The 266,110-nt window shown below is 41.4% G+C and overlaps 16 protein-coding genes and 2 long non-coding RNA genes across 42 annotated transcripts in view; 4 read left to right on the forward strand and 14 right to left on the reverse strand.

The window, feature by feature from the left end:
• Window positions 1-3,389: 3,389 nt before the first annotated feature.
• LOC110988308 (uncharacterized) lies at window positions 3,390-34,389 on the reverse strand. Of its 9 annotated transcripts, none has more exons than XR_015426408.1 (8): window positions 34,304-34,376; window positions 21,359-21,548; window positions 18,889-19,002; window positions 18,339-18,482; window positions 16,849-17,758; window positions 16,133-16,228; window positions 8,567-8,608; window positions 3,390-5,650 (listed from the first exon to the last, which is right to left on the reverse strand). It is a non-coding gene; the product is annotated as an uncharacterized LOC110988308 (long non-coding RNA). The 9 variants fall into 9 exon arrangements; XR_015426409.1 differs by having other exon boundaries at window positions 21,343-21,548; XR_015426406.1 differs by having other exon boundaries at window positions 16,849-16,991; window positions 17,700-17,758; window positions 18,889-21,548.
• Window positions 34,390-37,043: 2,654 nt separating this feature from the next.
• Window positions 37,044-44,909, reverse strand: LOC110988319 (ubiquitin-conjugating enzyme E2 L3-like). Its single transcript, XM_022251693.2, has 4 exons — window positions 44,753-44,909; window positions 43,379-43,474; window positions 41,560-41,746; window positions 37,044-40,486 (listed from the first exon to the last, which is right to left on the reverse strand). The coding sequence occupies exons 1-4, from the start codon at window positions 44,777-44,779 to the stop codon at window positions 40,332-40,334; spliced, it is 465 nt and encodes a 154-aa protein (XP_022107385.1). The 5' UTR covers window positions 44,780-44,909; the 3' UTR covers window positions 37,044-40,331.
• LOC110988318 (uncharacterized) lies at window positions 44,880-67,185 on the forward strand. 5 transcript variants are annotated; one of them, XM_022251690.2, is made up of 3 exons: window positions 44,880-44,975; window positions 58,690-58,762; window positions 59,277-67,185. In XM_022251690.2, the coding sequence occupies exon 3, from the start codon at window positions 59,374-59,376 to the stop codon at window positions 62,683-62,685; it is 3,312 nt and encodes a 1,103-aa protein (XP_022107382.2). In that variant the 5' UTR covers window positions 44,880-44,975; window positions 58,690-58,762; window positions 59,277-59,373; the 3' UTR covers window positions 62,686-67,185. The 5 variants fall into 5 exon arrangements, with proteins under 5 accessions (XP_022107382.2, XP_022107380.2, XP_022107381.2 ...); XM_022251688.2 differs by having other exon boundaries at window positions 44,934-45,323; XM_022251689.2 differs by lacking the exon at window positions 44,880-44,975 and adding an exon at window positions 51,977-52,323.
• Window positions 67,166-90,697, reverse strand: mto1 (mitochondrial tRNA translation optimization 1). The gene is made up of 18 exons (XM_022251685.2): window positions 90,495-90,697; window positions 86,239-86,389; window positions 84,305-84,445; window positions 83,944-84,039; window positions 82,792-82,847; window positions 81,403-81,577; window positions 80,481-80,657; window positions 79,361-79,473; window positions 78,765-78,877; window positions 78,289-78,365; window positions 76,047-76,163; window positions 74,504-74,634; window positions 73,370-73,574; window positions 72,241-72,421; window positions 71,721-71,836; window positions 71,434-71,530; window positions 70,342-70,396; window positions 67,166-68,975 (listed from the first exon to the last, which is right to left on the reverse strand). The coding sequence occupies exons 2-18, from the start codon at window positions 86,345-86,347 to the stop codon at window positions 68,877-68,879; spliced, it is 2,058 nt and encodes a 685-aa protein (XP_022107377.2). The 5' UTR covers window positions 86,348-86,389; window positions 90,495-90,697; the 3' UTR covers window positions 67,166-68,876.
• Window positions 90,698-91,275: 578 nt separating this feature from the next.
• Window positions 91,276-108,475, reverse strand: LOC110988320 (SEC14-like protein 2). Of its 4 annotated transcripts, none has more exons than XM_087141479.1 (13): window positions 108,144-108,475; window positions 106,704-106,793; window positions 104,266-104,345; window positions 103,372-103,441; window positions 102,822-102,865; window positions 102,027-102,089; window positions 101,119-101,307; window positions 100,377-100,533; window positions 99,639-99,722; window positions 98,704-98,807; window positions 97,525-97,670; window positions 96,180-96,343; window positions 91,276-95,546 (listed from the first exon to the last, which is right to left on the reverse strand). In XM_087141479.1, exons 3-13 carry the CDS (start codon window positions 104,317-104,319, stop codon window positions 95,434-95,436), a joined length of 1,188 nt encoding a protein of 395 aa, XP_086997605.1. In that variant the 5' UTR covers window positions 104,320-104,345; window positions 106,704-106,793; window positions 108,144-108,475; the 3' UTR covers window positions 91,276-95,433. The 4 variants fall into 4 exon arrangements, with proteins under 4 accessions (XP_086997605.1, XP_086997604.1, XP_022107386.1 ...); XM_087141478.1 differs by having other exon boundaries at window positions 104,266-104,341; window positions 106,700-106,793; XM_022251694.2 differs by lacking the exon at window positions 106,704-106,793.
• Window positions 108,476-108,741: 266 nt separating this feature from the next.
• Window positions 108,742-150,575, reverse strand: LOC110988307 (3'-5' exoribonuclease HELZ2-like). Of its 3 annotated transcripts, none has more exons than XM_022251676.2 (31): window positions 149,856-150,575; window positions 148,304-148,468; window positions 146,680-146,728; window positions 143,579-143,816; window positions 141,287-141,401; window positions 139,806-140,513; window positions 139,070-139,382; window positions 138,631-138,901; window positions 138,086-138,284; window positions 134,679-134,810; window positions 134,071-134,292; window positions 132,298-132,596; window positions 131,428-131,617; window positions 130,473-130,705; window positions 129,747-129,983; window positions 129,151-129,538; window positions 127,933-128,196; window positions 127,516-127,626; window positions 126,542-126,617; window positions 125,977-126,251; window positions 120,745-125,159; window positions 120,389-120,468; window positions 119,652-119,783; window positions 119,129-119,263; window positions 118,150-118,442; window positions 116,819-117,015; window positions 115,541-115,643; window positions 114,942-115,172; window positions 113,739-113,928; window positions 113,131-113,298; window positions 108,742-112,594 (listed from the first exon to the last, which is right to left on the reverse strand). In XM_022251676.2, exons 1-31 carry the CDS (start codon window positions 149,889-149,891, stop codon window positions 112,467-112,469), a joined length of 10,593 nt encoding a protein of 3,530 aa, XP_022107368.2. In that variant the 5' UTR covers window positions 149,892-150,575; the 3' UTR covers window positions 108,742-112,466. The 3 variants fall into 3 exon arrangements, with proteins under 3 accessions (XP_022107368.2, XP_022107369.2, XP_086997215.1); XM_022251677.2 differs by having other exon boundaries at window positions 148,304-148,550; XM_087141089.1 differs by lacking the exons at window positions 146,680-146,728; window positions 149,856-150,575 and having other exon boundaries at window positions 148,304-148,436.
• A 937-nt stretch (window positions 150,576-151,512) lies between these two features.
• Window positions 151,513-156,869, reverse strand: LOC110988311 (development-specific protein LVN1.2-like). The gene is made up of 5 exons (XM_087141758.1): window positions 156,551-156,869; window positions 154,856-155,016; window positions 153,279-153,354; window positions 152,327-152,506; window positions 151,513-151,667 (listed from the first exon to the last, which is right to left on the reverse strand). The coding sequence occupies exons 1-5, from the start codon at window positions 156,657-156,659 to the stop codon at window positions 151,567-151,569; spliced, it is 627 nt and encodes a 208-aa protein (XP_086997884.1). The 5' UTR covers window positions 156,660-156,869; the 3' UTR covers window positions 151,513-151,566.
• Window positions 156,870-159,019: 2,150 nt separating this feature from the next.
• On the reverse strand, window positions 159,020-166,419 carry LOC110988310 (development-specific protein LVN1.2-like). Its single transcript, XM_022251681.2, has 6 exons — window positions 166,184-166,419; window positions 165,087-165,247; window positions 164,019-164,094; window positions 163,182-163,361; window positions 162,440-162,534; window positions 159,020-160,563 (listed from the first exon to the last, which is right to left on the reverse strand). Exons 1-6 carry the CDS (start codon window positions 166,290-166,292, stop codon window positions 160,411-160,413), a joined length of 774 nt encoding a protein of 257 aa, XP_022107373.1. The 5' UTR covers window positions 166,293-166,419; the 3' UTR covers window positions 159,020-160,410.
• A 4,133-nt stretch (window positions 166,420-170,552) lies between these two features.
• LOC110988317 (integral membrane protein DGCR2/IDD-like) lies at window positions 170,553-183,989 on the forward strand. Of its 2 annotated transcripts, XR_015426332.1 has the most exons (9): window positions 170,553-170,755; window positions 171,667-171,768; window positions 175,226-175,678; window positions 176,095-176,322; window positions 179,178-179,297; window positions 179,728-179,848; window positions 180,513-180,697; window positions 181,529-183,291; window positions 183,428-183,989. XR_015426332.1 is itself a non-coding variant. In XM_022251686.2 (8 exons), the coding sequence occupies exons 1-8, from the start codon at window positions 170,710-170,712 to the stop codon at window positions 181,690-181,692; spliced, it is 1,419 nt and encodes a 472-aa protein (XP_022107378.2). In that variant the 5' UTR covers window positions 170,553-170,709; the 3' UTR covers window positions 181,693-183,989. The 2 variants fall into 2 exon arrangements, 1 of the variants encoding a protein (XP_022107378.2); XM_022251686.2 differs by having other exon boundaries at window positions 181,529-183,989.
• Window positions 183,990-190,006: 6,017 nt separating this feature from the next.
• Window positions 190,007-206,540, reverse strand: miox (myo-inositol oxygenase). Its single transcript, XM_022251668.2, has 11 exons — window positions 206,414-206,540; window positions 202,693-202,815; window positions 201,096-201,188; window positions 200,597-200,689; window positions 199,567-199,636; window positions 199,291-199,358; window positions 198,499-198,608; window positions 197,376-197,443; window positions 195,996-196,045; window positions 194,719-194,831; window positions 190,007-193,263 (listed from the first exon to the last, which is right to left on the reverse strand). Exons 1-11 carry the CDS (start codon window positions 206,420-206,422, stop codon window positions 193,155-193,157), a joined length of 906 nt encoding a protein of 301 aa, XP_022107360.2. The 5' UTR covers window positions 206,423-206,540; the 3' UTR covers window positions 190,007-193,154.
• Window positions 206,541-211,001: 4,461 nt separating this feature from the next.
• On the reverse strand, window positions 211,002-215,370 carry LOC110988309 (protein rolling stone-like). The gene is made up of 3 exons (XM_022251680.2): window positions 214,966-215,370; window positions 213,174-213,408; window positions 211,002-212,501 (listed from the first exon to the last, which is right to left on the reverse strand). The coding sequence occupies exons 1-3, from the start codon at window positions 215,047-215,049 to the stop codon at window positions 211,987-211,989; spliced, it is 834 nt and encodes a 277-aa protein (XP_022107372.2). The 5' UTR covers window positions 215,050-215,370; the 3' UTR covers window positions 211,002-211,986.
• Window positions 215,371-218,057: 2,687 nt separating this feature from the next.
• Window positions 218,058-223,752, reverse strand: LOC110988324 (protein rolling stone-like). Of its 2 annotated transcripts, none has more exons than XM_022251702.2 (3): window positions 221,182-223,752; window positions 220,299-220,425; window positions 218,058-219,534 (listed from the first exon to the last, which is right to left on the reverse strand). In XM_022251702.2, exons 1-3 carry the CDS (start codon window positions 221,263-221,265, stop codon window positions 218,987-218,989), a joined length of 759 nt encoding a protein of 252 aa, XP_022107394.1. In that variant the 5' UTR covers window positions 221,266-223,752; the 3' UTR covers window positions 218,058-218,986. The 2 variants fall into 2 exon arrangements, with proteins under 2 accessions (XP_022107394.1, XP_022107393.2); XM_022251701.2 differs by having other exon boundaries at window positions 220,299-220,524; window positions 221,182-223,750.
• A 1,768-nt stretch (window positions 223,753-225,520) lies between these two features.
• LOC110988300 (protein rolling stone-like) lies at window positions 225,521-228,875 on the reverse strand. The gene is made up of 3 exons (XM_022251667.2): window positions 228,494-228,875; window positions 227,961-228,171; window positions 225,521-227,117 (listed from the first exon to the last, which is right to left on the reverse strand). Exons 1-3 carry the CDS (start codon window positions 228,569-228,571, stop codon window positions 226,465-226,467), a joined length of 942 nt encoding a protein of 313 aa, XP_022107359.2. The 5' UTR covers window positions 228,572-228,875; the 3' UTR covers window positions 225,521-226,464.
• Window positions 228,876-232,198: 3,323 nt separating this feature from the next.
• LOC110988313 (uncharacterized) lies at window positions 232,199-238,943 on the forward strand. Its single transcript, XR_015426363.1, has 2 exons — window positions 232,199-232,528; window positions 235,806-238,943. It is a non-coding gene; the product is annotated as an uncharacterized LOC110988313 (long non-coding RNA).
• LOC110988312 (vitamin K epoxide reductase complex subunit 1-like protein 1) lies at window positions 233,385-241,005 on the reverse strand. Its single transcript, XM_022251683.2, has 3 exons — window positions 240,629-241,005; window positions 239,337-239,446; window positions 233,385-235,999 (listed from the first exon to the last, which is right to left on the reverse strand). Exons 1-3 carry the CDS (start codon window positions 240,835-240,837, stop codon window positions 235,785-235,787), a joined length of 534 nt encoding a protein of 177 aa, XP_022107375.1. The 5' UTR covers window positions 240,838-241,005; the 3' UTR covers window positions 233,385-235,784.
• A 373-nt stretch (window positions 241,006-241,378) lies between these two features.
• On the reverse strand, window positions 241,379-248,133 carry LOC110988304 (uncharacterized). 4 transcript variants are annotated; one of them, XM_022251671.2, is made up of 5 exons: window positions 248,001-248,133; window positions 246,092-246,485; window positions 245,099-245,249; window positions 244,522-244,660; window positions 241,379-243,936 (listed from the first exon to the last, which is right to left on the reverse strand). In XM_022251671.2, the coding sequence occupies exons 2-5, from the start codon at window positions 246,317-246,319 to the stop codon at window positions 243,792-243,794; spliced, it is 663 nt and encodes a 220-aa protein (XP_022107363.2). In that variant the 5' UTR covers window positions 246,320-246,485; window positions 248,001-248,133; the 3' UTR covers window positions 241,379-243,791. The 4 variants fall into 4 exon arrangements, with proteins under 4 accessions (XP_022107363.2, XP_022107365.2, XP_086997114.1 ...); XM_022251673.2 differs by lacking the exon at window positions 248,001-248,133 and adding an exon at window positions 247,944-247,962; XM_087140988.1 differs by lacking the exon at window positions 248,001-248,133 and adding an exon at window positions 247,773-247,900.
• On the forward strand, window positions 247,808-259,232 carry LOC110988303 (uncharacterized). Of its 3 annotated transcripts, XM_087140987.1 has the most exons (7): window positions 248,199-248,331; window positions 250,840-250,957; window positions 251,473-251,615; window positions 251,930-253,669; window positions 255,435-256,544; window positions 256,853-257,138; window positions 258,100-259,232. In XM_087140987.1, exons 3-7 carry the CDS (start codon window positions 251,507-251,509, stop codon window positions 258,272-258,274), a joined length of 3,420 nt encoding a protein of 1,139 aa, XP_086997113.1. In that variant the 5' UTR covers window positions 248,199-248,331; window positions 250,840-250,957; window positions 251,473-251,506; the 3' UTR covers window positions 258,275-259,232. The 3 variants fall into 3 exon arrangements, with proteins under 3 accessions (XP_022107361.2, XP_022107362.2, XP_086997113.1); XM_022251669.2 differs by lacking the exons at window positions 248,199-248,331; window positions 250,840-250,957 and adding an exon at window positions 247,808-247,916; XM_022251670.2 differs by lacking the exon at window positions 250,840-250,957 and having other exon boundaries at window positions 248,189-248,331.
• Window positions 259,233-264,662: 5,430 nt separating this feature from the next.
• Window positions 264,663-266,110, reverse strand: part of LOC110988323 (neuromedin-U receptor 2-like) — a 1,592-nt gene continuing 144 nt past the window's right edge. Inside the window, exon 1 of the mRNA XM_022251699.2 lies at window positions 264,663-266,110. This exon is cut by the window's right edge and continues 144 nt beyond it. Coding sequence (XP_022107391.2) covers window positions 264,663-265,847 — 1,185 coding nt within the window. The 5' untranslated portion in view covers window positions 265,848-266,110.

The following is a 266,110-nucleotide window of genomic DNA, read 5'->3' on the forward strand; positions in this document are numbered from 1 at the left end:
CCTTAATCATGGCCAAGCACGAACGGCCAAAAGAGGATTTTTTTATTCATTTTTTGGGTCACAATTAATGGTGTAAACATTAAATGCTTATGACTTGGTTACGCATTTATTGTTATTTTTAAAAACTCAAATGTTTTCTATTTCTGTTACCCTTTAAATACACCATCATGTGTGGTCCCAAAAGTGTTGACAAAGGTTATTTTCTCCATTTACAAGGTTTTTAAAACACAAATCTATTGAAATAATGAAACAGCATATCAGAAATGAAACATTTTCCTGGCAATAATTTTTGTCAAAAATAGCAACCCTACAGTTACACAGTACCTTTATATTTTAGTGTTGGACCAAATGTAAAGGCCCCAAGGAATTTTTAAAGTGAGCTTTTATTTCATTTCATTTTCGGCATGAAAATTCCAAATGTGCATGAGAATAACCCAAGATGCCAAAGACTTGCGCTCAAGAGTTGGCAGCCCGGTGTGTAATGAAAGACATAATGACAAGCTATTCAGAGACACTGTGACATAAAAGTATCCAATTTAATTGACCTAATTTTTATGGACTATAAACTGTGTCTAATATATATTGTTGAACAGCACGGAGGGGAATATTGTCCCTTAGTGGTGCATTAGAAGGCCATAGTGATGTCACGCCAACAGCAAGAATAGAGACTAAGTGTTGAAAGCCACAAGGTGTGCCAGTTTTGAAGGCCCAAATGTGTTCATGTCTCTCACAGGTAGATTCAAAATCTGTTCCTTAGGCAGTGGCTTAGGTTGTGTTGGACTCTTACTGACTTTGAGTTAGAGGCTGTTCACATGTATTCATTTTATTCATGAATGGGCTATTTTACGTCATATATTTGAAGTCTCTAACCCACAGTGTATTTGGTCATTGCTTGACACTACTCAAACACTCGGATAAATGATAATTGCCCTGCTGCACAGACTGTGATGGCAGCCATGGAAATAGGAATCACTCAAGGGGTATTGTTTGATATTCCACTTTTGATTTGATACCAAAAGAACGACAGATTTACAGGCTGTCCTTTTGCTCATGTAAAAAACTTTGTGATTGAAAAACCTAACTTTACTTTGCTTGTATTTTTTTTCATTCCTCGTGTTTAGATTAGCGAAGGCCTGATTGCTAGGTGAATGTACTGCAATAGCTGCCTATGTTGAGGCTGGCTATTGTATCTCTTGCATCGTGGTGCGAATGGACTGACCAACGATGAAATCTCCTAAGTTGATGATGCAGGTTACCATGCAGGTAAGAGTCTCATGTATTGCATATGCTTGCAAGATGCTGAAGTTACCTTTGGAACTGTGTATAAAAACCCAAAAATGTTGCAAAACCCTTAAAATAATTCAAAAAGCAAACCAAATCCACTCCCCACTCCTCCATTTTGGTACTGGATCCACCCTTGGCTTTTAGCTTGTAAAAACAATGGGTGCTTTTGGTTTAAGCTAACACAGGGCATCCTCCCATTTCCATGAAATTCCTACAGATTGAAATCACAGTAAAGCGCTCTCAATCGTCCAGAAAGGCATGACGTCACTTTTTAATTCACTTCAACCAAAAGGGATGTTTAAGAAGATAAATCACAAAAGACGTACAATGTGCAGTGTTAGGTTAGTCCATCAGAAGTCCTGTCATGAGTAAGAGATCAGAGTCCTTTCATCGTAGTTTATTCTCTGACTTGAAAATTGTTGAAAAGAATGATAGACTTGGAGGGACTTTGTGTCGGACTCAATTACAACACAGACTGTTTTGTATGAAATAAGGTGAGAAATTGAGGATCATACAAGGATCCTTGCATTTTGGTCAGAATTGTCTGAGTTTCTGCTGCAACTCATTCTTCTGTGTTTAATTTCTTCCCAGACATTGTTGACATGGAAAGTTGTGCATAAGGAAAACCAGACAGTGCTGATGAGAAGGGGGCCCTCGCCTCCTTCAGTGAGGAGAGAAGCAAGATGGAGGACAAGATCCCAGGGGACTTCCCAGAGATGATTCGTGAAAATGTCAAGGAGAAGAAGTAACTCAGATAGATGCCAGTCCTCACCTCCGTCACTGAGAAGGAAGAGTTTCCAAGACTGCATGAGGAATCCTCGTCAGAATCGTAGGCATTGATTCACAAAAAGGCAAGGAAAGGACTCAATCTTCTTAGAGATGCAGTTTCGTGCTTCCACCTTAGTACGCGATGGAGCGAGTCTATCTGCATTTGTACACTACTCAAAAGAAGCAAAGGATAAGAATTTTAAAAAAGAATTCACGTTGTAAGAAATAAAAGTGTCATAAATGTTCTGGCAACAAAACAAAAATTTATTGGTTCCAGTCCAATGCATACTTTCTCTACAGAGTACTGAAGTCCCATGACTCTGAAAAACACTTTGGTCAGCACCTTGTCCAGGTCTCCTACACAGCCCTAAAAATGATGAAAGTGGAGTTTGGGGAGAATATGAGTTGCTAGAATGATATCCTGATAATGTGAGGGCGCTGTTTATGAGTTAGAATGATTTCCTGATAATGTGAGGGCGCTATTTTGTATTCTGAAATTATTACAGCAGAGAAATGAACTTTGAAGATATGATACCGGGTACATACATGTACATTTATCTCAGTGTGAAAAAATTGACCTTTTTTGTTTCAGAAAAATAATGCATACATCTGTTTGTAAATCTCCCCCAAGTCACATATTTTTATCATTATCCATAAAAATAGACTGATACATTTCCTACTTGTTTGTGACCGGCAAAGTTCATTTCTAAACAAGGGAGACTCTGTTGCTGAGAAAATTGCGCCCTCTCTTGGTCAAGCTTGGGGCTCATTAAACTCCGACAACTGTTACGCATTCTCATTTTATCAATAGACACCTGGCTGAAATTTTCAAAGACAAATGTCTGATCCTTTTTTGTTGAGTAGTTGTATATTGGTAGAGAGAAACGCTCCTATAAATAATGAACACACACACAGTGCTTGGTGAAGCATACCTCCCCAACTGTTCTGATTTCATTGGGTCATTATTTCAAAGGCCTAAAAATTGAACCGTTCCAATTTCCGTAAAAAAGGGAGGAAAAATTCCTTGCAAGAGGGCACCATTTGCCTAAAAGGAGGTACCATTTGCAGAAAAAAGAGGGTTGTATTTGCTCCACATATGTCGTAGAATGGTTGGTCTGATTTCTGACGTTTCAGTGTTGATATCTTAGCTTTCGTGTCATTATCATCAGTCCTAAATTTGTTTATTTAATTTTACAGCAATATTTTAAAAAGTGCATAGAAAATTTTAGCGCCAAGAGGCATGTTCCGTACACCCAATTGTTCTGCATAGTGATGTTGTACCGTATTCATGACTTAAGAGGTACTTTTGTACATTAATTGCAGTCAGACACAGTTGATCAGTTTGCTTTGAAACAAAAATTACTTTTCACAAATTAACTTATATCTTTAACGTATCGTAGCCCATGTACATGTACTTTCATATTTATGCACATTTAATACATTCATGTGTATATAGGTTTAAAGATGCTATACTCCCAATATTCCAATGATGCATTTGTACAAAAACTGTATTACCATTTGGAAAGCCTGTAGATACTTTGAAAGGACTCTCATCAAAGTTTGTAACTCTTGCAAGCTTTTAAAATTTGAACGGTAAACTATGCAATTCACATCTCCCATTCAGGCAGCCAAAATACCAGCACTGTTCAGTCAATCTAGTGGCCGTTCTGAACCTCACTTCAACAAGTTTTTCCTCAGACAAAATTCTATGTGTATTTTGTATTTTCCAACTTGTACATACACATTGCCAAAGCATAAGAAAAAGCCTTACTCTCAGCATGAAAAAATATTTATTGACACAAACATTTTTTAAACTTCTATCAGTACTGAAATTTCAACTGATTTTCGTTCTCAAATTGATGTTTACAACAATATTTTTCAATAAGGGCCTTTTAGCACTGACACAAAATTTAGTTTGTTTGAAAATATTGTCTTGCAAAAATGTGTTTGTGAAACAATCACCATTTATTGCTGTAACCATTTAATTTCTATTTGCAAGTGAAATAAATGTTCATTTATTTATACTAACAGAACAACTTTTGTTTGTATAGTCTGTTTGTGAAAATGTAGTACTTTGCTACTTAGCCATTCCCCCATTCTCAACCATTTTACACTGCCAGAGTTACATGTGTTTCTCATCTTTATATTTTACATTGCAGCCTCATCCTAAGCCTGCCAGTCTTAAACATCTTCCAAGCTTCTTATGTAAAGTTCCCTCTTAGAGCCTTAAGTCTCAATCTTACAAGGGCTAAAATAAACCCACTAGCAATATGGAACACTATTAGAAGCTATGTCCTTCAACCCCATGGGATCCTTAGAGCTCTAATACTGATAGTCCCAAGCCCTCCTCCATCCACTCTACCCTTCCTATCAGCTCTCAGACTTCCAGCCCCTAGGACTTCCACCCGTGCCCATCTCCAGTACAGAGTTTGGCTGAAAAATATTCTAAGTCCAAACAATGGAAGGTTTAACATTTAGAAACGAGCACATTTCTTCAAGAAAGTGCCGTGGCATAGCGGTTAAGGACACTAACTGCAATGCACAAGGACCTAGGTTCAATCCCAGGTGGGCATGCACAATTTTGTTAAAAAACTTAGTATATAAAAAAAAAAAAAAAAAAACCTCCTTTTCCAGGGACCCCGGGATTTGAACCGGGATCCCCTGGCCTGGCAGCCAGCTACCTAACCACCAGGCCAATTGCCTCTTGATAGATATGATTTCGGAACTTATATTTAAAGGTTAGGATTGCGCAATTTCAAAAAAGGTCAGAGGGCACAGCTTATCTGCATATATTTAAATAACAAAAGTAAAAATTTGAATATGCCAAAAGACAAGGATTAGACAAAATATTCAGACCCTGCATGTACTTCAGTATGTTATGTTTCCAAAATATTTGCAAGCCTTTCTATATTTAAGATTCTTCAAAGTTTGAACTTTTTAGGACATTTATAAGAAAGGTTGATAGTAAGCCCCTATCTTCCTATAAACTTTCTGGGAGTATGTTGGGCATTAGCCACATTACAGATACCTGCTTGTTTTGAATAAGAAGCTTCTACAATCTGACAAAAGCTATGCATAAAATCTCAAAAATTTAGAAATAAAATGAAAAGCAGTAAAAAGGTACAACATAATTTCATTTTTCTAGTTTCCTCAATAATTTAAGGTTCTGATGTCACAGTTTACTTTGCACAAGCATGAACAATATGATGGATATTTTTGAAATTTCTACACTTGAGTGCACATCTTGTCTCTAACTTTGTAATTTTAATTTACTCAGATAGTTACTTACAGTATGCTTTCTCTAGAGACAACAATACACCCGTAATAGCAGGGGTGTAATATGGGGTTTTGTATAAAAAGAAGTTGTGCATCTTTAACGAGAAACCTCTGTTCCCTGTTCCAAAAAGCCTAAAACTGTTCCAAATAAGGCAAAAGCCTTAAACCATGTTTTCCATCTCAAGGTAATCTGTACACTATTTTGCTTGCACTAATCTTTGAGTGTTGTAGCCCGCTGCTTGTGTTTCCTAGGATTGTTAAGGGAAATCCCACATAATACCACAGCAGACAGGAACTGCTTCAGCATCGCCGATGTTTTTACCTACAGGAACAAGAAAGAAAGCAAGAGTATTTCAGGACATTCTATGTACGACAGTGGATGTTTAGTTGTCGCCAAATTTAACTACAGGTATTTAGTCGGCTACAAGTAGACAGCGCCCTCTTTGATGCATGGGCAAGTAAGCCTATAATAGGTCATTAAATTCCCACAAAATTTAAACTATGTTCAGTGGTCTAATAAATAGGGCACACATCTAAATGGCATGACACAAGGATCCATTTAAATCATCCTTTTTCGTCCCCAAATTAGACTTCTTTGGGGGGCGGGTCAGTTTCAAATTTACTTCAACATTTAATTACAAACTACATGTATGTCATATCGGCGGTCACTGGAGGATTTCTTAATAGGTCTGATTTCCACCTTGTAAATGAGTAGTCACATCAATTTTGTTAACGTAAAACAAAAAAAGTAAGAATTTTATGACGACTCCCCCAGTTACATGCACAAGTGCCTGGAAAAATATTGATTAGGTAAATTTTATCGTGACGGCTAAACATGTACTGTCATTATATTGTTAGAATGTTATTATTTTTTTAAAGATGTGCTATTATCTACTTTGCATATCTAGCTGCAATCAACTACACTGTACTACAGTCCAACCTCTTGAAAGGGTAGCTGCAATCAACTACACTGTACTACAGTTCAACCTCTTTAAAGGGTAGCTGCCATCAACTACACTGTACTACAGTCCAACCTCTTGAAAGGGTAGCTGCAATCAACTACACTACTACAGTCCAACCTCTTGAAAGGGTAGCTGCCATCAACTACACTGTACTACAGTCCAACCTCTTGAAAGGGTAGCTGCAATCAACTACAATGTACTACAGTCCAACCTCTTGAAAGGGTAGCTGCAATCAACTACACTGTACTACAGTTCAACCTCTTTAAAGGGTAGCTGCCATCAACTACACTGTACTACAGTCCAACCTCTTGAAAGGGTAGCTGCCATCAACTACACTACTACAGTCCAACCTCTTGAAAGGGTAGCTGCCATCAACTACACTACTACAGTCCAACCTCTTGAAAGGGTAGCTGCCATCAACTACACTGTACTACAGTCCAACCTCTTGAAAGGGTAGCTGCAATCAACTACACTGTACTACAGTCCAACCTCTTGAAAGGGTAGCTGCAATCAACTACACTGTACTACAGTCCAACCTCTTGAAAGGGTAGCTGCCATCAACTACACTGTACTACAGTCCAACCTCTTGAAAGGGTAGCTGCAATCAACTACACTACTACAGTCCAACCTCTTGAAAGGGTAGCTGCCATCAACTACACTGTACTACAGTCCAACCTCTTGAAAGGGTAGCTGCAATCAACTACACTGTACTACAGTCTGACCTCTTGAAAGGGTAGCTGCAATCAACTACACTGTACTACAGTCCAACCTCTTGAAAGGGTAGCTGCCATCAACTACACTGTACTACAGTCCACCTTCTTGAAAGGGTAGCTGCCATCAACTACACTGTACTACAGTCCAACCTCTTGAAAGGGTAGCTGCCATCAACTACACTGTACTACAGTCCAACCTCTTGAAAGGGTAGCTGCCATCAACTACACTGTACTACAGTCTGACCTCTTGAAAGGGTAGCTGCCATCAACTACACTGTACTACAGTCCAACCTCTTTGGTTTAATTTGTTCAATGCAAACCTTCAAATTGCACCTTTGTGACTCTGATCTGTTATTCTGACTTTCAGTTTTCTACTGCATTTTTGTTTTTTATGCTTATGATGAGCATTTACATATTCATGAGGAAAACTGTGATGGCATCCCAGGATGAAAGCATCAATCCTTTCTACACAAGTCCTGCATTTCTGTAGGATTTATGGTCTCAGTTTTCACTTCTTCGTAGATTTATTGTTGTTTATGTGAACAGCAATAACAAAGCATCAAACCCTCTCTCAGAAATGTGTACAGTAGGTAAATTCTACATTCACAATTGCACTGAACCACATGTTCCCTAGATGACTTCAAGCAACTGTGCCCTCAGTTGTCCAGGAGAGGATGATTAATTTTAATAGGATTGCAGAGGGGTTTTTGTACAATTAAAGAAGATACAAGATATCCTCCGCTCTTGACAACTGAAAAATATTGACATTCCCAGCAGCTCAGTCTTTTGTTCTGAGTATGGTCTCTTGTTACAAGGCCCAGCTCTTTTGTCCAATTTCAGGCTCCCCGGTTTCGGGTATAAAGCCTACGTGCCCAAAACCAGGCTCCCCGGCAGCATATAGTTGATGAGGTTTGACTAATTTGTTTGAATCCAAAAAGGCCTGGCAGGGGGGGAAGTATGATCTGCCCATCCTGATGTTCCAATATCCTCACAGTGCATTTTTACACACCAAGCCTTTAGGAAATTTTCTTGTAAAATCTTCAAGTCATTTTGACCTTAATTTGGTGTAAATCTGACATATTCCTTTCTCATGCTCCACCAAGTTTTCAAGAGAGCTCATCAGCCCAATTGTCAACTTTTCCCAATGATGTGCATGCAAGCTGACACAAACGTAGTCTTCAAATGACAGCAACAATGAAGCCATGCATCGGATGGAATTGACACTTCCCATCTGTACTGATAATGAGTGTGTTAGTCTAAAAAATGATTGGGCATAGGAAAGCTGAGTTCAAAATAGGGTGGAAGGGTGAAATGGTCTGAAAAATGTTCTGTGAAATTGAAAAAACAGCTATTCTAGGGATATATCTTTTTTTTTCCCAATTGCCAAATTTTTAAAAAGATTTTCTTACAGTATCTTTACCTGTGAATTCAGTGTTGCTCATTTCTCTGAACACATCAGAAAAAATAACAAAACCTCAGTCCAAACATGAAACACACAATTTGTTCATTACCTCTTTCCCCAAAATTTCCCAGAGGTTTGTGAAAGAATCTATCACTACTTACCCAAACTCATCAAGAAACTTGATTCTTCAAGATGGCAGACCACTATAATTGCAGCAACAAAAGATAGAAGGTAATAACAAATTTTGTAAAATATTTTGAAATTTGATGCAATCATTCGATGTTTGTAAACAACTCCAGAACACATATGGCTCATACATAAATCTTCAAATTTACTCTGCAAAGAGTAACTACTATGCATGATATTACTGAGACTACAGTTAGGATTGGTCACTCAAACCTGCATTGTGTCAGGCTCGAATTAAACTCAAGCCTGTTAAGAGGCTCAAGAGCTGGGACTGGTCACTCAAGCCTAGATTGTTTGAGACTCAAACCCACCAACTGGGTCATGTTGCTCAGACCAGCACAAGGATTGATAACTACATCCTGGATAATCAGAGGCTTTATTCAACCTGCTTGTTCATGTTGATGAGACCAGAGCAAGGATTGGTCACTGAATCCTGGGTAGTAAGAGGCTCAAGCCCACTTGCTTGTTCTTGGTGATGAGACCAGAGCAAGGATTGGTGACTCAATCTGTGGTTGTTAAAGGCTCAAGTCCACCTGCAGGTTCATGTTGATGAGACCAGAGCAAAGATTGATCACTCAATCCTGGATGGTTAGAGGCTCATGTCCACAAGTTGGGTCATGTTGATGAGAGTAAAGCAAGGATTGGTTACTCAATCCTTTGTGGTTAGAGGCTCAAGTCCACCTGCAGGTTCATGTTGATGAGACCAGAGCAAGGATTGGTCACTCAATCCTGGATGGTTAGAGGCTCAAGTCCACAAGTTGGGTCATGTTGATGAGAGTAAAGCAAGGATTGGTTACCCAATCCTTTGTGGTTAGAGGCTCAAGTCCACCTGCAGGTTCATGTTGATGAGACTAGAGCAAGGATTGGTCACTCAATCCTTTGTGGTTAGAGGCTCAAGTCCACCTGCAGGTTCATGGAACTGAGACCAGCACAAGGATTGAACACTCAATCCTTGCTTGTTAAAGGCTCAAGTCCACCTGATGGTTTATGTTGAAGAGACTAGAGCAAAGATTGGTAACTCAATCCTGGATGGTTTGGAGGCTCAAGTCCACCTGCTGGTTCATGTTGATGAGACCAGAGCAAGGATTGGTCACTGAATCCTGGGTAGTTAGAGGCTCAACTCTACTTGCTGGCTCATGTTGATGAGACTAGAGCAAGGATTGGTGACTCAATCTTGGGTTGTTAAATGCTCAAGTCTACCTGATGGTTCATGTTGATGAGACTAAAGTAAGGATTGGTCACTCAATCCTTGGTTGTTAGAGGCTCAAGTCCACCTGCTGGTTCATGTAGTTGAGTCCAGCACAAGGATTGAACACTCAATCTTGGAAGGTTTGAGGCTCAAGTCCACCTGATGGTTCATGTTGATGAGACTAAAGCAAGGATTGGTAACTCAATCCTGGATGGTCAGAGGCTCAAGTCCACCTGCAGCTTCATGTTGATGAGATCAGAGCAAGGATTGATCACTCAATCCTGGATGGTTAGAGGCTCAAGTCCACAAGCTGGGTCATGTTGATAAGACCAAAGCAACGATTGGTCACTCAATCCTTTGTGGTTAGAGGCTCAAGTCCACCTGCTGGTTCATGGAACTGAGATCAGCTCAAGGATTGATCACTAAATCCTGGGTGGTTAGAGGCTCAAGTCCACTTGCTGGTTCATGTTGATAAGACCAGAGCAAGAATTTGTCACTCAATCCTGGATGGTTAGAAGCTCAAGTCCAATTGTTGATCAGACCAGAGAAAGGATTGATCACTCAATCCTTGGTTGTTAGAAGCTCAAGTCCACCTGCTGGTTCATGTAGCTGAGACCAGCACAAGGATTGAACACTCAATCTTGTAAGATTTGAGGCTCAAGTCTACCTGATGGTTCATGTTGATGAGACTAGAGCAAGGATTGGTTACTCAATCCTGGATGGTCACAGGCTCAAGTCCACCTGCAGGTTCATGTTGATGAGACCGGAGCAAGGATTGATCACTCAATCCTGGATGGTTAGAGGCTCAAGTCCACAAGTTGGGTCATGTTGATGAGAGTAAAGCAAGGATTGGTTACTCAATCCTTTGTGGTTAGAGGCTCAAGTCCACTTGCAGGTTCATGTTGATGAGACTAGAGCAAGGATTGATCACTCAATCCTGGATGGTTAGAGGCTCAAGTCCACAAGTTGGGTCATGTTGATGAGAGTAAAGCAAGGATTGGTTACTCAATCCTTTGTGGTTAGAGGCTCAAGTCCACCTGCAGGTTCATGTTGATGAGACTAGAACAAGGATTGGTCACTCAATCCTTTGTGGTTAGAGGCTCAAGTCCACCTGCTGGTTCATGGAACTGAGACCAGCACAAGGATTGAACACTCAATCCTTGCTTGTTAAAGGCTCAAGTCCACCTGATGGTTTATGTTGAAGAGACTAGAGCAAAGATTGGTAACTCAATCCTGGATGGTTTGGAGGCTCAAGTCCACCTGCTGGTTCATGTTGATGAGACCAGAGCAAGGATTGGTCACTGAATCCTGGGTAGTTAGAGGCTCAACTCTACTTGCTGGCTCATGTTGATGAGACTAGAGCAAGGATTGGTGACTCAATCTTGGGTTGTTAAATGCTCAAGTCTACCTGATGGTTCATGTTGATGAGACTAAAGTAAGGATTGGTCACTCAATCCTTGGTTGTTAGAGGCTCAAGTCCACCTGCTGGTTCATGTAGTTGAGTCCAGCACAAGGATTGAACACTCAATCTTGGAATGTTTGAGGCTCAAGTCCACCTGATGGTTCATGTTGATGAGACTAAAGCAAGGATTGGTAACTCAATCCTGGATGGTCAGAGGCTCAAGTCCACCTGCAGCTTCATGTTGATGAGATCAGAGCAAGGATTGATCACTCAATCCTGGATGGTTAGAGGCTCAAGTCCACAAGCTGGGTCATGTTGATAAGACCAAAGCAACGATTGGTCACTCAATCCTTTGTGGTTAGAGGCTCAAGTCCACCTGCTGGTTCATGGAACTGAGATCAGCTCAAGGATTGATCACTAAATCCTGGGTGGTTGGAGGCTCAAGTCCACTTGCTGGTTCATGTTGATAAGACCAGAGCAAAAATTTGTCACTCAATCCTGGATGGTTAGAAGCTCAAGTCCAATTGTTGATCAGACCAGAGAAAGGATTGATCACTCAATCCTTGGTTGTTAGAAGCTCAAGTCCGCCTGCTGGTTCATGTAGCTGAGACCAGCACAAGGATTGAACACTCAATCTTGTAAGATTTGAGGCTCAAGTCTACCTGATGGTTCATGTTGATGAGACTAGAGCAAGGATTGGTTACTCAATCCTGGATGGTCAGAGGCTCAAGTCCACCTGCAGGTTCATGTTGATGAGACCGGAGCAAGGATTGATCACTCAATCCTGGATGGTTAGAGGCTCAAGTCCACAAGTTGGGTCATGTTGATGAGAGTAAAGCAAGGATTGGTTACTCAATCCTTTGTGGTTAGAGGCTCAAGTCCACCTGCAGGTTCATGTTGATGAGACTAGAGCAAGGATTGGTCACTCAATCCTTTGTGGTTAGAGGCTCAAGTCCACCTGCTGGTTCATGGAACTGAGACCAGCACAAGGATTGAACACTCAATCCTTGCTTGTTAAAGGCTCAAGTCCACCTGATGGTTTATGTTGAAGAGACTAGAGCAAAGATTGGTAACTCAATCCTGGATGGTTTGGAGGCTCAAGTCCACCTGCTGGTTCATGTTGATGAGACCAGAGCAAGGATTGGTCACTGAATCCTGGGTAGTTAGAGGCTCAAGTCTACTTGCTGGCTCATGTTGATGAGACTAGAGCAAGAATTGGTGACTCAATCTTGGGTTGTTAAATGCTCAAGTCTACCTGATGGTTCATGTTGATGAGACTAAAGTAAGGATTGGTCACTCAATCCTTGGTTGTTAGAGGCTCAAGTCCACCTGCTGGTTCATGTAGTTGAGTCCAGCACAAGGATTGAACACTCAATCTTGGAATGTTTGAGGCTCAAGTCCACCTGATGGTTCATGTTGATGAGACTAAAGCAAGGATTGGTAACTCAATCCTGGATGGTCAGAGGCTCAAGTCCACCTGCAGCTTCATGTTGATGAGATCAGAGCAAGGATTGATCACTCAATCCTGGATGGTTAGAGGCTCAAGTCCACAAGCTGGGTCATGTTGATAAGACCAAAGCAACGATTGGTTACTCAATCCTTTGTGGTTAGAGGCTCAAGTCCACCTGCTGGTTCATGGAACTGAGATCAGCTCAAGGATTGATCACTAAATCCTGGGTGGTTAGAGGCTCAAGTCCACTTGCTGGTTCATGTTGATAAGACCAGAGCAAGAATTTGTCACTCAATCCTGGATGGTTAGAAGCTCAAGTCCAATTGTTGATCAGACCAGAGAAAGGGTTGATCACTCAATCCTTGGTTGTTCGAAGCTCACGTCCACCTGCTGGTTCATGTAGCTGAGACGAGCACAAGGACTAAACACTCAATCTTGGAAGATTTGAGGCTCAAGTCTACCTGATGGTTCATGTTGATGAGACTAGAGCAAGGATTGGTTACTCAATCCTGGATGGTCAGAGGCTCAAGTCCACCTGCAGGTTCATGTTGATGAGACCAGAGCAAGGATTGATCACTCAATCCTGGATGGTTAGAAGCTCAAGTCCAATTGTTGATCAGACCAGAGAAAGGATTGATCACTCAATCCTTGGTTGTTAGAAGCTCAAGTCCACCTGCTGGTTCATGTAGCTGAGACCAGCACAAGGATTGAACACTCAATCTTGGAAGATTTGAGGCTCAAGTCTACCTGATGGTTCATGTTGATGAGACTAGAGCAAGGATTGGTTACTCAATCCTGGATGGTCAGAGGCTCAAGTCCACCTGCAGGTTCATGTTGATGAGACCGGAGCAAGGATTGATCACTCAATCCTGGATGGTTAGAGGCTCAAGTCCACAAGTTGGGTCATGTTGATGAGAGTAAAGCAAGGATTGGTTACTCAATCCTTTGTGGTTAGAGGCTAAAGTCCACCTGCAGGTTCATGTTGATGAGACTAGAGCAAGGATTGGTCACTCAATCCTTTGTGGTTAGAGGCTCAAGTTCACCTGATGGTTCATGGAACTGATACCAGCACTAGGATTGAACACTCGATCCTTGCTTGTTAAAGCAAGGATTGGTCACTCAATCCTTTGTGGTTAGAGGTTCAAGTTCACCTGATGGTTCATGTAGCTGAGACCAGCACAAGGATTGAACACTCAATCTTGGAAGATTTGAGGCTCAAGTCTACCTGATGGTTCATGTTGATGAGACTAGAGCAAGGATTGGTTACTCAATCCTGGATGGTCAGAGGCTCAAGTCCACCTGCAGGTTCATGTTGATGAGACCGGAGCAAGGATTGATCACTCAATCCTGGATGGTTAGGGGCTCAAGTCCACAAGCTGGGTCATGTTGATAAGACCAGAGCAAGGATTGGTTACTCAATCCTTTGTGGTTAGAGGCTCAAGTCCACCTGCTGGTTCATGGAACTGAGACCAGCACAAGGATTGAACACTCAATCCTGGATGGTTTGGAGGCTCAAGTCCACCTGCTGGTTCATGTTGATGAGACCAGAGCAAAGATTGATCACTCAATCCTGGATGGTTAGAGGCTCAAGTCCACAAGCTGGGTCATGTTGATAAGACCAGAGCAAGGATTGGTTACTCAATCCTTTGTGGTTAGAGTCTCAAGTCCATCTGCTGGTTCATGGAACTGAGACCAGCACAAGGATTGAACACTCAATCCTTGGTTCTTAAAGGCTCAAGTTCACCTGATGGTTTATGTTGAAGAGACTAGAGCAAGGATTGGTAACCCAATCTTGGATGGTTTGGAGGCTCAAGTCCAGCTGATGGTTCATGTTGATGAGACTAGAGCAATGATTGGTGACTCAATCCTGGATGGTTTGAGGCTCAAGTCCACCTTCTGGTTCATTGAGCTGAGATCAGCTCAAGGATTGCTCACTCATCCTGGAAGGTTAGAGGCTCAAGTCCACAAGCTGGTTCATGTTAATGAGACCCAGAACTAGAATTGGCCACTCAATCCTGGATGGTGTCAGGCTCACGTCCACCTGCTGGTTCATGTTGCTGAGACAAGAGCAATGATTGGTCATTCAATCCTGGATGGTTTGATCCTCATTCACTCTAGCCCAGTTAGAGGCTGCAGAGCTATAATGGGCACCCAAGCCTGAATGGTTTGAAGCTTAAGTCCATCAGCTGGTTCATAAGGACGAGATCAGACCAAGGATTGGTCACTCAATCCTGGAAGGATTGAGGCTCTTTAATTGATTGAACCCACTTGATGGGTTCATATTGCTGAGAGTAGACCCAGGGTTAGGCACTCAAGCCTGGATGGTTTGACGTTTAAGTCCAGCCGTTTATGAGACTAGAGATAGGGTTTGTGATTGAAGCTTCAATGGTCTGAGGTTCAAATTCACTCAAGTCTCATAAAAGGCTCAAGAACTAGGACTGGTCACTCAAGCCTAGCGGATCATTGAGGCTCATTCCAACTTGCTGGTTCATGATGCTGAGACCAGAGCTAAGATTGGCCACTCAGGCTTAGACGGTTTGAAGCTTCAACTCCCTTAACGTCTTGTAAGAGGCTCAAAAGCTTTAACTGGTTACTCAGATCATAACTGGATGGTTTGAGGCTCGAGTCCACCTCGTTGTTCACATTGCTGAGACTAGAGCTAAGGTCGGTCATTCAATGCTGGATGGTATGAAGCTCAAGTCCACCTGCTTGTTCATATTGCTCCAACTGAAGCAAGGATTGGTCACTAATCCTGGGTGGTTAAAGGTTTAAGTCCATCTGCTAGTTCCTTCTGCTGTAACTTTGAGTTACGATTGGTCATTCAAGCCTGGATGTTTTGAGACTCAAGTCCACCAGCTGGTTCATGTTGCTAAGACTAGAGCTAGGGTTGGTCACTCAAGCGGGATTGTTGGAGGCTCAAATTTCTGAGACTAAAGCTAGGATTGGTTACATATGCCTCGAAGATTAGACGCTCAAGTCCACCAGCTGGTTCACATTGGATCCATGAACAAGATACTTCCTCATCATTTGCCTCGATCCAAGCTTATAATGAAAGCATAATGGATGCGTCTCTTTACTGCAATACTTACAGAAATGCAATATAGATGATCACTCTTCTAGTCGGAGATTCACAATGACTTGATATAAGAAAACAGAACCACAAATGGCAACAAAAGTGAACCCTGGTTGGGAAAGACGAATGAGGCATTTTGCTGTAAAACAACTGGATAAAATGTGCCAGTAATATTACAACTTCACCAGTGAAAGATCGAGCTTATCTTCTGTTTTGACTGAAACGCGTCAGTCCATTTCTGGTTTTGAATTCGATGAGGTCCAACCGTCAAAACTTTGCCAACCTTTTTACACTCTCAATAAACTTTGACAACCAGCTTAAGATATAAAATGCATGTCTAACTTCAAGATGGTTGAAAGCTAAGGTGAGTACACTCAAGACAAGTTGGAGTGATGACTTTGGTTAACGACAGTTTAATTAACATCACCTGAATGATGGATGGTTTCAAACATCTCTAGTCAACGGACTGATCTGTATACGAAATCCCAGATTTCAATGCCCCTTCCGAAAATTTTCCAGAACCCTGAATTGGAAGAAAAGATAAGGATATAATACTTTTACTCATGATAGCAATAGGATCAACAGATATTCATATAGGATCAATCAACTGACAGCAGAGCAGGATGAAAAAATTGCACAGATCCATCAATCACACCAAAACAATGTCTGAACATGTACAACACGGTGGTGCAATCAGACAAGGCCTCCAAAAAATAAATTCTTTTAAACCTGAGACAGTGTAGAGGTTGACATCCAAGAATCTGATATTCCCTGACTCAAGACTCATTTTTGCTCATAGTCTCCAGTAGAGTGCTTGAGATGAAAGCAAGCTAGGGTTGATGCAGAAGTGGTCTTTTGACAACCCAAAGGCCGCTTCAAATACTTCAGGTGAGTGCAATAGCAAAGTAAATTAGATACCAAGAACAGCTCTAACTACAGCCCCCTCCCCCAAGATATCGAGAAAGAAAAAAAAAGGGTGCGTAATAGTCCATCTTGGTCTTGGTCATTGTTAACTATGACCGAACCCCAATGAATGTTCTCCTCTGGAAAATGAGGGCATCCAAAGTGCCCCCCCTTGCAAAGTTAACCCCACTTATGCCAGTAAGTAAAAGTGAAAATTCTTACCCTAGCCATTGCTCTTACCTTGCTGTGTATATTTCAGTGATGTGTTGTGATTACAACAGCAGCCATGTGGTGTCAGCGTCTGGACATTCACTAGTACTGCAGGCAGAGAGGATGACAAGTCAGGATACTCAGTCATGTCGCATTACTGTCAGGCATCAGTGCTGTGAATGTAACAAGACATTCAACATGTGGACATTAACCTTTGCTGAATAGAACAATCATACACTTGAATATCCTACTGAGTCCAATTTCCCCCAGTGATTCTGACTGGGAGACATGAAAGCTAGATGATGCCGTGTTGTGAACACATTGTGAATGTTGTCCCAAGAGTACATGGAATCTGAAGTAAAACTGAAAACGTCAACCTTAGATTAGTGGGAGAGGAGTCATCTAGTACAACTGGTACCACACATTGTATATAAGCATCTTGGAGTGGATGTGAAAGTTTGTCACAAAGGATGGTAATACGTCCCAAGGTTTGCTTTGGGGATGGTCTCTCTTTTGAACAAATGACAGATGCCATACAATAAGGAGCTGCTGAGGAAATTCCTTATGATAGATTTGAAGATTTAAAACAGTGCCCTCATGAATTCCACAGATGGTGCTGCCTTCTTCAAGATTTGACAAACTGTTTCTTCAAGGGTTCCAGAGCAAATGACAGGGATACACCGTTTCAACTTTAACCAGATTTTGGTTGATGGAACGTTCAACCATGATGACCTGGTAGAGTTGACAACACATGCATAGCAAACTGGCGATGATGTAAGCTCCAGGTAGGTATCTCACTAAAAGAAGTGACGACACACCTGTAGATTTTCCTTCCTCAGATAATTTATCGGAACTGTAAGAAACATGGCTTGAGACTTTACCACACAGATGGAGTGGAGGTTCTTTGGCCTGACATTCCAACTGAAGGGGTCACCATTGTCTGCAGCAAGCAAGAAGACACCGAGATGCACAAATTAGATTCATGGTTGGTACATGAACTACGTGTGGCACTACAGTTGCATCAATGAAGATGAAAAAGAATGGTGGTGCTCTCTCAAGCGTGAAACTACATATTCCCACATACATGTACATACTGTACCTGCCGCTAGAAGACTGGTGAGGGGAAAGATGTGATCTAGTGCAGGGCTTCCCCTGCCCATTCAAATTTAAAGCATCCAATCTCACTTGTTTTAGTGACCATGCACGTATGAGCGTTAATTTTTGACCAATGCTGCCATCTTGCTTAAGAAAAATTAAAAAAAAAATTAAGAAAAATTGAAAGGGAACATAAATAACCCCAGTCTGAGAGATTCATAAAATGGTTCTCTTTCACACTGTCCTGAGTGGAAAAGACGGTCACGAAATGCAAGATTTGAGAAAATGAAATTAGAGTGAATGTTCAAAAAGCAATAAAAAGAAATTAATTCCAGTCACTTTGATCATAGTACATGTAACTTATCTCTTTTTTTTCGACAAGTTAAAACAATATTGAACCAGAAATAAAAGAAAGACAAGCTTGCCTGGGGCTTGACTTGAACTGACTTGGATGGAGCTCCTTGATGTCACAGAGGTTAACATCCTGGTAGTCACAAAAGGGGTGGTTGCTGGAGAGGCCAATTGGATTGGCTCCATCAAGGTAGACCTACATGTATACATCTTGTACTCTGTATCGACAGAGCATAAGAAAAACGAGGCGACTGTTATGAGTTGAAGACAAAGCAACTTTTAGATGTTCCACTCACTTCCTAACTCAAATAAAACTATGAAGCAAGTTCTTTGAACTTTTCATTTTCGCTTGTTTAATATCTGAGAATCAATCATTTCATAAAATACAAGAGTAAGGCAGATGAAATCCTAAAATCCGTATGGAACTCTTCTAAAATGAAATTCCAGTGGTTCAGTTCTGTAGCAATTTTCTCTCCTATTCCACCCGGAGTTGCAAACCGGACTGGTCATCTTTAATTGTTATTATTATTTTCGTTTGTAACTATTTCTGGTAATAGACACCTCAAAAATGCGCAAGGCACTGTACATGAAGAAACCTGTAGAGGAGACAATGAGAACACTTACAGGTTTAGAGGTGGGAAGAAAACCCCAGAGGAATATTCCAGGTAAAACCAACGGAATCGGGTAGGGACTGAAAACCCAATCCACATGTGGACCGAGCCGGGAATCGAACCCAGACTGCAGAGGTGGAAGGCAAAGAAAGAACTTGACAATTTACATGTACCTTTTATATTTCTTTGATCAATGTATGTCAGCTCTTTATCATATTCGGAATGAATCATCATACCTCTGGTGTATAGTCTAGTTTGGCTTGTATCACTATGCATAAATGCAATTGATATGCTGAAAGTGTGCACACTACTAAACATGTACTATTCAGAGATGCCACAGAGTCTGCTTGAAAAAACCAAACTTTAAATCCTGGAAACTAGCGTCAAAGTGCATGACTGAGTGCGGTGAGCAGAATGCATAACGACAGGGGTTTTCTTTCCTTACAACCATGTCAAGTTCCACTCACTTTTCATGTTCGATTTGATGGCTTTTAAGTTGACTGTTCTACATATTTCGACAAAATCTGTTGCATGAAGCACACATACATCATGAGAGTTTTAACTCCACACCATGCCTTTCAGTGTTCTAGCTAGGACCATATTAGTGCTGGGTAAATTTTTGGATTGCAAAGCGTAGTGAGCGCAGTTCTTAATGCTTCAAATACGATCAAATTGGTACATTTAATCAGAGATGCCAAATTTTCAAAGGGAAAAAGTGTAATCTTATCGCACTTCTTGTTCCGGTTTCCCAACCGACCCTAATTTTTTGGAGTAACCCCAAAGAATTTTCATCAGCAAATTAGAAAAAACAGTTTCCAAAAATCCTGTCGTCTTTTCTTTCAAAATGACCCCCTGTTAACAACTTCTTTTCACGTCAAAACACTTGTATTTACCTGACTAGCATTGTGCAAGTGTGAATTGTAATTATTTGTTGATTATATTTTCACATTAAATCTGGCAAGTTTTTATTTGAATCACTTTTGAAACATTTTTTGGCAACTTCGTCCCATTCAATCAGCACAAAAATTATTTTTAAAAATCCTTACCTACAGATCCTATTTAATCAGAAGCAACGCTATTTTTTCTTGGCCTAACAAATGTGCTTCTCGGTGTTGTAAGATCCAGCGTGGGCAATGTTTATCATGTCACAGTTACATGCCTTGCAAAACACATAAGCTTCTCCAGGACAAGGCTTTGCAATAAAGGACCATTTTTGTGGTGTATTTGTCCTTTGCTCACTTGCTGCCAAGGTGCAAAACAAGTCCAGTTGGTCACCAAATATCGGTCAATTTCAGCATGATCATGATGTTTGACACACGTATGTACAATATCGGTACATGTACAGCTGCGTATGGACGTACACAATCATATCATAGTGCTTATTCGCCCCCTGAACTGTTCATCATAGCGTTAATCAGGGTGAACAGATGATTCAACCACGCTGGTTTCTACCACTACTCTTGTATGCACTAAGTGCAGGATGCCAGCGACACATTTCTGACGTGCACATTATGAGGCTCCATGCTACCAGTAGCTTACATAGAGTTTATACACAACTGAATTGTTTTGTACCTTTCGAGTTGGAAAATCTTAGTCTGGATCGTACAGTCATATTAAAACGGACTAAATCGTAAAAATTACACCTAAATCACACAAGTTGGCATCTTTTAATTTTCAGTAATATTTCAGTTCATGTTTTGGAAAATCCGTGCTGGGTGGCACAGCCAATTATAGACCCACAACAGGGCCTGAAGAAAACTCCTCCATCGTATATGACGGAGGAGTATTCGTCGGGCCCTATTTACGGGTATAAGCCAATTTGAACCCGAGAGTCAGGTGGAAATTTGCAGTACCGGGTGGTGCCGCCCGGTGCTGCCCACTGTGGCTAGAAAACTAGTGCAAGGACCGCGAAAACACATGTGCACGACCGTGGAGTAGTTGGTTCCCGACTTGTTATGTACAATATTCCAATTCATACAACCACTGCAATTGGGAACCACTGACTGACATGATAGACTTGAATTCAAGGCTGTGATAAACATGCTCAGCACGCGCTAAATGCCCACAACAGGTGCACGGGGCAGCGTAGCGCAGCAAGCACAAATCGACTCACACACATGAGATGCGTGTTCAGATAGTTCACTGTGCTGTGCAATACTTGATATACATGGCGCTGCTGGATCTCCGGTCATTTCGATGATCATGCAAATGAAGGCAGCCTTGTTTTTAAGGCAACTACAAGAAAAGAGCTGTACACATGCATGCTGTGTGCGACCGTCATTGAACTGGAATTCATAGAGGTGAAAATCAATGCATTCCCATTTGTGTTTCCTTTTCCCATTTTTTCTTTTGAGCCAGAAGGGAAAAAAGGAAACAGAATTTTGGAGGTCTGTTTTTAAAAAACAGACATCTGGGTAAAACTAGGAAAGTGGCATTCTACTAACATGACTAATCTGCAAACACCTACAAAAAGAATGACGTACCACTGAACCAGTCGACAGACCCTAGTCATGCAGTATTCTGTGTGCGGCTGACTCTGCAGCCCCTGGGGTGGTTCCTGCACAGCCTTGTTCTCAGGTCAACTGCATCATCAGCCAGGGATGAGCTCCATGCCCACCTATTCTTCAGTTTCTGGGCAAGGCAACACAAAGGAAATTCTTCCTGCCATGGTTGCTATGGGAAACCAATCAAAGCCATCATTCAGTCAACTTTATTTCGATGTTAAAAAAATTAACACAAAGTCTTAAAGACACACCTGTGCTTGTTGTCATGCCGGTACTTGAAAGTCATTAGGTTCAAGTAATATCACATGACCCTCGTTGGCTTGAGCGTCTCTGTTCCTGACAACATTTGCCTTGAGGTTATTCAATACTCCAAACTATGCATGTTAAGGCCTAAAGAGAAAAGTCTCCAATTTCTGGCCAGGGGTTGGCTCCAAAAGTGGTGAAGCAACACTTGTTTTTTGGGCCCTCACTTTTTTCCTAGAAACGATACACATGTACATATAAAGCACAAATTGCGAGTGCATGCATAGGCGGTCATACTAATTACTGTCAACACGCAACAGACCGTCCACCCACCGTCAACACCTCCAAAACACATTAATCAAAAGAAGCGAGGCTCGACCGAAAAGTGTTAACACTTAACACACGGCAAATTTGCCAAAAGGATATTTTGGCTAAACCTCAAAAGGAAAATTGCCATTTTAATTTGGCAAAATCGCCTACTTCAATCCATCTCAGAAATTAGTAGCCATGTTGCCTCTGGGGTAACTGGGACCATACCATTATGATACATGTAGGTGGGTGGTGATATTAGTAAGACCCTGCATAGGTACTGCCACTACCAACACTGAAATAGACTGGCCCCCTTGCTATTTACTGTTTAAAAGCATTTCCAGCTTGTAGATGTACATAGGACATACATAGATCATATACTCGTTTGTCTGGTTCCCAGATGTGAATGTACATGTATAATATAGAAATTCCATCATCTGAAAAAGAGTGCCCGGCTGAATGTACAGGGGCCTAGAGGGACTCCTTTACTGTACAATATTACTCAACCACACTCCATCCACAACACATAAAAATAACACAGTAGCAGGATTCCAGTCGATAAGGCAAGTTTGGCAGCTTTTGGACAACATATAATACTACATAAAAAACCTTTTTATTTTGCCTACGTGCAGGTTTACGGCGACATGTGCGCTGACCAGAAACCAGAAACTTTTTTGGCCTAAGAGGAATTCCCTAACAACAAATGCCTACGGGGAGCCAGTCACAACAGCAGTGAGCAGGTTGCTTGAACTTAACAGCAGAGCACTTCACATGTACACGAACAGTGCATGTCCTTACAAAGTTGCTGGTCCCCTCTGTAGTCAAAAATGGACCAAATTTTAATACCAGACAGTTTGGGCTGAGAGAAGGTTTGTGGTACACCATGTGTAGAATCAATCTATTCTGTAAGAACGGTGGTTCTGGCAGAGAGAAAGTTTCTGGGTACACCACGAGTAGAATCAAACTCTTCTCGAAGAATGGTGGTTCTGGCAGAGATAAGGTTTGTGGGTACACCATGTGTAAAATCCATCTCTTCTATAAGAATGGTGGTTCTGGCAGAGAGAGGGTTTCTGGGTACACCATTTGTGCAGAATCAATCTGTTCTCTAAGAATGGTGGATCTGGCAGAGAGAAAGTTTCTGGGCACACCATGGATAGAATCAATCTCTTCGATAATAACTGAGGTTCTAGTTGAGAGAAGGTTTGTGGGTACACCATGTGTAGAATCAATCAATCTCTTCGATAATAACTGAGGTTCTGGTTGAGAGAAGGTTTGTGGGTACACCATGTGTAGAATCACCTCTTCTATAAAAACGGTGGTTCTGGCTCAGAGACGGTTTGTTTGTACACCATGTTAGAATCAATCTCTTCTATAAGAATGCCGGTTCTGACGAAGAGAAGGTTTGTGGGTACACCATGTGTAGAATCAATCTCTTCTATAAGAACGGTGGTTCTGGCAGAGAGAAGGTTTCTGGGTACACCATGTGTAGAATCAATCTCTTCGATAAGAACGGAGGTTCTGGCAGAGAGGTGGTTTGTGGGTACACCATGGGTAGAATCAATCTCTTCTATAAGAACAGAGGTTCTGGCAGAGAGAAGGTTTCTGGGTACACCATGTGTAGAATCAACCTCTTCAATAAGAACAGTGGTTCTGGCAGAGAGGAGGTTTGTTGGTACACCATGTGTATAATCAATCTCTTCGATAAGAACGGAGGTTCTGGCAGAGAGAAGATTGGTGGGTACACCATGAGTAGAATCATCTTTTCTGTAAGAACGGTGCTTCTGGCTGAGAGAAGGTTTCTGGGTACACTACGAGTAGAATCAAACTCTTCTCGAAGAATGGTGGTTCTGGCAGAGATAAGGTTTGTGGGTACACCATGTGTAAAATCCATCTCTTCTATAAGAATGGTGGTTCTGGCAGAGAGAGGGTTTCTGGGTACCCCATATGTGCAGAATCAATCTGTTCTCTAAGAATGGTGGATCTGGCAGAGAGAAAGTTTCTGGGCACACCATGGATAGAATCTATCTCTTCGATAATAACTGAGGTTCTGGTTGAGAGAAGGTTTGTGGGTACACCATGTGTAGAATCAATCTCTTCGATAAGAACAGAGGTTCTGGCAGAGAGAAGGTTTGTTGGTGCACCATGTGTAGAATCAATCTATTCTATAAGAATGGTGGTTCTGGCAAAGAGAAGGTTTGTGGATACACCATGTGTAAAATCCATCTCTTCTATAAGAATGGTGGTTCTGGCAGAGAGGTGGTTTGTGGGTACACCATGGGTAGAATCAATCTCTTCTATAAGAACAGAGGTTCTGGCAGAGAGAAGGTTTCTGGGTACACCATGTGTAGAATCAACCTCTTCAATAAGAACAGTGGTTCTGGCAGAGAGGAGGTTTGTTGGTACACCATGTGTATAATCAATCTCTTCGATAAGAACGGAGGTTCTGGCAGAGAGAAGATTGGTGGGTACACCATGAGTAGAATCATCTTTTCTGTAAGAACGGTGCTTCTGGCTGAGAGAAGGTTTCTGGGTACACTACGAGTAGAATCAAACTCTTCTCGAAGAATGGTGGTTCTGGCAGAGATAAGGTTTGTGGGTACACCATGTGTAAAATCCATCTCTTCTATAAGAATGGTGGTTCTGGCAGAGAGAGGGTTTCTGGGTACCCCATATGTGCAGAATCAATCTGTTCTCTAAGAATGGTGGATCTGGCAGAGAGAAAGTTTCTGGGCACACCATGGATAGAATCTATCTCTTCGATAATAACTGAGGTTCTGGTTGAGAGAAGGTTTGTGGGTACACCATGTGTAGAATCAATCTCTTCGATAAGAACAGAGGTTCTGGCAGAGAGAAGGTTTGTTGGTGCACCATGTGTAGAATCAATCTATTCTATAAGAATGGTGGTTCTGGCAAAGAGAAGGTTTGTGGATACACCATGTGTAAAATCCATCTCTTCTATAAGAATGGTGGTTCTGGCAGAGAGAGGGTTTCTGGGTACACCATATGTGCAGAATCAATCTGTTCTCTAAGAATGGAGGATCTGGCAAAGAGAAAGTTTCTGGGCACACCATGGATAGAATCAATCTCTTCGATAATAACGGAGGTTCTGGTTGAGAGAAGGTTTGTGGGTACACCATGTGTAGAATCAATCTCTTCGATAAGAACAGAGGTTCTGGCAGAGAGAAAGTTTTAGGGTACACCATGTGTAGAATCAATCTCTTCAATAACAACAGTGGTTCTGGCAGAGAGGAGGTTTGTTGGTACACCATGTGTATAATCAATCTCTTCGATAAGAACGGAGGTGCTGGCAGAGAGAAGGTTGGTGGGTACACCATGAGTAGAATCATTTTTTCTGTAAGAACAGTGCTTCTGGCTGAGAGAAGGTTTCTGGGCACACCATGTGTAGAATCATCTCTTCTATAAAAACGGTGATTCTGGCTCAGAGAAGGTTTGTTGGTACACCATGTGTAGAATCAATCTCTTCTATAAGGACGGTGGTTCTGGCTGAGAGAAGGTTTCTGGGTACACCACATGTAGAATCAATCTCTTCGATAAGAACGGAGGTTCTGGCAGAGAGGTGGTTTGTGGGTACACCATGTGTAGAATCAATCTCTTCTATAAGAATGGAAGTTCTGGCAGAAAGAAGGTTTCTGGGTACACCATGTTTAGAATCAATCTCTTCTATAAGAACGGTGGTTCTGGCAGAGAGAAGGTTTCCGGGTACACCATGTGTAGAATCAATCTCTTCTACAAGAATGCTGGTTCTGACGAAGAGAAGGTTTGTGGGTACACCACGTGTAGAATCAATCTCTTCTATAAGAACGGTGGTTCTGGCTGAGAGAAGGTTCCTGGGTACACCATGTGTAGAATCAAACTCTTCTACAAGAATGGTGGTTCTGGCAGAGATAAGGTTTGTGGGTACACCATGTGTAAAATCCATCTCTTGTATAAGAATGGTGGTTCTGGCAGAGACAGGGTTTCTGGGTACACCATATATGTAGAATCAATCTCTTCTCTAAGAATGATGGATCTAGCAGAGAGAAGGTTTCTGGGCACACCATTAATAGAATCAATCTCTTTGATAAAATTGGAGGTTCTGGCTGAGTGAAGGTTTGTGGGTACACCATGTGTAGAATCAATCTCTTCGATAAGAATGGAGGTTCTGGCAGAGAGATGGTTTGTGGGTACACCATGTGTAAAATCAACCTCTTCAATAAGAACAGTGCTTTTGGCTGAGAGAAGGTTTCTGGGCACACTATGTGTAGAATCATCTCTTCTATAAAAACGGTGGTCCTGGATCAGAGAAGGTTTGTTGGTACACCATGTGTAGAATCCATCTCTTCTACAAGAATGGTGATTCTGGCAGAGAGAAAGTTTCTGGGTACACCATATATGTAGAATCAATCTCTTCTCTAAGAATGGTGGATTTGGCAGAGAGAAGGTTTCTGGGCACACAATGTATAGAATCAATCACTTTGATAAGAACGGAGGTTCTGGCTGAGAGAAGGTTTGTGGGTACACCATGTGTAGAATAAATCTCTTCGATAAGAACGGAGGTTCTGGCAGAGAGAAGGTTTGAGGGTACACCATGTGTAGAATCACCTCTTCTATAAAAACGGTGGTTCTGGCTCAGAGAAGGTTTGTTTGTACACCATGTTAGAATCAATCTCTTCTATAAGAATGCCGGTTCTGACGAAGAGAAGGTTGGTGGGTACACCATGAGTAGAATCATCTTTTCTGTAAGAACGGTGCTTCTGGCTGAGAGAAGGTTTCTGGGTACACCACGAGTAGAATCAAACTCTTCTCGAAGAATGGTGGTTCTGGCAGAGATAAGGTTTGTGGATACACCATGTGTAGAATCAATCTCTTTTATAAGAATGGTGGTTCTGGCAGAGAGAGGGTTTCTGGGTACACCATATGTGCAGAATCAATCTGTTCTCTAGTAATGGTGGATCTGGCAGAGATAAAGTTTCTGGGCACACCATGGATAGAATCAATCTCTTCGATAATAACTGAGGTTCTGGTTGAGAGAAGGTTTTAAGGGAAACACCATGTGTAGAATCAATCTCTTCAATAACAACAGTGGTTCTGGCAGAGAGGAGGTTTGTTGGTACACCATGTGTATAATCAATCTCTTCGATAAGAACGGAGGTTCTGGCAGAGAGAAGGTTGGTGGGTACACCATGAGTAGAATCATCTTTTCTGTAAGAACAGTGCTTCTGGCTGAGAGAAGATTTCTGGGCACACCATGTGTAGAATCATCTCTTCTATAAAAATGGTGGTTCTGGCTCAGAGAAGGTTTGTTGGTACACCGTGTGGAGAATCAATCTCTTCTATAAGAACGGTGGTTCTGGCAGAGAGGTGGTTTGTGGGTACACCATGTGTAGAATCAATCTCTTCTATAAGAATGGAAGTTCTGGCAGAAAGAAGGTTTCTGGGTACACCATGTTTAGAATCAATCTCTTCTACAAGAACGGTGGTTCTGGCAGAGAGAAGGTTTCCGGGTACACCATGTGTAGAATCAATCTCTTCTATAAGAATGCCGGTTCTGACGAAGAGAAGGTTTGTGGGTACACCACGTGTAGAATCAATCTCTTCTATAAGAACGGTGGTTCTGGCTGAGAGAAGGTTTCTGGGTACACCATGTGTAGAAGCAATCTCTTCGATAAGAACGGAGGTTCTGGCAGAGAGGTGGTTTGTGGGTACACCATGTGTAGAATCAATCTCTTCTATAAGAACGGAAGTTCTGGCAGAGAGAAGGTTTCTGGGTACACCATGTCTAGAATCAATCTCTTCTACAAGAATGGTGGTTCTGGCAAAGAGAAGGTTCCTGGGTACACCATGTGTAGAATCAAACTCTTCTCAAAGATTGGTGGTTTTGGCAGAGAGAATGTTTGTGGGTACACCATGTGTAAAATCCATCTCTTCTATAAGAATGGTGGTTCTGGCAGAGACAGGGTTTCTGGGTACACCATATATGTAGAATCAATCTCTTCTCTAAGAATGGTGGATTTGGCAGAGAGAAGGTTTCTGGGCACACCATGTATAGAATCAATCCTTTTGATAAGAATGGAGGTTCTGGCTGAGAGAAGGTTTTAGGGTCCACCATGTGTAGAATCACCTCTTCTATAAAAATGGTGGTTCTGCCTCAGAGAAGGTTTCTGGGTACACCATGTGTAGAATCAACCTCTTCAATAAGAACAGAGGTTCTGACAGAGAGGAGGTTTGTTGGTACACCATGTGTATAATCAATCTTTTCTGTAAGAACGGCGCTTCTGGCCGAGAGAAGATTTATGGGCACACCATGTGTACAATCAATCTCTTCAATAAGAACGGTGGTTCTAACAGAGAGGAGGTTTCTGGGTACACCATGTGTAGAATCAATCTCTTCTCGAAGAATGGTGGTTCTGGCAGAGAGAAGGTTTGTGGGTACACCATGTGTAAAATCCATCTCTTCTACAAGAATGGTGGTTCTAACAGAGAGAAGGTTTCTGGGTACACAATGTATAGAATCAATCTCTTTGATAAGAACGGAGGTTCTGGCTGAGAGAAGGTTTGTGGGTACACCATGTGTAGAATCAATCTCTTCGATAAGAATGGAGGTTCTGGCAGAGAGAAAGTTTTAGGGTACACCATGTGTAGAATCATCTCTTCTATAAAACGGTGGTTCTGGCTCAGAGAAGGCTTGTTGGTACACCGTGTGTAGTATCAATCTCTTCTATAAGAATCCCACTTCTGACGAAGAGAAGGTTTGTGGGTACACCATGTGTAGAATCAATCTCTTCTATAAGAACGGTGGTTCTGCCAGAGAAGGTTTCTGGGTACACCATGTGTAGAATCAATCTCTTCGATAAGAACGGAGGTTCTGGCAGAGAGGTGGTTTGTGGGTACACCATGTGTAGAATCAATCTCTTCTATAAGAACGAAGGTTCTGGCAGAGAGAAGCTTTCTGGGTACACCATGTGTAGAATCAATCTCTTCTATAAGAACGGTGGTTCTAACAGAGAGAAGGTTTGTGGGTACACCATGTGTAGAATCAATCTCTTCGATAAGAACGGAGGTTCTGGCATAGGGAAGGTTAGTGGGTTTACCATGTGTAAAATCCATCTCTTCTACAAGAATGGTGGTTCTGGCAGAGACAAGGTTTCTGGGTACACCATATATGTAGAATCAATCTCTTCTCTAAGAATGGTGGATCTGGCAGAGAGAAGGTTTCTGGGCACACCATGTATAGAAGCAATCTCTTCGATAAGAACGGAGGTTCTGGCTGAGAGAAGGTTTCTGGGTACACCATGTGTAGAATCAATCTCTTCGATAAGAACAGAGGTTCTGGCAGAGAGACGGTTTGAGGGTACACCATGTGTGGAATCATCTCTTCGATAAGAACGGAGGTTCTGGCAGAGGGAAGGTTAGTGGGTACACCATGTGTAGAATCATCTCTTCGATAAGAACGGAGGTTCTGGCAGAGAAAAAGTTTTAGGGTACACCATGTGTAGAATCACCTCTTCTATAAAAATGGTGGTTCTGCCTCAGAGAAGGTTTCTGGGTACACCATGTGTAGAATCAACCTCTTCAATAAGAACAGAGGTTCTGACAGAGAGGAGGTTTGTGGGTACACCATGTGTAGAATCAATCTCTTCGATAAGAATGGAGGTTCTGGCAGAGAGAAAGTTTTAGGGTACACCATGTGTAGAATCATCTCTTCTATAAAACGGTGGTTCTGGCTCAGAGAAGGCTTGTTGGTACACCGTGTGTAGTATCAATCTCTTCTATAAGAATCCCACTTCTGACGAAGAGAAGGTTTGTGGGTACACCATGTGTAGAATCAATCTCTTCTATAAGAATGGTGGTTCTGCCAGAGAAGGTTTCTGGGTACACCATGTGTAGAATCAATCTCTTCGATAAGAACGGAGGTTCTGGCAGAGAGGTGGTTTGTGGGTACACCATGTGTAGAATCAATCTCTTCTATAAGAATGACGGTTCTGACAAAGAGAAGGTTTGTGGGTACACCATCTGTAGAATCAATCTCTTCTATAAGAACGGTGGTTCTGGCTGAGAGAAGGTTTCTGGGTACACCATGTGTAGAATCAACCTCTTCAATAAGAACGGAGGTTCTGGCAGAGACAGGGTTTGTGGGTACACGATGTGTAGAATTAATCTATTCTATAAGAACAGTGGTTCTTGGGGGTTTGGTAATGTTTTAATATGAATTTCGATGGAATAAAGTTTCTTGATGAAATAATAAGCTTGTCTCTGGATGCGTAGTTTTTGCGTGCATCAGCACTTTCTTGATACTGAAGGCAGTATCTTTATTGATGCAGACGTTTCATTTTGTACTTTTTACTCTTCCTACTTTAGTCCAATTTCAGATGCTGTGGATCTTTTGCTGTTGATTACAAGCAGCTAAGACAAAGCACAAAATACCTGATTGACACATATCTAAGAACGTTCTAGTGAAAGTTGTTGAAAATCCAGAAAACAGCCTTAGTCATTTTCTAAAGCATTACATAGCACTGACATACATGTACCTATGAGGAGATGTGTCACCTGTACAGGTTTGTAGTATACTGAGCACCTGCTATTAATTTGTATTGGATTGCACTCTCCTGGGTGCCGGGTACTGGTGGAAACAGTTTTCCCATAAACCTCATCTTTTCTCTGCAGACGACGGGGATCATGTACATGGAACTGTGGCAGCGGTATTGTACCTGGGTTCAAATTGGCTTTATGGCAAACAGAAAGTAGTTTTCAAACGATAAACAGGTATGGAGCTCAATACAAACTTTTAATTGTCAGTCTCAAACTGAGGTTTTAAGCGGCATGGCCAGGATGGTGGCAAGTAGGCTTGTGCAGTACTCCCAGTTCCAAGTGGAACCGCTGTTCAAAAAAAAATCGGAATCAGAGGCTCTGCTTTTGTGAAGAACCGGGTACCCACCATTGGCGGTTCCACATTCAAAGAGCTGACTCCAAACACCAAATCCGAGTCCCAGTCACATCACCACTCAGCACCAGTGGGTGATAAGCAAACGTCGAATCCGAGTCACCGCTCCCGCGTGTCCATGTATGTATAGCATGCTGTATATTATTGCAGGGCACCCTCCACACAAGGGAAAATGTGTACACAAATGAACTGTAAAATACCCTTGTGTCTGGGTACCAAACCACATTGGTTCTTGCACACACGGGCAGCAGAGCTTTGACGGCCGGAAGCCATGAAGCTGAAGACTGTTTTACATGTGGCTGTGACTTCAACATTGCGTGGGTACTTGCGTGTGACATGTTGTACATTTACTTTCCACATATACATGTTTGACACCAGGCAAAATCGTCGAGTGGTTAAGAAAAAGCCTAGCCGTTGCCCAAACTTATGCACCAGAGTCCACAACTTTTTTACTGTCCAGCGAGGGTCTCGGTTCTCAACTTCTCACTTCAGAGCTAGTTCCATTCATGGACCCGGGCAATGGCATACATGTAGCTTACAAGAAAGTGGACGTATCGGAGTTTTACATGTGCCCACTGTGGACAAATGACCAGTTTATGCATGGTCCATAGCCATTTACGATATGTTGGCGCATGTTAAAAAAATACACGTGATCCAGTCCATGAAGTTCCATGGTATGGTCGACGATTCCATTTGTATTATGGGTAAAGTTACATGTACTTGCAACAGCGAATCAGTTGTTGTTCTGATTGGAGTATTTTTATACCCGGTACATGTACGTAGAGTGGAAAATAGTGCAGGAGGAAGCAGTACTGAGTTGTATCATGGTTGTGCATACATGTTGCAAATTTATTCCAGCCATGACTAGTCTACGAAGAGACAAAAATAAAATTCAAATACTCACTGTGGATAATGTGAAAGCCCACTAATGACAAAAAGCCAATCGTTGTGCCATTCGAGAGTGGCACCGGCGTGATGCTGCAGCGACAGATTTTTAATGTGTTTTATTAAACCTTTATGTTTTTCTTTATATCTTTGGGAGCCCATTCTGACTCTGAATCGCAGTCCTTAGCTGGAGCCGAAACCGGTTTGGCAGTCTCAGCTGTCTCCGGTCTCAGCGGTCCCCCGACGTACGGACATTTCAGCACAACACAAGCACGGTCTCGTTGGTCTTCCGTGCTGAGATGTCCACATGACTAACTCGCATGCCGCCATGACAGCCAAGTTACTACTGTACGTGTAGGCCAAAGGTACGATACTACAAGCGGTGCTACTATCTTTGGTGTAGGCCTATGTACAGTACACGTGACATACAATGTGAAGCATGCATGGATTGCACTGCTCAGCACGCTGCTTAAACGGACAACTTTCCCGTTATTGTGCGCAGAGATGGTATGACATATTTTTACCATATTTGGTAAGGGGGACCGCTGAGACCAAGAGACAGCTGAGACTGCCACACCGGCTCTGATAATTCGGGAACCACATAACACTAGTGGCAAGGTGGCACAGGAAAGTGTGTAGCACAAACCCACAAAGAATGAAAGAAGTTCCATTAGTACATGTAGGGCCTACATAGAAAAATGTGTTCTACAATCACCAGTCAAAAACCACAAAAGGGCAGTAATAATTTGTTGTGCATCTACACTGTACTTCCCTGTTACAAGAGCAAATGATGTATCGCACACATACATGCCAAGGAGGGTGAACCAGGTTGTTCCAAATAATTATTACTTATGTCACACCATGGCACGACTGATAAACAATCTACACCATTTCGACAAAACATTTGACAATGAAAACCCAGTGGTGTTTCATCCTCGCTCCAAACAGTTCATTAAATGTCATGGAATAAGTAAATATTCAACCTGGATAAATGTAGTCTGTTCCGAAGATACACAATCCATTCACAGGCCTACACGTGACAGATTACCATAAATAGATGCAGCGTTGTACATGGGGGGAGCTACAGTACATGTACTTCAAGAACTCTAACCCACTAACTCTGTGATCCTCCATGTGACTTGGAGGAGAAAAGGTTTACGTGGCGTCGCAACGCTATGGTGTTTTGGAATCAAATTTTTGTGGTGAAATGGTTCACAGCTGTAAGAAATCAAATTTCCCCTGTCAGCATACCTGCTTAATTTATACCTACCTCCTAAAACGGGGATATTAAACAAAAGTTTCAGAGCGTGAGACAGAGTATTTTTGAAAAAAAAAAGAGATTATTGCTCACCAATTCCTCGCTTCTACCAGCTGACTGTCGCTCCATTCATGCCGTTCATGTTTATCAGACTGTGCATGCACTGAGCCCACCAATGACCGCAGTATCACAGTTAGTTACCCCCAGAACTGTGGGGTACGACGTCCGCTCCTACAGTAGTTCCTCTCCCACAAGGAGTGGACGTCGGACCCCACGGGCCTATTAGAAACCCCATTCTCATGGGACTCGCGAACAGTTCTCGGGAACAGTTCCCGGGTCGTTGATTACAAACGTTGAAGTGCAAAAGGAGTGCTAAAGGTCGAGATACATGTGGGAGTCGCCATTTTGACACCAAATGAAAAGATGGCATGACATTTACCATCTCACATAAATTAATATCACCAAATAAAATCCACATTAAATGGTCAGGGTAAAGTCTCTCCAATAGCCTACATGTATTTGCCCTGGGTTTTATTTTCCTTATTAGGAGTGTTTTCTATTTTACCAAAACCAAAATTAAGTTACGGTATGTGCATGTATCCGCCATCTTTGTTCTTGATGTTCTCTATCATGTCTATCCACTCCCTAGCCCCACTAGTGTGGCACAGACTCTCACTCCCAATCCATCCTTAGCCACTCATCCGTATACGCAATTTCGTGTCGACGTATTGAACATTTCGGCGCACCCACTTATCATCGTGGGCACAATTTCTTTTGCACACGAACATGATTCTTGACCTCTCTGCTTTCTAAAAACCATTTATTGAATGATTTCACTCACGTTAATAAGGTATTTTCCAGTCTTTTTGCCTTTATCCATTCAATCTCACGGGCTTGCTCTCACAGTCCCCATCTTTAAAATAAAGTCCTTGAACATTACGTCACTTGACCCCTCATCGTCTCGACGGCTGTTCCATGTCAAGACATCTAAACTGCTGCCAAAGTTTTGGAAGAGCCCATTGGTACATGGTACATGTAGTATCTTATCGACCAGTCCGGGTTCTGGAGGTAGGAGTGGTGACCTATATTTATAATATTAGACTCTCGAAGTACATGTGCTAGGGAGCCATCTTGGCTGACATGGCTGAAATTACTGACGCTTGTATTTTCTAATCAAACCTATTCTTACTTATTAATCCTTTTTTAATGTCAACACACTACTAAAATTACACCATCAATCAAAATTCCAATAAAATGAAGGTCTTAGAGTGAAAAATCAAGACACTACCTGAATTGTTAAGCAATCAAGAGCCTACACGTGCATGCAGCATGGCCAGACCGGTGACAAGGTGGCACAGGATACGTGTGAAGCACAAACTGCCACCAAGCGAGGGCGCTGTGACCAGTTACAGTCTGAGCTGAGCGCTCTGGGTACAAGCCCCTTTGAAAACAGTGTAAAATCAGCACTGTCCAGGGCCCAATAACATGCATACCAACATCCCTGAGATTTCAGAAACACAAATGAAATTATTGTCTAGTCCCTAATCTTTCAATTTCTTTTCAATTTTTTGTGGTTTAACCAATTACATTTTTAATTATTCCCACAAAACAAAATCACCCCCAAAAAAGTGATTTTTCGAAGTCAGATTGCAGCCGTTTTTCAAGTGGCAACCCTCAACTTTCTCGGGCACTTAGGACCATTTTTAAGCCATTCTGCTCTCATATGAAAGCTCAAAGACCAAGAGAGTTGCTCCTGGCAAGTATTTGCAAAAGATACTGTGGGGGGGGCACTATTAATGCTAATAAGCTGGCCAGAAACTCTCGAATGAGTGGTCTGCATTCCTCTGTGGTTCACTGCTACCCTCACAGTTAAGTAACCAACAACAAAGATCTGAGAAATTTGCCCTCAAGATGGGGTGGAAGTTACATGTACATGCAATGCAGAGTGAACTTTGTGTTGTTTGAGGCCCCACTTAAAAAGATGCACAAAGCTAGAGTTTAAGCTCAAGGGTTGAGAGGGTTTTTTTGGCAGAGAAAATGAGATGAGCAGTATGGCACATGTTCTAGTACTGATTTTTTTTTCCGTAGGCCTATTTGACCTAAAGAAATACATGGTAGGACTGAGTCTTTTGAATTTCTACCTTGAACTGAGACAGTGATTGCCTGTGGGCCAAGCCGGTTTCATGTGCGCAGTGTACACGTACATATACATGTACACTGTACAGCGTTCTGGCGATGACATCATCCAATAAGCCTGGGACTTGGGATCGTAAACGGCCAAAATGGGAATTTTTGTGAGTGGGGAAACGCAGGATTTTTTTATTCATTTTGGGGTCACAATTAATGGGGTAAACATTAAATGTTTTTGAAATGGTTACATATTTATTGTTATTTTAAAATACTTCATATGAACTAAATGTTTTCTATTTCTGTTACCCTTTAAATACACCATCATGTGTGGTCCCAATAGTGTTGACAAAGGTTATTTTCTCCATTTACAAGGTTTTTAAAATACCACAAATCTATTGAAATAATGAAACAGCAAATCAGAAATGAAACATTTTCCTGGCAATAAATTTTGTCACAAATGGCCACCTACACTTACAGTACCTTTATTTTTTAGTGTTGGACAAAGTGTAAAGGCCCCAAGGAATTTTTTAAATGAGCTTTCATTTCATTTAATTTTGGCATGAAAATTCCAAATATGCATGAGAATAACCTAATATTCCAAAGACTTCTGCTCAAGAGTTGTCAGCCCGGTGTGTAATGAAAGACATAATGACAAGCTATTCAGAGACACTGTGACATAAAAGTACCCAGTTTAATTGACCTGATTTCCAAGGACTTATAAACTGTGTCTAATGTATATTGTTGAACAGCACGGAGGGGAATTTTGTCCCTTAGTGGTGCATTAGAAGGCCATAGTGATGTCATACCAACAGAGAGAAAGCCACAAGGTGCATCAGTTTTGAAGGCCCAAATGTGTTCATGTCTCTCACAGGTAGATTCAAAATCTGTTCCTTGTGCAATGGCTTAGGTTGTTGTGCCGGACTCTTGCTGTCTTTGAGTTAAAGGCTGTTTTGCATATGCTCACGTGTGCATTCATTTTATTCAATGACAGGGCTATTTTACGTCAAATATTTGAAGTCTCTAACCCACAGTGTATTTGGTCATTGCTTGACACTGCTCAAACACTTGGATAAATGACAAATGATAATTGCCCTGCTGCACAGAATGTGGTGGCAGCACATGTTTGGAGGCCCAAAAAGTTAATTTTCCAGTGGCTTTGTTTGTGCATGGTGATTCGGGCACACACTGTTATTTCTCACATATCCGGATAGTGATCAGTGATCCCAGGGCTAGTTTGTGCTATCCATTAGGAGGGTTCGGGTATCAGTAAACCAGTGGCAAATCACTGATTGTGATTTGGATCCACTGTGAAAGAAACAGGCCCATTGAGGCTGTGGTGGATAGTGGAAATAGGGAATAGAATTTATCAGGAAACCCATCTTGAATATGAATATGGTTATTGTGTGTACTATATTGTGCATACACCAGGTCATTACAAAGCATGCACAAATGGGTCCAATTTTCAAAAGGTAAAAGTGCTCACTACAATGAAACTTAGTGCTTTATATTGGCATGTGAGACATGGGTCTTGCATACAGATCACTACCAAAATCTTGCAAGAGATGTGTTGGTGATCCACTGATATCTCACAGTTAAAATTTTGTAAGTAAATTTATAGCTTCGCATAAGTACACACACACTTACATGTTAATTCCCAGTATTTATGTATCACCCACTCTAACAAAACGACGAGTCATAACTTGCCAGAGCCACTTGGGAATTAAAGGCTTCCCACAACAAATGCAAACACAACACAGATCGATAGAAACCAAACTGAACTACACTACATGTACTGCACAAACAGCCCTTCGGCCAATTTTGTGGGATCTGGTCAAAAAATGCTTTCCATGAATTAAACATTACTTGTACATTTAAATGAATTTTTCATCATTCCATCATAAAAGGTACAACTGAGTCTGTTTTATTTTCTAATCATTTTCACACGGGCTGGATTCCAATTCCACAAAGAAACAATCAAGACAATCATAAATAATACAAAAAGCCCCTTAGTAGGCATGATGAATTTATTTTAAACCAGTGCTAAAAGTTGCTACACACATTACATTCGCTGTGAAAAAAAAAAAAAAACCGACCGTCGACCAAAAACCCCAAATGTTTGGCCTCATTGTCACACTTGTAATTTTTTTTTCATTGAAATGAATTTGACTTACCAGCTGAATAATCACACAACACAGACAATGGGTTCCTCCCAAAGACAGGAGTAAGGAAATTAGACTTTCTTTTTAAAAAAAAATTAATATTTGGTAAAAAATTACCCCGGGTAGTACATGTTACATTTTGGGGGATTTCTTATTCAGCGTCCGTCCTGACTGGCATTTCCCAAATTATAACCCCAAGACTTTAGCTCAATTAAAAAAAAGGTTTTGTTACCGACCCAAAAACTGAAGGTACATGTACATTAAAAGATTACAAGCAACTGCCTACAAGCAATTTTTATGTCGGAGACAAAGCCTAAGATTCAGACATAAGTGACATCTGGAAAAACCCCTTTGTTTCTTAGACTGACGTTAAAGAGTATTGCTTCCTAATTCACTTTATTCATTTAAGACCTATGCATATCTGGGTCCAATACACAGCGCTGTGTAACAGCATGAAAGTGGTGTTTACTATAGCAGTGCAACCACACTGCTGCTTCAACAATAATTCATGACATAGATGCGCTAACAGTTGGGCGCACATGGAGATTTGTATTGCTACATCATGATGGAGTAGGACATGCTATTGCTTTCCTGACTGCTTAATGGTCTTCTTGAAATAGACGAAGGCTCCCTGTTAGCACAAAATGAGCCAGTTTAGTATTCCAACAGCGCATGCTCAGTACGAGGCTATTCACGAACAACCGCGCACACCCAGTAGACTGTCCTAGCGGTGCAGCCATGCGCTGACTCGTGCTGACTGATAGGTGAGCTTTGTTCCCAAAAGACCCTGGCTTTTTGAAATACCGAACTGGCTTATTAGCTAATGAGCAGTGCCATGACATTGGGCCCAGATTCCTACAGAGAGCTGAAAGGCGCATGAGCACTTGACAAGGAATGAACACAATATTCTCATCCAAAATCACATTTTGCTAACCACACACTTTGACACCTTGTTGGTGTTACGGGGCAAGTTAAATGTACAGATGAATCCAGCGACATGGGACATTCCTGATGGCTTCCCTGCACTGGCGGAAAGTATGACTGCAACGGAAAACTTGCTACAGAAAAATAGCTATTACAATGCCTTTTGCCATTGATGGGGGCCATCAGGAGTGTCCAGTGATAGCATAACAATAACATGTGGTTCTGCCGACCATGGAATATTTCATCCTCTGATGACTACTGCTCTGAATGCTTGTGCAAGGAGCATTCAGAGCTGTTTCAATTATTGGAGCTTCAAAGGTGCAGTGGTTTCCACTATTTGGGAAATTGTTCTTCAGATGTGTGAAAATGCTCTACAAATTCAGTCCGCAAAAGTGAAAACGGGGGCAAAAGAATGTTAGGATTTTAGGCAGTAGCATTATTTTATTTCTATACAGCAACAGAACCACAATAACCATTGTGAAGTGTTCATAATTTGACTTAAAAGAGTTATCTTACATATTAAGGTTAATCCAACAAAGACACAGATTGCATACCAGTGAAAGTGGTTGACAAATTCAGCTCTGGTGCTGGGTATAGGCTAGTTTGGCCCGGGGGGTGCAATTTGCAAGAAAGCAGAACTCCAACTTCCAACATTGAAACGAGGAAAGCAAGTGTGCACGTGAAAAGCAGATTGCCCCAGATACATGTATTTGCCACATTACTTTTTCAGTCGTCATGTATCAAAAACCCACGTCCTTTCACCTCGATAAAATACCGTACTGCTGTTTGGTTTAAAAAATAAAAATATGAACTCCTCAAGAAGAACTTCCTTCTGTTGGTGGGAGGGGGGATGCGTCCGGGGGACCCCCCAGCCTACATCCTTGAGGAGTGTAAATGCAGTTAGGCACGTTGGGAGATTATTGGGGGGTGAAGGCTTTTCTCTCTGTATACCAAACCTTACAATGCACACTAACATACCAAATTATTTCTGTTGTCTCCAGCTCGGGCCGTTTCAGGCCCTTTTTCTAAACAGCTAAGGTAAAGCTCTTCTGTGTAAAAACCTTAGAATGAAAAACCTCAGAACAATAGGCCTAGCGTCCCCCATGGGGAAAAAAAAACAAAAGGAGTAATACATGCAGTATCAAATGCTGTTTCGGGGGAGGGCGGTGGCACTGATTAAAGACTGCAGGCGCTTGTGGCAAACTTGGCCACGTCGAAAACACTTCATCCAAGATGTTAACTGCCCGCCAATATTACCAGTCAACAAAAACGTGTACATTTGCTTCAGAACACAATCCACAAGCGTACGGTTGTGGCCCACTACAAAATACTGCGGGTGCCTTTTTTACTACTGTCTCGTGCATGTGCTCCCAGAGACAGATGGGCAGTCACTCATCGTGTTTTGTCGTCTGACTTACAACACGAGTGCAAATGTTACAAGTGCACGGGAAAAATACTGTGTTCAGAACAGGTGCGTGAGTCTACTGAACATACAGGAATAGATCAGTGGGCACTGTAAATACTCGTTACTTAACTACGAGTATGAAAAAAAACCAGGCCTGATGGTTTAACTTTATTGTCATTAGGGTAATACTTCTTGATTATGCTGCTGCAGCTGAATTTGTCAATATTTAAGACCCGCTCCGACCTCGGAGATGTGTTACTGGCTGCAGTACCGGCCCTTTCACTTCCGGTCCAAGTTCAATTATTCAACCAGCTACCTACATGTATCACAGACCGAACCCAAATTGTTCTTGGTACAGCGATTTCCTAAATGTCGAACCTGCCACCACATGAATGGAAATCCTCACTAGTCCCAAAACGGGAGAATCGAAAACAAAATCCAGCTGAAATTCTGTGTGTTAAGTCACCACATACAAGAAAAAAACCAGAAAAAATTACACAACAAAAATTACCTGAACTCGGTCCAACTCTGCAAGAGCTACAAGAAAAGCACTTGCCCTATAGCTTGTCATTTCTTTATATTATCTGAGTGTGTGTATTTTTATTTTTCGTTTTTGTTCTTTTTTTACATAATGTACTTTTCCCATGCCATTCCACACCGAAGCGGAACCTCCAAACAGCCATTTGTCTAGCCGTGATCTATGACGACGGACGCTTCTCCGAGTATTTCTTTGTGTGATCTTCAGCATTCTTGAGGAATTTCTTCCTGTCTTTTGTGTATTCTTCAGCTAGGTCGCCCCGCAGCGGGTGCTCTGGTTCGGGATCGTGGACGAGTGCCACTAGTGCTTGGATTACTGGGAAAGAATTGAATAAAAGCACAGCATCCCTGTACAAAGTATGTATTCAAAAACCATTTAATAGGGATGAATTCAATCTCTAGCTGGCTGTAACTTAAGGTTTTACCTTAGGTATCCCCAAAAACCTGTAGAACCTTGAAAACTTCAAGGTAAATCTCAAGTTATTGCATAAAACAAGCCAAAAGATCAATAGCCTGAGAGGAGAGTGCAAATGAAACAGAAGGAACATGGACGTTATACTCAGAGGTACCAAAAAAACCCTGAAAAAGGTCAAAAAATCTTGAGGTAAATCTCAAGTTACTGCATGAAATAAAATCAGGAGTGTAACATTACTGTACAAAGTACACTTTGTATACATCGTGACATCTTGCGGAAGATTGCAAAATTAAACACATGGTAACTCATGCATTTACTGAGACGTCACCCAAAACTCTCGCAAAACCTCAAGGTACATAGACCTGGAGTTACTGCATGTTAACTTTACCTGTAAAATTTCATGACCCAATAGGAAAACAAACACTTGCTTTTTGACCAACTTTTTTGCTTCGTACAAAAAAATTAACCAGGCAACAGACCCACGTGATGCATGTTGCTTGTGCGCAGGTCCAGTCACGAAAAACCCAGCAAGCAACAAGTCTAGTCACAATTCTTTTCACAGAATCTGTCACATGTCTCAGTTCTTTTCAAAAGAACAGTCACCAGTCCAATCACAGCCCTTTCAAAAGACTAATCACAAGTCAATTCACAAGTGCATTCACACGCACGGTCACCAGTCCTTCCACAAGTCCAGTCACAAGTCCTTCCACAAGTCCAGTCAGAAGTCTAGTCACACATCCCATCACAAACCCTTCCCCAACTCCAGTCACAAGCCCTTCCACAAGTCCAGCCAAAAGCTGCAGGATGAAATGTGACAAAGGGACACTTTTGTCACAGTTCATCTGAAAGCCTTGGGACTTGATTTTGTGACTGAATGACTTGTGACTGCCTTGTGACCGACTTGCAGGGTCTTGTGATGGACTTGCTTACAAGTCTGCTCAGTGGCTTCCACGACCTGAGGCTCGGACACCAACCTTGATCTGTCTTGGTTGCTGGCTTCCAGTTCTCCGGACTAATGATGGGCAAGCAGATCTGACCCTTTTCGTCCACGTTCGGATGATAGATTTTGGTCTTAAACGTGATCTTGGGGGGCTTGAAGGGATACTCTGCCGGAAAGATGATTTCTATCTTGAAGGCCCCCTTGTTGTAGGGTGGGTTTTCCTGGTAAGGGGAAAAGCAAATAAAAGTATAAATCTACTAAGATAAGATAATATAGTAAGATATAATTATCTATAATAAGAGCACGGGGTTACTTTTAATTCATTATAACAGAAGCTGTAACTTTTCTAAATGTTTGTCTTCGTTAATCTTTAGTTACTAGTTTACTTTAGGGTTGCACAATGATCATCACCACTAGTTGACTGGTAATGGGTAGAGGATATCTTTTTATGTCAATTCAGTTTGAGAGAAGCAATATGCCCCCCTAGAAAACCCAGATGTTGGCAGGCACATGTACCATTATCAAACACAACTTTTTTTTCTGGTTACCCAGGATACCTCCTGAACTGCCCCAAATCACCCACTATGCTGGAAGACCCTGTTGAAGTGTAACATCCTTCTAGGTAGATCCGCGGATCTGACACAACAGATACAACTCTATTCGGCACAGGAGTGCATACACTGAACCTAACCTTCCAAGATTTAGATCCTCCAACATCCAACAGAATATGGAGGACTGTGCAAGATTGATGAAGAGAGAACTTTTATACCATCAAACTTAGGCAGCATCTTGTTGGATTCAGCATAGTTGGGTTTAACAGCCCATGAATCTTTCCACTTTAAAAAGTACAGAGTGTGCCCTCAGGCTCCTGCACGGTGGAGATTTTCAGGACTCAGGAAAAGTTCGGAGGAAATATACCTTTGAAGAATATGGGGGCTAAACCACTAGCTGGTTTTGCTAGGAGCATTCCTCAGACAAACCAACTCCAACTCCGAGTGGTGACGTACAGGCATCACACACTTTTCACTTCAACAATCATGGGATACTGAGCTCTAAGCAGCTTAATGGAGTTCAGGCCAAGAGGTCCCAAATCCTTCAGAAAGTATCCTTCTAAAGATTTTTCTTGAGGACCAGAACAACCAGGGTTTACAACCAGTGTTATAGACAGCCATATTTTAGTGCAGGCAAATGGAGCTGGAGCGACCGGGATCTCACGGGTCAAGGCCGGGGGGCCCAGGGGCCTGCTTAAGGGAACTCCAGATCGGTTTTTCGATGTGTCTTTCCAAATCGAATAAGCATTCAATTTTTTTAATTCTTCCAGGTAAAAATATGAAATTTTCATAGTGATTAATGTTTTTTTCCTGGGATTTTTAAAGAGTTTTGTGCTAGTTGGTGGGCTGTTTCAAGCTCAGTGCCGGACGGTAGAATGCTGTGATGGAGATCCCCGACTGGTGCCAGCCGACGTAGCTATAACACTGTTTGCAACGTAACCTCTGGGAATTGGTGTTTGAAAGCTATAAAAACACTTTATGCTTTTCATTTGAATCTGCTTGAAACAAGCCTCAATAGTGAAATTTATCTCATATAAAACATATAAGAAAGCTTTCCCTTCCTTTGCATGAATTTTGCATTCGAATATTCAAATTCGAAAAGTAATATTTGAATATTCGACAATCGATCGAATGTTTGGTTATTCGGCACAGCCCTACCTCTAATGTTATTGTATAAGAATGAATCCTGGGGCAGCCCACTTATCAAGGTGCCATTTTACCAGGGAACATTTGGTGTAGTTGGGTCTTTTGGTGAACTTTATTTTGTGAAAAGAGAAAACTGAACTAAAATCATGTACTTACGGGAACTATTAGGCCCTGCCAGTTTAAGATGTTTGAATCATCTACTTTTATATCTCTGAAAATCCTTTGCTCTGAATCTCTTATATCCTTTAATTCCTGTAGAATTAGAAAGAAGAGAAGACAAATATTGAAATCATGACCGCAGAACATACATGTAATGTTCATCTGTATGCAAATAATGGGATATTACTGGATCAGGGCCCAATGTCATGGCGCTGCTTAAGGCAGAATTCCGCACTTACGATCCCCATTCTGCGCTAACTGGGCAAGCAGAAAAATTTGCAATTTCGTATCAGCGTACTGAAAATTTTCGGCACACCTACTTATCATCGTGGGCACAATTTCTTTTGCACACAGAGATGATCCTTAGCCATGTTAGCCTCTCCGTTTTCTTAGCGCCATTTATTGAATGATTTTACTCAGGTTGTTCTGGTATTTTCCAGTCTTTTTGCCGTCACCCATTCAATCTCACTGAGTCGCTCTCACAGTCACCATCTTTACAATACGATCGTTGAAAAATTACGTCACTTGACCCCTCATCGTCTCGACGGCTGTTCCATGTCAAGACATATCTAATACACGGACTGAGCGATAAGATACTGCATTTGCCAATGGGCTCTTCCAAAACTTTGGCAGCAGTTTAGATTCTTGACATGGAACAGGTAAGAAATGGCACTAAGAAAGCGGAGGGGCTAAGGATCATCTCTGTGTGAAAAATGTATGATGTAAATTCTGTCTTTTCATTTCTGGGCTACACACAAAGACCAATTACCATATACACAAAAGCCAGGGTCTGCCTTCTTTCAGTGTTCGCTTGAGCGTGGGCCGAGAATAATAGGTGAAAAGCGGGCTGAGGATCTCAATTTTTACGGCGTGTCTTTATGCATCCCGGCGTGAAGGGGTTACGGATGGAGCAGGAGTGAGAGTCCGTGCCACACTAGTAGTACTAGTAGTAGTGGGGCTAGGAGTTACACTGAGTTATTAAGTCAAGTGCCTTTTTGGGATGCGTGAAGGTAGCCAGTTGGAAACAAACATCATTAACTTTTCTTACTTTTAAACTGCTTTAAAAATCATAATGATGTATATGATGTATGCATTGTACAGTCACTGGACAGAGCCAGAGGTGCTGCCAACGGCATTCGAGTAGGCCTGTGCAGAGCGGACATACATCATGATGATGAACACGGAATTTGGTTGCTGAATGAAACATTTCCACCATGTCCACCGATGCAAAGATCACAAACAAAGGATAAGCGAATTGTGAAAAAATAGTGCAGTTAACTATTTGCGACCTTGGCATTTTTTTCTGTCACACAACTCATTAAATTTTGGTGAAAATAGCAACAAAAGAGAAGAAAACAAGCGAAACTTTACCTTCCCTAATCTCCTGGTGGCCGCCATGATGTAGAAAACCTGAATCAGATTCTTCACTGGTTTCCTTCAAATCAATTGCCGCAAGATCAAGTCTGGCGTGAAGCCAACCAGTGAATGCACGCCCTGACAACTACACTCCTCCGGCACTTTTCTCGCAAAATCCCGTTATCGTATCAAGGAAATGTACCTAGTTGTAAGTGACAAAAACAAGTTTCTCTAAGAGGTAACCCTTTTTTGTATCTTGTTGAAAATTTAGGCATTTTTTATCCGAATTTGGCTCAACTATTCTGCAGTGAGCTGTGTTGATAATCGTATTCGCGTTTGCGCGAGAAGTTGATACGGAAGTGAACGGTTGTGGACATCGTACGCAGATGCTAGGCACGCATGATTGCACAGTACATACATGTACATGTACGTCGAGTCTGCACTGCAGTGTGATACACGATCGGATGCAAACGTTAAACCCAAGTGTGTGCAGTCTATGTTCATTCAAAATGTTCGTGTGTCAGCTGGTGAATAGGATGATTTGACGTTCAGCTTTTCATTTTAGCTCTGAATAATGTATCGAAAGGTAAGTCAGAAGCAGATCATGCAGCCAACTCAATGGTTTACTATTTCAGCTCCATTCTGCGCTGTAAAAACTGGCAAAAATTTACTGAATTGTGAGGCTTTTCTGCACGGGGCAGTTTTCATAGGAACGTTTTATTTTACAAACTGGACAAGTGTCGAGTCGAGCGCACTGCAGCTGCGTATAGGACACATCTCTTATTAACATGATTAATACTTTTTAATAGTGTTCAGCATAATCTTTGAAAGTGCGCAAATTAAAATTTGTTGATGCAATTTCAGATTTGTAAATTTTGGGTAACCACAGATATTGCCCCCAAAATTGCACACAGCGATAAAAATTGGATTGCATATGAATCGCAGGCAAAATAATACAGACATTCACAGAGACTGACATCAACTATATGTTTTGCACAAATTTAATTTAAGTGTCAGGTGTACATGTACATTATTCGACAAACAGGATTACGATTAGAACTTAGAAGCCATCCATTGCTTCGATGGCACAATGCTTGTGAATGGGTGCTACCCCCCAGAACTGTGGGGTCTGACGTCCACGTTTGTGGGAATGGGGCAGACGTCAGACCCCACAGTTCTGGGGGTAGACAGGTGCTACATGTGCATTTGAATGGGGTGTTGGCATGGTTGGATATGCCAAATGTACGTGCGCGTCAAGTGTGTGTGAGTGTGGTGCCACTGCAGTTATGTGTATCATGGCCTCTGATCAGATCAGTTTGTTGGGTCGGTATTCGTGCATGATTTGTGCTGCATGATAAAGTTTTGCACTTATAGGGCACTGTCGCCGGGCGCCATATTTTTAGGTACTGTACACGCCTGCCTCGACATGCCAGAGGAAATTTTGCCCATAAGTTTTGATCTTTTTGATGCATAGTGCCTTGTGGGAGCTATTAAATTCCCATGTTGACATTTAATTCTGGCCGAGTTTATACTTCCTTCTGAAAAATCTATAAAGCCATTAATTGAAAAAAATCTGCAATATTAAAAGTAGCATACCAGATGAAACAAATGATACTATGAGAATTTAAGGATTAACTACAAGTTTGTAGAAAATTCCAAAAATTTTCAGTATGCTTTGTCGTACGTACTGGAATTCTAGCCTTTACCCAAGGCAATAGTTTCCCAGCTTGATAGGTGACCCTCCCAATAATTGAGACAACTGGAGACTTCCAGCTTTATATTCCAGCATCCCTACCCAGTCAAATGTTCACCATCATGGCTTCCTTTAAAAATTGCAGTTTGAGGCACAAAAATTGCACACGGTCAAGGATTGCGCTATCTGCACTGACAAAAATTTCAAATATAAAATTGTGCAAGTTGCACACTTTCAAAGATACCTCTGAGCAATAGTATTGTAACCTCAGAGATGTCAGAGAAAATGGAGAATTGGCCTTTCTTGAACTGTAAACCGTTCAAAAATTAGTAAGAACATGAAGTATTTGCATAAATTTGCTTCCGCTAGCACTTCATGTAGGCCCACATCTTCCACTTCGATTAATGATACAATGTCAATGCATACATACATGTACATGTACTGGTACAGTGTACATGTACATGTTACCTAACTTAGGCAGGAAGACTACATGTACCTAAGTAATATGCAAATGAATAATTTTAGGAGTCATTTGGGGAGGATGTTGCAAGAAAAATGTGAAATTTTTATGAATATTTTTCAGTTGAAGACATGAATACATGTACAGTACTCTGGTATATACATGTATGTATGTTACATTCTACATGTAGTAGTCAGGGTCCTATAAATAGAGATTGACAACTTAGGAATCTTAATAAAGACACAGGCTCACTTTAAGAGGTTAAATATAGGGATGATTCATAACACACTATTCCACCAAGAGGTTGCCATGGTGAGGCCATTTTTTTTTCAAGTTTATGGTCAACAAAAGCATGGCCCCCTTCTCATGATTTGCATTTGAGTCATGTTTGAGCATATGGCCACATCCGAATTTGTTGTGAAGAGCTGTGGTACAGATAGGTTAAGATATTCCTTCTGTTGGAAATGTACAAGTCCATGGAGACATGCCGAGAAGAAGAGATGTAGCTGTTGAGCACAATCTTTGAAAGTGCGCAAATTTGGAATTTGTGTGCGCAATTTTTGAATTTTGTGCAACCACAAATATTGCCATAAGAATTGCACACAGCGATAAAATTGCGTGGATACATGAACCACAGGCAACAGGCGTGTCAGTACGTAAGAGACTGACATCAACTACATATTTGCATGATTTTAGCAGGTCTGTTTCGTGCGTGACGTGTGTGAACTGCGTGTACAGCATGGTATGTGTACTTATGGGGCTGGGGCATGGTACACCATGGGTCATGATGGCCAGCCGTGAGAAATTTTGCCATTCGAGCATTTTGATGAATATGGCCGGGAGCAATTAAATTCCCCTGTCGACATTCTTCCCTCTGAAAGAAATTCCCTATGAGAACTATCAAATTTCCCTGTTGACATTTAATTCAGAAAATTTTTATAGCCGTACATGATTTTATTAGAAATACTCAATGTATATCTGCAATAAAATGAAAAGGAGGATCCCAGATAATAACAATCAGGGAAAATAAGGAATTTGAAATGACCCCCAAAACTACTATAGGTAGTTTGTACTGGAATCCTAGCCTTCACCCCAAGGCAACAGTTTCCAAGCTTGACTGGTGCCAGATGGCTGGACGCTTGCCTTCGAAGCTGGGAATGGGAATGGGAATCCCTGTGCTGCCGGCTGCGGCCAGACCCGGTTGAACGCCAACCATCATGACTCCCTTTAAAAATCACACAGTAGTTTAAGGCGCAAAAATTGCGGACATTCAGAGATTGTGCTCAGTGTTGTCTGCGCAGATTTAAAATATGCGCGGTGTAATAAAAATTGCTCAAGGAAAATTGCGCAAGTCGCACAAATTTGAAATTTTCAAAGATTGTGCTGAGCATAGCCATAGCTCTGGAAGCCCATTTTGCAGACGGCATATGGCAGTTTACAACTTCTAAGAGGGAGATTTTTTATAGAGTTGGACATTCCGTGTAAGAAAAAGAAGAAAGGATTCATTAGAACTGCTTCTTGAAATGTATAATGTCCATAATGGCATAGTCACCAGGTCTCTAATTTTGCCACCTTTTGTCAAGTCTGATTAGTTTTCACATTAGAAGGGACCTGGTGACTATTTACCATTACGGACGTTACGCTTAAAAAGAATCTTCTGAGCGCAGCCAGTGACTAGAATCTGGACACCATTTCCCATAATGCATTGTGAAAAATGGCCTTTCCATGACAACTTGTTGGTGGCGCACTGTACTGTGAAGGTAACAAACAAGTAACCTTAAAGATACGTGTACCGGTACATGTATCCTAAACAGTAAAACTAATGACTGCCTTAGCCCCACTCTGTGGGTCAAAGTTTGACCACAGTCAAGGAGTGCACATCAGCAACTGAGTGAAAAACTGTGTTTTATAACTGGACACAGTTAAAATGAATTCATAAGTACAGTACCTCAGACAGTTTCCCTATGCAACAACGCGCAACGTGACCATGTATTAACATTTGATAATGCCCGCTGAGTAAAAAAAAAACTCTGGCACCTGGATTCAAGACAGTTTAATCTGTCTTTATTGGTCAAGAGTCTGCGTACAACGTAGCTCGCAGAATGCACCATATGTGTGTCAAATCCACGGATTCTTCTGGACAACTTTTGCAAGGAATACACCATAAAATTGATGGGGGTATTTTCTATTTTGGAAAATGAAAGTACACTCTAGAACAAAATCGTTGGAAATATATCATACATGTGTATTGACCTCTTTTGATTCTCTGACTAAAGACGGTACATACATGTATGTACAGGTTTGAATGAAAATATATACATGTATGTGCTTGGACTGACCACACACATACATGTATTTATTCCCTTATTTTTTGCCTGTTTAGGTTTGCATTACCACCAAACACTTGACCAGATTTGCACATCTGCCTAGATATTTTTAGTATTTCATAAGTTTTTGCGGGAGCATTTTTCCGAACTACAATTTTTCAGACAAATTTCTCACACAAATCCATGCTCCCATTGATTTCCATGAAAATGGGATTCAAACAGGCTAGAAACAAGTAAGAGTGCATAGCACTGGAAATGAGACTTGTAAATTGAAGATAAACAGTGCTAAAGCCGTTGGTACATCTTCTGGTGAGCACTGTTTATCTGTTAATTTCCATTAGTTATAAAATACGTTGTTTATCCAAGCCCTTAAAGTCCACAGTCCTCAACTCCTCATTCCTCCAGTGTCCATACACTGTAGGATTTTCCACCTGTAGGGGTTAGGGCTCATTTATGCTTTACATGTAAGTGTATACTGTACTGTATATACGCACATAGTCTAGTGCAGCATGTTGACCAGCTGAAAAATGAGGTTCAGCTTCTATTTTTGCCGCTGATCTTTGATCAGAGGATGTGGAGTGTAGCCTGCGACTTTGGTTGACAGAAGTTCCTGATTTTTGCAACTGTCACTGCCGGACTCGGCCAGTGGTTGTTGTTTTGAGTGTAATGGTACAGTATGAATCATGCTGACTGAATCACGTTCATGATACTGCAGTATAGGAAATCGTGAAATCGTTCACACGGTATGTGTCAACTGTGATGGAGAGTACAAAGGTACAAGTGTTTTGAAGTGTTGGTCTTTTGACCTTGCCACCAGCGCAAACGAGTAACAGTTGGAATTGTGAGATTAGTAACTCCCATCCCCTGTCTTCCTCCATGGTTGGATGAAAACAAATAGAATGTGATGCATGCATGTGAAACTGTAGCCTGGGTGAGCCATGCAGTAGTCTTGTATGCGTGCCTATTGTCCATGTTTTTCTGGACAGCTAGAGTCACCGTTGCAAGTGAGGTCATTTTTGGAAAAACAACGTCCGGTTTTTTAATTCCCTGTACAAATTGGGAGCCCAAAATTTTCTTCATTAAAAACATCTTTTAGAAAGGATTACTCACTGGCTTTTACTGTTGCACTTTGACAATATATGAATCACTAATTAAACCCCCCCCCCATCACGTCGCCCTGTTCAGTAAAGTGCCGATTATTCTTAATCACTTGCTGCCGGGTGCTTTTATTAATGCAGTGCACACATACTGTATGGGAGCTTTTCAAGATTTTCAAGATCATTTCATTTACACCCACACGAATGACTGTCTGGTGGCTACTCTAAACTGACTGGTTACCTTCATTGACTCCTAAGTGTGCTCGAAACGGGGTTCCCAGGCAGCAAGTGGTTAAGAATGTACAGTGAAAAAGAATGTACAGTTTTGAGAATGTACACTTTGGACATTCTTCAAAAACTGATACATGTAGATCAAACTTGACTTGATAGACACAGAAAAAGCACTTGTGACATTAAATTACAACATCAAACACGGTAAGAAACGCTCTCAAAAAAAAAAAATTTAGAAGTACAATACGGTGAACACTCAACTTTTTAGATTTGACGTGGTAGGCATGGCATTTTCTGTTGAGATTAGCAAATTTCAGTTAAAGTGAACTGCTCCTTACGTTACACTACGGTATATAATGTTTTCAATGTGTCTTCTTCATTTTTACATACAGCTTCAATTTCAGTTCATTTTACATATCCCTTCTATTTTAGTTTTATTTCTTTTTTTTCAGTTTAATTTATATTTTGATGGTTACGTAGAATTTTTATTATTTGTATCATTTTTCTTTGTGTATTTATCTTAAAATTCACATTTAACCACTTTAGTTTCGGTTAAACCTCAGTTTTAACTCTTCCTCTGTTATTCAACAATTTCAAATACAATTTCAACAATCACAATCCATGTCCAATTTTGCAAAACAGATTAATTGTATGATACTTTCCAGATGAATGAAATGATATTCCAAATGCCTGATTTTCCAAACGAAAGAATTTCCTTTGGCGACTGAAGGATTTCAAAGAGTAAGCATGTACATGTACTTCCAAGGTTGTAATCGTAATCTTCATTTGAAGGGACAGTGTACTGTAGCTCTCAAATCAGTCATTCAAGAAGCTTACTTATTCATGGTATAGAAGGCCCCCAGCACCATACAGTCATATCGATAGCCTTTGCTAACTTATATTTAGCATTATATATAGGGCCTATTTCTGCAACTAACATAAAGATATAAATCCATTTGGACCGTAATACAGTGTGTGTGCCGTGCGATACACTGATGGTGTCGACTGCATGTCTGTGTGTAACTTCATGTAAAGCATGAGTGTCTGTGAATGAAAAATAGTTGTGCACCTAGCAGAGAAGTTACTTAAGGGCTTGGGACAGGAATGAAGCTTTTATGTACATGCAAATGTATGTGTACATGTAGCTAGCCAACGCTGGAACAAATGATGGAATCCATCTCATGGCTTTCCAAACATCAGTAAAGTCTTTTTGTTCTTTTGTAAAATATGGACAATAATAGTTGAAGAAGGGACGTGGTTTTAAGTCCTTGAAGATGTCAAAATTTAAATTGAAAATAAGGATAAAGTTCAAGTGCAATCTAATGCATGACCCCTTCAAAACTGTTTGGAATCTCTGAAGCCCAACTTGCTGTGTACTTGTTTGTGTATAGGTACATGTACATGGACATGTACCCTACCTGTACCTTACAATTTACTGTCAGCAAGGCTCGTTATAAATATACCAGTTTTACACAGACAAGTACATACTGGTATGTGCATACTGGGTACATACAACATGTGCCCTGAGTTCACCCATCTTCTTACTCTAAATTTATGCATGTTGACATAACTTCCTGAAGTGTATAATTTGTAGTATTATTGGCCTGTGTGCGTGTAGCGTGTGCATGTGTCACCGATGCTGCCCACTGATGCTGCCGTCATTGAGTACACGGTGTCGAGTGTGAGCAGAGTTCGTGCAGTCACAGTTCCACGAAACATCATCTGTCTGGCTTGCACTGTACATGTAGTAGTAAGATTCATGCTTCATTTGTGCAGAGGTATGTTTACCGTCCATTTGTGTTTGTGGGTCACATGAACATGCATCATGCTGAGATGTGAAAGAATGTGTTGGAACATCTTTTATGCATGTACTGTAGGCATTATGTGCAGTGTGTATTATTTTCATTCATACATGTACATATATACTTTGGCTGATGGTAGACATATAGTGCACAAGTACCCTTTGTGATCACATGCTGCATATACATGTACATGTATATACTGTACACCTGTGCACATTGGAATTAATACCTCTACAAACCGGTAAATGTATGTCCATGTACATGGAGACTTGGAAGTACGTGTAAATTTATTTATGTTCATGTTGGACCTTGTTACATGTATACTGCAGGTTCAGCTGTATTCTCAGAGAGTACATTGTTTACATGTAGATACAAGTTTGTTTGTGTGTTCTGTTAATTACGAGTACATGTAAGTACTTTATTAATTAAAGTCATTTTAATGTGAACTGCATGTACTTTTGGATTGGAACAGCCCACGTTCACACTACGTGTATCTTAAAAATACAATGTACCTACAATCACAATGATTGAAGGATACATGTACATGTGCTGTAACACAGTGGTAACCTTATTTGTCCTTTTAGCCTGGCAGACACACCAGGGAGTTTGCTCAGTGGACTGTTGAACCAAGGCAACAATTTCCATGTAATTGCTCAGTACTTGGCGCCTGATATGGTTGTCTAGTCAAGTTCAGATCCATTGTGTGAAACTATTGAAGTCTAACAGTGTTCACCTTGTGATGAGTATTGATGTCTACAGTCAACTGTGCATTATCACAGAGACTCATTGTGAACATGTACAGTGTGTGTAGTGTGAAAATGGTGGTCACCGTTTCATGAATTTTTACAAGTTTCTTGAATGACGAGTTTGTTACATGTCATTGTGGCTAGACACTTACCAGTATACATTTATGTACATGTACATATATGTGCACACATTGTACACATTAGGGCAAAATCATACATGTACCTTTTTTTCCCCACTGGCATCCCTGTGGAAATTATGTCCATTACTATCCGTAACAAATTGTATTGCTGGGTAAGTGACTCTTGAGAGTCCAAATGGCCATAAATTTTTCATTCAACTTTTACATTGTAAAGCCTGCAAATCTAATACAGTACGTACATGTACATGTACCAGTACATCATATACATGTACCAAGTTCCAAAATGTCCCTTAAGTTCTAGTATCCTATAACGTAAAATGTTCATGCACATGTATACATGTACCAGTGCAGATTCTCCCCTTCTTTCCAAGAGTTGAATTCGCAATAGAAATATTGGTACATGTACATTATACTACTCACATTTTGTCCAGGTTCACATTACATGTTCATGTATGTGTACATGTATGTTTTGTACTGTTCAGTGCACATGTACATGCATACATTCGTACACATGTTGGTCGTACATGTACTTGTACGGTACACCTGTTGGTGCAGGATCTCCCTCTACAAACTGCACATATCCAGGTTGGTATTGTGATGAGCTGTGGACCAGAAGCTCCCTCTATTAGTTATTTCCCTGCCTGGCTTTGACAGGAAAACACAGGCTGTTGGCAAAATATCAAGAGTTGGATATCAAGGATACCCGTACAATGTATGTACAGTACCATGAAACTTACCGTACGTGGTGTTTTCAGAGACATGAATATACATATACTGTACTGTAACATGTACAGTGTGGTCCAAGTACATTGTCAATGTATCGGTACTGCTAGTTTCCACGCCTCATGGCAAACTGTTAATGGTTTTAAATTTTGAACTGGGTACATGTGCATCGCTACATGAACATGCTTACCACATGGTTGGGTCTCTGCGGAAACATGATTGCTGTGAAGTCAATTACGGAGTTTTCTCTGGCCACATCATGTTTCCTTTGAGTAGATACATGTACTATGTGAAATGCCCCATGCTACCGTGTTGCCAGGTATGGTAGGGTGTAACTATGCACAATACATGTACATGTAAATTGCTACATGTACATGTATAATCACGAAACTGGAATGATGTGATGTGACACAGCATAGAAAGCTGTGTAACCATACATGTATACATGTATACATGCACAATGTCACGGTACTTACACATGTACATGTACCGTACTAGTACATGTAGCAATTGCGAACCTTTAATTAATTAATCTGAGGTTAAAATTTCCCTGACATTGCAGGTACATGTACATGTACCATTTAGTGTGTTGGACTCGTGCATGCACATGTACATGTACATGTATGTTAAATCCTACTCGACAGCCAAAGCGACTTTTGGGAGTGTAGGTTGTATCATAGAGCAAGGGTTGTACTGTACATGTACAGTACTTGTACATAGAGCATGCATATTTGTCATTCCAGATCTGGGCAAATCTGCCCCATTGCTGAAATACATGTACATGTACACTGTATGTGGCCTTGTACGTGTACATGTAGGCGGCCTTGTACGTGTACATACATGTAGGCCTACTCACGGACCCTACATGCAGTGCATAGCCAGCATGGATGAGTGAGGTTGAACTGTTTCATCCTGCCTACAAAGTGCACTTGACAACGCAGAAAAAAAAGAAGAGCTTACATGTACATGTGTATGTGGCACTTCAGTAAACAATCTGTATGCAGAGTGGACCCTGTACATATATTTTAAATGTTAAGATGGGGAAAAAAGTTTTGAATGAACTGCAGCTACGGTACAAACACGTACATACTGTTGACGTGTACATATGTACAATGTACAGTTGTAATGGACAATCCAAAGTAACAGTGCGATTTTGACTACTAATTTTTTACAAAATCAGGCCAACTTAGCACAAAATTTTCTCCCCCCATTAAAAAAAATGCCAGTACTTAGTCATTTTGCTTGCTAGGCAGGAATGCATAGCCAACAGAGTGCCGAAGTAAATACGTCACGCACACAAACGGCATTAGCATGAGAACCAGCGCATGAACCAACACACGCACGTATTCGTTTACACTATACTTCCTGGTTCAAATGACGTCACACTTTGGTACTCTGTATAGACCCTCCTTTATGACATAACGAGGTACTGTACCTGTATACTGACAGTGCAGAAGTTCATAATTGAACACTGATTTCTGGGTTGTTTCCATTTTATCGTTCCCTTTATTTTGGGATATGCATCAAGTGTTGGACCTTCAGCTTCTTAAAATGCCCTGTGAAATTAAACAAAGTTTGGTCCATTTGGCACATGATGTCATTCACGGGTAGCTAGTGACAGGTACGTACATGTACAAAGTCAAGAGTTTGACTAATGATAGAACATACTGGTACCAATCGACGTGATAGTGTAATATCTCATGATAGTAAATTTAATGGCAGCAGAGCAGTGTATAGAGAGTTGCGACATACTGTACTAGTACAGTACGTGTACACTGTGAGTGCCACCTCTGTCGGAAATAAACAGGCAGGTGATGCACCATTGCACACAGACAGTGGGTTTACAATAGCCACACACTGTACACACAATAAACAGCCATTTTGTTGCCAAAATCTCTCAGATACTGCTCTAAAGTACATGTACATTTACAGCAAACAATATTTTTTCTCATTTGAACAGACGTATGCATGCCGGTACATAAACAGTAGCTATGAGGTGTACGTGTACCGTACATGAACATGTAGAGATGATTTTTGCGAAAGAAAATGAAAGCACCATAATCTACGACAAAATTTATTATGCACTGCAAACTTGGAAAAGAATTTATTGTGGTTTAAAATTTGTCACAAACCCTCAACCAGTTGATCGCTACAATGTACATGTACATGTAGTAATGTGTTGCTACCGATGAAGACCTGTACTGTATGTTACATTTACATAATGTATACATGTACATCTTGTAGAAGCCTCCTCTGAGGTGGTACATGTACCTTGCTGTATACACACTTTATGTGATTGATTCCTCTTCATCTGAGAAACATTTGCCAAGTATGTGTACATGTACCGGTACAAGCCTCAAATTTGAAAGCGCATGTGACATACATGTACATGTATACATGTGAGTCAGTGTACTTGTACCCTCACGGTGATGCGTCTGGTAATTGTGGTATGTGGATTATGCAGGGTGAGTCTCGGTTAAACTTAGACATGTTAGAGAAAGATGACCATCTGAAAATGTCGAAGATTCACACAACATTACACGACTGGCACATTCTAGTGACATGAGCTTCGTGTATCTTGTTACTTGGTTGACTTGCTGTGTGAGCAGCTTGAGCTGTCAAACAGTGAGATATTAATAGTGTGGCTTCCAGTGGGCTTCAGGCTGTTCCAAATCTAATCATGGCTTTGGTAGTTGGCACATGTACCGCTACACGTACAGTATGTGCACTGCCATTAGATTCAATTGTGAGGGCACTAGCACAGTGGATTAAATCAATTTGGGAAATCTGAACTTCGTAATTTGAGTACACACAACCATGCATGGCGTGTCTGTTGCTTCAGTGCTATACACATGTATGTAAGCTATACCTGTATTCACAGTCAGCATCGGGATGAATACATGCACCTGAACATGACCAGATTAGTACATCCACTGTACACGGTTTACATACGGTACAGTACCAAACAACATACATGTACTGTACATGTACAAATGTGTACACTGTATGCCTGATTGCATATGTTTCCTCATGCTGCATTCATTAGGTTAACGCAGAGAAATTGGTTTTTACAGGGACAATGAAAAATGTGTCCAATTGTTCCCGGTACATTGTACGTGCACTGGTCTGCTGACCTCTCTACCCAGATCATGTCCTATACGTGTACATTTTCACATGTTCGGTACATGCATACACAAAATTTGTGCAGTTTGCATATGCATACATGTACATGTCATGTACATGTCATGTACATGTGTGTTACTCCAAGTATTGTTTTTGTAACTGAAGGTAATTTCAAAAAAAAGTTTGCTGACACATGTGCCTGTATTAGTGTACCATACAATGTATTTGTACATGTATCAGTGACTTTAACATATTGTTTGTAGAATCTGAGAGTGGAACAGTTTTGCTGCTTCAGTTTGTGATCACAACAGGAAGACCGCTATTCAGGTTTTTGTGTATGGTACATGTACATGTACAACGTATGTGAAACACTGCTTGTGGAATTCTTTGATGAGTCATTACGGTATTATGGTGCTGTCAGTTAAAGCTTCATGTACTGTAGGCACCGGGTTTGGAAGGTTTTTTTTCTCAGATACATGCCTGATTTACAATACTCCCCTATTATAGTTCTTAGGGCACATTCCCACTTGCAATTCCATGCACACACTCTAAATGTATGTACATGTATGGTAACACACTCGAAGACATACATAAATGTTTGGGAGTTTTCTCATCATGTATGGTGATATCCCATTAAAAAATGCAAAGGTACAAACCACGTTTTATGGACAGTTACACTTGTGCCAACAAGATTAACCCTGGATATTAGTAAGCTCATTTTGTGTAAAGTGCAGCGTACCCATCCTGACTTGTTTGTTCCTGTTCAGTGTTTCATTCAGGATGTACATTGTAAATTGGCTTTACATGTACCTGAACATGTATACGTCAGTACATGTACATGTACACGTCATATTTTAAATTCTCCTCCTTTATATTTGCCATTTTTCCATTATCTGTATTCTTGCAGGTCAAGTTTCTTGCTCACAGTTACACATGGCATGCATGGATGCCCTCCCAATTCATATGTATCGGTACATGTACATGTACAATGTTCACATGATTTGTGAATCTTCAGATTTCCAAAGTTTGGAGGCATTTACATGTACATGTACATGTAACTAGTTATTCTGAGCTGTAGAATCCAGAGTTAGCATATAATTTTTATTCAGCAACCAAAAAAAGAGGGAACCAAATGATACGATATCTGTCCACTTGATGAAGTGGATGGGACATATCCCTCCCTCCCCCGCCCCCGCATCCCCCATTGATTGGTGCCATGATGTACATGTACTACTCATGTACCGGTATGACATGTACATGTGTATGTGTACATCATTGTATGATTTATTCACGTGTTATGTACAGGTACATATACAATACCAATGTACAGTTTGATATGTGAGTATTGTAGGGTGCATTTTTACCTTGTGATAGCTTATGGTACATGTACATGTAACCGTTCATGTACCGGTATGGTACCATAATTTCTTTAAAAGATAATTTCAACGTAACATTTTGTGTTGAGGCATTCCACAGACTACTGGTACATGTAGCATTCACAGAAATGTTTTACTGTCAGCAGGTTTTGTAAAAGATTTGCGACGGACATTAAGATTCGATTTGGTGCACTGAAATTGGTTGTTTTCTTTTCAACTGACATTTCATTGCAGGTCTTGTTGGCAAACTGATGCACACTTGTAGTCCACTGGTGAAGTGAGGAGGATGGCTAACTGCAAAACACAGGTTTAGTGTGCAATTTTCATTACAAAACCAACCCAACCTAATACAAACATCCCAGGCCAGGAATTTTATTTTTTCATTCAAGATTACTGGCTTTGTGTGCACGGTTAACAGAGGGAGCTATTTTGCCCATTTGTCTCCTTTGGGCGACACACCTTGGTGCATGTGATTGCTTGCAGACATCTGCCATACATGTATAGAGGACAGCGTGCACTATGGTAGTTTTGGAAATTGGCAGCATACCGTACACATTCATGAAATGAATTGCCCAGTCTACTAACCAAAGTTTTCAAACTTTTACCCACTTGTGCTGTGTTTTTAGTAGGTATGCGTCTGAGCTCATGTGTCCATTGTACCCAGTGTTTTGAGAGGAAGTAGATTTATTCATCAGTATTAGGTGGTTGACCGAATCTTACACAGTTACTTAAGAAGCCAACCTAAGTGTAAGCGAAGCCATAGCCATGTACCAGTATCATTGCCAGCCTTTTTTTTCCCTCTTATTTGTGTCACTTTACAGAAGTGTATTCAGCTTACTGAAAGCAGCTTAGTGGACGTGTGCACAGTATGAACAACTCTTTTGATGCAACAGACTGACAGAGTTTGTTTTATCCGCCATGGAAGACCTACCAATTGAGCGGGGCATCTGTGCCTCCAGGGTCCGCTCTTACACAGAGGGAGCCATCCAGCGTACTTGGAAGTCACGGCCAGACCGCTTGCCAAGAGCCGGGAAGGGAACAGTGTACAAATCAGTGTCGTCTGTACAGCTGATAAAGAACAGCAGCAATGAGGAAGATGAGCCGTCACTGACTAGTCCGCTCTGCAAGTCGTGCGATCAGTTTCAAGGAGGCATCAACAATAGGCCACTGGGGAAGAAATTCGTGTCATCAGTCAACATTGCACTCGCTAAGCCCCAGCTGCCCCCAAAATCATCACTTCCCCATCAGGTCTGCCTATCCTATCCTCAAAAAGACTCACAAGACACTGGGTTGTCCACCGTCTTGCCAGTGTTGAAAATGGGCAATGGTGACCCTACTTCTGACATAAAAACAGAAGCCAAGCTGCTCAACGATTCATCCGATTCTGTAGCTGACAGAAAAGAAAAAGAACCTACAGGTTCTCACCAGGATGAGAATAATCTTCCATGGGAGGCCAGCGAGGAGTTCCCACACATTCCTGTCCTGGTGAGAATCAAGCAATTTGAGAAGCAAACAGGAGCCCTCAACAACCGGAGTTTCTCCCCGCAACGATGGAAGCGCAAAGGCAGACCAAACTGTAAGAAGTCCTTTGGAAGTGTGCATAGCAGCCCAGCACTGTCAAGACGCAGTTCAGTGGAGGAAAAAGTCATGGTGCGAAATTCGAGGAACTCTTCTCCAGCGATTGTCCACCTGCAGAACGAGGTGGAGAATCTGAACAAGTTTCAGGATAGGGCCCAGGAAGAGCCACCTGATAATAAGACATTTAAACCAGTTGCAGCAATACCTGTGAGCCTTCCCACCATCATTGTCACTTCTCCGCATGTGTCAGGTGAACAGGGATCCACGACTCAGTCTGCAGGTGTTCAAGTGGACGCTATTGATGAGCTGGAAAGTGTAACTGTGCAATGTAATGTATCTGAAGAAGCACATTCTGTGGACAAGCCAGTCATCAACATAGCCGAGTTTGTTGATAGTCTTCCAGAAAATGACCAAAGTGGTCCATCAAGTACCATCTGCCAGGAGACTGAGGTTGGGCAAGAAAGGACTCACTGTGACACTCAGGGAGACATGTGCCAAAGTGAGCACTGTCAGGAAAGGAGAGTGAATGAATCAACTGAAGTCCTGTTAGATTCTGAAAAAGTTTCCTCTCAGCCAATTTGTGTAAGTGCTCGCTGCAACAAGACAGAGTATGTTTGTGATACCACTGCCAGTTCTCATGTCGAAGACATTGACTCTGCCGTATCTGACAAAGACACTAATGAGTGTGCAGTTTCCAAATGTGACACATCCGAGTTAGACTTAACCAGAAATGGCCAGTCCTGTGATTGCACTGCCACCGATACAGATAGTAGAGACCACCCTGAGAGTGTGCCTCATGTTGATACCTTTGCCTTGGATCCTGTGAGTGAAATTGGGAGAAACCTGGAGGATGATTCAACCGAAAGGAAAATACATCTGGCTAGTGTTGAAGCAACAAGCGCTTCTGAAGAACCTTCAGGGAAGCACTTGAATGATTCATCCAGTGACTGTCAGCCTTCTCAACACTTACCCATCCCATGTGGTAGCACAGGATTCCCAGAAGACCTGAGCCCTGAGCTTCAGATCCTGTCGCCTGAGGAAGAGGTCCCAGATGATATCCAGTGCAATATATCGAACCCTCTACTACAGTGTGTGACTGCCCCAACCAACCGCTGCCAATCAGATGAAGGGCTACAGGAGCTCCACCGAATTCAGCCACTGATAGATGAGATATTCAAGGTGGGAAATGTCATGGACACTGATATCTACAGCCAGCGCTGCAGCCAGCAGCTTGGAGAATGTGGATCCGAGTCCGAAGTATTAGAGATTGCTGTAGCAAGGGATGGCTTGGCTCCCAGACGGCTTTCGGGAGATAGCAGTCCCTGCCTGAGTGACTGCTACAGCAGTAGTGCCAGTGATGAGGAGTCATTAATGCCCGATGGAATGACACCACTCGACTTCAGTTACAGTGCCAACAGTGATTGCAGCATCCGTATCAGCCAAGAAGTCTCCAGGACGGAGGGCACAGACTTTCTGGTTTGCCAGGAATCTACATGTACTTCTCAAACGGAGGAGCCCTCTGACACCGATTCTGGAGAAGATACAGACGATTCCCTGGCCTTAATGAGCGAGAGCGAGTCGTCTGATTCCCTTGATTGTACAAGAGAAGTGCTGGCTTCCAATCAGATACCTGATCTGTCTTCATCCTTGGGGGCATGTGGGGGAGTACTGCCCTTGGGTGAATCAGAGAGTGCCACCCAGTTGAGTGCAGACAGAATCACCTTCTCTAGGCACTTGTCTGCATTGACGGAAGGCCAGCATGGCAGAGACTCCAGTTCATCCGGTGACAGTCAGCTCAATGCTGATCAGAAATTGTTCCTCTCCAAGGTTAACCATCTCATGGACTTGGTACAAAACCTGCACCACCCATCCCCTGTCCGGATGTCAGTGCCTTCTTCGAATGTAGACAAATGCATGGCAGTTGCACAGAGAGAGGGGCAGAGTTTGCCCAGTGACATGAAAGCAGTGTCAGCTCCTCCAACACAGAAGGACAGTGAACTACCCACAGCGTCAAGGAACCAACCTGTTGTGGAACTGAAGGTGACTGGCAAGTGCGATTTCAAGCCCCGCAGACACACTGGGCGTAAGAAGTACATCGACCCAGACAAGGTCAGCCACTTTCAATACCTCATCCTTCAGTCGCCCCTGGTCCTGTCAGACCCCGAGGACAGTGACAGTGACGAGAGCGACGTGGAGCTGAATGAGTTTGGTGAAGTGAAGCAGGACTATCCCCTGGGCCGGCTGCCTGACTACATTGTGGCCCAGATTTTCAGGAACCTGTGCACCCGGGACCTGGCCGCCCTCAAGTGCGCCTGCAAGGACTTCAAGTGGCTGATTGAGAGGTTTGACATCAAGGGCCTGGACTCCAGGTGGTCAGAGGAGCTGCTGTACCGAGAGGACCCCTGCATGCAGTGTGGCAAGATCCGTGACCCCCGGGGCGACGTCTCGCTCTGCCGCTGGCACCCCAAGATCTACTACAAGAACGGAGAGATCGGGCGGCGCTACTGGACCTGCTGCTTCTCTGGGGAAGAGGACGCTCCAGGCTGCGATATTACCGTCCATGACAACAGGTGGTCAGGGTCACACTCCCGATTGTGCAAAGTTGCCCGATCCTGGAGGCAGTATTGGAGGAGTTACCCCATGGATAACTGAATGCCTACTGAGAAGAAATCAGCCTGTTGGTTTGAAAGCATTAGGGCCACTTGAAAAAGTAAATCAGTTTCTTGTCCCACCAGCTGCTTCATGTCACGCTTTTTGGCTTCCTTTTGCCATGCATTTTGATTTTTTGGTTTATGATGAATTTCATGTTTGTGCATTGTACAATAGCTACAATTGCAAATTAGTAACTTGTTAAGATATGATAAAAGGACAGAAAGCCCCCAAATGGCTATTTGGATCAGTAAAAGAGTCATCTTGGAAAAATCTGCCACCCTGATAAAAAAAACCGCTAGCTCCCTTTAAAAAACTGCTGGACGAGAAGCTCTTTTGTTTAACTTGGCCAAATCTCTTCGTGGGTGCACCATGGAAAGGTTTAATATTCACATTACCCGTAATAATAAACCCAAAACCACTGGCAGTTTTCAACTGGAACGAGAAAAAGAAAATATGAGAGGGAAAAAATGTTTTCTTATTAAAAGGATCTCGTCTTCAAATTTTTCTCCAGGCAAATCACAATTTTTGTGAAAATTTTGGTTAAACTTCATTTTGCAGTTGAAAAGATACAAAATTTGGAAGTGATAAACGAACCAGTTATATGCATGTACATGTATACCTGTAACATCAACTGTACATAGTGCCACGGCACATAGGAAGTTTATGCTTACCATCACCTCTTCAACTAGAAAAACTTCACACAGTTTCAACTTCAGGATGTGTCTTCTGGCAACTGTTTACAGGAAGTATAGTTTACAGGAAGTTATAGGAAGTATAAATCTCTTCTGTAAACTTGATTCATTTCATAAAAAAGCCATAAAAAGGAGTCTTCCAATAAGCTTTTTGCAAATTATATTTATTATGATTATTTTGCGAACAAAATCTAAATCTAGTACACTGACTTATCTGAGTGCATATAAACAAAATTTAATTCTCCAGACTAAAGACATTATCGCTATACCTCGTGATTTGGGGCAAGTTTTTGCTTAGTGACCATCATCTCTTGAATGGACTGGTTCCTTTGTGCCCTTCTCATCCATTGAAAACAGTGTATTAAATCACAAGGTATATCAACATTGTCTTTAGTATGGAGAATTCAAATTGCTATGTTCACACGAATTTAAAGAACTCGGTGTACCAGTTTTTATTCAATTTTAACATGCAAAAGGCTTATTAACATGATTTTCAGCAATTCAGTTAGAGTTTTACTCACATGTACTCGTAGGTGTGGCATTAGCCTGTATGACTTTTCACATGTGGGAGAAAACAGGCTGCATTCTGTAGTGCAGTAGGCACATGTATGCTGGTATGGGCCATAATCACATGTACAGACATGTACTGTACATGTAGGGTACACATTTGCCATTAATGCATGTGAAAGCGCATGGGTATTGTGCAACTGAAACGGTCTTATGCAGAAATGTGTTGGAAAGAAATGCTTGAATTTAAAGAAAACCAACCTGTCTGTGTTACAGCGGTACATCGTTTGAAGAATGAATACCCATGAAACAGTTGAATTATACGTGTCCCCAAACCGGTAGGTTATAAGCATGCAGTTACTGCGGTACTGCAGTGATGCAGCTTTCAACTGTTGCACAATTCAGATCAGATCCGAAGGCCTGCATGTGCAGTGTTCTCGCATGTGTGCAAGTTCACCAGGAATCATATGAATGTCAGCTGCTGTGACATCTAATTGTAATTGTTTTACTTCACCCAGGCTGCGTTTGCCGGGAACCATTTTGGGCGTATTCGGGCATTTCTTGTGGGAAGCAACCGTGGGCAATTCAACTGTGGTACTTTCTCGCGTTGTGATCAATTCAGCTTGTGCCTGCGCAGTTTGGATGACCAAGTGTAGGACATTTATCAGTATCATATCAGTTGCTGCATCTCTTCTGCCAGTATTTTCCTAAAGGTTCTTCAGCTAGACATGTAAAATGAGAGTCTTTATAAGGGTTGTGCTATCTGTACTTATATTTGGATTAATAGTGCCACTATATTCTTATCTTATCGTTCATGGCATCCACCGATACGTTCATTGACAGTTCAGTGTTCTACTGTCTGCCATTATAAAGAGAATCCACATCCTTATTTAGCATTGTAACCTCGTCTAATCGGGCAAAAGTGGTTGATTATGACTAATCAAAGGCCAGGTCATACTTCGGGCTGATGCAAAAGCAAAGCAAATGGGACATCACAGAACACTTGCAGCAAAGATTCCCCCCAGTTGTGACTTTGCAGCGCGAACATTTGCTCTGACCTATCCTCTTTTGTACCCAGTGTGAACCAGCCTTTGCATGTCTTTTTTTCAGCCAAACTGTAAAGCAGTTTGGTAAGGGTCTTTTTTAGTGTAAAAAAAAAACCCTAGAATTGCATGATATAGGAAAGTCTAAAGGTTGACCCATGACCCCAAAAGGTGTTTAATGAACATGTGATTTAACTTGCGAGAAATCCTGCAAGTTGTACTGAGAGAAAAAGTAACTCTTCACGCTCAGCTGTGATTGGAAATCAGAAAGGAAACTTAATTTAATCCTAATCCATTTCAGATTCTAACAAATGTATTTTGGATACATATTTTTTTAAATGATGAATGAGGGACAGAGTCGTTGTATTTTTTGTTGGTTGTGAAACCTCCAGAGAGATAGCTAGCCATGTCACAGAATTTTGAAAACTGCACCACATATTGTAATTCAGAATCAGTGTACGTGTACATGTAATCTGAATGATTCGAGCTTTCCTGTGTCAGAAAATAATTCACCAACCTCACCATTATTATTCAGAACTGATAAATGGAATGTTTTCATAAATGAAACGAGACAGAAGGCAGTAACAGCATGACTGATTTACATTTACATGTACAAAGAATTGCTGGTAAACTTGTATTAAGGGCATGTACAGTATTCCTTTTTTTATGGGCATTGAGGAATTCCACACAGCTACATGTGCGGACAACTGCAGACGTGTTGGTAATGTTACAGAGTGGAAGTTGTGAAATTCACACTCTCATGGAGGCAGGAGATTTGAAGTCACATCCTCCTGCTCTCCTAGGGTTTACCACTTACTCGCCCACGGTGACAAGCTTACAGGAGCTGGCTGGGCGTTCAGCTTCACATTTCGAGCGACAACTCGCGATGCACTGATGTACACTGAAGTAGTGTCCACTTGCTTGGTCACAGCCAAAGTTGTGCTTGTCCCGAAATTCTGTTGCACCTGTCAGTACGTGCGCATGCAAGAGCCACGCAGGCTTGTCGTTGTACATGTACAAACATGCTCACTGTTCAAATAAATGAAACTTTCAGTTGTGTAAGCATAAGTTGGGTGCAAATGTAGATATCTAATGGAACTTTTATCACAAATTGCTGTATTCTACAATTTATGTATATTGAAATAAAAACACAAAAGAAGTATGCTTTGGTGGCTGTTTTATCCATTGGCAGGTGGGATGTGATGAATCATATGGTATGCTGGGCGCCATTGGTAGCTCTGTGCGATCGATTTGCCAATAATTCTCCTGTCAACTAGTCATCTTTTATAATTTACGGATGTGGAAGATTGTTTAAAAAATGGAGGTAAAGTCAGATTTGCACAACAGGATCACATGATTGCGCTGATCAACTCATGGCGCCCAACATCACTTCACGACCAAGTCTAAGACTTCTTGAAATCATACTGGCCTTTCTTGTTGCTGGATATCTCTTGCACTTGGCCCAGCCGTCCCAGATATTCCCGAGGTGAATTCATGTGCATGGAACAGCTTTTACTCCATGCTGGCATTGTGGGTTAAACAGCCAAAAAAGTCATGCAGTGTCCACTGCCTTTTTTCTGGGTGCTGCACTTCACCCAGCAACGAAAGTTTGTGGAACATTCAGTTTATGTTAGTGCTGTGAACATATTTATGTGGATGATGAAGAAGAGGATTCAATCAAATTAAGCTTGAGAGTTAATCTCAGTTGGACTGTTGAAGGATGTTTGGTGATTAAAGTGATCTAGCTTTATGCCCATGCTTTAAAAATCACAGTGCATGTATCTATTTTGTGATAAACTCTATTTGCTTCTACTTGGCTAACAAAACCTCTGTGACAAAAATTAACAATATTACTGGGAAGAGATTCTCAGATTAAAAAAACTGATGCATGCTTCACATACATTGTACATGTGAACTGTACAGGAGAAAAATCCCAATACATGAGCAAATCACTTGTCGTAAGGAAACCCGTCACTCTCTGTGTAAGTACACATAACACACCCTGTATGTAAAATGTATTTATATTGCAAAAATACACTATTGTTCAAAACACTTTATTTCAAAACAGGATTTGTATATAAAAAGAATTATTTTGTTACATAGTTTAATGTGTAGATAACTGCATCATGAATAATTTGGAAATATTATTTTGTGCGTCTTCTTTGGGTTGCATATGTTCACTTTCTGCTAGAGTTCTAAACCAGCATTATCGGATAATGAAAAATAAACACTACCATGTTTTCTGACAAACTATACAAGTGTGCTCTTTTATTCAGACTCATTTCTGGTGTTTGGGCAAACGGGGAAGGTCACACCCACTGTGTTTCTTTCGTGTTGTCACTGTCATGTACAACCCAACCTAGTCTCGTCCTTAATATGTGCATATTTCACAACTGACACATTATATGCACAGTATTACATTGAGCCATCTATATGCTGCACTTGGTGTTTTCAAAACTACAAAATGTGACAGACTGCAACAACAATAGCCTGGGTAGAGATACAAAGCACTAATCTCCGGCTTACAAAGGGAGCGTCTTAACCACTGAGCTGTGCAAACTGATCTCTTGGGGGGGGGTTTGGTGGTACTATTACAGAATATAGCTAGCTATACACCTCACTGATAATGGTCAATCGAGAGCGCACTGCAACAGCAAATTTCTGAACATCATCAGGAGTCACAGGGAGACTGGCTTGATGTTACTGGTTTCATCTGAGATACAAATAGCTACTAATAATTGGGGCTCCCTGTGTACGGAAATAAATGCTTCAGGTATTCCAAACACCGTGATCTGATTGTAAGAAGTTCAGCGTCAGAGGACTATCCTTTATTCTGTGCATAAACTTATCACTCCTGTCTGCAAGTTAGGGTCCCCTGTCAGTCAGAAAGCAAAACATGGCCGGCGTGCAGGATGACATTTAACATATGTACTGATGTTGTCACACCGATATACCATGGAGGAAGGACTCGGGAGTTTGAACTGCCCGGGCTATAAAATTGGGCCAATTACCGCTTTCTGGCATGCCCGGTATGTCCATAGCCAGAGCGTAACGCACGCCTGCTACTCGCCACCTGTTCTGCAACCATTAGCCCCCTTTGTACCCCGTGAGCATCGCCGCAATTTTTCGTTGGTAATCTGCATCCCTAAAACATTGTGTACTGTAGTATAGGGAGTTGAATATTCACGCCATCGTTGGTGCTTGATATGATCTGGCAACATCAAATTTACTGCTTGTGCAGTTGCTTTTACTAGGCTGTGTACCCGAAGTGTTCATGTGCAGTTGTTGCCCTTATCAAACGCTTTCTTCTGGACTTCTTTTGGGAATAAATAGCCAAACTGTTTGTAAGATTTAGAGTTTTATTTGAATCAGTTTTATTACGGAATTTACACAAAAAGTATTTTATGAGATCTCATGATCACTCCCTGTGATGAAACAGGGCATTTTGTTCTTCATGAACTTAACTGTCCTGTGGTGGTCAACATGTTGTTGGCCAGTCTTAGCCAAACTTTACAAAGACTTTGAAAGCTGATCTTTTAGAGTGAGAAAATAAAATTACAAACATATGCATGAATAATGGAATAGGGCATCAAAATCTTTAAAATATTATTCAAAACGGCAAAAGTAAATCTAATGTTAGATTGTTTTCTTTCTGTTTCCAGGTCACGGCGATAGGTTGTAGTTAATTCCAAAGAAAACACCTCAAATATTGTTACGATATTACTGGTCCCATTTGTCCGGCTAAGCTGCAGGCAGTAATCAGGCATTTTTGGAATGTTTACTATTGTTCGTCTGACCGGGCTGCAATGATCATCGAGTCCTTCCTCCATGGATATTCTAGCACAGTAAAGAAGCATACGTGGGGTCTGGTTCCTGCCCTCCCCTTCCAGTGTAATACCAAATACTTACAACGCACATTACCAAAATGCTTGTGACAAATGCCTGTGCATCAAACTGTGGCTGACTGTTTCTCTCGCCGTTTGATGTGGTGCAGCAGTCGCAGCACAGCGGCTGGTGTCATTCCCTCGATTCGACTAGCTGCCGCTATCTTGCTCAAGAAAGTGCAAAAAATTCAAAATGACCACATTAAACATGGCAGATTACTCCTGCATTTATGATCTCAGCTTACCAACATACAAATCAAGACTATGCTTTCTTTCTATGAATGTCTGCTGAACCATTTTTCACTGATATACATGAACGTCATTAAAATTTTTATCTCTAAAAGTGGATACACAGCATGGTAGAGAAAGTTTAATAAATGAAGAAAACCTGACATGAACATCACAAGAAAGGGGCAAGGCTTTTCAGGGGGGGGGAGCAAAGTACTTAGCAGCACCAAACTGACAAAACATAAACAGAAGAAGGGAGTAAATGTTGAGGTACAGTAAACTCCGGCTAAGCCAGCACTCTCGGGACACAAGAAATTATGACGACTTACGTGAATGCCGACTTGTGCTGTAAGTCGTATTTTGCCGACTTACACGTACACATGTATTGCTTATGTACATTATGATGAATTGCCCTAATTCAATGGCTTTGATTTACCCTGGTTTATTTCTGCCTCCATGGTCGATCCCAGCAAATTTGTTCTCAATTATTATCCTCACAGGCTGTTAATTCTATAATTGATCATGTACCTCTATAAGGACGAAGCAAGGACGGCAAGCCACTTGCATATCACATCACGACTTGACAGTGCAGGATGTACATGTACATGATACAGTTACGGTACAGAAAACATACACTCAACCAGCCGCATGCGCATTGGTCAATTTCATTCAATAAGGTGACCCCCAAAATGGACAGAGCCCATGCATGTAGCCCTAGAGGGGTTACTGGTATTGATGTACTCATGCTTGCCGATTATCAACCACGGCCTGTGTTGCTAATAAACAGACATCAGTCAAGCGGTGTGGGACTTGTCACTTGACACTTCTTGGCAACAGCTGCGAAAGAAACTGATACCGAAGCACATTTTGTTTTAATGCGGACTTACACAAAGGAATTTTTGTGGAAAATAGACAAAGAAAAACATACCGACTTAAACAAAATAATGACTTATAAATGCCGACTTAGAAATGAAATTTTCAATGGAAACGCATTACAGACGATCAGGACTTTTGTCAACAGGCCGAGTTAGACGATATGATGAGTTACGCAATGCCGACTTAGTCGGAGTTTACTGTACTTCCGTGCAACTTGGTGATTTTCATTCACTTTTTTCTGTTTTCCCCTTTTCTTTTGTCTTATTTTGTCCCCCTTTGTGAAACTCACGAAAACCGACACCCACTCGTTGCAAAGGACAAATTGGTGGAGGCAAGTTGAAGACAGTTTACATGGGATTTGGTACTAGCATGAAGCGATTCCATTTTGACTGGGATATCCCTTGTAATCAGTTTAGAAATCCTTACTGTTTGAGGTCGAACAGCAGAAAGCTTGGCGATTGCTTCTCTGGACATGTTTAAACTGTGAAAGAAAAAAGTTTAGGACTATTTGAGAGTAAATCAGGTTGGTGTAGAGGCTCTTTCCTTGCCGTCCACCGCTGTGACCCAGGTTCGAATCCCACCTAGGATATAGTTTTCAGTCCCTGCCTGACTCAGTGGGTTTTCCCTGGAATATTCATTGTCTTCTTAATTGTCACTTCATCCTGTAATTAATGCTAAATGCACGGTTGCATGAACAGATATAAATACACATATAAAAGAGAGAAAAAAATTGAGTTTTCTTCAGCATCAGATGGTGTGAACATGCGACTTGAGCAGATAATTTGCACAATCACAAGGGAATGAGAGATTTCTCTCTTGTCAATGGTTATGATGGCATGAGTGTATATTGAATACATGTATGTTAAGATTTCAAATACTTTTTTGACTGATTGCATGCACATGCAATCAGTCAAAAAAGCAGTCGGACGAAACGTACATGAAAGGTCAATTTTGTTCTGCCGTCACTGAATTTTGATCAGAGGTATCTGCCTTGAGTAGAAGCACCCCCTCATTGGTTGAAAAGAGCCATGTTGGTAGCGAGTGTTCATTTCAAGTTGTTGGTAGTGAGGCGTCTGCAATACCTATATTTCATAGTCGTTTGTAAACCAGTGAAGTGCAGTTCCCGCAAATGAGCCTCTGTTGCTAGGAAAATTACGCCCTCTCTTGGCCCTGCTTGGGGCCAGTACCTAGATCATGTGAGGGCACACTCTCATAGTTTAAAATGCCATTAACACACAAAAGCCAGAGTAAAAACAACAGGATTCTGCTTTGGTGACTATTAACCTTTGCACTTCTTTCGGGCATTCTGACCACAACTGCATTTGGTCCGACAAATATTGGGACGAGTCGGGACACGGTGATGTCTGACGGCAATTTCATGCTCTGTATTAAAGTGCAAACGACCCTGCTCCCATGCTTGTCAATCCAAGGGGTTACAGTTCTTTAAGGCAGTGTATACAATGTCACCTGTTGGAGTATAGCATTGGTTTACTTAACATAAAACTGGTAATTGCCCACCTGTCATAATCAATATCAGCAGGGAGTACCAGTGATTCATCTTGCTTGACCTGATCGATGTCGCACTGCTGCTGATGTAGCAAAGGGGCGTAGACGCCTGGACAAATGAGATTGGAAAAAGACTCCAGAATAAATTGACAACAAATTAAACAAGATTGGTAGGACTTCAGATCAGGCTTTCCTGTAATTAAAAATTGAATTAAATTATTGAATCAGAAAACAAAAAAATTAAGTGAGAATGTCGAACAAAATTTCAAGCCAAGCAACTTCTGCGTCTGTGTACTGACCTTTGATTTTCAACCTCATCGCTACATTCTCATCGTCGGCATATTTCTTGAGGTCAGGTGCAACAGCTGCAAGATGCTCCAGAGTCACATTCCGGTATGCCAGCATCTCCAGTGCACTTACCAATCGAAAGGAAAATAGAGGGGAGATCAATGACGGAACAAGAAAAGTTGATTCATTTTTGTGATAATCTCATGTCAAAGTATGTGTAGTAACTATGGATACTACTTTTATTGTTTTTTTTAAGTTAATATAGTGATATTCATTAACTTCGCATAAGCTATGAAACCCTTATAGAAGTTATTCAAGTTTGCAAGTGAAATACAGCAAGTGGAATACAGTTAACGTTGGCCAACTTTTTAAAAACTCACAAACATGTGCCTGTTGCATCTACAAATAGACAGAAATCCTGCACATCACATGATACTTTCTTTTCGTCCATGTAGACTACCTCTATTATTGTTAAGGCAGGGAACCAACAAAGTGCTTGTCTGAGATCAATCCAACGTAATACCAACCGACCTGATCTTGCCGGGGATGGTATCGGCGAGCGGCGTTTCCACTTTCAGCTCCTCCATGCCCTGCCTCCACTTGGACCGAGACAGGCGCACAGATCGCAGGACCTCCATGCCTTCATCCAGTCTGTCTGCCGTGGCTTGGGCCCTCTGATACCTTTCAAGGTTAACGCAGCCAGCTTCGAAACCTATCCAGAGTTGGAAAGAAAATACTTTAACACTTCAAACTTGTGGATACTTTTGAAGTTCGCGAGGAGCAGTTTTGAAGTTCTGAAAAGATTCAAGAATGCAGAGTGCAGACTTATTGTTGAGCTTCAGGTAAGAAATAAAGACGAGACTTAAAAAAGGGTTTTGGTAGCAATTTGATTCAAGCAGTCTGACAATTTCAAACAGTCTTTTTTGGCAAAGTCTAAGATGATATCGTTGTCTGTAGTAAAGTGATTCACAGGTTTTTCAAACTATTTTATTTCAGGCAAAAATGTAACCCAAAAAAATCAATGTCCATGGTCAAGTGCTTTTACTTCAGGCAAAAGTCTAAAATAATATCAATGTTTACAGTCAAGTGCTTCATGACCACCTCTCAAGTACTTGTTGGTACTTCACAAGCAGTGGCGAGTACCCCGAGTACCCCTTGTTAGTCACAAGCTATCTAAAAATGCCCTGTGACTAAGACATTTCATTGTTATTGGTCACCCTCTTAGTAGTGAAAATAAACTGACAGTAAATGAAGACGCGGGAATGACTATTACTGAGAAATGGGTACATTAACTCCCCTGCTTCTCACAATGGCTGCATTCATGTGTCTTACTGTCCGCACTCCGTGGGGCGCAAGCAAATGTTTGCTCACTACTCACCCATCCCATCACAAGAACACATCACATGTCTCTTACCACCATCTTGAAATCACCAAATGATGCAAGAGTACACTCCTGATCTGATCCAGAGTATATTCACGTTTACCCATGAGTCACACTCCTGCCACTCATGCACTAAGGAGTATACTCATGCTAACATTAGTAAGATGCTCAAATGCAGCCAACGAGAGAATTAACCAAACGCTGTAAGCATTCCATTCACTGCACACATCATACTGGGAAAGCACTGCTCCACAATTCCTGCCAGAAATGTCACCTTACCTCTGCTGGTCAGCCTTTGGTCAGCGTTGTCCGGCCGCAATGTCATGCGGAACTCTGAGCGGCTGGTGAACATACGGTAGGGCTCCGAGGTGCCCTGCGTGATGAGGTCATCAATCAGCACGCCAATGTAACCTTCGGTCCGGCTGACAGTGAAAAGGGTCTGGTTCCTGACCAGCAAGGCAGCATTCAGCCCAGCGATGATTCCCTGTATTGACCACAGTGACAATGATGATGATAAAACAGATTACATGATTCCATCAATTACACTGACAATGTCAAATGTCTTGATTTTAACAACTTTATCAACAGAATCTAGGATCTGGTTTCAAAACTGTCAGTGAAAGTGTGTGATAAAAATGCAAGGCAGTGCTCAAATTTCACACAATTACCTGGACCATTTGAAAAGTAGCTGTAGAATTTATAGGACAAAAGAGATATGACAGTAAGACGTCTGACCTCCAAACCTCCTAACATCATTCATGGGAAAATGAGAAAATTCCTGAGCATTTTACTTGATCCATTGAATGCAAGAAAAATAAGTCACAACTCAGAGAGTGACAACTACAATATTAAGCTGCATCCAGATCTCTTGTCTAGAGCTAGGTCTAGGTCTTCACGCCATTAGAAATGCGTGAAGACGCGTAGACAATAGACCTAGCCGTAGCTCTGGAAGCCCGTTTTGGACACGGCATTGGACTTGGGAAACCCACTAAAATGGGGCTTATTTCATGGTGCTGTCAAGCAGGCAAAATATCTTCACAAACTCTCAGCACTAAGTGATTGTTTGCTGAGAACCAGTTAAAGAGGAACATACGTTGTATGATGTATGTTTGCCTGGGGACCAGTTTTGTTTAGCATAACTTTTCAGAACCTAGCACAATTCCAAGCCTGGCAATTCCATGAAACTGGTCCCGTGAACCAATTCTCGGACTTGCTTAGCAGACCACCAGCTGCAAGCCCCCAAAAAATCTTTTTGGCTGGTAAGGCTGCTTTACTGAGCAAATATCTTGTGCCAATTAGCCAATTTGCTAGCATAGCAGTTGCACAAAATTGGCCTTCTTAAATAGACTGTGCTTGAACCAATAGGCTCGGCCAAATGACCCAAATATCCTGAGGTCGGGGGTCAGAGCAAACCTGAGCAGCAGCCTCCTCGTAGCCTGTCGTGCCATTGATCTGCCCAGCAAAGAACAAGTTCTGTAGTCGTTTGGTCTCCAGAGTGCTTTTGATCTGTCTGGGGTCCATGAAGTCATATTCCACACCATAACCTTCAAAGAGAGAGAGGTTTCTTGATTTTGAAGTTTTCATGTCTCATACAAGTGCCTTCAAGGACAAGTTAATTTGGCACTTTATGTTGCCTTGTGTACCAAAAAAAGGTGAAATGGGTTTCCAACATTATTAGTACTGCTGGTGAGTGAGTTTTGGTTGAGTAAAATGAGGTTCTTTTGGTCCAGCTACCAGCGTGAGGGCAAGTCAACGATTTGGCGCATGCTATGTCTACCTATAAAGACAGTCGTGGATTTCAGTATTTTCCATTTTAAATTCGGAGAGTAGCATGTCACAGGGCTCTAGTTCAGTACTGTAGTTTAGTCCTTTGCAAAGTTCACAAGTCAACTGAGATATAAGGTGAGTTTAATTTTCAGGCAAAGTACCTTATCAGAGTTGGCTGTGCTACATAAAGTGTATGAACACAACGGCAGCATTGATATGCAAAAAGGCGCACATTTTTGCGTATTTCTCGAGTCCCAGTAATTTTGCAAATCCTGGACATTTCCAGCATCCCTCTCACAGTCAGAAGCCCCGGTACCTAGACCATACTGTCTAGTTTTTCAAACTTGATACCTACCGTGCCTCATAGATTGATATACATGTAATTGCTGGACTTAAAGATGTCATTCAACGATGGAGGACATTTTTCTGCAATATGTCTTAGACTGTAGAGTGTACCCATTTATATCACAGAGACAAGGTCTCATTTTTTTAAACTATGTATTTAAAATTCAATGGGAGAAAAAAGTTTGCAGTTTCAAGGGTCCGGCAGACTCAAAAAAGAAAAACAACAGTCCATGCTTTCATTTTGCCATACCATTTTGCCATTTTGCATGTACACAATAATGAAGGGCTCCGAGCCTACCAACCTCAGCGTCAGTGTGTTTTATGATCAGTCAGTTTCTTCTCACTCCTGCGATGAGAATAATCCTGTCAATGAAATTAGCAGCACTGAAGCGGTTTTGCCAAACCAATTTTAGTCCGAACTTTGGAAAGCAAATGCAATCAACAATGGAGATGAAGAGACTTCAGAACACCGACAGTGTGTTTTACCGCGGAACATTGTGCACGGTTACTACATGGACTGCACCGTGCGGAGTGATTTAAAACACCCTGCCGGAACTACTCCCACGTATCACATCATAAGTTTGGCTGATTCACATGCTGCCCTCAATGACGAATTCATACAGATGATGACTTGTTTTAGTAATCCAACCTGGGAAATAAGATTCTAAAAGTCATTTGAATATTCGTCGGATTGCAAGAATCCTTTTAAGTTTGGTTTAGCAGGTTTTCAGTTGCACATAAGCCTAATTTGTTACAAATATCCTCCTTAGTTGAACAGCATCTAAAGAAGGACTCTACTACAGTACTGCTCCTGTCTGGTCAGTTATTATAGGTATTATCTCACCTGGTCTGGTCATGACCACGTTTTCCAATCCTCTGACCATGTGGACGCACTGATCCTGTAGGTCAGCCGGTAGCGTGATTGAGAAACCTTGCATGTACACAGTGTCTGTGTTCAGTCCTACGAAAAGATGACCAGAGTTTTAATGTTATTAAAAAATTAAACATGTAAGACAATATTTAGATTGGATTTCAGCGTGTGCTATGGATTCCATAGATAGAGCTGGAATGCACTGAGTCGTGGAACAAGTGAATGAGACACAACCTGACCAAAAATGAGTCCAAAGTTACCAGAGTAGCTTTGAATCAAAGGTCTTCAATACATGTAAATCTTGAACAATGTTAATCTCTTTACATCACTGTTGTGTCTTTCCGACAAACGGCTTAAAAAACAATGGCTGGCCATCAACACAACTGGTAAAGAGTAATTCACAAAATGTGAGAAAATCCACAGCATTAAAACACAAAACAATAATGAAAGTACAGTGGAACGCCGCGATACCGAACATGTGGCTGTACCGAACATCGTCCTTGGCTCCCAATAATTTGTGCACAGAACCTACCGCACACTATTCAGTTGCTGTTTGTAATTCCCGAACGTCAACATGATCAAGCTGACGGTGTTTTTTATGCTCGAAAGTGACAAGTGGCCATTATTTCCCCAAGGATTAAAAGGGAAAGCCACTAGTTGTCAACGGTATTGAATGGACACTGGTTTTACAACTCTGCATGATCGGGTGCGGAAGAAAACCACACGTACCCACACGGTGGCATTGCACCAACAATAGTCTAAAGAGGGTACCGCTGATACACAAATCAACCGAGATTTGCCACAGCACGCATCAGAGATTGATCCTGAGTGGTAGCTTCACCACTTTCAGGATAAACTTGATATCAATTTTGTGACTCAAGATTAAATAAAAAACAAAAATAATTACCAGATACATTTCTAGAAACCTTTACCTTGAATGCAACGGCAAAATATCACGAAAACAGCGAACTCACACTATAGTATCACTAGAGGGTGCGCTTCAGTTGGACAAGAGAGGGTGCTATTCAACATGGCAATGAAACATTCGCCAGTTAAATTTGCTATACCGAATGACCACTGTACCGAAAATTTAGCGTGGACCCTGTCGTGTTCGTTATAGCAGCATTCCACTGTACTACTAAGCAATAAATGAAAACACAACCCTCGTTAAAATTAATAAAACAACTGTACATTTTGAACGAATTTGAGGTAAACTTGAAAACAAGCCTAGGGGTGATTTTTCTGCAAACTTTGGCCACCCATACAAATGTGGTCTGTCTTGAACAGTATTCGAGTCACATCACAAGTCCTTTTGCAAGTCCCTTCGCAAGTCCAGTCACAAGTCCCTTCACAAAGCCAGTCATAAGTAACAGGGTGAAAAATGACAAAAGAATGCTTTTGTCACAGCTCATTTGAATAGCTTGTGAGTTGGCTTAAGGCTGACTGACTCGTGAGGGGCTTACAGGGACTTGTAAATACAACACTGGTCTTGAACAATGTTAATCAGCATTAAGGAAACCTCCACATTTTCCACCCACATAATGTCTATTTCCATCAGGATACCAAACTAAAACAGAATTAATGAAAACATGGTCTTAACCACTTCCTTCCGGGGAGCCCGGTACCAGAGACCTTGGCCGTATAAATCGGAACTTTCTTTATAAAAAAAATAAAGTAAATTGCTCGGAATTTTTAGAAAAAGTTTCTTTTTCCCAGCTGCTGGGACTTGTCAGTCAAGGTTCGTATGCTGTCTGAAGAGTGCTGGCCATTTTAGCGGAGGTAATCTGTTATTGTTTTGAAACAGAACCATTGTTTGCCGCTGCCAGCACCCACTGATGATCAGCGGGGACAAAAGCACTCCAGCACTGAGCGATACAATACCGCACAATGGGAGCTCTTTACTGGGCTGCAGGCGTGGCTGCAATACTCACACACAGATGAAGGTTGCCTGTCAGGTAAGACTCACCACAAGACAGTCCTTTGTTTGGGTGTACAGGTCCAGTAAATGAAGACATGAATTTTTGAAGAATTTTGAAAATGGGAAAAGAAAGTGAACAAGCGCCAAGCAGCGGGTGATGCATGCCACTAACTCCACCCGGCATGAAGTGGTTAAGCCTCAGTTTGCAGGATCCAGTCACAAATGTCAATCCTTCCATTAGGCAAAAGGATGAGAAGCCAAGTGATCAAAAAATGCCTAAAAAGTTCAAATAATTACCTTCGGGTTCCAACCAAATCTGGTGCAGCCTGTCGGGGCCAAACCTGAATATCTTGGACTCGATAGATGGGCAGTATCTTTGGAAATAAAAAAAATGGATTTTTCTAAACAGTCTACATCCACGGTAGCATGATGGTGGTGATGATTGCAATGCAGGAATCCTGACATTATTTTAAGGTATCATGTGACATCAAATGGAACTGTGAATTGTACAATCTCTTTAGTGATGTATCTAGGGACCAGACAAAGTTTTATTCAATTTCCTCACACAACCATTTAGGTCTTTTGACACTATCCATAAATGTGACATGCCTCCCCCCAACAGATACAAATTTTGCTCTGCAAATGACAAATACAGAAGTCATAGTGATTTGCAAGATACTTTATAACAAATTCTGATGGTTGAAGAGCAGATGTACCAGGCTTTAATTATTCCTGTCTTTATAAAACTAAAAACCGTTGACATCACAACTAACCTTGGCCCACTGACTGTCTCTTTGATGTGCACGTTTAGATGTTTATTCTCCACAATGATGGGACCAATGCCGGGTGTGGTGTGGGTCAGGTGACATATCACCTGATCTTCAGGCTAGAATTGAACAGAAAGTATGAAACAGCTCTAAAGCAGAAAGTTACCCATGTGTGTTGAATTTGGTGAGCTTTGTTTTACATAGCAATTGTGGATGTGCAGTCCACACATTGCAGGTTGTTTGAGCCTAATGTGGACTAAGCCAGGTCCACACAAGGTTAGCCGCCCCCCCTTCTTGAAAACCCGGTTTAGAGGCATTTTGAGGTTAGGGTTTACTGATAGAAAAATGAAGGAAATTGACAACAAAAAAACAAAGCTTTAAAGAGTGTTTGAAGGGTTAGACAAAAATGGGTACTTTCTCTCATTTTTCTTAACTACAGGAAAACAAAAGAAGTCCACACGAGATATGTGATGCAAATGTGTTTGCAACTCTTTCACCTCATTGGGTAAAGGTATATATTTACAAATGGTAACATGGAGGTGGAAGTTGTGCTCAGGAATGGTGAAAGCTGAAACCTAAAATCAAGCCACACTGTCAAGCACCTTTATTGTCACCCTGTCATTCATGAAGGAGAAGGGAATGGGCGTGGCGTCACCATGGTGCCTCTCGAGTTGGCTGTAGTCAATCGTCCGTCCGTCCAACCTAGGTGGTGTACCTGCAAAATGAAGAAATCAATTAGTTAGAACTTCAATCAAGTTGGAAAATATACCTATCAAAAAACCCAGCTCTTTTTACAACGCCTCCGTGTAACATGGGCTGGAAGTAGGATGGCTTCAACTTGCTTCAATGCTCGAAGAGGGCTCATTTCTATTTTGTTGCTGATGATTGGAAGGCGTTAATTCAACTGGCCTAAGATTGTAAAGTGAGTCTTTCTTGTCAATATGACTTGTCACCAGATCCCACAACATGAGTATTAAGGCCATTTGTTTCAGCCGTTTTGCCTTCCTTTGCATTAGAAAGAGAGAACTGAGCCCTTCATTTCGATGCATCAATCACTTTGATCGCCACACATCATGATAAAAACGAGCTTAATGTGGGTGAAAAATGTTGAGGATTCTTTTAGCACTGACTGAAACAGTGTACCATTCGTTTATTGAAGCGGTTTGGGGGCAACTCATTTTGCTTCATGGCATTACATGGAGTGCTACAGTCAATGGTCTTATTTCAAAAGCAGCTCATTTGGAATCGGAAGTGAGGTGATCCCTCCAAAAACTTTTGTGAACACAGAATGTGTGCGAAAACGCAATAGAGGCGAATTATAGATTACCATCCTTTTGCTCTGACAGGCAGTTCCAAATTATGATTAAAAAAATTCTCGTCACCCTCATTGCCTAAATAAAAAGTACATGTCAAAGTGAGACTTTACCCGTAAATATATCAAAATAGTCGGGCTCCTTCCCATTTCAATGTGTTCCATAAATAAAGTGGATCCTGGAGCATGATCAAGACCAGTCACCTCGTGAATAAAACCCATTGGTGTTCACAAGTTTTGAGCTGTTGGAGTGGTTCAGGACACACAGTTGGTGGACATGCGAGAGTTGCCAACCTGCTTGTACGTGTACCAAGTCAAAGGTGTGCACATGTGGTGTGTCGGCCCAGCAGGATATTGTGGCTCTCTTATTCAGGTAGAAAGCTCACAAATCCTAAGTCAGCTCCCTCTACCTGTCTTCAGCCTTCCTAGCGTGAAGCCTGCCGACTCCAGTGTCTTTGCCAAGCCAATGGTCGGTTCGTCGTTCAGGCGTCCAGCCGGCCGTTCATCTAATCCGATCTGAATCACGCCTCGCAGGAAGGTACCCGTGGTCAGGACCACTGCTTTACTGCTCACGCGGCTTCCATCCTCTGTTTCATTCCAGGCAAAATCACAAAGCATGGATAAAGCCATACAAGTCTAACGTTAATATTTAATATTAAATAACAGTATTACTAATATCTTTGTTTTGGGTGCTCACATCTTCAACTCCTTAAACTTTGTTTCAGTGAAATAACATGAGTCGTTCACAATTCACCGTGTGCCTACAATCGTAACTTGCCATAAAGAGGTCTTCTTTTTATCTTCAAGGATATCAAGCATCTTCCCATGGTCTGTCAGTGATAACCTCCACATAGAAAACTCAACAGTCTACTCGTCCAATTACACTCAAGTACTACAAACATGTAGAAGGATTTATTTAAAGCTGTTTCTGCATGACATTTACACTCAAGTTGCTTGTGTCTTTCTGGAGCTCTGGAGGACATAATTCTGATCATTTTGGGTGAAAGATGAGCAGGAACATGTCAAACATTTGTAAAAGGGCACAAAAATAGCTTGACAGTCTTTTACCCAAGTTTTAAGTACACAATCAACACAGCCTTGTTTCTTGGAGTTGATTTAAGCAACACAGTGAACTTGGTAAATTAAAACAGTATCCATCTACATTATTGGTGACTGACTGAAAACAAAACAAAATTTCCAGAAAATGTAACTCAACCAAGAAACTCTCCACATCTTCTTATTTTCTACTCACAAGGGAATTTTAAATATGCATTTGAATTTCAATGATATTGTTGCAGTTTACTATAACAAGACAACAAAGTAAGCACTCACTGAGAATGACTCCGTAGCACCCCTTCTGTGCAATGGTATCCTCCCTCTCGGCTTGCACATCTCCTATGATCAGATCTTCCACTGGGGAGGCTTTCACTGTGAGATTAGGGGTGTTCAGTATCTCCTCTTGCATGTGTTTCCTGTACAAGTCCCTGTCAACTTGGGCCCTCAAACCCTACATTAAAAAAAGGGGGGTCAATACCAGCTATTTTGAACCCCAAAATGTAACATGATAAATGATTTAATACAGTACCGCTAAGCCATCACTGCCTCATGCTAATAGTTGACATAGTGCGACTCAATACATAGAGACCACTCACGGCTGTAAATCGCTGTACATGTACATGTACCCTGTCTGCGCATTCACAACCAAATCTTGTGACTGTCTTTTTGTCACTACATGAAAAGCGGCAATCAGTTAAACATACCCTCAGTGTGTTGACTGGCATCAATTTAGCCAGTGATGAGACAACACATTTCAGGCAAGGCAGGAAAAATACATTATCAGGGATTAAAAAACTCTTTCTACCAACACTCGTTTGAACATCACACAGGATGCCAGTGTTAGAACAAGAGGGGCTGTCTGTTACCTAGCAACACTCTGCCATTTGGTAGACATACTTTTTAGTTTTTGATTTATTTCTGTGCATCCAACAGTGAATTCTGTGCCAATCACATGATGAAATAATAATTAACAAAACAATGAAGAAACGTACTGTTTTAGAAGTGGGAGGAAACCTCAGATGAATATTCCAGGGGAATCAGGTAGGGACCGAAACCAAATCCACATGTGGACTGAGCAAGGAATCGAACCCGGACCACAGAGGTGGAAGGCGAGGACAGAACCACTAATTACAGCAAGCGAGGCCTGATGACAGTGTTGCAGTCGAGTTCGTCAGAAGTCCCCGCAAGCCCATTATTAGTCTTCATTTTTAAGCAACATAACAAGCTATAGACCTTTATCATAAAGCTACCATGTTTGTCTAGTTTCCTGTACACTCATTGGCAATGGTAACACAACTTCACATAAAAGGGAACAGACTATTTCGCCATGGAGCCTCAGTTTGTTTATGCTGCTTTGAATGGTAGAAATGCAAGGTGGCTGCCGCATGATAGAAGTCTATTCAAATGAAACTGTGCTATTGTTCACCCTCACTCGTTTTGTGTAAGGACTTATGATGGACTTAACCACAACACTGACTGGTAGATGCACACGAGGAACACAACATACCCAAACATGCATAGACCAGTGACAAACGCACAGTACCAAGGATGTTTGAGGGTCAACACAGCCTGTCTGTCTGTAATCACTGAGGGTTTAGGAAGGAAATCAAGAACACACAATAAAGATGTATGCATTAAAAAAGCATAGCACTACCAAATGCTTACCCATACGGCCGGTCCCTTTCTCCTGTTGAGCACTTTGAACTGAATCCCTGACTTATCTGTAACAACATAAATACATTTACCGGATGATTCCATGGGTAACAGGCCGACAGACTGGAGGGGCTTTTCACAATGTACATGTATTCTTTTAAATCATGTGGTGGTATAAGTTAGGATCTAAACTCTAGTGCTGTCTCTTTGTTGGAAGTGTCCCTCTGTCTTGGAGACTTCTGCTGAAATTTGGACTTCGAAAGGCTCACATAAGGCTATGTGTTGCCATGGTAACAGACTAACACCTATGCAACCTCCCTTGTGGCATAGAAATCACTGAAGTAGGCAAATGAAAAAGTAATCCCAAAAATACTATAAAGATAGGTCCTTGCTATCTGTTAATGTCCGTAGCTTTCCCAAATAACTGTCTTCATAATAGTGCCCCACATTATCAGTTATCAGGATGACAAATTTTCATGGAAATGCCCCTCCAACTTCTTGGTTTTGCCAAGATTTTGACTTTCAAAGACACTGCCCACTCTTCAACCTGCAAACTCCAGACACACAAGAAGATGTAGGTCAGTGTCATGTGTTATTTCAATGGAGCTCATAGCAATGCTGAAACAACATTTGATACACGTGACCATTTGCCACTATGAGCTGACTTACAGCAACTGTGACATCATTCTGAGCAGAAATCTGAAAAAAAGATTTTTGATTGGTTGATGGGTGTCAGCTGACCACACTGGCAGCTGACCACATCTACAGAACCAAGGCAGCATCTACAGCATGCATGTCAACGAGTGACTCAGGCCAGGATGTTCTGAATTATCGAACCCTCTATTGATTTCAAATGGGCAGGCTCAGTTTTTCCCTGTGTTTATGCAAAGTGATATATGAAGCTGAATAGTTACTGAAAATATCTGCATATCGTTCGAAGTTGATTATCAGTGTGTTTGTTCCAAGACGTGAGCATGATCTGAAACAAATGACTGACCAGATTTGTCTCACGCATGTGACAAATGACAGATCAATGACAACCTGACTGATTACACTTGTCGTGCGAATGTGACAAATGACAGACCACTGACAACCTGACCGACCAGACTTGTCTGGCATATGTGACAAATGACAGACCAATGACAGATCAATGACAACCTGTACCTGCTATCCTGGCACAAAGTCCATCCAGTGCGTCTACCTCCCTCATCAGGTGACCTTTGCCGATGCCCCCAAAAGAGGGATTGCAGGACATCTCGCCTGAAACCACCAAAAACTCAGCTGATAATGGCAGAATATGACAAGCAAGGTGGTGCGCCTCTTGAAATGCATAGTAGTCACACATTTATCATCCAGCCGGTGATGAGCTAACATTATTTATAACAATAAGGAAAGTAATCCAACACACTGTATATGCACTAGGGTAGGAACGAGAGCTGCAGCTCATGTGGTCAACCCTGAGACTGGTAAAGGATTGAGAATTGTTGGAGTAGACGGAGCATCCTCATAACCTCCCACAATTTACCAATGGTTTCTATCTTGTGAGTGAGCAGCAGAGTCTGGGCACCAGTCCTGGCAGCGGCTGCTGCGGCCTCGCATCCTGCATGACCACCCCCGACCACCACCACATCATAATGACACTGGCTGAGACTGCCGCTGGCTCCGTCTGAAATATAAAACATCTCACTGATCAGTGAAAAAAAGACTTGTTACAACTGGGCTGCACTCAACAGAACTATACTATTTAAGGATGTACACGTATGGACTCAATCAATGACAACAGTATAAATACACAGGGTATGCCGAAACCAGCATGTGTAATGCACTACTGATTATGCCATACACAGTATTCGGGTAGCAGGCAAACCTTCAAAACATATGAGAAAACAAAAAGGGCAAGAACAACACAAAACCTGATCCCAGTGCTAGATTGAAGTGATAAGGACAACCATACACGCACTTTAGTGACAATAATGCCATGTGTTAAAAAAAATTCATGTTTTTAAGTGAAGCTAAGCCTCACTGTCTAGTTCATGACTGGTATTATACCAAATGCTTGCCTACTGCAATGGTTATCGATGTCCAGGAAACCATGAGGCCAGGTGGTATTGTGCCAATTCTTTTTCAGACCCTCTTGTCCTGATCACCCTTTTGATGGATTCTTATGTAATAGTTACACGGAAAAAACAACAATAACAATAAATGGTTGTCTGACCGTTAACCATATGCTGCCGGTTTAATTTGAAGTTGCATGGCATATACCTGGGAGATTTTCAAGATTTTCCGTTTTCAAAATTCTTCAGAAATTCATGACTTCATTTAATGGACATTTACACCCACACGAATGATTGTCTGATGGCTACACTAATCTGACAGGCAACATCTGTTGACGCCCCTGTATTTCAGCAAGGCCTGCTGCCTTGTAAAGAAAGCCCAGATTGTGCGGCGTTACGTAATTTTCTTTAGTCCCCGAAACTGGCCCAGTGCGCAAATGACGTCTTTTCAAATGTGGACCAGATTAGCATACAGTTGTATTGTCTCGCTCATTCCTGCAGTGCTTTTGTCTTTGGTGGTAATCCGCTTGCACTAAATGCCACAAACAGTGGTATAATAATTCAAAACAATGACAGATTTCCTCTGCTATTGACAACTGAAAAAATGTTGGCAATTCCCAGCAGCTTGGTCTTTTGTTCTGAGTACGGTCTTTTGTTACAAGGCCCAGTTCTTTGTCCAATTTCAGACAGCCCAGCTCTGTGTATAAACCTAAGGAGTCTGGTTCCAGAAACCCTGGCAGCAACTACATGTAGTTAAATGACTGCACCACTAATTCCAGTAGCAATATCAGGTTGGGACGTCCAGGTCGAGGAAGGCTTTCTTCTTTGACTCCTCAAAGCCAGGAGTGCATCCCTGAGAGAAGTGGCATGCAAGACCAAATTCAAGCGACAACAATTGTTAACCCCTTCGCACCAGGAACCATTGACAGCCGCGGCTTTGTGTGAGGATTAGTGCATACCACACATACAGTCTATTCACCATGCAGCTGCTGGTTCAATGGGGCCTACTGCTGGACAAAGCCCTCCATTCAGGGCATACCTCAGCCCAGCAGTCACGGTCAAAAGAATTACCAGCGCAAAGGGGTTAATGACAGTTCTTTTGGTTATCGCGCACCATTCAGTCACCTATTGGGTCTGCAGTGGTTCACCATTCTCCTCATCATTTTATCTCAATTGTGTTGCTTCATCCTCGACAAGACGAAATAGCTGGACTTCTCAACAGCTCACATGTTCACACTTCTTTGCTGATCTAGAAAGTATGTGTATTTATTTCTACATGGATGACAATCCTCCTTGGCTACTCTTGGAGATGGTACAGTGTATATTGTACAATTGTCACACAAACAGTGACCCTGATTCCTAGGTGAGCAGTAAACCCTTGAGACAAGATTTAGTCTCTCCCTACCTGAGCCCTTCGTGATGGAGCGATGCCACTGTTGCAGATGCTCCAAGAGCTTTTGCGTCTTCAGAAATGACAGCCTGCATCGAAGTCTTGCTGTGTGGCACGACATCATTCTTCATTTAAACCATGCAGTCAATCGGGGGTTGATTCAGTGCTGTTTGTAAGAATATTGTTATCATTATTCTATAATTATTCAGGCCTTACTAAATGTTTTTGTCTCTACAAGTGCTTCTGTACCCCTTCCCCCCTCCCTAAAATCAGAAGGATTTCCAGAACTGGACATCCTGCGAAGAAACCGCATGAAACTGGTCTGGAAAAGCAATGAGTTTTTAAGAAATTACTTCAATATTTTCCCTTCTCAATGAGACATTTAAGGACATACTATCGCTTTCTAATGGCTAATACGTCAGTTCAAGGAAAAATTACTTATGCCCAATGTATGGATTTCTTTGGTCAATGACTGAAATTGTCAAAGGACAATACATTTCCTTTGACCTAGTCCCTAGTACTGTGGGAGCACCCTAACGTGGTGTGGCCCCTAACGTGGCGTATCTTAATTTTTTCACCACTAGTGCCTTGTTACAGCAACACCTTTACCCTAAATTTCATAATAAGACCAATTTCATTGAGCTCTCTTTAAACACTACAAAGTTCCAATGGAATCCTGTTTTGACCTAATTTTCCCATTTTATTTCAAAATGCCCGATGAACTCTATTAAAATGCACCCATACACATAAGAAAACAATTTTCTCACAAACATGTATTTGGGAGGGTGGAGGTAACATACATATAATAATGATTTATCACATTTTATCAACGTTTAAGAAATTCTTAAATGTTAATGTGGGACTTTCTGAGATTTGTTGAAATAGGGAACACTCAGCTGAATTTGTGTTTAATTTCCGGACATCACCATTTTTGAATTTCAGACTAAATTTCACGACATAAGTTTTTTCAACAAAGAGGGTAGGCAACACTGCACTAGGGAATGCTGAAGTGCACCATGTTAGGGATTCCACCACCTTGCTCAGCTGCTACATGTAGGTACATGTACATGTACCGAATTGTTATATTGGAATCATGGAGGTGTTTCAACTGTGCAGTAATACTCTTTTGTAAAGGTACATGTGCATTTACATTGCTGAGAAAATGTTACGTTCATGAAATTGAGAAAGTCAAAAATGCAGATGTCATGTTTACAAAGATGTTACACTTGAATAAAAGAAAACTAATATGTAAAACTCTGTATTTTTCACTAGCTTTTCAAATAGAACCTAGAACTTTTTTCTATTAAGTAGCATTCAAAAATTCAAACGTGAAAAAATGCACTTGCATGTGCCAGTTTAACTCCAGTTTTATTAACTTTACAAATAAGGCAAAGTGATAAGTAACTCCCCATGCTTAAGCCATATTCTGTTACTGTGTAAGAACTGGATTTTCCAAATTTCTTCTGGAGGGAAGAATTCCATATGCGAAGTTCACTGTAATATCGCGTAATTACTACAAAAGTATCCTTACTTTGATCGCTGAATGAAGACGATTCCAATAGGCATTGAAAAGCTGAACATCATAGGACAGAAATGTGGAGTTTTGGGCACACTTTTGGAGCTACACATGGACCAGGTTTACATCGACAGGCGGCCATCTTTGCCTCTGAAGAACATGGCGAATGCGCACGACGTGTGCGCATGAACCGAATCATATCCGGAAAGAACCATTATGTAACAGGGGTTGGGCTGCCACAAGCACTGAGGTAATTTTATGCATGAATCCGCAACACGAGGAGTGCAGAGGGCCGTCATCTGTCTGGATGGATCTACACAGTTCACGAAATGCTGCGCAATGTGCCCTACTGTACTTGTACATGTACAATTTTTACTTGGGGGAAAATAGTGCGTGGTTTGCGACAATTTTTAAGTTGGACAATTTATTTAGAAGGAAAAAAAGGGGCCCAATTTCTTTTACAGACAGTTTGTAAGTTGGACAATTTGTTTAGAAGGAAAAAAGGGGCAAATTTCTTTTAGAGAGTGCTTGTCAGTTGGAGGAGTTTTTTTCTATATTTATACAGAGGGAAGGGGAAAAGGGAGCTGAAACCTGTCTTTAGATTATTGTGTGGCTATCTGCGCTCTAAAATGTGAGGGGAGGCTTGTACAGGAGAAGAACATCCTTAAGGATTTGATTGAAGTGGTCTACTCCTGCATGTCGGCAGCGCCACATGTATTCGGCCAGGTAGAGCCCAAACTGGTCGCTTCCACTGGTGTGGATAGTCACCTCTCTCACCAATTGCGCGTAAGACTCCAATTCTCGCTCATAGTGCATGTATTGCTAATGGATGAAGCAAGACTCCACCTAGCCTGAGTTCTTATACAGCATTGGACTGAAATTCCTTCTTTCGCACGGCCGACTGCATTTCTACTTGTTCTTTCTCTCTTGGTTTACATACGACGGAGATAACTCATGTCATACAGTCAATTGTGCTCAGACATGTACCTTACCTAGTTGATTTCCTTTGGCACAACCTACTTATATTAACAACGGATAGCCACATTTATTTATATTTAAATATTCTAATTTATACAAATATTTGTGAATAATTACATATTCAGTTTCATAAATATTTAATTTTTTTAAATATTCATCTTGACCTCATCGTGACCTCTCCTTAATTCAACCGTAACTTTATAGGGAACATATCGAGTTCTTCCGGCAACAAGCGCTCGTGTGGCGTGGTCAGTTAGACTGCTGTATTTCTATACCCAACAGTTCTCTTCATTGCAGGTTCGATTCCCCTTTACGACACACTTTGGATTAAATGTATTAAATGTGTATACTAACTGTAATAATCCTTGTACTAATGACAGGAAAACTGTGGAGAAATAAAAGGACGGGATAGTGAAGGAAAAGGAAACGGTAGAGGATATAGTAGGGGAAAAAAAGAACTGCGAAAGGACTCACTTTTTTGCCGTTTTATTGCGTGGGGCCCCTTCTTTTTAAACCTGTCCCCCTAAGTTACTGAACCCCCTTTCACATCTCTATCCCCCCAAAATAAATGTCGCCCCGTTTTAAATCTGTCCTGGAGCAAAAATTTCTCCTAAAAAGTGAACTTCGTATATGGAATTCTTTCCCTTCTGGAAACCAAAAGGCACCTCTGTGTGCCTTTTGACCAATTTTGTTTACACGGGGTCTGACGCTATCTGTTTTTCGAATCCAGCCTCTGAAATAAATTACTGCAATATTGGTGATGCAAATTCTACTCTCTCAATTAAATTTTCCTGTGAAAGCACTCATGAGGTATTTATAGCCTTCCAAAACCTTAAAACAGCGGTTTATACTAGCGGTATAAGACCGATCTTTTCTTTTCCTTCATGTTTCTGACCCATCAAAACTAAAGCTGAGCTATGGAATGGAAGCATATCACACTGTGGCTTTCATCTTGGGGTGACAGGAAAATAAGAAGGAAAAGATTGGAGCTGTGTTGCAATTGGTCAAGCTGTCATGCAGCTAGCCCAAATACTTGGACGTCGTCATTGGATGTTGCGACTTACGTCCAGTAAAAAGTCGTCCAACAAAGTGAAATTTTTTCAACTTTTTTTTTTACATTTTTACCTGGCGAAGACAGTAAAATGTCGTTCGCAAGTGCCTTGTAGCCCAAATTTCATAAATGTTGTGTTGAATGACTAAATATGCCCGCAGACAACATATTTTGCAGGAAATTTTGCGAAACTCCACGCGTTCCCTCACAATTTGTGAACGACCTAGGTTCGTTTAGAAGTACGCATTTGCATATGCGCGAAATGGCCTCAAAGCTCAGCCCACATTCTGTCAGTTATATTATCTAGAGCTAAGTCTAGGTCTTCACTCCACTGGAAATGCGTGGAGACACGCAGACAACAGACTTAGCCGTAGCTTTGGAAGCCTGTTTCGGACACAGCCTTATCTATGACTTCTTCACGCCCACAGCTCTTCTGCGCACATGCGTAAGGGCATGAAGCGGCGGTCGGTTACTATGCATTTTTGATTGTAGAGTAAGTTGGCACAATCAAAACAGCCAAAATGCGTTTATGCAAGTTCGTACATCATGTACATAGCTATCTGGAAAGTTTGTGTAAACCAGTTCTGGACAGCGGTACCTGACGGACCACGACTAACGTTAGACTACGCTATACAGAGAACAGCTACAGGCACGGAAGGCCATGGCCTTGAAAATCATGAAGGCCCTTTACTTAGTACAGACATGGAGGAAGGAGTACAGACTTACAGAACAGGCCTGTGTTTCCCTGGTTACACCAACCGCACCTGTTGATGCTTGAATACTAAAATGACTGGTTCCAATACACAATGGTACAGTACAATACACAATGGCATCAATTTGCAACTTTCTGCGCAAATGATACTCAATATGAAGGAAAACCGTCGACCAGTAAGTCAGCAAGCAGCTGGCTCTGACATTAGTCGGGTTCTTGTCAACGCTTAACATTCTCTAACAAGACGTGACGTCCAGCAGAGAGAGCATACACACGTGAATTTTCAGCGAGTAGTCTGATGTCCCCTTAGTGACCAATCCAAATTACAGATGTGACGTCTAGGAACACGAGAAAGCGTAATTGTATAATCTCTCTCAACTTTTAGCCAATGAGAAATCTTATTACGTCAAAACCCCCTTGCCCTAAGTACACGTACTTTGAAAAACGTGAAGGGTGTAGGGGAAAGTCCATAATCAAAACAGCAAAAAAAAAAAAGGAATAAGTTGCAGAAATCGGTGACAACCACGAAGGACATAATAATTATTGTTTTGCAAAGTAACACCTCACCTTTTTTATTCAAGGGAGGGGAAGGAAAGTGGATTAGTTGAGGGGGGGGGGTACCTTCAGTACCCGAGGCAGGAACCAGACTATCATCCCGGCTCATTCAGTAGTTCATTGGCAAAGACTTTACACATGTAGAGAGGGAGAATGACGCACGCCATAGTTTCACACAACATTTTATGAAATATGACACAGTAACGAAAAGAAAGTCTGTCACCAAAACGAGACTATTGCTCAATTCAACTACACAGGACAGAGCTGTTTATTTTGTTCCACTCAATAGCCACTGACTATCTAAAACATCCACAAACAAATGGAAATCCATTCAATTTTTTTTAACCAGTCGATAATAATTAATGCCCCAAAATAGTTCTATTTCCAGAGAAATTACATGACATACGTCAGTGTGAAAATTCCTAGGCAAGCACATGATGTATTTTTTCAGCTAAAATAACTTTTACTGCAATGAAACCTAGGGGAGGGGTTTTTCCCTTAACTCATTTTACACCCCAACCTAGTGCCCTATAATATCAAACCTCCAATATTTAACCAACATCAACATTAAGGCAACAATTTTGGCAAGGCATCAAGAAAATTTTTAACATCTACTTTGTTGGTGTGAGTAGATCAGGCAAGTACTTAATTTAAAAAGGCCCATAAAAATTGAACAAGTTATTCACTTCTCTTTGAGAATTGTGTGAAATAAGCTGCTGTCAATTAAAAATATTAAAAGAAAAACCCTGATCAAAACTCTAAGGTGAGAGACAATTTAATGCATTTTTTTAATTTCAAAATCTATTCTATCAAAAATTATACACTTTATATAAAGGCTCTAATTTATGAAAATAAAAATGAAAGCAAAAGGTTGAATCTAATTCTGGGGATACAAAATTTGTGCTTTTAGCTATTATTTGTTTTAGTAATTAAAGCATACTAACCTTTACATTAAAATGTTTACATGGAAATATTTTAACATCTCATTTTAACATGTCAACATTTCTGTCAACAAAAATACTTTAATCACGTGTAAATTGTGTAAAATTGTGTAAAATATTACTTTATTTGTTTCTTCAAAATGAATACATCAGTTTTGCCATGCTTGATATTTTGGAAACTTAGCATGCATGTGCAGACACTCCCTATTATATCAAATGTGAAATCTGAAGTCAATCAGACAAACAGTTTTGTTTTGTCATTTGAAGGCTACATGTGTGCCACCCCGCATGCAATAAGCACCATAGTGGAAAAAGTATACACTTTTGGCTGACCTGTTTTGGAAAATGGGCTGTGTGCAAGACAGGTATGTTCAATTTTCACAAAATTAGTGTCAAAATGATTTCTCAGAGTTACTCTAAAACTTCTTAAAGAATCAGCAAATAATGAGGGGCAAATTCTGTCCCTCCTGGCTCTTTTAAAAATCAAGTTTATGTATTCCTGTTTGTTTTCTCTCTTAGAACATTTAGTTCTATTTTTAATACTGTGCTCCTGGCTCTTTTAAAAATCAAGTTTATGTATTCCTGTTTGTTTTCTCTCTTAGAACATTTAGTTCTATTTTTAATACTGTGCTATGTCACGATGTGTAATACTGGTCTACTTTTTGTAGAAGATGCCAAGATAGTCTTGTATACATACACCATATTTTGTATCACTTCAAGACAAAACTTTAGGCTTGCTTTTTCAAAGTAACTATTGAACTTAACGTCTTCAAATCTTCATCCAGTGACACTCTAATCATGAATGTAAGTAAAAACCATATCTTCAATCCACTCCTGACACTGTACTTCATAACCTGTTCTTTGCAGAGCTACACAACTCACAAAGTGACATACCCACAACACACTTTTACAATCTCTGATACTAACTACCCATCACCACACAAACCTTCAAGAAGTACATGTATTACTTTTCACTATCTTTGCACTAGAGATAAAAACTTTTCAAACAGATTAGCAATAGCAGCTACAACAAAAGTTTTGAGGAACAAAGAGTTCAAACTATATTGGTATATTTTCGGTATATTTTCAAATCAAACGGCTTTCTTGGTAACAGTCACTGACGGAAATGTATCATTTCACCTCACCATGTTCACTACGTAGCAAACCTTTTAATGCAATCACTAAAAAGGGCTGATCATCTCAATTGAATGTCAACATTTTTCATACAAAGCTAACACGCAAGGTCTTTTAAAAAATATGCATTGAAAGAGGCTAACATTTTACATATGTTCTATGCCACAGCAGTATGAATTCATTGATCCCCTCCACTCATTTCAAAACACACACCCATGTCAAAGAAAAAAACGCCCAATTCAGCTTTATAGTTGTAGTGGATTGAAAGTCATGACCTAAACCGTAGAGAATGCTCAAGTAGAATTTATTATTGTACACAGATTTAACCACTTCCTGCCGGGGAGTCCGGGATCGGAGATGTATGGTTTATATGGGTGGCCGGGGTCTCCGAACTTGGACAAAGGAAACAGGGCCCTGTAACAAAAGACCGTACTCCGAACAAAAGTCCAGGCTGCTGGGCATGACGGACATTTTTCACTCTCAAAAGTGGTGATAATCCAGCCTTGTTTTGAAACCGTATATCAGGGTTTGGGGCATTCAGAGCAAATAGATTTCCACCAGGGACAAACGCGCTCCACCACCGCAGCGATGAGCCCCCAACACCACTGCACACTAATCTGGCCCCTATTGAAAAGAGGTCAGCAGTGCACTAAGCCAGGTTTGTGAACAAAAGACAGTTATACAACACCGCACAATCTGGGCTCTGTTTACAAGGCTGCTGGCCTGGCTGAAATAATCGGGCGTCAATGAAGGTCACCTGTCAATTTAGACTAGTGCCTAAAGATTACTTGGTGCAGCTATAAACAACCGTTAAATGAAATGATGAATTTTTGAAGGATTTTGAAAACGAAAAAAAGATAGTCATGCCGGCTCAGCATCATCAACATTGAAAAATGCCCCGTCATGAAGTGGTTAAAGGTGCATATGTAAAAAAAAATGTAAATGCACTTGGAAACTACATAAATAAGATGTCTCTTTCTTTGGGCGCATGTAGCCAAGCTGCGCGTGATGCGACTGTGCGCATTTAAGAGCAATAGAAAATAATATCGATTGTGGGTTCTATCGAATTAAGAAGTGGGGAGATGTTCTGAAAACGGAATGTTTTGGGGGGAGATGGAGAATGGATGGGGAGAGTAAGCATCATAAGAAAAACGAGTGTATTTGCAAGGCACAGATGAAGAATTAAATGGGCTGATTCAGCCTTATCTGTGACCCAAGACGGTGTTGTCGTACTAGTCTTGCGTATTTAATCTCGTAGTACTGTCAGCCCACCTCACCTCCTCACTGAGATTTAAAGTCGATGTGCGACGAAATTGAAAAGCTGTTGTATCCTTTGCACTACGGATCGACGACACTTCATAGTGACATATTTTGGGAGGTTACATCAACTAGCAGAATTGATGATGAGTCTTTTTCTCAAGTCTTGAGTTTACTGACATATCAGATGGTACAACAAGAATTCACCTTAAGTACTAAACCTGTACTGACTGAGTATTTTGGATGAGTAAGTGCATGATGAGTTTTGGGTGGATTGTATGCAGGATATATTGAGTATCAACACAAGAACTCAAACCTTATCCATGACTTCTTGGAGAAACAAATCCTGTAACATTTCAGCAGTCATTCTTGTCAAGGCATTAAGCTAACTCCCTGAGATAAAATGTAAACTTGTATATGTACCAGTTTCAAAGGCTCAATTTCTACTCAGAGAAGAACTCAACTACAGTACTGCTTTGCTGAAATATACTGCTTCTCGGAAGTATTTTGCTAATCTGTGCATCAAAACTCCATTTCATCAAACTTAATTTTGTCCCAAGTACTGTGCCACATGTAGCCATCACAACAGCTAGTAAAGAGCATTTGTGACCAGATCCCACAAAATGGGTCTTAAGGCCATTTCTTTTTTTTTTTAAGAAAACTTGATTTCGTTTACATTGGAAAGAACAAACTCGTCTCCTCATTTTGACGAATCACTTGGTGTATATGGTATCCTGACAAAAATCAGGATACAATTATCTGGGTGGAAATTGTTCAGGGTTGCAACTTATTTGGACTGTGCAAGATTCCTTTATGGGCCTCTTGCTAAGAGAAGCTCTGGGGACCTCTGACATATTTTGTCAGGCTGGGACGCATTCTTATAATTAACTACTTTCAATTGGGTGCTGTGGCAAGGGATAGAAGCAGCAGAAGGGTGGGGGTAGGGAAGGAGCGGGGATCAATAATCCATAGAGACGTGAATACTTCTACAGCTGCCTAGTAACCTTGCTTTTACTATTCCTTGGGGAGGCTGTTCTGGGGGCTCTTCTGCTGACACACCCCCAGGTCACTCTTTACTGCTCGATGCTGCATCTGTTGAATCTGGAGGGATGATGTCCACCGCATAGAACACCTTCTTGCTCTTGACCCAGCTGAAGCTGTTGTCAAAGACGGCCACATCTGAGAAACAAAATCAAACAAGTCACTCAGACCAAGATGCTACCAAACCTTTACTTGCCTTATTAAACCTTTACAGGGAACGTAAAACACCAGATTTGCCTTTGTGCATATTTTCTATACAAGGTAAAAGTGATCACTTTTTGAACAAAGCAAGAATAGCCTTTGGAAAGGACCTTTGATGTACCCAGAATTGTGATGACTCAATTCAATAACTCAAGTTTGAGTCATAATTTTTGGCAGCTTGACTTGAGTTCCCACAGGTAACTGACTCAACAAGACTCAATACACTGCAAGCAAGCAACTCGACTCAAGTTAGAAAATAAGTGATTCATTTCCAAAATGCTAAATGTACAAGTCTCACTACATGTGAACAAGTCTGAATGAAACTATCATGCATAACCGTTGAATCCCATACCTGTCTCTTTATTTCCTAATTTATCAAATTTAACACATGGCATTCAAGTAGTAACGTCTCAAATTGCCACCAGCATAAATCTGACTTGACCCAAACTCCCTGTAACACAATTTGACTCACTTCATGGCCTGATGACTCAACTTGAGTAACAAATGTCTGTGATTCATTACAACACTTGCTGTACCCAGGAGCATAAGGGGCACTCCAAATGTACTCACAGGTTCCAACTTGAGCGCATTCCACCAACCCGCTTTCGGGGACCAGATGAGAGGTGAACCGGGTGCTTGGCAGAATTTCCACCAACCGAGTGGAACCATCCGAAGTTGTTTCTTTGCGATAGACCCCAAAGGCGATGTCATCCTTGTCAGTGTGGAACTCCCACCTGAATGGAGGGCGGAAAAGAAGACAGTTCAATGACAACAATCTTGGAGCAAGCTTGATCAAAAACTATGGTTATTAATTCAACAAACTCTGAATGAATACACACCAGTCAACAATGGTTGGAGTGGCCTCGTCAAGCCTTGACCTTAAACTTTTTTAACTAGCCTACTGGTCAATTCAACCTATCTTCTTTTCACTTGCCCACAGAAATGTTCACTAGCCCACTGAACATTCTTTAAGCAAAGATAACTTTTTTTTAACTGTGAAGTCTTGCCATCAATTTTACAACTTTAAAAAAATGGAGTATTCAAACCTGCTGCAATTTACAACAGCAACATACAATCGATTTAACATTTTTTTCATCTCCACAATTATGACAAATGACAGTTCTTATGTGTAGGCTTTTCTTTACTAGCCTGCCAGGCAAGTTTAAGTAAGTGCAGCAGTTTTGACTAGAATTTGTATGCTAGTTTAATGCTAAGGTTGAAGCTTAAGTCTAGTCGACTGCTCTGCTGGACCAGTCTCATAATGTATACTGCACTGCTCATTATAAAAAGCAATACTGCTCCAAAGTTCCAGTGACATTTCATTTGGGACTGATTTTCTGATTTCCTTTTCAAAATGCACCCACATGTAGTCAGGTATGTGAGTGAAGGTAATAATGATTTACTAGAACTTATCGACTTTGAAGAATTTTTCCAGTGTTTATGTGGGATTTTCTGAGATTTGTTTAATTGTGCCAAGTTAGGGAAAAAAGTTTCCGGGTGTCACTGTTTTTGAATTTTGACTAAATTTCATGTCACTGGAACTGTTCGCAGAGGTTCAACAGCATGCATTATAAAGTTAATAGTACCAGTTTTTATTTGGGGGAATTTGAAAAGTTTATTCAAAGAGGTTTGGCCCCAGTGGTGTAGCTAGGATTTTAGGGGGGGCACCAGCTTTCAGTGGTGTGGTTTTCTGGGGGTAAGTTATGTTAGCCTTGTTCAATATCCCTTCATCCATTTTTTTTAGGGGGGGCACCAAGAACTTGTGGGGGGGCACATGCCCCTCCAGGCCCCCCGTGGCTACGCCACTGGTTGGCCCCACTGCACAAGGAATGTCAAGGGTAATGTCAAAGAGCGCCAATTCAGGGGAAACAACTGTATCCTGTAAACAACTGCAAAGATTTTGACTGAACTGTACCGAAGGGCAGAGGAGGGCACCGTTACTTCCAGAGGAATCTGCAGCTTAGCACCACTAGCAACGGTCTCTTTCTTCAGGTGAATGGAGCTGGCCAACTGTAGCTCCTTGAGGTAGTAGGACTTGGGCACTTTACCTCCGTACTTGATCTGCATAAGACAGCGGTGTGTATTTAAGGCCAGTACGGGAACCGGACACCCTAAACCATGGGTACTTATGTGCCCCTTAAAAAATTGTCCTAAATTCAAAGAAAAGGTTTGAGTTTTGCTTCGCAAAAAACCTTGTATTATTTGTTATGTACCTCTGCCATTGGGAAAATGTCACGATGAATTGTATTAAAATTCACAGGACATGAAAGTTTTGAATTGAAAAAAAAATACACTACCATAAACTCTTTTCTTCTGTTTTTTTTTCATTCTACAATTTACTAATCCTGCATGTTACCAAACCTTACAGAAGGAGTTGCAAGTACCCAGGGCCATTGTTTGACTTATGGTTAAGGCCCTGCACTAAAGTTCATATGGGCGCCCTCAACTGTTTTTATGCGGCCTAATGTCCATTTTCATCAGCATGCCAAAACTGAGTGAAACATCAGAACCAAGAGCTTAGTTTATTCTTGCTCATGTGAATTGAAACAAAATTTTGGGGGAAAAAATGGCCAAGACACTCATTTTGTGGGATCCGTTTGGATCCCACAAAATGAGTGTCTCGGCCATTTCTCCCCAGAAAAATTGTTTTCATTTTCAGTCCGCTGCGAACTTTTGTTTTTGAGAATTACTAATTTCTGCAAGGTTTGTACGGCTTTGTACATGAGAAATATATATTGCAAATTGACTAAAAGGCCAACCATTTAAGAGCCTTCTCTGGTCACAGTTATTCCTTTAGTGAATTGAACGATGCAGAAGCAAGCAGTAGTTTCATATCCAACCACAGCTTCTCTTTGCATAAAGGCATTTCCATGTGGGGAGAAACGTAATATTAATGCAAATTGTTTGCCTTTACAACTTGCTAAATCTTGAAAACATTACATCACAGACTCATTTTTTCCCATTTACACAACTACGCCCAAATCTCCCCAAATCTTATGTTATCTTTCCTCCAAGGTCTCTTCAATAGTGACTCGGGTAAAATACTGGCATTTAATTTTTTCCCTCCCTCGCAGAAAAATTAATTTACATGTACCTTGTCACTACACTTTGGGTCGCCGTTATCTACCATTGTGCCGCCGTAATGTTTGGGTAGCTGGTCTGGACTGATAACCTCCAGTAATTTACTTCTGTAGTTACCTGGGAGGAGAACACCATTACAAACTTTGTATAATGTTGCATAAAGGGATTTGACAAGCAGATAGCAATACTTAATTCAGGTCCCTGTACCAGGGTGAAAACGTGGCTCTATAATCTATTTATGGTAACTCAGTTGCAGGCCCCATTCAAACTGCACGGTGGCCATGGGAGAGCATTGCTGCGATGCCCCCATGCACTGGCTGCAGTGCCTTCCATGGCAAACCCTATTTCAAGTTGGCAGCCATGCCAATACTTACAGTGGAATCTGCCTTACGAATCCTATGTTACCAATACTGTAGTTGCTGTGAAAGTTTTGACCCCCTAAAAAGGTAAAGCCAAGGTCAGTAAATTGTTGTTGAACAAATTCATTTAAAAAGGCCTAAGATTGTAAGATTAGTAGCCTGTAAGCTTGCGGGCCAAACAATGTCTTTACATGCATGCCAAATTTCAAAAATATCGGCAATGAGACAGTTGAGAATTTTAGGGGCAGAAATGTCACAAAAATCTTGCCCATCACAAGCCAGTGTTTGTAAAGTCCTACACTGTGAAGAACTGTGGCTGTGGAATGTTGTGCCATTTTTTCATTCTGGGCCAAAAATACCATCAATTTTTAAGCCGAAAATAATATTTGTGTCTGGGTCACAATAATACTGGTGCCAACTGATTTAAGGCAAGGTTACTGATATGAAGCAGATACTAGACCCAATCATTATGGTTTTATCTAGAACTGGGAAATCTTGTTCTAACAATAAGTATGGTCCTGGAGTCAATGAAGACAAAGTTTAACCTTTGGATTAGAGAGACTGTAGATAAGTCAGAGCTACAACTCACCCCCAAAGAATTTGACCTTTGTCCTCGTGTCCGAGCTGAGGAAGGGCTTGAAGAGATTGTAGCCCACTGACACCATGGAAGGTGCTAAAATGAAACAAAACCGTTTACTGCCAAGGAAATGTGGTCGTTATGAGGCACTATGGACTCTTTAATTTTCAGAAAAGGCCCCACGTAACCTGTACAGACCAAATCATGCTTTGCATGCCCTAATATTCTCCATTATTAGAGAATTTAGGTCCACAAAATGTTTAGGGTTTAAATGAAAACAGGGCAGAGGGTTGCAATAGGACTGTTTGTGTTACTGTGGACACTTTGATAAACATTGGGCCCTCTGAATTGCTCCAGTTTGCAACAGAGTGTAGGTATCATTTTCCAAAATGGTATGAGGTTTCAAGAACACTCTTAGGGGTGACAACCCTTCAAAAGTCATTGGTTTACCCTGCAAAGAAATAATCAGGGAACGAAAGATGAGGAAATTAGCTCTTATCTTATGGTTATCTGAAACAACTTATAGAGTTGAGTATTTTTCCCACATAATTTAAGTGAGGGTGTTTATCACTGTTGTCTGCAGCCATTTTTTTAATGGCATTCCATTTTAGCCAACGAGTACCTGTTTGTGCACAGAATACAGTGGCCTGAAGATTTCGCTTTACGTAAATGCGTCTGATCTTCATATCAGTTAGTCAGACAAATGGCGAAAGTCCTTGTCAGTTGACAAGATTTGAAAGCCAAATTTACCATTGATGACGAAACACTGGTACAGGGTCTCGGGGTAGTTTGCTTCAAACTTGCTAAGCACATCAAAGTAGACATTCAGGAACGGCATCCAAAGATGACTGAGGCCCACCTGGTCAAGATCCAGGATCATGGTCAGGTTATCGATTCTCCGGCCATGCTGTGGAAGAGATTATGCGTAGTGTATAGGTCCACGGGCCTGTGTAGGCCCCTGGACCTACACAGGCCCAAGGACCTACAGAAACATGATAGGCCTGTGGACCCACCGATCGGCCTATGGATCAACAAGGGCCCATGGCTCTACAAAAGTCTGTAGGTCTACACAGGCCTATGGATCTACTAGGTCCATGGATCTATAAACAAGGATGCATTTTAGATCAATTGGAAAAATGCAGTGCTGATATCCGCGACCAAGTTTCTCTACAGCAGTTGCACACCTCAAAATGGCAACAAATTTGTGGCAGTTATTGGACATAGAGTGTACTTAAAAGAAGTTCACCTTTGTCTAAATGTACCTCTTTTTTTTTTTTTTACAGATTTAAGGGAGAGCAAAAAATCAGAAAATTCTTTTCAAAACAAGGCACACAATTCCCCAATGGAAACAAATACTGCTCCCAAGTGCCAAGCTGTTCCGAATGGGTCTTCCATGGTCCCAATCAGGATAGGCATTTTAATTGGAGAAACACTTGTGATTTGAGATGCTCAAAACCATTTGGATTCCAAGTCTCCCTACACTGATAAGCACCTTTTTGGTTTGTTCCTCGAACCTCTGATAGATGGCTTCACATATCCTCAGCTTGTACCGGACAAAGTCGTCCTTGGTGCTGGAGTAGATGATACCTTTGCAGTCCACGCTGCCGTAGGCTTCGTAGTAGATAGGCCGTCCCTCCTTGTCCTCCCCAAACAGCCCACCAATCATGTGCTTCTCCAGGACCTGTCTCAGAGAGAGTCAGGAGGTTTGTTGGCCAGCCGTTCTGGAGAGGTTACTCTTACTTATCTAGTACCCCTGTTCTGGGGTGTAAATGATATCACCGTTCAAGATAAAACATCATAAGCGTCAAGATGTTCTCCTGTGAAGTCATTTATATATAGAAGCAATCATTGCAGGGGCACAATGCTAATGTGCAAGTGGTATGCGTGTTGAATACCTCTTCAACCAAAAGTACACTGTGACTTGCCAAAATCTACGCATGGTCAAGTTTACAACTGGCACACAAAGTGTGGGGCCACCAAAGTTAATGCTGTTTCCCCGGATTAGCCTGTGCATGAGTCCATTTTCTGTATTCTGGACAGACTTCAGGACTGCACTTATGTACATTTATGACTTAAAATTCCAGTAAAATGTGGTCAAAATTATGAACCAGCTACCAGGGTTCAGTTATTACAATGCTTAGCGACTGGTAGATCAAGACAACATGCATGAGGCTTTAGCATCTTTGGAGTGCAAACAAACAGTAATGAAAGGGCAGGACAGCCCCAGCACCTAGACGTTTATCTCTAGTGGTTTGTGAACTTTAAAAGCTGAGCAACTTGTTTCATTCATCCATTTTTTCGCTCGTGGAGTTATAATGAGTGACAACATTGAATCTTAATGTGTGACAAAATTGGATGGGTCGTTTTGGTCAGGCAAACTCAGGACTGCACGACTCTTACCTCAGGTGCTTTCCATTCTGCTACGATGTATTCAATGTTCCACTCTTTACAGAAGGAAATATGCTGCAGAATCAACATGTTTTAAAACATTTGATCACAACTGATCTTTCTCATAAAATGAAATAAAAACAAGACAAGTTGATCTCTTTGAAACCTTAACAAAGTCAAGACTACAAGCCAATAAGTTCACCAGCCGTTCATCACATGTTAAAAACAGTGCAAATCATTTCATTTGGCACACTATAAATACAAGAAAATGAAGAAGAAAGACTTGTCACATAAAATATAGATTTTTGAGGGGATGGGAGGTTTGGAGAAGCTGGACACTGTGTGAAAACACAGGCTGCTCCTCATTGGAGTTAGTCTTAACACTTGATATGCAAGTCTGTTGCAGTTGGTATCTACTCTTATACTAACACAAACTGTATTGACTTGGAATTAGTGCCTTCAACTTGTCAATCAACAAAAGCACACTAACTTCCAGTATTCACTGCTTTCCATTTTATTTTCTCAATCTATTTTCAATTTTGAACACTGACACTCTTCCAACCATGGAGGACACAAATTTAATACAAATAATGACTTCTCCCTTTTGTTGCACATAGTAGCAAATTCAAAACAATAAAGCTCGCTGAAAATGGTCACTTTGTGTCTGGTATTTTGTTTAATATCTCAGTACAAAGCTATATCTATTTAGATTTGCCTATTACATGTAATTTCCCTTTTCTTGCATGTGTGTTTTTGCCTCATGAAACTTTTGATGAGCAATTATATGAGCTTGTAATCAAAACTTACATTTCGTAGCATCTTTTCTGCTTTGTCCAGGTCAAATGATCTTGCTGGGTTTTTTTCAAATGGAAGAAACAAGGAAAGTAAAAAAGTAAATTATAAATACACAAACTGCAACAATGCACAACAGAAATGTACAGACCGTGTTTGACTGACTAGAATTACTTCTTCACTTCACTTCATGAAATGTACAGAGCCAGAAATCCCATAATTAAGCTGGTAGTGTCGTGCAAAGACTTACATTTTCCAACAAGCGAAGTGCAAAGTGGCATTTGTAGCCTCAGGGTATTTTTTCAAAGCAATGATAATATATCAACAATAACATGCAACAACTTGCATTCAACAAATGGAAAACTTCCTTTCATCAATGAAGTTCTTATTCTTTTTGGCTGGTACAGAACGCTCGTGACAATAATACCAGGAACCATCATAAAGCCTGTTGATTTACAGGCCAATAACATGAACTGTCTGATTACTGCACAAGCTGAAGCCATCACTACATAAATTGCAGCCTGGCTCTTTGACTTGCTTGAAAAATTGATGTTTTTGCTTTTACCTCGAAGCCATCGTAAAAGGTTGTGATCATCATGCTCTGCCGTCAATATATCTGAGATTCTTTCACGGAACTGGGAAAAGAATTCACGAAGAATGATGCAAAGTTTGATGTCTATGGTTAAATACAATAAATGGTCCACTCAAGGCACAAATACATGTACAAGGACTTTATTCCAAACATAAGTTGTGCAAACACACTATGGCAATTTGCCAGATTCTGGGTTTTTTAAGTATAAATAATATGCTAACTCAATGTTTGAGACTTGCCTTAAAGTACTTAAAAACAACACACACTGTTTTATCAAATTACTGCACAGAAACATGTTTTATCACAGTAGCAAACAAGAGTGAGTTCACCTCATCATGAGTCACACACACTCGATATATGAGTTTCAGCAGGTTGTAGAGGTCAAAAGACTTCCAAGTTATTGATGAGTCCAACTACTGCAGTCAAGTTTAAGTCATCCAAGGTACATGGATACGTCAGGCAAAATGGATCCACCATGTATGTACATGTATCATGTACGTCAGAGTCATGAATCATACAGACTTTAATCTATTTATTTACTGCAGCAGGTTCCGAAAAGTTTATCCAATTTTTCTTCTGGACAGGTAAGGACACTGAGGAAATTCACACTAACGAGCATTGCCTGATTTTTGTCTGACTTACGCAGTGAGTAGTAAATGTCAGTCTAAATGTGCATGTTGTACTGAATTCCCTATGGGGCAAGCTTCAGCTCATGTTAAATTATTCTCCAAATGGAGTTAATTAGGACATGTTGGAGGATCTGAGCCCCCTTCATGTAAAAGCTTGTTTACAATTTGAATTGAGTCTTGACCAAGTCCAAATTTGAGTCTTAAGATCTGTTACTGTCATAAGAATTGCATCACTTACCAGCTTCAATTTCTCTGCCTGTTTTGGGCTGAGGTCCCCAACACGTCCACTCATTTTCTCAGTTCTGTATAATCCGCTCACTGACAAGAAACGAAAATATAAATATGATATATATTTATATATAAAGTCCTGGAATGAGTTTCTATACTGTTGGGAAAAAAAGGAACAGAGAAACATAAATGATTAGTCAGCTGAAATATGAAACCAGTAGACTCTTATAACATATAATCCAACTTACACACCTGTTCACATCAGTGTCTCAATTGTCATAACAAAGTTATTCATCATATGCGGCACACATGCAGTAACATTTTCTGGGTTTGTGATGAAACATTACAACTCCACCAAGAGCGATGTAATTTTATGTTTGGTTATGAAACACAGTGCACATGGAGACACTTCATCACTTCATGTCCATGCATATGACACAGGTGGATTCTTGTGCAAACTTCTTGTGTGTACATGAAAGACGATTCAATTTTATAACTGCTGTAGGAAACCGTTGTAGAATTTTACAAACGTCGCGTCAGCAATGCTATCTGCAATTCCAAATTATTCTGATGTGACTGTACAAAATTCAATTAAAAAATAAGGCCTAAAATTTTTTTTTAAAAGGCTGGGGTGGAAGGGGGAGGCAAAACCAATTACAAGACAAAACCAAAAGAGTGGATCGGTATACCGGTATGTTTAAGGCAGTCTGACAGAAAACAGTACCAGGTACGTCAAGTGAGAAAATGCAATCACAATGCTAAGAAAACAATGATTCAGAAAATCATGGCCATTTGGGAAATAAGAAAGAGACATCCTTTTAAAAGTATCAGTGTAGAGTTGATCATTTTCAGTATAAATCCCAAAGACCAACCAATCAAACTGTTGATAGAAAGCATGCTCAAGTGGCTTAATTTAAGAAAGAAATCAATGACTTTTGAAACTCCTTGCAAATTAAGTTATTCCTTCGGGCATGCTTTACACTTTGGAGAAACTGGGAAATGCATGTCATTTTAAGAGATTTTACAAGAAGACAGTCCCCCGTAAGTTCTAACCTGTAATTAGGCGAATTAACCAATCGGTGTAACAAGGTCCCCGGACAAAATCATGTGGGGTATTTTGAGAATCATGTCACAAGATCGACATACTTGAGAACATGGGAGATGTTCTCAAAATACACATACTTACAGCATTATCAAACATCAATGAGTGTGTTTATAGCAGCCTTCTAGAGCATTTCAGCTAACGTTGCTGACAACAAGAAATGCACAAATGATAAATCCTGAACTCTACTCAGCTCTCTCCATTACCTCATAGAAAAATCACTTACAGTACGCAGGCCTGAATTGAAATGAACAATGATTAACAAAGCTTGAAAGCTGCAGCAATGTGCCGTGAAGGCAGCGCATGGTGTTCAAAATAGATCCTGTCATTGCATATATAAAAGACTGAAGGTCAATCAGTCTTACCAGACAGAACAATGGACACAAGGGCTATTGACACTAGAATGAATACTGAGGTGCATGTATGAGGAGAGTAAACAGAAGTATAGCACCAATCCCAGTCACAGTAGTTTATACAGTTCAGCATACCCCATTACTAAATTGTGATAAAGAAAGTTCTCAGTGTTCTTCAGTTTTCTTGTGGCTCATGCCCAGCAGAATGTATCAAAAACAAGCCAAGTTACCATCCTTGGTACAAACAAAAACTAGGCTCTGCCATCAGCACAATATTGCCAATCTTGACAACTTGGCAGATCACAGGGGCCAGCCCAAATGCAGTGGTTGGAATCATCAAAAATATAGACACCGTTAGTTATTTTTAGAACTGTAAGGTTTTGAAAATACACATATATGTAAACCTTACAGTTCTTGAAGTACCAGCAATCGAGTCCAAAGGGGGATCGAGGGGGGTAACATCATAGATACATGGACATGAGAACATTAGGACCTAGTTTAATTTGAAGTTGAACTGACAGTGCAAATTTGTATTTTATAAAAAATCCCAAACCATTTCATTAATATTGGCCAACTTCAACCAACTAGGAAATACAGACGAGATCTAGAACTCTTTATTGGAATAAGTGGAGATTTGAGTGCTCACCACAAATCCATTACTGAGACAGAATGGGTGCTCAGTCCAGAGTTTATAAGGTTACTGCAGAGAGCTGTAGAGAACATTGCTTTGCAGTGGCTGATGAGTGTGTTGGGTGGCTGAGAGTCTTACAAGGGTAAACAGGCAACTGAAATGTGCACGAATGAGGATTGCCTGAAGGAAGTTACATGTACATAACGGGAGCTGCTTCCTACATGTACATACTCTACACAGGAAAATGAGCCAATGACATTAATTAAAAGAAACAAGTTTGGAATTATAGGGTCTACAGATGCAATGTAATTTCTCTCAATCAAAAACTCTTGACAATGCACCTACACATCTCATTTACCTACCGGTATAGAAGCTGATTATAGGCTTGCTGTTTCACAAGGAATTTGGATATCTTTTCGGTTTTCCCACAAACTTACACATTTATATCATCCCTGAGAAAAACAACAAAATTACACTGATTTTCCAACACACAATGAACTAAAGTCTGATATTTTGCTGAGATGAATTTCCTTTTCTTTAGTGATAAATTGTTGTTCAAGTGCATGATACTCAACAATCCAGCAACTGTTTCTCAGAATTGTTTTCAATTAGCAAATATGGTTTCACAAATTGAACATTAAACAGCCTATAAAATAAACAGTGTCTGCCCTGAGTTGCACCACAGCAACGGCAACCTCAGTTCTCTGGAACTGCATGGACAATTGTTCAGTATTTACAAACAGTTTTTCAGCATAAAAAAAAAAGTTTTTCAATCCTCAAAAGCCAAAAGGCATGTAGTTTCATACATGTCTACTGCGTAGAAGAGGGGACAAATGCAAAGCCTGTGTTATAAAAATCTATGGATCGTTTGAAGTATACCTTTATTACAACTGTGACCCGTATGGATGACCATCTGTGTGCCCAAATTAAGATGCACCCTGTACATGCACAAGTTTTTTCCTTCTTTTTTGGGGGTCTTTCTGTTGTGTAACAATATCTTTTATTTTTTTAAATCACATCCTTCATTTATGCAATTATTTCCCTTTTCAGATTTGGCACGGATGACTTTTTTAAGGGAACTAAGTAAAGTCCAAATTTCACAAGGTCTGAATCTCATCTCATGAAGTGACTTGGACCCTGGAACCATACAAAGATAAGAGCAAAGATTGCCAAGTCTTAAAATTTAAAAACATTAACTCCACATTATCAGTTCCAATCCAATATAACAAAGAAAGACCATGGACTGGTTCCCAATTCAATATCCACTGACTTAAATTTTAAACAAAATTCACATGGGCCTACTGTACACATGTACAATTTGGAATTTCTTCCACATAAATGGCACATATCGTAACATTTGAGACACCTTTGCTATGACACTAGACAGCTCAACCCTCAAATGATCTTGTTAGGCGTAATCAGTCAATCTACGGGATCAATCCTTAGTCTCTGTCGATAACTTCACTTTCTGAAAATTGCATTTTCATTGATCATTCCAATTCAGTGCACAGATGCAGAAGATTGTTTCTAAAAGTTAGAGATTTCGTACAGGAACAGGATTAACCACAGACTGACTGAAACTAGCGTATGATCTCGCGCTGATTAACCGATCGCACCCAACATTAGGCAAATTCAACCCTTTTCGACTGCATTTTAAAGATGTATGCATATGATAAGAATTATTTCACACTCCTTCCTTTTTTCCTCCATAAAATAAACAAAAAAAAACTTTAAAATGTTAAACATTTGTAAGAAGTTTTAAAATTAAGTAAAACTACGCTTTCGGGAGATCAAAACCTTACCTCAGTAAGAATCCATCCGATTTTCAATGAATAAAACGCTATCACAAATCCTCATTCCAAAGTCTAAAATTCATAATTACAAAACAGCCGGCCACAGTTTAGTACATGTACTAATGCACCTCCGTCTTGCATGCTGTACACTGGTGGTACAGTGCCCTCTCTAGTCAAGACAGAGTAAACCTATGTTAAGATTTTATCCGGGCTCTACTAAAATCACTGTATGATAGATAACAGCTCAGCTGGTGCGAGGGAGCTAGAGTGCCCAATACTGACAGGCCACTGCTCGGACTAAACCCTTCCGTGCAAAGTGCAGTCTCATTTAGATAAACCTCTTCGGTACGTGCCTCCCATTATTTTGTGTGAAAACTAAACGCTTGGAGGGGCGGGAAGATTTCACAAAGGGAGGAAGGAGAAACAAAGGATTTGCCAAAAAAAAGGGGGAGGGAGTGGACTAGCTGAGTCCCCTCTGACTCTGCTCCTGGCTTTCCTCCAAGACAAAGCAATTCATTCCCAACGTACCAATTGATTTGAATAAATTATTGACAAGTGTTCGGTCGTAGGGTTTTCCATTCCAAGAAAATAAACAAGAACAGACAAATGAAACTTTAAGCACAAACTTTATTGGCACGCGCAGCATGCACGCACTATACAAAAATTAAATTAAAAAAATTGCTCCACATCTCAACTTTAGGCAAGCTGCTTCTGAGAGTACAATAGTTTATAACTAAAAAAAGTTAACACACTGCTACAAAGCCCACTAGTGCCATGGTGTGAACATTTTCTAAACGTGGAGTAAAAACTACGTTTTTGTGACACGATTACATTTTTTTCATGATCGTTTTTACAAGGTTTTCAAGTTCATTTTACGAGATGCACTTTTTACAGAGCTCTGGAAGTGCCATCCGGCTTGTTGAGATCCTAACTTTTTTTCTCGGGATGAGGACATAATAAAGAAAGATGTCAACATCCTGAGATAATTTATAAAGGGATGACGACATTGTGAAAGTTGGATGACGACGTCCTCAGATAATTTCTCATAGGATGACGGCATCGTAGAAGTTGAATGACGACATCCTCAGATAATCTATCACAGGTTGACGACATCCTAAAGTTGGATCCTGAGATAATCATTTCAGGATGTCATCATCCAGAGACATCCAGAAAGTGTGATGTCCACTTCACTACTTGTAACAGATGGCGAGACATCATGTCATTTTATCAATCTTATTAATATCATGGCAATAGCAAGACAATGCTTTAATAGACAAAACCACCCCAGGACACCTGTACATTTTCAATGTGGTTTGTCAATGCACCCATTCACAAAAAATGTCATTTCACTTTTACGATGCCATCTTCCATGATAAAGTATCTTAGGATGTGGACATCTTACTTCTACGATGTCATCATCCCTGGAAATAGTATTGCAGGATCTCAACAAGTCCGACTGCACTTCCAAATCCCCGTAATTTTTAGTTCCAATTCAGAAAAAAAGTTTTTTCAACGAGACGTGTTTTTTCCTAAGAAGCGTACGGCACCATTATTCTCTTCCCGTTCCAAAGAATGAAACCAGGGATTCAGTGATTTCTAGTGAAAATATACAATTCTTCAAAAGTTTTTGAAAATGAATGACTTAAACGGAAATTCGACTGTAGTCTTGGTTCATGTGGGGTTCGTCAGGAAATCTGATTTAAAGCACCAAACAAAATGCTCATCGAGCAACGTTAAAAATCATGACAATTATTCAATCAAAAGTAAATGTACTTTTGCCTTGTTTTATTTTTATTTATTTATTTCTTTATTCATTGTTCCTTTTAGCCTCCCAACCAAAGTTTGGTCAAAGCACTGGAATTCTGGCCCAATTTCCTCAAATTTGAGTTAGTGAAATTAAGGAGTGAAACAGAAGGGTTGAAGCCCCCTTTTTATATGCGGCAAAGTTTCTTCCCAACAGTCACTTCTCCACTAGTTACTGATTAACTTTGACAGAATTTACATCTTAATAGGAGAAAACAACTTGCTCTCCACTGTTGGCAACCCCTTGTAAGTACATGTAGCTGTATCAAACACCAAAAGCCCCTGACACTTTAGGTAAACTAGCTGCATAATATTATTCTCTGTAACCCTCCTCCATCCTCCAAAATCCTTTGGGCAGTTTTGGAGGATTTTGGAGGATGGAGGATGGGTTAATGGCAAAAGTGCAAGGCTGATTATGAAGGATGCCATGAGTGAAGGTCATGTCATGCATAAATTCAACCCAATATTTCTTTTGAATCAACCGAACTGCTCAAGAATGCCGTTTGCACTGCCTCAACACAACGGGAGGAATTACCGGAGGATTTTGAAGGCTTCAGGCAGTTGGCACACCTCCAAATAACATTTTCAAGAAATTTTGGAGAATTTCAGAGGATTGAGGGTGAATGTACTTTTTTCATGTTGAAAATAGGAGGATTTCAGAGGATTGAGGATGGTTCCTAGTAAAAAGGCCTTGGAGTTAGGATTAATGAAAAATACCACTACTCCTTGCACTAGCCTACACTAACATGTAAAAACGTAAACTACACAGCTCATCAGAACACTTCAGAAAAATAATTTGATTTTTTGAATAACACATCACCCTCGATTACCAACAGACACCAAACCTGCACTGTTTTACATATATTTCTGGATTACAATATACATAGGCTACTACAAGAGACCAATCAATGGGAAATCTAACTACATTAAACGTGTGTTATATACATCATAACTACAAACATAATCAAACTACATGTACATTAGATTTTTGTTATATACATCATGTATTTATAAAGTCACATATTATTTACATGTTGAACATCTAACTGTTCAGATGACATGATGTAATTATGATACCCTCTGTAGCTTCAGCCTTCAGAGAGGACAGGAAAGATGACATGGAAAAAATTGTGAAACTTTTGATTACCAAATAACCATTTGCCCCATCCAAAACTTCAGTTCTGGATCTGCCCTTGAGGACAGAAATAAAATAGTCAAGATGCCAGAGTGTTTCTCTTAGGAAGAAGCTTAGCAGATCTCTAACATGGATAAAATGCCACAAAGATGAACTTGTCATTGAACACAACCAGTTCAAGGAATTGCACCTTAGATCTACGACAAAATGGTACAGGTTTTACACAAAAACATTTAAGTTGGAAAGGTATCAAAATGATGGAAATGAGTACAAAAATAATGGAAAACATAACTAGACTTGCACATTAAATGCATGATTTTATATACTACATGCTGTACAAAAAGGGGCTGGGCGATAGATTACCTAAGGAGTTAAAAACTAAGTGCTTAGAAAGAAGCTCTGTTTAGATGCCAGTTTCAGCAGAGTTAAAAAAATGTTTAATTGACGAGACATGATCTTTTACCTGGGATGGTGAATTAATAAGACCTCCAAGGGAAAGCAAGAGCAAATAAAAAGAAAATGCCTAGATGTTTCTGGAAAGTACAATGGGTAAACTGAAACCTTGACTCCATGGGCTGTATGCGTGTTTCTTCATAGCCTATGGTCACGAAATACTGACTGGCTATTCAAGATGATTATACATATCAATTACAGTCCCAATTTAAATCTCTCAAATAGTGGGATATTTCAATCTTACAATACCAGGGGTTAAGATTGCACAAGGAATAGTTGGAACCAACATGGCGTGGCAAGATTGTGCCCATGAAAACAAGGCTGGATAAACTGGGCCTCTTAATTGAAGATTCGCTGTCACACAGGTTGACCTTATGAATGCTGAGAAAAGTTTAGATTTCTTTTTCCCTTCTTTTGTTTTACGTCAATACAATTTGAGTGACTGCCAGAAGCTGAGTATTCACACCACCCTACATGGCTAAATTACATTTAATTATTTACAATTATAAACCCAAGCCAATCCTGTCAAAGGTGAATCTTAGGGCTTGGTTCATGTAACAGACCACTTCTTCCATTTAACTGAAGGTAATTATTTACATATCAAAAGACCGTGTCTAAAACTTCCTCTCTTGAAGTTAAATCATACACAAGAATTCTTTTTTTTTTAAACTGTAGTTCTAGTGACTGACTAGGATGTAACTCTAACTAATCGCATCATCCTGCATGGCAAATTACATTATTTACAAATTACATTAGTTACAAATAATGAAAAAAGTTCCGGACTTGTATGCCCAGCTTTAGGGCAGGACCACCCTCCCCCCTTAAAAAAATCCTTGACCCTCCAGAGGATCTTGTGTCCTACTGACAAACATGAAGTTGCTGTTATCTGAAAAATTGCTGGCTGGAAAGGAAATCTGGTAGATATAGTTTCAAGTTTGTATTCACTGGTTCTGGTTATCAGTGATCATCCGACGCAAGAAAGTGTGTGCATTCAGGACAGCGCCATTTCGTCGGTAATAGTCCAGCAGTTCCTTCAACGTAGAATGCACCTGCAGAAGGCGTTGATTGCCTGATAAAAAGAAATGAAAGGATAGGTTCATAAGGTTGAGACAAAACCACTTGTGGTCCTCACCTTCTTGCTGCTACTGTCGATATGATATCTTCTGTGATGTGATCTTGTTTACCGTCTGGCAGATATCTTACCGATGTATTTAGAGTGAGGTTTGTGGCACCCAAAGTGTTCATAAAGTATTGCAGGAATCATCAGTGAGTTGGCAATCGTTTGAGCCTCCAACCCCACCCCCAGCTATGGGCCACTTTAGTATGATAAACCTGAGATTTTTAACAAATTCAACGGTAATAAAATATGATATGGAAAAAATATGAGTATGGCATCATGACCGCACTGGATGACTGCTCAGTTAGTACACTTTATGCTGTTGACTGGAAATGTTTCCAGCCAGTAAACATGCCAACTGCTGAACAAAGTAGTTTAGGGAAACATTTGTTTCCGGATTCAAAAATAGTAAAAATACATTTGAAGAAGGTGTGGATTAGGTGAAAAAAATGTCTGAAAGTTTCTTTGAACGGTAAAGTAGCTTTTACCAACAATGATGAGACCATTCCTGGCTCTGGTGAGGGCCACGTTTATCTGGTTGTCATCCATGATGAAGCCCAGGTGGCGGTGTTTCCATCCAAGGGTAGGCTTGTCCTCGATCTCTTGCCTGGGCAGTGAACGCACTGTGGAGAATACCACGTAGTCCCTCTCTCCACCTGAGAGTCAACAGAGTTCAATTCGTAACAGTAGCAGATCAAGAGAGGGAAGGGGGAGGGGACTATTAAAATCCATTTGAAAAACTGCACCATGGAAAACCAAACTATGAGGATCCAACTAGTGTTGCTCTGTAAATAAAGTGACAATCCAAATGGCCTTCTCCACTCTCCACCTCCTCCTCCAAAAATAGTCACGGGGAAATGCTTTTCCCACCCATGGCCCTCCCAAATTCCATCAGGGTGACACCAGTGGTGTACCGGCAGGCTAGGGTGCAGGGAAATGTACCCTCTCCCGACATGTTAGCAATTTCCTATTTTTAAGAGAAATTCAAAACCCCAGCATATGTAAAAAAGAAAGAAAGAAAGAAAAGTACTACCACCATCTTAGCCCTTTTCTCCCTAACCATACCTGAATATGCCTATGGGTGTATGATACTAACCTTGACTAGTAATGACAGTACTGACTGTCACGTTCTTGAGCTCTCTTCTCAGGTGATACTTCTTTTGCTTTGCAATTGCCTTCCTTATTTTCTCCTTTATCTTGGCACACTGCAGTCGGTACTGGGACAACACAAGTATCCTCTCTCCCTTGATGTTGCATTGATGTATCAAGCTGATGACAATTTTCACCTGCAGAAAAGACCACACAAAGTTCTGTTTCCTCTACAAATTACCATCTTGATGTTTACAAAATATACAACCTCTGTTACCACCAATTGAAATAAATCTAACCAAAATTTTAAGAAACTAAACAGTGTGTATGAAACATGCATTTGTATGGCAGATGCTGCTTTAGTCCTTAGCTTTTCAACAACCTTTTGTTGCAACTTGAGGTAAGCTCTAGTATTAAGTGCAGTGTGGTTTTCATTTAAAAGTATTCCACACAAAACCTTTGAAATTCATTCTATTTTCTTTTTCTAAAAAGTCTAAGAGAAGTAGGGTGACTTTATATTGGTTACAGTTTGCAAGTCCCTTAAATTGAAGACTGTTCCAGATATCAACAGTGGAACACTTGTGACTTTTTTGTTTCTTTTTGAAAACTTTTACACTTATTTCAATCCAGCCAGCTACGGCCAATTATGAGAAACAGAATTGTTGGGCTATCAATAATCTCACGAAGAACACAACAAATAAAAAACAAAAAAAACGTTAGGAGCACACACGGTACATTAATAAGGCTTTAAGGAAAAAGGCCTAAGAATATACTTAAACTTATCTCAACTTGTACACGTGAAGTGCGGCCTATCAAAGAATGGTATACAACCTCCTTGACACAGTGAGCCCCAGGGGTGTGAATCCTGGGGGGTGGAGGGGGGGAGGTATTTATCCCACTGGCAGTGGAAACAGGGGGCCAGGGGCCACTTTTTCGACTGGGGGCATGTTCCCCCTCCCCCACTTTTTGCAGGTCAAGTAATTGGGTGGGCTTAATCAATCCGCCTTTCAATGGCTAATGCCTGGTGACCTTTACACTGCCCCCCCCACCACTTTGAAAATCCTTCCGCCACTGTTGATTCATCCTCCTACTTTTTGACCGGGGGGGGGGCTAGTGAATCATTTACTGAATCACCACTGTGAGAAGGAAATAAAAGACTAATTCTAAGGTATTTTTGAATTTCAGATGCAGAGTCCTAGAATGAACCTACCACTTGCTCAACTTCTGCCAGATTTGCCTTGGACATCTCGTTGCCTTCTGCGGCCTTCACGGTCAGTGTTTCCTCCCTACCCTGAACATGACAGAGCACATTCCGGAAGGTTGGTCCCCCGGGCCAGATATGCTGCACTCTCAGCTCGGGCCGCCTTTGCTTCACCGCTTCGGCAGTCTCCAGCCTGCTCTTGTAGAAGCTGTCGGAGGGGAACTTACAGATGGATTCGTGCTGTGAAAATGAAAGCATATGACACATTCCAGAATACTGGGATGAACTTTAGAGGGAAGATGGCACATTAATTTGACTTTGATTTCGAGAAGCTGAAAATGTTCACCTCAGTGAATAAATCAAACAAATACAGTTCATGTCAAGCAAGATAAAATGTGGACTTCAATTAATCCTTAACAGTGGCACAGGATCTGTATCCAATGGATGGGGGATATCCCCCCCCATATTTGGTAACAAAAGCCTTTTTTTCACTGTCCACAGTAACACATAAATGTCTGACACAAAGGCAAATAAAAGGAAGCTAACAACTAAATGTTTCAAACTTGAATTTTAAAATGCTGTGACTTTATTATGCAGTGGCACCATACCATTCTGTACTGAGTTGTCAGCATGTGGACACTGTCTTTGCAGTTCTCCAGCATAGAGATTCCCATGCCAAGATCCTCAGCAAGTTTGGATTTGATGATGGGCCTAATTGAAAAAAAAAAGGTTTGATATTACTCCTATGAAAGGTTAAGAAACAGCCCAAAGGGTTTTAATAGAAAAATTCTTTCATTTGAATAGTCAAACAGCCAGTTGTTTTTTGTTCAAGACCAGGTCCAAAATTATGTTTGAACAAATGACTCGATATCACTTCACGACTATGTAAGTGACTGACTGGTTTGTGGCTAAATTTTGGCTAATTTGGTACTGGTTGAGACGAGTGAAAAAAAAACTGATTGTATTTAGACTTTTAGTGACCATTTTCTTTCATTACACTGAGAGAAAACTGCAGAACAAATCAGTCAGGGATTACATATGCTGCACTATAAGTGTGCACTATATCAAAGAGTAATATCAGCACTGCACCAAAGCATTGAAATCACAATCTGAAAGACACGCCTAAAAGTGAAGTGTTCAACATGCAAGCATGATTTATCTTCAGTTTTGAAAAAGATTTGTTGTAAATTGATTGTAAACAATACTTTACCATGTGAGAACATCATTAAAAACCTTTCATATTAAAAACTTCTTGTCTTATGTAAACATTTACCCATAGAAACCGGCAAAAGTCAATTGGGATTGATAATTTATGTTCGTTCTGACTGGATTTTTGTCTTAACCACATTCATACTGATGCAAATTAATTGCACTCAGCAAAGTGATGGCCCAAAGTACACAGCAGAGTCATAACACACAAATTTGGTGGCAAAAATTTGAAGGCATTACTGTGGGGCCATCAGGGCCAATTTCATAGAGCTGCTTAAGCACAAAATTTGCTTAAGCGCCAAAAATAAACAACTTAAAAAACAAGGTTACCAGCTTAAAATCTATGTGATTGTCATGTTAACCAAACAATAGGTGAATACCATTCCAAAACATAAATCACATGGAGTTTTGGCTGGTATTACCTGATTTGTCAAGCATGGTTTTTTCACGCTTAAGCAAATTTTGTGCTTAAGCAGCTCTATGAAATTGGCCCTGATATTCACAGGCAGGTGGTAGGTGCACATTTAATTCCTCTCCGACCAACAGGGTGTTGTGACTTGCCAAATTGTGTGCGCGCTAAAGTGCAAGAGCATGGTGGCCCAAAGGAATGGTGTCTCCCAAATTTGACAATTGAGAGACTGGTTTCCTCTCTGGACTGCCCAGGAAGAATTCCCCACCTGAGTTGTTTGTGGTCACCAATGAGCACGATCTGCTCGGGGCCGGTGGCAACCAGTGGGATCAGTGTCTCTGGCTCGCTGCACATCCCTGCCTCATCAATGATGCACTGCACCACATTGGCATTGTCCCTGATACGCCGACTCCCTGCAGCATTACATGTGCACAAGATGACTTCGTACTTACTTAGTTCCTCCTCCTACGGAAAGGACAAAAAGTGACAGTCTCACAACAATGATTCAATAGTCATCTCTGCTGCTGACAAGGAAAAAAAACACTCTCTGTGATTCATTTTCACCAAAACAAGGAGGTCATAGCAAATGCCACTGTAGAAAGCTTACTGGTAATATATTACAATAGGCACATGCAATATGCAACAGATTTATCTGCACTTTAGATCATCATCACAAAAAAGGGTCGAGCTGACTCGTGCAGAGAACTGGGTATTCCGCAAAAGGAATCGTACAGAGGACATCTGTGGCTGGAATGCCCAGATGATGGTACTTCAAAAAAGTATAAGTTTTGCAAGGGCGTTGAAGTAAATGTGCAAGTCTGTATCCCTGAAGTGGGTAGTCAAACTGAGTGTTAATTCTGTAATGCAATAAGAACAATAGCATAAAAGGGGACTGTGCAAAAAAGGGGACAACACCACCAAAAATTACATTCTAAAACAGGTGAGGTGCTGTGAGTAAACAACGGTAGCGATACAGCCAAAAACTGAATTTTCCTCAAGCTTTCGTTTTCATTTTTTGTGTGATCTCTAAAGGGAATTGGGCAAATTAGGGCAGAAAAACTCCTAAAATCTCCTATAACTAGTGGATGGACCCCAGTCCTAAAACTGAATGACGTAGACTACCACACAAACATTCATTTATTTATTTTCCCACTTTTTGGGCAAAATTCTTTACGACTGCATTAATTGGACAGGAGGTCAAATATTTGTATATGCAATTATTCAAACTGATGCAGCCTCATTGATGAGTAAATTGGTATGCAACTCCCCCAAAAAAAGAAAAAGAAAACTGTGGCTGTGCAGCAGAATGATGAGGGAAATTCTCCAGATGGCTCCCCAAAAATACTTCCAAAACCAAGAATTAGCAACAGAGCTAGTGACCAAGCTTCCACCGATCAAGCTGAAGCCACCCAATATTTCAGTTTCAAAGCATCGGTCAGCTGTAGGCTTTTTGACTGAGAATTGCTGGGAAAGGTATGTGACACATTACGCCAATCGTTAAAATAGTGTTTCCCTTTGAGTAGGATTTAAAAATCAATGGCGCACAAAAAGCATTGTAATCTGTAAAGCAAACAGAATGGCGCAATTGGATAATCTCACCTCAGCTTTAGCAACCTCCTTCCTGTACTGCCATATTTCATCCTGGGAAGCCTTGTATTTAGGTTGGCTGAAGAGTTGGTCAAATTCCTTGATCTTCTCACTGTGAGTGTTGCTGGGCCTCCGGATCAGGTTATGCAGAGCAATGTCATCCAGCCGACGGTCCATTTTGTTCTCCTGGCCGGTTCTATTTTGGCAAATCTCGACCGGGTCCCCGGGGATGGGGAATTTCTGTCGTTCTATTGTCTCGCTGTAGACACGGACCACCCTCAGATTATGAAACTTCTTCAGATAGCCTGGACAAATTGGGATACCGAACAACCACCGACCAATGTGTTTTAACTATTTAAGATTGGATTTTCTCTGAATTTATATACCAGGTAAAGATCATTTTTGAGTAGAATCACAAGTGATTATGAAGTACTTTCTTAAAAAATACATTCTGTTATAATGATAGTACAGCACTAGTTGAATTACACTCAGGCAGCTGGAACAGATTTCACTTGCCACGTCTACCAGGTTATTACAGATGTATAAAAGAAGCATGACAAGAGAGCCTATGTGCAGCAGTGACCGTCACTGAAAACTCTGCATATAGAGTATTATTTGAGAAGTGAGATGCAATTTGGCTTTAGTGATAAGAGCGAATAGTTGCGCAATGATAAGATTGAAGCTGAATAAAAGACGTCTAAATTATAAGCTGTACAGGTATATGAATGTGGTTCAAAACACGGACCCCCGAAAAAAAATTTCTAAATTGGAGCATGGATCCGTGAGAACCATCTGTGATAAAACAACTGCATTACTGAAGGACTAGACAAAAACAATGTTTCTGTAATATGCACACAATATCACATAATTACGTAACACTATATATTCTGTGTACGTTCAGTTGAAAACATGGTTGAATGCTAATGCATAAAAGCTAATCTGAGGTTGATATTGGTGATTTATCAATGTGCATAAGACAAAATTAACTCACCAGCAACAACGTTCACCGACTCATTAGAGGGTCCACAGTACAGAACATGAGGTGTTTTGGCACAACATGTCAAGCACTTGTTACGTTCAACGAAGAGGGAAGTCAGCTTCGCACCAACGATTGTCTTTCCAGTGCCTTTATTTACAAGAAAAGGTTAAGCCAGTGAAAAGGTTTAACACAGATGAAATGTCAGATTAAATCTTGTTGATGCTTCTTTCTGACTGGTAATCTTCTTACCAATTTAGTGACCAGATTTAGAATCCATTACTGCAGCAATACCATGCATGGTGGGACGGTGGTATAAATGTGTCACATGCCTCCCCAATCAAAAAGGTTTGTGACTCTCCAAAATGCATGTATGCCAAGTATAGAATGTAGCTGCAATTGAGTTTTCTTAGATATAATTTCTTCGGCTTGATTTCATCTAGGGAAGACACAGTTCAGTGAATAGGTTTTCCTGTTCAAATTGTGGACCCAGAATTTACCAACTGAAAACAGGTGTGGGAGTACTGAGAAATTTTACCTGGGGGCCCCTGGATTACAGTGAATGCCTGCTTGAGAGCATGGGAGATTGCAATCTGTTGAGATTCATTCAACTCGCCAAATGGGGTTTCGGTGGTAACAGCCAGCGTGGGCAGATTCAAAGTCAGTCCGCCTGTAAGATGGAGAGCAAAATTCTATTTATATAGGAAGAATGACCATACAAGTTCATCAGTAGTACATGGACCCATACCTAACCAAGAGGGGCTGCCTTTTGTTTCAATACGACAAATTTTTCCTTGGAAAGACAAGCCCCATAAAGGCAATGGATTCGCACTTGAAAGAAGTGCTTGAAACTGCTTGTGGTATTTCTTTTTTGTTTTTTGCTCAGATATCAGCATGCAACAAGGCCTAATCACTGACTGATTGGGACCTCTTGCACCCTTTTCAGAATTAATTTCAGCACATCATGATCAGCGGATCTTGTTTTGTAAATATCAAATACTTTTAAGCCCTGCATGAGAGCATATTTACTAAAATGGTCGACAATCATGATATTAATAATGTTATTAATCCGTCTAATAGATAAATTGGCATCACTGGCTTATTGTGTTCACTCTAGCTCTGCTCAAAGTGTCTGTTCTGGAGTACTTGTGCCATGACAACCATACAATCAGTAGGAAACTGCTAAGCGATTGACTATACTTGCAAGCATAAAAAATATTCAGGATTTAACAACAAAGTATCAATTTTAAGAAGGCTCAATGACTGTCCACATACCGACTGGTCTTCTCTGCAGGCAGATGTCCTTTATAAGTGGGGATGCCTTTTCCAAACTCCGCACGGCAGTCTCAAGTCGCCTGAATAAAAAAGCAAAAACGAATAATGACTTTCGCTGAAAAAAGTGTTCTATATTCATGAAAATGTTACCCGAGGGTCAGTGGCATAGCGAGGCTCCTATGAGAGGGCAAGAGGGGACACGAGTTCACAAAGGGGGGCAGTTACCCCATGCCTTCCCCCTTTTTGCTCCCCCTTCAAGTTCTCCCCCCCCCCAGCCGAAAGCTTGGGGGACTTGAAGCGACTTGAAAGACCCCTGATAAGAGCAGCAAACTAAAAAAAATGAATATTTGACTTGCCTGTCTTGCTCTTGCTTGGGAATCACTTCCACAGTGCAGAAAAACCTCTCGGCAGACTCCAACAGGATCTTGGGAAATGGTGAGCTGAGCTTCTTCACATCAAAATGGACGATTTGATTACCCTTATAGCGTGTCACATCAGTCACTGCTGCATGAGCCGTTACTACCATCCCCTCTGGTAAGTCAGTACTACTTTGTAGTTTGTACTGCTGCTCTCGGAGAGCTACTTTTGCCTCGTCCGACAGGGGAAGGTCAGTGTAGCTGATGCACAGGTAGTCCAAGTCGACTTCAAGTTCCTTACTCATTTCCTCGTTGTCAGGCTTATCAGACTCTTCTGATTTGTTGGGAAAACTGAATCTTATGTGCCACCTTTCACAGAAGGAGGCAGTGAGACTGAACCTTCCTGACCAAGTACCAGTTGATCTGTCATAGTCCCAATTGATCTTCAGCCCTTGGATGAAAATGCTTTCATTGCTGTGGACTGCGTTGTGAACGCTCATTACTTCCAGGATTGGCAGCCAGATGTTCTGGTATTTCTCCACGGTGCTGCATCGGACTGCCCGTTTTGAGGCCACCACATCAAAACTCTCGGCAGGTTCGTCTCTATGTTCTTGACACAAACCCAGCTTTGGAGTCAGTTTGAAATGCTGAACACTGGGTTGTATCATGCCCCTGGATATGGACACAGCTAGACAGACTTCCACAACATCACTCTGCTTAAAGTCACGGACGAAGTCTGTGAAAGGGAAGGGGTTCCCATCAGAGTCCACTGTCTGTGCTATTTCTGCAACTGGCAGCGATGTGCCGTCTGGTGCCTTCAGATGTTGGCTTTTGTCTTCCTCCAGTTGTAGGTGGTTCTTATTGACTCTTTTCACGACACACTGAATGCAGTTGAAGTTATTGTTTTTAATTCCCCACAGCAGCTTCTGCATGTCAGCTGAGGGGATTTTCACAATGGACTGCTCTGAGTCGAGTTTGAAAGGGCTTTTGATGCTTTGAATTGGCGGCATGTTCACATCATAAATGCGCATCTTCCATGCCAGGTTGACTTCTGTAGCATCGGTAAGGTCAGGTTTTGTCGTTGGGCTGAGATGTTGGTAAGGAACAGTTTGGGTGGCCCTTGGAACAAAGCTGCAATATGGGAACATCAGCTGCAGGCTGGACTCTCTGACGGCATGGACAAATGCGTGGACCTTGTGAGGTGTCTCTTTCAGCTTGAGTGCCAAGTGGAAGCTCATGGTTTCTTTCTCAAACTGTTTCGCCATAATGCTTTGATTGGTGCAGTGATGGCAAATCAGTGATAAATCTTCACTTGCATACGGCCTGAGCTCTTCCCCCCTGTTCGGCAATTCTGCTTTAAGCAACCTGTGCACCACAATGTCAATGTACCGTCGAATAGGTGATGTGAAGTGGGTGTAGGAAGGCTTTTTCAAGGTGTGATGCTTCCTTTTCTGGCCATCTTCATAATCGCCAGAACTGATGTATGTTGCTCGCTCCTGAAGATGATGTAATTCTGCCTGGGCCACAGCTAGCTGAGGGTGATTTTCATCTGAGCAGATGATGTCTGTGATCTTGACCATTTTTTGGGATGCCTCATTGGGCAAGTGGATGATGGCCAACAGCTTCTTCATAGTGTCTTTCAAGATGTTGACATCCTCATGAGCATTTGTGCACTCTCCTTTACCCTGCAAGGTGGGATCAGACTGAAGGTAGAAGCTGTTTGGTATGTTCTCTCTGTGGTTGTTCAGCCAGGTAGTGACTTTCTCTTCGTCTGGTGGAAGCTGGCTTCTGAGAGGAGTGAGGTCAGGGAACCTACTAAGTAAGAACTTTGATACTTCCTCATTGGCAATCAGCATCATTTCCTCCACCATAGAGGACGCAAGTGGGTGACAAAGCTCTTTCTCCTCTGGGTTGTGGGAATAAGCTAGATAGCCATCAGACAGACGGGCATGTCTTCGTGCTTGAGCTAGTTTGCTTAGGAGCCTAATCTTCTCCTCTATAGATCCTTCTTGTTGATGGTCTGAAGTCATGATCATCTGCTCTGCCTCTTCAAATGTCACTCGCTTCTTAGAGTTGATAACAGACAGCACAAACTGAGGCTGTGAAATTGATCCATCTTGCTGCATGGTAAAAATGACAGAGATAGCAAGTCTATCTTGGCCAGGAAGTAAACTGCACAGGTTAGTACTCAGCTGTGGGGGAAGCATCCCAACTGGCTCTGAAAATGCCGGATAAAATGACACTGCTCTTTCCATGGCTTCCTTGTCCAATGCTGAGGCTACTGGGACAAAGTAAGATACGTCAGCAATGTGAATGCCCACTTCAATTATCCCATTATCCACCTCAATGCTCAAGGCGTCATCTATGTCTTGGGTCTCTGGATGGTCAACTGTGAAAACGGACTTGCGTCTGAAGTCTTTCCGAGACTGTATTTCTTCGCCTGGAATCAGCCAGTCTGAAGGAAAGATGCTCTCAACATCTCTGATGACAGCGGGTGGGAATGCATCCCTTACACCATGGATGTGCTTTAGAATGAGCAATCCATCGTCTTTATTGTCACCAACAGGCAGCTCTTCGGTGACATAGCCCATAGGATAGCGGTTGTCATCCTCCCATTTCAAGTACTTTACAAGGAAAAGTTTTTTTTGCCTGTCTTGTCTAGAAACCTTCACCACCCTCTCTAGGCCAATCTGTCCATGTGGTCTCTTTCTCCTGAAAACTGACACTGGGACAAAGTCTGCTGATGGACCACTAGTCTTGCGCCCCTTCATGACACCTTTGCCAGATATAACGTACAACTTGGGGAATGTGTGGTTTACGGGTACCATAAGATTGTCAGTATATTTATCCAAGGTACAAACTATTTTCATTCTTTTGGGGTTAGTTGTTCTTTTCAAGATGCAGATAACCTTGCCATAAATCTTTGTCTCTACACAAGAATCAGTGGTTTCTAAATCACCATCAGCATCACTCTCAAGGATCTCGACCACAACTTCATCCAGGTGTAATGCCTGCCCCCGGTTCTTTCTTCCACTGATGCAGATCTGTTTGGAAGAATTTTCTCCCATAGGGACAGCATATGCAAATGAAGAAATCTCAAACTTGAATGAGCAAATTTTGTATTTGTCTGGTTGTCTTTCAACAAGTCTTAATCCTTCCCTCTGTGACTCTTCATCCATCATCTTGAGATTCTCTTCTTCCTCGGTCTCATCAGCACCGTCTTCATAATCGCCCGCTCCAACAAGTCTGGAATGGTCAAATGTTTCTTTGAAGAAAAGCTTCACAAGGTGATTTGCACGAATCATTTTGGTCTTTTTGCCACTTGTTTTAGAACCCCTTGGCTTCATTTGGATGTCTGACTTGACCACAGGCTGAGACTGAATTGTGTTTTGAATCTTGCTGGGTCCAGCCTGTTCTTGGTTTGCCTGCTGATTGTCAGATATCCCTTGCAGAATAGCAGTCCCAGAACTGAGAAGATGGTTCTTGGACACACTTTGGCCCTTAAGATGATGTGGATTAGGATTCCCAGCTCCCCCATCTTGTGCCCTACGTTGGTGCACTTTTGCGATGCTTTCTTGTTCGGCTTCCCCATCTTGTGTCCTACGTTGGTGCACCTTTGCGATGCTCTCTTGTTCAGCTCCTCCATTTTGTGCCCTACATTGGTGCACCTTTGCGATGCTCTCTTGTTCAGCTCCTTCATCTTGTGCCCTACGTTGGTGCACTTTTGCGATGCTTTCTTGTTCGGCTTCCCCATCTTGTGTCCTACGTTGGTGCACCTTTGCGATGCTCTCTTGTTCAGCTCCTTCATCTTGTGCCCTACGTTGGTGCACTTTTGCGATGCTTTCTTGTTCAGCTTCCCCATCTTGTTTCCTACGTTGGTGCACCTTTGCGATGCTCTCTTGTTCAGCTTCCCCATCTTGTGTCCTACGTTGGTGCACCTTTGTGATGCTCTCTTGTTCAGCTCCCCCATCTTTCGCCCAACGTTGGTGCACCTTTGCGATGCTCTCTTGTTCGGCTCCTTCACCTTGTGCTTCATTCATGTGAACCTTTGCATTGCCCACTCGATCATCCTCATCTCGTGCTACTTGCACGTGCACCTTTGAAGCACTCTCCGCCTGCTGGGCAGCCTCTCGCATGTCCTCCTCATCCTCCATGACCTGTCTTTGAAGCTCTGAAAGCATGTCGTCTTCACAGTCACTCTCATCGTCATAAATGGACAAGAAGTCAGTGTCAGAGTGACCATCCTGGTCATCAGGTCCTTGCTGGGGTGAAACACTTGCCTTGTTGAATTCACTGCCATCATCTTGAGGTGGATTACGATTCTTGTAACTGGCTGGCTGAAATGGCACAGCATTTGGATTCAGTCTTTGACTTGCACCTCTGATCTCAGCATGAATGCCACTAATGGTTGTCCCCTGTTGTATGACGAAAAAGGAAAAGTACCTCTAATGCACCGTGATATTCCAAAGAGAGGTTGTCTTCTGAAAAAATAGGACAATGCAGTCAGCTCTATGTCATACTAATTAAGGGAATAACTTATTATTCCCATTCATAAATATCTGTTCTCTCAGAGTCAAAAGAAGTCATTACATGATGGATTTCCAGCAATTCTGTTCTAGAATTTTACTTTCATTTTCCGAAACACCCCCATCTATTTTATGGAATATTTCTTATGCAAATTATCCAATTGGCATGCATGTGGTGAGCTGCATGCACACAGACTCTTGACTAGTCAGAATCAACTAAACTGACTTGTATCCATGTGCCAGCGCATGATTTATGCAGCGGGCATTATCACTTAATTCTCAGCGGGCATTATCAAATGTTAATACACGGTTAAGTTGCACGTTGTTGAATAGAGAGACTGTCTGAGGTATTTATGAATAAACCTTTATCTTCTGCGTTTACCTATCATGTGATTTGAAAACATGACAGCTCGAGAAATTCTATGATATCAGGTAAATCTTTATCCAGTATCTGCAATAGACTTGCTCATTTTTGAGGATAATATTTCAACTAAGAGTACAGAAAATTGCTCCTTTTGCGTACCATTACAATCTGTTTCCCATTGCAGTTTGGTCATCATATCACTCTCAAATGAAAGGGTCTATAATGCGAATTAATGATTCAGTGGCAAAGTCACAGTGATAGGCTCTTTTGAATTCACTGAAGCATTCATAATTAGAAAATGGCAGTAGAAAAGTGGCTACTAATGAGTGGCTCTGAACTAACCAAGGGGAGGAGGCTCTGGTTTTCTTCACACTCTTTCAGGTACTTCCTCCACTTTGTCGAACAGCTGCCCACAGAGCACAGAGCCGCCGGATCACCGACTACAATCAGCTGTGATTGGGCACGGGTGAAGGCCGTGTTGAGCATCTTGGGATCGGAGAAGAAGCTGGAGTAGAACTCTGAATCCTTCTCATCTAGGACACCTGCTGATGGGCTGGACTTGGATAGGGTTTTATGTGTTCGCACTGTGCTGATGATCACAGCTCGGAATTGCTTTCCTGAATTACAAGAGAAACAAATTAGACTGTAATGAACAATCTTACAATGATCATTATGATTCTATTATCATAAATATAATTTTGCCTTCTAGCAGTAGAATCACCATTGTTTATTCTGCTTTGTCAAAGTTGTCAGTCTGATTATTCCCCTGCATTGACATTGCATTTTATTTCCTAAATCTTGAGTAATTATCAAATTTGCATCAGACCCCATTTCAAATACTGGTTAAAATTTACAGCTGTTAGCTACTATTACGCTCAGTAATTGATAAACTGAAAGACAGACTAACCTTGTACATTATCCACTGTTTCAACGGTGACATGGCCCAGTATTTCCTTACGCAAAGCATCACGGATTACACGTACCTGTAAAAAAAATTAGAGCCATTAGACGGGGCAATTGGATTTTTTTACAAGGCATCAATTTAGTTGAATGTCCGTGCCACTGTTCACCAGCAGCCACACTGGGCATCTGAGATAAATGGAAGCACAACTTCCGTCAGACAACTGGTAAATTATTTAGAATGGCTGATGACATGGGCTGAAGTGTCCAATTCATCAGTAATGATGCAACTGTGATGCACGCATTTCCTAATCATTCGTGAACCAGTGAAGTTCAGTTCCGACAAAAGAAGCATCTGTTCTCTTGGTGCAGCTTAAGCACATAAGTACTGCAGTGTGTCATTATTAGAACCAGGAAGTGTAATACAAATGAATGGTGTACATGCGCATGTTGGTACACATGTTGGTTCTCGCACTGACACCTTTTACACACAAAATTATGCTGAGCTTCATTTTTCCACAATCTCACAGATGGTTGAGGACAGAATCTGCCCCCCTCCAATCATGATTTTGGTTTTCTCATGCCTGACCTTTTGCAACTTGGCATGCATACTCATTCACAACCACATCCAGTGTTAATTTTTAGTTTTAATTCAACATATTTCAGTTTCAATTCAACATTGGGATTTGTTGTAATGGTCATTCAAAGTTGATGCCAGGTAACATATCTGGGAAAGACCTTAGAAATACCGCCTTTCATGCCACCACAGGACCAATATTCATCATTAAAATTGGCATCAAACTGATGTTATAACCTTAAAGGCTTGACACAATACTGCATTCCAATGATGATATTCAGGGAGGGAAAAGTTTCTCAAGGGTTAAGCCTACTTGCAGGGTCTGCCTGCAAGTAGATAAGAATGGAACACTGTTGAAATTATTTAAAAAAATAACAACACTGAACCAAGTCAATATAACCTACCTGCATTATGCACGGCGCAATAACCCCGATGCTGCTTTCGTGTCTGAAAGGTCCCCATTCTGCTGGCCAAGTTTGATCCAACTCCTTCACCCTTCTCACAACTTCCAGAACCTAAACAGCAAGTGCAGAAAAAAATTGAACATGCTCATCACAGAAATGATTGAAAATCATTGGTTGTACCACCAAGCGTCACATACAATGATTCTGGTGCTTCAACGACAGTTCGTGGTGTAGCAATTACTATCCATATGTGGATAATGCCAACTGACTGTGACACCCTTTGTGTCATAGTTCCAACAGAAATTCTTGTACTCCCATGAGACTTTTCAAAGACAAAGGAGTTTAATATTTCAGTGAGATTTCCTTAATCTAAAAATCTAAACATTACCTTCAATGAAATGAAACTATTATAAATACCTCATGGGTGTTGACGTAAGACTTCCCAACTCGCTGATCTGTTCCTTTCACCTCAATAAACATTAATGGGTAGAGTGTCTCGTGCAGAGGTTGGTCAATCTTCGAGCAGAATGCCTGGTTGTAGAATGTTTTGGCAATGAAGTCAAGTATTAGCTGGCACGTCCGGTAGTTAGCCGTGAGAAAAACATGGCAGGCCTTAGCCCGGAACAAGCGCTCCAGGATGGACTTGTTGAATCCAGCACTCCGCACCGTTTCCGAGAAAATCTGCATAATGAAACAGGTAAATTGGCAGCTTCATATTAAGGAATCTCAATGGAAAAGGCCAATGAACTGGTCTCTGCTGTGATTAAGTACTGCTGGGAAAGGCATCAATCAATGGCACCTGTTAAGGGGTCAAGGGAAGTTCCTGAACTTTTCAATGCAGGTATCTAAAATGTTAATTAACAAAGGAATGGAGTGGCAATAGCTATCAATAGGAATGATCAGTGGCACATGGGCCTAAGTTAGTTCACTTTAAGTGCAGGTAAGGTGAAGAGATTTGTGGTAGCACCATGCAAGGATAATTTTTTTTCTTGAGCATGTGTGGTTTTGCAAAGAAGTGGAGGGTAATCAACGTTTTGAACAGTATGCTTTGTCCATCATCAAGAGCTTGCCTTTGCAGTAACACCATGCGAGGATATCTCTCTTTGAGTATGTGTGGTTCTAAAAAGAATTCGAGGGTATTCAACATTCGAAGAGTATGCTTTTTCCACATTTTCAAATGCACAGTAGCCTCCATATTTGTTGGAAAATGGGTCATCCATTTTTTTATCACACAGTGTTTTCCTCTGACACCTAAACCAATTCTAAAAAGTAAGCAAACTATGGTGGCCCACATGTCAGCTTTTTTGCTACACTACGAAAAGTGCATACAACCCCTTCCTTTCAAGCATACATTTCATATACTCGTTAAAAATAGGATGATCCAAAAAGTTAACCATAGGCCTAAAAAAAGGCCTTAATGAAGTTTTTACATGGAAAATGTGAAAAACTTGCATGTCAATATGTGTACCATGCATATCATGATCAGATGCTAATAAATTTTGACAAATATACTTGACTGCACATAGCTAGGGACATGCCAAAAAGGAAATTATCATGCAGAAAGGCATCAAAGATGTATAAAATTTGGTGAAATTCAACAAAGCAGAAAATGTTTCAAAGCAAAATTCCTCCTACCTTGGGACTCATCTGAATGTGGTCCCCCGCCAAGACAACGCATGTATCTTTGGTTGCCATGGCAAGAGGCATCAACGCCTCGGCCTCCAAGACCTGGCCGGCCTCATCAATCAAGATGTGAGAGAAACAGCCTTGCATAGTCTGTGAGACAAGGTGCACTGCTGTGGTGAGTGTGGTCACGACGATTTGCGCAGCTCTTATATCCTCGTCTGAGGGAAGGCGGATGTTGCCGTCATTGTCTTGGAGCAGGTAGTCATGGACATCATGATGGATTGAGCTGATGTTACGGTAAGTAGCATAGATGCGGATCATTTTCAGATCCGGTTGGCGTGACTTTGACATCTGCACAAACTTGTGCAGATAGGTGGTGATGTACAAGTCTGCAGCACTACATGGTCACAAAAAACAATGTAACACCAAAAAATGTGGTTACTGGCTGTCTGTAGCAAGGTGGTATTCTCCACTCTCATGGGTACAAAAATGAAGATACATATAACACACCGTCATTATTGATGTATTTTTTAAAGAGGCTAAGACAAGGATAAGAGAGGGATACAATTTTCTCTTTTCTAATAGAGATTACTGAGAAATCTCACCTGTTTGAGTGTGTACAAATCAGCATTTTGCTCTCAGGCTGTTCTGTCAATGTCTCCATCACTGCTGTTGCCAATGTGAAAGTCTTCCCAGTTCCAAAGGGTCCACATAGGAGTACAGGCCCCATGCCAGGCATCGAAAGGGCTCCCTCCCCACCATAGGTGGTGATATAGTGCACGATTTTGTCCTGTCGTGGGTTTGTCCCGTCGTCGGTCCACCGTTGACCAGAATCCGGCAGCCTGATATAGCAAGAAAAAAAAAGAAATGTTTGTTACCACTTCTGTCTTACCATAATACCGATTTGTACCTGCCTTATTCTTAAGTACTCCATTAATTCTAGGCAGTGTTTCTGATGCTCTAAATATCAATGCTCAGCACTGCCAGCAGAAGTGGGACTGTCCAAAAGGGCAACTGTTCCCTCCCTCTTTTCAACTTGGGGTTGATATCGCCCCCTTTATGGCAGGTAAGTCATCCCTAATGTTGCAGTGCTGGTTTGCACTTTATCATCAAATTTTATGTCAATGCTAAGCTACAGTAGCTAATTTGAGGCTGTCCTGAATTTTGAAAATACAGTGTCAGATAGCAACCCAGAAACTCTCCTTGTGCGTGTGCGAAGGTTCATATGTTTTACGGCAAGCTGTGGTACTCTTGTGAACCTGTAACATTTTCATAGGCCCCTAATTTGTCTCAAGTTACATGTACATGTCTACTTAACAATATGGACTCACTCTTGTGGCTTGTTTGGGTCAGGCAGTACCATGTCCATATGCTGCAACCGATCAATGGCAAAATGCTTGAAGACAAACTGGGTCCTGTCCAGCTGCAGCTGGATGGTAACATCTCGCTCAGTTCCACTGATCAGCTGCTGGTCTGCAACGCACTGCGGGCTCAACTTCACATACATGCTGTGCTGAGTTCCATTCCCAAATGTCTGATTCGTAAAAATGGCGGCCTCATAGATCTGATAGAAACAAAATCATATTTTCAGCACATGTCATCCTGTGACAACATATTCTTACAAGAATAGCCATTAAAATATTTTTCTGACAAATATCTGAAAATCCAAGAGTCATTTGTCTGGTCTCTAAATGCCATTACAGTTTTGAGAAGCATTCTGATTTCCAATCCCTTATTATGCCACGTGCCATGCATTTAGCCATGAAAACCTGATTTTACAGTCAAATGAAATCTGATTAACTTCTATTCAAAGAATCACAATATACTAAGGCCAGGTGGGAAAATGAGTGCCATTCCCCCTCAAAAAAGATAGTGTTGTTTTTTTTTTAAATACAACAAAAACATGAAATAAGGAAACTAGTTTATTTCCCTCCCTTCCTAATCACTGGAAAGGCGACAAAGGTTGCAATAAGAAATTCCCAATTTCCCCCCCCCCAAAAAAATTGATCTGACCCTGTACAAAGTCAAGTTGCTATGTAAAAAATCGTGATAAGTTAGTGATATTTTCAGTGGGTTTGTTGACCTGTGACTTGTATGAAAAGTGACAAATTCTGACCAAGAGAAATATGTATCATTATGAATCTTAGAGACATGTTCCACATGTGCTGGTATTTGCTTACATATTCACGAATGATCTGGCATCTGATTTGCAATAAAGATAACAAAATTATGCCAATACATTGTGAACCTGTGGTTAATTTTGTTCACAAGAATATTTCTATTTACCTTTTTTGTGGAACCAAACTTGAGCAGTATGTTATGGACACTCTTGATAATGATCTGGCTGGTCACGGTGTCATCTATCAATGCCTGCTGCAGGTCGATGCTGGCAAACAAGTACCCTCTTGGAGCAAAATGCATGCCGTCAGGCAGTTCCACTTGGGACGCAACCTTCAGGATGCTGGATGATGCAAACCTAATGTTTAAAGAGTGAAATGTCTGGGGCTTTAGCAACAGGGCCATCTCAAGCACAGATTGACTGTGTCCTTCCAAAACCAATTTTTAGTCAGGGCGATGGGCAGGGGAAAAGCTATCATCAAGACTGGGGGAGGGGGGTGATAGGAGTCCTAGTGCTACCCAAGGGCATGGAGTGCAGTGGCTATGCTAAATCAGAGACAGCGTCATCACGGGGACCTCATATAGCCTCACATTTGCATATTTATGGGGATAACCTTTCCCAAAGCTGAACCTAAGGTAAAGTAGGAAGGGGGTCATTTACCCCCCAGTTTTGCCCTAGATAGGTTAAAGGATCATTCCCCACACTTTTGTATTGAAAAGAAGTAAGTTATATCAACTTAGATCCATCATTAACATGATAAGACATTTAAAGAACTGATAGAAAGTTCTAGTTACAGACCGTTGTATGTTACAGGTATACACTATGGAAAAAGAAACACACTGTTTGTTACAGGCATTTCACTTTTGGCAGAGATTCGGTACATTACTTCCTTAATCATGCAACTGGATTTTATTTTTATCATTCCCATCACTTGTTCACAATAAACACAGGAATTTATCTCTCTTATGACCCATTTAAAGGGAATGGATTTATAAAATTGGCAAAGAGTGCCCTTGGGGTTGAGAGAAAAGACTGACTTGGAGATCTTCCTGCTGCACTCCTTCTCCTCCAAGTACAGCACGTTGTGCATGACTTCTTTGTAGTTGTCACAGCTGAGCTCCTCGGAGAGGATGCTGCGGTCCCGGTACCTGTGGGGTGCTTGGTAAGGATAACGCTCTTGCAGTCCTTCAACCAGATTCCGTTCTGCTTGTTGGCTAGCGGTCACGTTTGCAGGGTCTGAATACTTGACAAGTTGGCTGTTGCTGTTGTTCCATGGTTCAGTAGGTATTCTGCTGGGCACGCTGGGGATTGGCATATCCCTTGCTCCAACATTAACCTTTATTTTGGAAGAATTCACAACAAATGTTCTCTCTTTTTCACTACACACAGACAAGCATGAGTAACTCTTTATGCTCTAAATAAACTAACCTTACCAGATCTACAATTTTGCTTAAAAAGTGAAGGCTGAGTCTCAGTATACAGAAAGCAATGGGTACGGCCAAAACAACTAAGTAAAGGTGTTGCCCCGCTAAATGTGCCAAGGTTTTTGGAAAAAAATGATTTCCTACATCACCCCTAACTTTATGTTTTAATATCATCAAGTTAAAGTACTAATTTTATTAATTATTAAGAGACTGTAGCAAATTAATGGGGTTTTCTTTAAGATCAACAGCCAGTTTTCTTCAAAGAAAAACTGGATGTAAACTTTGTGTTTATATAGTGACTTATTTCTCTGATTATTACCCCTGCTCACTGGGCCATGATATCAGTCCTTGCTGCCACTAGACAACCCCAAAATTTGATATCTAACCCAATGGGTACCCACTTTGTATTCTCCTGGTCGGAGAAACACAGCACCCTGGAACTTCTGAGATTGGAATACATGTTCAGTTTCATTTAATTGTTAAAACTGATGTACCCACAACTTTTATTCATAACACAAATCTATCCAGTTGCACCCTAAATTCTTAGGGAAGGTTCAGTTTAGAAAAAGAGCCTGAACCAGGCATTTTTTTCAGTTAATGGTTTTGACCTAGGATGCATTTGTTTTACCTGGAACTATGCTATGTCTGACATCTACAGCTCCCACACAAAGATTATCAAAAGTGTTAATTGGTTCCTGTAATTAGGTCCAGATCCAATGCTAGCTGGCTAAACCACAAAGGATTAAAAGCTAAACAGTTGGTGTTCTGTGATAGTTAAATCCACTTGTTCCTGCAGTGTTTGTTTTTTCAACAAGTATTAACCTGTCAAAGTTTATTTGGATTTCACAGAACTCCTTGATGACCCTTTTTTTTTACTCTAAACACTATTCTCTCAGCTAACTGGCTGAGTAACCATTTCAGAAATTGCTGACAGAATCCAACAATTCAGGATTGTACTTTGTAACATTAAAGAAATGAAGTTAACTTTTAGTTAATTTAATTTTTGTGATATTTTTTACAAATCCTGCCAACCCTGGTTAAGTCTAAAAACATTTCTAGTAATCGTATCACTCTCAAGTATTCTCAACTGTTATTATTATTATTTATTTGGCCAAAAAAGAGTAAACAACAAAAGCCATTTAATCCATCCTTAAAGTGGAACCGAAAAACATTAAAAGTAGAAAACTAAAATGGCATGAGAATCACTGGGAACTGTCAGGATAATGGCTTAAAAGTACTATAAAATCAACATTGATAAGATTATGGCAAGCAGCAAAGGACACATGTCACTTAAGTACTCCGGAAGTGACATCTTCAGGTGCTGGCAGGGGCAACATGTTGGTGAAGGGATGTGTAGGATTTAAAACTCTTGTTATTTGCACAAACCTGCAATTTACGGATTAACACCGGTTCACTGCCAAAGTTGAACACTACCCACTGGTTGAAGGTTCCTAGGGTTTCTGAAGAGAATACCACTTGAACTCGGTAGGTGTCACTGCCATCACTGAGATCCCCACCGGAACACACCTGGTGCTTGTCTCGGGCACGAGACAGGTGGAACCTGATGTGGGGGTCAGGAAAGAGCAAACCCACTTCCTGGAGAGGTTTCTGCTTTTAACAAGAAATTTGAAGGGAAATGTTACTTCATGTGTTGCTTCATTTATTCCAAACTTCTGACAGATGGACAAGCATAAAAGAGTTATACAATTTGGAAGAGTAGGCAAAAATTATTCAACTGCAATTGTGGCACCCAAATCATTTTAAAGTGAAGCTATATTTCAAGAAATACAGCAGAATATTCTTGAAAGTGGCCAAGCTGGTGACTTGGTCAAAATACGATCGAAATATCTGCATTGTGATGCCATTTTGGAAATCCCTTCAGTTGAGCCCATACTAATTGATATATTAGGTAGTGGGGCCCTATTTTTTCTTTTTTACAGTGTAAATTTTTAAGTTGGTTCCCAAAGATGTAATGTATACATGTACGAACATACCTTGTTCACGGCTTTGATGGTGAATGTCCAGCTGATGGGGAACACAGTTGATCCAGCTTTACTCTCTATTTCTTGGCATCTTCTCAGCTCCTCTGCACATTCAATCTCCACACCAGGCACTTCCTCTTTGAACTGTGTTCATTATCAAGAAAAAGCAGCCATACAAGTAATATTCAGTGAACTAATGTGATAAAAAAAGGAAATGTGTAGGGTACTTGATGAGTACAGAAAGGCAAACTTTTCTGAACTACAAAAACGATTATGAATCTAACAAATCTACAAGACTTTAACATTTTGGTGTACTTCAGACATTTGACACCATGCCACACCACATCCTACTTAACAAGCTAGCCAGCAACTACAACATCAGGGGACCAACCTGGGCATGGATAAAGTCATTTCTAACAGGGCGTCAACAACGAGTTGTTTACCAGGGATGTTTCTCTAAATGGGCACCAGTTACTTCTGGTGTCCCACAGGGGAGTGTCCTTGGCCCCCTCTTGTTCAATTTGTTCGTTGGTGATATTGCCCGCAACATTACCACCAACTGCTTGCTGTTTGCAGACGATACGCTCCTGTACCAACCAATCACATCTCGTGATGACCAGGAGTCTCTTCAATTAGACCTTGCAGAAGTCCAATGATGGAGTGAATGCAACGGCATGCAGTTAAACCCTACAAAATCCAAATCTCGGAAAGCAACTGCTCTTCCCAAATATGAACTGCACGGAACCCCTTTGACTCCAACTTCAACATTCAAATACCTAGGTGTTACCCTCAATGACTCACTGAACTGGAACGATCATGTGGCCACCACTGTATCTAAGGCAAACAGAACTCTTAGCTTCATTTGGCAGACTGCTGGTGGATCATCACCTAAAGCCTTGGCATCCTTGTATCGTTCACTTGTTTTGCCAATACTGGAATACGGCCTGCCAGCATGGCACCCTTACACCGAGTCAAATGCTGCCAAACTGGAGAAAGTTCAAAGAAGGGCGAGTAGGATGTGCCTAAAGCAGCATAAAGGGGAGATGCCCTATGAGGAGAGACTTCAAAAACTAAACTGGATGACTTTGCAAGCACCTAGAGACAGAAACATGATCATGTTCACAGTGAAATGTCTGTTTGGCTTGGTAGACTGTCAGTCTGTCAAAGCCAACATAACAGTTAACACTCGGCATCAAGATATTCTCTCGTTTAACCATCAATTTGCCAGGACTCTTGCTTTTAAGAACACACCTAGCCATGTCTTTCCAAGGATTTGGAGTAGTTTGCCATCACATTAAGGACTCCCTTCTAATAGGTTCCTTGAATCACTTCAATGCAGCTCTATCCACTCATTTTCACGAAGCCTAAGTGTTGAGTTTCCTCTAGCACATATGTATTGCTCTGTTTTGTTCCCCTTACACTCGGTTCATCCTCAAAGAGTAATTTATTTTGCTACTACTGATTTCTTGTTGTTATGGAGGAGTTTTTGTTTGTTGCTTTTTTTCATTTGTCGTATCATGCATTATGCAACCGTAGCTACCGCTTAATTTGTATTTTCCTGCTTGTTCATTTTGTTCGTGTATTTGTTTCTTTTTAATACTCTGTCTCGATTCTGTGTTTTACTGCCTTTTTATTGCTCTGTTCTTTAAGCCATTTTTGCCTTTTCCCCTTGCATATTACTCTTGCTCTCTTCTTGCTCTCCCTGTGTTTATTAGTTTTTGTATAAATGTATTCTTTTTATTCAGAGGTCATGTAGATGCTCTTCTGCTTTTTATTTTATGCTTGCTCTTTTATGCATTTTATTGCTTTTTTATTTGCTCTGCTCTCTAATGCCATTCTTGCTTGTTTATCCGATTTTTTGTTTTGCTTTGATTTATAAATGTGAGATATTTATTTAGTTTATTTTGTTTGAATTTTGTAATATATTTATATTTCATGTTTATTTATTTTGTTGTACTTGTAATATTGTCGCTTAAGATCTTCTTGTGTTTTCCTCCAAGTTAGGATTGGCAGGCCCTTGGGTCACAGTGTTTTTTTTGTCATTCCGGGCCGACTTGGTTGGGGTTATGTCTTGTTTTTTTTTTTTTTTTCCTTTTAACTCGTCTTACTTCTTTTATCACTTGTTTTTGCTGTCATTGTCTTGTTGAAGGCCGAATAAATAATAATAATAATAATAGACTGATTAGGAGAAAATTGTGAGATTAATTTCACCTTGACTGCAGAAAGTTTGAGGACTGTTATCTCAGTGTTAAGTACATGTTAAGGCTTAGGCACTTAAGTGAGGTTTTGTTAGTGCATTTAGTAAACAATTGAAGTAAACTTTTTCATCAAAATGAAGAAACTGTTACTCCCCAAATGTTAACAATCCAATTGCTTTCTAATCACATTTCTAAAAAGATCATAAAATCATATTCTAAAAATGTTGTCTTTGGTAGTAATATTACACTCGTTTTGTATACAACATCTTTATCTGCTACCAAATGACAGGGTCTATGCAATGCAATTCTTTTACTACATGTACAATCTTCTAAAATAAACCTTTGTATTTCTAAAAGGTAGTTTGGCTGGTTTTTAATTGATTTCTATATTGATGCAAATTTCCACAGATGTAAGTAAAACTGTGATGTCATTCCAGGGAAAAAACCTAAATGATGTACTACTTTGTGCACAAAACAACTGTAGGAAGTTTTGATGTATTTCTGTTCTAGATACATGTATGTCCCTTTTCAATACACCTGATCCCAAAAGGATGTCAATTTACTTTCATACACTAGCGCATATTTTAAATTGCATAAAAAGTGTGTCTAGGAAAACTCCATCACTTGGACATTTTAATGCAACCATGGTTCACCACATGTGTCATTTGCCTCCATCCCCAGGTCAGCAAACCAACACAGACATAACTGTAGAAACAATGTATAATGCAGCAGGCCCGTTGCCTGACCAGAGACTGAGGGGGTTCGTCAAATCAAAAAGTGGAACTTTTGGTGCTGTGAACACATATTTTTATACAAAGGCCTATCACAATGTGCTTTGGAAAACAACACTGAAAAGTTGCATGTCTGTCACGAACCAAAGGTTGCATGTAAGACTTGTACACTGTAGTTTCAATATTGAATAAACAAAAATACATTGATATCAAACCCTTTGAAACACCAGGAATGTGGATATTCGCCCAAACCTCCTGATGGTATATATTACTGGAGATTGACTTATTAATATGCAGAATCGTGGTCACCTTGAGCTTGATAATCAACGTATAAGCCGTGGCTTGTATGCTGAACATTAAGGTGCCAAATATTACGGTATATTTAAAATATTCAGTACAAAAAAAAGGACCAACAAGTGGAACTCAAAAGCGACCGGGGGGTTCATTCGAACCCCCCCCCAGCCTACGGGCCTATGCAGTATCAGCTTACCACATCCATCCCGGCTTCGTGCATTGACAGCAGGTCACCCATGTAAGAGTGCAGTTTCCTCTCCTTGGCTGTCTTCATCTTAGCCATGCAGTATGTATAACGCTCCTTCCACTCCTCCAGTTCCTCTCGACTATGGGCCTTTGTGCAACTGTTGTCCTCACCGATAGAACTACCAGACAAGCATGTGCCTCCTCCGACCCTAAAACAGATTACACCGAAATTGTTCCATTAACTTGAGCAAGTTTGTTACTTAACAAACAACCACTGTACTCTAATATTTGGGTAGCTCAGAAAAGTATTTTGTCTGACACTGACCAAGATGTGCTCCAGATGGATTTTGACAAAAAGTGGAGAGAGAGAGAAAGGAAGAGGGAAGCATGGGAGGGGGGTCATTCTTTTTGTCATCATTTTTACAATCATTCCCCTCCACTCCATCCATTCCCCTCTCACCGTTTTTTGTACACTTGTGAAAATAACCAAAGAAAAATGGACGTCCCCCTAACACTGGTCTGCAAATTATTCGTCAAGTTGAAATCAACACTTACACTTCACACAATTTGTAATTCCCACTCTCCAAATTCCAGGGGGGTTCCCGATGTTTCCATTCCCTCTCCGCATCTGAATCAACCCTCGACAGGTGGCCAAGAGTCTGCAAGTGATCCTTCAGCTGTGCAATACGCTCAAAGTGCTTGTCGCAGTAGGTGCAGCAGAAAGGCTGGATCCTGACTGGCTCCGGAGCAGACGCCCCCGTGCCATTTGCCACTTGTCTGCTGTCGGCTATCGCTGCGATTGAAATGACCTCGTCCAGAGTCCTCACTGCATGTCCATAAAAGGACAAAAAAGACATAAAAAGGACATTTTACAATGTAAACTGGCTATACTAATATGGATATCAATTCTTCATAAAAACTACTCTTATAAGAAAGCTGTGTTTTATCATGTTACTTTTCCGCACAAATACATGTATGTCAGCTCCAAACTTACAATTAAATTTTGCCATGTAAGTCCACAATTCGGCTTCTTCTGGGATATGTGGATATGTGCAGTAATACTTCCGACAGTGATCTCCATATCTGCATAAAACAGGCGCCTTCCCTGGCTTGAATTTAGGATGGCGCTCTCGAACAAGATGCCATTCTTTTCTGCTGTCCGAGTACAACACAACCTGATGTGACGTTACACCTGGCACGTCTTCAACATACATCAGTCTGTAAGGCAGTCTTGGGATAAATGTGTATTCACAGAATTGCACAATATCCTTTTGATGGACAGGGCACTGCCATACCTCAGTCTCAACCTGGAATTTCCAAAAACACATGGATCTCCTTCAGTATTGGGAGCAAGATATTTCTTTGGAAGACGAGGAAGAGCCTACATCAACATGCATCAAAGTTCTTGGAAAAAAGTTTGATGTAATTTTCCAAATAATTCCATTGAGGTGTTGTCAGAGCAAGAGATTTAATATTTGAAGCAGTTCAAAATGAAGTACTGAGATGCAGTCCTGAAAAGTAAGATTCCTAATTCTGCCTGAATCTACAGAAGATTAAATTTTGAGCGGGAACAAGGGAAAGACACCCAGAAGAGAAAATTGAATCCACAAGTTACATATTTTTGGTAGGGGCTGAAAAAGACTTTTATGATCATTTTCTGTGTCAATGGATCAGATGAGGCAAAGAAACATTACCAACGAAAAGGAAATAATTCCTTAGTTTGTCATTACCTTGTTGTGGGCAAATTGGCATGCGTCCCCCCGCCGGCATCCAAAGCGTTTTTCAATGTGGCGGCAAAGGCTGGCCTTGTAGCGTGCTCCTTTCCTTATTTTCAAGTACTGATGTTTACCATCTTTCTGGAGCACATGCACCAACACTTTGCTCCAGGGGTGTTGCTCTTTGCTGGTGCCATGACGACCGTCTGCTGAACTTTTGCTCATAACTGGTGGGGAGCTATCGAAACACGTCTCGCAGAGATACACAAAGTTGCCCCCAACTTTGGCCATCAACTTGCTGTATTCATCTCTGCTCTCTGCAGCGCTGAGAATTATTGGTGTTGAGTTCTTTCTTTGCACTGGCCGGCTGACAGTTTTTTGAGGAATACTGTTGCAAGCAGCCCCTTCGGTGGATGTTTCAGAGGTAGTCCGTTTTGTGGATCGTCTTGAGACTACTTGGAAACCGTCGGGTGTGTCAGAAGATGGTGGTGGTGGTAGCTTTGGAAGATTCTGTTGAAGATTCTGTTCCCTGCATAGGAACTCTGAAATTTCCTGTCTATCAAACTGTCCCTTTTGTTCTGCACTCCATATGTATTTTTCTTCTTCACTGTGACAGTACCAGCAATCTTTTCCCCAACAATGGCTTGTCGTCCGGCTGTTCTTGCATAGCTGGTACTGGCCTTTAAAGTCTGGTCTAGTTCGATGACGGATGACACCCCAAACCTGCACAAATTTACATTTTATAGCAGATCTTACCATTGACCCTTATCATCATTCACATGAGTATGACTGTAGTTGAGCCCACCATACATGTGAGTCTGAACAAGTCCCTGCAAGTCCATCACAAATCATCAAGTCTAATAAAGCCTGAGCATTAGCCTCTCACAATAGAACGGCACTGAAAGCAAGCATGCTTGTGTCCTCATGCAAAAAGACGAAGCGTGGTTTGCAGAAATGACTCATAATTAAAGTCTTGTATTCTTTTTTCACTCATTGTCAGTGAGTTGGTGGAGGTCCTTTTGGATTGGCCCTTCAAACAAATTCTCTGCATTTTGAGTTACGGAGGTATTTTTGTACATAAAAGCCTATTCTTTTGGCGGGAATGAAGAATGTGTTCGAGATAAGCGGAGTCTTGAGTTAACCTACAATGAATTTTGAGAGTTTACTGTACACATGTAAACAATATGTGATGGCTAATCGACCTATTATGGGTCATGACCTATTATTTGAACCACAAACTGAGTCACATCTTGCCAAAATAGCCTTTAAGTGAAAGGCCTTTACAAGAATCTTTCGTCATGTATTCAATGGGAGTCCTCAAATTATTCCCCATGTATTGTCCATTTTCATTATCATGTCAAAACGGGTGATATATCAAAACAAAGAAATCAATTTGCTCTTCCCTGTGCAAATTAAACTTGAAATACCAAAATATGGCCAAAAGCCTCACTTTGTGGAATCCAGTTGCGCTTTTAAATTATTCATCACGAACCTACCTTATGCCCATTTTCTGACTGTGATTTAAGATGACACAAAAGCAAATTTCCACGGCACTGATGTTTACACGCTGATTTACACTTCTTTCCATCATAGCATTCCCTGCAAGCCAACCTACACATAATTTCAAACCAAGAATGCTCTGTATGTTATTTGAATATTTTTGGGGTACATAAAATGTTCTTCCACAGGTAAATACAAAACTATGATATTAGGAGCCAAAACATGGAAAATTTTTAATGTAACCTTTATGCAATGTTTTATGGCCTTTCTGAGAGGTCGGACTACATTAGGGGGCTTTTTACATGCTTTTGGAAGAAAAGTAAAAGAGAGTGAGAAGTTTCAGTCTCACTGTCGTCCCCCAAAATTGTGCCTATTGCCCTTCCCCCGGATCCACCAGTGTTTCCTTCGTGTACAAAAAAATATCTTGCTGCATGAGCCTTAACCAGTCCATTTTGAAAGATCTGGTTATCTGTACATATGATCTGGCCCTCTTTGTATAAATAGAAAGATGCATGACTGACATATTAAATTGCTAGTTGCTTGCCCCAGGCCACTGCTGCCAGTTGTGAAAACACACTTGCCCCCCATTTGTTTTGTACACACGCAAAGTCTGAGAAGTTTCAGTATTGACTTGAATTTGACCACAGTATTCAGCATAATGTAGCAAGCACAACATTCTGGTGGCAACTAACAGGACGGCAAAATATGATCTTTTATGATTTAGCAGGGACCAATGGGGCCAGGTCCCAATATGGGAAAGCTCTTTTTTTTTGGAAAAAAAAATAAAAGAAAAGCAATTTTGGGGGACTGCATTTTTCCTTCCAAATGCAAGTAAAAAGCCTTGGCACTCATCAAAACAGCCAGAAAAGATTATACAAATTCCCACTTTTTTGCCTCCCCCACCTGAAACCCCCCCCCCCAAATAAATGGTTCCTGATCTGGTCTTGTAAAAATAGGCAATTCACAATAGTGCGCCTCCAGGAGAATGCAACATGTTAATCACGATGTGCGAAATCTGTCGACCCAATGCTCGTTTGGAAAGGGTCAAAAGATTTTGCGTGTCGTGATTGGCCAATGTGTTGCAAACTCTTGGAGGCATACTGTTATGAATCGCCCATATTAATCTGTGACCTCCATGCTAAACCAGCCTTGAAATGTCAATGGTGCCTCAAGCATGACATACTGAACCTACAGGAATTATGAAAAGTTTTATATAGTACATTATCTGCACACAATCTGTGGCATGAATATGCAAACCAAGTACCAGTGTACACTTAATGGTATTCCGTTGCTACATAAAAAGCATATCTCTCGTTAAATACACGTTCCATAACTTACAGTATCCAAATAACGAATGCCTGTAAATGCAATGGTATACGACAATTTCATTAGGTAACCAGACTGAGTGGTCCAAGAGAAACATTCAACCTGTCACCAAATGAAATCATTCTTTTTACTGCATGAACGTGAAACCTTCCATAACTTGTTTAATATGACAAATTAATATTTTCCTGGTGCACAAGTCATTTTGTACAGTATATCAATGCTAAATAAATCCCATTCATTATTGTGACCAATGCTGTGCAAATCATTAAGGGAATCAACTGGGCCCAATTTCATGGTGCTGCTGAGCACTTAAGCTTACGAGCACAGGATTTTACACTGGCAGAGGTTCCGCATATTCCATGGAGGCTGTAAGCCGGAACCACAGCAAAAGACATGCTAACCTCAGAGGAAATAAGCCATTTGTGAATTAAATTTGAATAAAATCTGGTACACCAAGTTCTTTAAATTAATGTGAACATAACAACTTGAATTCTCCGTACTAAAACCACTGTTGCTATACCTCGTGATTCAGGGCAAGCTTTTGCTTAGTTACATGAGAGACGCCTTGCAACAATGCACTATTCTCAATGGATACGAATGGCACAAAGGAGCCAGTCCATTCCAGAGATGGTGGTCGCTATGCAAAAGCTTGCCCCGAATCACGGGGTATAGCAACAGTGTCTTTAGTCTGGAGAATTCAAATTGTTTCGTTTCTATGCAATCAGATAACACAGTGTACCAAATTTTATTCAAATTTAACTTGCAAGTGGCTTATTCAGCTCGTCTTAGTGATGACGTAACAATGAAAATCTTTGTGCGCACAAGCGTTCGCACAACCGTGCCAAGCACCACCAGTTCATAGTGCTTACAGTAAATAGAAAAATGTTATTCTACAGTAAGCACAGCTTTTTTGCTAACTGTTAAGAAGGGCCGTGCAGTTGGGCCCAAATGCTTATATGTACCTTAAGTGGAATTTTTCCAAGAACTGATGACTCTGTGGAGACAATTTTGGAGCTCTGGATGAGGTTGTGGATTGGCTGCTGGTTTTGCTGGGCTTCTTCCTTTGTCCAGTTTTGTAAGGATACGACTGTGACCGTAGCGGCTGGGGAATGGATGGTCTCGATGATGGCTCCTCGTCCCCAGATGACATTTCATCATGCAAGACTGTGTACTGATTGTCCACTGCCACCATTGGCTGAGCTACGAATGAAAAACATACCGGAGTCACTCATGATACATACATGTACGCCTCAATACAGCTACTTTTTAGGCTAACGCACGGTCTATCTAGCAAGCAAATATCCTTTAGTTCCTCTACTCTCCACCTGCAGTAAAATACACGTATCACTTTTTTACACTCAGAAGTTCAAACTGGAATCTCATCCATCCACGGACATTGCAAGGAAACACTGTTGTCATCGAGTACTTTTCAATTACCAACTTCTCTGCCAAACATTTAACTTGTTAAGAGGAAACAAAGCTAGAGAACATGAGTATTTGATGTTAAATGTACATAGGTAAGATTACGAAATAAATTTACAACTTCAGACACTCCCAATTTTGTAAAACATAATTTCAAGGAGAAAAGTACTTAAAAAGTACTCAGTCAAGTATTTTTTGTCATAGAAACTGAATTTTTATGAAACAATGATGGTTTGAAGTCTTTTTACTTTGTAATCTTACCTCTGTGCATCTATCCTCAAATGTCCCTATACTCTAGCTTTAATTATTCCCTCCTAACCCAGATAAATGTTTGGCAGAGAACTTGGACATCGAAAAGTACTTGACGACAACATTGCAAAGAAGGGAGAAAAGCTTTTGGGGTTGAGAGAGCATTCATTCGCAGCAAACAGACAAAGCAACAAAATAAAAACCAAGTTTCAAACCATTTCAAGCAAATTTTTGATGTTCATCCCTTCTAGCTTTTTATTTCTCTCCCTTTTTCCTAATTTTTTCTTTAGGGGAAAGGTGGAAGTGCCCTTATCCCCCCTCAAAGCCTGTAAGACATTCTGCGCAAAAATTTGAAAAATGCCAATTCCCTGAACAACGTTCAGTGTGTGGATCTCAACTGTTTCCCCATTTAATGCACCTCAAGGAATTGGCATGAGGCATCATTACGTGATGAAAGCACCTGACGTCAGGCCAATTAACATGTGCGAGTGGGTGCAGAGCCCTCCCAACACTCACTGGTCATCCTCCACATCCCACCAACTGGACTTCACAAATTGATGTTACTGGTTGTTGGTGGATACATTACCCATCCACAGGTGATACATGTACATGTACATTAGCGACTGGTAATACATTATCAGTCAATCTCTGAGACATTATGGGTTGGTGACATATTATTAAGAATTACTTCTACCCAGAACATACACAGGGCTAGTAATGGTGCAAATGGTGAAACTGGTTAGTATGTCCCCAAGTAGTTAGCGGTGCTGATGCCGCAGGTATTGTGCTGTACCCAAACTTTAATTTTGTATATTTTTGCACTCCATAGTTAGGTGCTATTCCCAGGCGCGCTATATCTAGGTGGCAGTGCGCTTTGGGCATGCGTGGTACGTTGCTTAGTTTAACTGTTTGACATGTACGGACAGTTTTTGTGTTCACGGTCTCCAACTTTGTGTCTGAGAGGCCTAAAATTATAGTGCTTTTAGAAGCTATAACTTGAGGGTTAAGCATCCATATATTTTTATGTAAGTTAAGCTCCATTAGTGTGTTGTTAACTTGATTATGAAGGTTTCACTTCATTGTGATTTGGGGGTTTATTTTGTCCGTCTCAGTTTAGTAATGTATAAGATTATGTCAATCTACATGTACACGTTAGTTTACATGCACCATAAATCCAGAGTTGGATTCACGTATTTTGAAACTGATAGTTGCCATTATGACTGTCATCCGTTACAGAGACATTGTGCTGGGTGAGCCCGGTGTTTGTTAAACCCTTTTAAGAACATCTGTGACAGTTCTTTACATGAGATTCTGATTGTGTCAGAGGAAGCTTGGAAGCCCACAAGTCTGTAAGTTTATTATTATTATTTTCATGTACATGTACATGTGGGCGACTAAATGCACACCATACGATCCCTTTATCACTTTGGAGGTAATGTGTAGTGTATACAAATCAATCTTGGGACTTTATAGAGGATTACTGTAATGGTATACATCTGGATGTACACAACATTATCATTTCCCTTTGACAGAGTCATTTCACTAGTGTGTTTTTGGCATGTGAGGAGGAAACTGGTGACATTTTGATTTAGGGTTGTTTAATTGTTTGATGACATAATCAAGAAGTTTTGTACGTTTATTGGGGTTGGTTTTCACAATTTTTTTCATAAATATGGAGGACTGACCTTATGTTTGTAATCTTTTGTTGTAACAGTTTTACCCACAAACAAACTTCAAGGCACATAGTACCAGTTCATGGAAGTTCATGGAATAAAGACATTCTTCGAACTAAACTCTGTGATCTACTATTGCTTGAATTTTGGGGTTAGCTACTGGACAGGAGCCAGCGCGGTCAGTGCACACTCTGAGGCCAGTACAGGTATTATATGAGGACTGAAGAGTTTGGAAATCAGAATTATTTGTGGACATTGAAACAGATCATTTGTTTCATTTCTTGCAAATCCTGATATTTTTAAAGAAATACTGTTCATGCATTTATATTTACACAGTACGATTGAGTTTAATCCAAATTAAAACAACTTTTTGATGCAACACAATTTGAGGACACTTTTAGTGTTGCATTGGCAACATCAGTGGGAAACAACCAACTACTGCAAGTGCTAGCGGGCAGCTCTTTACACATTTGAACATCTGATGGCCTGCACAAGGTGATAATGCCCTAAAAAGCTTTCACTCTGGCCTGAACATTTCCTATCAACTGAAAAATCAACATAAAAGCCATTCCACGGGAATAACATCCATGACCTTCACCACCACTTTCACTACATTATCAGCATTTTCATAATCACCCTAGCTCATGAAGCACTCCTGCACTGAGTTTACAGTAACAAATTTAAAAGGCTTGAAATGATTTGGAGAAATTACTGCTTACAGCTTTGGCAGTGTAAAGGTTGGTTAACCGTTGAGTAAGCCTGATCCGCCTGTGAAACAGGAACGAATGAGAAAGACTGAGTGATAGAAAAGGGCCCAAAAATCTGACATTGTATTTTGCTTAAGGAAACTGTTCCTCCTCACACAAATTAATCAATGAAGGAAGGATTTCCAACCCAGACAAAGAGGTATTTTACACTTATACTCATTTGTATGAGCCAGCTCCAGCCATGAATCGGCACTTTTTTCTTGCGTCTGGTCAATTGAAACATTCAGGTTTTTCATTAGGCATAGGCTAGCATAATATTTCTGTTTTGCCAAAAAATGGTGCCAATATACAAGAGTCATTCTACACACCCATTAAGGTTTAGCATATGAAAGACCATATATGGCGGTGGTATTAAGAAAAAGTACACAATTGCTTAAGCAGAAGAAAAGTAGATTCTGGGGGCACCGAGGGGCAGAGAAAGCAAATAAAAATCCAGTTTGTTGACAATTTTTGGCTCATTCCAAGATTCAAAGCAGCAAAATCTCAAGTTCCAGTGTGGTTATCGCCTGAATCTGTTTTTTAGGGGGAGGGGGTGTCAGGCTTGTGCTTTCAGCTTCATTCTTCTTTTTTAATTCTGCTTTTGTTTTTCTTTTCTCTGTTCCCTATTTCTTATTTTTCAGATTTTACCTGTTAGTGAGTGGTTAGTGGAAGGGCAGAGGCAGGGTGGGCGGGTGTTGGGTCTGTGGATGGCTAGGTAGGAGGGGAGGGGATATTGCCGAACATATGCCTCTCATTCTCTTTCCCCCAATAATTATGTCATCGAATGTATAGCACACCCCAATTAAGAAGTTCAGGAACTTCATATACATTATTCAGGGAAGTACCCTGCTCAATGTGGTTAAGTCGTTCTGGTGTTTCACGTATGTGATGTGTCACAACAAAATGAGAGTAAAGTCGCATCTCGCCCTTTTTGTTTTGAGGGTTTAAAGTCATGTTGAAGTGAAGTTTAGTTTTCAGGTTTTGTAATATTTGGAAAGAATAACCCGTCTCCTATTAATTCCAAATAATCTATAGGATCATATATTGAAGGGCATTTTCTCAGCAATTTTGACAAGAGCATTATTCGTGCCTGGCCTGATATAGTGAAAATATGCCGAGAACAAAGACACAAAGCTGCCAGAATAATGTCACATTGCCACCTGATACTTTTACCCTAAGTATTCAATGTATAAACCCCTGGAAAGCTTTTTTTCTGCTTAATTCAAAAATACTAACATCTCAATTTCTCAAATTCTGACTTTCAGCTCATTTTGTGGTGAAAGGTCACATATGTGCAACAGTTTGAATGTGGATTCCAACCGCCCAGGTGCAATGGTGTTTGTGCTCAAGCATGGATGGGGGGGGGTCTCGATCAGGACTTGCCTGTGCGTATTTCCTGTTAACCCTACCACTTTTTATCAGGCACAATATCAAATTTTTCAATTCACACCACTAAAGTGGCTATGTGAGGGATTTCACATCCAAATAATAGGTTGCAAGCTCGAAAGATTTTGCATTTTTTGAGAGATTTCAACTCGTGACATTTGCGTCGAATCGAGCAGCAAGTGCCCAAGCTTACCAACGGAACTACACTAACCTGTGTCAACGAAGGATCCCTCTCATCTGGTGAGCTCGCCTCCCTGGAAGACTGATCATTGTTAGATTCTCCACTTTCTGTCTGTGCCGACTGCAAGTCCTCAGTGGTCAAGGTCAAGTCTGGTTCCTTGTCTGTAATCTGACGATTCCCCATCTCCCCTGACATCTTTGAAATTGGGCAATTGTACGCGGTGTATTTGTACAGGAGTTGGAAGGGGGAGGGGCATGCAAAGCACAAAACGTATTTTCTACATAACGACAAAAAGAACGAAACAAAACAAAGTTACATGGACAAAGCTCCACTTGGGGGAGGGACACTGAAACAATCGGTGTCACAAGTAATTCCACCTTGCAAAGGTCTGCACATGGAAGCGGCACTTGTGTGTGGGGGGAGGCTAGGAGGCCAGTGGTGTCCCACTTTTTGACAGGGGCCATGGTCCCACTTTTTGCAAGTCTTACAATGGGGTGAGGCTTGATGGATCAGTCTTTAATGGCTGATGTCTGATGTTCTCACAACTGGGCCCCCCACTTTAAAAATCATTCCCCTAGCCAGTGCAAAGATTGGCTGTCCAGTGTTATGTCGTGAAAAGCAGGCTCTTTGTATGAAACCGGGCCCTTTTCTGAGTTTTCACTGGGACTCACTCCGTGGTTGGTGAGGCTGACTTTGCCCCGGCTTCAACCGATGGTCATAACTGATGTCAAACATGATCAAGACAAAATTTGTACGGGGGTAGCCCTAGACATTTGTGACTTTTGATTTTTGAGTAACAGGTTCTTGGGGGTTCAGACAGATCTGATGGGTCTAAGATGGTGCCCCAGCACATCGCCTTATCACTGTGCAGTAGAACTCTTTGGAGAACAAGTCATCACCATGCAGTAGAATGGCCATCGAGATCACCCAATCACACACCGAATTGAAGATGTTTATTTACGGGTGAGGACATCAAGGTATTGGCAATGCCTTCCCATGATCTGGATGATTTGCAGGACCAATTTTCAACACGGGTGGATGCTTTATACAAGCAACTGGTTATTGTTAGACAAGCAGAGTTAGGGACATGCTCCATTGCTGCCAGATTTGTATCAAAAGGGGAGGTGGACATTTTCAAGGTGTGGGTGCATAAAAGGACAAGGTTAGAAGATATCCCTCCAGTAATTCCTGACGAAAATCTTCTTGATCATACTACCTTTCACCAATAATCCTGTCTTCCATCGATCACCAATGGACTTTCATACGAAAAATAGTTTTCCCAAACCGTACATTTTCCGATATACAGCGCCTTGAAAAAGCCGGCCATTTGTGGAGTTAGTGACACCTTCAACTGGAAATTGGAAATACCTTTTTTTGGATATCCAATGTACAGTAGGTACCTGTGCAATGTAACTCTTAAAGTGACTCGACTTTTATCTCATTCAATTTCAAAGCAACTGGATTCAGAAACAACAGTGGAGGGTACACAGTTTCATTCGTGATGACAAGAGTCAAGTTGTGCGTCGATGGTGCAAAACAAAATATCGGTACATGATATAGTTCACCTACATCCTCCACTTACCTGATGTGCTAATCGACCATCGACGGGAGACTTCATTCAAGATCTTTAAAAAATACCCAGTTTTGATTTAAATGGCCCGACGTGAAAATTTAAATGCCTCGACGCGCTGCTAGCAAAACTTTTAATCACCAGATCACACCTACTGCCTTCGACATTATGCCATACATTAATGTTATAGTGCGCAAAACCACCGCTAGTGCTGGAATTCCCCGTAACGTAACCAATATGCATTGCGAGCGAGGGGAATTCCCAAGTTTGACTGATGTCGCAATAACAAAAATACCCGATGCTCGCTACGTCATTTTGCCTATCATAATTATGCATGAAAGAACATTTTAGTAAAGTGGTGAGAAATTCGTTCATTCTGAGGAAAAACGAGAAAAATGGGACTGTAGCATATCCGTGGTGAAAAATGGACAGTCTTTTTACCTGCTTTCTAACGTATATAGGTTCGTCAAATTTTAGAAATTAAGCTGGGTTGCGCAAGTGCACGGAGGGTAAATCCCCATTATAATAAGACTCTAAGGGGGATTCCCCGCTATGAAAGGATTTTGCAATCGTGGTAGAATCCCCATATGCGACGTAATGTGAGTTGTTGTGATGTAAGTTAAATCATAGAACAATGTTTACTTGTAGGAAGCGTAAAACCAGGACCTGAAGGTCAATGAATTTTTAAAAGACGTAACAAGACCGTGGCGATGGGCAAAGGCATTTCAGGAAGAGCACCATGTCCGTGGAGGCGCATACTTTTCGAACCTGTCCATTTCATTCGGTAATTTCATGTACGCCAGAATATTGAGAAACATCGAAGGCGCGCGCGTTTCCACGCACATCTGTGTAAATTAAACGCTGACCGTCAATGAAATCAAGTGACCAAAAATTCTCCGAGTAACGAGAATTCGACAAGGGGCGTAAATCCGGGGGTGGGGGTATATGTCTCCCATTATTGAGGTGTGGGATGGGCTATTGAATCACCCCCCCCCCCACTTTTTGTGATGAACAAAACAATTAAAGCGGATTGTGAAAAATATACAGGATTTCCCAACGACTTAAATGTTTGCAATACCACTAAAAAGGGGGAGCAATTTAAGTTGGCCGGAACAATTTTTGCTGAAAATGTTTTTCCTCAAAAACACTTGGTTGAATTCTCAGAGGGGCGATAATTTCTTGTCAAGGGGCAGGGGTAGTCTAGCATTATTGGAATTAATTATGTGACTAGTATATGCTTTGCAGGTGGGATTTGTACTTGCCTTATTCGGAAAAGATCTTTAGAAGTGAATGGAATCATCACATTGTCATTTGTTAAACAACGGCTTTTGCATGTCCTATGCAACCCATTTGATGGGCGACGCACGACGGGCGACGCACGACGGACGACGGGCGACGCACGACGGACGACGGGCGACGCACGACGGGCGACGCACGACGGAAAATGGCATGTTTGGAACTGGTAAATGGCAGAATTGGGACACAACAAAAAGCAAAATGCGACGGACGACGGGCGACGGCAGATATGGAATTCCATGGGATGAGGCATCAATATTAATTTTACCCTAGCGAATCATGTTGCAAACACTATAGTGTAGTTGATCTGGTTTGAATGATAGAGCCGAATTGGTTTACTCGCCCCATGCAGTATTACGCGTAGATTTACTGAGAATTGTTGAAATGATCGATCGAGGCTGAGTTTGTTATGGACTAAAAAACGTCTTTATACCTGTTGACAGAAGGACGGTACGTCAAACCACCTCGAAGGATCGGCGATGCCTCTCTTGAAGTTGACAAAAGAAGTGGAACTGACGAGCGGTATTGCTGTCGATCAACAAAACCGTAACAATTTTTCCATAATTTTGTTGGAGCGCAACAATACGAGAAAGAATGAGAAATGATGTACTTCATCGAGGGACACGCCAACAGGAGAATGTAAAGCTCTTCGAACGTCTCTGTGAAAGAACTCATTTTTCTTCAATTAATTTGATGTAGTGTTGATTCATTTCAGTGGCGTAAATTTGTGTCAGCGTTTTAGCTATCGTCTTCTCGAATAAAGCATGACGTCATATGTAGGAATCCCTTCGTTATTGAGATCAGCGTGCATACGAACGCAGCGCACATTCTGAATATTAAAAAAGACAGCGTAAGTAAGTTGTTATCGAAGTGGTTGTCGACATGGCCAACAACAGCAGCAAATAATGAGGAATTGTTTTAAAGCTTTAATGGACGTGAGGACCTCTGCAAAGGGAAGCAGTTTATCCGTGGCCCAACTATGCGAATATTGATGAGGTAGTTCGACCCGAAGATTAATAGATTCAGCAAACTTCGACCACTTTCGGGAAATTCGACCCCCTTTTAATCATGTGACCATGGTGGCTGCCGGAACTATATGTTTTAAAAAAGTAAGTATCTTTTGGTCTAGGAACTCAGGACTAGACAGAAGGGATAACGCCGCTACAGCAGTGTTGGCTAGGACTTACGTGGTTCGGTTTGTGTAGCCTCACCCACCAGCAAGGTACCAGCGAAGATGCAGTTTCCGTGAGTGACGGACATGCTAACATTTCCACTGACGACCTTGGGCTCATCGACGGGGAAAGAGAAGGTGTCTAGGGTCAGTTCGTTGTCCCCAAGATATGAACTACCATCGAAGTGAGCGGTCTCTGCATACGCCAGCAATGGCAGAAACCATGAATATGTACAGATCATTTGTAAATTATATTTGTTTGGAGATGAAAGGTCATGGTGGAGTGGCCAAAACGTCTCCTTAATGAGCATGTCCGGTATTCTAACAGCACATGCCCAACTGAAGCCTGTCCGAGGTCATTGGACACACGTGCGAGGTCTGCCCTATCAGCGCAGACTCATGCGCGAGCTTTGTTCCCGAATGACCTTGCTGTTTGACATACCGAACTAGCTCATTCCAAAGGAGGAAACTACAGACCTGACGTCTTGTGAAAATGACTGTACATTTCGATCGAGGTGGTTCGAAAAAGTCCCTCTTCCAAATGAAACTCGTGTGAATCGAATTCTTCTGGTCCGAGTTAAAGTTGGAGTCGGGAGGGAATGAATTTCCACGGGACTAGAACGGGATTTTAATTGACAAAATTCTTTTCTCTTCCGAATTAAGAGCGCTTCCAGCTTATTTTGAAGTATGGTTTGCTTTCACTATAGTCTCATTTCAGACACCGTGGATCTGTGTATAAAAAGACGACTAAAAGTCTACTGGGTACAGTCCCGGCTTAGAAAAAGACTAACCAAACCAACGGACCAGACATACATGAGTGATATTATAAATACGACTATTCTTCGTACGTTACGCTTCAAATGTAACAGATTTCCTAATAACAAAAGTCCTGACAAATAATGAAGCAGAAGTCTAGCTTTATTCAAATTTATTGAAAATCCTGAAACAAAGGCGGATTTTTTCCTCACTTGGAATGCATTGCATAAACTCCCCACGGGCTTCAGTCTTGGTGCAATTTTGCCCAATGATGGTGTACATGACATTCTGAAATACAAAATACGTACAAAATGTAAATTATAAAGCGTGAAGTCATGTGATTCTAACTTCTACGGTTTGAACTTTTCATTTGCAGAAGTGTTCCCTTCAACACTTGAAAAACAATCCAGGTCATCTGACTAGTGAATTCTTAACGTTTGCGCCATATACAGTTCCATCACAACGGGCCTCCAGTGCTTAGTATCATAGAACCATGCATGATTGTCTTTGGGATCGAATCTTCCACAGGCAACCTCAAGAAATTATTCGTGGCGTTTTCGTAAAAAATGACACCATGTAACACGCTAAACAACTCTTTGCCCACTGCTCGATGAAATGCAGACAACGTGACAAGAATCGGGCGTGGCTGGGGCACTGCAAAACAGGGCCATGTAGGAGCTCTTGTCGGTCAAGCACAACTGCACAAAGCGCAAAGCCCGGTTAAATGCTGTGAACGCAGCTCTTTGGCCAATATGGCTGACGCCTAAAAGGTCATCACAAAAGTGAGCGTTTCTCCTTTTTTACTGAGGAAGAAATTTCAAAACTTGTCACGATGTTGATGTGTGACTAAGAATTAATTCTATCAAACGATAAGAGCAAATTTACACGACATTCCAATATCCAATATCATCTACTGAAAAGCATGAATTTATTTGAAAGTAACAACTTTGTCTGGCGATTTAATGTCAGACTCACAGAGGAAAATGGGGACTTGTACACAAAGGATTCATTTGCGTATCTATATGCAAGTGTTCCATATTTATTTAACAGGTGGAATATTTCCACTTTGTGATGGATTAGATGTTCCGTTTTGTCATTTACATGTAGTAAAATTACCACTGCACTCATTAGCATCCACTATTGTTGTAACATTGGTGGTTGACTGGTAATCGATAGGAAAGAATTAATAAATATGGGCGATTCACAATAGTGCGCCTCCAAGAGTTTGCTACGCGTTGGCCAATCACATTTAATGGCTGAGTTCGGGCGGGTTGTTCTCGTGTTTTCACAAACAGCTCGATTTGTTGTTCGGCTCGAACGTCGCTCAAACGTCGGGAACGTACAACCGGTTATCGGTACTAGTTATTTGTAGCTGCAAGCAACATATCGTTGTCCCTGTGCATTCTTTGAAAGTTAATTTTTGGATAATTGGGCTAACTTCTTTTCAATTAAAAATAATTTCTGTCATGGAAAATTATTGTTAATTTTAGAAAGTTTCCCTTGTTTCCAGCTTTTTAAGCCATCTCGATAGGTTTTGCAGCTTTTTAAAAATCAAATCTCACGAGTTTTTCCGTGTGTTCGTGTAAAACCCTGACGAGGAGGTGGTGTGTGAACCTGTTCCGAGAACAGTGTTTTTGGGTCATGTTCCCGCTGTTCGAGCGCGAGAACACGAAACTCGTTCAAGAACAGGCCGCCCGAACTCGACCAATACGCGAGTGACAGTAACCTGTCGAAAAACTCTTGGAGGCGCACTTTTTTGAATCGCCCGTATGGAAATCATCAACCTTACCTTCTTTTTATCTATGATGACTTTTATCTTTGTGAGTCTTCCCAAACTGTATGAATCGATTTCTTCCCCTAGCCTTTCATTCGTGAAGTCAAAGGCTATGTCAACAAGGTTAAGCTGGGCTAGTCCCTGGCCGGAGGGCAACTTTATACCTTGGAGCAGATCTGAGTATAAAACGCACAAAATGGTGCGGACATGAATCGCAGGGTTCACGGTATATCCTCCACTTTTTAAACTGGGAGGGGCTATTGAATCAATCCCCCATTTTTGTTCTGAGAAAAAAAATAAGGCAGATTGTGTAGAACCTTACAGACTTCCCAACAACCAAACTGCATTCAATTGCACTCAAACGGGGGAGAGCAGTCGAAAGCCATGAATTGACCTTTCTGGAGTAAGTTTCTGTAGGAATGTGAAACCAGTACATCTGTATCATGAACACCGTCCCTATAGTGTAACATGGTGTCAGCCACCCCTCCCTCAAATTTCCATGGCCGAACACTTCAAAAGCTGTGGTGTTAAAAACAACACTTTTAGTGAAATCAGATGACAGCACTATAAGGTGTTACTTTAACACTACTGGTGTTACTTTACACACCTAAAAGTGTCAAAATGCATTGGAAGGTGTTAAAGTGACACAAAAAGTGTTGAGATAGCACCAGAAAAACACCACTGAAAGATGTTGGTGTGGTCCTCTGATAAAACGCAGGTTTAATGTAACATCCGGTTTTTGCAGTGAGCAAGTCCCCTCAATTCCCTCATCCCTCAAGGTCCGGCATAATTTACGCCACTGCAAAATGGTCATTGCTGAAATCCAGTGGCAAACAAACACATCAATCAATCCAAAACAACTCTTTCGTGATCTTTTTTGGGGGGTGTGTGCTATTTTTGTCAGTGACATCATTTGCCCCCTAAGCAATTCTTCCCAATCCAAACTTAGGCTCCTTTCGGCAAAGAACCCTCGGACCGTGGCGGCATGCACAATTATTTCCACAAAATTTCCCACTGATCTTTACTACTCACTTCGACTGAAAAACATCGATCATGCAGTAATATGTACACAGCAGATCAGCATGATAATTTGTGGAGACCAGCGGGGTGCAGAATGATGCTAGATCATTACTCAATTACTCGGAAAGAGGGGACTTAGTAGGCCTATGGGGTAGGGAATGAAAACTTGGCCAAAATTATTTAGACCTGCACCTTGACTCCTAACCTTAATGGATTCCTTATTGAATGCACCGACGAAGCCTTTCGCTTTCCTGAAATTTGCGTGATGTTGCAGCACAGGTATTAACAAGATTTATTATTAAGCAGGAACGACTTTACATAACAGTGCAAATGGGGGGCCAACGAAAGAAAAATGATCTCATTTTCCCCCCCTGAAAAATATGCGCATAAGGTACACACAAAGTACATGTACACGTACATGCACATGCGTATTCATCACGCGTATACACGTAGTGGTCTGAAACTGTTACAACAAAAGTCAAGGGTGGAACTGCGGCATGAAAAGCCGCGGCCCGAAATTACACACGACTCTACGATTGTGGCCACAGACAGTTCCCACAGCGTCGTGTATAAGTTCAAGCCACAGCCACATAAATCGCACGCGGCCTCAGTTTCCAGTGTTGTTTCTGAACTTGGGAGAAAAGGCACAAACTGCAAAAACCTAACTGGGTCTTTTGGAACAAATTTTACCTGCGCGGATTACGAATTGCGGTGCCGTGCAGCAGTAGTTATCGGCGTCAGCAACCAAGACGGTAGCTGCCAGCAGTGCAACTAGACGCACAACGGAACAGGGATTCATCTTCACGAACTCTCAGTCTAACTGAAGTCAATCTTATGCTTGTTAGAAGCAATTGCCGACCCAAATGGGCTTATTCTAAACTAATGACTGCGTGCCTGTGACGTGAGAGTGCGACTTCGATTTGCTTCCAAAGATCGTATACTTCCAACCCCGAAGCGATTTTTTCCCGTACCACATATTAACTTTGGTTCCATTGTGTTGCGCACAAATGGTCATGCATGAGGTTCAGAGGTCAAAAGATATAATAAAATCGGCACCTCAATTTCGCTTGCTGTGTACATGTACATGTACTGTACATGTACATGCACATGTGTACATGTACAACCGCGTACAATATCAGCGAGTACTTGAAGTTAGTCGGCTTTTTTAGTTCGTGAACGTCGTGCATGTAGCCGCTGCGATGAAGTCCTCGGTGCCCAAGCTGGCATTTAGACCCATTGTCAGGGGCGGATCTAGGGGGCGTAGGGGCACACGCTAACCTTTTAACCCAAAAGTGAATGAATAAATGAATCAATTAATTTCAAACAGAAGAAGAGGGATGGAGAAGAAAAAAGAGGAGTCAAACTGCCTGAAATTGCACCCCAGAGCGGCCTAGAATCCAAAAATGACACTGATCGGATGCCGTAAGGGCTGCGCTTCGCGCTACTCGCTCACGCGGGCCTTCTATCATTGCTGTTTCCGTTCACACCCCACCCCCTTTGGGAAAATCCTGGATCCGCCCCTGATTGTCGTCGTAGTTGTGGAATTTTGAGCTGTGTTTTGAATAAAGTTTTCAAGTTGCTTGAATGATCACACTCATACCCCCTCATGTTACTCCAATGAGATTCCTACGATTGCAACATAACGGTTAAATTTAGCTTCATCTTAAACGTGGGTTGACCACTTTAACATTAGCTACGAAGGCCAACAATTTTTAAGCACACGTAGCCCACTTGAAATAAAGAATTCTGTGGAAAGAGAACTGAGCCCTGCTCAGTGTAGTCCCTTGTTGTGTTCCTTACTCCATGGGGGAATCATGTGTTCATTTCTTTATGCAACGTACATGTACATTTACATTGCCATGTACATGTAAGCCCAGGGCTGTTGTTGGCAGCTATGGTTTGAACTTCTTTGTATGATTGAAATCATTTATGGCACTGAGCTAGATTTCCCAGTCGGCTGTCATGTACGCGTACAATAGTCACGCAGACAGAATTTAATATACATGTACATGTACTGTACTTCAAAGTTCAAGCATAAACTTGCAACTTGCTTTCAACTTGAACACCGTGAAATAGTGTGATGTGTTGAGTACACTGTCATCATGTACGATGAGCTGAGGGCGTAAAACGCAAGTACAGCTGGCGGCTAGCTTCTGGGTCAAAACTCTCTCATGAATCATGTATGACTTAATGTAAACTTGGCCCAACCAGACGGTTTTATTTACACCTATGGCGAATATGTGGTACGTTAAAGAAAATCAGGCCAAGGGCAAAGTTCGTGCGTGTACGAATACACCTGGGCACGTGATAATTACAAGACCCGTCAAATATAACAGCACTTCAGATAAATGCGATCAGATTTTAGATATTATTCACTCACTCTCGTCGTGTTTTGTTTCAAACTTTGTTTTGAGCTTCTTGCATTAATACAACTAGCAAAAATTTTGACGATTTGTTCTTATGTTTTGGTCAGCTAGTTTTGAGAAAGACTATCAGACAAAATCCTTTTCATTTGTTTATGGTTGTTTCAACCCCTTCGATTTTAATGGAATGCCCCTACTCCTCAAAGTAAAACAGTCTTTCGTACATTTGGTTCTTCACTATCTTTTCTCCTGTATGGTGTACTCCCTTTATTTGGAATCACACCGGGCCTTTTATTCACTTAATTACAGGTCCTTTCGAGAATTGGGAACTATATTGTATAAAGTATGGTTGGAGTTAGGAGCCTGTTCACAGGTAGGCCTTCTTTCCCTTCCTCGGAAAGAACTTGGCACCCCAGATAATAATTCCCGTAGTGCACTGCTGATCCCATATGTTTCTATTAATAAATTCTATTAATGAGTCTGTTTCTTTTGTTTCCTTTCTGTGGGATGGTAAGGGTAAAAATAATACCAGAGAACAATTATATTGCGGGGAGAAATCCGCATGGTTCCGGCGAGTGAGATTTAAGTTTGATAAGCTCCCGATGTCTGAAATTTAGACAAAACCGAAGGCCAGTTTTGTTAATTGAGTTGGACACAAAGGATAGCTTGACAGCCACCTTGCTCTACCTAAGCCATCCGGAGCTAAGAAACTACGTAACGGTTACCATCAATTCAGGCTTGAAAGGGAGCAGAACTCAACCAAGAAAAAACATCCAGACTTGAAGAAGCTCACAGGTTAACTACCTTATTTCTGCTTTATTTCAACTGAATAACAGTGTAAAATGTTCCATTTGTGTGAAATTTGAACATGTCAGAGTTACAGAATTCTATATATTTATATTATAAATAAAACTTTGAGTTTTACAAGTTATAAGTAAGGCTGGTTACATACACTGATTGTTGATGTACCTTGTTTTTTCCTGTATAGTTTGGAAATTAAGGAATCCATACTCAGAAGGTTTTGTTTATTCCCGTAAATTAAGATGTCCGCTCGATAGTGCTTACGACTTAACATGTCAATGAGGCGACCAGAACTACCTGAGTAGCTATACCCAAACCTTTGTACTTACTACCTGAGAAGCCCTTATGGCGCGGCGAAAGTAACCAAAGAATCGAATAAATTGCAGGGACTACCGGAGTATCGTTTTAAGTGACCTGTACTGGTTACCTCTATTCTGACCTGAGTTATCTAATCACGTTACCACTTACCTACAGCATTAAAGGAACCGCAAATTTGAAACAATTTAAATCCTTTTTTAAAGTCTGACAATTAAGTGGCACTTGTAAGCCTATAGCCTGTACCCTTGTGAAAACAAAACTTAAAGTGAGGTCTGAATTTACATCAAGTCAGAGGTAACTGAAAATCGAGTACGTGTTTTCCTTTGTGGCTCTGAAACAAGCTTTAGATATTGGATTTCCTTTGCCAGATGTAAATAAACTGTGAAGATCAGCAGCCGAGATGGAATGAGAAACTCATTTTGAGTGACGTTTTGAAGTTGCATTCTTACAAACACTATATTGAAAATGAGATTTGGTGGAGCTGTATTTCTCGCCACTTTTAGAATTTTTTCTAGCGCAAGCTTCAATAAAACAACTGACTTGCTATCAGCATCTGACGGACGTGCTTGAGGGTCCTAATTTTCTTATTCTCCAGGCTTCAGCGTTGTTCTCTAATTGCATTTAGTCAATTTACACGAAGGTTTCGTATGCACTCTCTTTTTGTATATCAGTGTCCTCACTAGGGTGAAAACATCTACATGTACATACCAGTTGGAACTTTAGAATTCAGTTGTTTAATGTTGTTTTCAAGGCATTCTGTTGGAAACGAAGGCCTGAATGGTTAAAAACAAATCTCTTTACAATCCCGGGTGCGCGCTTGAATGCAAACATCTTTCCTCCACTAGAGAATGCTTACGATCACGGCATATGTTAGGCTGCAAGGCTTTTTTTTAAGATCTGAGTACAGGTGCCACTGTGTTGACCCTAGAGCAAGAAGTTAATGTTAATCTTATGATTTTTGCAATCAATACGGTCTATTTCCTCTCATAGGAAGAATTTCCTAGGATTTTCTATGGATTATTCTGCTATAATTGCGATTAAGGCTTTCGTTCTTTTCTCGCCGGTTCTTCATTGCTTGCTTGAAGGCTTTTGGGGCTTCAGCACCTTGGCATGCCCTACATCCGGCAGCATCATGGTGTTGAAGATTGACACCAGCTTCATGACGTCCTTGTGATCATCAGAGACGGGGCGCACGGAGCGTCTAGCTCTGGTAGACTTTTCCTGTGCCAAAGAAAAATATCGTTATGTCAATTCGCCTTGGGCAGAAGCACCCCCCCATCGGTTGGAAAAAGCCAAGTGGCGAGTGCTCATTTTATTGGTTGCGATGCGACCGCAAGGCATACATTTCATAGTTGTTCGTGAACCAGTGAGGTGCAGTTCCCACATAAGGAGCCCCCATTTCTTCGGGAAATTGCGCTCTCCTTCGGTCCTGCTCGAGGCTGATAGACCGATTCAGTTAGCCCGCGAACAGTACATGTGGGCAATGAACACGTGCTTCTGTCCAAATCTACGCTACATGGTGCAGCCGTAGGCGTTCCGAGCATCCATGTCTAGTCTTGGTTCCAAGACCTTTCAGTAGTTTATTCCGAGACACAAAACTATCACACATACGCACAACAACAGGGCGCTATCACCACATCGTTATCTTCCTGTGATTCCGATTCATGTGGTGATATTATCACAATATACGTGTAATCATTCGTGTGACGGAATAAACTACGGTCTTGGAAACAAGACTAGTGCATGTATGTCGGACACAAATCACAGCTCTGATGGATCGAATAACTAGGCGAGGCCTTAATGAATCGATATTTTGACGAATGAATACATTATTAAGTATACAAATATTGACTGCTTCGAGTGGTTAGCTTCTCAAGGCGATTAATGCATGGATAATTTTATTTTCTCGAGGCAAAGCCGAGGGAAAATGAAACGTACGCGCATGACACAACATGAAATGGTCATTATTTGGTTTATAACACCTCTTTCACAAATTTTGCTTGATTTAAGTGATAACTGATGAATTTATTCCAACTACATAGAAAAATAGCCTACGTCAGTTTGAATAAGAAACTTGTTAAAAATTTACGAGCACACTGTTCCAAGCTACCTCTTCACGAATTTTTTGAACCCGGCTCTGTATAGACAGCGCTTAGGCATGCGCGTGACGTGCAACGCGCACATTTGCAGACAGTGCCGCTGGTCATGCGTACAGTTCTTTGATTGCTACAGGTAAAGTACTTTGGTTGCTAGTTCTTAGCGACTGGTTTTCGATCAATCAAGGTACAGAATCTATGGGTGAAGTTTTCCAGCTAATGAATGTGCAGATCGTTCTTCTATCAGGTACGCTGTTGTCAAAGGAACTAGTCACATTTTAGGTCAGTTGTAGGCCTACATCTTAAAGCCAAAGGCACCCTTTTCCAGGTTTATTTTCTTTGAGTGGCAACAGGAACCCCAGGGTCATATTTTCAGGGGGGGCACCTCTTTATTCTCCACATGTCTGAAATGTAGTGATCGTGTCAGAACGAAAGGGTAATATAGTATTCGACAATGGGAAACAATGAATTTTTCTCTCGTAAGCGATGTGAGATCAAAGAAAGGTTTGGATATAGTTGCTGAGGTTGCTGAAATTCTGTGGTTTCGGGCGTGATACCCGGCAGCAGGGCTTCTAATCGGTGATGGTTTCAACGAAAGTAGGCCCTACATGTATTGCCAAATTGGGTAACTTACAGCTGAAAAGGTGCTGGACGATTCGACGAATAGGACAAGTGCTGATCCCACTTATATTGATTTTTTGTATTCAACCACACTTATTTTATTTGGGCTCAGGATGGTATCAGTGTTAATTTTACTCTAGCTATCATGTTGCAAACACGATGGTGTAGGCCTAGTTGATCTTGTTTTGGATGACGGAGCCGAGTTGGTTTTCCTGTACACATTACTCATCCCATTACACGTAGTATTACACGTAGATTTACTGAGAATTGTTAAAATGATCGATCGAGGCTGTTTGTTTGGGACTAAAATTTGAGACTTGCGTCGGTGTTACTTATCTGGCATTCAACACTCCCTGATTTGGGAAGACACGTCTTTATACCTGTTGACAGAAGGACGGTACGTCAAACCACCTCGAAGGATCAGCGATGCCTCTCTTGAAGTTGACGAAAGACGTGGAACTGACAAGTGGGATTGCTGTCGATCAACAAAACCGTAAAATTTTTCCATGATTTTGTTGGAGCACATCAACACGAGAAAGAATGAGAAATGACGTACTTCATCGAGAGACACACCAAAAGCAGAATGTAAAGCCCTTCAAACTTCTTGCTGCGAAAGAATTCATTTTTCTTCAACTGGTCAATTAATTTGATTCAGAGTTGATTTATTTCAGTGGCGTAAATCTGTGTCAGCACCAGGTAGCCAACAGCCACTAAATTACAGCATGACGTCATGTTCAGGATTCCATTCTATTTTTTAAAATCATCGCACACACGTCTGCTACTACATGTATGTACATTTTAAAACAGTATATAATTCAAGTTGTTCAGAAGTGGTGATCGACATACCCAACGGTACCAGAAAATACCGAGGAACTGTCTTCAAACTGTAATTTACATGGATAAATCTGCAAAGAGAAACAGTTTATATGCGACCCGAAGTTGCCGAATATTGACGAGGTGGGCCAACCCAGAAATTAATGTAATGAATTCAGAACATATCAACCAGTTTCGGGAAATTCCTCCGGTTTTAGACACGTGACCAGAACTAATCTTTTTTGATCTGGGAACTCAGGACTAGACAGAAGGGATAACGCCGCTACAGCAGTGTTGGCTAGGACTTACGTGGTTCGGTTTGTGTAGCCTCGCCCACCAGCCAAGTACCGGCGTAGATGCAGTTTCCGTGGGTTACGGACACGGTAACATTTCCACGGACGACCTTGGGCTCATCGAGGGGGAAAGAGAAGGCGTCTAAGGTCAGTTCGTTGTCCCCAAGGTATGAACTACCATCGAAGTGAGCGGTCTCTGCATACGCCATCAACAGTATAGCAAATATGAAAATGTACAGATCAAGAGCACAAATTGTATTTCTTGCAAATCAGAAGTGGCCCAAACCTTCTCTCTCACTGAGGGAAACTGGGAGCTAAGGTCTATCTTAGAGTGAAAAGGGCTCTAACTTTCGATTAAGGTGGTTTGAAAAAAAATCTCTCCAATTGAAGTTCCAGTGAAATCTTATTTTACTCAGTCTTAATGTGGGTGACTTTCAGTCGAATTCGTCTCGTCGGAGTGAATTTTCACTTGACTAGAATGAGATCTCAGTCAATTTCAATCGACTGAAAGGAACCTTTTCTCTTCGGAATTAAGAGGGCTTCCAGCCCATTTCGAAGTGTGGTTTGCTTTCATGAGGAAGTAAATATGACAGATTGGTCTGATTACAGTCTCCTTCTAGACACCGTAGATCAGTGGCACTACTACAAGTCTACTACGTAGTTTCGGATTAGAAAAAAAATAGCGAAAATACAAGTACCGGCATGATTGAATTATATACCATGTCTAAAAATTATGATACACAAAATGTAACAAATTTCCTTGCCACCAATGTCATGACAAATAACAACGTGAATGTCTAGCCTGATTCCAATATATGAAATATCCTCAAACAGAGACGGATTTTTTCCTCACTTGGAATGCACTGCAGGAACTCCCCACGGGCTTCAGTCTTGGTGCAATTTTGCCCAATGATGGTGTACATGACATTCTGAAATACAAAAAACGGGTATTCGAAAGCGTGGAGTAATGTAAAAGTGACTTCAAATCAAGTTTGATCTAACCATTCACAAGAGTGCTGCATACCATTTATTGCAACACGTGAACAAAATCCAGGTCGTCTGACTGGTGTGTCTCAGGCTGCATCCAAATCCGTTTTCTTTAGTCAGGTCTAGGTCTTCACTCAACTGGAAATACTCGAAGACGCGCAGACAATAGACCTAGCCACAGCTCTAGAAGCCCGTTTCAGACACGGCCACAAAATTATGCGTCTGCGATATATGTGCGAGTCTTCTATCACAGTGGGCGTCCTCAAGCATGACCGTGCACGACTTCATTCTACGGGTAACCTCATGTTATTATTTTTACCTTTGTAGTCAAAAACATATAAAACACCCTAAACAACTCTTGGCCAACTGGTTGGTGAATTACAGACCACGTGACACGAATCACCAGGACCAAAGCATGCACAGCGCAAAAAACAAAAACTGCACGAACGTGCAAAGCCCGGCTAAATGCATCGCAGCTCTTCGCCCAATATGGCTTACGTCTAAAAAGTCACAAAAGTGAACGCTTCTGCTTAGACTGAAGAAGAAATTTCAGAACTTGTCACATTGCCGAAACGTGACTATCAACCGATAAGATTAATTTACACGACATGCAAATCATATTGAAAAGCACGAATTTATTTGAAAAGTAACAGCTTTTTCTAGCGATTTTGGGCCAGGCTTGTAGAGGAAAGTGGAGACTTATACACAAAGCTTAAGGATTTATTCGCATATATATGAATGTTTCATAGGCCTATGCGTGTAATAGATAAAATTTCCCCTCCGTGGCAGATTAGATGTTCCATCTTTCACCTAGTAAAATTACCACTGCATTCACACGCATTCATTATTGTTGTATAACATTTTGTGGTTGACCAGTAATAAAGGGAAAGAAATGAACAGGCCCTAGATTCAGGAAAGAAATGATGAACCTCACCTTCTTTTTATCAATGATGACTTTGATCTTCGTGAGTCTTCCCATACTGTAAGAATCAATTTCCTCTCCTGCCCTTTCATTTGTGAAGTCAAGAGCCATGTCGAGAACGTTCAGCTGGGCTATTCCCTGGCCAGAAGGCAATTGAAGACCTTGGAGCTGATCTGAGCACGGAGGAAGCAATAGAGCTCACAAAATGGTCATTCCTGAATTCCAAAAGATAGTCACACAGATCAATAAATGTATAAAACAACTCTTTGATGATCTCTTGAATTTGGAAGAAATGTGCCATTTTTGGTTACATTTTGCCCCAAGCGATCCTGAGGGTAAAATTGCTTTATCGAAACTATAGGCACCCTTGGGCAAAGAACCCTTAGACGACGAACAATTACTAATCTTTTGCACAGAATGAATAAACAAAATTAAATTAAATTTTAAAAATTCGATCGTGCAGTAATGTGCATACAGCAGATCAGTGCGAGGATGATCTTTGTTGAGACCAGTGGGCCGGAAAATTATTGTACAAACGAAACAAAATAAAAAAGGTGAAAAAAAAGGACAAAAAAGACGGACAAAAACAAACAGAAGCAAAACTGAATGAAAAGTTATTTTGATAGACTTTGAATAACTTTAAAGACATATTACCATTCAATTAGTTGGAAAGAGGGGGACTTAAGAAGCGGGAAATGAAGGCTTGGCAAAAATTATTGCGATCTACACTCTGAATCCCAATTTCAATTGATTCCATACTTAATGCACGTGATCGAAGAAGCCTTTTGTTTCCTGAAAACTGCGCCCTCTGAATCTGTTACAGGCCTAGGCGAATACTTTCTCGTGGTGTGATGTTTCAGCACAAGTAATAAGATTTATTATCAACTAGTAACGACTGAGACCAAGAATGTACATATGACGGTGTGACTGGATGGTTCACGTAAGAAAAATCTTAATTATTGAAAATTAAGACGCCTGCCGCCGATACAAGGAAAGTCCACGGGTAAAACTGCAGGCTGTAGCATATAAGTTTCCAGTGTTGTTTCTAAACTTGGGAGAAAAGGCACAAACTGCAAAAACGTAACTGGGTCTTTTGGAACAAACTTTACCTGCGCGGATTACGAATTGCGGTGCCGTGCAGCAGTAGTTATCGGCGTCAGCAACCAAGACGGTAGCTGCCAGCAGTGCAACTAGACGCACAACGGAACAGCGATTCATCTTCACGAACTCTCAGTCTAACTCAACTCAATCTTATGCTTGTGAGAAGCAATGACTGATCCAAATGGGGAATACTTTGGAAATGAACTGCATGTAATACTCGTGTGACTTCAATTTGCTTCCAACGCAGAAGGCAAAGAGCAAAGTCCATTGTGTGTTTCAAAACTACCCAGCGCGTGATGGTCACAAGACCAGTGAATTAATAATAGCGCTTTCGATATTGCGATCACGCGCTCTGAAAGTAGACTGTTCCTAGCAATGTCTGCTATGTTAGGATAAGCTTATCTGTGACCTTCACTGCCAAAAACAGCAACAACGAAATGACGGATTGTCCAAAAGTTTTTTTAAGCTGTGCGTGCATGCGCGTTCCCTCGGTGTCCTTGCTCTACGTTTAAACAATCACTTTCGTCAAGTGTTATGCAAAGTAGCGATACGTATAAAAAAACGACTCACAAAGAAAAATTGTATGCCGTGAGGGGGAAAAAAGCTGATTAAATATCTTCAAGTCAGTTGTTCACAAAAAATGGAAAACATGAAATGAGATTCAGACATGGTAAACATTTTAGGGCCTATGAATAGAAACTGAAATAATCGAATATTACGAAAGCCTGTTATTACCATGGCTAAGTTATTTTCGAATGCATTAATTTCGATTTTTTAATGCGGCTAATTTCAGTTTCGGTAATGTGGTGGTCCGACTTTGTCAAGTCTAGATTTAAGTGTTTTACTCTCTTAACATAATCCCAATAACTTACCCACTTCACGCATGTTAGCTAGGCCTAAGTCTCCCGTGGTCTTAATCATAAGGTACCAATATTCTCATTAATATGAGTCTGAAACAACGGGCATTAGACTGTTATTTCGTGCCGGACATGAGCCTAATTTTGCACACCTGTACGCGATAATCGTACATGACAATCTGCCCCTCTCCAGCAGTTCGTTCTGTCTGAACGTGAACTCTGTAAACAGAGAGAACAGATTGCACAACTTTCTCCGTTTTATGCGTACCTTACAATTTCCTCCCCTTTACCCATATTTTACAGTTTTGTCAATGGCCAGTGGTCCATAAACATTCTGCACTTTGTAAACAATTTCCAGACCATACGTCACTACATAGGCCTATACAATCATATAGCCTATTCATTACTCAATTTATTGCAAACTTAAACCAGCTTGTACACTGTAGGTCTACTTTTTCATCAATCCATTTTGTCTACCCCAGTTACCAAGGTCAACGATCGTGTAATTTTTTTCCCCATTTTTCTCAGTCTCAATACTGGAACAGCTTCTTTGAATTTCGGTTTCTCAACTTGATCTCAAACCGTGAGTAAATCAATTCTAATCTCTTGTGAGGCTAATTCTTTTTTGCCGATTCTTGGTCTTTACGGGGAGTATTTTAATTGCCGAAGAGGTTAATACCCAACTTAAAACTAAGGCGTAGGCTACCCACCACCATAGGGTAACAGCACCCCACGTATAGCCGTGACAGTAACTCGAAACGACACAACATTTTAGTCGCCGGTCTTGCTAACAATTACAGGCCTGATGGCGGAAAGGCCGCGAAGGAAAATACTTAGATTAACCCAAGGCACAGGATGATGGCAGCCCCTATGTGCTCCTCGCCACTCAGAAAATAGAAAGAAAAATCTGGTGATAGTCCACCTTGGTCAGTGTTTTACTTTACACTCCATGAGGTAGTTCAGATCTTGCTGTGCCCGCCCCTCCATATGGGGCTCCCAGTGCCCCTGCAAAATGTACACTAGTTACGCCCATTGATTGCTGCAGGTTTTTGTTCAACGTTGAGGTTTTTCTCTCTGGAATGACGTCAAGGCTTTGCTCATGAATATGGAAATTTGTATCAGAATAAGAATAAAAAATAGGCAACAAAAAGACCTTTTTTTAAAAAAGCAAAACAAAAATTGAAAAATCACTTTAAAAAGAAAGGTGCGCTGTGGTAGAAAAAAGCTACAATGTTGGCCATCTCTAGCTCTCCCGCACCGCATAACCAGTGGCGTAACTACGGGGTTGCCCGGGTGGGGGGGGCACATGTTCACCAGCGGACGCCCGTGCGCCCCCTCCCCCTTTTGAAACCTGTGGATAATCTCCGTTGAGTCTTTAATAGCTATGCAGCTGTAGGTTCTTTTCTTCCGGTAGCCGCTTGAAAAATGTGTGCACCCCTGGGTGCCTCCCGTACATTTAGCCCTAGTCACGACACTGCGCATAACACCCACCTTCAGATTTTCTTCGGGGGTGGGAGGTGGCGAGGGTACGTGGCAAGCTGCAAATCATTATTTTGCTGTCAGTGAGTGCCCAAGGTATATGCTCCAAACAAGAAGTTTCACTCTAACCACCTCGAGCAGAAGCACCCCTCGTCAGTTCAAAAGAGCCGCGTTTGTCGGGAGTGTTCAATTTCGTTGGTAGCGGATGCGACCGTGATGCGTGCATTTCCTCAGGCTAGTCGTTTGTGCACCAACGAAGTTGGAAATCAATATGGTACCGATATGTTGCCGAGAAAATAGCTCCCTCTCGTGATCCAGCTCGAGACCTGCAAAGGGTGCAGTCTACTAATTGAAGCGAGAATTTCCGGTCAGCTCATTAGCATTAAAAGTGCCCCCTCAGTTTCTTTTGAAAAAGGAGATTGTTTGGCCCCCCAAAGGGTGAGATTGTGTAAATTCTTAGCAGGATCAAATTCAAGGGGGTTTGAGCTTCTACCTTTGAGTAGAATGGCTGAAAATTACGGTTGTAAATTGTTCCAGGTGCCCTAGAAAGTTGAGGGTTGGCACTTGATTAAAAATGGCTAAACGCAGACTTCGCAACTTCTCCTTTTGGGGGGGTGGTGGTTTTTTGTGAGTGAAAAAAATAAAAATTTCATCGGTTAACCCCCCCAAACATTGAAAAGAAATTGAAGGTTTAACGACAAAGGAATAATTTAATTTTTGTTTGACAAACCTCTGGGATGTTGGCTTGCATGTTATTTAGCCCTGAATAATATTGATTTTACACTGTTTCCAATGGGGCTTAAATTAGTGGACTACACCCTGCAGTTGTGCCTTTTCTCCGTACGCACACGCTCGTACGCATGACGCGCCCACTGATCACAATAGATATCGGCAGCGGCGTGGCTCCCCCAGCGTGCGTGGGGGCCGGGGTACACCCACGGACGTATATAAAAAAAACCTGGACTTGCAACGCCTTTGTATGAAAAAGAAGCCAACCAGCGGCCATTTTACCGAGCCGAATACAAAGGCGTGGGTTGGCTCCCTTCTATTGACGTCAGGAAGAACAAAGGCGGGCATTACCAGGAAAGCTTTGTATTCGGCTCGGTAAAATGGCTGCGAGTGGATTCAACGACTCTATAAGCTGATTAAGGGCATTGCGAGTCCAGATTTTATTATACGCGTCCGTGGGTACACCCCCCATGAAAAATCGCCTCCCCCCCTCTTAGAATCCTGGATATCGGAAAAAGTATTTTTATTCCGATATCTATGATCTCTATAATGAGATCATTGGACGCGACGCGTATCAGTATGTGCACATTGGCTTGGGTTTATTATAAAAAAAATTATTCGAAACTGGTCAAAGTTTGGTTTTCGTTTGCTTTCAGTGTCCTTTAATGATCTGCATCTGTGTACATAGGCTGGACCACAGATGGTTGAACAAAGTCAAAGTCAAAGTGCATTCCACCAAACTGTTGGATTTCAGCGTGCGAACTCAATAATTTTTTGTGATCCCACGGGGTTTTTACAATAAGACAGGCTATAATCAGGAGGGATCACAGAGACATTTCTACTAATGACGAATTTGGGACTGGTAGTTTCCAATTCGGGGTATTTCTTTCACAAAAAGCCCCAACCGGTAGGCCTATTGTATAGCTAGGCGGGGGGCTACATTCAGAGATGAAAGCATAGTTTTACTCTTATTTTGGGGGTATCTTCTGGGAAAGGCGAATTAAAAAAATTGCGGGGCTAACCCCGACAAAATTGAAACAAAAATTGAAATTCTACGAGTAAACTTAAATTTCCAGTAAAAAAAACGGAGGACAAGCTCTTCCTGAGAGTCAATAGGCGGCGCTATTTTGGCCAGATTTGTACTGTTGTCTGTTTTGGGGTAGTGCAAAGTTACGTAGAAGCAAGTCGCCAAAGGGGCGAATGGAAATTGATTGGGGCGAAGTGTCAAAGGCGACGTAGTGATTGACAGTGGGGCGAAGTGACAAGGGCGAAGCAGCACTACGTGTGCATGTGGAGCAATGGGGCGAAATAATTTAAATGCAAAGCTTAATATATTGCTAACGCTGATGACAGGACGTACGGGAAGGAGGAAGCGAATGTTTTCTCAACTAAATGACTAGTTTGCAGCGTCTTTTTATCAAGAAAGAAGGGCACATAGTCTTCATGAAAGCAGATAGAATCTTTTCATAATGAAAGAATTCGTTTGTCGGCTCTGCATATGTCTCATTTTGCAAGGTAAAAATGTTATTGGAATTGTCATTTTCGCGTTGTCCTATTCACGATGTTGCTGTGGCTTAATCTGTTTACGTAGGCCTACACGTACATGTACATGTACAGGTATATACTGTACATGACTGTATGCTAAAGGGTACAGTCAGTTTTGGTGAATCGCACCTTTTAACATTTGGACGTGGTTGGCGTTGGTGGAGTCCTCAATCAGAATCCTCAGATTTCATGCCCCTAACCATCCTGAAACTCTCAAATGTGCCCACTTTTCACTTTGAATTGAAACAGTGGAATTTGTGAAATATAATAAATGTCCAGCTCTGATTCCCGGTGTTTATAGTCTCAGTGATGTCAACCTAGAATGAGATTTAACTTGCCTTTTGCAGTCCACCATGAATGATGATTTCCCAACTAGAATCACAAATAAAGCTCTTAGTGTAACCCACAAGATATGATACAGAAAGGCCCACTTTGCCCAAGGTTGCTGCATAGTAAATAAGAAAACAAATATTCATGAACCAATACACCCCCCCCCCAAAAAAGAAACCAGCACGGTTTGCCCTCAAACTTGACAGTTTATGAATAACAGATGTACATGTACCTGGAAAAATTTTTCATGTTCTTATTGGATCGTATTTCTCTCCTTTCTTTTATTGGTGGCCAAAAGCTATTTGGCCTCATTGGGCTATCGCAATATTTGAGTGTCGCAAATGCCAACAAGTTTAAAAGGGTGCGTCTATTATTGTTATGGGAAAAGAGGTTTAGAAACTGGGAGATGAGGTTTGAAAAATAAAAATTGGGTAAACCTGTCATGTATAACACTGAAAAATAGTAGTGGTCCCATATGGAATTCTCTTTGATTGGTGTCGGTCAGTGTTGGATGTTGTAGAACTAATGAGACTTTCATGTTATGTTGACAGTTCTCCAAGTATCAGATGCTCTCCCTGGCCTGCCAGGGAGCTCAACCAACCGGACTGCAGCTCCCAATCCAGACTTGACTGGCTGGGATGTGCCCCACACAGGTAAGCTGAGCTCCTTTCCACCAGTGGCAATCCTATTCAAGTTGTTCCCCGAAGTCATCAAGTCTGTTCAATATTCAGTTGGGATAGCACCATAGTGCTGTCTGGACCTCTGACATACATGTACATGTAGTCTCACTGAAAAGTTTAGGACTGTCGGTGTGTAGACTAATGTGACCAGCAGAATGCGAAGCTGTGCATTGAACCACGTATTAAGCTAAAACTTGATTGCTGTGCACAACCTCAGATACGAGGTTGCGGTTAGGAATACGTGTGCCACCCAAATATTTTTCATGTGAACGTCAAGAGACTTTTCTTTACAGTGTTTGGCTGTAATTTTTTAAAATGGACCGAACTGTACCTGGCCTTTTATTTAAAAGTGTGGTTTGGGCTGAAATAGTACTGTCTGCTAGTGGTTATGAAGAGGTGTTCAGGAGCCACCTGTCCTGAGGACTGGCAGTTTTACTACAAACCCCCATTTTTTCCCAGTTTCTAACACCGCTAAATAAATCTTTATAATCCATCCATAGCACAGGGTATGATGGAAATAGGCTCCGATAGAACCAAGGGATAACAGTTAATGAAAAGTTCGCTGGCAGCGGACAGGCGATTTTTACCATATGAGAAGAGACAGGCAGATATTGCAATCCTAGATGGAACCATGTTGAAGCTGCTTGCAACTGGCTTGCACTGCTAAATCCCAGGATTTACATGTAGGGTCTGTTTGTGCTCCCCGTTCTGAGGTGAGAGGTTTGAACATTTATAGTTTGAACCCAGCAGCTGGTTATAAGTTGTGATGTTTGGGCAAGTCACTTCACCCCTACCAACCTGTCTCCTCCCGGGAGTGTAAATGTTCTTGTGAGGGTAGAGACAGTGTGCGGGCTGACACTGACCTCTAACTGGTTTTGCCTGATGATTCAGTTAACAATTAGAAAGTGCTTTGAGGTAGTTGGCAAGCAGATCCAGAACCAAACTTTTTAGGGAAACAAAATTTGTTTTTTTTGGGGGGTCCAATAATATAGAAATATTCAATGTAAATCTTTTCTGGCTTTTCTAACGTTTGAGGCTTCTTCTTGGGGTTTTATACTTACTTTGGGAAGAAAGGGAAAGAAATGGGCTTTTTCTCATTCTTAAAAAAAAAGGAATAATATTTGCCTGTTTCCCTCCCCCTCCTTTCTTTGGTACTTTGGAAAGTGCTATACATGTATGGGTACTAAGCCTGTTCGATATTCAGTTGTTTTCATATTGCGATATGAAAAAATATATATTATATATATTATTATATATAATGACATTATCACGATGATGTAATTTTCCATTCATAAAATAAACACGACCGAAATCACCATGTCTCGAGTGCCATGTTAAAAAAAAAGAAAGATGTACAGGCCTATGTATTATTTCTACATTTAGAACCCTTATTATGTTGGTGGAAAGCAAATTTCAACATGGAAATGGTGGACATTAAATTATCATATATCATATCATGGCACCGTACAGAAAAAGCCATTTCCCCACACACAGTAGCGGTAAAGTTCGCTCATTAAGGCAACCCCCCAAATGGACAGAGCACATGCGTGTTACTAGAGGGGCTACTGGTATTGATGCCCTCACCTCATTTCTAAATTGTCATTTATTTCTCATAAGTAGGCATGTTTCACTCGGTCCCTTTTCTACAAGATCACAAAAATCCTTCTTGTAAGTCGGCAATAAAAATATTGCGCTGCGATATCGGTTTCCTTTACTTCGGTTGCCTAGAAGTGTCAAGCGACAAGCCCCACACTGCCCGACTGATGCATGCACGTGGTTGAGTACATCAATACCAGGGACCCTTCTTGGGCTACACGCATGCACTCTAACCATTTTGGGGGTCGCCTTATTGAACGAACTTAACATGTAGGCTGTTTTCCAATACTCGACTTTGTCTCAGTTCAGGCTTCACCTGTTTGTTTACTACCTGACTTTGAAGTTGTAAGCGCAATAGCGAGTTTGATAGTGGCACTAAACATCAAGTAAGATGCAAAAGAGCCAAACATTAAAGTTCTTGGATTTAATTGAAACGCTTCAGGCTCACAATCGGGAATTGGTGTTGGAGACGAAGCCTGAAATGGAGACGAAGTTGAGTATTGGAAAACGGCCATGTGCGTGTGCGGCACCCGGGCGCGGTATGACAATCTTGAGTCCCGAGTGAGAGAGCCAACTTACGTGTAGCTGGAGTGTACTGTACAATACATTACATGTGCATACAGTCTGTTGGCTTGGTTCGCCCCCTAACACTTGTAAGACCCTTGCAAGTGCTTGGGGCCAACAAAGACTTTGTGGTTTGAGGTTTTCAGTGGAGTATTTGTGTGACTGAAATGCAGGGCTCAACCTGTGGTGCATTGACTTCCCTATGTGCATGTACAGTACATCGTTTGGAGCTTATCACAATAATTTTCGACCTATTGATTTGCACAATATCCCGATATGTGTTTTTACGAACGATACGATATCTGACATCAACATCATATCGAAATACCGTGAAATATCGTCATATCGAACAGGCTTAAGGTGCACTACAGATCTTACATCCCTGTCATCTGATTGGTGGATCGTTGATTATATGTCGCTGAATAGAATTTCATTTCACTAGACTGGTTCCAGTCACAGTGTAGCCCATAACGTTGTGATAATGAGAATAAATTTGGAGTGATGGTGACTTCTTTTTGACAAAAGTTTCAGAACCCAGCAAGACAGAACAAACAATGATAGGTGAACAATGCTATGTTAATTCTTAAGTAGGCATGCCTGTTTTTGTACATGTATATGAAGTTTTAAAAAATAAAATAAACACGGATGTACATGTATAACTAGTTATTTTCCATTGATGCTCACCAAAACTATTTTTTACCGTGGAGCTTCTGAAAAAGAACAACTAGATGTAAAATACAACTGTACAGTTATGAAACATGGATTATATATCCCATTGTTTATTAAACATTTGCCCTTCCCCTAGCAAAAGTGGAACAAACACACAAAGCGAAGCCCTGTCCCTGAAAAAAAGGGGAAAAAGGGTAGAAGTTGGTCTCAAACTGACCATTTTACTTTTTACAATGACTGATTTAATGGAGGTGATGGTTGCTTTAATCACGGCTGTTGTCTTTAAAATAATAAATATTGAACAGCTCCCTCGGCTGTCAAATAATGTCCAGTCCCCCTTCCCATATATGCCCCTATCCTTTAAGTTTATCCTGGCCAGAACCCCGCAACACAAGACTTTATGCAGGTCTTGCATAAAACAAATCATAAATAATTAACATTCCTGCAATGGTAAAAATTGCCTTTGGTGACAAGAAATGTTCCATTCCACTTTGCTTTGCCTTGTGGGATGGAACATTTCATTTCACTTCATGAAATTAATCTTACTACTGCAGTCATAAACATTCATTATTTATATATTATTCAACATTTACCTTGTTAGGTGCAGTGTGCATGGAGGGCTGGAACCTCTATGAGCCCAGCCAGACCTGTTTCCACTCCTTTAGCACGGCCCTGGTCCAGCAGAGTGCACTAGACTACTGCACCACCACGGGCAGCAGCCTAGCCCCGGCCTCCACCAAGGAACTGCAGTACCTGACTGGTACCATCCTGCTCGGGCAGGCTGGCCAGAAGTGGTGGCTGGGCTACGAGATGCGGCGGGTCGGTGGAGCACAGCCAAATGCCAGCGACTGGGAGCTGGTGGGCCTGGCCAGCGACCAGGAGGACCTAAGCTGGATGGGGCTGGAGCCCCCTGGGGAGGGGGAGGAGTTGGGAGGAGAGGACAAGCTTTGCGTGGTCATGGGGTTGGCCAGTGGCAGAGTTGAACAGCAGGCTTCGCCGTGGGAGCTGTCACTTCAGCTGTGCACCGAAAGGGCAGGGTTCCTCTGTGCGCAAGGTGAGCAAATGAAACACGACACAGTTTGAAGCCTCTGAGTCATACAGAACTTTCTCTTTGTACATCACAGCCATAGACATTGCCAACCAGTGTTGGGCAAACTTTGGTTGGCCTTCAGTAGTACCTCCTTGAGAAATTCTATTGATTCTGGACCCAACAGGTTAAAGGTCAAGGTCATTATAGATGAAACAATAAAAATATTTTTTCCATTATAGCTCAAGGACTAGAAACACCAAACTTCAACTTAATAAGTGGGTTGGTCTTGGTTACCTCTGGAAGCCTATCGATAAGTCAAAGGTCAAAGTCATTCAAATATGGGTATTAGTTTTCCACATGAAGATGGGTTTTTTGATCACAATTGAAGTTACTGGGTTGTAGGCAAGGGTTTTAACACACCCCATCCATGTTTCAAATAGATGCCGAGATGGTTTGCCTGGACCGCAAGGGAAACACAGTCTGGGAGGGGGACCGCTATGTGCCCCCTGGCCATGACGCCTGTACCTCCTGCCGCTGCATTGAAGGCCGGCCGGGGATGTGCATGACCACCATGTGCGCCAAGCCCCACTGCGAGCTCTACCGGCCCGACCCGGAGGAGTGCTGCCAGTACATCTGCACGGACGGTGGCAACGGAGATGAGAAAGGCCGTAAGAGTTTTCCTGTCCCTCTTAACATTCCAAAACTAAACCCAAATGCCTCGTTGCAAGATCTTCAAACATTTTAGCCAGAGGGGGGTCTGGGCACCAGTCAGACACATGGGGCATGTTCAGCGGCATATGCATGTATTGGTGTATCCATTATAGGGTAATTCTGCCAGCCAAATTAGAAGGCGTTACTACGGTGGCGCTGGGCTTGTGGACGGTTTTCATGGGTACTGTCATCGAATGCTATGACTCACCAAATGCACTTGTGCTGGAATGTGGTACCAGGTTGTCAATACCAAAGATTGTATAGCGCCGCATAGGGGCGCAAGATGGAGAACTTCACTGCGAATACATGTAAAACATTGTAATTACGCAGGCGCCATACGCCTGCGCAGTGCACATTACTGCATAGACGCAGACGCCGCGGCAGGCACATGCACCTGGTGAGCCTGTGCCGAAGCATTACCGTAAACCACGCAGGCGTATCGCTTGCTCAAATGGCGCCCATGGTAATTACACCTTTTGGGCAGAGTTATCCATCTTGCGCCTTCGGCGCTATACGATCTTTGGTCAATACCATCGATGATGGCATTCATACACATGCAAAGTATTGTGCTGTTGAACACGCCCCTGGTTGGCAATTTTTGGGCACTGCATCCTGTGATACAAATGTGTGCAAAAGCAACTTGGCTTCCCTGTTTTTTGGGGAAGGGGTTTCAGTCCACTGGAAATTTGTCAGTGCTAGCTTACACGGTTAGGAACTTGCCGCTTTCATTAAAATGACCTTCCACCAACCCTAACCTTTCCAAAAATCCTCAAATATCCTCTGTACCGTTACATAAGAGTCATTCTGTAAATGTGGGGTCCAGTTCTTCATGTCCCTGTTGCATCTGTTGTATGATTTTGTAAGTTCAGAGCATTTTTTTTTTACTTTTCAGGAGGGATTATTTATTTAACCCAAATTACCTGCCATGCAAATAGAAATAGTTTTGCAGTCAATTTCAGTGATACATCCCTTCTCAGATTACACAGGTCAGGATTAAGACTTCAGCCAATTCTTACAAGAAGGCAGTTAGAGAATAAAGTCAGCTCTTTTGATGTCACAGTCATGTTTTTCCTACAAATGGCTGCCTAAACTATGGTTGATTATCGGTACAGAAGTAAAAGTGTAATTTACAAAGTGTTCATAATCCCACACAGCTATCAGTACCCCAGATAATAATATACAAACTACTAAACGCTAAATGAAAATACAGCCCTTTTTAAAAATCAATGAGACAAATGTCCATTTGAAGGAATTGGAGGTACATGTAAGATCAAAGACCAATCAATGGGTGATATCTCTGCTAACGTTGGCTGCCCGTACACGCTGCAGGCAAGGTGAGAGTGGTCTTTTTTTGCAGAGTGAGGCAGCATCTTACCAAAGAATGCTTAAGTAGTTAGGGATAATGGACTAGTTAACCTAACCCTAATCTCAGGCACCGCTAAATACATGTACCAGTGCCTCGCCAGTTTCTGGTTTATAAGGCACACTCTGTAAATGTGAATAACGTTACCACAAGTCCTCAACACTGATGAACTGGATTTCACATTTTGCCCTAGTTTGTGGTAGGGCCACAAGGTTGCAGAGTGGTTGTCTGGGACAAGATGTGCTTGTATCTGAAAGTTATAGCTGTGGCTTGAACTGCTTTAAACACTTGTGTTCGTGGAAGCTATTGGTTAGTGGCTATGGCAAATTCCAATTGACATAAGTGTTTTTCTCAGTTGCAGCCTTTTGATTTGGACACAGGCTAACAGCACTGATTAAAGGATTTTCTTAGAATCACTTTGTGTGTATCTCTGTACTCTTCTTCCATGTATGAAGACTGTTTGACATCTTGTTTGAGTTGGGTGAACTGAATAGTGCACTTTTTTCAAACATTAAAAATTGACCAAGCATTTCTGAACAAATGAGGGTGCTTTTGCTTCGATGTAACTCCAGAAAGACATGGTTCAGGTTGCATGTTTTCATGTTTAAATTGTGAATCCCAAATTTGCTATCTGGGAACATTTCTGTGAAAAGGATTTTTGCTGGATTATTGCCATATACTTTAATGCACAGCAATAAATTGCCAAAGAAAATAAAATTGCCATAGCAGTGGTTAAAAAATCCAGAAATTTTCTGTGCACAGATCAGTGCAACATTGAGAATCAGTGCCTTGGATGACATCATAGTTCTGCTCATGAATATGGAAATATGCATTAGCATAAAAAACAAAAAACACCCAAATATGGGTTAAAATTGCAAAAAAAATTCAAAATAAGGTTAATTGAAACCCAAAGATGCAATTTTAAGGGTTTGTAGTAAAATGTATAAAAACATGTGTGTTTTCTGGTTCCTTTGAAGCATGCCAATAGAGGCTTTGCATGGTAGCTGCTCAGGGCAGTTCTTCTGTTCCACAGGGGAAACCTCCTTTGTGCACAGCCTGTGGATCAAACGCATTGGCCTGCAAGATGGCAGCCATGCAAACCCTCTGTGCCAAGGATGACCATGGCTTATGTATTTCATATTGTGTCACTAGAGTCCCAAACTGCCTTCACTGTGTAACATTAGGTTCTTCTGTCATTTGGAGTAGTGTTGCAAGCACTATATGTTCACTGGTTTCCCGGGAGGTTTGTAGGAAATATTTTGACAAATTTATTCAGGTGAATTGGTAGCCCCTACTGACACCGGTATCATGACCTGAGCCACTAGGCCATACATTAACTAAATACTGGTTATGTTATGTTGTTTATGGCTTGTCGTCACTGCCAACTTGACACGTTTGTGGGATACTGGATTTAGGAGAATTTTTTCCCCCCCTCATCCGCTTCCACAGTGGACGTGTCAGATAACATGCGCTGGGTGCTGACCATGCTGACTTCCTTTATTCTGTTGGGTATGATGCTGTTTATGGTGTACCGCATGAGACAGAAGAGAATGGCTTATCTACGATACAGTAAGTGCAGCGTCACACTCTTCATGCCATCGATGTCATGGACGAATACTAATTCTACACTTTGTGGGCTCATACTGAGCCTGTTGGACTGCAGTGGGGGTATTGTGTCCCTGGGCAAGACATTTTTCCACAATGAATGAATGAATGAATTAGCCTTTCTTTTTGAAGTGGGAGGAATCAAACTGTCCATGTAAATTCGCCTTGGGAATGACAAACTTCAAAATACCCTATGGCCAAGTGAGACTGGATAGTACTGATGTAGTTTCTCGTACAGATTGTTGGTGGATATGTTCACTAACAGACAAATGTTGCTTATCCAGATTTTGGTAACTTTAAAGAGACTCTAATTTTAGGGTGATTCTGGTATTTTCCGGTTATTTGTGACATTCTTTTGACCTCAGTGATTTATTTGGTTCTTGTGTCTGCTCAGGAGCCCAGCAGATGAGAGAGGGCAACATGGTGGACTTTGAGCCCGGGACTGGTCCCCCGCCTCCCCCCAATCTGGATGACATTGACGGCGCTGTCTACAGAGAACCCCCACCCCCATACTCGTGAGTCCTCAGACACAACCCTTCAAATCATATCTGACCTGATGCAGCATAGCCCTATTCAGTCGAGGTTTAGTAGGTTTTAGGGACATTAACACTAATGTCCATGACATTTCTGCTAAGGGCCTCCCAAACCCTTCAAAATCCACCACTTTGCTGGAATTAAGTGGAACATCTTCCTATTGTGCTGGAACTTTCTATGTGCATCAAACCCCATGTACAATAATGGTGGCTGGGCTCTAAATTCCTTCATCCTGTTGGATTTGATATGGATGTGGGAGGTCTATAGCTAAGTATAAGTCCTTTGGATGAGGCTGTTAAAGGTCTGTAATTGGCTGAACTGTGGTTTTCATGCTTAAAGTACTTTGCTTTGTTAGTTGTACTCACATACCAAGTGTGGACCCTCCAAGCAAAGAAGTGTACATATTGTAGGATCATATGACATTGTGTGGACTCACACAGGATCAAGGTTATCCGTGGTAATAATGAAGACAGCCTGTCAAGGAAATCGTTACCCCCCTCCCCCAGAATCCAGCTTGAAGGAGTTTTCCTAAAGTGGGGGAAAAACTGAGCATTTTTCCAAGTTTTCTTGATGACAGGAATACAGCAGAATTTACACTCTAGGTGATGTGAAACAATCCTGCGTGCGTTTTTCTTGATTTGTCAGGTTTGCCAAGGATGAGCAGCACATTCCAACTGAACAGCCCCCGCCCTACATCTCCACAGTCTCGTTGCCCATGGACGTCAACCGCAACCGCGATCGACGCTGCGTCTTCCAGCAAGACAGCGATGCAGTGGCCCTGCTGGACAGCTCCATCAGCTCAGAGCCAAACACACCGACGCTCATTACAGGTGAGTCTGGGTGCTAGACCCATTAACCTGTATGTTCTCTTTTTTTGGACTTCCAAAGGATGCCATTGCTCAAACCTTTAGTTTGGTTTAGGATACAGTACCAGTGGCGGTGTGAATCCCACTTAAAGGCTCTGGCTGTCTATTTGGATTTGAGGCCTTGATATGAATGTAACTTCTAATAAGACCTCGGTCAAGTCATAGCCTGAAGTGGGGTATGTGCCAAGTGAGAGAGAGCTGGCATGATATTGAGCCAACTGGCACGCGTTAAGTTGTGGTTTTGGCACGTGTGGTTTTGGCACAAAAGGCAGACACTCAGAGGTGACAACAGATCCTTCCTGTCACCGATAGTTGATCGCATTCAAAACTTGTCCTCGAAATTGTCTCTTCTTAATCCGTGGGGGGAAGAGATGCATAATGGGAGCATGGTGCTTTGTCATCTAAGGCTCAGGAGTTCTTGACAGTAAATACTGTACATGCATTGTGTTGTTTCATGGTACGTCTGTGCTGTCTTGTAAACCTCACTTGTTGTTGATGAAGGAGAGAGGGTGAAGAGAAGGGGACTTAAAGTTAGCGATGTAGACCTAGCCTAGGCATATTCACTGCTTGCCTGTTACTTGCTAGGTATAACCTGTGCGGCCGTGGAAGAAAATTAGTTGTATGTGTCTGACATGAAAAGAGTGTTTCACACAGTGTGGTTACCCCACTGGATGGCATCTCTAAGTTGCAAAACACTTTTCCTTTCAACCCCCCGGTGCCTAAAAGACTTCAGCTATTGTACGCTAACCTGAACCCGCAGTCAAGACTGATTTTGTTCTTTTGTGTTATCTGAAGCCGTTCCGCCAATTCTGCCCAGTCCTCCCGGGTACACCGGCAGCACTGAGAACAGCACCGTGTCATCACCGCAGACGGAACAGAGCACCCCAGGGGGGGAGAGCGCGACTGCTGTAACACCCACACATCAAACCATTCTGCCGTCAATCAACACCACGGTTTGAGCCCGAAGGAAGAGTTCCATAGCCCCAATCAAATTTTCCAATTATCCCAAAATATCCTTGGCCTCGAGCACAGTTAGACTTTAGTGATGATCTTCAACTTAATGTCCTTGTAACCCTATTAACCATGTTTAACCCAAACGATATCCAACAGTGGCCACTTTCTGTGGGATTTTGTTGTGATCGGTGAACAAGAGGCCCTCTCTTCTAGCTGTTGGACTCTGTCGGGTTCAGCAGGGTGCCCAGAGAAAAACTGAAGGATGTTTAGGGGTACCCCTAACAGTCCCAAATCCTCCGATTTCAATATAATTTTACATACACCCTGGGGGGTTAGGGTTAATGTTGCATTTCCTCAACCATGTCCGTGAACAATTACGAACATGTTTGTGCAGTGTCCATATCACTGTTCAACCCAGATTGTCACAAAACCGAAATGATCACAAAACCCTGTGGAAGTGCTTGCCGTGCATTAGCTTATGGCTTGTCTCACTTAGCAGACTTTTTCTATATCACATTAACAAATTGCCTTGACTATGATTGAACTTGCTGCTTTTGGAGTAATGTGCTAGCCTTCTGCCAACCAAGCTGTGAGGATTTCTTCTGTACTCGCAAGCTGCAGGAACTGAAACCCCCAGTGTTTAAGGAGGTTAAGGCCACATGCAGATCACATGTCTAGTTTAGACAACTAAGTGTAGGTCTTTACCTAGTGCAAATATGTTTGTTGCTTGTAACACGGCCTTGTTCCAAATGCCATTAATCCCCACAGAGCTGTGTCAAGTTGCCAGAACACTAACTCACTCTGCAGAGTGAAGCCTGCTTGGGGCATCCATGTTTGTGCATAAGCCTATAGAAAACTCAAAATGTTGTATGGATCTTTGCAGATCTACGCCTGTGTTCTAAAATGACGCACCAACAAAGCCAATACGCCAAAAACCCAAATGCACAATCAGTTTTTATACTGAGCATTTGGTTTGGCCCTAACAACGAGAGCATTGTGCTACAGATGAATATTTCGGAGGCTTTTTTTTTTTTCATCACAGAAATTCTAAAACTATATTTACGTATGTTACCATGGCGCATTGCATTCAGAGTATTCTGAAAAAAAAATACGCATATGGATTCAAAATGTGTACACCCAAACATATTGCATGGGGGATGACATGTCATTGCTCTAGCAATTTATTAATATAGCTTCTATGATGAATCCTTACTGTACTGAAAACAAAATATCACAGTCAGATATTGAGGTGTTTCAAGTGGAGCAGTGGTAAGCACTCGGCTGTTTTTGTAATAATGAATCATTTCAAGCTTGATGCACCGTGGCGTCATCGTTAACGGAGTCATGGTCCAATAAGCCTTTTGTGAGTCAAATTTGAATAAAATCTGGTACACTGAGTTCTTTAAATTCACATGAACATAATTGGAATTCTCCATACTAAAGCCACTGTTGCTATACCTTGTGATTCGGGGCAAGCTTTTCCTTAGTTACATAAGAGACGCCTTGCAACAATACACTGTTCTCAATGGAAAAGAAGGGCACAAAGAAACCACTCCATTCCAGAGATGGTGGTCGCTATGCAAAAGCTTGCCTTGAATCACGAGGTATAGCAACAGTGTCTTTAGTCTGGGGACTTCAAATTGGTAAGTTTATGTGCAATCAGATAACTCAGTGTACCAGATTTTATTCAAATTTAATGCGCAAATGGCTTATTTCACAGAGCTAGAAATTATAGCTTAGGCGTGAGGTCAAAATGCAGACGGATTAGAAACAGTACAACGGTTGGTGTTAATGCCCCTTCATTTCGTTTGGCGGTTAGTATGGACAGTTCAACGGTTTGAAAAGAACCGTCTGCCCTGGACTGTGTAGCTTCATGGGCAACTGGAGGTTACATGCACCTTTTCCCTGTGGCAATTTTTTTATCCATATAAAAGGGTTTTCTGTGTCAACTCTCAGTTGTGAAATAAGATTTTTTTAAATCTTTCCCTGCCACATTTTTGTGAGGATGATTTCATTGATTGCAATTGTTACTTGCTTTTTATACATACATATATACACGTAGAATCTAATATTACTCAACACTAAGGACTGTAAAGCTTCAAGTAACGTTAATATTGCAGCACATGATATATCAATGCATGTTGTTTTCCCATTAAGGTTGCATGTAATCAAACCTGCGCTGTATATATGCCCCCAAAAGGAGGGCAGTGTTGAATACATCCCAAGGCACATGGAATGCATTTTCCATTCCCAAAAGGTAATCAAGGATATGTGCCAGGAGGCCCGCTGGAGTGAAAGATAAGCAGAAACTCCTGCCTGTGTAACAGGTGGTTTTTCTTTCATTTCTCTGATTATATGTTTACCTAACCCACTCGAAAATATGGTAGTGTGACCTCATGCGCACCGTTTCATGATGACTATAAAGGACACCCACCCAGGGTAGCATTTTCCAGGGCACTACGATGGCACATGGCTATGTCAACAAACTTTGTCAAAGCACTGTAAGGTACTGTGTGGCCGCGAAACACCCGAGTATCAAAATATTTTGAAACACCTGTTATCCGTTTAAAAATAGATGAGAAGGGATTGAAAAACATCAAAATCGACCCCCTTCTACTGTTAATTGTTCCACCACTTCCTTGCTAAAGACAGGTTTGCCTTCCCTTCCCCCCAGAATAAAGTACCCTGCCTTCCCTTCCCCCCAGAATAAAGTACCCAACCCCCTCCTGGAAAAAACCTGGCTATAATGTGCAGATCTTCACACAGAGTACAGTGGACTATAAACTTAACACAAAGCGCAGATTGTATGTATGCAGCATACTGCTGGCTAGTGCTCTGTGCTGTGTTTGTCCAGAGCACTGATGCCTCACTGCTGTCATTCAGTAGTTTTGTTGGCTGATCTTGTGAGGCTAGATACTGGGTCCTGCCGTAGCGCATGCAGTGAGGTATTTCATGAGTATGCATGTTTGACGTACATGTATGTTCGTTCTGAATGTGCATGCCAGGTTGGTGTAGCTGGGGGAGTCAGGTTGGTGTAGTGCCTCTTTCCTTGCCTTCCATCTCTGCAGCCCGGGTTCGAATCCCACCTAGGTCAGCACGTGGATTTGGTTTTCAGTCCCTGCCTGATTCCATGTGTAATCTTTATCTGGGGTTTCTTTCCACTTCTAAAACTGAACATTTCTTCGTTGTCTTCTTCACTGTCACTTCATCGTGTAATTGACGCTACATGTGCAGTCGGATGAACAGAAATAAATAAATTTTGAAGAGCATGCCATGCACGCCGTCGAGGTAAAATTTGATACATGTATGACTGAATGTAGGCATTAGCAATAAAAATTTTAGCTTGAGGAGTCATTTTGATAATCAAGTGAATCGGTCAGTTATCAGTATGATTGTAAGCCAGAAGTTGACCAACTTGTGTTGACGTTGGTATATTCGAAATGATGACTGTGTATATAATTGATACGGTGAGAATGGGAACGACAACGTTTTTGCAGATATCATATATTTTGTACTACTGTGGTCTGTTGTGTGTTTGTATGTTACCACTAGAAGGCAGTTCTGTGGCATGTGAAAGAACACTACCCGTATGAAAATGTGTTATTTACCTATCCATATGTCATCCATGCTGGTGTATTTGCCAGTTCCTTTGACAAAGTTGCTTGTAGTTTTGTCTTGTCCATTCTTCCTGGTTGGTAGTTGTTGATTAGAGGACGTTTACACTTTTGGTCTCTGGTCACATTGAGGCATTCACCTTTGGGGGATAAAAAAAATACCAACATGCTTACCCACCACCTTGCAGGCTTGTGATAAATTCTTTCATAGCTCAGTCACAAGTTGAATCGCAAGTCAGTCGCGAGTAAGTCAGATGACCAGCCAACCTGGATGACTTGTGGTTGGGGGCGGGGTCTGGACCACAGCACTGTCTCAAGGTTTGCAAGAGTCACTCGTGAACAGGTGTAAGAAATGCCTCTGCCATGCCTCCCTAACTTATGGGCAAAGTTTCACGTCTTCCAAGAGGAAACAGAGCTGTGGTTGCTTTTTTTTTCCCCTGGTAGCACAGGGTAACGAAAGAGACTTTTATCTAAACGCCTTGCCCCGATCAACCCCAGCAGTGCCCTGTAGGCACCTACATGAAGTGAAATATTTCACCAAATGTCTAAATCGGGTCATAAATGATGAGTTGAAGTAACGGATCCAGTTTGGCTGGCTCATTTTGACATTTTCACCAGGTGTTTATTTCTGATGTCATGTCGGTAAAAAAAAAAGGAGTCAGAGGCATAGTGTAATGTCATGCAATCTGAATATCTCACAGTCAGCAGTATTTTAATGTCAAAGGTTTTGAGGGGAATTGATCTGTAAGCTCTACATGCAATTGCATATGTTCCACATAGTGCAAGGCTGACATGGAAGAGACACACATGCACTTCACTACATTATTTTGTGTTCTTACATTTGTGGAATTCTGAATTTTAAATCTTCCCTTGGTGCTTGTGCTCTACTTTTTAATTCCCGGTTGACTATGCTGCTTTGTCTGAATCTTTATGCCTTAGGGGCGCGACGTGCTTTACCTTGGAATAGTGCAATATGGGTGTTCCAATATGGGCTGTGGTATATCGGTGTACATGTACATTGCATTGTCTGTTGCCACGGCATCGACCTGTGGTAGAACTGAAGTTGGTTCCAAGGTCAGCACATGATGTGTTTATGTGCCATTCACTGACCTGCCACTCTGTGTGATGTGACAGTTTGGTTTTAATGTCGGGGAAATTCATCAAAAGAGAGCACTGTTTTGGACCGATTAAATTGGAAATGGCAGTTTGGTTTTTGGCTCTACTGGGGCATCTAAATGCATGTACATTGTAACTGGGAACTCAGTAGGAATAAAGGAGGAAAATTCCACATCTCGCAAGATTTTGCACCATCTTTTCGATGTCTAAAGGCACATATGTAAAACGGCAAAAAAGAAAAGGAAATTTAGCTGATCTGAACAAAAGTTGTATGCCTACATGAATACTCATTTGCTATTTTGACACATGTTGTGTCATTGAACAATTTTTGTATACACTTTAACCAGTGGCGTAACTAGGGCCATTATGTTGGGGGGGGCACCCGGGCTGCACTTATTTTTCAAGGGGGCACCAAAAGACAATGAGCTGCAACAGAGGTTGTTCCATGGATTTCAAATAGGGGAGGGGCACTTGGCGGGGATGCTCTCTGTTAAGCCACAGATGTTAACACAGTACAAAAAGTTGCATGTACATAGCTGGGATGTTCGTATAGCTGTGTTTAATTCAGAGTGGCTAAGCCAATATACATACAAACAGTAAAGTTCAAATAGTTGAACACTATAGCATGGTTGCCCACTAATGAGGTGAGAGTTAAACATGTAAAATTGCAATACAATTTGACCTAGAATTCTGTTATCGTCATTTATGGTGCATGGTCTCAGCATGTATGCCTGCTTGCATCAAGTACCTCACTGGGAAGGTTGATGTAGATAAGCCATCTTTTTTTTGGTAAAATGGGTATTTTGTGACAACAGTGTGTCCAATATTCATAACATTGGTGTCACAGTGATGTGTGAGACGATACTAAAACAGGCGAGAAGATGCGGGGAGGGGGTTCGATTTTCCCCCCACCTCTTTCAGGGTTAAACAAACAGGATAGCAATCCAGATCATTTTCTTTTTGCAACTTTGCAAACCACAAAAAGTTCCTCCACACATTCACAAAGAAAAAAAAATGGAGTACGGCCCGTATTGTTTGAAGTTTTGACCATTCAGTTATTTCCGCACGATTTCTTTGTGTAATGTAATGTGCAGTAAAAATTATCAAAAAGCTGTGCACATCTTAGTGATATTACTTGATCTTTTGTTTGTTAGTGGACCATCGGACAAGACTACCATTTTGGAATGAAATATTTCCTGAAAACTGTTGTATCTCTGTTCAGTGATTTGAAAACTATAGTGTTATCCCAAACTATATTTTTGTATGTTAGCTAGTTGTTTATCGGCAAAGTACGAAGACGTGATTTCTGTTAGTCTTTATGCGAGAGTAGTGTCATGTTTGCCTCTCTCTTTTTACAACGAAGAACCGTGTTCTCCTGGGAGAACAGCATGATTCTTGTGAAACTTTGAAGAAGTGGATGAGACACTAGTGTCACGCTGTAGAACTTGTTTCTGTGGAAGTGTATATACAGCCCTCCAAGTTCCACGATTCCTAAGATAGTTTTATGCTGTGAGGAGTTATAGTGCGCTTGTATATCTCTGAGGACATGTCATTGGAATCTGTGTTTCTGTATTTCAGAGAAAGTCTTTTTAATAAATTATGCCAGTAATGAGGCAGCTTTGTTGTTTTAAAAAAATCTATTGATTAGTTAAATGAATTGCTATTTACTTTTGATTTTCTTCCTTGTAAATTCGCCGAGTATGAAATATGGAGTTACTTCAAGAATGGCTTTATCTTCTCTTGTGATCAGTTTGTAAGATCTTTAATTCATTGTTCATAGGCAGTGAAATGTGAAGATGAAACGGTGGACTTCACTCAGTGAGACTTCCAGTGGGTCCTTTTTGAATTGTGAATTTTTCCTTGTCCATGTATGGCAACAAATATTTGCATTCTTGAGATATTTTGAACATGAAATTTCCCAAGAATGTGAACAATAGAGATGTCATAGGCTCTGGGTACTTATTCAGTGGTGAGGATAGTACAGAAAGTTTTCAATTTATTAAGCTTAAAATTTATCAAGTGGAAAGAAACTTTATTCCTTCCTTGATTCGATGATTTATAACAGGTAACAATTGTAAATATTTTCTGTATTTTATTAACATCACCTGAAAGGTCTGATTAAAACCATTAGCTTAAAAAGAGAACAACCGTCTTTGACTTAATTAGTATATGTGGGAATCTCAATCAAATTCTTGGTCAGAAAATACAGAATGAATAAATATGATGATTACAATATTAAAATCTTGTCACGGAATAAGTTGAATGAGATTGCTAATAAATTGAAAAATATAAAAAGGATTCCGTGACAAAGGAAGCAGTGTAAAACACTACTGGTCAGAAGATAAGAATATTGGATGCTGGCAAATTAAATGAAGCAAATTGGCAGGGAAATACTCAATTCCAACTGCATCGATTGACACGACATCGCAGGTAACATTTGCATGCTTTGGCATCTCTGAGAAATCTTTGTGTACATTGATGGCATGACGTAAAATTGATTAAGATGTACTCAAGCAAAACTGTTCATGAAAACAATGCATCATGTATATAGTCTCGGCATCACTAAATACAATTCCACAACGTTAATAACGGCACAACTTGGTTATGAAAAACGAAGCCTTGTGTTCAAGAATTAAATACTGGAGCAAAGCATTGATGGAATTACAGTGCAAAATGCCTGTATGTATGATACACCGTACTTTATTTGTGAATTACAAAAAATATGACTCACTGAAATTGGGAACATAACTTCAACTTCTCAATTTTAAAACGTTGGGAATTTCATTTTTTTTAAAAATATATAATATCTAGTACGGACAGGTGATGTTTTATTTTCATTTGTTCCAAGCATCAGACTGAATGAATGTACCTCGGCACAGTGAACGCTAATGGTGAAGACACTGATCAAAGTCTGCATATACATGTCCAAATGTACACTGTATTACTATGAATTGTTTCCTGCGCGCATTCATTGCTGTATTTGAGCCCTCTTCTGTTAACAGGCCAATGCGCTAGTGCCTTCACATTTTATTTACATGTGCACGTTCATGCTGTTTATTTCCTTGTGAATTGTAAACTGCTTAAAAATATTTTGATCTCTTCATTTTAGCTTTTGCTTGAAAGACTACCATAAAATATAATTTCGTAACTGTGCATCTCATACAAGAACATGCATTAATTGCTCAGCAGTCATGTATTTTAGATTTTTCGAAATGACAGATCAATTTCTGGCAGGATGTTTCTCTGTTGGGCAATTTTTCAGTTTTAAATATGCTACTACAGCATATAATTTACAAAGGCTATTACAGAGGTGAATTTTATCAGACGTAAACAAACAGGAAAGAAATGGGAAATTCTAAACTTTTGCACATATTTCATATCCAGGAGTACTGGCAGCACGCCATCAGGAGTCAACTTTAAGAATCTTGATTTTTTTGTCAAATTTGCTTTATAAATTGTGGAATAGGATGGTATCAGACTATTTTAGAATTCATGCGGTTTCCTAGCCTCCCCTTTTTTCCCAAATCTTACTAAAACACCAACGTATGTTTCATCACACATGAAATTATTCATCAGAGTCGCCAGGTACTAATTTGACAGGAAGTCTCATTTTATTCTTTCACTAATGAATGCTCCAAAAATGAAAGCTTTAACCTTATTTTCAATTTCAATGTGAATGGCCCATGAATAAAGTTCATTATTCCGTCCATGGATTTCTGCAAGACAATTACATGCACTGAGCTATATTTAGCGTTAAAGTGAGCATGTTTCTTAATTTTCCTCAAAGTAGTGAAATAAAGAATAAGACATCTATGAAATGATACACAAAGTAGATAACAAAGCAGCAGGTGGGCCACTTTTGAAAAATTATGACAAATGAAAATGTCGGGTACAAAGTAATTTTTTGAAAGGTATAAAGAGCTATTAATATTGCATCAATACGCTGACAAATCTTAACTGGAAAAATTATGTTTAGCAGTGCAAACGGCTCAAAACTTTTCCAAAAATTTTTTAAAATAAAAGTACAGTTGAACTTCGTTAATAAGAGGTCCCTCGGAATTGGCAAATCACCTTGTTACAGCAAGAACCTTGTATTATCAAGAAGGAAAGCAATGAAAAACAAAAGATCAGGACTTAGAAATGTTCATGTTATAAGCAGGACTTGTAGTAACAGTGCTCTTAATAACGAGGTTCTACTGTATTACTTGTAAAAGGAAAACTTCAGCTTTACTGAAACTAGGGGAGAAATTAATTCATCAATCAGAAAAACAAATCAAAAAAGTTTGTCTGCATTGCTGCAGATATAAAAATATGTTGATTTTTCCAATGCATTAAAACCAAAGTGTATTTACAGGTATATCACATCCATTATATTGGCTCAGGTAAATAGTTCTTTAGTACATCATGTATCACAATGTTAGTAACAAAAAGCTCATCCTTTTTTCATTTTAGAAGAAAACTGTTCTGTATCCCTCTCTGACAAACAATACGGGCTTTTCACAATAGTGTGCCTCCAAGAGTTTGAAACGCATCAGACAATCAAAGTGCGCAGAATTTGTCGACCCAAAGCGTGTTTGGAAAGGGTTGACAAATTTCGCGCGTTGTGATTGGCCAACGCGTTGCAAACTCTTGGAGGTGCACTATTGTGAATTGCCTGTATTGAGAGGCCTTGGATCAATTTCGGTGTGCGTATCTGCAAGATTAAAACCCGTAAAATGGCACAGAATTTAAGTTGTCAGTCAAGAGAAGATTGTTAAATTCTTAAAATCTACTAAAAGTATCTAAATGGAAAATTGCAATTGACATGAAAAAAAAAATCCAACACACCCGTGTACAAATAAACCAACATGACTGAGGTTTAACCTCACCACACTCCCATTGACAAAGATCAATGTGAAATTAAAAAAACAAAGGCCTCGGCTTGTCATTTAAGGAAATGTCTCAATGTCACAGTCTAACTGGTAATAAAATAAACGTTAGATGTGTCACTGAGATAAAGCTGAACATTCCTGAATCATCCAATTGCAATATAACATGAAAGAGTTGGATAGGGTTAGGAAAAATCACTGCCTTGTAAGGCAATTTACAAACAGTCTGTACAGCTTAAAAATCTAGCCTCTACAATTATGTCCAATTAACAAGAATCTTGTCAACGTATGTCAGAAATTGGGCGATTACACTCATGGATATTTATAAGCCAATGCAGTTGTTTCATTGGTCATCTATCTTTCTCATCTAAGAAGCTTCCAGAGTAGCGCACTCTGTGTTAAATGCGTTTACATTAGTCTCTTTGGTAGTACACATATCCTCACTTGTTTGGTGTCCAGGCTACAGGAACCACTGATACTGCAATCAAGTAAATCTGTAAACCGACTCAATTCTTTGGCTTGCAAACAGCGTATGAAAATGCTGACCAAATGGAGACTGCCAAAGCGTAACGTAACTTTAGAGAGTATTCAAAGAGAGTAAGAAATGCATGCAACATAGATTCTGATGCACCTCCCTCTGAATTTTTCAGAGTTCAAATGAATGAATATCTCTGGATCAGTGATTCTGCACTGCATCTGTTAATCACTGCATTGGTATTGCAAAACATAAAAAATCATCAAAATGATGAAAACAAAATCACTACCACACTCACGTTTATCTGAGCAATGCAATATTTAATCTAATGCCCAAGCACTGATATCAGTGCACTGGTATCCCTCCCTAATCACACAAACTCCAACACCTTGAAATCAAACTCTTACCTTTAAAACAGTACCCAATCACACAGACTCCAACAGTACTGTTGCTGTGACTACCCAATCAGACAAACTCCAACAGGTCTTTGCCTGTGTGATTTGTTTGATTGGGTTCAGCAGGCCCACTGCACAGTACAAAGAGTATGGACGGGCAGTATCTATTCAAACAAACTTACACACCATCATGCTGCATATTCATCCCCAACTGCTGGGATCATTGTGGTGAGGGAATGGCGTTTGTCCTTGTTATGGTAATTATTACATAATATTATAATGGAGGCATGTAGCCAAGTAGTTAGGGTTTGAAGCTTCCAATCATAGGGTTGGAGGTTCGAGTCCAGTTGCTGGCAGTATGTTGTGGCCTTTGGTAAGCCACTTCACCCCCACTTTCCTCTCTCCACCCAGGAGTATACATGAGTACCAGCATTAGCTGGGGAAGCAACCTCTGATGGACTGGCATCCCATCCAGGGGGAATAGAAATATTCTCAGTAGTTTCATGCCAAGGAAACTGGAGATAAACACCAGCCTGATGAGCTAAATTAACTCGGACCAGACTTGCTATATAATATTACATATTACATACTTACTGTTTCAGTAGGAAGCTTTCCATCATTACATTATCTCTAAAAATACTGTACTCAGATAATTACGGATAATCTGCCTTCATTTAAAATTCCTGATAGTAAAAAAAACTAAAAAGTGAGAGGGCCACAGTACCCATTCAGCCAAAATTCAACAGGGTAAGTGCAGACCTACAGTCGAATCCAACACCATAAAGCAAGTTCCCAATACCTAATTCCACAAAGTCAAACACGTTACTGGTGTTGAAGTTTGACTGGTTCGGCACTGTTAGGGATAAAATATGCCACAACACCCAATGGCTGAACGATGAAGAAGTGTTGGTGTCTGGTTATATCTCATTTTTTGGCAGCATCCGGCAGTCAATTTTAACAGAAGCAGCAGAGACAGGTGGGATGGACACATGCAGTGGTCTACCACTTCAGGGTGCCCGGGATGTACTTGTCGATGAGCGTCTGGTAAAACGGCCGGAGGGCGTCCAGGTCAGGTAAACTGTCACATTTGGAATACAGGTCGAATTGGCTGCAAGGGGTGAACGAAAGCAAAGAGAAAAAAACAATATTCTAGAAGCAGAAAAAAAGACTGAAGATTAAACAGCTTTTTTTTGAGAGAGAGAATGACACAATAACTTTATTGATGGTAGCCTTGTTACCAGTGAAATGATTTTCAGTGGGCAGCAGGGTCTCCATCTAGTGACCCGTTGCCCCGTCTTTTGGACAGGTAGTCTGCAATTGTGGACAGGCACTTTGGCAAAAAGAATAAACTCCTGGGTAGAATTTTGAAAAATGAACAAAAATGACAGGCCAATTTGGGATAGAAATGTACATATTCCGGAAGAGCTTAAATTGCATTTTGTTAAGTATAGTCACAAATATACCCCATAAACTGAGCAACGGACCGACCAGCCGGCTATGCTGATCTATGTCAAGTTGTTTGTAGTGTGCACTTCATGCAGGCACAATACATGTGTACTATTCACAGGTATTACGATCACATAGACTGGTTCCCCGGGGGGAGGGGTCAGTCAATATGACCATGATAAGTCAAAATTACCTGGCGTCCATAACCACTTCATGTGATTGTGCACGGCACTGCAGACGCAAGTGTATTAGTCGGACACATGTACCTATCTAACAGCCCACTGTACTGCTGGTCTGCATGTATACACATGCGGCAATGATACATGTACAGTGTTAGCAGATCGCACAGAACGGGTACTTTGAACTGCACTACGGAAAGACAGGTTTTGGAAATCCTAGACGAAACCCTGATTGGCTAAACGAGGAATACAAGGACGTACGACTAACATTAATTACAATGTAATGAAGATGACGAAAATGTTCGGGGTCTTACAGGTGGGAGGAAATACTGATGAACAAGCCGAGGGATATGGGAATAGAAGTGAAAATTACATTTGTACCACACTGCACTAGATACTATCAGCTTTAAGAGTGAACTTGAATACGGGAATGGAAGTGAGAAATTACATTTGTACCACACTGCACTAGATACTATCAGCTTTAAGAGTGAACTTGAATACGGGAATGGAAGTGAGAAATTACATTTATACCACACTGCACTAGATACTATCAGCTTTAAGAGTGAACTTGAATACGGGAATGGAAGTGAAAATTACATTTGTACCACACTGCACTAGATACCATCAGCTTTAAGAGTGAACTTGAATACGGGAATGGAAGTGAGAAATTACATTTGTACCACACTGCACTAGATACCATCAGCTTTAAGAGTGAACTTGAATACGGGAATGGAAGTGAGAAATTACATTTGTACCACACTGCACTAGATACCATCAGCTTTAAGAGTGAACTTGAATACGGGAATGGAAGTGAGAAATTACATTTGTACCACACTGCACTAGATACTATCAGCTTTAAGAGTGAACTTGCAGCTACCATTTTGTTTTGAAAGTATGCTTCTTGCACACCACCTGCTTGACGTGTGATCACCACTCACTTGAATTCACGGATCCATTTGAGCATCTCCAGGTCCTTGTTGTTGCACAGGTGCATGTAGTCACCACCGGTGTGCCAAGGGTAGAAGGAATGGTAGCGGATGATGTACAAAGCCTAGACCAAAAATCGCAGGTGGATTGCAATTGTAACACAGCCCAGATAATCAGTTGGAAAAGGCCGTGGTTGATGAAAGGTGGAGTTAAAGACCTAAGCCGATATTCATAATAGCCTGCTATGAAAGCCTAGTTGGCTGCTCAAACAGCCCCAAGTTGACAGCTAGGCCTAATTGGAAACTAACTAATACTCATAACATTTTGCTAAGTTTAGTTGGTTGCTAACGTTAGAGTTGATCTGGGATATCTCCAAGTCACTAGGTGGCAACTAAATCATTTGTGGGTTACACATTCAGCAGCGAACATGGCCAGACTTATACTCGAGCTTGCACAACTATTAATCAATTCATAAAAGCACGCTAAGCTTAGTTGGCTGCTATTCCCAAAAGTCATTTGACCTATCCAAAACTTCACCATATCCTATTGACATGTGAATACACATTTTTTGGTTTAATAGGGGTTTGAGTAACTGCCTGATGTCCTAGCTGCTTGCTTAACATACCTAGATGCCACCTGGCTGGTAACATTTTCAGCAAGGGTTATGAATACCAAATTAGTTGGTAACCATGGAGCAGAGAACTACTGATTCAGCAGGCTGCTGAGGCCCAGTTGGCTGCTAAGTTAGCAGGCTTTTATGAATATCGGCCCTGTAGCCCTAAACTTGAGGCTCAATGTAAACCGCAGGGAATCATGTTGGATCTATCATGCTTTGATTTGGTTTAACCAAACCCTACACCCTGTAAATGACTATGAGTTGGTACTGTACGTGGGTAATTCCAGAAATTAGGGGGCCATTGTTTTCACGTCCCTGTCACATCTGACATATGATTTTGTAAGTTCAGAACACATTTTCTGAATCACAAGCTTCAAGAAGAGTCCTACACCCTTCTTTATTGATGTTTTAAACAGGTAAAACCAAGAATTATTTGGAGTCTGCGACTATTAGTTGTGAAGTTGATTTCTGTCCATCGTCATTTTTTGTATTTCATTAAATTTAATTTAAATTGGTGTCACTTTCTACTTTTTAACATATAAAATACAAGTAATTTGGCCGTCAGGCCACGAGATGTACCCAAAATAATAAAACCTAACTTACCGCTACCATCTGCTGTTTGCCAACACAGATGTTTATTCGGCAACATAACAGTTTAAGTTCATTGCTTACCTCTTCAGGAAGCTTACAGCTGTTCTCAACCATCACCTTGTACAAGTACTCTACGGAAGACATTAAGAAGGCAAATTAGTCTTTCTGGAATTGGCATCCAGGAATTATGCTTCAGGTAGTGTAGTTAAGAGAGATCAGAAGGTGCAAATTATCAGACACAGCAAGTAGTTTTCAAGTATTCTCCTACATGAATTCCAACTGTGCTTGTCAAGAGTTGATGGCTTTTTTGGTTGGGAAGGACACAGCTGGTAAACTCATACAAGCTGGCAAGGGATATATCATAGGCCAACCAAATATGCAATCTACAAGTGAAATGAAACCAGGCTTTTCAAAATCTTGTAAGCTTGATCAGAACAAGAACACTGCTTCACTGGTATCCTGTATTGCTTTGAATTCATACAGGGGATTGTTTATCCACACGTAAAAAGGTCAAAATGGACAAGAGAAATCGGGCAGCTGATCTAATACATGTACGTCGGCTGTTTTTCAATACTCAACTTCATGTCCATCTCAGCATGGATGTCAATCGGTGGGGGATGGGGGGGAACATGTCCCCTCCCCCCACTTTTCCATGTGGGGGGGGAGATACTATATCAATTCCCCCCCCCCCACTTTTTTCCAAAAACTAAATGAAAATGTATACCTTGCAAAAGCATTGGTAAAAAAAAAAATGGCTTAAGTAGCCAGAAATTCTCTCAGATCACACCACAAAGTATCTATACCGCATGCCACTCAGGGCTTCACGCTCGTATTTGTTCTGATCAGGGCTATGCCTCCCCCCCCCAACTTTTCAAACTGAATTGACGTCCTTGCATCCCAGGCTTCATCTATTTTTTTTTTTCAATCTAACTTCCAGGTGGTTAGCTCAACAGTAAGTCCGACAGTATGCCAGAAATATCAAAAAAGGTGTGCAAGAGCAAAATATATAAAGGTGATTCACTTTAATTTGAACACTTTGGAGCCACAGTCGGAGACTGATTTTGGAGACAAAGCCTGACAAAACGTCAGGATCAAAACGTATTGGATTTAAAAGGTCATTGCTTAAATGTGAGGGAAAGCCATCCTCTAAGAACCTTGCTGAATCCAGCAACAAGATCTGCTCTTCACTTGTATGGAACAGAGAGACCCATCAGACCTTTTTCCGACGTTGGACCTTCTCGGATTCAGCAAGGTTTGGGTTAGGAAATGAAAGCGATCAAAGGTGCATTAGTTATGAAAGTCTGAGAGGAAAATCCTTTTCTGATTTTTTTTTACTCCTACGATGGCCAATGAGTATACACGTAAATGAAGCCAAACTGGTGGATTTGCATGTAAGTGATGCGCAAGTCACAGTTTCAAACTAATGCATCTTTGCAAACAACAAACAAAACAGCAAGCTACCATCGTGGCCCCATGACATCATCACGTTGGCCAAGCCACAGTGTTCTTCATAAATGCCACACTTAGAGCTGAGGAAATTAAAAAAAAGGTTATATTGGGGGACCAAACCCGGCCCCATTTTAACACCCCCTTGCCCTGAGGAAACAATCAAAAGTTATTAGTGGATCACCGTAGTACATAAACACAAGCATTTAACTCCCCTTTCATATCCCCTTTTATCTGACTCTGTTGGTGTATACACTTTGTGTAGAAACTTTGAATGTAAAAAAATAACCCAAGCAGGTATTCCCAGATGGATACCCTAAAAGGGTAAACACATATGACCCACTCTGTAAAAATGAGTCACAAGTCACTGGAACTATTGTTGAGTTTCACTTTGTATTAGGCCTTCTCTGACATTTGGCTTCCAGAGCTATGGCTAGGTCTATTGTCTTGGTGTCTCCACGCACTCCCAATGGAGCAAGGACCTAGACCTTAGATTGAGGTAACTGAGCTCTGTTCTGATGTCATTCAGTTTGGTGTGATGAACATGGACGTTGTGTGGATTTTAAAATGTTGAGTCTTCCTATTACTTGATTAAACACTGTGCAAGATTCTTTGGCTCTGGCAACATGCGACTCATTTTGGCAAAGTGGGTCACAAATTACACCTCACTTGGGTTATCAGAGGTCACTAACTACCCTTAACGGTCCCGAGGTGATGTAACCTTCAAATGGGATGCGTGACTTGGCAAAGGTCCATAACAAGTGGGTGTATGGCATTCTGCTCGGGGCATACCAAAGCAAACGTCAAATAAGAGTGCAAAAAAATATACAGCAACATGAAAAGGCCATGCAGTGATCACAAGCCTATTTTTTCCATACAACTACCCAATAACCCTGATTATACGATGACACAATTGACTAGAGCTTACCTCCTTATTGGGGTCTATTAAATAACTGCAGGTGAACTCCCATGTGGAATACACATGGAAACTTTCTAACGAGCCTTGTGGCACCCAGTGTTTATTCCGTGATTTTGAGTGAAGGGAACCATTGTGATCTCAGGCGTTAAGGTATTTTGAAGTCTCAAATCCAAAGATTAAATAAAACATGCATTACAAGAAGACTTGCTTATCACTTACTTGTAAGCAGGGTTTTTCAAATCGGGGTTGTCATCAAAGCTGGTCTTTCGGTAGACAATGGAGTCCCCATAAGCACAGCCGACAACGAAAGTATCACCAACGACGGACCACTGAAGAACAGACAAACCAAATCCAGCTCAAAAGTTACACAAACATGAAAAGGAGTACTCATGAATGAACCGTGTCGTAGTCATGACCTTGAAGCTGAGACCAAGACCTACAGCTCATGAGTTGTGTGTTGTAGACACACCAATCACAAGTCCATCCCAAGTAGTGAAGAAAGCATTACTTTGTCATTGTTCACCCTGTTACTTGTGACTTGCCTTATGAAAGGACTTGTGAACAACATTGTGACTGGACTTGACTTCAACACAATCCCCAGAGACCAATACCAGGATCTCGGGGTCCATGACTACAACCATAACCTAATGGCCAAAGACCAGGACCTCCAGACTTTATGTGCTTAAAGTGCGAAATAGAAAAAAATTAACTAGAGCATTAAAAAGTCAGGTGGAATGCTTGGGATTATTTTAGTCTGTGATTTCTCAGAGTAGACCTTTTCTTTTTACAAAAGGAGTTTTCCATTGAAAAATGTGACTAAATGGTCACCATTGTTAACTGACCAATCAAGTAACTGAATGTATACCTACAACATCTCTGAATATTTGCAGCTAAGGTCGAGAAAGATGACAGGGTTTGTATCCCTGATGCTTTAAACAGCAGGTAAATGTGAGACAAACAGGTTTCAGGAATCATTGGCTGCGTGATGAGCTGCATCAACAGGTGCCTTACCTGTGGTTCCCCCCAAGCTGCCATCACCTTGCCCAGATCATGAATCAGTCCAGTCAGGATCAACCAGTCTGTCACCAATGTAAGTATAACAAAAGAAAGGAGCAGATCGGTTCTACCAGTCAAACACACTCATCCTTCAACTGATACAACTACCAACATATTTTGTTTCACAGGGGAAACTTTTCATCACAAGCAGAGAAACTTCGGAACAGAATCTGGGAGTACTAACTTTCTGATGCACATCAGAACCAAGCAGACAAACAAGGAATGGCTAACCTTTGTCGGGGTGACGTTCTCGGATTCGTTCAGCGGTCTGGAAGGCATGGTAAATGTTTGGCACGCTCGTCTATGAATATGAACGCACAAGTGCAATACTAAGTCTACAACCCATACAGTTAGTTATCAAGTTTGTTTGCACCAATACATACATGTGCCAACCGCCAAAAAATAAACAAAAGATCACTGAATGGTGCATATAGTGTACCGAAGTGTGACGTCACTGTGAACCAGAAAGTGTAGTGCCAAAAAATGGAGTACGCACGCGTGTTGGTTCGTGCATTGATTCTCGCTGTAATGCCTTTTACACACACAATTATGCGCGTGACGGGGCCACTTCGGTCTTGTGTACCATTTGATACAAACTCCAACACAATACATGCTAGATATTTGTCTGGATATTTATCTTAATATTGAGAAAGAAAACGGTGGTGCTCGAATCTGTCATGTCTGAAGGTGATTCCACTTATGGATTTCATTGTTCAACTGTTCCTCATTAGTTTCCCCTCTTTTCTTTTTGACCAATTACTGCCAGATCCAGTTGTTACAAATAAACATGTATGGTTCTGTAGCATCAATACCCAAGGGGCGAGACTGGAGGACCACCAAATAAGCACCTGAGGTTTGAGGGCCCCACAGCAGTGCAGGGTCTATGGCATATATTGGGTCTGCCTACAGGCACCCTTTTAAAAAACCCTTTTCTTGTGTTGTGTATCGACCTTATCGGCAAAAATACCTCAATGGTGAACTCTGCATTTTCTGAATTATTTGAAAAATCATGAAAAACAAGGGAAATCTTGATGGAAAATCCTGACGAAAACATCCTGAAATCAGGAAAAATCCTGACAAATCAAAAGCCTGATACCTATATATTTTACAAACCAATTTCTGTAATGGACTGAGCATGGAAGAGTATAAACTTTTAATGCTGCCAAGGCCTAAAAGAATGGAGTGCTTGAGTGGAACATGACATCTTAGAAAAGGAAACTGAGTTCTAGAAAGGAGTTGTTTGAGAGACATTGCTACTTACATCTGGATCTGATTCGTCAATGATGGTGTTGATAAACTCCAACGCCTGCATGATTGAGAACTGGCCATGGTCAAACTTTCCCCACTGCTCGTGCTGTACAAAACAAGAACATGTACGTGAACATGACTAAATGAGACCATGCCATGGCCACTTCCACAACTACGGATGTGAATCTTAGAACACAATGACAATCTTCCAACTTTGCGTTGAACTACGGCAATGTACATTATGCTTTCAGTAATCTTTACTCAGTACAAGGAATGTACCAACAGGCTTTGACTAATATTCGGCGGTGCTTGGGTCAATTTACTAGTGAAATGCAACTTGCCAGAGATAACGACTGTACAATTCAAATAACCAAGAATAGCACTAATTGCTCACAGTTTAATAAAACCTAAAACCCGGCAAGACAGTCTCAGTGAGTCTCAAACACACCATCGGCTTGACACTCACAGTGTACAGTCTTCAATATGTTTAGGGAGAGGGGTTTTTCACTCACTTTCTTACGGACATACTCAACGGTCTGGTGTGTGTGCATCAGCTTGTAAGTATTCTGGACCTTAGCCAACTGGGGGTCATCTTCGGGAGAATGCTGAAAAAAGAATAATGGAAAAAAGTAATTATAATCTTCTGTACAATGCAAATGACATGTGGACGAATTTGTTGGGTCAGGAAAAACAACAAGACACATCCTTCTGTTAGATTTGTCACAAATATTACACATACAGTATGTGAGGTGAGCTACCAGCAACACGACACCGTGAGTCATCGATTATCTTTTTACTGTATGTGAGTCATCATGGCCGAATCTGAACAATATTAAAGTGAGACTGGTTTAATACAGTGTGTAGCTTCTGCCATTCAAACTGTAGTTTGCTCATCTCACTCCAATGCCATTGGAGGCACACACTGAGCAAGTTACGCATTATACATGTGTGCATGTACCTGTGTGCATGTACATGTGTGCATGTACCTGTGTGCATGTACATGTGTGCATGTACATGTGTACATGTAAATGTGTGCATGTGTACATGTACATGTGTCCCAGCGCTCTGATGAGAAAGGGAACAGTTACAAAAACCACGGACACATTTTTTACAGTGAGTTTACAGATTTTATTTTTTGGGGTTTTAAATTTTCTTGGGTTAGTTTTACCATTATTTCTGACTCCCTGATTGAATACACTGTTGGTATTTGACAACACCGGATTACCATTTTTGTTTTACAGTCAGTTTTTAGATGTTCCATCAGGCTCGCCAGGCGGGCTGATATTTTGATACTTGTTCTTCCAGATTTTCAAAACCAAGTACATGTAAAGTCTCTGGTTAAAAACTACGGCTCATTGACCCTCCTTTAGTTTTACAGCACAAATGTGCACAAATGCCCGCAGTCACTGGTGAGCATGTGTTTTCTACGTGCACAGGTTCAGTGTGTACACAGTAGATTGCCAGCACAAAATGACCCAGGGTCTTTTGTGCAGTCCTCTTCACTACATTTGGTTTACTGCACAATTATGCACATGAAACAGTGAAGCACAGTTGTTGTGCAGCACAAAAGTGCAATCTGATATTCCTGTGAGGGACTGTTGATGCAGTGCACAACGCGACACAGCTGTGCTCCTTTGAGGTGTTTACCAAATGACCCAAAGAGTGACTTCAGCATAGGAGGGTTAAGAGACCAACAGCAAATTGCGCAACACTTCCCGCAAACATCAGCGCGCCGCCTTATCAAATAAACTTTTCACCAGCCGCCAAACCTCTTGTTCTATTTGTTTTTCCCCTGTTTGTTAGCTGAACTGGCATGAGTCCATGTTCTTATCAAAACTTCAACCAATGGCCATTGAGTCTGTAGTCGTAATACATCCAATGGGTAACCTCGTCTCACAAAGGTTATCAGAAAATAATCAGTAACGGACTAAGAATTTGCCATAACCTAACCACTTTGATAACAAACCGTCATGTAGTTTCGTGGGAAGCACAAATTTACATACAGTGTTTATTGTGTTGTCAAAGTCTCTCCCCTTTCCCATTTGCCTGTAGTATGAAACGCTTTAAGTCTTACAGGCAAGCACTGCCAAGTTTTTTATCCACACATACCTCAGCAAATTGTCGGAAGGTTTGGACTTCCTTGGCTGATGGTTTGAACTCAGTCCCTTCAAACTGCTTCTCGCTGACATCTGGCCTGTAGATCTGAGACGGATCCAAAATAGTAACAGTTTCCTGCGGGTGGAACGAGAAATTGGATTATGAAAAGGGTTTTCAGGTTTGAAGTTACATGCACACTTGTTTGGGCGGGCTTTGAGATTGCGACCAACTTTAAATTTGCCTTGGGCTGATTGCCGATGCAAATGTCATTGTACAAACACAGTTTGCTGGTGCTCACTGGTTGACTCCCACGATACTGACCTGTGATTAGAGGAAATATTTAACATGTAGGCCTTCCAAAAGCCCTTCAAAAGATAGGAAGAAGTCCTTCACAGGAAAAAAAGGGGGGGGGGTTTCTACAAGGTTGTTACTCTATACAATGTGTAATTGCATGCATTGTTTTCTCCCACAATTAAAACAGTTCTCTGCAAAGTTACTGATCTCTTGACTTTCTACATGTATGAACATTACTTTGAAAACCGACGTATTTGTCATCTCAATTCTGTCTGATTCATGCTTTTAAGCATCAAGACCTAAACTGTCTCAGTGCAATAACTGTATGTGTAAGCCAAGCTCAGCCAGCTGTCATGTTCCCACATCTGTCAACTAATATACACATTTATGTAGAGTAGCATCCTACAATACAGCACAAAAATGTGTGTGCTTTAGGAACATACTGTTAACTGGGTAATATTTCTGTTTGGGGGTGTGTGCTATAGCTCTAAGCAAAGACCATTTAGAGGGTGTGCCTTAATTTTAGCCACTAAAGTCAATCACCAACCTCTACAGTAACAGTACATGTACTTGTGAGACCTGTTCCCCTGTGAGGTGATCTGACCAGGGCACACCCACCCACTATTTACCTACTGCAGCTCTGAACCATCTCACACCACTGATACTGGTCTATATCTCTGTTTGCTTAATGTTTCTCTGTTTGCACACTGCACAGTTCTATGTGGGGCTGTATTATCTAAGCCAATGCCAGTTAGAGGGTGTGTTGTTAGGTAACAAAGCCGATAGCCAAGGACAAACCTCTACATCTATTATATAACAATACAGGTTAGACCTGCCCCCCCCCCAAACCTGACAAGGTGAACAAAGGCACAACTGCCTCACTCCCCTTCTCTCCTCCCCCCTCTCCTCTGCAGACACACATGTATACTAACTCTTTGGCAAAGGAATGACAACCAGTTGTCATTTAGCTCCCATCAAATGACAGTCTGGGTCCATCCCTGTCCGATCCTCACAAATGTTGACTGATACAAGGTGTGGATCCAGAACCAAATTTCTGGGGGGGGGGAGGGGGAAGAGAAGGAGCAGGCCAAATTTACTGCTGGAGGGGGCAAAGAATTGAGGGTACCCTGACTTCTCATGATCAGTGCATGGTGTAATGAAACAAAAATGGTGGGATGGTAGTCACTCCAGGTTTGAACATAATTCATTTTTTCAATGTATACATGTAAGTTACTGTTCCGTACTTGGATGAATTAAGCATTGTAGTAAGCTTTCCCATGCACATATATGTATAAATTGTCCAACCCTCAGGAAAGACCTACGTGCATTTCAAGAAATAATGTACCCGTCATCAGAGTTTAGCAGTTTGCCCCTTCAGCAATTTTAGGTATTAAGCAGTGTTTAAGAAAAACCAGTAATGGCCACATTAAAAGACCAGGGGCAAGAGACGGTAAGAGTTTCATATACATGTATGAACATCACTAATTTTTCCCTGAAGTGGCATATCAGCAATCAGAAAATGATAAGCATGTCCTAAAATGTCAAATTTTATGTTAATTTCCAAATTACTTAGAATTTCTCAGACCAAATCAAATGGTTGTGCACAGAGTGTCAAGTGATGTCCAAGTATGGTACTCACACCAACACTAAAGTACCCACTTTATACCACCCTGTTTGTAGAAACTGTAGAACCTTAACAAATCTTTCCCTGGTTCCATACTTAAATTGACAGAGTAACGTTGTATTTACAAAATGTGATTCAGGCCTACGGAAATTTCAGACATTAGTTCCCTGAAAAATATCCTCTGGAGCTGCAAATCAGCCACAAGAAAAGGAAATTAAACATCCTGCAATTCAATGTTGATTCAGTTTGAAATAATGGCACTGGTCTATGTGCAAGTAATGAGGACTTCACATTGCCATTTTGAACATGGTCGGGTGATAATGATGAAAAGGTTAATGTAGCGTCCTGGGGCCTGTTTGTTTCACATGGATCTGGTTGTCGATCAGTGACCCCCATTGCCGGTTAACTCCATCCATTTGGCGGGTTCTGTTGTCAGTGACCCAAAGGCGGATCACTTGGAGATCCAGCTTTGTATGAAATAAATAGGCCCTGGTAGTTGCTCGGCAGCATGGCGTGTTCGTGATCATTACTGCATGCTTGAAAACACAAGACATCCATGCCATCATTCAATGCCATATGGGAATTCAATGCTAAGTTGGACTACTTCAGATGGAAATTTAATGTTATGTTAGCCCACTTAATGTTTAAATAATAAGCCTTATTGCTAATACTTCATGAGTGATTTTGCACGATGGTAGAGACTAGAGAGGCATTGTGGGAAGAAAAAAGGGGCAATTTGTTTTTTTATAGGGCAATAGACCCTTCCACATCCTTCTAGAGAAAATGACATTGAAATTTGTGCCCCAGTATATTTTCAATGGACCACTCCAGTTTTTGCCCTCACATGCCATTTATGCGCATGCGCACATACATTAGAATGTATTAGCGGAAGGGTCTATGTTTGCCCCCCCTTTTTTCCCATGATGCCTTCTACCACTGTGCAAAATCAGCCAGGCGGCATTAGCAACAAGGGCTGCGGGTGACTTACTTGCAGAAACAAAAAAGGGACATTTTTGATTTACCATGTAAAACAGTGAGACTGACATGATAGCACAGACAGTTATTAAAGAGTAGGCCTAATCTTGACTTGTGCGCAAATTTACAGTAGTCTACCCCCCCTCTGAGTTGATTATCCTACAAATGGATTTCATTAAAATGCAAATCAATTCTGGAAGAAGTAGAATTCTGGAAGAAGAATTTGGGCAAGAGTCAACATTCAAGAGCAATGCCACCGTCAATGACTTCACTGGCTACAACACGTCTCAGTGGTCATCATTAGCCTTTTAGAAGCATGGCGGACACAATAGGAGGGCGCTAGTTGGTTTGGGTAAAATCTTTTATATTTGCTCCAAATTTACCCACTTCAAATAGCAACCCCCTGCTGTGTCCATCATGCTTGAATGGCTGATAAGATGACACATCATGAAAGTGGGAATGTTTTACTCGCCTCATTCTCAGTGAACATTGTAAAAACGAGCAAAAGTTACGAGGCCTACATGTACAATGAAACTTAAACAACTTCTACTCCAAGCATGCCAAGGGGAAAGAGTTCCATGGGTGGACAACACTTATTTTCCCTTAAAATGTTAAGGGCCTACATAGGCCTAGCTAACGTTAGGCCTTAACAATGTCCTACAGTCATGATAATGTGAAATTTAGCTAGGAAAATTCCCAAACATTTAAGTCTATTAAGAAAGTTAGAAAACACTACTTAGGTTTTTTCAGACAAGTCTTTTACTTAAGGTTTGTGCCAGGAGGCATCAAGTGTTGTCCGTATGTGAACCTCTTTCCCTTGAAGGAAAAGACTCCAGTTACCTGGTCCATTGTGATTGTGAATGTGGAGTTTCTACTGCAAGTACATGTACATTACGAACTACCGCCGCGCCTGGCCTGTACGGGAATGACGCAGTACTGAAGAACAACATACACACAATCACAAGCGAGTCACATGACACTCGTCTCCAAACAGTGGTCAAGGCCAAAGATATCGTATAGACTTGACTCAAGTCGGGATCTCTGTGATGTCTTCGTTTCTGCTTTGGATACACTTTGGATACTTCGCGCCCTCTTGTGTCCACTTATTACTTTGTGTTCAGTTTAGAAATCTCGGTTGTACCCAGCGAATGTACCAAAAGTGGTAGCAGCCAATTACATTACCGGCTTTGTTTTTACGTCGTTCATACCTGCATTATAATGAATGAGTCTGAAAGTCTGACTACTTTGATCGGTGGAAATTTCGTATGCATCATGCAAGATCATGTCGTTCATATGAATAACTACATATCACCGACGGGGGTCTTATCCGTCAAGTCGGACTTACTGACTGGTGACGTATGAAACACGTTGTACAAGAGTTATGCGAGCTGCCGGGCTGAGCGCGACGACCGCGTAGTGCGTACCTGCTGAAATGATGGGGATGGCTGAGGAAGAGCAACGTAAGTCCGACTTGATGCAAGTCTAGTATTCGTACAGCTACGCACTTGGGTCGTTTTAGTCTGGGTTAAAGACGTCCTGTACATACAGTGTGCTGCCTTCCTTGTTTATTATTTACGGAAGCGTATTGTTGCCAACACGAAAAATTTATCTTGTCTCTTTTAAACGACCTAGTATCTCGTTTAAACAGCATAATACATGGAGATATTTCTTTTAGTCGAGATAACTAAGTCGTTTAAACGAGATAACTATGTCATTTAATCGAGAAAACCTTTTTTGTGTGTTGGCAGCAATTTGCGCGGTTGGCGTGACGTCACTAGGGCTTCTAACACACGACAAAAGGGCAAATTTACCCTTCGTTCTATTCAATAATGTACAGAAGTTCCCGGATGTCCGCGCCGCTCATGACGTGTTTCAAACTTTTCAACGTTCGAAATGCATTATGGGTTTGGATGACAAACACGCATAACCCAATATGGGAGAAGTGTACCTGCAAACGTTATCTGTTTATTACATACTCAGAATTGAGACTTAACACTTCTGGTGACTGACGAGAAAACAGACGTGGTGGTGACATGCGTGACTTTACCAAAGCTGAGGAGATAATGACGAGGTGGATACCCCCCCGAACTTGAAATGACCTTGCTACAGCTAGCACATCCCGCGCTCTCGTGGGACTTTCCCCTCCCTACTTCATAGTGTGTGCTAATCCATCCTGAGTTGAAGTGCACCCTCACCGGCAAAAGAAAAAGGGGCTGGTACGAAGTTTTTTAACCGGGTTCTGCACGCGCTCCATTCCAGCGTACTCAGCGTGCCAAGCGTCAAACGCTCATAAACAAGCGCACCCATGCGGAATGTTCATACCAAAATAGCACCATAGAGATCATAAGCTAGAGGTGTTAGGCCTGTTCTGTCACGTTACGCCAAGTTTGCCCAAGATTCACAGGGCGAAATATGTTCGGTTACGCTGCCGAGTATACACACACAGATCACGCAGTGCGGTCCGCAGTCTTCTGATTTCTTTTTAAATTTTAACTGACGTCATTGGACAACAAAATTAACCTGGGCAATGGGAATATTCATTTCTGACACGAATGAGTAAAATCTCGTTTCCAAAAAAAAAAAACATGCTCCGCTTTTAAAAGCAAATAACCGATAAATTTCAGGCTGACACCATTCCCTCTCCTGGTTTATACATTTATGAATACTGACGTAATTGGGAGAGGTAAAGAGGCATGGATTTCACACCCCTCACCTTTGCATCAGGTAATGAGATGTGTGGAAAGTGTGTTAGCACTCCCGTGTACAATGTACTCTGTTTTTGCTATTCTTTTAAGCTTTTGGCTATGCCATTGTTGATTAGCAGTTGACATCCCTCGGGTCCAATTTCGACGATTTTGTTTTCTTGACTGATTATGACAGACAAAACAGAACAATCAAATACATTTTATATTGAAGATTTAATTTTTCATCTTTCTGTAATACGACACAAACCCCATAAAAGGGATATGTAAATAAACAGCAGTGTGATGTTTAACCATCTCGACATCTGCACGGCACCCCACCATCGAGTTCACCATGGAGCAAGACTGGAGCTGTCCTTCCTGGATGTCCACCTGTCAAGGAATCCTGACGGCACCCTCAACCACCGTGTCCACCGCAAGCCCTTCCACATTGTTCGATACCTGCACCAGGGATCCTTCCACCACCAAGCTATGAAGCCCTCAGTCAACCGTACCCTCGTCTGCAGAGACCTCGAAATCTGTGACCGGAACAACCTGCACCAAGAGCTCAGCATTCTCAAGACTGCCTTCCGACTTAATGTATACCACCGCAAGAACATCAGCCTTTGCAACCCCCTCAGGAAGCTACAGGGTTTCCTACACCCGAAGTCCCTTCATTCCCTCACGGCGTTAGAGTCTCCTTAATACCCGAAGCCACCAGCCCCATCGCCACAGTATGTCTACCCTTCCTGGGTCCCACTTCCTACCAACTCCGCAGCATCCTGCAGTCAGCCAACATCCGAGTCTTTCACTCCACACCCAACAAGTCGAAGAGGCTACGTACTCCACACTCACGCACCACCCGGCAGTCGCCCCAGTGTATACTGCATTCCATGTGAATGCGACCAAGTGTACATGTAGGCCTACATGGGAGAAACCGGCAGGAGCCTCCCCACCCTGCCAGTTGAAGATCTAAGAACACCGTGCACACGGCCGACGAGGAGAAGACAAATTGGCCATCATCAAAGTAACATGCACGCACACTCTTCAGAACAACATATCAAATGGGACAACGCATAACTCATCGCCCTCATCTGGAACTGGCTTCCAAGAAGAATTACGGAAGCCATCGAGATTTTCCGGCACAACTCCGTTCCCAAAGACATCGGTTTCAAGCTCAGCGAGATCTGGCGCCCACTACGAACACCCAAGACAACTCCCACCCCTGGGCAGTAGGGTCCCTATACCCAACACCCAAACCAACTCCCCAGAGGCGTTAGGGTCTTCTCTACCAGAAGCTAACATGCGTGGCATAATAGTCCCCTACCGAAACCTGGTTTCCAACCTATTCTGCATCCCCACAACACCACAGGACCCAACACTCTCTTGCTGCAGTGCACGCATAGCCAGCAATCCATTAGCAATCCGGGGATCCTTTTCATGCTCCATCGCCTTTATCTCACCAAGTCTACCAAGTGAAGTCTAAATGACGACTTGTGTATAGCTGTACTATCTTACAAAGTCGATTTCCTGAAGTGGTATTGTTATATCATGATAGGTAGTCTTGTCTGTCGACTTCGGTAAGTCAACTTGGTAAGCTAACAGATGTACACAAGTCATCTTTATCACTTTAACAAGTCATTTTGGCGAGATAGTATATCTCAAGTAGTTGTCATGCCGACTTCATTAAGTTGAACTTTCCAGATATCACATCTAGACAAATCGTCATATCGACTTTGGGAAGTCGGTTTGGAGAGCTTATTTTAGCGGTAAGTCGGCTTATAGCCTTATGCTGTCCTCTACATGTTGATGTAACATGATCAATTGTCGCAGTATATAAACAGGTAGATGGCACTCATGGAGAACCGTTGGTGACCGGGTACCGTCCGGGACATCCACTGGCCGGGCCTGTGCCATTCCCAGGAATAATAATACGGACGATTCACAATAGTGCGCCTCCAAGAGTTTGCAACGTGTTGACCAATCACAATGTGCAAAGTCTGTCGACCCTTCCCGAACGCGCATTGGGTCGACAGATTTCGCATACTGTGATTGGTTAACGCGTTGCAAACTGTTGGAGGCACTCTATAGTGAATCGCCTGTATTGACGCATTAATTCCGTATTTGAAGGATAATAACAGACCATTAGTGTGGATTATGTTGACAACCTAACTGTCAGTGAAAACAGATCATGCAGTTTTGAATTCGACCTGGTGGTCAATGTATTTATGAGTGCAATGACCGTGTGCGTTTGAGCATCACACCGCAGCTCAGGACATCTTGCGACCACAACAAGGGCCATGTCCGAAACAAGCTGCCAGAGTTTCGGCTATTACCAGTGCAAAGATTTCAAGAGAGAGAATACCTCGACCAATCTCTAAACAACACATTTTGATACTACGAAAGTACTTGTGCCATGAAGTATAAAGTTCAAAAAGTAGGTCTATTTTTTCCTTGTTCGTTTTTTTTCAAATTCGTTATGGCGAAATATAAAACGAACAACCATTGGTTTTGGTACTGTGTCCTACAATTGCCATCCGAATTGTTATTTAGATATTAATGGTACGAGATGCATACATGCGTCATGTAGCACCCACACGAAGGGGGTAATCACTTTTTCCGTCATTTCAATTAGTGAACACACTGTGCACTGGTGGAAGGGGGAGGTTAAGACCGTGTATACTTTCAAAAATATTTAAAATGGTGACCACATTGTCCAACACGGAAATCATCTTTTTATTTTCCTTAAAAATATTTTTGAAGCTCAGGGGTTCGAAAACTGATGAGCCCACAACTAGGTACTGTTTAAAGTTAGTTTACAAACATACAGAACATCCAACAACCAAGCAATGGAGGGTAGTGTTGCACAAGGGCAAGTCTGGGGATCGTCCCCTAAAAAAGAGGCCCCCCCCAAAAAAATTACTTAATGTCCATTACCCCAAAGACGTGTAAAAAGCCCCCAAATGTAGCCTCACCCCTCAGAAAAGCAAACATTATGTGAAACAATCTGACCCTGCACACAAACACCACCAAGCAATGACGTTTCAGCTCAAACAACACTGGTATATGTGTGCAATGTGCACTTATTCTTTAATAAAATCAATCAAAAAATGAGCATAAAAATCATGGGAAGGTGATACTACTATAAAAGTCATACACAAACATTAGGTATTCTAAAAAGTATTATTATATAATATATAAAAAATAAAATGTACATGTAGTCGCTTCACAATCCTAGGAATAAAAATGTAAAAAAAAAAATCAAAAACCAATAGTTCTACGTGAGGTTCACAAATGAATTCCCTGGAGAGCAGCTTGGATCTACTCTGCGCCTGATTCCAGTTCAAGAACCGGAAATAAATGGCTCGATTGGGCGTTCGGTAATGATGACAACCACCAATGTACATACTGTTTCTCGTGATAGTCAGCTGATTTGCTTCTTCACATAAATCCAGAGTAAATTGGAGCGCTGGCAGGTCCCACTTGACCCTTGGCAAATAATAGTCCCGGCAACTTCCCAATGTCGGACCAGAATGATAAATTCTACTGTTGCAATTTCAGAGTAGTGAGCTAGGTGTCTAAAGTTGAAGTTTGTTGGAAGCTTACACAGTATACCGTCTCGTAGGCAAGCCACGGAGAATTATCGTCTAGAGAAAAGAAGAAAAATGGACCACTACAAACCGAGTAAGTGACTTGACGCTGATTACCTACATTAAAGTAACAGTCCTGAAATTACAAGCCCTCTTCCATTTTGCCCAAATCTTGATCAGCCTCCGTTGGTACAGCCTCGATTTCATTCCCACATCTTAACCAGATCCACACCCTGAGCTTATACAGCGCCCAGATGAGGCCATGCATGATAATGACGGCTACAAACATGCCCACGATTACTCCGGCCGCCACACCGGGCGCGTTGCTGTAGTCAATAAATGGGTAGATGGCGCCAGTCGAGCTTATCGTGCGCCCGCCAGCCGCCCAAAAGATCACGGTCAGAGCCATGTAAGCCAGGTCGAAACCGATCGGGTAGATGAAGTGCAGGAATCGCACAGGTACGGGCATCAGGAAAAGGTCGATCAAGGAGACGATTGTTGTGAAGGTGTGCACGTGGAAGTCGTAGAAAAACGGGAAATTAGGGTTGTACAGGGCACCCCAGTAGATGATGGTTACAAGAATATTCGTATTGATGGTGATGTTGAAGAACATCCACTGCATTTTATGACGTATACGCATCTTACATGTATTTGCATCTGACGAAAGAAAAAAAAAGATTTATTTGGTGGCAACAATTCGGATAAGTACTTGTGAAAACTCATCCATCATCTAGCCCATTAGCGTAATAAATGTAGGCTGAGGGGACGGTTAAAAGCTTATAATGTTCGCTTTTCATCAAAAAAGGCAATTAGCGCATGATAAACATCAAAAGTCTTGCGTCCGCTTTTAGGAAAAAGAGGAGTAGAGTATTTTTTATGCACTCATAAAACTTATGATTATGTTTACTTTAAAAAGAAATAAGAGGACGGTGTTTATCAATACAGTATCATGCCACCGGAGTTTGGGAGTTTTTACTGAAGCAGACATGGGAAAACCTTTGATATCAGATAAAATAGAAGCGCAACACTGAAGTAAAGCTCAGCTAAAATTTGCATACTCGATGTGCGATTCGCTGTCTGCGCATGCGACTTGAGAAAGACCAATGCAGTGTTACGATACACGGAAGTACTTAATAACACATGGAACAGATGTAGTGACCGAGTGCTGACGGACAGATGAAAAGTCGATCGATCCATTCACCCGCACATTTTTTTTTGCGATGCGGCCGCATAGTGCTCTGGAATGAATAATTCATGACGCGCAGTCGGCTGCCATATCCATCATAACAACAGGTATTCTTATCAGCCTACAATATGAATGAGACTGACCTTCAGAATTTCTTGTCCGAAACAACTTCAGGATGGCCCCATCCACAACAGCGACGATGCCAGCCAATACCACGTAGATGAAAAATACGATGAACCCCAGATTGGTGAGGTACACAAAGGCTTGACCGCCAAAGAAGTTTATTTGCTGGATGAGGTAGGCTATCAAAATACCCAGCAGGTAGAGGGCAAGTATTACACGGTAAGCAACGAATACCACGTGAGGAAATTTCTTCCACTGTCAAATAAGAGAAGGCAGGGAGAATTTTGAAAATAATTATGAATAACGCAGACTGGTTGTCAAACGGCCTTCAAAATTTAACATTTTTTGGTGTGGGGGCCCCCACACCAAAAAAATTAACAGTGTCTTCCTAAAATGACATCACAGCAACAGCGCCTTCATTTTGTCAAGAAAGAGCATGCACTTTTTAGAGGTTTATAAAGTGGACTTTTCAATGCCGTTAGATGGAAGTTGCACAAAATATGATCCCAAGTAAAGTTTGCTAATAGACCCTTTTATAATGCAACATAATGCTTTTGTTTCTAATAAGTTGGAAAAATGCACTTCGCTTCCGTTAAAAATCCTTCTACCTCAGATTAAGAAAAAAAAGAATGTTCAAAGCTGACCTTTAATGTCAGAGGAAAAATACCATAACTATGTGAAATATTCATCAGGGGTCGCTGTTACAGAGTAAATTTAAAAAGCAAATTTACAAAGCAAATACCATGTGCACCACGCGACAATTTAATTGGCGTGTGGAAAGTGTAAACGCGATGTGTAAGCCACTCACTGTGCAATGTTAACCGCGAGGCGCGTGGTAAGACATATTTATGAACCGCAGAAGATATAAATTTAATTGTGTGATTAAACGATCAAGACCGTGATCCGGACAAGGTAAGTTTTCCCTTGGCCTTTCATCTTATTTCTGTTAACCTGTCGAACGGCGTTGTAAGGCTAAGCGTACGTCATAGCGGTTGATGTACCCTAATAACCGTGGTGCGGCCTCTAACGTGGCGCACTTTCATTTTTTGTTTCTTGTGTCCTAACTGGACAATATTCTGTATGTAATTTTATTTTCTCCTGATTTTCCCCGACTTGCAAATTGAAATCTTTTAAAATGTGCCCAAAGTAGGTAAAGAATTTTCTCACAGACTTGTGGTGGGTATTTGTGTGGAATTAATGATTTAAGAATTTAACAACTTCAAAGGATTTTGTACATGTTGATGTGGGATTTTTTCAAAAAGACTTTTTCAAGTGCGCCAGGTTAGGGAACACTCAGCTGAATTCGAGTCCAATTTCCGGACGCCGACAGTATTGGATTAACGAACGAAATTTCATGACACTGAAATTATTCACAAAGGCTCAACGCGATGTATCATTAAGTCAACAGTACCAGTTTTCAACCGAGTGAGTTTTAAGTTTTTCAAGAAAGAGGTGTGGCGACGCTGTGTGAGGAAAGTCAAGTGAATATCGAAGTGCGCCAATTTATAGGACGCCAGCTTAGGCCTACTAATGGAGCAAGGCTCCTGCATGCTGCAGCGCTGGTCTGCCAAGGCTGACATGTACGTAAGATGTACTTGTACATGTACATATCAGTATATTGAGTATATAACGGTACACGTATCCGTGTAACCTGTCTGCAGAAGTGAAAGGGAAAAACGATTGTCCACCAACATACTGACATAACTGTATACAGGACAGGTCGGCTCAACAGTGGTCCAACCACGGTCAAACGACACTCCACCCTCGGCCCGGTCAACCATTCAAGCGAATTTCGAAGTCAAGAGGGCTCACCTGTGTACGATGAAACACACCAGACTCCTGATTACCGAGCCCAAAATCCGACACCTTTGGCCGCTCACAACATGTCATTGCCATGATGTTATTGCTTCTGGGTGCGGCAGGAATACAGACAGGTTCCTCGCAATGAAACGCGGCCAACGTGCAAAACAACAACGCTTTAAATCTTTCTACATTACTTCCATAAATAACTGCCTTAAATGATTCACAACCAATCAACACGGCAGAATTGCACGCTTTAGTAACTCAGGGCCGACTGAAACCGGGAGGTGACGTGTTGCCCACTGTTAGTGGGAAGCTTCCTTTTGTTTGTCCTCGACCTCTCTTGTAGTGCAGCTACGTCAATATCGTTCATTCTTGTCGAGGTCAGGCTGGCTCACATCACTGGACAAGCGTTCACCCGCGCCCACTCACTTTAATACAGGCCATGCCCACTTGGTAATGCGTGCAAGCTATGCGAGGTAAGGTCGCACCAAGCATATGTCTGCCGGTACTAGTAGGTAGAGGAGTCTACACAATTAATTACGCCAGATGGGATATCCTCGAGTGTACACATGCCAGTTCACTCAGTGTTTTTATTCCTCCTTTGTTCAAGGGATTGGGTTCCCGGAGCTGACATGTACGACACACTAAAAAATCCCGGGCCATAGTTCGGCGTGACCTTTTTCCGGGTCAAATTACGACCCAGAAAGGGTCACATACGAGCCGAATGGGGGTCATTTTTACCCAGAAAAGGGTCAGCCCGAATGCGACCCTATTCTGGGTCAATCTGACCCGGTTCTTTTAGAGTGTACATGTAGTGCATCATTTCCACTGAAAGAAGTCCGCAAGAATCCGATAACCATATCAGTCCACAGTCTCCTAAAAACTTCGTTGCATCAGAACTGTTCTCTAGGCCGGCAACTGCTTGGATGTGGTGTGCTGATAAATAGCAGATGTGGTAACAACTCAATTTTTGTAATTAAATTTCATTTGCAAGTCTATGCCAAGTCACAAGTCATTGGTCCAGTCACAAGTCAAGTCACAAATCAGTTGACCACTGTTCAAGTCATAACTCAATTTGGTCCAAACATAAGGAAGTCTTTTTGTCCAAGTACGAGTCCATGCGCACGATGCGTGATTGATTCAAACATAGGGCAAGGAACGACCAAGTGATTCAGATCATGTGGCCTTATATTAGGGAGACGAGTCTGGCATCTAAGAGTTGGGAGCCAAACGAAGCTTACGCTGATTATTCTAAGAACGCAAGGCAAATTGAAAACTTTAAGTAGTTTCGATTGAGTTGTTTTCTGACTAACGTTGGTAACAACTCATGATGTGCAAGTCCAAGTCACGTCACAAGTCAAAAACTGATAGTTACAGTCAAGTCACAAGTCACAAAAAATAGCAACTCGAGTCCGACTCGAGTCGAGTATTAAACTCGAGTCTACAACTCTGATACCCCCCCCAAAAAAAGAACAAACACGAAAATCCTGCAGGGTCCGTTGAGGAAAAGCCTGACCGAAGAACTGTCGCTTTGAGGTGAAAAAAATTTGCATATTCTATACTAGTGCGACCTCACTGGAATATTCCTTGTAGAGATTCCCACTTCGAATGTGACATTCACTGTTTGGAACAAGTGTAGAGGCAATTTTTCCGCAGGTTTATCTATTGCCAAACAGCAGGAACCGTCACAAATTTACTTGAGTGGGCTGTACTAAAAACACACAGGAAATCCAACCATTTGACTCTAAATTCAAGAGCGGAGAACCCAAAGCAACTTCAACACATTAGCACTCGCACCAGCGCATTTGAAAACAGTTTTCTTCCAAAGAACTATCAAGGACTGGCACAAACCATGCACAGACTAACACCATCTACATCATGTGTAATAGCTAGTTGGCAAGGAGGAAATTCGCAAAAGCTGGGTCAAGCTCACATTTAAAGATAAAGCCCGAATGTTGTGATTTGGCACAACCTCACACGAGATGCACAAGTTCGTGTGATGTTTACTCCGAGTTACTTTGCCAACTACATGCATACGGATCATGCAGATGCAGATGGTTGTAATACTTCTGGCATGTTGCAACAGACCGTCGAGCAGATGAGCTCACCCTGAGGTCAACGACCGTGACTTGCAATCATGCACGCATTCACCAGGTAGTGTTAGTTTGCCTCTTCAGGGCTGTGTCCATTCCTCCCTGCTGTCGCACTTTTGGCACTCTGCTGATGGTCTCGATGAAAGTCAGGCCCAGAATCCTGAAACATTCACTCTGCCAGCCTTCGTGGTTATCGAAACGCGAGTAAGCCTATTTGGGTGCTTTCCTCACACGGAAAGGTCCGTAGTTCCAGGTTGTCAACCAATTACATGTACTCCTTGCAGAGCTTTAGCTAGTTGAAATCTGTGTATCTTAATGCAGATAGCCAATTCTCCTTGCCAAGAAAGATGGCGGAGGTCGATCTCAAGCTTATACTCGTCTCTGCACCTCCCAGTGAATCATGGCTGGGTTGCTCTGTCTTCTCAGTCATGCTTTATCATACATTCCCAAAACAGATGGTTCAGAAATTCCACAATTTGAAGCAGGATTCCAGATGTATCCAGAATCCTGCCTCAAGCAAAGTGCATGCTATGACACAGGTCCAGAAAAAGCTCTTTGACATGTCCTGCCTTCTCCGAGCAAGGACAAAGTACACAGGTCAAGCAAGCCCTTATTTGCCAGCTTCTGTATAGCTGATGATGAATATTCAACCTTCCATTTGATCAAATTAATGTCTGCATACTCAATGTAGTCCTCCAATCTGATGCTCTATGAAACAACCTAATTAGTACACTGATGCAACTGACGGGGGGCGACGGGTGCGGGTGTGTGCCCTCATTAAACATCCACGCCCTCACTCTTTTTCAGATTGCACCGCATGCAAATGGCATGTACCCCCATCTTAAAAATAAGTGCACCCCTGTATACCTGTTAGACCTCAGTAAATGGAACAAACACATGAAACTAAGCTATCCAGCCCTATGTGTGTGGGTTCTACATGACTCTGGGATATTTATCTGGAGATGCCAGTCTGAGATAATAAAAATCCAGATTTCAGTAAGCTTCCCATTGGGCTCCGAAAACAACCTTTTAATACTTTTCGAGGACTTGATTACATTTAGCTTAATAATTACAGTAAGTACTGTACCTCAAGGATCTGGTAATGCATAACAATCAACTGACCGTTCATATTCATAAGCACTTACATCACCTGCTCATTCAGAACTTTTCTTTGGCAACGTACAGCGAAATACACATCTTGATCAAATTTAATATCATATATTAAATATCAGGATACTGAAGATAGGTATGGGTTCCTCCAAACATGTACAAACAAGCACGAACCAATAAAAGATACAATATATTTAAGTTAAGATGACAAGTGAAAATAAGATACTTTTGCACAATAGGGTCAATGACTTTATTAGGTCCATTCGTTTTCAGCTATGGATCACAAAGTACCATTTCAGAGTTGGATTCACAACACACAGTTGAGGGGGCTGTTAAGTTACCAATACATTGTTATGGCCAATGAATCGTCGTAGTCGAGACCTCTTAAGACCATTTATAGACCCCCCAAGACCAACACAAGACCACCACTCTGTCTTCAAGTCCCACGCTTGTCAAATGTAATGTACATGTAACAAATGCATTCCTTTATCAGTGGTCACCCTGTTACTTGTGACTGGTCTTGTGTGAGGTCTTGTGTCTGGTCTTTTGAGAGGTCTTGAGATAGTTTCGACTAAAACACTGTCATGAATATGACTGAGGGACTAATTGACCAGCAGGTGTATGCATTGAAGAGATCTACAGTTAGCTGTTTACGGACTTTGTTTTTTTCACAAATATCGTTACTTGGAACAGCTTGCTGAGCATAACTTTGAACTTAATGACTTGTGATGAACTTACTGGGATAATAGGTACCTGCATGCATACATGTTCTGGGCATGGACTATTGGACTTGACTATGAACACTATGGAAGGGATATGCTTTGAACTTATACTTTGGGTGTTCCGATCAGCTCTGCAGTGGGTGGATCTTTGACTAAATTTTCCTGTTCGATGCAGTGTTCTTCCGCACTGGTTACTGATGCCCTCATCTGGCGGGGCCTTGTGCCACCATCACATTTGAACCAGATCCAGAGTTTCAGTTTGTACAGGGCCCAAACAACAACATGCAGGAATAGCAATGCCACAAAGATACCCACGATTGCGCCAGCCGCCCGGCCCGGATAATTGCTGTAATCTAGGAGCCAGTAGATGGGTTCACGCCCGTAGCCGCCCACTGCCCAGAAGACTACGGTGAAGGCCAGGTAGACGGTGCCTAGGAGCAAGGGGTAGATGCAGTGCAGGAGGCGGACAGGCACCGGTGTGAGGGCTAGGTCCAGCAGACAGACTACTGACGTCAGGGTGTGCATGGTCAGATCATAGATGAGCGGGAGGGAGGGCATGTAGAGGGCGCACCAGTACACGAGCGTCACCAGGAAATTTATGTCAGTGGTCATGGCAAAGAGGAACCAGTGGGTCTTATGACGGAGGAGAAGTCCTGTTTGAAACCAATCAACGGATAGTAATGACATTGAGCTTTACTTCCAAACTGTGCAACAACCCCAATAGCCACAGGCACTTTCTGATGCCACTAAAATCCACTTCTGCCTTATTAATACATGTATTTAACTTTCAAGGGGCATCAACCCTTGTGTAAACAAATAACAGTGTAATGATTGGGCTCTACTTTCCTTAAATCTGTAAAATGCTCCTTTAGCTCATGGCTTTTGAAGGATCAGGTTTTTCATTAGTCCATCTTTAACAATGAACCAAATTTTCATGGGGGAAGGGGTGGAAATGGGGAGGGCAGCAAATACTTCATTTATTGATTAATGCTAATTTTATGGTCTGATGCCTGAGGCTAACTTTGGGGCTATCTATACACTTTTGTTGGGGAGGGGAGTGTCCCAAAAGTTGTCAATGTCATTCTCTCGTACTATAGAAGGGGAGGGGCAGGACAACCTTTTCAAGCTCCTCCCCTAGATGTATCAGTGATCTTTTTGATTAAAACAAGCTTCGGCTTGTATCCTTTTTCTGTTACAGTCCGAGGCAGTGAAAAATTCTTTCAACTTGATTTACCACAGTAGACAGACACAAAGGGGTCATTTGACTGATTTTGACCAATAGGTCAACTTTTTCAAGAATGCATCTTCAAATTGGAAGGTTAAGAGGCATCCCTGAATCTGCCTCCCATCTTTCCCTCAGGTCAACCAGTCTATCAAATGGGCAGGAGCTGAATTAGATGCCTGCATATGTCATTACCTTCCCCTGCAGTTCTCCGCTTCATACATCCATCCCAGATGACGTTAACAGTTGCCGCCACATTGTACGCAATGAAGATCATGAAGGCGTACGTTGTCAGGTAGATAAATGATGCACCACCCTGGTTCTTAATGGAAAAGCCCAATACAACAATGAAGAACCCAGTCACGTACAGGACTACAACTGCCCGGTAGATGGCCAAGACTACCAATGGGAACTTGGAGCACTGAAAGCAAAATGTTATAGATCCTACTCATAGTAAGCTTTGTGATAAAGTCAATATTTTAAGATGATTACAACTTTCCCAGTGCAAAGAGTATGACAGCTAGCTGGAGTAGCTCAAACCAGGAGTCAAACTTCCCCCCGGCACCTATCCAGCTCAAAAACATGAAAAAAGTGGAGGTATTTACCATGAACTGGTCATGCCAAACACTGATTGTTCTTGCATGCTGACACAGGTGCTCAATGCACAGCAAGTGCGTTTTTGTGACTAAGCAATTTCTATAGAGACAAAACTTTGTATGATGCCAGGCTGACACAGTGTCATGAGTTTGTTATCACAAGATGGGAATTAGCAGGTGTGTAATTTCGAATTTTAGCCTATTTCATTTAAAAAATCATTCTCGGCGACTTCTAACACGTGACAAAGGGGAAAATTTACCCTTTACCCAGACATGAGAGAAGTTCCCAGATGTCTGACTGCGAGAATGAGCCACAAACCAATTACATGTATATGTAGGCCTCTGCCTCTAACTTTCTGGCTTATGTAAAGGTACTCATTGACTGATCCTACAATGTACCATACCGGTTTAACAGAGAAAAATCCCAGGGATTTTTCCTTGTGATTATCATGGCAAGGCCTAAAGTAATAGTAATATCCTACCTGTGGACGATAAAATACACTGCTATCATCGGTAGTAAAACCGATATCAGCAAGCTTCGGTCGCTGGAAGCGTGCTGTCGTCATTGTTCTTTTTTTGCTTTCCAATAAGTCTTCAAATTTTTTTGAAAAAAAAAAGCAAAAGCACGTAGAATCGTGTACCAAAATCAGGGATCACACGAGTAGTGCAAGCGGCTCTTTGTATGTCCAAGTATCATCCCAATCTGGGGCTATAAAAAGTCGGTAATGAACGTTATCATGTCACTAACGTAACACCGTGGAGTACAGTACCTACATAAACGTAAACGCGTTTACATGACAGCCCCCACACACATTCGGCGCATGTGAAATAGCGCCCTCTCTTGTCTAAGGGACAGCAGGAAACGACTAAACTCGTCTCAAGTCTTCCGATTGCTAAGTGTCAGCGAATGATTTGACTATCCTGCTCGTGTAAGTTCTGGGAATACATGTACAGTGTACATGTACATGAACTTCCCGATGGGGAACTGGTTTAGTATCAGCCTTGAGATAGTCTTCACGCCTCGAGGAAGCCCCCTCCCCGCGTTGAAATGTCGGACTTCACTTCCCTTCAATTCGAATTGAGCAACCGCGCCCATGTAGAGTTACATGGAACCAGAAATTCGTGCGCACCCATAGAGCTATATATTTTATATAGGCACTATATAGACCTTTTCACTAATGAATTCATAATTATTAAAACATTTTTGCTGTTAGTTTCTAATGTAAGGGTGTGTGTTGGTGGTCTTGCCATAGGGTGTTTGTGATGCGTCTGGTGCAGTAGTGTAGTTGTAGTTAGTATTGCGCACCCCGCTCTATTTCACCGTCAACTGCTGGCTGCTGCCACTGGCTAGCCCTTTTTGGTGCGAAAAGGAGCCGAGTGCGCAAGTCTCCCCTGCCAGTACACACAACGCCATCGCACCCTACATTGTGTGGACTTTTTTGTGCAGAGGTCCACACTATGAATGTCACGCCTGCACATAGCCTCTCCATCTCAAATTAAGACTGCTGCAGTGCCTCCTCGCGGCAACACACGGTAACTTGACATCTTGCGACCCCAGGCTAAACCTGCAGTGGATCTCGGAGCTGCAGTGGTCCCTAGAGACAAGGTGTGCAGGCCCACCGGTGTGTAGATACGCCACAATGTCAGCCATTGCTCCAACTGTGGCCAAGCGTGAGGTTCCGAGCTGCTCACAACTGCAAGTGATAACAATGTTACAGGTGCTGCAGAGGAAACCATGAGCTTCTGCTGCAGGAAGCACCATGACTGGTTTGATGACAGCCGGGATGACATTCGGCGTCTACTCACCGAGAAGAACAAAGCTCATGATGCTCACCCTGCACCATCAAAACCCCGGGCACTGCAAAGAAAGAGAAGTGGCTGAACCTGCGAAGGGAAGCACAGGTTGCCCTTCGGCAGATCGAAAATTATTAGTGGGAATTTAGCAAGGGCAAGAGAGATTCAAGGCTTCGCAGATCAGAACGACATGCACTCCTTTTACGACTCCATCAAGCAGATTGCTAGTCCAACTATACTAATCGAGCACTCATACCTGTAAAGTCTGCCAACGGCGCTCTGTTGCGTGCCAAAAAAGAAGAAATTTTTCACCGATGGTCTGAACATTTCCGCGACCTCAATACCAAAAGGCCAATCGACGCTTCTGCACTGCAGGATCTTTCAGCTTTCCTAGAGGAGGACGCTTTGAGTCTTTGGTCCTCTCGGCTGGAAGTGGCAGATGCGCTCAAATCACTGAAAAACAATAAGTCTCCAGGCACTGATGGCGTGCCTGCTGAGGTTCTAAAGCATGGTGGTCTTGCCCTTCAAAAAGCCCTGCTAGAGTATATCGAGCATGTTTGGGAAAGTTAGGAGGTACCACAAACATGGAAGAACTCTAATATCATTACGATAAGAATAAAGGCCAATGATCGCATTGTGGAAATAGCTAATGGATCACCCTATCTCCCTGCTTTCTTACGCTGGCAAGTTACTGACCAAGATTATGCTGAAACGACCAATAGCCCCTGTAAGTTAACGTATCCTGCCTAAAACGCAGTGCGGCTTTCGGCTTAACGGAGCAACAACCGACAACCTAGAACAGAACCGAGACGTAAACATGGCATTCGTGGATCTGTCAAAAGCATTCGACACTGTCAATAAGGAGCTGCTATGGGAACTCCTGAGGCAGATTGGCTGTCCGGCGAAGTTCGTGTCGGTGCTGCGGCAGTTCCACGACGGCATGGAGACTAGGCCTAGTGTTGTGATGGGAGGTGGCGAATATTCTCCTGTGTGACTGCACCGGTACTTGTATATCATGCTTGAGAGTGACTATGCTACTACAAGAGTCCGTGCAAGAGAACACGAAGATCGATCTTAGATACCGAACTGATTGCAACCTATTTGACCTGAAGAAGCTCCGAGCCTGCAGTACAAAGTGTACCACATCCTCTTTGTCCTGGAGCTGCAGTATGCTGACGACTGTGCGCTCGTCACATACTCGCAGCAGGCCACGCAGAAGGTCCTGAACCTGGTCTCTCACTTCTACGCAGCTGTTGGCCTCAGTATCAATACCACTGAGACAATAACTGAGATACTGTTAAACCCAGCGACAGAGACCAAGGTGACCCATCGAAATTGACCGTGGATGATGCCACGCTTATCGTGGTTTCTGAGTTCAAGTACCTGGGAGGCTTTCTCTCAAGTGACTGCTCTCCCGACTTTGACATCAACTACCGCATCAGTCAAGCCAACTGATCCCTATGGACGCTTCAGAGGCCGCATCTTTGAGAATCAATCCCTGCTGGGTGGAGGAGAAGCATGGGTCCTCTATCGCAAGCAGGTGAGAAAGTTGGAAGCTTGCCATATCTGTTCCCTACAGCGTATGTTGGGGCTCACATGGTGTGATAAGGTGCCTCACGTTACGATTCTGCAGCGCGCCAACATCACCAGCATTGAGGCAATGTTGATTCAGGGCCAGCTCCAGTGGACCGGCCATATGATCCGCATGGAGGACCAGCGGCTGCCCAAAGGGCAGTGCTCTATGGCGAGCTCACTAATGGATGCCGCCTTCGTGCCGCCCCCGAGAAACGTTACAAGGACCATCTTGAGCAGAAGCATCCATCCGCAGGTTGAAAATAGCCGTGGTGGTGGGGAGTGTTCATTTACTGGTAGCGACGCGACCATGAAACCTGCATTTCAAAGTCGTTGTGAACCAGCGAAGTACACGAGTTCCCTTAATTCGCTCGTCACCCAGCTCACTCGTCTCCCTGGTAAATGTTGGTGGCTTTGCGCTGTGATTAGCTACATTGTACACAACCCTGTGACCGCGAGGTTAGCGCTTCCTCTTAGCGATACATTTCACATCACTGGTTATTTTGATCAATTTTGGATGAACGAAGAATATAGAACGAAGAATGAGAATGTTTTCAGCTATGAAGTAGAAAAGGAATAAATATCGAATCGATAACCGCAGCTCGTGTAACAAATTGAGCGAGCTCGCGCGCCTAGTAGACATTTACCCACAGTGCTCTGCGCATTGTTCGCTGTGACCCCATGTGACGTGTTTCCTTCACTAAAACCTCTACAAGGCCTGATGCCCTTCCCAGCGCCCTGTTCGAGCACAGGGCGACGAAGTTTCTACCAAAGGAGCCTCTGTTGCTAGGGAAATTGCGCCATCTATGCCATAAATCCCGGTCCCCTATAGCGCAACTTGAGCACCGTGCACTATTTCTGGGGTAAAAATTCAGTCCAAGCCACCCCCCCCACACACACACCCACACAGACTACAAATCATGGGTGCATCACTGCAGTATCTGCACTACTTGGCTGCCGTTTGAGTCCATGGTTATATCTGTGCGATACGGCTTTGAAACATCGTTCAGGTTTCTTTTCAACAGCATTTTCGCATCACTGTTCAATTTTTTTTTCAACCCGGGTGAGGATATCTTCTGCCACACATTATGAACAGTCATTGGGCTTTACCCTTTGCAATGCCTTTTTCCTCTAGCATTTCGGCAGTGTTATACCCCCAAACTGCACAGGAACATAAAATCTGGAGGGTCAAAGATATCCTCACTCAGTTGACAAGCCAGTTTCAAAGTTGAGAAAATGTCACATGACATGATTATATCAGTTTTACCTTCAAGAACCCCTTTTTAAAAGAGTAAAAAGAAACAAAACAGTAGGACATATGAATGAATAAAAAAAATCACAGGTTAGTTAGTTTGTGGATTTAGTGAAAATAGCATGCACCATTATGCACCCTCTGTCTGATTTTTTGCCTGATTTCTTGACCTCGACATTCCTTTTGACTAAACTTTAAGACTCTTATTTCTATGAAAATGATTTTATTACCATAGTTTTTAAAGACATAGGGAAGAAAACGTGAAAAAACCACTATTTGAAGAAAATCTGGAAACAATTTTTAGTGGATTTTCATACACATTGTATACATGAAAGACAGACTCATAACCGCAATGAGTGGCATTACGTTTATATACAATCACATACACACGTTTGTGTATAATCCACTAGTCTGAGCCGAATGAGGGCTTTAAAAAACATCCCAACCGAAATTAGGAAAGACAGTTTGAACGCTACCTCACACCCCTTGTCCACCGCTTAGGAAGTGACCAGTTGCAATTGTCCAGTTAGGAGATGGTCATCATAATCCTCGGCAGGTAAAAAAAAATTTAATGGTTCATTTTGCCAACGTATTATAACCATCCTGAGATGCTACTTGAGCCCAAGTATGTTTAGCGTCCGTTTTATTTTCAAAATTCAGATTTACCTTCAACTTAGAGCAAGGAAGTCGAGGGTCAGACTTTGTTGTTATTTACAAACAATGGTTGACGATTCAAATGTTCAAAGACTCAACAAAACAAATAAAATGTAAAATGGACAAGCGAACTGAAAATTTTGTAGTGGTTTTAATTTTGTGGGGGTAGCACAGTTTTACGAGAATGAGGCCCGAGCTGGACCCTAGAGATGGCCATCTTTGGAATTGGTTGTTCGCGGTACCCGCTGCTATATCTGACTCGAACCAGCCTGCGACACTGGCAGGCTCGGTGGTTAAGACGTCTGCACTAGTAAGCAGGAAGTCGTGGGTTTGAGTCCCACCCGAGTACGCTTATGGTTTTTTACAAGCCCTCGAAGGCAAACACCGGGTATACATGCGGTGTTATAATACACATCGGGCAGGGCAAAAATCCAAAATTAATAAACGTATTTTTCTTCCCCTAATGGAAATGCTAACTGATTTGTTTTCAAGTCTAGGGTAGCTGAACTTCAGGCGTTTCTTCGTTTCCGGTGAGAATGCAGTTTTCTTCCCGTTGGTGACTGAAAAATCGCTCATGGATAAAGACACGAAGCCGGTATCCTCCGTAGCCAATCAGATGGATGAGCGGCACGGCGAGAGAGATCAAGACGCACGATAAAATAGTCCAACCGGGCCGGGACCAGTCCAGCACCCGGGGATATATTGCTGTTCCTCCGGAGTCTGGATTCATACCGCCAGCCCAGAAGTAGATCAGGGTGAAGCTGATGTACAAGATGCCGTACAGGAAAGGGTAGATGAAATGCACGACCCCAACAGGAATGGCTGAGAGCAGGAGATCGGCGTAGATGAAGACCGTGTTGAGGGCGTGGAAGTGAACATCCATGGCCAAGCCAAGACCAGACTTCCCGGGTGATGCGAGGAGCGACCAATACACTATGGTGACGATGGGGTCGACGGTCAGACAGATGTTGAACAGGAGCCAGACCAGTTTGAAATAGTGCGGCAGGCGGGGCCTGACGGTGCCCTCCAGTGGTCGGGCTGATGGGGGCAGGGGCGGTAGCTCATCTCCGGATGTTTGGGAGGTAACATGAGACTCTAGCTCCTGACCAGTGCGTCCAAAGTGTGATACAGCGCGTGTGACGTAGACTTCCTCAATAAAAACGGAAAGGGAAACAGGTAAATTTCCTGGTACAAAATGTCAGCGATATGCAATGACTCAGTGTCAGAGGAGCTGTTCTTTAATTTTCAATCACAGTGCAAAAAGATCAAACCAACTGAGGCCTAAAACGATTTAAAAGTTTTGTAAAATTTACTAGGAAAAAAATTCAAGCTGACGAGCAAATATGACTGGTCAGTGTTGGCTGAGAGAGCTTATCGACGTTCAAGTTAAGATCATAATTCAAGACAAAAAATTAGAGTTCATGCAATGAATTCCCAAACATTGTTTGTCTGATGAGTTTCTCATTACACATGTGGTTTACATATGTTCGTGTTCCCAAACCTTCAAATCATGACTTATTCCGAGTATTCAATAAGGTGGAACGATTAATGTGTTGTGGTACAAGTCCCCCAATCATTTAACCCCAACAATGTATTGAGAACGTCGAAAAGATTTCCTGCTTTTGACATGATTATTTTAATCAATATCCTTATACATGTGTTTTGTCAGCAAATTAATGTCAGCGATAATAGTAGGTCATCATCTTGAAGAAGGCCATCCCTTGGCACTAGCGAAAGTATCCCACCATCTAAAATCAGAAAATGAAGCACTTTTACAAACAATACGTGTTGCTAGTACACATGTAGTCCGCCATCTCTTCAGGAGATAAGACCCCTTGATGTTCGTCAACAAAACGTGCAACTAGAACAAAACAGGGGCTTTCTTGAGTACACTAATTGATTAGACGTTGCAGGATTCATATATAGTCTACCCCTTCCAAAGCAATTCACATATTCTTAGGAATGATTCAGAGGAGATGTCAAACTCACATCGGTTCCTCCCGTTCGCAAAAGTGAAGTAGGTGGCGCTTACGCACGCGGACACAGAATACAACGTCAGCACCGTGAAGGTCCAGTCGGTCAGGAAGACGAAGAATGGCCCGATGTCTTTGCCGATGGCAAGACGACAGATCAGCCAACCGAGTAGGTACAGGGCGAGGAAGACCCGCCAAGCTAGGTAGACAAACTGGTGGATTGGCCACTGAAATACAACGGAATGGAACATAGAGTCACTTTACCTTACCATCCTTATAGTGCACTGCAGGTCCTGTCAAATTTTGTTAATGAGAACTTATATCTTGTAAGTTTTCTGAACTAGAGTTGTTTAAAATAAACTTGGGTGATCAGTGATCTGAAATAGCAGAAAAACAATCATTTTATTGTCAGTCATATCAGAGAAATCCTGCGTCCTTTGACCCACTTTAAAAGGAGGAAGGCACAATCGCTAAAAGCCAGCCACTGTGTAGGTTTAATAGATTTAATAAATTCCAGGGCATGCACAACGGCTGTCAGGCGCGACTTACCTGAGGTCGTGCAAAGAGGGTGGCATCTCCATGGTTCAGCCAGAAATCAGACAACTTAAGTCGACCCCCGCATGCCATTTTTTCCCCAGAAACGGTATAGGCCTAACTCTTTGAAGAGATATTCAGGAGATACGCTTGCAAAACGTTCACTTGTAACTTCTCATTGCGACAGAGTGAATGCGAAATATTTCCTTGATCTTATCGACTACAGTTGTGACAGAGGCATGTTGATGCAAACCCGGAACTACGTAAGCGCATTATTTTAAAGTTCAGTAGGTCTATGCTTTACTATGCGTCAGCAGGTTCCTGCCGCGGTAAAAAACTGTAAACTAACATGTATTATACAGTTTCAGTTACATGTTTGACTTAAGTCGACAGTCAGAAAAGGTTCAAAGGTCCAATGTTACATTAATTTAACTACAGCGCAACTTTCTACATGTTTATCTTCCCGAGTTCGATCGAATTCCTGCTGGTTGAAGTGATCACGAAGCTTACTCGGGAAGATAATGATGGACTTTGTACCACTTAGTGACTTGTTTTATGATAATAACGACCAAGTGGAATAAAGCGACTAGTCCGAACGTTATGTGGGGAGTGCACTGTCAAACAGCGTAATACTTGATGTTTAAAAACAATCCTCGTTGAGAGAAGCAAATTCAGAAAATGTTTTTCAAGCAATCCCCACAGCGCGACATTATAGAAAGAGGTGGTCACATTATTGTGTTGGGGGAGGGGGGATTGGGGTGTTTTTTTCTCATGCTTTATTTGATTATTTCAACGGTTAAAAGCTTATATTCCTCTGTGGTAATCACACCATGGTGTACACCATGGTGAGCACAACTGTCCATGGTGTACACCAAAGAAACACGACGCAACGGAACCGTCGTTGTGTCGCGTGGTGGCGTTGGGGCGATGGCGCGGGGTGACACAGTTTTGTTGGCTAACACCATAAACGAGGGTCACAGAGTTCAAGACGATACAGATGGTTGTAACACCAGATCGCACAGCTTCTTGACTTTAATATTGCAAGTATATTACGTATATTGCGTATAGAGAGCGTATTATGTGCGATCCGCAGTTTATCACTAGCTTCTTGAATCAAGATAAGTAAACCAAATGGGACTGACTGACAATCTCCGGCTTCAGGCCCATCAATGAATATGTCTCTACACTCGACCAATCTTACTGGTTTAAAAGAACTAAACAAATACATTTCCTTGGGGATGAGGGCAAACCCAAATGTCCAGAATGCAGGTAGCCTATCTTTATTATTTTTTAAAATTGCATATTTGACTTACTGCGATTTCTGTCACTGGCAAAGGTAAAGTAGAACGTGCCAATGCAGGAAGAGAATGCGCAGAACGTAAAGACGATGTATGTCCAGTCAGTTAGAAATATGCAGAATGCTCCCATGTTCCCTTTATGGACAGCTGAACTAATCAGCAGCCATCCAAGAAGATAGAGAGCAAGAAAGACCCGTCAAGTCAGGTAGATAGACCGAGGGATTGGCCACTGAAGTGGCATACAAGTTAAGGAATTTACAACTCAAAGTATTTAACAACGAATCACCGAAGTAGAGAACATCTAGTCCACCAAATTTTTTTGCGCAGAAACCAATGCAACGTCAATGCTTTCTTACTGACATCACATTTTTACTTATGAATATGCAAGTATTAAAAGCATTAAAAAACCAAAACGGCAGCAATATACCCCTTGAGACAGTGAAACACAACTTGAAACTGGGGTTAACTGAGATAGATAGGTGCATTTTTAAAATTAGTGTTAAAACCAGTTCCATCGCAGCTACCCTTTGATATCAAAGGTAATAAAAGGTGTAAAACAAATCAAATGTCGCTGTGTTCTTCTAGGCAGGAATATTTCTTTTGACAAATAGAACAAAAGCCACAGTGAAACCTATTTCATAAACAGGTAATTAATTCATTCAGTTTTATTCTTGCCATTTCATATTTGACAAAGTTCATACCCATTCCCAAATTTTGTTTGTAAGCGTTAGATATTCGTGTGTAGATTTTCTTTCCCAATCATCGTGTAGATCCTTCACAGCCAACTGGGTGGGTAGTTTCTATCGCTACATTGTGGAAAAGATTTATTTTCCACTCAGACCATAAAGCAAGACTTTTAAAATTATTTACAAACAACTGATGTTGTTTCAAATGTTCAAAGACCCGATGCAATAATATTCAAATGGCAAGCGATTAAAAATATTTCATTTCGTTCGTTTCAGTTTGTTTCGTTTCGAGCACAGTTTCGTGAAAATCCAAAATAGGCACTTCCATATAGCAAGCATGTTATTTTCAGTCGCAGGATAAAATAGTTCAACCGGGCCGCAACCAGTCCAACATCTGGGGATATATTGCTGTATCCCTATCCCGTGAGTGTGGCTTCACGCCACCAGCCCAGAAGTAGACCAGGGCGAAGCAGACGTACGAGTTACCGTATTGGAGTGGGTAAATGAAATGCACGACCCGAGCGGCAACTTGGCCGTGGAAGTCGACATCCATGGCAAGGCCGGGGCCAGACTCCCCGGGTGATGCGAGGAGCAACCATAAACTATGGTGATGATGGGATCGAGGGTCAGACTGATATTGAACAGAAGCCAGACCAGTTTGAAGTAGTGATGCAGGCGGGGCCTGCGGCGCCCTCCAGCGATCGGGCTGGCGGGGACAGGGGTGGCAGCTCCTCACCGGATGTTTGGGAGGTACCATGCAGTGCTGGAGGCCTCGAGGCCGGTCTTGGCCTCGAGGGGTGCACCACTACAAATAAATTCCCATAGACAGCAGTGATAAATCCCCATACTTCACAAATATTTAAAAATACTCACAACTCTCACAGGTGTTCAGGCTGCACAGAAAAATGATGTTCCACATGTCCTCTTTCATTTTCCTTTCAATTTTCGGGGGGTTGACCAATGAATTTTTGAGAAATTTTCACCAGAAGCAGACCACCCCTAAAATGCAGAAAATGTCCCTGTCCAGAAAAGTAGCCATTTTGAAAAACCCTCCCTCAGCAAAATGGCTCAAATAGTGCCACTTTTAAACCTGATTGCATCCAAATTGCTCAGAATTGGAAGCCCCGAGTCCGGCCCAGAGGCCCAGTCTCATATTTCTTGAATTCCTCAGTTCCATGGCTCTCAGGACCCTCTAATATAGAATATTTTGAGTGTATAACTTTTATTAATGAGCTCGGCGGACATATTTCTGGCCTAATTACCAGGGTGCACCCCGAGGCCGATTGTTATGGCCTCGGAGGGCAATGCCTCGGCCTTGGACTCGGAGATCTCCGGCCTCGACGAATCAATCGAGGCCGGCTCAATTTTCCCTACAATTCAACATGTTTTTTTTTCAATCAAAAAGTGTGGATTTTTTCTTATCATTTTTACATTTGCCTTCATTATGATATATGAACATAAAAGCAGCGTCATCCATGTCAAGTTTCAAGTTGTAACATTCTTTTCTTGGGTTCCTTGTGTTTTTTTTTCCTCGGTGAACCAAAATTACGTAACGTGCGCACGTTCCCTAACTTCCGTGCGAAGGTCACGGCCGCCGCTACACATGTACATGTAGCACCTTGTTGGAGAACCAGTCTAACCCACACCATAGTCTGGTCCCCGTCTGCCACTTTGCCTGAAGTGTTGCAGTTTTCCCAGGAGATGTTGGAGACCCTGATGTCTTTAAGATGTAACAAGCATTTTCTTTTCAGTCTCCCATCGGTAACATGCCATTTAGCCGTTTGACTTCAAAATAATTATAAACAAGTACTACATGTACATCTAACAAAATCTTGACCTGGTTTTGAGTGATCAATTTGATTTGTTGTTAGGATGTACACCAATAGCTGGCCTCAGCCTTGGTAGCTGTGGCCTTGGCCTTGGGGTTATGGCCTCGGTCTTGGAGGTTGTGGCCATGACTACAACACTGGTACCACGAGACCCTCGCTCCTGACCGGTGGTGCGCCCATGGTGTGATACAGCGCTTGTGGCGTAGACTTCCTCGATTGAAGTGGAAAAAGAAAAAGGTAACTTTAGTAGCACAAAATGTCAGTGATATGCAAGGATTCAGTGTCAGAGGAGCTGCTTGTTTCGTTCAAGGTTGAAAAGTTCCAACTAATCAAAAAGCTTGAATCGACCTCCGCATGCCATTTTTCGTCCTAGAAAGGCACGGCCTTTAATTCTTCGCAAAATCTTAAGGTCCGGTAGATACGGTAACAACGCTTCACCTGTAACTTCTCATTTTGGCAATGGAGGTCCCCCCGTAATGTATTTCGTTGTGTTATCGACCACAGATATGAAACATGCAACCCTACGAGTGCAGTATTTTATGATCATAAGGCTTCATACTTCACTGTGCATCAAGAGGTTACTGAAGCGGTAAAACCATGAAACATACGTTATAATGTTTCAGTAACATTTTTTGGCAGTGTTCAGAATTTACAATAAATAGGCTAATAATGTAATCATGTGCGTCAAGAGATTACTGCCGCGGTAAAGCAAATAAACCATACGCTATAAGGTTTCAATAACATTTTGAGGGTCGAAAACGGCTCCAAAGTTCAGTACTGTATAAACTGTAGCGCAAATCTCTATACTAATTCGATCGAATTCCTGGTTGAGGTGATCACTCAGAGAATGTGAGCGAAAGGTCAAAATATGTAGCGAGTATACTGCCAGACAGCGTAGTACATGATATTCAAGAACGAGGAACACACCCATTCCTCTATTTTAAATTCCTTCTTTTCAATCCTCGTTTTTATCCATTGTCCCGTCTGTGAAAGAACAAGTATGTTGCAAAGCCAACACATATTTCCAATGTAAACAAAGTTCCACAGTCAAACGCAGTAACAACCCCCAAGATGGGGTATCGGCAAAAATCGATTGTTTGATAAAATTTCGGCAATCAGTATTTATTATGGACAGATTTCTACTTTCAAATGAAAGTAAAATGTCACGCTAAGCATTTCTCATACAAGGCTCAGACGAAATTTACATTCATTACATTCCTACTCATTAAACTCGACAGGCTTGCTTTGAATATTCTCGTTTACAACAAATTTTTCAACACAAGTAAACAACAAAGGCTGACAAAAATAGCAACAGATTACTACTACCGCTAACATGATATTCCGCAGTGTATTGTGATATTCCCTTTACAGACGAGTTCACTGTTTTACATATAAATTACGTGATAAAAAAATGAAATTTGAGTTCAGTTCCAACCATTTAAATTTAACCATGTATTTTTTTAACTAAGTCAAAACGTGAACCGCACATTCCAAGAAACCAAAAAAAGCCACTGAATTTATGATGCTTTTGTCAAACTGGAATAGGCTTCATGTCGACATAACTAAATCAAATGTGGCAATGTTGTAATTCTACTACAACTCCAATCCAGCTTTGCAACCCTCATGTTGCACCCTCTATGGTTACAAACCCACCACCACCAATTTTCACCTATACACACTGCCACCTGTTTTCGCCTACGCTAAATAGAAAACAATTGCACCGGGAAAATTTAGTTTTATCCTTGCTGGCAAGCATTATCGTGACCGTGCGAAATTTTAATGAAAACAAGGGAGCTGTATAAAAATGATAAATGCATTGAATTGATGTCAACTGGTATGTCCTAAAAAAGTCACAAAATATCTACATTGTGTGGGAAAACATGCAACGGCCCTGAATCCAGTAAAAGGAATAAATGACGCAGTAAAATAGTTAAAGTAAGATGTCATGTGTTTACTCCGGGTAGCATGTTTTTTTTATTACACAGCTGTCTGGGGGAACATCATGTTCTTTGCCATGGAAAAAACATTTTCTTGCCAGTCTTGAAGGGAGACTAGTCTTCACGCCTTGTGGAAGCTTCCCCTTTTGACATGTGCACTTTACTTCCATTTGAAAAAAAACCCCAAAATCCTCACTTCAATAATTCAACAGCTGACATATCCCCGTTTGTGAACAATACAATGCCAGATTTATGTACGTTTCGTTACAAGAGCCATGGACCTTCATACCTTTTTTGTTTAAGCAAATTTCAATAAATGTATTCACAAGCTACAAAAAGATCCCATAAGCACTATCTTCGGTGCCATACCTGTTTCAAGACAAAATACATTGTACAGGGTTCCTGCAACTTAATACGGACAGCGTAATTTGGTGGCTTCTCCATAATTTTCTATGACCAAACCTGCTACACGAGCTAGTTCATCAAACTGGTTAGTTAAATTGTAGGATTTTTACTTGCACATTCGACGAATATGTCAGAAATAGACACCAAATTTGTATAAAAAATTATTATTGTAAATTGGTCATCATAAAATTCCATTATTTTTGTCATTACAAGTTTTCAATTAATTTTCCAGACCTAAAAATTTAAATTATTACTACGAAACTATTCAAAGTTTTTCCCAAGTTTATGAATAGGGACCTCAAAACAGCACAAAATTTTCATTTTGGAATGAAGTCGGTTCTCTGACATGTTTAGGAATTTTCGAAAATGACGGTGAGTATACAGATCTACATGTGTAAACTTGAAACTATGAGTAGCAATTTGTGCTGAAAAATTCCAAACTGAAAAGTGAGTGGATAATAATATGACATATCATTAACAGCGCCCTCAGGTGACAGGAAATAACAAAACAGAGCTAGAATACATTTTGTTTAAAAAGAATGAAGTCGAAAAGATGATTCATTTATTTTCACACAATTCAGAGGAAGGCAAGATATGATTTTACACGCATGATGACAATAATTGCTTCAGCCAATCCCTCAAGAATAAAAGAATAGAGCATCTTCTGTCAACAGCGGCGTATCAAGGTCTTGGGTCCGCGGGGAGGGGGAGCTTGAAATAGTAACTTTTGCAAGCGTTTTACCAAAACCTTTTTTTCATCTGCAAAAGAATCCTTACTCCTCTCTACGCGCACAAAGACAGGTGGTAATAGAGGATTTTCAGTCAGATGATTTTTGACGGTCAGCATTCAACTTACATAGATGTGTGCGGAAACGGACGTCCCTTCAAAGTTTCTCCACATTCTGGTGTACATGAAACTGCAAACAGAAATACACAGATTCGAAAATGCATGTGCCTTCACGGACATGGTACGCTCCCTGAAATACCTTTGCCAGTCACACTATGTCATGTGTAAAACCTTGATACCATTTCCAAAATACTAGTCTTTTCAACTCATAAGATACAGTAACATGGCTTGGAGGGGGAGCGCCCTCGCCCCCCTCGCCTGGATATGCCACTGTCTGTCAACCTTCTTGGCAATGACGGAGGGACTACTCCCTCTTCTTTGACAGCATCCTGCTCAGGTACTTCCACTTGAGGACGTTGACGCCAAGCAACAGGGCGTTGACGATGTAAGTGGAGACGCAAACGAGGCAGAAATCCTCCAGGACAAAGTAGAGGATGTAGGCCAGGTAGACAGATCCCACGTTGGACAAAATGGATGTCATGAGGAGGAAGTTGGTGGCCGCCAAGGTGTGAATCTTGGCTGGGCAAAACGATACAGCAATACGGAAAAGGATGTTACAATTACCATCAGAATAACTTGTTAGTTCATACAGTTAAATGGAAGTTTTCCCATTGTGTTTTTTTTTTGCTTTATCTTGTATTTTTTGTTCCAAAGTCTCTGTTCTGTGTATAACTCTTCCTTTCAATTTTTCAAAAGATTCTTTTGATACAATCAGAATCAGATGGTATTTAACATGCTAAAGCTTGGTCTTTACTTCAATGAAACTGTCACTGGGAAGGGCTTTCTTCATCTGTTTGTTTGTCTTTTATTGTTTGTTTTAATATTGTTTTGTCAACAACAGCTTAAAAAATATAATAGTTAAAGCAATATCACAGTTATGAAGCACCTTTTCTTTGTTTAGATGTGCTTGATGTAAGTTTAAATATATTTATTTGTGAGATACAATGAGGTTATCAAAGGTACAGTCCATGATTTGCAGTTGTCCAAAAAGTAAGTGTTGATATTACTGTTGAAAAGCATGCACTGGGTTTAAAGATGCTTTATGGGAATAAAATTATTCTTTCAGGCATGCTGTCATTTTTGAAGTAAACAGCAAAAGAGTGCCATTTCAAATGGTGCGTCTGAGAATGGATATTTGAAAATTACCATTTGAAGGGCGCACAAACATTGACGCAACACACACTTTTGACTGATTGACATCACACATGTCACATGGCTGCATTCAACTGTGCGTGTGATTGTGTCCCAGATACTGAATTGAAAAACATGAGTCAGCAACTTTTGACCTGAAATTGAAATCCTAGAATATTGTTTTTCCCGGATTATACAAGATTCCCTGAGCTTGCATTCAAACAATGCAAGGATGGATGACTATCTACATAGTCATATAGACAACCACTTGAATGAGTAGTTAAAAAGTGGCTTCCTGGAGGCAAAATCTTGACGGCACAATGTATTGCAGGTAGCAATAAGTAAAACTACGGAAAAATCTGGTGACCACTGTAATGCCAACACTGGTCATTTGCAGTAGCCCCCATCAATGGTGGTAAGTATTGTGATAGCTACAGGTACATGTGTTGTATAGAGACACTGTTATGTGACAGTTGCGCCATACAAAGCCCAACATAACAAGTCTTTTGGCCATTAAAGGGGGCCACCAGGAATTTTCATGATGTGTGTGAGTTTCTATCCAGAACCTCAGGATTAATCATATTTTTTCATGGTCAAATGGTGAAAAATGTTCATCAACAGCACTCACTGCTCGTGCATACTGGTCCAGACCAGCAATGCTGACATAAAAACCTTCAATGAAATGACAATTCGGGTGCTCCATTACGTGCCAGAAACATAAATTACACAAGTGACACGTCAGTGCTAACAACCCATAGTAACGTTTTTCTGGTGCAGAACAGCAACATTACTTCCAAGGTCAACATAGGCTGAAAATTGCTTTTGTGTAAATGCACTGGTACTAAGTATAAACTAAGCCTCATTTCAAACGCAGTAAATATAGTTACACGTATCTGTAACAAGTAATATCGTTTATATCACTTCAACAATTTCATTGTGCTATTTCGTTTTTTTGTGTACATAGACTTGAATCCATAAATTAAAAACGAAGCCTTTTTTATTGAAGCCAGGGGTGGAATTGACCAATGATAAAAAACGGCATAAAGAAGCTGAACAATGAAAATCTCCTATACTTTTGTACACAGCCAGTGAGGAAAAACAGCTGAAATCCAGAACAATAAAAGCTAAAATCAGCTAAACAGCTGAGAAATCTCACCCCCGATTGAAGCACATCAGGCCATTTGTACACAAACACCTGTTCTGTAGTTGTGAGAAATGGATAAGAATTGAAAAAGAAATTTCTAGAGATCAAAACCTGGGGGGGGGGGCAAACTTTTGTCCCCACAACTCAGTCTAGGTTTTCTTATTAAAAAAATTGTCCCCTCAATATGACCAAGGACTATCCACAGCTACACGTTGCCTTCCCCCTTTTATATTTCCCCCTAAAGAATTTCTACCAGCGTAGTCTCCTGACAGTTTTTTGCAGGGAAAAGGCTTAACCTAACTTGGAGGAAAATGAGTTCAAGGAAAAAATAATGCCCAACCGTCTGCAATACTACGGTGTTCATGCTTCCCGACAGAAATCTCCCATCATTTGAAACACTTCCGCAAACGCAAATAGCCGGACCAAAGTTAATTAGAATTTTCTCTTCATTGTCACACAAGGGCCCTTGTCTGTTTGCTGAGCGTAACATGTACCAGGATATATCACAGGACATCCTTAATTGGTTTTTTACTTTTTCTGTGTAATAGCAATGAACAAAGGGAACCATAGTGTTAATTTGGAATATGGTACACGTCACTAACACCTCACCTCATTTATTTCAGTGGAAAGTATCTGTTCTTTAAACCAATTTCTGCATTTTATTTCCTTTGTTAGGGAGAGCGGCATAATTCACAGTTTCGCGACACCTTTCACCATGACTGACCCCAAAATATCAGTGGCATATATTATTTGTTGTTCTTTTTTTATTTTTAATTTTTTTAACTTATTCAGTTATTTATTTTATTCATTTTCATTTTATTTTTTATTCAAATTTCCTTTGTGTTCCCAGTCCAAGTTTGGATTGACAGGCTTTCAAGCCACAGTGTTCAGGTACACTTTTTTCTCAATCCTGGTTAGCTCAGACTGGGTTGTTTTTCTTTTTGTCATGTTTAGTCCTGTGTAATTTTATGTAAGACTGTTCCTTGTTTGTTTAGAGTTGTACATGTTATTGTTTATGGCCAAATAAATAATGATAATAATAACAACCTGTGGACAGAATCAGGTTTTAACCCAAAATCCTTTGCTATCTCCCCCTCTTCATAAATTACATGTGAACATGTACAGTGCATGTACAGATATATGTACAAGGATACATGTACATAAAATAAATTGAAATTCCAAATTTGACACAAAGCCAAATGCAAAGTATTTGGTTTGTTCTATAAAGAAGGGTGCTTAACCACCTGAACACACCCTGATGAAGAAAATTATTCACCCCATCTGAAAATTTGAAAGCAATTTGAAATTGTTATAGACAGTACTGTAGGTATTTATTTCCCCAGAAAGCTGCTCTTAAAATTGTTCAAAATCCACCGCTTTGCCAGGAAATCACATGTTCTTTGTACTCAAACATTCAGAGGAAGTAGCTCTACGTACTGATAGACAACACACATGAAGATTCTTAATTCCAGCAAAATCCTGCAAAGCCCTTCAAAACTTCAATTTGGAAGGATTTTGTGGGAACTGTTCAAATAGTCGGTTATTCAGTTATTTAGTAGATGTTTAAATACGAAGACTTACCAATTGCAACTTGAAGAATATAGAAGATAACACCTAAGAAACAGTTGGGTTGGTTGAGTATATGATGGTCTCCTAATATGGAACCAAGAATACCAAAACCACGGCCATACCTGAAGCGTTGAACAAAAAAAATTACATCTGATTCTAAAATTCTGTGCTTATGTGGAGCAGGATCTGCCAAAGTACCGCTATATTAGTCACGTGCATTGCTCATTAAAATCCGTTGACTGCTGTTACATAACAAAGACCTGAAAATTGAGAAGTGCGTCTTGGGAGGAAGGAACGTTCGGAATACTGGCTACCGACCTTCTCCAGTGAGCTATTTCCATTCTAAGACAAAACCCCTTAATGAGCGCATTCAATTAAAATAACTGAAATGAAAAGTAAATCACATTTGAGGTCGCAAAGTTACCTTTCCTGATTTTGAATACTGTCTCTGTATTTCACAGTGAAATTTGCCCGACTGTCAGCCCTGACATGTCTGCCAAACTTGACATCACTTAAGACTGATCCCAGGGACTATCATGCTATTGAGCGGGAGACTCTCCTGTTATTGAGCTCAAAGTTGCCATTTTAATTGTTGTTGTAGCAATCAAACTGTATGCTAACTTTTAGGAAAAACAGCAACGGCATCATGATAAGTAAATGTCCCATTCATAATCGAGCCTGGGGTGTTGCACGTGTATGTATGCCAATGACTATTTACGGAAAGGTGCAACGTCCGGTGTACAACCCGATTCCGTCATACATACATGTATCTGATGCTGCACTGTTCAGAAAAACCGTCATTGGCATTTGCGTGTGAATGGTGCACTCTAATACCTCTCTCTAGGTTGGCACATTGTGACGTCATCAATATTATTCCTGAAAACTAGCATATGGAAGGTTCCAGGGCTCCACTATTGCCCATATCCAAATGCTAAAAAAGGTATTTCATAGGGTCCTACTCCTAGTAAAATGTAGTGACTGGGACTAGGCCTACAAAAAGTACAAAAAAATACACACTGGTTAAAAAAAAAATCAACACAATCAAGCTCCATTCTGGAAAGAATTCCACATGCCGACACCTCTTTCTTGACCTAGCAACAAAATGCCCCCCCCAAATCCAATGCAATGGAGAAAATATTTTGTTACACACAAATTCACTTTAAAAACAGAATTTTTCAGACCAGTCCTAGCCCTGTAGGGTCTGCGCACAGCCGCTGGGTGTTGAGCGGCGTTCGTTCTTTCCGAAATTTCAACCAGAGTACAGTTCGGCTTCTTAGACATATTAAATCAGCTTTATTACTCACTTTGACGTGAAGACTTTCGAGCAACTCATGCTCTCCCCGATGTCACACATGGCCTTGTACTGCGGGTTAGCCTCTTTCGAAGTTTCCACGTAGAGCGCATAAACCGACAGCACCGTGCCGATGAAGCACAGCCCCCATCTCGCCAGTCTATGGCTGATGGGCATCTGTATTTTACCGGTTGTCGCTGCTGCTGAGTTCGGATTTCCCATCTCTACAAAAGCGGAGAAAACTGCTATGCATGCACCGTATGGTAACTATCACTCCAACGAGAAGATTTTGTCTAGAACTCTCTCCAGAGACAGACTCTATTGCTTGTGAAAGATGTACACAAAACAATCTGCTGTTTACACTCGCTCCTGCATAATAAATTTATTACACGTGGTTTGTAAGCAGCGCCCTCAATGGACAAGAAGGTTTATAACCGAAAGAGATGAGGGATATTATCAGTGTTACAACTTACACGCATGTTGGTTGGTGAAGGCCAATTCCCAAGAAAATAATTATCAGTGTTACAAATTACATGCATGTTGGTTGGTGAAGGCCAATTCCCAAGAAAATAATTATCAGTGTTACAAATTACATGCATGTTGGTTGGTGAAGGCCGAGTCACAAGAAAATAATTAGAGTAGGGTTCGTCGCCATTGAGTCCCTGTATATATTTTTTCTCAGGGCATTGCTAAAACATCACGCAGTACTTTTTCATGTGGAAATCCTTTTTCTTTGATGGTAAAAAATGGACACACACGGACATACTGTACATGTTTTGTTTTAATTGTAACTAATTGCATTTTGCATATTGTAAATAAAAAACAAAAAAAAATCCAAAAAAAAAAGAAAATGTCTCAGTACACAACAAAAAAACAAGACAAGTCAAAATCTTGCTTTATAAATACAAGGCACTTGATATTGAAAGGCACAAATTGTATTTGCTATTTAGCACATTATGAAAGACACTGAGAAAAGATACAAAATGCCAGTGGAATATGAAATATGACATAAGACCAAAACCTCTCCTTCACATAACCGATGCTCGCAAAATGATTCAGCATCAGCCCTACTTACTTCAGGTAATAAAAAGCAAATGTGACAAACATCTAAGTAAAATTCATTCAGTTGTTTTAAGGAATAACCATTTCTAGGAATACATTATCTGGGAATGGATGGAAATTTAAAACGCAGACATTAAATTAAATATAAAAAAACTTTATGGCAGCCTTCTTTTTTGAAAAAAGTGTGTACTGACTTCTCATTGTCAACATATTTGTTCAAGCCTATTAGAAATCCATTACTTCATTTAGTTCAGTTTAACAAAGTTCATAGATATTCCAATTTGAAAGACAGTTATTAGAAAGACAATGCAATATGTATTTCAGAGAATTTGTGAGGAAGCATCAAAGTCACAGGCTGTACACATAATGATGCTAAAAACCAAAATTTACAGAAGTACCAATATATACAATACATCTCAATAATGGAGAAAAACTACACATTAAACACACTGCAGAAAGTACCAAAACTGAAACTCTTAAAGGTATTTTGCTAAAACTTAAAACCACCAAAACCAGAACTCAATTTACAAAAAATCCAGTGACAAACATGTTAACATTTGGATTCAATTCCAAATATCTGCACAATTAACAAACCTTACACCTTATCACACGAACAGCTTTTAATCAGAGTTACACCACTGCTCCAAAGATGCATAAATTACAGCTGAAATTGCAAAAATATTGTGTTTCTTTAAAACGTTCCCACTTTATCAAACACCTTGGATTTTTCGCCTTCACATTAAATATAAATAAATACAAGGTTAAAACACTCATTTATATCATGACCTGCTTTGCGGAGAAATCATTTCATCAAATTTAAGAACTGATGTTCCCAAATCTCTGCCAGCTCTGCAAGTTGGGCCACCCTTTTAAGGTGCAGTTGTCAGGCATGTCGGAATCAGATAAAATGGGGCAGAGCTTCAGAATAAGGAACAGAGGAATATTCTAAATGTGGGCAAGTGACTAATTTTTACCAACTTTCGTTGGGATGCTGGAAATTGCATGATGCAAAGAGGTGTAAATATTGGGAGATGGGGGGGGGGGAATCCCTCCCCTTTTTGGACCAGGGGAGGGGAAAATGGGTTATTTGATCCCACTACATCATGATTGAGAGAAGTTCCTTTCGGACCTTCCCAAAGCAAAATATGTTATTACAGTACTGAAAAAAGTATAAAAACTTTAAACACACCAGTTTAATATAAGGTTATAAGGTGTATCGTGTACATCTGCATCACGAACAGCACCCTGGAACATTTGGAGAGACAAACATCAAATTTCAACTCTTAAATCTTCTTCTGCTGCTGCTTCTAGCAGTGATGGTGTTTACATTACTTTTATGTGACAAATCACCAACACCTCAGATCAAATTGTGCCTCTGTAAAGCAGTTTTAAAGTAAAGTGTTGTAACCAGTTAGGCACTGTTAAATCCCTGTTTTTACTTTCTGCCCTCATGAGCCCATTACTGACATATACCCTGCCAAGTTTAGATCATTTCATGCTAGTAACCACTAGCCATATACTATTTAACAGTCCTAGCTTCGATAAATTCTACCTGTTGAAATCCCTGAATACTTCATTTTCCATTTTCACATAGTATTTGCTTTCAATTATTGTGGTCACAGTTATTTTGATGTTAATGGTATAAAGTTACTTCACCACTACCGGCACACTTGTGAAGAAAAACAAACAAGGCACTCTTTTAACCCACGCCCTTCCGTAAAAATTAAGAACTGCGCACTCTTAAGTACATGTACATGTATCAACATTAAAGCGACCATTCTGTTGATGTTTTTTAAATACGTTGTCAGAAAAGCTGGCTTTGTATTGCAGGTGAACTTGACAAAAATGCACAAATAGTTTCTTGTATCAGCTTAAAACAAACTCCACTGGAGAAAATGTTAGTCAAAGCCTCAAAATAACATCAGCGCATACAGAACTTGCATAGAAAAACCTTGATTTGGAGAATACAGCTTGAAACAAATTACAAACGTCTGAAAAAAAAGCAGAGCACTTTAAGGTAAACTCAATGATATTGTGAGTTAAACATTCTCCAGTTGTAACTGCCTTCATCCTTCACTGGTGACATGCATGAATGAATATGCAACAGCTGCATGTCATGTGATTGTCTGCATGCTGTTCAATTGGTTCTGGGGTGGCAGCTTGGACTCACCATACTGTGATGTCATGCCGTTTAGCATATATGGATGCAAATGATGTGCAGCTGGTGTCTCTGCTAGGCACTGCTGTTCTTTCTTCTTTCTGTACATAAATCACACATAAATCACAAAACACAAGACCTCATTGGTTTATTCATACCATTTTGAAGGGTAGGATGGGTCACTGAATTTGTGAAGGTGGTGATGTGGTAATTTAAAATCTGTAAGACTATTCACCCTGAGCTGAAAAGCACCATCAGCGGCAAAGGAGGGACAGGCTGGTGGGAAGTCTTTCCAATTTAACTTCTGGACGTGCCCAGCACACATGTGAAGACCATATATAAATTGCTTGCGCATAATCAGTGCACCCTGTGTCAAACCCACATATACCTGTGCACTAATGTGGTGAGTTCCAAGTCCCACCAAGGGACCCTCGTTTCCAAGTGAAAATACGCTCTTTCTTGTTCCCGCTCAGAGCCGATAAATCAATCAGATGGGTGAAAATCCTTTTCGAGTAAACCCTATTTAAATTACGTACATCAAACAAATTTTACAGCAAACTACATGTACACATGACATGGTAACGGAGGCTCGGGTACGCAATGCTTACATCCGTGAGACTGAAGAATTTTCAGGTAATAATTTCATCTTTCAAATTAATTTCATTGTTTGATTTGTATGCCCTCACCTCAAAGCCTCCACCTTTTTCTGCCACATTTGCCATTCCCTTTCCAGCTGACGGCTGTACTCCTGTTCAAGTCGCAGCTCGTTTGCCAGGTGGAGGGAAGAACTCATAGAGACCTTCAACTGTTCAATGTAATGTAGTGCTGCAGACAGAGAAAAACACACGGTTCTTTCTCTGCCAACAAACAAACTTCTTGGGTTTTATTATCCTCTCTGAAATTTTCAGAAAGCTGGATGCAAACTTCCCGTATGCATTAGACTAAGCACTGACTTTACTAAATACATGTACATTTCAAAGAATTTTACAGTCTTGATGCCGCAAAATGTTGCAAGTTCCCTATTGACACTCTCTCTTCAGGTTTTTTCCTGCACCTTACTTGAGTTTTATTTCCAATGAATCAGGCAGTTCAATTCCAGTAAAGGTGGGGAAATCTCCACTTTAAAATCTGAAGTTTGCTCACCACGGGAGGTTTGAGAAAAAAGAACGCTTGTGAGGAAAAAAAGTGAAGCTGGAAAAATGAGGGGACTCTACTACACAAAATACGTGGGTACCTCAATGTTACAAAACTTTCCTCTCTCACTTTTTTTGAGGATGACGTTTCGAGATAAGGGCGTGCGACCCTCCACATCCTGCAACCCCGGTACCAACGACCTCAGGTTGCTATACTGCTGCTGTAGGTCCTGCCGCCGTTTCTTCTCCACCAGCTTCTTGCCATCCCTGCGGACCTTGACCTGTGGACAGTTCCACTGATCAGTCAGCTCCGATCAAGATACCGTCAGTTTCATGACCAATGCTCAAATGCTATGACTGCAACTTTGTTTATCTCAGTTGATACGAGACATGAAATAGGATTCTTAAGACTTCAGTAAATGTAGGACTGCTTTCTTAAAAAGTTACTAAGTTTCAACTCCTCAGAAGCAGTAAAAAGGAGAAACTTCAACGTTTTGGTTTTTCTGCTAATGAAAATTTCCATCTTCATGACCAAACCATGACGTCATCCAAGAAGAACAGCAATGTCTCCATAACAGTGTGTCCAATATACATGTATCACACTTTTCTACATTTTCTTGAAGTACATGCTACTTTTTACTTGTTTAATGTACTAAGCAGCTTGTTTGGAGAATTGGAATGGCCACTATTTCTTCAAAACTTTGCTGGTAGGACAATTTTTTGGCATATTTTCTTGAGCTCTTTTGATAAGGGGTGCCTTCTGTGACAAAAGCAACACAGCGCCCTCAAAAGAGTACTGATGAAAGGATTTTCTAAGAATGGAAAATCTACCACCACTTCCATTCAAAAGAACAATATACATGTAGATCTTGTCTGTAGTTTTGTAACAAAAAGTGATGTGCATAAAAACAAGTTGAGCCAAGTTTCCACTTCATGTTTCCGTTAAAGTACATCAATAATACTTTATGTGTACATCGTTATTAGAAGTGTAACAAATTGTGGGAAAGGTCATCTCCTTTCAAGACTCACAGGACAAAGTTCATGACTAGGTACATACACAGTACACCCAATTAAATCTAGATTTTTCTAGTAACCCTTTCTGAAACAAATTTGGCATTCTTACTTTCAACTTGCCGTAGAACACCTCGTCCTGATAGTCGGGGGACAGCTGAGCTTCGCGGTCACTGCTTGATGAAGACGGGGAGGAGTACAGGTCATCCACACCATCCACGCCATCTGCAGGGCTGCTCCCTCGGTTGTTGTTGTTGTTGTCACTCCTCGATGGGTCTGGCTCGTAAAACTCGGTGGCCCCACCACGGCAACCGGTCAGGCTCTGGGCGGCCAAGTCCATTGTGTGCTCCCCAGATGAGATGGCCAGACACCAGTGAACATCTTTTTGGGGAGCTAGATGAAAGGCTGGCGACTTCGAGGTGCAGAGACTTGCGGGGTCAGCCTTGCATTGAGGAGCATATGGTCAAAATTAAAACCATCTTGCTCCCCCTGGCCGGGGTGTGTTTCTAAAGTTCACAAGACAGAAGAAATGAAACTGTTATTAGCACAGAACTTTTAAGTCATGTCAATTCATTCCCCCCCCCAAAAAAGCAAAAAACATTTAAAAAAATTAGCGACCCCTCCAAATACAGTTGAACCTTGTTAATAAGGGGTCTTTTGGACTTAACAGATTACCTTGTTATAAACTGACTTGAATCAAGTCGGACGTACGTCGCTCCTCCCCAGTTAACCATCCCTTCATTGTATACAGTTAAGGGTCATGCGTGGCTGCTCGCATAACTTCTTATAAGGTGCCCCCATTTGATAGCCTTTCCATGATATCCGGCATCAAAGTAAAAAGGTTGTACAACGTGTGTCACCATGCCATACAGTCAGTGCGTCCGACTTGATGGATAAGCCAGTCAGACCCCCGTCAGCGATATGTACATGTGTAGCTATTCATAATTGCATATGAACAACATGATCATGCATTATGAATGCAGAATTTACACCAATCAAGGTAGTCAGACTTACAATTCCCACCAATCAAATTAGTCAGACTCGCAGACTCGTTCATTATAATGGAGGCATAAACAATGTAAAAAAGGCCGACAATTTGATTGGCTGCTATCTTTGTTGGTAGAGGGAGCCAGATGTAATTTGCTGTCTACAAACGGTTGGCAGATTCATCAAGTCAGGATTTCTCAACTCACAGTTATAAGTGGACACAAGAGGGCGCAAAATAAGTAAAAACACGCGGCCTCAAGTGCCCCATGTGAGCATCAAGTCGGTGTGATGTTTCCCGATCAAGTTGACATGGTTGATAATGGATACCTCGCCAATGTTAGTACTCTAAGTTCTCTAAGTACTACTATGCCAACTACATTACATGATTCAGATTCAGTCCAACATGTCCAAGGGTACAAGTTAACACTATAACTAGTTACTTCGACCATGCGCGGACCAGCAAACAAAATGAGAATCAAGAATTGGTGTGCGTCCAAACCCTGCAAACCATGCAAACTGGGCTGGCTGGCCAAATTTAGAGTGGCTTAAGTCTAAAACTACCTTCAACATGCTCAGAAAAAGTTCTAGGCTTGGGCTACTTCGAGACACGGAGTATCACGGAGTTCGTAACTTTGAGTTCTCGAAGTAAGGCCTACTGTACCGGTGTAGGCCTAGTAAGTGTACTACTGGTTAACGGCTATTTTCTGTCATTGTCTGTGTACCGATACATTTCCGACTCATACACTTTCCAGTTTCAATGACTAAGTTACACTTTATTCTTGACAGAGCACTTGCTAGCTACTAACAAGCATGACAAGTGAGAGACATAAGCACAGGGAGAATTTCTGACTCATGTCAGCTTTCCCCACTTTGGCCTTCCGAGAGACGTGCCATGCGTGCTGAGGGAAGTTCATCATGTTTACACATCTGTTCCCTGCTCTATGGTTTACGTAAGTGCATCCCGTCTAAAAACTAACATTTGTAACAATAGTTTCAAAACACATCAGGCCTAATTGTTCGACTTGCTGACCTACCTTTATCTGTTCCTTGCTTTATGATCAGTGTTTATTTCGCTTTTGATCCTTTTGTAATTACTACACAAAAGAAATTAACAATGCATTATGGGATGGTGGTATGAATAATTCATAATGTTGTGAAAGATGCATTACGACATGCCGGTTCTATTTATAGAAACAGCAGGATCCGCGTATAAAATGGTAGTTGGCTACGCATATACTGTACATGTACGTACGTGTGCACATTGCAACAGACATACATGTACATTTGTACACTGTACATGTATAGGCCCCACATGCATCTTCGCTTGTTAGCTCGAACTCCAGAGAAATAGTAGACCTATCTGCCGTAAGTGGGTTGTTTTCTTCATTGTTAGTCCTTTATGAGAAATCATGTGGATTTTTAGAAATAATGGCCGGTAGGGATAATTTGGCCGGTTGACGTTAAGACTTTTGTTACGGCAATTTCACCTAGGCTATCTTCAGATCTTGTTCATGCATAGTTCATCGACATACCAGGCCTAAGTAATAGGATTGTAAATTTGGGGACCCTGTTCCTATAATAGAACTAAGAAGGGAGAGCTACATTTTAACTTTTGAATTCACCTTGGTAGATGACTGCACAACCACAGCCTTACAGCACAGAGGTCTGGTGTGCATATGCCCAGCATGTGCCAAAATCATGTTGTTTACAATATGATGTCATAGATGAAGTACCATATTTTAGATGAACTGTGTTAAGTGTAAGATCCGTAAACTTGGATAAGGTTGAGAAATTTTCTATACTGAGAAATTGGTCAATAAATGTTGGGCCAGCCCTACAGTTGGGACAGAAACTATAGCCTAGTTGGGACGTAGCACAGCTGTGCCCATGGTTGGCATGGTTGGTTGGTTGGTTCATGGAGGAAGGTTGGTTACTGTACTGAGAGAGTGAAACCAGAGTGCACGGTACCTTGACACTGCTGTCATGACCAGGATGCATGTATGTGTACAGTCATGCCCAGGCATAGTCATACATACTACATGTACATAGGCCTACATGTACATGTGCACACATGTACATCACCAGGCCTACACGCACATAGTACAGTATATGTACATCCTGTTTTGTCATGTCACTGAGTCATTAGTCATGTCAGTCAAACCCATGTTGGTGATATTGGCCATTTGTGGCCTAGCAAAACATGGAGCTACCCTAGTTGGCCTAGCATGGCCCACTGAATTGATAGTGTGTTTATTTCACTGTGTACAGGTGTAACAGATTTTCAGTCCCTGTGACATGTTGGGCACGATGGTCGATCCCACAGGAAAACTCTTACTTAATGTCGCTGTTGGGTACAGTTGGTTGGTCAGCATGTTCACACTGTCATGTTTGGCCGTCACTTTATCAGTTAATCCAATATGAAGACTCCGACTTTACTTCCCTTTTTTGAACAATCTTTGACAACCTTGAATTAGAATGAATAAGTTATTATCTGATGGCAGAATGATCAGCAAATCATGCATTGGCCCTAATGGAGATAGACGGATCGTGCAAAGATTGTGCAAGCTTGCACAGCTTGGAATTGAAAAGAGAAGATAGATTGGTGGTCGAATTAACAAATCTTGTGCAGGATCAATCAATAGGATGCAACAGATTGATTCAGTCATTGTAAAGGGATGTGGACAAGTTGTTTGGCGTGCCTGTCTTTTTCTTGTGTTGCATGTTTCACATGTTTTTCATTAAGGACAAACGATGTTAGACCGTACCCTGTCTACATTTTTTTCTTTTTAATTTGTTTTTTGTTCGAGAAAAAAAAGTGTTAAAAATGTGTTTTTGCATGTCACACTTCGTTATTAAAAATTGATGCTGGACACCAACAGTTTTTTCTATTTTTTTTATTTTACAAGCCATTAAAGTATTTAATTTTTTACTCAAGCATACTTCAACATTAGGTCTTCCTAATAAAACACCCGTCCATGGTACTCGTCGGTACTTCACCAAGTAAAACTCATTCCAATCCCCATGATCTGGCACATAATGAGGATATCCCAACTTCATGGACAAACCCACATACATGTATGCAACATTGAAAGTCCAAATTTTTTTCTACAAGCCATGCACATGTAGGTACTGAAGCCGTCATGTCTAATTGGGCTCGATCAGTTCACCGAATCTGTTGATCCTGTGGGAAATCTCTGAATTTCCTTCCCTTTTTGAAAATGATCTTCCACAACCTGGAATTTGAAAGAAAATGCAATTTGTAGATGACAGAATTATCAGTAAATCATGCAGTGAGATTGACAGTTCGCGCAAAGATCGAGTGATCACACAGATTGACTGAATGTGACCAAGATCCACATGAGTGGACCTGTTGTGGTAATAACTGTCAACAAACTTGGTCATGAGACATCTCTGACGATCTAGGCTTGTAAGAAAAAAGCCAATCCACATCTGAACTCCAGCTTGAAAACAAACATTTCTGCCAAAGAGCGGAGGCTGCCATCTCTCTTTTTTGATTGGTCAAATTCAAACAAGAAGGCAGCCAGTCGGCTGCATGAGCCTTACTGCTGTCTTTGCACCTCGTTTCTCAACGTTCGAAATAAATACAATGAATTGAGAATGAATTGAAAATGATGTTTAGGATCGCAAGTAGTACTGTGAATGTATCATGCACACATAAAAATGCTTGTATTTAATATTTGTTGACAGTTTGTTGGCATTTGTTAATGCTATGGTTTATTCTGGTCAAATTGTGTACCATCAAGTTTGTAAATCAAGATTTTGGTGTGTTATAGCCAGTTTGGCCATTGTTCTCAGATTTGCAAAACAAAGACGAAGTTAAGTAACAGTTTTCTTCTGACTGTTCTAACGTAGAAGGATATGCCACAGCTGCTGTATGCATTGTTTGAACTCATCCACAAACATGTATGTGCAGCTACTTGTCCAAGTGGGTGGATCTTCTAAAGGAAGCACAGCATATATTAATTATCTGGTGATTATTGATTTCCTGTGTTTGATTCTCATGATCACTGATAATGAAACCTCTGCACTGTGTTTTGTCAGGATGTGATTGTTCTGTGCTGTGGAAGAACCCGCTACCCATGCACACACATGAATGCTTACATTCCTGGGTATATATTCATGTACATGTAGTTTCTAATGCAGTGTTTGAACTCAAAATTATCAGAGCGCTTCTGCCTGAAAGACGTCCCCTCTGTTTTTCTGCATATTTATATATTGGGTACAGTCTAAGACTTGTAATTTGTATATATTTTAAGGTTTTACAGGTAGGTACGAGGCAACATCTTTGATGAGGTTTACGTATAACATGTACAGTGCTTGAACATTGCACCAAATGTGTTGTGGATAGATTGCTGGAAAAGGGCAAGAAAAAATTCTCTAGAAAGAGCAAAATCTTCATTCATCAATGATAAAAAAACAGCCCAATCGAATGAATGATGCAATTTGTCAATAACGCAGATTTTTTTCTTCATTTTTGTCAATCAGATTGCAGCTTTTCCTCAGGCCACAGAGGTCCGCCATGCAGCAAGCAGCAACAAAAAACCTGCGGGCCTTCAAGACAAAATGTTTGGATGTGTACTTTGACCTGGACAACTCGGAGTACCGGGCTATCCAGAATATTGGCACAGGTGGGTCACATGGGGTTGAGCTACCGCACACGACTTGATGGGAGGGGGGGCTTCTAGCAATCTGCTACAAATCTGTGGAAAGATTTTGGGTATAGTTTGTGAGATGTTTCCAAAATGTAATGTACCTCTGTGTACATGCTGGAGATGCGGGTAAGCAGGTTTGGTGCAGATATTTTGAAGGCTTGTTAAATTTCAAATGGACTGTGACAAAACCATTCCTTTTTCGTTGTTATTAGCAACTGGTCTTGTGACTGGACTTGCGATGAATTGGCATGCATACGGTAACATTGTATCATTACTATCCCATCACCCAGGTGCTTATGGAGTTGTATGCTCAGCCGTCCACAAGAAATCCTCAGAAAAAGTGGCCATCAAGAAGATCCCTAATGCATTTGAGGAGCTGACCACGGCTAAGCGGACATACCGTGAGCTCAAGATCATGCGCCACTTCCGGCATGAGAATGTAATCGGGATCCGGGAGATCCTGATGCCCAGGGAGTCTCTGAGTGACTTCCGGGATGTCTACGTAGTGCTGGACCTGATGGAGAGTGACCTGCATCACATCATCCACTCGCAACAAGCGGTCAGCATGGAGCACATCCGCTACTTCCTATATCAGATCCTCAGGGGGCTGAAGTACATACACTCAGCCAATGTGGTCCACAGGGATCTCAAGCCCAGCAACCTCCTGGTGAATGAGAACTGTGAACTTAAGATTGGTGACTTTGGGATGGCCCGGGGGCTGTCAGGGAGTGCCGACTCCAAACGGAAGATGTTTATGACTGTGTATGTGGCTACACGGTGGTACCGTGCCCCAGAGTTGCTGTTTTCCAATGACGATTACTCATATGCAGTGGATATGTGGTCCGTGGGCTGCATTTTTGCTGAGATGCTTGGCCGCAAGCAGATATTCCCAGGAAAGAACCCCATGCATCAATTGAGTCTCATCATCGAAGTCCTAGGGATGCCACCGGACAGTCTGCTTCGCTCGACAAACAGTGACCAAATCTACAACTTTTTTCACCGCAACTTTGGCGAGAAGCAGTCCACAAATCTGAGAGAGAAGTACCCCAACCTGGATGATGATGGGAGGGACTTGCTCTCCAAGATGCTAGTCTTCAATCCTTCAGAAAGAATCTCAGTGAAAGAGGCCCTCTCACATCCTTTTCTGGCTAAGTATCATGATCCAGATGATGAGCCCGACTGCTTCCCTGTGTTCGATTTCTCCTTTGAGCAGGAAGACCTCACCAAGCAGCAGATCCGACAAAATGTTGGAAAGATGATCTTGAAGTATCAGAGAACCAAACTCTTCGCCGGGAAGAAGTTGCCGGGCTCCCTGTCCATTGTCAAGACACCCACAGCCATTCCTGCCACTTCAACTGCCTGCCAAGAAACCAAAAGTGCAATATTGCAGTCGGCCGCTGCGCCAGTATTTCCTGCCAACCCCTTGCCAGTCAGCAATCCCCCAAGCACTGATCAAAGCTCAGATGCAAAAGAACCACCCCAAAAGGGCATCTTTAAAGTCCCTTCCCTCCCCACAGGTGAGAAAAAGCTGTTGCCAGCAGAGCCAAAGCCACCCCCAAAGGAAGCGGACGGAGAACCAGACGCTTTGAGTGTCTCGGCAGTGCCTACCTTGACTGTCACAAACGACGTGGACATGAAAAGTGCATCAAGATCAGCCCAGAATACTGCCGACAGTAGCATGGACAGACTAGCGCAGGGTGCATCAACTTATGCAACTCTTACTGCCTCATCAACTAACACCATCTCCGATGATGTTGAAATGAAAAGTGCCAAGGGCGAGCAAAATCAGTTAGTCACAGAATCTAGTATTGGACCCTGTGTATCAGAACCAGTAGATGTGGATATGAAGAGTGCAAGACAAGGGGAGGCTGGTGTCGTGAGTATAAGTTCCCAAGTTCAAAGCACACTAAACATTTCCAAGCAACCGGAATGTATGCAGAGTACCGGGCAGAAGACTATTTCGCAGGACACCAAGGAGCTGATCAAAGCCGCACTTCGGCAGTCAGCCTTGAAGAATAAAATGAGAAAAGGTGGGTTTCAGGTCCTCAAGCAAGGTCATAACAGGGGTCGAAATTAACTTCAAACTCTTGGTGGCCCACAGGGCCAGTGGGGAAGTGCACTGCACTGGCCCTTGTGAAAATTTGGTGGCCCACTTCGAGTACATGTAATGAAATCGATCAGGCCCACCACATATACCCATGTGCATCAGTTGAACTTCTCTACCAAAACAGCTGAATGGCCAGCCTGGCTGAACTTACATGTAAATACACTTTTTAAGGCCAAAAACTAGTTCTGCTTCTGGTTATGCGACCGATCCTAAATTTTTGGCACGACTGTAAAATTTTTATTGATAAGTTAGAAAAACACATTTAAAATTAAAAAAAGGGAAAAATAAATCCTGTCTTTACAAAACACCTGTCAACAAATTGTTCACGACTAAAAGCTTGCATTTTTTGTTTGCCTGCTTACATTTGCCACATTTGGAAAGAAAGTTTAGTTATTTTCACAACTTTGCATATCGCTATTGCAGTGGGGAAAACATGCATGTAATATTGCTCAATGCACAGAAGCAAGGCTTCACTGGTTCCCGTTCACTGCGCCACTGTCAAAGAAGGCATGATGGTAACGCGGCAACCAGTCCGTGCATCCTGGTCAGAATAGTGTTGTTCAACTCACCGTACACACACACAACTCTACAGCTGCACATTGAAAAAAAATTATGTCTACAAGTTAATTCCCAGAACAGATATGTCGTCTACATTTATGTATTTTTTGTGTTCACAAATTAAGTTTGAGATATTATTGCTCATACTTAACGATCAGATTTGACGCAACATGCCCTGTAAAGGTTTCATTGGTGTCTTTGGGAGATAAGATTAAACTGGCATTGTTAGAAAATGATACCAGCCAACATACCAGGTCAGGCGCTTGCCGCACATGAACTGTATGCATGACCGTGCAGTGAACAGAATGTCACGCTGCTACATGTGCATGCACCACATGAGCCCAGCCGTGCAGACTGGAATTATATCGTGAACTCAAATGTGCTGTGCTGGCTGTTTGAAATACGAGTGGTAAAATGTCATGAAAGTTTTGAAAATGTGGCAGTGTTCCTCAAATGACCAATGTCCCACTGGGCCATCGTTTGGGGAGAATGCAGCGGCCCGATCAATTTTTTATGGCCCCGCACCAACAGACCACCGTTAATATTGACCCCTGTCCTGATTCCAAGTGTGCATTCACCTGTCAAAATTTGCTGATTTGTAGTACTGGATAAGCTCAGGAGAGAAATGTGTGCAAATCTATGGGAACCTTGCAAACTACATTACTTTTAATGCACTTCAGAGAGAAAAAAAGAGATTTTACTGAGGAGGATTAGGATAAAGAGTCTTTCTTGGAATGTTAGCCATGGGATGTCCAGCTTTTGTGATATAAAGCAACAAATTCCACTTTCGGCATTTCTTGCTTTCATGAATTATTTGGTATATCAAGATTGACATCAAGAAAATGGATTTACATGTATTTTCTAGAAGTACTGTTTTGATAGTTCAAATGGCACAAATCCATGAAGGATTTTATATGAAAGTTGTACTGTACTGCTTATCACTCAATTAAGGATATGCTCACTGTATATTATCTCAGTTAATATGTTCAGGGTCATGAAATATGGGTCAGCAAATCATTTAGTTTGCTGTGGCTGTTTAACTGCATGACTTCACAAAAAATTTGAGTTTTATCCGATAGCAGAGTAAAGAACATCCATGCTATAGGTTTTTGTGCATATTTTCCCCATAGATTCAGAAGCTGAAAAAGGTGGTGGGAAGATTCCGGTCACTGCACTCTCCCGCCAGAGGGAACGGGAACAGAAGCGACGGCAGAAGTTGCGCCGGTCGCTGGAGAGACAGAAGAGAGGCAAGGGAAAGGGTAAAAAAGCCACCGAAAACAGCGAGGAGGACAAGCACCAGCTGCTGACCAACGAAGACCGAAACCTGCTGGAGAGGTGGAACAAGATGCTGAGCAAAAAGAAGGAGATGGAGGAATCGACCGGAGAGACTGACAGAGCTGACAAGGAGAGCTCCAGGCCAGGACCAGACCTGGGAAAAGTCAGCCAGGACAAGTCCCTTCTGACTCACAGGTGTGTTGGGTCGGATGCTGCATTGGCTACATTATCCGCCGACGCTTCCAAAAGCACCCAAGGATCACCCAATTGCTCCTCACTGGCTGAGCCCCAAGTGGGGGAGCCACTCTCTTCTATGACAAGCACGGTCTCCTCACTGCAGCAAAAACAGAAAACTGCCCAAACTGGACCTGAACTCTGTGAGAAAATTCCTGCCAGTGGGGCAGTCGAACCAGCCAGCATGCTCTCCCAGCAACAGGTGTCAAGCCTTGGAAGCACTCCTCCCTCTGTCATCTTCACCTTCCCCATGGCTACACAAGCTCAGCAAAACTCCCTCAGCGGAACCATAAAATTCCTTCCAACTTCAGTGAACAGTTTTGGAGTAAATGACCCACAGCTTTTTCTCAGCCAGCCATCCAGCCAACCCATGAACACGAATCCAAATCACAGCTTCCTCCCCCAGAGTGACGTAGAAAGCTCAAATGGCACAACGGCAAGACCGATAAGAGACCAACAAGTGCCTATTGCAGCAAGCTCCACCAGCAAACCTCCTGCATCTACTGCCGACAGTGCCATAGCTCAGTTGCTCGAGAGGTATCCAGCTGCTGTGTCATCATCCTTCAGTCCCACAGGTGTCAAGGGGGATAGTAACTCCGGCTTCCAACAGTATCGTACACGCCATTATTCCGACCGTGAGACTCCTTCTCCACCGCACAATATCCAGCAGTCTCCACCAGCTTATGAAGATGCACTGAAGAAGAAGCTTATTAATTACAAAAGCCCAACAGGTACGTATACATACATTGATGTCTTACATGTTCAGAAAAGGGGCCCAGTTTTGGGCTTTTTCAATCAATGACATTTTTATGCTTACCTTGTAAGTGCAGAATCTTTAGTTGAGGGATGTACTCATAAGCATAAACCAAACACATTATTAACCTGCAAACAGTGCTCACCAAATGCATGTGTCTTTCTGTCAAAGTGTCTTTTTCGTTCTTAGTGCTTTGTTTCTGAAACCTGAAGAGATAAGCACCTTTCTACCAAAATCAACTCATCTATTAAATTATTTCATAACTTGATTTCTGTTTTCGCGTAGGCAACCAGCACAGCTACCTGTACAAGCAGAGCTCTCAGTACCACAATGCCAGCAAGCAGAGCCCTGTAGCAACTGCGGATCCTCAAGCCACCCAGCCGAACCCATCCACCGACCCAACGCCGCCTGACCTAGCCCAGGTGATTCGGCAGCTCTCCAAGTCAGCCATGGAGGACAGCCTGCCCCCGGTCTTGCAGGTGACGCCCAAAGGAGATGGGGCTGGCTACGGACTCAGCATGGACTTGGAAGACTGGTTTGAAGGTTCTCTTGGCTCACCCCCAGGAGCATGGTAAGAGACAATTATATTATATCCCTAACCCTCCTTAATTCTCCCAAATCCTCTGAGTGGTTTCGGAGGATTTTGGAAGAATGAGAAAAAAGGGTAGAAAGAGTGTGGCTGATTGTATCCAGGTTGTGGGTTAGACCTTGTGCTGTGTATGCTCAGCCATGCATAAATTCATGTCTAGATTATACATGAAATCATCCATGCTGCTCCAGGAACCATTCGCACTGCCTCAACACAAGGACAGGACTTGCCAGAGAATTTTGGAGGATTGAAGCTGAATGCAATTTTTGCGTGGATAGTTGGAGGATTCGGAAGGATTGAGGAAGGTGCCTTGCCAAAAGGCCTAGGGGTTTAGGGTTAAGTGTTACCTTTGCGTATGTCACAAGCAGAGATTTGCCAACTAGTGGTTGGAAAAGTTAGAGCTGGCCATCAGTACAAAAACAAAGGAGCAAATTGTTAAGCAAGCTTATGTGAATATTCAAGGAAGAATCTAGGACCAAATTTTTGGAGGAGGGGGGGGGCTTGTTTTAGGGGTCCAAAAAAAATTCATGTAATCTTCTATTGCTTTGTGATGGATGAGACTACATGCAGGGGTTTTGCATGTTTTTGAAAGGACGTGGAATGCAGAAGGCCCAAAAATTCACCTTTAAGTTATTTCAGAAGAAATTTTTTTTCCCGTTTCTGGCCCCCCATCCGCCCTTGTGAATATTAATACCCTAAATAATGAATATGCCCACTTAATACTGACAGGAAACACCAAAACTTGTTGCCTGCTAGTGATTAACATTCTGCAGACTTTTGGGTCGCCCATACAAATAGCAATCAATGTTTATAAACCAAAAACTTCAACAAGACTTATCAAATGCAGTTGTTAAAGTGTAACCAGTAATGTACCAACAGTACCTTTCAGCAGAACTCAGTTATGTAAAAAAGTATGGTTACTGTTTTTTTAAACTTCTTGCAGTAAGCTGGATTCAGGACCCCTCTCTGCATCGCTGCTGTCTGATTGGTTGGAAGTGCGAAACATGAATATGGATGACATGATGGCCGTACAGCAAGAACTGGGGTTGATGTCGCCATTCAACATGTTGGACATTCCTGGCCTGGTGGTGTCTCCCAAGGATAAGGATAGGGTTTAAACCCAGGTCATATGTAACGGGCCTGGTGTCAGTTATTGACCGTTAATGAGGCGACAGTTATTGAAGGCTGTAATGAAACTTATGGTAAAAGTGACACTTTATGCTTTCCCAGATTAGAGGGATTCTAACCAAAAAGAATGTTCTGTAACTTTGTGCAGTATTTGTTTTTAGGGGTTTGTATAACACACCTGAAATTTTCAAATATAAGGAGTTGTTGGCTCTTGCTGAGTGTTTAGTGTATATGTATCAAGGTTTTGGGAGTGTTCAGTTTCTAGTTGGACTGTGCCAACACTGAACTCTTAGGTCTGTACCTTTCTTGTGGGTTTGTAAGCTCAGACTTTATAGTTTTCTGGTGTGTTTGGTGACCGTTAATTATAGTGTGGATTTGGTTGGCAACATGCTCTTGGTTAATAAAGATATGGACTGACCTAGTGGAAGTAGCAAAATGTGTAAAGAACAACCTAAAGCCCTATTGATAATGGGTAACCATTCATTGTACCACTGTAAACTTGAAAATGTTTTTATGTGGTGTGCATCGTGTGCTGTGGTCTTCACACTCCACTAAGAGTGCGGTAGTAACTTCATTGTTTTTCTAGGGTTTATAGTGCCAACCTGGGCTTCAATAAATATTTCTTTAAAAGTCCAGACAAACCCCATGGGCAGATACCTCTGCAGCATGACCGCTGTTCAAGAATGATTTGAAAAGCTCTTTTGACTTGTTTACTGCATGTTAGCCGTCTGCTGTCTTGCAAGTATTTAATGTGTTGTGTTAATTACGTCTTTCCTTCAAACGTTGAAAACTGCCGATTAGTTGTGCTTTCCGATCATTAATTAACAGTGTCTTGGAATTCAAATACATGTATCTTGCCCAAGCACCAATAAAGCCTGATTCTTCCATGATAAGTATCATTTATTGTCATGCAAACTTGGCGGTAATTAAAATCTGAAGTATTCAGCATATCTACATTTATTCAGTTATTTGGGGATGAGCAACACAGGTTCCAACAGCTATCCAGTTCGTAAGTGTGACGTCACTTCAGTTTAAACCACGCCCACTGCACACGTGCACTGCACTGCACCTAGGATTACCTGCATTAATCGCCATTTACATGGAACCATGGAACTGGAAGTTCACGCGCAACTTCAGCGATTGTCCAATGGGAGCCGGGAAATCGTATGGCGTCCGCCTTTGTGACGAAGTCTCTTACGAATTGGATAGAATACCGACGTGACTACGACGGGCACAATAAAGTACTGGTATGTTTGCACAAGGCATCAGTGTGAGAACCAACACGTGCATACTCGAGTTCGTTTGAACTGCATTTTCTTGTTAACAGTGATGTCATCTTGTTCACAGTGATGTTACACTTCCTGTACTCAATACCAAAATAAGCAAACCATTTCCAATTTTTTTTTTGGGGGGGGGGCAAGGGCCCGTTCCTCAGGGGCAATTTTGTATAAAAAAAAATGCAAAGGAAGATTTCAGACTGTATTTTCCCTACCCAAAGCATATATATCCCTCAGAAAGGACATGGAAAGTTACCTAATTTCCCAATCCCCCCCAAAAAAATTCCCTGCAAATGTTAGTTTCTGTTCCGCCAGTGGCTAGTTTACATGTTTGTGGACATTCCGTAGTTTTGTTTCTTTAAAACCGGAAAAACTTTACTCGCGCTGTGAAAACTTGGCAACATATTTTGCCGGAGCCCAAAACCATTTCGAGGAAATCACCTACATGTAGGCCTATTTGAACAACATGTGAAACATCTGAAATCATGCAAGCTCTTTATACATTTGTTTTCTAAACTAATATTATTAATTATTGGTCGTATATGTCGTCAAAAGGGATCCTACAGTATAATGAATGGAGGCAAAGAAAATACACTTTCTACCGACGGAAGGTAAACGCTATTGTCATTATCATAAATATTCATGACCAGACATGATATATCAAAATTGTCCGACAATTTCATACTCTTGAACAGTCTGTCTTATATTGAATCAGAAGAAGGAAATTGGTATAAAAATGACATACGAGACTTTTTAGTCTTCAAGAATAAACTGTTTTGTTCAAATGGTAGAATAGTAATTTAAAGACTTAAGACCAATCACGACTCATTTTAAAGCTAAACAGAATCACGTGGCGGCCATCTTGACTGACATAAAGGAACACGTGCGTAGTTAGTTTATAACTGACTGATGTGGCGCTAGCGCTGTGCGCCGACAGTGTAGACAATTTTAGTTGTCGACTGTGCATGTGAGCTGAGCTGAAAATTACTGCCAGAAGACAAATTCAGACCAGCAGCTGCCTATTGAGACACAAGGTAGGAGTAAGTTGGACGTTCCCCTCCCAAGGTCTTTATCGTCACTGGTATTTAGCAAACAGTATGTGTTTGGAGCAGCAATAATTGGCCATGGTCAGTTTCGTCAAAGCTCGGACAACTGGAAACAACGAATGAAAGATCTCTTTACACTTCGGGCAAAGAGGTAACTAAGCACAGTCTTTCCATCCTTGAAAATGAGTGCAGTCTTGTGGGGTAAAAATGCATTTAAGCTTTCTTACTGCCCTAGTATTCCCCCAAGAGTGGTTCACTATTTTCAAGGACCCGTGCACTGTAGCTGTGCAGGCGACATGCGCTGGCGAGCACGGACGAGCAAGAGACGATCTGCCAGAAAACTGGTCTTGCAAGTTGTAGAATGTGGCAGACTTTCCCCCAAAATTCCGAGCATACCTCACGCGCTCTAATCCCCGTGAATAAGTGCTCATGCGCACTGGCGAAAACGTAGTCGGTGTGGTATTCGGCATTATAATTATTCACGAACTTCAACGTGTGAGGGTAAGCCTGCCAGATTCTATAAGACTGGTTTTCTGGCAGGTCGTCTCTTGTGAATATAGCGCCCTCTACTGGTAGTGCTTTTCGGCTGTGCTCGCCAGTGCATGTCGCCTGCACGGTGATCGGGGCCAAAACAGTAAAACCATTCTTGAGGTGAGACTAGTACTGCCCATACGTGTCCGTGTGAGTGTACTCAACAGAGGCCCCGTCCCTGCTCTGGTGGTAGGCCAGTGCCAATGTGTAATATTTGTGATATGAACCCAGTTCGACCGTTGTGGGGCTTTGATGTTTTATATTTATCATTTTGGACTTGGCTAATTTAATACAAAGGAACTGTCTCTGAGTACCAGTGGTATGGGGTCCATCTTTCATGGGTTTCAAAATTTGACTTTTTTGTTGTATCACAAAAATTGTTATTTAAAGTGTTCTGACCGTGCTTGGCCCCTTAAATGACTGCAAGTACATGACATGGAACACGATAGGGTGATACTATACTAGGGTGATACAAGAGTGTTGCTATAATAACCCTCTTCAGTCCTCCAGCTTTCCTTCTTTTTTCATTTTTAATTTTCACTCATGTATCTGTTGACCCAGAACAGAATTCACAAGGACAATACGCAATGTAGAGATCCAGTAATTCTTCCCGTTTGGGTATTTTACTCTTTAGAAAAAGATTATTGAGGAGGTTCTGTTGAGGAGGTCTATGGAATTGGACGCTGGTTGTAGGCCTATCGGTGTTGCAGCCACTTGCGGCAGAACAATTTTCGAACCGGGGGCCAGGTGCTAGACAAACAGGCATCAGCGATTAATAGGCTGATCCATTAAGCCCCCGCCCCATTATAGGACATGCAAAAAGTGGGGGGCTGCTGCCCCCCCCCGCTTCCGCTGCAAGTGGTTGCAGCGTGACCCTCGTAAATATTACTTTGGTAGTTCTTTGGTAGTGATAAATCTTGCATTAGGCACGGAGACTTTATTATCTTACCGCTGAACCAAGTTCTGTACTGACTCATGACACATTAGGCCGAAAAATTCATTTTACCTTGTGCTTATTGCTTACCTAGCACACCTTTTGTATGAAAAAAAGGTTGATTAATCAACATCTTGCGACATAGCTACAACCCATCATTGTACCACACTTACTAGTTTTTCAGTAAAAATGTGGATCTGCACAACAGTGGAGCCCGGCTTCGACGAGACACAACAGACAGTAGAGTTTTATTACTTATTTTGCATTTCATAAATGCTAGGTCAGTTCTAAGAGGTGACAATAAAAATCACAAGAACCTTAAGCGAAGTTTTGAAGGCACTTTAATATAAACTGCATTTTGATGGAGCATCATAATCTATTATCACAAGAACTCTTGAAAAGCGAACGTATTTTTTTCTGCCTCACTGAGCTGAATTTGACTTGTGGTTACATATTAACAATAAAAACTCGCAAAATCAGATTTCGTTGGACAAGAACAGAAACTGGATTGACACAATCAACTCAACAATCCATTCGAATTCTTGTGTTGCCGGTGCTTAAGTCGCTCAGTGACTCGCTGCGCTAGAAGTGTTTCCATGACAGCACGCGTGGCATGCAGGACGGTCGCTCAAATTGCCACATTGATTGGGGCGCGGTGCTCATCAATTTGATTACTGTTCTCGCACACTTGCGTGCACCCAAGTGTGAGTAAAGTATAGGCAGAAACGGTTTTTACAAGCTGTTTAAGCTTTCAAGGACCGCCAACATGAAATTTACTGAAGAACACATCTTGCGTAACTTTTTGCCCCTCTTAAATGTTTAGAAATTATTTGGCATCCCTCTGCGACTAAGTAGGAATCGTATATTTTTTTTAATTGAAAAATTTCCACGTTTTCCCTGAAAAATGAGGGGGTGGGTATTGTTGCTGTAACGTCATTTAAGGAGACTACTTCATAGCGGGATTTGTGTTTATTCTCAGCAATCGAAAAACTTGCTCATTAAAAACAATTATTATTTTGTGTGAAAGTTTAAATGCCTGCCGGCCCATTCTCGTGCACTTAAATGACATCAAATCCCAAGATAAAAAATGGAAGGCGTTAATATTCAAACTTCTGGCACATTGCCCTAACATTGCGTTTTGTCCCAAATTAATGTTACACTTTTGTTCATAAAATGGTATGTAGTTGAAGCTTTCACCCTTTGACATGGAATATGCATACAGGCATAATTGAAAGTAAGCAGTGTCGTGAATCTCTTCTCAAACATAGGTTTTGAGATCGTTTCTCAGTTTTGTTTTTTTTTGTAAATAATGTTAATGAAGTCATATTTAGTAGTAATTTACAGCTATAGGTAGGCCAATAGGTATTTATTTCAACATTCTAATTTCAACTTAGAGTGAAATTTGACTCAATTCGAGTGAAAACCCAATCTCCCCAACTGCAACTAGGGGCCAGACAAATTCGAGTCGAAGTTTTCTACCGCAGTAAATCGAGATTCCACTTGAGTTTCCACTGAAAGATTTTTTTTAACTACTTTAATAAAAATCCAGAGGAACTTTCAGTCTAAAATGTCTCTAGAAGTCCCTTTTTAATTTAGAGCACTTTCAAGAATTCAGATGCTTTTCCTTTAATTAAAACTATGCCAATCCCGAATGGTAGCTGTTCCCACAATGGTGACTGTATATATTGTGTTCGTTTAAGTGCTTATAAAATTTAATATATATGCCGTGTGGACATAATGTATAACGGTTATAAAGGTTTATACTGTCGAGGAGCACTGACCTTTTCATGGCTCTTCACAATAAAGAACAGTTAATTGAATTTTTAATTCCATGCTTGCCATATCTTTTGGTGAGTAAAAATCATGGGTTAAAAAACTACACTGTGAACGAGTGTATGATTGTTCTGTTCTGATTCAACTTTTACTTCCATAATTTTTTTAGGATAAAAAATAAAAGGAATAAATCCTTTCATTGGTCATCCACCTTGATATAAGTTGCGCGAGTAAACAAAATCTGTATCTGACACATACCATCAAATATAGTTTGCCTTTCAAAGGTGCACCAGCTCGAGTTTGATGAGCGAGACTGTCGTCGTCCATTTTACAGTCCCACAAGTCCAAATTCCCCGACAGCAACATTCATGAGGTACATAAACTTCGTTTTTTTTCGAAACATCGTAGATCCACGAAGGTCTTGTAATACTTTTTTTTTTACAATTGTATCTTAATCTGAACAAATTTTGAACTTTTCCTTATAGTGACAGATAATTGAAATTGTACTGATTTCCAGTATATATATTTGAACGAGTTTGTACATACGTGTGTTTGGGGAAGAAGTATTTGAGTGTTTGGACTTTCTTTTTTTTTTACTTGAAAATAACTCTCTTCTTACTGAGGAAAAGCAAGGGGCTTGAAATTCAATACCAATACTATTGGTAGGTATTGATTTTACCAACTATTGTTGGTATGGATTTTCAAGCCCTTTTTTCCCTCTTGTTTAGAATAAATATTATGCTCGTGCAAATATGGTTCTTGATTTATGATCTTAACTATTTAACCCCATGCACTGGTCGTCCATTTTGGAACAGATTTAGATAGTGTCTCCCGACAGTGGCATGTTCACTGCAGGCGCAGGCGTCTGGTTCCCAGAAGGAAAATGTCTGTTGATTTGGTACATATCATGGGTCATCAAGGTGGTTACGGTGGGGCTATGTTTCTGTCTGCGGTTCCTCCAATAGCCGAGCGCGAACGCCCTCCTAAAAGCCCGCCGATAGCTGGTGTTTGTTAGTGTATACACGAGGGGATTTACGGCAGAGTTGGTGTAGACGAGAATGCGGTTGATCTCAAACAGTGTGTTTGCATGTTCGGGCTTGATGAGATATTCCGTCAAGAAACTTTGAACGAAGAGGATCACAGAGGTCACTTCGAAGGAGTTCGTGGTGAGGAAGAAGACCGTTCCGTTGGCGACCAACATGACTGCGACCTGGTTACGGGTGCGGATGGTGCGCTGTCGGACGTGCCTGTCACGCTGGTGGAGCTTCAGTAGGATGCGAGTGTAGAAGTATGCGTTACCAAAGAGCGCAAAGAAGAACGGCACGGTCTGGGTAACATAGAACATTTGGATGGGCCATAGTCCCTCCACGCCCTGACATTGACCAATGATGCCCGGAAACTTCTCGTGAAGTCTTGGATCTTCGGTATTCCATGAGAAACAGTACTGTTTGAAATTTAGTTTGGAAGGGATAACAAGAAGGGCAAGTAACATTGCTACGATCCAACAGGCAACCGTCAGTTTGACGGAGCGGCTGCGACTTCTCTTCACTCGGTGGCGGAGCGGGTGGCACACGGCCATGTGCCTCTCAAATGAGATAAACGTGATCAGAATCAGACCGGCAAAGTTGAAAGTGTACTTCCAAAACATCTGCAGGACGCAGCCGACTCGGCCCATCAAGGGCATGTCATTCGGCAGGCCGTACATGACATAAGCTCGTATTCTGGAACCGATTGTGATGAGCAGGAACATCATGTCCGCGACAGCCAGGTTAGACAGGTAGAAATTGGTGGCCGTCCGCATGCTGGGGACGCGGGCCACGGTGAGCAGAAAGCCGATGTTACCGATCAACCCAAACGCGAGGATTACCGGCTGTACAATTGCAATGGTCATTTCTTCAAAGTTGCTGAAGAGCAGATAGTATGAATCTGCTTCTTCGGCGGAAGAAATGTGGCGTGTATTGTTATCTGTGCAGCCCTCCTTGGTGCTAACGGCCAAATCCATCTTCAAGATCTGTCAAGAGTCGACTGAGAAATTAGGACAGAAGAATTACTGATTATTGCAGGAAGCGTCTCTCTAGAAGAAACTCTGTGTGATATGGTTCGAAGAAAAGCACCTGGCTTTGCCAGTTATTGCCGTAAAGGTGCCTTTAAATAGGTTACTGATAGACGGGATCTGCCTGCGTACAGGCTTATATGATATAAACGGTTTCTAACCGAATTAGCGTGTTCTATTTGTTCTTGTGACAATTTGTACTTACGATCCAC

This window comes from Acanthaster planci, linkage group LG09 (genome assembly GCF_054643075.1).
Source record: "Acanthaster planci isolate LZ-2023a linkage group LG09, COTS_SCS, whole genome shotgun sequence".
Classification (NCBI taxonomy): Eukaryota; Metazoa; Echinodermata; class Asteroidea; order Valvatida; family Acanthasteridae; genus Acanthaster; species Acanthaster planci.

Excerpts from the sequence above, each read along its gene's own strand:
- LOC110988319 (XM_022251693.2), bottom strand. The coding sequence starts at position 44,779 with ATGGCGGCCACCAGGAGATTAGGGAAG. Across the intron at positions 41,747-43,378 it reads GGCAGGGCCTAATAGTTCCC|GAAAACCCACCCTACAACAA; the intron begins GTAAGTACATGA and ends TCCCCTTACCAG. Across the intron at positions 40,487-41,559 it reads AGCAACCAAGACAGATCAAG|TAATCCAAGCACTAGTGGCA; the intron begins GTTGGTGTCCGA and ends ATTCTTTCCCAG.
- LOC110988318 (XM_022251690.2), top strand. The coding sequence starts at position 59,374 with ATGGAAGACCTACCAATTGAGCGGGGCATCTGTGCCTCCAGGGTCCGC.
- mto1 (XM_022251685.2), bottom strand. The coding sequence starts at position 86,347 with ATGATGTCGTGCCACACAGCAAGACTTCGATGCAGGCTGTCATTTCTG. Across the intron at positions 81,578-82,791 it reads GAAAGGGACCGGCCGTATGG|GGTTTGAGGGCCCAAGTTGA; the intron begins GTAAGCATTTGG and ends TTTTTAATGTAG. Across the intron at positions 78,366-78,764 it reads GAGACAGTCAGTGGGCCAAG|ATACTGCCCATCTATCGAGT; the intron begins GTTAGTTGTGAT and ends TTATTTCCAAAG.
- LOC110988320 (XM_022251694.2), bottom strand. The coding sequence starts at position 104,319 with ATGAGTGGACGTGTTGGGGACCTCAGCCCAAAACAGGCAGAGAAATTG. Across the intron at positions 100,534-101,118 it reads TCGAGGAACAAACCAAAAAG|CATGGCCGGAGAATCGATAA; the intron begins GTGCTTATCAGT and ends TCTCTTCCACAG. Across the intron at positions 99,723-100,376 it reads CCAGTGTTTCGTCATCAATG|CACCTTCCATGGTGTCAGTG; the intron begins GTAAATTTGGCT and ends GTTTCATTTTAG.
- LOC110988307 (XM_022251676.2), bottom strand. The coding sequence starts at position 149,891 with ATGAAGTCTCCCGTCGATGGTCGATTAGCACATCAG. Across the intron at positions 125,160-125,976 it reads ACCAGAGCCTCCTCCCCTTG|GGGACAACCATTAGTGGCAT; the intron begins GTTAGTTCAGAG and ends GTCATACAACAG. Across the intron at positions 119,264-119,651 it reads TGTAATCCAGGGGCCCCCAG|GCACTGGAAAGACAATCGTT; the intron begins GTAAAATTTCTC and ends TTGTAAATAAAG.
- LOC110988311 (XM_087141758.1), bottom strand. The coding sequence starts at position 156,659 with ATGAATCCCTGTTCCGTTGTGCGTCTAGTTGCACTGCTGGCAGCTACC. Across the intron at positions 153,355-154,855 it reads TCATCATAGATAAAAAGAAG|AATGTCATGTACACCATCAT; the intron begins GTAAGGTTGATG and ends TTTGTATTTCAG. Across the intron at positions 152,507-153,278 it reads GTTTATGCAATGCATTCCAA|AGACCGCTCACTTCGATGGT; the intron begins GTGAGGAAAAAA and ends TGGCGTATGCAG.
- LOC110988310 (XM_022251681.2), bottom strand. The coding sequence starts at position 166,292 with ATGAATCGCTGTTCCGTTGTGCGTCTAGTTGCACTGCTGGCAGCTACC. Across the intron at positions 165,248-166,183 it reads GCAATTCGTAATCCGCGCAG|ATCAGCTCCAAGGTCTTCAA; the intron begins GTAAAGTTTGTT and ends CTCCGTGCTCAG. Across the intron at positions 164,095-165,086 it reads TCATCATTGATAAAAAGAAG|AATGTCATGTACACCATCAT; the intron begins GTGAGGTTCATC and ends TTTGTATTTCAG.
- LOC110988317 (XM_022251686.2), top strand. The coding sequence starts at position 170,710 with ATGAAAGAATTCGTTTGTCGGCTCTGCATATGTCTCATTTTGCAAG. Across the intron at positions 171,769-175,225 it reads CTGGGATGTGCCCCACACAG|GTGCAGTGTGCATGGAGGGC; the intron begins GTAAGCTGAGCT and ends TTACCTTGTTAG. Across the intron at positions 176,323-179,177 it reads CAACGGAGATGAGAAAGGCC|TGGACGTGTCAGATAACATG; the intron begins GTAAGAGTTTTC and ends CCGCTTCCACAG.
- miox (XM_022251668.2), bottom strand. Across the intron at positions 199,359-199,566 it reads AGAACGTCACCCCGACAAAG|ACTGGTTGATCCTGACTGGA; the intron begins GTTAGCCATTCC and ends CATTGGTGACAG. Across the intron at positions 196,046-197,375 it reads GATGTCATGGGGCCACGATG|AGTACTTGTACAAGGTGATG; the intron begins GTAGCTTGCTGT and ends TGTCTTCCGTAG.
- LOC110988309 (XM_022251680.2), bottom strand. The coding sequence starts at position 215,049 with ATGGCAATGACATGTTGTGAGCGGCCAAAGGTGTCGGATTTTGGGCTC. Across the intron at positions 213,409-214,965 it reads GTGTGTTTCATCGTACACAG|TGGAAGAAATTTCCTCACGT; the intron begins GTGAGCCCTCTT and ends CTTATTTGACAG. Across the intron at positions 212,502-213,173 it reads TCGGACAAGAAATTCTGAAG|ATGCAAATACATGTAAGATG; the intron begins GTCAGTCTCATT and ends TTCTTTCGTCAG.
- LOC110988324 (XM_022251701.2), bottom strand. The coding sequence starts at position 221,265 with ATGACGACAGCACGCTTCCAGCGACCGAAGCTTGCTGATATCGGTTTT. Across the intron at positions 220,525-221,181 it reads GTGTATTTTATCGTCCACAG|TGCTCCAAGTTCCCATTGGT; the intron begins GTAGGATATTAC and ends TTTTGCTTTCAG. Across the intron at positions 219,535-220,298 it reads GCGGAGAACTGCAGGGGAAG|GACTTCTCCTCCGTCATAAG; the intron begins GTAATGACATAT and ends GGTTTCAAACAG.
- LOC110988300 (XM_022251667.2), bottom strand. The coding sequence starts at position 228,571 with ATGGCATGCGGGGGTCGACTTAAGTTGTCTGATTTCTGGCTGAACCAT. Across the intron at positions 228,172-228,493 it reads CCCTCTTTGCACGACCTCAG|TGGCCAATCCACCAGTTTGT; the intron begins GTAAGTCGCGCC and ends GTTGTATTTCAG. Across the intron at positions 227,118-227,960 it reads TGCGAACGGGAGGAACCGAT|TCTACGTCACACGCGCTGTA; the intron begins GTGAGTTTGACA and ends TTATTGAGGAAG.
- LOC110988312 (XM_022251683.2), bottom strand. The coding sequence starts at position 240,837 with ATGGGAAATCCGAACTCAGCAGCAGCGACAACCGGTAAAATACAGATG. Across the intron at positions 239,447-240,628 it reads TCGAAAGTCTTCACGTCAAA|GTATGGCCGTGGTTTTGGTA; the intron begins GTGAGTAATAAA and ends TCAACGCTTCAG. Across the intron at positions 236,000-239,336 it reads TATTCTTCAAGTTGCAATTG|CCAAGATTCACACCTTGGCG; the intron begins GTAAGTCTTCGT and ends CGTTTTGCCCAG.
- LOC110988304 (XM_022251671.2), bottom strand. The coding sequence starts at position 246,319 with ATGGACTTGGCCGCCCAGAGCCTGACCGGTTGCCGTGGTGGGGCCACC. Across the intron at positions 245,250-246,091 it reads TGTTCTACGGCAAGTTGAAA|GTCAAGGTCCGCAGGGATGG; the intron begins GTAAGAATGCCA and ends AACTGTCCACAG. Across the intron at positions 243,937-244,521 it reads AAAAAGGTGGAGGCTTTGAG|AAAGAAGAAAGAACAGCAGT; the intron begins GTGAGGGCATAC and ends ATTTATGTACAG.
- LOC110988303 (XM_022251669.2), top strand. The coding sequence starts at position 247,882 with ATGTTTACACATCTGTTCCCTGCTCTATGGTTTAC. Across the intron at positions 253,670-255,434 it reads GAAGAATAAAATGAGAAAAG|ATTCAGAAGCTGAAAAAGGT; the intron begins GTGGGTTTCAGG and ends TTTTCCCCATAG. Across the intron at positions 257,139-258,099 it reads GGCTCACCCCCAGGAGCATG|TAAGCTGGATTCAGGACCCC; the intron begins GTAAGAGACAAT and ends AACTTCTTGCAG.